The sequence below is a fragment of the Triplophysa rosa genome, linkage group LG2 (assembly GCF_024868665.1).
Source record: "Triplophysa rosa linkage group LG2, Trosa_1v2, whole genome shotgun sequence".
Lineage (NCBI taxonomy): Eukaryota > Metazoa > Chordata > Actinopteri > Cypriniformes > Nemacheilidae > Triplophysa > Triplophysa rosa.
This window is the reverse complement of record NC_079891.1, coordinates 18,960,292-19,206,621: the sequence shown is the minus strand read 5'-3', so window position 1 is coordinate 19,206,621 and position 246,330 is coordinate 18,960,292. Positions and strand designations below refer to the sequence as shown.

The 246,330-nt window shown below is 40.8% G+C and overlaps 7 protein-coding genes and 2 non-coding genes across 14 annotated transcripts in view; 5 read left to right on the top strand and 4 right to left on the bottom strand.

Annotated features, from left to right (window-relative positions):
* Positions 1 to 2,860: 2,860 nt before the first annotated feature.
* On the bottom strand, positions 2,861 to 3,842 carry LOC130565708 (uncharacterized). Its single transcript, XM_057352714.1, has one exon. The coding sequence runs from the start codon at positions 3,743 to 3,745 to the stop codon at positions 2,876 to 2,878; it is 870 nt and encodes a 289-aa protein (XP_057208697.1). The 5' UTR covers positions 3,746 to 3,842; the 3' UTR covers positions 2,861 to 2,875.
* Positions 3,843 to 12,347: 8,505 nt separating this feature from the next.
* Positions 12,348 to 13,925, top strand: LOC130565711 (putative C-type lectin domain family 20 member A). Its single transcript, XM_057352730.1, has 2 exons — positions 12,348 to 13,086; positions 13,396 to 13,925. The coding sequence occupies exons 1-2, from the start codon at positions 12,349 to 12,351 to the stop codon at positions 13,447 to 13,449; spliced, it is 792 nt and encodes a 263-aa protein (XP_057208713.1). The 5' UTR covers position 12,348; the 3' UTR covers positions 13,450 to 13,925.
* Positions 13,926 to 32,496: 18,571 nt separating this feature from the next.
* LOC130565716 (leucine-rich repeat neuronal protein 4) lies at positions 32,497 to 37,159 on the top strand. The gene is made up of 2 exons (XM_057352742.1): positions 32,497 to 32,713; positions 34,025 to 37,159. Exon 2 carries the CDS (start codon positions 34,030 to 34,032, stop codon positions 34,750 to 34,752), a length of 723 nt encoding a protein of 240 aa, XP_057208725.1. The 5' UTR covers positions 32,497 to 32,713; positions 34,025 to 34,029; the 3' UTR covers positions 34,753 to 37,159.
* Positions 37,160 to 48,590: 11,431 nt separating this feature from the next.
* On the top strand, positions 48,591 to 53,333 carry si:ch1073-224n8.1 (zinc finger protein 37). Its single transcript, XM_057352688.1, has 2 exons — positions 48,591 to 49,728; positions 49,996 to 53,333. Exons 1-2 carry the CDS (start codon positions 49,041 to 49,043, stop codon positions 50,991 to 50,993), a joined length of 1,686 nt encoding a protein of 561 aa, XP_057208671.1. The 5' UTR covers positions 48,591 to 49,040; the 3' UTR covers positions 50,994 to 53,333.
* A 2,682-nt stretch (positions 53,334 to 56,015) lies between these two features.
* ltbp3 (latent transforming growth factor beta binding protein 3) lies at positions 56,016 to 127,587 on the top strand. Of its 3 annotated transcripts, none has more exons than XM_057352598.1 (30): positions 56,016 to 56,695; positions 71,878 to 72,026; positions 72,735 to 72,846; positions 73,243 to 73,409; positions 73,507 to 73,612; positions 81,256 to 81,342; positions 82,394 to 82,513; positions 82,825 to 82,980; positions 83,082 to 83,198; positions 83,286 to 83,299; positions 83,443 to 83,506; positions 84,228 to 84,326; positions 94,937 to 95,062; positions 101,364 to 101,489; positions 101,688 to 101,816; positions 101,918 to 102,037; positions 102,739 to 102,861; positions 103,262 to 103,384; positions 106,879 to 106,998; positions 107,120 to 107,248; positions 107,334 to 107,504; positions 107,610 to 107,693; positions 107,778 to 107,906; positions 108,429 to 108,566; positions 108,769 to 108,909; positions 109,387 to 109,515; positions 110,031 to 110,192; positions 111,644 to 111,733; positions 111,832 to 111,963; positions 125,799 to 127,587. In XM_057352598.1, exons 1-30 carry the CDS (start codon positions 56,455 to 56,457, stop codon positions 125,948 to 125,950), a joined length of 3,756 nt encoding a protein of 1,251 aa, XP_057208581.1. In that variant the 5' UTR covers positions 56,016 to 56,454; the 3' UTR covers positions 125,951 to 127,587. The 3 variants fall into 3 exon arrangements, with proteins under 3 accessions (XP_057208581.1, XP_057208571.1, XP_057208591.1); XM_057352588.1 differs by having other exon boundaries at positions 109,357 to 109,515; XM_057352608.1 differs by lacking the exon at positions 94,937 to 95,062 and having other exon boundaries at positions 109,357 to 109,515.
* Positions 108,630 to 108,702, bottom strand: trnam-cau (transfer RNA methionine (anticodon CAU)). The gene has a single exon. It is a non-coding gene; the product is annotated as a tRNA-Met (tRNA).
* Positions 127,588 to 127,921: 334 nt separating the features above from the next.
* trnam-cau (transfer RNA methionine (anticodon CAU)) lies at positions 127,922 to 127,994 on the bottom strand. Its single transcript has one exon. It is a non-coding gene; the product is annotated as a tRNA-Met (tRNA).
* Positions 127,995 to 129,296: 1,302 nt separating this feature from the next.
* Positions 129,297 to 131,848, bottom strand: LOC130565702 (mucin-16-like). The gene is made up of 4 exons (XM_057352701.1): positions 131,787 to 131,848; positions 131,166 to 131,235; positions 130,857 to 130,899; positions 129,297 to 130,634 (listed from the first exon to the last, which is right to left on the bottom strand). The coding sequence occupies exons 2-4, from the start codon at positions 131,203 to 131,205 to the stop codon at positions 129,359 to 129,361; spliced, it is 1,359 nt and encodes a 452-aa protein (XP_057208684.1). The 5' UTR covers positions 131,206 to 131,235; positions 131,787 to 131,848; the 3' UTR covers positions 129,297 to 129,358.
* Positions 131,849 to 157,294: 25,446 nt separating this feature from the next.
* The window catches only part of LOC130565635 (spectrin beta chain, non-erythrocytic 1), a 94,576-nt gene continuing 5,540 nt past the window's right edge, over positions 157,295 to 246,330 (top strand). Inside the window, exons 1-36 of one of the 4 annotated variants that reach the window (XM_057352549.1) lie at positions 157,295 to 157,892; positions 191,680 to 191,851; positions 218,405 to 218,556; positions 218,636 to 218,809; positions 221,170 to 221,261; positions 221,390 to 221,470; positions 224,291 to 224,406; positions 224,497 to 224,609; positions 224,779 to 224,966; positions 226,874 to 226,991; positions 227,086 to 227,244; positions 227,341 to 227,643; positions 227,792 to 227,945; positions 228,136 to 228,530; positions 228,626 to 228,730; positions 229,214 to 229,372; positions 230,395 to 230,606; positions 230,732 to 230,869; positions 231,095 to 231,314; positions 231,856 to 232,209; positions 232,344 to 232,526; positions 232,738 to 232,940; positions 233,097 to 233,187; positions 238,029 to 238,175; positions 238,390 to 238,653; positions 238,823 to 239,047; positions 239,159 to 239,248; positions 239,338 to 239,631; positions 239,939 to 240,069; positions 240,180 to 240,384; positions 240,501 to 240,878; positions 240,963 to 241,207; positions 243,006 to 243,144; positions 243,355 to 243,439; positions 243,643 to 243,839; positions 243,924 to 244,039. In XM_057352549.1, the coding sequence (XP_057208532.1) occupies positions 191,695 to 191,851; positions 218,405 to 218,556; positions 218,636 to 218,809; positions 221,170 to 221,261; positions 221,390 to 221,470; positions 224,291 to 224,406; positions 224,497 to 224,609; positions 224,779 to 224,966; positions 226,874 to 226,991; positions 227,086 to 227,244; positions 227,341 to 227,643; positions 227,792 to 227,945; positions 228,136 to 228,530; positions 228,626 to 228,730; positions 229,214 to 229,372; positions 230,395 to 230,606; positions 230,732 to 230,869; positions 231,095 to 231,314; positions 231,856 to 232,209; positions 232,344 to 232,526; positions 232,738 to 232,940; positions 233,097 to 233,187; positions 238,029 to 238,175; positions 238,390 to 238,653; positions 238,823 to 239,047; positions 239,159 to 239,248; positions 239,338 to 239,631; positions 239,939 to 240,069; positions 240,180 to 240,384; positions 240,501 to 240,878; positions 240,963 to 241,207; positions 243,006 to 243,144; positions 243,355 to 243,439; positions 243,643 to 243,839; positions 243,924 to 244,039 (6,383 nt within the window). In that variant the 5' untranslated portion in view covers positions 157,295 to 157,892; positions 191,680 to 191,694. Of the gene's footprint in view, positions 157,893 to 191,679; positions 191,852 to 196,306; positions 197,042 to 218,404; positions 218,557 to 218,635; positions 218,810 to 221,169; positions 221,262 to 221,389; positions 221,471 to 224,290; positions 224,407 to 224,496; positions 224,610 to 224,778; positions 224,967 to 226,873; positions 226,992 to 227,085; positions 227,245 to 227,340; positions 227,644 to 227,791; positions 227,946 to 228,135; positions 228,531 to 228,625; positions 228,731 to 229,213; positions 229,373 to 230,394; positions 230,607 to 230,731; positions 230,870 to 231,094; positions 231,315 to 231,855; positions 232,210 to 232,343; positions 232,527 to 232,737; positions 232,941 to 233,096; positions 233,188 to 238,028; positions 238,176 to 238,389; positions 238,654 to 238,822; positions 239,048 to 239,158; positions 239,249 to 239,337; positions 239,632 to 239,938; positions 240,070 to 240,179; positions 240,385 to 240,500; positions 240,879 to 240,962; positions 241,208 to 243,005; positions 243,145 to 243,354; positions 243,440 to 243,642; positions 243,840 to 243,923; positions 244,040 to 246,330 lie in introns of those variants that run through there. The other 3 variants (XM_057352568.1, XM_057352558.1, XM_057352576.1) reach the window with 3 other exon arrangements.

The window sequence follows — 246,330 nt, the reverse complement described above, 5'->3', positions numbered from 1 at the left end:
TGTGTTTCATGAGGCTTCGAGGAAATATAAAGTTGAGTATCATCAGCATAACAGTGAAAGCTAACTCCGTGTCGCTTTATTATATCTCCTAGAGGTAGCATGTATAATGCGAAGAGCAGAGGCCCTAAGACTGAGCCCTGTGGTACACCGTACTGGACTTGCGATTTGCGTGACACCTCATTGTTTATTGCTACAAATTGAAAACGGTCGGATAAATAAGATTTAAACCATTTCAAAGCTATTCCCTTAATGCCGACATAATTTTCGAGTCTATGTAGGAGTGTGCTGTGGTCAATGGTATCGAATGCAGCACTAAGGTCTAGCAGCACCAATAACGAGATACAACCTCGGTCAGACGCCAATAGCAGATCATTTGTAACTCTGATCAAAGCAGTCTCTGTACTGTGACATGCTCTAAATCCAGACTGGAATTCTTCATTGATGTCATTCCTTTGGAGGAAGGAGCATAATTGAGTTGAAACTACTTTTTCCAGAACTTTAGATATGAAAGGTAGATTCGATATAGGCCTGTAGTTCCTTAGTTCTCTAGGGTCGAGTTGGGGTTTTTTGACAAGGGGCCTTATAACAGCCACCTTATATGCTTTAGGCACATGTCCTAATGTCAGAGATGAGTTAATAATACCAAGAAGAGGATCTATAATTTCTGGGAGCATCTCTTTCAGTAGATTTGTAGGTATAGGGTCTAGTATGCATGTTGTTGATTTAGATGATCTAATAATTTTAGACAGCTCATCTTGATCTACGGTATAAAATAATTGCATTTTCTCCTTAAGGGCGCTGTAGTTAGTTTGTTCAGCGGGTTTCACTTCTGATTGCATTGTTATAATTTTTTCTCTAATATCTTGGATTTTATATGTGAAGTAGTTCATAAATTCATCACTGCTATGCTGATATACAGGATCAAAAGTCACTGACGATTTATTTTTTGTTAATTTAGCCACTCGTGTTAAATAAAAACCTAGGGTTGTGCTGGTTTTCTTCTATTAGTGATGAAAAGTAGGCGGATCTAGAAGTTATTAGGCTTTCCTGTATTTTCGAATACTATCCTTCCATGCTGTACGAAATACCTCTAATTTAGTTTTCTTAAAGTTGCGCTCCATTTTTCGGGCCGCTTTCTTTAGAGCCTGAGTGTGTTCATTATACCACGGTGTGGGGCTGCCATTTTTAATCTTCTTTAAACGTAGTGGAGCAACTTTGTCTAGCGTTACCGAGAAGGTGGAATTAAAATTTTCAGTGGTAATGTCAAGATCTTCAACGTTATTTCTCATGATTTGAGACAATTCGGGCAGATTATCGAGAAACGCATCTTTGGTAGTTGAAGTTATTGTTCTACCATATTTGTAACAATGAGTTTTATTTGCAGCCGTAGGCCAGTGAAGCAAACATAATACCAGATAATGATCCGAAATGTCTTCACTCTGCTGAAGGATTTTAACGTCGTCCACATTTATACCGTAAGACAGTATTAAATCTAAAGTATGATTACGAAGGTGAGTGGGTCCTGACACATGTTGACTAATGCCCATGGAGTTAAGAGTGTCTTTGAAAGCCATTCCTAAGGCATCTGTAACGTTATCTACGTGGATGTTAAAGTCACCAACGACAAGGAGTCTATCTGCGGCCAGTACAGTAGTTCTGATAAGAACCCACCAAATTCTTTAATAAAATCTGTGTGGTGCCCTGGAGGCCTATATACAATAGCTAGAATCAATTTAAAAAGATGTTTTATCTTTAGTATTAGGTGTTGAAACATGAAGAACCATGACTTCAAAAGAATTATATTTAGAGTTCGACTTCTGGGAAATGCTAAGAGAGTTATTGTAAAGTGCTGCGACACCTCCCCCTCTGCCTTAGACGAGGCTCGTGTTTATAATAATAATCTTGGGGGACAGATTCATTTAAAGCAATATAATCATCTGGTTTTAGCCATGTTTCTGTCAAACAGAGCATGTCTATTTTATGATCTGTTATCATATCGTTAACAAAANGAAATGTCTTCACTCTGCTGAAGGATTTTAACGTCGTCCACATTTATACCGTAAGACAGTATTAAATCTAAAGTATGATTACGAAGGTGAGTGGGTCCTGACACATGTTGACTAATGCCCATGGAGTTAAGAGTGTCTTTGAAAGCCATTCCTAAGGCATCTGTAACGTTATCTACGTGGATGTTAAAGTCACCAACGACAAGGAGTCTATCTGCGGCCAGTACTAGTTCTGATAAGAACCCACCAAATTCTTTAATAAAATCTGTGTGGTGCCCTGGAGGCCTATATACAATAGCTAGAATCAATTTAAAAAGTGTTTTATCTTTAGTATTAGGTGTTGAAACATGAAGAACCATGACTTCAAAAGAATTATATTTAGAGTTCGACTTCTGGGAAATGCTAAGAGAGTTATTGTAAAGTGCTGCGACACCTCCCCCTCTGCCTTTTAGACGAGGCTCGTGTTTATAATAATAATCTTGGGGGACAGATTCATTTAAAGCAATATAATCATCTGGTTTTAGCCATGTTTCTGTCAAACAGAGCATGTCTATTTTATGATCTGTTATCATATCGTTAACAAAAAGTGCTTTATTAGAGAGAGATCTAATATTTAGCAATCCGAGTCGTACAGTTGATTATCTGTATTTTGTTCATGTTTAGTTTGTTTAACGTTTATTAAATTACTTTCAAGAGGTTTACGCATTATTTTATGTTTGCTAATCCGGGGGACAGACACAGTCTCTATTTTGTGATGTTTGGAGAACGGATTACTCATGTTGTACATTTTGTGTATTCTGCGACGTGAGACGGCAAGCAGACAGTTGGTTAAGCCATACTGTCTGCTCCCTGACCTGGGCCCCAGCGAGTCAAGTTTTAGCATTAGCATTAAGACTTTTTGCCATATTTCTAGACAGGATGGAAGTCCCAGCCCAGGAGGGATGGAGACCATCTCGTTTCAACAGGTCAGGTCTGCCCTCAAAACTCTTCCAGTTATTTATAAAAACTATATCATTCTGCAGGCACCACTCAGACAACCAGCCATTTAGTGATGATAATCTGCTATAAATCTCATCACCACAATAAGCATTGAGGGGGCCAGAGAATATTACAGTGTCTGACATCATGCTTGCGAGCTCACACACCTCTTTAATGTTATCTTTTGTGATCTCCGATTGACGGAGTCGAACATCATTTGTGCCGACGTGAATGACAATCTTACTGAATTTACGATTAGCCTTAGCCAGCACATTTAAATTTGACTTGATGTCAGGCGCTCTGGCTCCCGGTAAACATTGGACTATGGTGGCTGGTGCCTCTATGTTAACGTTCCGAACAATAGAATCACCGATAACTAGGGCACTTTCAGCAGGTTTCTCAGCCGGTGCGTCACTGAGCGGGGCAAACCTGTTCGAGACTGTAATCGGAACGGTCGAGTGATGTTTTGTCCTGCGACTACGCCGTCTCACAGTCACGAAGTTTCCCAGCTGCGGAGGATTTTCAACCGGAACCGAGCTGTGTGCGCTAATGTTGCTCGCATCCAGAGTGTTTTCTATCGTCGTTAAACTCTTACTATCCTCAGATAAGGATTGGATGCGAGACTCTAATTCTAAGATCTTCTCTGTCAGCCTAACTATTTCCCTGCATTTATCGCATATAAAGCCCTCGCAGCTGACAGAGAAGGCTAAGCTAAACATATGACATGAGGTGCAAGTAACAATAATAGGAATAGAAGCCATAACTCACCGGATTTGAAGTGCAATTCCAATTTACCAAGGTTGCTCGATGGATCGTAGTATACTCGCTTAAAAAGAGAAACAGTTAGCACACAAGACAAACCAGGGCTGTTGTGGAAAAATATCAGTCTTGTAGTTCAAAAAATCTCTCAGACAAAGAAGGTCCGGGTGTCAAGGGGTTAACTTTATTTGCTCGAGTCAAACAAAGTGAGATGTTCCAAGTCATCTAAAAACCAAGTGTTTTCAGTCTACAGTTATAGTAAAATGTCTGAAAGGTGGTCCTTTCTAAAACCAATCAGGTAGATTCCCGTTATCTCTTATTTTTATTAACCATTGTTATTTTCTGCCACCAATATATCCCAGGCAACAAGGTGCGTATTTATTCGTGGTAGGCTGGCTATTACCTAATTTTTAAAATATATTTTTATATATCCTCGCCCACCACAATTATGTCATGGTCATCATGACCTGTTTCCCCTTCTTCACCTCCTTCTCTGTGGCCTTGCTCAATGTAGATTATAGTCATAGTAACGGGGCGGAACATGCCCAGATTTGGTCATACTGTAGGGTTGGGGCCGGAAAAAGTCCCCAGATTTCATAAACACTGCCAGACATCAAAAACACAGCTGTGCAGGGTGCTTTTCAGAATCTCATACAAATGTGTTTAAAACGAAGAGCAATACATAGTGAATAATGATCAAAAACATAAAGACAGATCAAAAACATAAAGACATATCATGAAATTCCTCCATAAGGCAAGATGATATTCCACAGTGTGAACAGAAAGCAAGCTAACACGCTATTGCTATGCTAACGGCGTTAAGTTAACTATCACATTTGGTTTAGACTCTTCCAAGTAAATAACAGGAACAGGGTTATTGAGATATCAGGATAAGTTAGCAACGACAATAATAATTAAGATAATAAAATACACTAATATTAGAGCGAAGTGGTAAGCGCACTGATACAAACAAGCTGCCGGCAGCGATGCAGGAAACAGGAAGCAGGAAGTGTAAACAGGCATCAACTCTCCATATTACTCTGCTTTTAGGTCTCTAAGTGTTGATAACATGAACTGATACAACCATACAATCCAATCAAGTAGGTCTTAGAGTTTAAGGCTCATTTCATTTATTTCAAAAGCAGGAAACGTATTATGAGACTAAGACAATGCTGTCAGATGAGGTTCCCCTGTGCTCAACGAGAAAAAAAACAAGATGGGGGCCGGGATTTCAAACCACCAACCTGCCTATCTCAAGCCCAAAGCACTAATCACTGCAAGGGAGAAATGAAAATGTACTAACTAGCACAGACAAACTGCATGGATTCAGATCAAAGCTTGCCCTCTGGCGACAACATGTGGAAAAAGGCTCTCTTGAGATGTTTCCCCTTGCCCAAACTGGACATTCAGACAACTTTGCGGCATTGTGTGAGGTAATTTGTAAGCATCTATCAACTCTCGAAGAAAAATTCTCTTTTATTTCCCCTTAACATCACCTGAAGCCTTTGACTGGGTTCGAGACCCATTTAGCTCATCTGCAATGGATAACGCAAATGGACTGTCGCTGCAGCAACAAGAGCAGCTCACTGAAATGAGACAGGACCGTGGTTTGAAAATTACATTCAGTGACCTACCTTTGGACAGTTTCTGGTTGACTGCTGCCAAAGAGTACCCAGTCATTGCAGACAGTGCAATCTCAGTGTTGTTATCTTTTTCCACAACCTACTTATGTGAGCTCAGCTTTTCCAGTTTGACTTATATAAAGAACAAAAATAGAGAACGATTGAGAGCAGTTGACCAAGAGCTCCGTGTGTCGTTGTCATCAATTCCAGTGAGGATATCATCTTTGTGTTCATCAAAACAAGCTCAAGTTTCACATTGACATCATATGTGAGTACTACGTTTATTATAATATGCTGTCTTAACAAGCAATTTAAAGCAATGCAGTTTTGTGCAATTTTGTTATATTTTAGTGGTTAATGTGATGCTGGTGTGCCGTGAAATTCTTTGCAAATTAAAACTGTGCCACGGCAGAAAAAAGGTTGGGAAACACTGGTCTATGTAATTCAAAATGCGGATGCGCTGGAGTCGCAGAGGAGCCAGTGCTGCATCCATGCATTTCGTGTATGTGCGGGGTGACAAGGCAAGGCCGAATGTAAGAACCCGATACTGGTAGGCTTCACCCCCGAAAGCGAACCTCAGGAATTTCCTGTGTTGTGGCAGGATCTCTATATGAAAGTATGCATCTTTCAGATCGATCTTCAAGAACCAGTCGTGCAATTGAATGTGAGACACAATCATCTTGATTGTCAACATTTTGAACTTGTGCGTCTGTAGGTAGCGGTTTAATCCGCGAAGATCTAGGATCGGACGCAATCCCCCATCCCTTTTGGGAACTAGAAAATACCGGCTGTTGTAGCCTGATTCTCTGTCTGATAGGGGAACATGTTCTATGGCCCCTTTGACCAGCAGAGCTTGTAACTCTTGTGCCAACAGATGCGCTCGCTCCGGTTGCACGGACGTGAAGACCACACCACTGGAACGCGGAGGGTGAAATGCAAATTGAATCCTGTAGCCCTGGTCTACGGTTCTTTATACCCATGGAGAGATACCTGGCAGTAGTTCCACGCTGCCAGCTTCTCTGAAAGGGATATCAATGTTGGCACTTCGTCTCGTTGGGGGGATGCTAGTTGTCGTCTCGTTGTCTGGCATCCTGAAATATGGCAGGAGACAAACGGACATCTAGCATTCTTTTTGAACCCGCTAATCCCCGAAACGTGGAGATTGCAAATTCGGCCCTGTGAGGGTGCCGAAGAGGAGCCTTTAATTTCTCTTGGAATTTTATGCACCCCTCCTTGAGGGGGCACACCCCCACAGTCCCGGGCACACATGTCTCGGGATCTCTTCTCAGAAGAGATGAAGCGCCTCAGGTCCGGCACTCCCGGGGCGGCCTGAGGGGCGCGGTGGGCCGCTCCCCTGCCTCTGCGAGGGGGGGTGCTACTCGCCACACTCTCCCTGATGGCCTCGCTCCTCAGGAAGACCGGACCCACCCTAGACTGTGTGCCTGGTCGGGACTGGGGAACTGGTCTGGTGTGGGTGACCGACACTCCAGACGCTTGAGCACGGCGGGGGAGATACCTCACAAACGCCTCTTCTGAACATGGTGACCACTGTGTTGACCGCGTCACCAAACAGCCCAGAAGGCGAGATCGGGGCATCAAGGAGGAACGCCCGGTCCCTGTCCTTGATGCCCGTGAGGTTCAACCACAGATGTCTCTCCGTGGTGACCAGTGCAGCCATAGAACGGCCGATGGCACCGGCTGTCTGCTTGGTAGCACGGAAGGTCTGTGGCCCGGCGTAGCTCTGCAAACGCCGTTTCATCAATCACCTTGCCAGTGCTTACATCATCCAGCAGGTCAGCCTGGTATGCCTGCAGAACCGCCATGGTGTGCAGTGCAGCACCAGCTTGACCCACTGCCTGAAAAGCCTTACCCACCAGCGCAGATGTAACTCTGCAAGGCTTGGTGGGGAGAGAAGGCTTTTTCATGGGGAAGCAGACGGATCCGTCTCCTGTGCCTCAGTTAAATCAAACCGCGAACCCCGGGACGAGGGAGTGGCGGCTCGGCACTTTTTAAAGAAAGAAAGCCGAGCACGGAGAACACGGATGCCGAGGGCATCGCAGAGTTCGCACTCTCCCTCGAGCGCCAGGGCAGCATGGTCAGCCCCCAAGCACTCAAAGCAAAATTCATGCTTGTCCAGTTCAGAGAGAAACCTCTCACAAGGAGGCACACATCTCCGCTCTGAATTTGATATGACTTATTTATTTAACTTGTCTTAAATATACGTATAAAAGGCTAAGTTACAGTAGTGCTTAGACACTTTATATATCGATATATATATATATAGACTTCTTTGTTAAACTCTTTAGTTAAACTCTTTAGTTAAACTCTTTTTTGTTGTTGTTGTTGTTGCTGTTGCACAAACGCAAGACACACATGCACACACAAAGCGGTCCTTGAAGACAAAGAAACCTGAAGACGCGTCCGCTTTCACACGTATTTATAACCTGCAGGTGCTGGTGTAATTAGCCACGTCACCTGCCGAGGTTATTTAAAGCCAAAAAAATTTAGCGTGTTTGACACGCGTGCTTCACAACAGGTCAAACAAAGACTGTTCTCCCATAGCGTTTGAAACGCAGCATCGAGTGTAGCTTTTGAAAGGGAACAGCTGATTTGAGTTAGTTCAATTTACTCTGGGTAGGCTTATCCTAGGTTAAGCGCGTGCACCACGACTATAAAAAGCCATCATTAATGGAGCGCTGATATTACAATTCTGTTACGAGTTCTCATGCTCACTGGATGGAGTCGTGACAGAACCACGTCTTGCGGGTTTATGTTGCGTTTTGTGTGGAGACACGTGGCTTTTGTTGTCACTTTCGCCGCGTGTCATCCTGTCTTGTCTCTCAGCCCCGCTTTCCTGTCTCCCGTAATCTTACCTTGAGTGTTCATCCCAGTCACCTGCCCGTCACCTCCCGTGTGTAATTATCCTTCATTAGTTTTCCCTCATATAATGCCCCTTTGTTCTCTGTCCGTGGCCGGTTTGTTGTCTAACATGTTGTCTTTACTTCATCGTGTCTTTGTAAGAGTAAGTCTCAACCTATCCTTGTGTTCACTCGTTCTCTTAAATTTATTCCCCCATGTGGGAAGTGTTTATTTTGTATTTTTGAAGTCTTACCTGTTTTCCCCCTCGTGGGATTTTGTTTTATGTGGGGGTTTTTTGTAAATAAAAACCTTTCTGTTGTATCTCCCATCTGCGATTGAGTTCTGTCAATCCGTTTCGTGACAGAACAAACCGGCCAACCAAGAACCCAGCGGACGAGAGCACAACGCAATGTGGTGGCCGTGTGCTTCTAACCGGGAGTGGTGGAGTTCCATTGCCTCCCAATCCCACGCCGACGATGGTCCATTCCCGGCTCAAGGCCATCTTCCCCTGCAGGACTACGCCCGGGAGCTAGAGGCAAGGAGGGGTACCTTCCCTGAGGTGCTGGTGAGTGCCTATCTGGTGGCCGGGATGGATAATCCTCCACCCCTAGCTGAACGGGAGGAGCTGATTTATCTGCCGTTTTCTCGGTTGGTAGATCAGCTGCACTCTCGAGAGAAGCAGCTACATGGCCTCGCTTCCAGCTGCCCCCGAGACTCCTTTCGTTTCAGCCAGGGTACCGTCCCGGAGGACCACGTCCTGGACACCGGGGCTGTGGGGCTCTCAGTCCCATCCATCCCAGCATCCTCAGGTCCGGGCCCTCCCAGCCTCCATGGAAGGTGTGGGAGAAGGGAGTCATGGGACTCCCCATCTGACTCCTCCAGTGAGCAGATGGCTACACTCCCATCTGCATCTCCGCAGCCAGCCACGTGCCCAGTGGTCCGGCCCCGGAAAAAGAAGAGGAAGAGGGGGTTGCTGCCTTTTCCGCCGGCACCCCAGCCAGCGACTCAGCCGGCGAACCAGCCGGTTATCCAGGCGGCACCCCAGCCGGGTATCCAGCCGGTGTCCAGTTTGGTGCAGCCGGCGTCCAGTCTGGTGCTCCAGCCCAGTGCAGCCGGCATCCAGTCCGGACCAGCACCCGGGATCCAGTCCGGCCAAGCAGCCGGCATTCCAGCCGGGGTCCAGTCCGGTGCAGCCGGCGTCCAGTCCGGCATTCCAGCCGGCATCCAGGCCGGTGCACCCGGCGTCCAGTCCGGTGCAGCCGGCGTCCAGTCCGGCATTCCAGCCGGCATCCAGGCCGGTGCACCCGGCGTCCAGTCCGGTGCAGCCGGCATCCAGTCCGGCATTCCAGCCGGCGTCCAGTCCGGTGCAGCCGGCGTCCAGTCCGGTGCAGCCGGCATCCAGTCTGGCATTCCAGCCGGTGTCCAGTCCTGTGCAGCCAGCATCCCAGCCGGTGTCCAGTCCAGTGCAGCCGGTCTGCAGACTCAGCTGGCAGTCCGCCCGGCCCCTAGCCGTGTCCGGCCGGCAGCCAAGCTGGCCCCAGCCACTGCTAAGACTCCTCCCACTGTCCCACCCTTGTTTAGTGGCCCCAAGTTTTGGCCTCCTATTGTCCCACCCCAGATTTAATTGTTTTTAGATATTTTACTTGACCTTATAATTAAATTACACCAGGTCATTACCTTTATTTTTCAGAAAAGTTCAGTAACTACTGGAAATGCATTGTTGCAACACAGAGAATATTAGACCATGAACGCATGTACTAGTTCATTCAATCTCATTTGACTTAAATGACTCGTTCAGTAGGGCGTATTCATTACATTCAACACTCTGACAGGGCTGAAGCGCAATTGGCTTATGGCATGCCTCTTTGAAGAACAGTGCTGCACTCTTTGCTTGAGACTGAATGAAAAATATCTTTCAAAAAGACAAACTGTCTTATGTTTCTTCAATCATTTTTCAATCAATTCATACTTGCTTTGATCTTTAGCATGTCATTCAATCTTTTAATATACAATACGACTTACTTCATCACTTCTTTTGGCTTAACTGTTACTTTATGTTGCATTTCTGTCATGGTTCGGAGGACAGAACCCAAGCGCAGGCAGATAAGGGGTTAAATAATAAGGATTTTAATACAAGAAACACAAACAAAAGCCCACGATGGGGTATAAAGGTACAAACAGGATAATAACAAGATGTAAACTAACTTTCAATAAACTGTCATAAACAACACTATACAAAAACTAAACTGAACACTTACTAGACTGACAGGAACTTGACGACAGGAACCGGAACACGAGCATGAAGCACAAGAATACTAACAAGTCAACACACGGGTAGCACATTAGTGGCACACTGAAAACAATGACCGAGCACAGGACAATGAACACGAGGGCATTTTATAGGGAGACAGACAAAGGGAAGATAACGAGGGGCAGGTGAGGAACATGAGACACGGCAGGAAAGCAATACGGGAAACGAGAGGGGTGGGGCCAATGACAAGACACGAGAAAGCACATGGCATGTCAATGGTAAACAAACCATGACTTTCTCTTACTAAACATAAGGGATCTGTCACGATCCTGCCAAAAGACTAGAAAATCATGAACAAGAAGGCAGGACCATGACAATTTCACGTTATGCAGCTGGCATTAGCGGATAAGTTAACATTGGCATATAAAATGTTCGTGCTTGCCTTTGTAATGAGTTTCAGGGTGACTCGCCTGCAGTCGCGCTTCAAGTTTGTGGTGCTTTACCGGCGATTGTGAAGGAAAATAAGACACACTGTTAACTGCGTGGAGACACAGAATACATATGTCAGTGCTTCCTCTTTACCCAGAGACTTCTCTCTACCGCTTATATGAGATAAGCAGCACATGCGCGCAAGCTGATGTCCGCCAGGTCGGACAAGAATATTTTCATCTCGTTTTTATGTTAACACAAATGTCAATGTTTTCTTTATTACAGTTTTCGGTATCACGCATTCCTTTTACTTTGTTATCCTCTCGTTTTCGTCCGTGAAAACATGTCGTTAACAAATATTTTCGTTATAGTTTTCATCAACGAAATTAATACTGATGTAAACTATTTAAAGTTAATCATCCATTAGAATATCTGCTGCACTTGAATGGTCTGGACAGAAGCTACTAAAGTAAGACTTGGCTACATTTTGTCATTTATATAACTATACGATGAACACGCGTCCTGCAGATGCGTCGCGCATGTACATAATAATGCTGACTTTGTGTGTTTAGAGATGAATCGATGTGACATTTGCTGCAGAACATAATGGATTGGGAATTAATAGACAAATGTGTTATATGATGCTGTCATGTGGGGAAGTAATGGAAGAATGTGAATTAAATGTTCTACCAAAATGACTTGCGTTTTTTACGAGTGAGTCACAAGTCCAAGTCAAGTCTCGAGTCAGCTGTCCACAAGTCCAAGTCAAGTCGCAAGTTTCTATTTTTGCGACTTAAGTGCGACTCGAGTCCAAGTCGCGGACTCAAGTTTCCATCTCTGCTCGTTACAATCAAAGTATTCAGAATACCATCTCTGAACACACAACATGTCCATCCTTGAAGCAGATGGGCTACAACAGCAGAAGACAACACCTGGTGCAACTCCTGTTAGCTAAGAACAGGAAACTGAAGCTACAATTCGCACAGGTTCATCAAAATTGGACAATAGAAGACTGGAAAAACCTAGCATGGTCTGATGAGTCAAATGCAAATTGACATGGCAAAGCAAAGTGGCACTAATCAAATGAAGTTTGGTTTAACTCAATAGGTCAAATCCAGTTTGTTTTGATGATCATGACCTTGAAACCAATCCATTTTGATTAACCAGATCTTTATAATGAATCTTTAGAAAAAGCATATAAATTGACTCTTATTATCAGAGGGTTGTAGTAACTACTGATCTTTAAAGCTTTAAAAGTACTTTATTTACGAATCCTCTACACTCCAATAAAAAAACAAGTCTTTTACATTTTTGCAGCATTTGCATTCCTTTCATTTCGCCTTTATTTATTTATTTAGTTTTTGCATGAATTTGTCTACCTTGTATACGTATATATTGATGTGTTGTCAAGAGTAGTTGAAGGTTCAATCTCTCTTTATTCAAGATGAAGATTCCTCTCTCTGTCCTCTTACTGACTGCTCTTGGTGAGCTAGTCTCAGCCCTCATTAGGGAACACTTTTATGTGAATAGTGTGTTGACCTGGTTTCAAGCTCAGACATACTGCAGGACGTATTACACTGACTTGTCCACCTTCAGCTGTGAAGAAGAGTATTTAAGGTTCTTAAACACAAAAGGATATCAACGCAATGGCTGGATCGGCTTGTACAAGGAACCAAGTGCAGTGCTATACGACCAGTGGTCAGATGGGAACCCAATAACATATACACTTCTACTGCAGAATCCTACAGCTAATTATGCCCAGTGTGTGTATGTGAGCGTGGAAGCAAGGTCTTGGGAAGCTGTGGATTGCTTCCCCTCTGTTGGTCCATTTTTCTGCTACCAAGTGTCAGATCTGATCTTGGTGACAGAGAATAAAAGCTGGGAGAAGGCTTTAGACTATTGCAGGGAAAACTACATTGATCTGGCGAGTCTGTCCTCACAGACTGATTTACTCGCAGCCAGTAAGACCGTAAACGGCATCACAGTTAATGTCTGGACAAGCCTGAGGTTCCTGGCCGGTGTTTGGTTCTGGATAAACGGAGAGACTTTGGACAGTCAGCTCGTGATGTCTTTGCCTTCATGTCCCATCCCTCCTGATCACTGCGGGGCTCGAAACTTTGTCACTAATCGTTGGGAGTTAAGAGATTGTGATGAGAAACTCTATTTCTTCTGCTACACTGAGGTGAGAAAATGAGCATCTACAACATCATTAAGAATGATATTAACCAAGAAGATAAAACAAGTTCAATAAAAGCATGCTGGGTTTATTATGAAAGTGTTTTGGCTTCATCTTCTTTCAAGACGTATTTAAAATGTTTTTGTTTGATACCATATTGATGCAGACTGCAAACACCTTAGGAATGAAGTATATTGTTCACAAATGTAACTGACAATTCATGTCACAATGTTGAAAGATTGACACCTTGTCTGACAGCATGTCAGATCAAGGCCTGTGTTCTTCACAGAGTTCTGTCTATTTTTCTCCTAACAGAAAGAGGCCAGTGGCGTCTCAAATACCAAACCAGTTGGTAATGGTAATGGCTAACACAGAAGACAAATGTCATCATCAACTCCCCAAAAGATTGTCCAGATTATACTCTTGTTAGATATTAACATCATTATTAGGAAAGTAATTAATTTATTTTAAACTAAATTTGATATAGCTTTTTGTTCTCAACAGATTTCACAGAATTGTTCTTTTCTCCTGGTCTCTAGTGAATCTATTTATTGTCATCCAACAGTTGGTGATATGTTCATTATGCTGTTATAATTTATTCTGTAAAAATGCTCATTCTGTAAATTATTTTGTAAATTTTAGAAGTATGGGGGAGAAAACACATTTAGAATACATCACAATAGGCTAAGTTAATATTCATTGTAAGTTACATGAGATTTAAGTAATTTATCTGCTCTTGAAACATGATATATATATATATATATATATATATATATATATATCCCAGGACAACACTGAGGAAAGCTAATGTTTTCATGCTTATTTTTTGTTTAATACCACCCGTTGGATCTTAATACAAATAAACCCTGTCAGACTGGGAGTTTTGTATTTCTTACATTTCTGTGCTTCATTAAAATCAAAGTTGTTTCTAAATTAATATTTTAAAAGTTTCTAGCATGTCTAATCTGATTTAACAATGCATAAAGGAATAGTTCACACCAAAATGGTTCCCATTGACTTGACCATAGTCATTTTTAGTCCTAATATGGAAAGTCAACGGGGACCATTTTTTGGTGAACTATTCAATTCAATTCAATTCAATTCAATTTTATTTATATAGCGCTTTTCACAATGTGCATTGTTCCAAAGCAGCTTTACAGGAGCAAATAAGAAAAACACAGAAAGGTAAAACACAGCACAGTGCATGGTGTTTATAGACCAAGCAAGATCATTATAATAAATAATATCTAATAAATAAATGAATAAATAAATAAATAAATGCAGTCTCCCGGTGAGCAAGCCAACACTGCACTGCTCTGCTGTGGCGAGGAACCCAAACTCCAATGCTGAATAATGGAGAAAAAAAAACCTCGGGAGAAACCAGGCTCAGCCGGGAGGGCCAGATCTCCTCTGACCTTTAAGACATTTATTAATTTAAAGGTTGTTTTGTTGTTTAGACTATATAAACACACTTATTAACATAACACACCTTGATGGCTTTGCCTTTTGCATCTAAATCTGACTGGAAACGTAAATCAGCTGTCCTCAAGTTTGAACTCCTTCATCAGTTTCACAATAGCCTCTTTCACACATGCTGTACAGTCTTTACTGGTAAATTGACAGAAAATTGCAGTTAACAGATCGTGTGTGAACAGGACCTCTCCGGCAAATCAGTAATCCCAATTTACCAGTAATAGAAATTGTAACATTAGGCTTGCAACAATACTATGCCACCGACTGCAAGATCAGCCGGTTGCAGGCCGGGGAGGAGTAAAAAGACGGCCGTCAGATCGGACACTTCGTGCTTCCCGTAGGGAGCTGAACCTACAGCAGACCAAGGGATATTCATTTCTTTATCACGTTTTAAGTGAATATGATAGGAATACCTGATTTTTTGCATTAAGAACAGTACAATAAACATAAAATGTGATACAAACATCAAATTTGTGAGTATAATCGTAACTGAGTGTGTCAGAATAAACACACATCACATATACTGTACACGTGAACATTCTGGCCAATGAGATTAAAGTGTGTCCTCATCAAGGCTTTCGCAACCGATTTTGAGCAACTGTTTTGCTCTCACGGTACTTTAATGGCACATGTGATCTTAAGGCGGCTGCAGCGCCAATCAAAGTCGGACAAATTGTCTAACCAGAATGCATTGCTGTTGTCACTGTCAGGCGGCTGCAGATTCTTGCGCCGCCGCATGAAGTCGAACAACCCTATAGTCTTGCATAGCCAGACTTATCACCACTTTCTTTGGCCAAGGCCATATGACTGACAGGCAGTGTTGGGTAAGTTACTCTTAAAAAGTAATGAATTACTAGTTACTAATTACATATTCAATAGTGTAAATAGATTACTGTACAAATTACTCTCTCCAAAAAGTATTTAAGTGCTTATTACTAATTACTTTCTATATCCTATTTCAACCTTGATTAGTTAAGTGATTCAAGGATAGACATGAAACGGCTCTTTTAATTCATTCAAATAAATAATATAAAACTACATAAAGTAGTATTATTAACTGACCAAAGTATTACAAATGTGAGAATTATACATTAAAGCGTGGATTTTAAAGTAAGACTTTAGATTTTGATGTCAATTCCACTATTGCACACACATATATTACACAAAGTATTTAATTTAATTACATCAGAAGTAACTGTAATTAAATTACAGAAAAAATCTGAGTAATCCCTTGCTTTACTATTGCAAGGGAAAAGTAATTAAATTACAGTAACTAATTACTTAGTAACTAGTCACACTCAACACTGCTGACAGGTAAGACAACCAGTCATGTTTAGAGGTGTGGAAATGTCCCCGCAGTAACAGACCGGTGTAAATTCACGAAAGTGTCAAAAGTTAACAGAAACAACAATGATTATAACTTTATGCCATGAACCTCGCATACTTTTAAGAATTAAGCATTTAGTCGACTGTGATGAATTCTTATAGCAACCATTGTAAACACGACAGCTTACTTCTTAGATCAGACGGCTTCGTGTTGTTTCCAGGCGGACCGTTAAAGAATGCACGTCTCCCGGAAATCCTGTGAAATTCAACCAATCAGATGACAACTTCGAACGTGCTGAAGTGTTTCCAAAAAAGTGTGCCTTATGCATCAGACGTTTAGCCAACGGTCTGTGGGCGTGACGTCTGAGGCTGAGACTAGTTGTAACATTACTGGCAAATTACCAGTATGAGGCGCTGTGTTTATGAAGAATGAGGATTACCGTTAAGAGCACGTACAATGCATGATGAGCTGACTGCTTTGGGCCAATCACAACACTCTGACGCAGATGACGCGCACACTCTGCGCTGTGTATCTCTTCACATTTCTGCACTGAAGTTGTTCAAAACACGCGCTGCATCCGAAATCGCCTACTTCCATACTATATAGTAGGCCAAAATGAGTATGAATCATGAATAGTATGTCCGAAACCTCAGTATGCAAAAAAAGAAGGCAAGAAATACCCGGATGGTCTACTACTTCGTGAGTGCACGAGATTCATGAATGTGGATCAGATGGACACTTCTCTATCTCATGATGCCACGGGAGCTGGAGCAAGGGTCAAATTTCAAATAAATATAGCAGAAAACGTTAAGGCGGACATCAGTTTTCAATGTAAGTGCCAATAAATGAATTTCTCGTGATTAAATTATGTTTTTATCAACGCTCACGTATAGGTTGTTGTTAATATGTCATAGGTCAAAGAGCATACAGGTCACATGACCATAAAACATGGCGTACGCAGTATGTCAAAAATGTAATCATACTACTCCCATTTATACTATATAGAACATACTGTTTAAACGGCTGATAGGTAGGTACTTATTCAAATTCAGTACGCACTGTCACAGTATGCGATTTAGGATGCAGTATTTGTGCCAAACACGTTGTCATGTATTCGCCAAACTGCTCACGACACGAAGCTATTATAAAATGCTCTTGTAACCCACTACTTTTGCAGGGCTTAATGCTTTTATAAAATGGATATTCAATATGCGTAGCAAGGCCAAGAAACACAGATGCAACAACAGTGGCACAGTGATACTTAGGCTATGTAATGCATTGTAAATTTTGGCTTAGAACATGACTCAACCAATCAGAATCAAGGACCAGAACTGACCGTTTAATAAATGTAAATTTAGCTGACGTCAAGATGTTTCATGTTCCAGAGAGAAAAGGGAATTTTTAGCAATGTCCCTCTCACTTAATTCTGAAGGCAAAGAAAACAGAATTCTTTTGTTTCTTATCCAAGCAGTTCTGTTCTGGTTTCCAGACACAATCTAAAGTTTTGCATTTGCTCTTCTTTTACTTTGTACAGGTAACAAACTTTGCATATAAGTCACTGGCATAACTTTTATTTGAATTGCTTTCATGCTGACAGTCATTTGTTTATCCCTTGAATGCATGGCTGGATTTCACTATTAACTCAACAGTATGAAACTCGGCATGTATGTCTAATGGTAGCTATGTGGCTAAATTCGAATACATTATGTGAGAAGGCACAGATAATGGCTTGAAAACGAATAACGAATTCTTCCAAATAATAGGTATAAGATTTGGCACATGTGTGTTCCATTAAGACGTTCAGTTTTTCAGAAACACAGCGTATGAATTGACAAGAGACACGCAGCCAAAATCAGATCCCAAAATAGAGGATAAAGAAGAAAGAGAAAGATGTCTATTTTGTGCCGTGTTTCTAAAGCTGACAAAATAACTGTATGGGGGATTATTTGTTATAATTACTTAAAAAAGATTTGCTATCATTTACTCAGCCCATGTTTAGCTAATATTTCCAAGATCATACATTGTGTTACGTAATGTGGCTAAATTGAGCTTCAAAAAAAGACCAAAAAGTTCAAATTTCAGCAAACCGACAGCACTTGCTATGTGCCTCTGTGATCAAACGTTTTTTCATATTTGTAGATGTAGCTTGAAACGTATAGCTTGAAGCCTCTGTCAAGACAACCAAATGATTTGTTCATGCATAGAACTGATTTGGTTCTTGAGTTCAGCTCACTGATTCAAGATCCTGTCTCTGTTTTTAACTCATTTCCTCGCTTCTTTTATTGGAGCTCCTGTGTGAAACGTATTCATTCAGTGAATAACAGCAAAACAACAACAACAACAAAAATATATGACTATATAGTTTTCTTATAAATTTCCTGTTTAAGCCACTTTTTAATACCTGATACAGATACAATAGTTACTGATATTGGATCCGTTAATATTCACTACAAGATCCTAAAAAAATCATAGAACAGTTATTTATTTCTTCCAATTAAGTTTTAATTTTAAGGCACATTTTAATCATCTGAACTTTCTTCAAGAATTTGATGAGGCTAAACATTGTGTTGTGCTTATTATGATCAACAGTGGAAGATCAGGGGTATCTTTCAGAGACTCTTCCATTCATTACACCACAAGTCAATGATCAGCTCAGCTCATTTTATTAATTATTAAAAAACTATTCTGTTTCTTTCAAGAGAACCTAATAGCAATCTGAGGTCTCAATCTGATGTCGGGATCAAGTGTTCCACCTTCACCAGAGACTCGTTATTATTCACACCCAAAGGACAGAGTGTTGGACTGAGTATTGACACCGCAATGCAAAGAGGCATTAAACAAATTAAGTTTGGTTTAACTGGAGAGGTTTTGATCTTTGTTTTGATGTGGACAATCGCTTTTGAATTCTTTTCATCATGACCTAGAAACCAATCGAGTTTGATTAACCAGATCTTTATAATAAATCTTTAGAAAAACATAAAAGACATATTCATGTTATAAGAGAGTTGTAGTGACTATTGATCTTTAGATATTTCTCACAGTACTATATTTACTAATTCCCCCACACCCCAATAAAAAATAGGTATTTTACATTTTAACAAGATTTGCATTGCTTTCAATTCTGCATTACTTTGTTTATTTATTTAGTTTTTGCATGAATTTGTCCATGTTCTCTATTTATTGTTGTGTAGTCGAGAGTAGCTCAAGGTTCAATCTTTCTAGTCAAGATGAAGATTCCTCTCTCTGTCCTCTTACTGACTGCTCTTGGTGAGCTAGTCTCAGGCCTCATTAGGGAATACTTTTATGTGAATAGTATGTTGAGCTGGTTTCAAGCTCGGACATACTGTATTATACTGACTTGTCCACCTTCAGCTGTGAAGAAGAATAGTAGTAGAAGAGTATTTAAGGTTCTTAAACACAAAAGGATATCAACGCAATGGCTGGATCGGCATGTACAAGGAACCAAGTGCAGTGGTATCCGACCAGTGGTGTGATGGGAACCCAATAACATATACACTTCTACTGCAGAATCCTACAGCTAATTATGCCCAGTGTGTGTATGTGAGCGTGGAAGCAAGGTCTTGGGAAGCTGTGGATTGCTTCCCCTCTGTTGGTCCATTTTTCTGCTACCAAGTGCCAGATCTGATCTTGGTGACGGAGAATTGCTGGTGATCGCTGGGAATTTAGAGATTGTGATGAGAAACTCTATTTCTTCTGCTACACTGAGGTGAGAAAATGAGCATCATCATTTAGAATGATATTAATAACTAGTTAAACAAACGCAAGATGGATTTATCTTAAAATTGTGTTTGTTTGATCTTCTTTTAACACATTTATGATGCAGACTGCAAACACCTTAGGAACGGAGTACTTTATATTGTGCACAAATGTATCTTAAGTGCCAGCATGTTATGTGCATAGCCCATGTTATGTAAATTCTGACTTGATTTTTCTCCTAACAGAAAGTCACCAGTGGCGTCTCAAATATCAAACCAGTTGGTAACAGTAATGGCTAACACAGAAGAGAAACTACCCAAAAGATTGTCCAGATTTTACTCTTGTTATACTGTATATTAACATCATTATCAGGAACCTAATTCATTCATTTGATAGCTTTTAGTTGTCAACACATTTTACAAAACTGCTGTGTAATTTATTCTGTAAAAATGGACAATATCACACTTTAATTCAAATTTTAGAAGTATGTGAGCAAAAACATTTAGAGTACATTACAGGCTGAGTTAGTATTCATTCTGAGTTGCTTCATGAGATTTCAGTCATTTATCTGCTGTTTTTATATGTAGATGTTTTTCCAGGGCAACGTACTTTTTAATCCCAGTCTTTGGATATCGTCCTAATACAGATTAACTCTGTCAGTTTGGGAGCTTTGTATTTTTTACATGAATGTACTTTATTACAGCTTTCCTGTGGCTCAGTGGTTAGAGCATGGCACTAGCAATGCCAAGGTCATGGGTTTTATCCCAGGGGATTGCACATAGTCAGAAAGAAATGTATAATAAAAGCGTCTGCAAATGCATAAATGTAAATGTATTAAAATCAAATAAACAAACAAAATTTGACTTCACATCATGTTTCAGTCAGTCCACCCCCTCTCTTATTCCAAACTTTGCAAAACAATCACTGAAGCCTTAATATCTATCATTCTTAAAGATTTTTTTTATTTAGTTACATAGCACAACTCGAAGGGTTTGACTTTTGCATCTAGAAAACTGTCCAGAAACTTAAATCAGAAGTCCTTCCAATGTGTCCTAGTCAGCCAGCTGCTCTTAGTGGAACAGAAAAACTCTCACAATATCTGATAAAAACACATTCTTCCATTCGCAGTTTTGCAACAAATTAGTCTGGCCAGGTCACACTTCACAAGACTGTCATTAGCGACATCACAGATACAGCACCTTGAAAACTAATTAACTAAACTGCATGTATCTTTTATTCATAACTGCTAAAGCATTTAATACAGCTTTTCCAAATAAATATTGAACTGTCTCTATAAGCGTTAATCATTTAAGGCAGGGGTATCCAAAGTCAGTCCTGGAGGACCGGTGTCCTGCAAAGTTTAGCTTCAACCCTAATCAAATACACCTGAACAGCCAATCAAGGTCTCACAAAGCAGACTAGAAACTTCCAAACAGGTGTGTTGAGCCAAGTTGGAGCTAGTGGCCATCCAGGACCGACATTGGACACTCCTGATTTAAGGTGTTCATGTCAATGTATGTTTGCAAGTCAGTCAGTTTGTCAATGTGTGTTTACATTAAATGTATCTAAATGTACAATATCAACATTTTCTGAAACTTGTAATTGGGGATTTTTGGAACAGGTCAATAGAAACTACTGATATAGAATTATAAGGTTTTATCTGCAAAACATTCATTAAAGGGGTCATATGACACGGCTAAAATGAATATTATATATTATAGTTTGTTTTAGATGTAATGCAATGTGTACACGGTTTAAGGTTCAAAAATAAAAAGAAAATTGTATCTCCTCTTTGCCCCGCCTCTCTGAAACGTGCTGATTTTTTACAAAGCTCATGGCTCTGAAAAGGTTAGGCCAGTTAACCAGTGTGTAGTGATTGGTCGAATACTGCAAGCGTGTGACGGAAATGTAACGCCTCTTACCATATTTGGAACATCAGGTTCCAAAGCAATTGTACTGACAGGTACGCCCATCTTACTTGCGTATACATTTGGGCGGTCTTAGTCAAATCATACCATGAACTGATGTAGATTTGTGGGGGTGTGGTTACACGAGGCGTTTCAGGCAGGTCTGTGTGAGCATTCGCTTTTAGATAGAATTCATCTTTTGTTCAAACACTTTAATTTTGCATTTTACTTGTCTAATACATGCATGGGCAATTTATAACACACCAAAGACACAGAAAAACACGTATTCGCACCATATGACCCCTTTAAAGCAATACATTTTCAAAGCAACACAAACCATTTACTTACAATTTTTGTTAAAACATGAAATTAGTGTATAATAATGTGTAAGAAAAGTTACATTTACATGGTTTTATGACACGTATTTATTATTTTAGGACTTCTTTTCCTTTTTCAAGTTAAGCATAAAAGGTAGTGCAAATTGTTGTATCTAAATGTTTTATCCACAGTAGGTGGGACAGGTAAAATTATTTTCTAGAGATGAGTATGGATGAAATAACAGGATAATGTTAATTGTTGTCATTAAGACTGTTGACATTGTTGACTATTTGGCCTTTAGGGCCTAAAATTGTAACACTTAAGGCATTAATCGCATTATGAGAGCGTATGCAAACACAGAAATTAGGACACTTGCACTGCTGGCTAGAGTTGTGTGTACAAATATAAAAATAATCTCCTAAACAAAACTTAAAACAAAACAATACTGAATTTTGAGCTGCTCTCCTTGACAAGTGTATCAATAAAACAGTCAACCTTGTGGTTTCTTTTAAACATTGTTTTGAGTTGTACTGTTTCCTCAGATAATTCCTACTATCACCGAGGAGCCCGACCACATGACAGAGAAAGCTGATCCTGATTGGTCCTCTTGTGTGCATTTAAAGTGCTGATTGGCTTGCAGATAGAACCTGATAGAACCAAGTTATATTTCGATTTTGCTGATAGAACCTTTTTGTTTTCATTTAAAATAGTCCCAAAATGTACACATTTAAAAAAACAAACATGGCATAATGTAAATAAGTTGTCACAGAACAAGAGTAAGTGAATAGCTCAATTAACCCAAACGTCAGATAAAACCTTATAATTCTAAGGTGACAAAATAACTCTCCAGCCAAACCACTGCATTTTGGAAACACAAATTATAACAGTTGTGTCTTTCACTCTCTGTCTCTATTTGGCTTATGTTCCTTATGGACCTTTTTCACATTTCCAGGTTTCTTAGCAGCGGAAGTCTGCAAAAGTGTAACACTTCAAAAAACTGTCAGTAGTGACATCACATGATGACATCACAGACCCAATATAAACTCATGACACTGCATGTATCATTTATTTATAACTCTACATCTGAAAATAAAGATGAACTGAACTGGCTCCATAAGTGTTAATCCTTTCACGTGTGCATGTCGATCTGTGTTTGCATTCAGAAACAGACTGCAAGAACTTGAAAATAAGTCTCCAGCCAAACCACTGCATTTTGTAATTGTCCTCTCTTGACTAATATTCCCTTAAAATACCTCTTACCCCACTGCACTGATGATAATAAAATGTGATCATTACTGCTCAGTGTTTTTGGTTTCTAGATGAGCTGCTAATGCTGGTGGACATTGGAAACACACATTATAACATCTGTGTCTGTCTCTCTGCCTCTCTCTATTTGGCTCATAGTTACAATTTGATAGTTCCTTCCAACAGAACCCTCACTTTACATGAAAGACCAGTGACCAAATCGTCAGAATATAATCTTAACAAGAGATGCCTTGTTGACTTTTTACTAAATATTCAGTCCATCATAAATAGCTGCACAGAAAGCAAGGTCAGCAGCAGACTAAACTTTACTTGTTTCAATATTGTATAAGCATAAATTAGTTATGGTTTATAAGAAGTATAATATGTAGTTTACTACAGTACAACTGAAAATTACAGCATTCTATGTCCTTCACTCTTTTGTGAATCCAAGAAAATTGATTCAGATTTATGAATTATTGGACTGCTTTACTGCAAAATCAACATTTCCTTTGACCTGTAGAAACCAGACTGTCTACCAGTCCCTTTAATAATAATGTGTGGACATGCCTGCAATTCTAGCAGATTATAGTTTCAAGGTTGATAACTTTCAGGAATCGTCTATTGCTCAATTCACTGAGCTATAACCAATGAGTAAAATGTGTTTCGCAACCACAGCCTGTGTTACAGTAAATCTGTAAGCATGTAAGAGCAAAAGCAAGTTCAGTTTTTCTCTATACTGTAGATATATAAAGAGTTCCTTTAATCAAACATAAACAAAAATGGTGCTTTATGCAATACGAGTTTTATTATTCTATTCATGTATGCCTTTTTGTATATATAAATAAAAAAATATATTCCTTGTAGTTTGCCTTTTTCCTAATAATTTTGTAATAATTAGATAATGACACACTGCATTGCCTAGTTTAACACTATTAAGTGGTGTGTAATGGGGACAGGATGCACTTTATAGACCAAACAAAGACAAATAAAAAATCTTTGAGCAAGATATCCAATAAACACACCCAAAAGTAACCGTAAACATCGAGTCATGCCCAGAGCTACAGCAATCATTTCCGCTCAACGATGCTAATTCTTCACACATACACAGCTGATGACACACACACATCTACACAGCAGAAACCCCTCGAAATAAACACACTTAAATCGCCCACTGATCACTCGCGCACATGGACACAAGTCTGGTAGAACGCATGACATGTGAGCTTGTTTATGTATGAAGCTGCACCCTTATGCAGCTGCTTTCATCACACCAGCTAATCACTAGCAGATGTAATGGAGAATAGGACAGAGGGAGAAAGAGAGAGAGAGAAGCTGGAGAGCAGATGTGTGTGAGATTGGATATGGTGAGGAGAGAGAAGCAGGGCATGCCAGAGGGGGAAGGAAGGACTAGAATTAGACATGTGTAGCTAAAGAGATACAGGAAGTAAGTTAAGAGGGGAGGACGATGTGCTCTATTGTTCATGTAAGTGACTGAAGAAAATGAAATACTGTAGTTGTGGTGAGATTTATAGATGTGATTGACTAAAGATGAATTGCACAGAGAAAAACAAATAAAATAACTTCAATGAACAAAACAAAACCAATCAATGACCTTGAAAATGACAAATAAAGCTTTCACTTTTTTTGTACTCCTGCATAATGTTGTTGGTGATGCCTGATCAAAGTGAAACATTGGAGAAAATTAAAGGTGGGGTGTCCGATTTCTCTTAGCTGTGTTGATGTTCAAATCACCAAATCAAACATACCCCTACCCCTATCTTTCGTCAGCGCTCGGCTCGGCTAATGTCCGTCCTGTGCATTGTGCACCTTACTGCTGATTGGCTACAAGGTTGTTTTGGTACTCGGCCTGACTCTGTTGTCTAAAGCGTAATTCGGAAATCGGTTACCCCGCCTTTAAGAAAAGTGTAAAATTACATCAGTTTTATAAAAAGTGTCAGTCCCTAGATGCTCATATGTCCCAGCTTTCCCACAGAAAATATCGCCACGTGATTATCTTTGGAAAACACATGTCTGTGTATTTTTGGGATTTATAAAGCACAACAACACTTTCATGTACTTTGTACAAAAGAAAAGATGAAGGACAAAGATGTATATAGTACTTTCAGAAAGTACTCAGCCTTATCAGATGGTTAAAAGTGAAGTAAATGGTCTCATTTTTATATCCCGGTGGGGACCTAAACCTGAATGCACACCAACAAATGGGGACTCGTGTCACCTTGGAGACCAAAATTGAGGTCCCCATCAGCAAAAAAGCTTATAAATCGTACAGAACAATTTTTTTTTCATAAAAAAATGTTTTCTATGATGTTTAGGTTTAGCGGTAGGTTAGGGGATAAAATATACAGTTTGTACAGTATAAAAATCATTACACATATGGACTGTGTGTGTGTGTGTGTGTGTGTGTGCGTGTGCGTGCGTGTGTGTGTGTGTGTGCGTGTGTGTGTGCGTGTGTGTGCGTGTGGGTGTGTGTGTGTGTGTGTCTATCCGGCATTTCTGAACACTCTTCCTCTGGAGCAGGAAAACTATTCCAACAGCAGTTGGTCTGTCAATGCACCATTAAAACATCTCTCTGCAGCCACCAAGGGGTCAAGGTTTTGTAATGGACCAGTTGGCCCCCGCTGGTAGCCGTCACTATACTTCTGACTACAAAATTTCTCCATTAATGGCCATGCACAGTATATCCTGACAACATTAATTTGATATAAATCACAAATATATTTTATGACGTAATTGTTTGGAGCACAGCGATTTCAAATCTGTATGTGCTGTCAACTTGTAACTTACACAATTGCACAATAGAAGGTATTAAAAAGTTTATCATTACTCTATGATGAAAACATCTAGACAGTGATCTTATGACACACTGCATGTATGTGTGGCTAAATGTTAGAGTGTCAACACTGAGAGGAAGCATCTGTAAGTGTGTGAATTATGAGATGATAGTCTTTTAGAGTAAAAATTTCATCAGAGCAGCTGTACCACAGTCAAAACCAACATCTCTCTCACACAAACAGGTTTGTTTCAATGTAATTGGGAATAACTATCTCGGGGGACGAGGTTCAAAAGGCCTTGAAGCAAGTAAACACCAGAAAAGCAGCCGGCCCCGTTGGCATCTCTGGTCGAGTATTGAGATCCTGCGCTAATCAGCTTGCCAGTTTGTTTGCTAATATTTTCAACGTTCCCTTTCTGTCGGTCTCTCGACGTTGTGTCGAGCCAACAGATTTGGTTCGTCCTTGAGAACCGACTACTTAGAAAAGGCCAATGAAATTGGCGAATGAAATTTGCATGCCGGACTCCGCCCCCGGATATCCGGGTATGAAAGGGAGACGGCGTGCCTCATTCATTCACCTTTTGTTCTTCGGAGCCTTAGCTCATGAATTGCAGACCTTCGCTACTACTTAGCAACACAGACTGCCGGTTCTACGACGTGGTGCAGCGGACTGTCCCTTGCTGCGGCGACTTCCCCTGGGCGTCTCGGCGGTTCCAGAAGTGTTCGAGTTTTTTCTCTAAAAGAGCAAATTTCTCCAGCGTGGCATGTCCCGGTGTTCTTGTGGGTGCAACACACTCATCGAGGAGGGGGACGGACACGAGGTCTGCTTCCAGTACCCTGGGGCAGCCCTTGTGGATACGTCCTGCCCGTACTGCGGGCGGTTTATGATTCAGACGTTGCGTCATGGGTGGCTGTGTTCCCACGGGACTCAGCCACCACTTCGTCTGTTTCCCGTTCTGTGACAGCAGTGGCTATGGCCCTGCCGTCCGCTACGGCGAGCAGCGAGGGTGATATGAGGATTACTGTGAGCGCTAATCCGTCAGCCACCGGCTCGCGGTCCATTCGCACCTCGTCTCGCTCGTCTGACCGTTCCCCATGAGGCGGTCCCACCGTCTCGTCCCTCAACCACGTATTCGGTAACGGTGCGTGATGATGAGATGTCCGTTGCAGCATCGGAGGAAGTCTCTAGGACAGCACAACCTGATCATTTGGTTCCTAAGGGGCGCGGGAAGGCTACCGCCTCACCCCCGCTCCGCACCCTCTTGCAACCTTGATGCCCCCAGTAGGGTGGTTCCGTCTGATGTATCCACATGATTGGTTCCCACCTTGGTAACCCATGACCTTCCCTAGGTGGACCTCCACCTTGCGGTTAACTCCTTCAGTCCGCACTTTCCTCCCATGAGTTCTCCCCTAACGGTGAGACCATGTTGGTATCTCCACTAAACTCCTCCCTTCGGTAGGAAGTGGTCTCTGTAGCGCATCCACCATTTGAGGAAGTAGCGCTTACCCAGTGGCCTTACGGTACCGGGCGGCTTCTCGCTGTTAGAGAAACAAGGCCGCCGCCTGTGAGGCCGAAGGCAGGGGCCTTCCCACCTTTCAAGAAAAGCTCTGGGACCCCCTACCTACCCACTGGTAGGTTACAATTTCGCGGTAGCGTTCACAGCTGACACGCCCAGGCCAGTCACCGTCGCTTCGCTAGAGATTGTGACAGGGCACAGTGTTGTGGCGTTTTCCATAGGAACCCCATCTGTCGGCTCGACACAATGTCGAGAGACCGACAGAAAGGGAACGTCTTGGTTACGGATGTAACCTCAGTTCCCTGATGGAGGGAACGAGACGTTGTGTCCTTGTTGCCACAACATGTGCTGCCCACTGCAGCAGTCGTGAGAGGGCTCAGGCTCCTCAGAACAAAGGTGAACGAATGAGGCACGCCGTCTCCCTTTTATACCCGGATATCCGGGGCGGTGTCCGGCATGCAAATTTCATTCACCAATTTCATTGGCCATTTCTAAGTAGTCGGAAGCGATTGGTTCTCAAGGACGAACCCCATCTGTTTTTTACACACTGCACAGCTCTTCACTAGCTGGCCTCTGTTACACAAACGGAGGCCAGCTAGTGAAGAGCTGTGCAGTGTGAAAACCTCACTTCCCGACCAACAGAGACGCTCTAGCGACAGACACTAGAGACTGCGGTCTTTAGCCTCCTCGTTAGAGCGCCCGTCTCCCATCCGGACCGTTGCCGGTTCGAGGCCCGTGCAGAGCGGTGCAAGTGGTACCGGTTACACTTATACAGGTCTGTTTCGGGTAATTATATAGTTTGATTTTAACAAGTTACAGCTGGACTTACTTTTTCTCCTTTTCTCATTCCTGATGCCCGAAAGGGTGGGAAATCCATAGAATTATCAACATTTCGAAATGTCTTTGTATCTAAATACCAAACGACACTGCATTTTCCTTTAAATTGTCCCACATTCATAACCCCTGTGGATTTGACAAAGCATTCATATTCTTTTATTTTAGAGTTTTTCTATTCAATCAATTTAGTTTGATGAATTTAGAAGAACTTAAAGTGTCTCACCACGAGCAATCTCTGGCAAACAACACAACCTAACTATATAAGCAAAAACTGCTTACCTTTTGGCCAATTTGTTGTGTTGTTCGTCCAGAAGCTGCCCGCTGTGGTCCACTTCACTGCTCTTTCAGAATTCTGTTCGTGACGCCAAAATGTTGTGGTTTCTCTTTCTCTGTCCTGAAGAACCACTCTTGAGTCTCGAGTTTTGAAACCAAAAGCAAGACTTTATTTGTCGAGACAGACAAAGCCGAGTTGGTTTGCAAAGCAACTGTTTAGCCTGGTTGGGGGAAGACCTTTATAGGGGTCCTCTCACACACACGTCAAACTGAGTTATTGGGTTACCATTATAACTTGAAACAGATGTTCTTCCTCACAATACCTAGCTAGTGAGCATAGCTCAGCCTTCCAGTGGGGAACATAACGGTCCACCACCAGCATCACAACGGCAATGAAGCAACCGTGCATTACACTATTAAAAGCCATTCCCATTTCCTCGCACTAATGTCTTTCCTAAGATGCCTTATTTGGATCTCAGCCAGTTCTTCATAATGCGAACACTCCACTTAACATCAACAAATCACCCACAGCCAAACATCACTGCCTTAACCGTCCCAGCAGCGCGAGCATGCCTCTGCCGGCAGCTCCCGCCCACCCACTGCCCTTCCCCACCTCCTCTTCCTACGTCCACCCCCTGCCTGTGGCCCTCTGCCCCTCTGCCCCTCCGTCCAACTCTAGTGCGAGGTTGCCTCCGTTAGCGGTGCAGGCCCAGGCTTCTCTACTCCTCTCCTTCACTTCTGCCTATGCCCCAGGAGCCGACCCTAGCGTGAGGCCGCCTCCACAGCGGCTCCGGCGCTATCTCTGGTTTTCTATCCTCCTCTTTCCTATCTCCCCCCAGTCAGTGGCCCGCTGCCCCTCCGTTGAACTTTAGCGTGAGGCTGCCTCCCCTAGAGGTGCAGGCCCTGGCTACCCTCCCTCCCAACTTTCCTTCTACCTTTGCCCCAGGAGCCATCTCAAGCGTGAGGCTGCCTCTGCAAGCGGCTCCAGCAGCCGCCTTTCTTCCTCTCTCTCTTCCTCAGGCCTGCCCTTCCTTCACGCTGTCTACAGCCACAGCGATGCCCATCGACCCGCCACTCATTTCCGGTTCCAAAAAATGGTCCGTTTTGCTCCAATCTGGCATCCCTGCCAACCATTTTTTCCAGCCATTCTTTCTGCATTGGCGTGGCAACCACAGCCACCTAAAAAGACCTTTCCCAGCCTCAAATCGAAGCTCTCGGCCGCTGGACATCAGAGGCATTCAAAAGCTACGTCTGGTCGACCGCTCACGCATCTTCCAAATCATCTAACTTCAGCTCGCCCTTATCTCTCTAATGCCAACCGAACATATTCGCTCTAAACCGCCACAGCAGCAACCCTTCATGCAGGAGCCTGTGCTTCCAGTTGCCTCTGCCACAGCAGACTCTGATCGTCCAGAAGCCCGCATCGCAGCAGCACCTGCGCCCCCGCATGGGCCCGTGCTTCCATCCTCTCTCTGCAGCAGCAGACACCTCTCCTCTAGAAGCCAGTATCACCACAGCAACCGCCCCCACAGGGGCCCACGCTTTCATCTTCTCTCCACCACCGCAGACACCTGTCCTCCAGAAGCCAGCTTCACTGTTGCAACTGCCTCCACAGGAGCCTGTGCTTCCATCTTCTCTCTGCCGCAGCAGACATCTCTCCTCAACAAGCCAGCTTCACTGCAGCAACTGCCTCCACAGGAGCCCGTGCTTCCATCTTCTCTCTGCCGCAGCAGACATCTCTCCTCCAGAAGCCAGCTTCACTGCAGCAACTGCCTCCACAGGAGCCCGTGCTTCCATCTTCTCTCTGCCACAGCAGACATCTCTCCTCCAGAAGCCAGAATCACCGCAGCGACCGCCCCCGCAATTGCCCGTGCTTCCTCATGTTCTGCCGCAGAAGACACCTCTCCTCCAGAAGCCAGTATCGCCGCAGTGACCGCCCCAACAGGGGCCCGCACCTCTACTCTCCGCTGCCTCAGTAGCCACTGCTCCAGCAGGAACCCGCACCTCTACTCTCTGTTGCATCAGCAAGCACTGCTCCACCAGGAGCCCGCATCTCTATTACCGCAGCCTCCGCAAGCACCACTCCAGCAGGAGCCCACATCTCTACTCCCCGTTGCCTCAGCAAGCACTGCTCCCACAGGAGCCCACATCTCTTATTATCGCAGCCACAATCGCTCTATCATGTGCTGCTGAGGCAGACACCCCTCTTGTAGGACCTTTCATCTTCTCCCTACTTCTACTGCAGCACTCGCACCCTCAGGACCTAAATCCTCCTTATCACGCCCTACTCCTACCACCTCCACAGCCTCAAGCCTTGTGTCTTTTGGGGGTATGCATCGCCCGGCTGCTGTCCTGCATTAATTGCATCTTTTGGGGTGAGCTCTTGGTTCAGTAATAACCGGCGAGCTCGGAGCCCGCTCCCCGGACAACATGACAAATACGCATACCTTTTTCTACCCTTCCTCTTATGTTATTATCTGCATAGGTGAACTCGTGAAATGTATAAAAACAATGTGCACTTTGTAATGACATAACACGAAGTGCATTCACTCAAAGAGAGCATGTTTTTGGTTTTTATAGATAATGATGTGTTTGTCCCGTGTCATGTATAAAACAATGTGCACGTTGTAAAGACATAACGCGAAGTGCATTCACTCAAAAGAGGCTGAACTTTGAACTTTGACGAGAGGCTGAAGTGTTGCGTGATGTCATTGAATTTCTAGTTTTTCTTGAGCACACGTGCCAGACTGTCAGTTTTGAAAGCTTATATCTTCTAAATGGGAATTTTGTCAGCGTGTAGCTAACTTATTTTTAATAAAAGGAAAAAAACATTCATTTTAATTTCACTGGGGCTTTAAACTATGTAAATAACCCCCTGTATACCCCAGAACAACAGGCAGAAAGTATTCAGCCTTTGTCTTTTCAGATTGATTTAATTTCTGATCTCTTCACACAAACATTCTGTATTTTTTTATAGATTGTATATAGATGTGATTAACTGTGTATGGGACAAATAAACAAATTGAAATGTATTATTAGAACCCAATTTAACTTATAGACTAACACTAACCCTAAACCGCTAACCCCACTTAACCCTAACACAAACCTGTTGACATTATTAGATTTTAAGTAAAATAGGAATTGGTTCATTTGTAAGCATTTAAAGGGATAGTTCACTCAAAAGGAAAATTCTGTCATCATTTACTCACCCTCTTGTGAAACCTGTTCAAACCTGTATGGCTTACTTCAGAAAACACAAAAAATATATATTTAAAAAAATATTGGTAACCAGTAGCCTACCCATTGGATTATGTGTCCATACAATATATTTTTGGGTGATCTATCCCTTTAATGCTAGTGATGGTCATAAACATTTACATTTAGGCAATTTACATTGCAATCCCTGGAATCGAACCCATGGCCTTGGCATTGCTAGCACCATGCTCTAACCACTGAGCTACAGGAAAGCACATAAAATGGTTTTACAGTTATTTAATTTGTGTGGAACACACCTTGAAAAAAATCTTTACTGAGCAAGCAATTGAGTATTTCTAAGATACGTTCATTTGAATTAGCACACTAAATTCTTCTCAGTATTGGATGAGGCTTTCCCTGAAGTGTTCATATGGTGACATTCGGTCTACAAAACTCTCCCAAGAAATAAAGAGCCTCTTGTTTCCCCTATTGAATCAATCGGCATGCCATAGGCATTATTTAAGGCAACATTGCTATAATAAAACATAAAAAGTTAAGAAATCCCAAGTTGTTTTGCCAAACAACCCTATAGGAACATCCTGCTTTATCCTGCAGTAAAAAAGAGTTTTAGTATGATCTTAATATATGAATGGAATGTCTATGGCTAGTATTGAGGATGCCTCATGCTTCAGTTACTCAATGTCAACTCAGTTACCCTGCGTGACTGCATGCGTGTGTAGCGTCAGGTTTCTGAGCTATAAATGCTGCTGTATGATTCATGCGAGGCCAGCATCTGCACATATTACACAGACATGCACACACAGGGCCTATTAACTGAGAAAAGGTGGAGCGATGAGAAAAAGAGAGAGGGGGGATGGGGTAGGAAGAAAAAGGAGGTGATTGTTGGGGAGTTTGAGAGAGTGTTTATAAAGAAAGAATCAGCACGAGAGTGAAGGAAAGACGATATTAAAACATATTGTTTGTTTTCGGGATCATATGATAATACTCTCTTTCCGACTGATAAATTAAACAGGTAAGATGAGTCTTCAAAATATTACATTTTGATTTAGATCTTTGTATTAGTTTTATATGATCCATAAACCTTGAACTATTTTTGTTACGAAACTTACCAAGACAACAAAGAGAAATAGTCTCAATACAGCATTGTGAAAAACCTGCATTCCTTAATCACATGATGTTGTTCGGACACCATTGCTAATGACCTGCTTTACATGAAGTTTACTTTGCAAAGGAATGTTAATCAATATCTTAACCTAGGGCAGCTGGCACAGCATGGTACAGCACCCACACCCACCCATTTAGAAATTTGTTCACCGATTTGTTTTGCAATAGAGTGATTTAGAATGCAGGTTGGTTTTTTATGCAATCCTTGCTTTGTACAGTAAATACAAACTGCCTCTTGGAGATAATGTGCGCTGACTGTCACAAGAGATATTTAAAGCAGGTTTAAGGTCACTGGCTCGTTGCTCACTATTCATAATTTTCTTTTTATCCTATTTTCCTTTTTCTTAAATTCCTCATCAAGTTGTTTTCTAAGGAAACATGTACAGTGTCAAAAGTGAAAATGTGCAGTTCTTATCTTGACTGGATGTGTTTATGTCTAATCTGACCCTAAGAGATTGTTTGTACAACTAAGGTCGGGTTAATATTTGTAGTAACAAGACACTTACAGTCCTTTCTGAGTTTTGTATAGTTACTATAAATCAAACTGCCTATTTGAGATAACAGTGAGGGTACATTGTACAACTTTGTGTTAATAAACTATAACAACATAGAAGCAATTACTGTAAAACATATGTAAATGTATTTACTTCGTTTACTTTATTCTCAATAGTAATTCTCAATAAAATCTCATTGGTTCTTTTTTTTACATGACATTCAGTTGTTCATGACAGTTTTGGAGATTCACCTTATATAAACATACATAAAGACTGTGCCTAATAGTAAAACGTTTTAAAATAGATATTTTTATTATGTGGTTAATTGTATCTACATTACTTACATTATAAGTATTTCTTTCTCTGTATCTCTTTATCTTGAGGCTAAAACATAGTGTTATTTTCCTTTTTTTCATTTTATGGCTTTTCTCATAAAAAAGTTTAGATGTTACAATAAAAAAAACATTTAAAGAAGAAAAACACACTTAAATTTTTTGCAAAACATTTTACTGTAATAAGGTAAAATATTATGAACTGCTTTATAAATTCTATATTTAAGGTTAGGTTGGGTATAATAAAGATGCCACCCTCTATTTAGCTTTTGAGCAATATGATGTAAACTTCTGACTGTGATATGAATCAGTGGTTAATGTGTTTTTTAACAGGAATCATGCTGGTGTGTGGACGTGCTCTCATTCTTCTCCTCATCACCAACTTGCTCAACCACTCCTTTGTGACATCATCTCAGAATGCCACTCGACCCCGTTTCCGCCTGTCTGGAGGCTCGATGGATTACTACAGTCTATACGAAGACATCTCCACTGATCCTCCGAGCTCATCTCCTATTGACTCTGAATATCCTGAACCCAATGAATGTCTCTATGACATGTGCATGGAGCAGCAGGGAACCTGCAGAGATCTAACAGTCGCAACAGGTTGCCTTTGCCCTGGGCTGAGCGGAACTCAAATTCCCCCAAGTCCACCGCGCATCGTGAAGGTAACTCGAGAGGATGGCAAAGGGGTTGAGGTACACTGGTGCGCTCCTACCTCCATAGTAACCCATTACATTGTCTCGGTGGAAGGCAAAAATAAAGTGATGGAGAGGAACCTAAAGGTGAAAGACAAGAAGAGAGCGGCTGTATTGGTGGATGTGGCAGCCGGTGAGATTGTTTGCGTGGAGGCTGTGAATAAGGCTGGCGTTAGTGAAAAGGATAGCCAATCATGTATGACATATGAACCCCAAACTTCAGACTCTGGACTTGCATTGAAGCTGGAGATAATAGGGGGTGTGGTGGGACTTCTGGTGGTGTTGATTGTAGCAGTACTGCTGTGGAGGCACAAAAAACATCAGAGATCAACTGCACGAAGAGAGAACTCAGAGGGAGTTTTCTGAAAGACAGAAGTATATACAGACTCATGGAACAGAGTATGTGTGTGGCCAAATATGTCCTATCACAGAAGACATGAGGATCAGTAGATGTATACAACGCATAAGTGTATTAAAAGAGTGCGTGAGTGTATGAATGACACAATGAACAGGGACAAAAAGGAGAGGGGTGCAGAAAAGGTTGGTTAGTGACTCAGCACATTCCTCTCATGGGGGTGTCAGTGTCTAACAATGTGATTTAGGGGAGACACAAACCACAGAGTAATGTGTATTGACACCAGTCACAGCCACTATTTACAGTCCTATGGAGCGAAAATTGTGCCTAAATTTAACAAACAAATCCAGCATTTTGCAAACAAACGCAACCTTTTTTGCAAAAGAAACTAAACTCTGAAACAAACAGAAAGCGTTTTACAAATACATAATGCAATTCGAGAGAAAATGCAAAGGTGTAACATATAAATGTACTGTGTTTAAGTCTCACCTTTTTATGAGATTCTCTCAGATTGATTTTCTCACAAATGCGACGTCCAGATTTTCTCACAAATGTGATCGTCCAGATTTTCTCACAAATGTGATCGTGCAGATTTTCTCACAAATGTGACCGTACAGATTTTCTGAGTTATGCAACTTCTCCCAAAACAGCAGATAGTTCAATTGTTTGACTTAGATTTATATTAGTGTTTTTTTGTGCTGGTTTATTTTATTGCAAAAATTGCCCAAATAGCTTGAAATAGCCAAAAAAAATAGCAGCATTCATTTTAAACCTAAATAGGCTAATGGCAACCAAACAAAGCCGACGACTGACTGAAACAACTGCCACGATGATTTATTTGCTTTTCCATGTTTTATAGCCTAGAAAGCTCTCTACTTTAATGCCATAGTGTTTAGACATAATGTTAAATACTTTTTATCTATGAGTTGTTATGTATAAAAGTCAAACATATGTATCAGTGCAACTTTCATGCAGAAAAATCACTAAAAACCGAGTCGCATCTCAGAAAGAGCGCAAAATACTATACTGAAATCTTACAAAAAAATGACATATAAAAATATAAATAAATATAAATCAGGCCCGGTTCCTGCCAGGTGCAGAAGTGTGGACTTGCAGATATCCTGGGTGGGGATATACCCCAACCGCACAGACAGTATAGCTGCAGACAAAATTAAGAGTCCATTTAAAAAGTATTTTCCTCTTTTTCTGATAAGAATGTGATTTGGTAAAATGATAATTTTTGTTTATTTCCGTGAACTTTTGACAACATTTCTCCCAAATTTCATATAATTTATTTTTATTTATTTGTAGAAAATGGGTGAAAACTGGTGAAAACAGAAAAGATGATCTGCATTTTTAAAACAGAAACACAAAAACAAGTTCATATTTAGTTTTAAGCAACACAAAACTAAGAAAACGTTAGAAAACGTAAAAAAATGTTTTATGAAATAACCCAGATTTTTTTTAAATTAGTTTGTTATCGTGCTCAGTCACTCTTGAGGTTTGCTTTTGTTGGAATTCAACAAACACTGCAGTATATGACTGCAATACATGCAGGATTTAAATGATTTATTTTTATATAAATATAAAAAACAGACAACATTTCATTGATGTTTTACACCTTAAATAAAGCGGTTATGTAAACTGGACATAAATAGAAGCCTACAAAATAAAGTGGGCTAAGAACATTCCCCATTCACTGAACGATCACTGATTTCTGTTTAATTTCTTTTAATGAATTGAATGAATTAATCTGATTACACTGCACAATGAACTTTACATCGTGTCTGCTGTTTTTTATGTGGTATCGTGAGCGCGCATCGCGCCTAAACTGAACTATTTTGCACATTGTTTCGCTACCACCTGCAGAGTGAATTGGGGTGTTTGAGATGGAGAGAAACAGATTTATTTCTGAAGCGGGAGCTTCGGAAGATGGAGCTTTCAGTCATTACTGAAAGTCAATAGGTTAAAATCTAGCCTATATATTGCAAGCAAATAATAGCTGTTTGTTAACAGCACAAAATAAGACCGCAAAAACGAAGAAATGAATCTGATTTTACTGCACAATTAATTTGACATGCTTAATTTTACATATGTGCAGTGCATCTAAAATTCCTTTGCACAGTATTTTGCTTCCACCTGTAGCATGTAGCATGCTTCTCTGTTACAAACTAAAGCCAGAGCAGTGAAGTGAAGAGTGACGTTGCTTTCAGCCAATAGAAAATACAACAATTTTTGGTGTTATTTTTTGATTCTCATTGGGTGGGCAAGACAGATGTTTAGGGGGATTCAGCCCACCCCTGCCCATGCCTAGAGCAAGCCCTGATATAAACACAAAATTATGTCAAAATTCCCTTATAAGAAAGTATCCTTGAAAAAGTAGTTTGTTTTGTGAACGTAATCAGTTGGGAAACAAGAACGAGAAATGAGATGGGGTGGAAGGGGTGACAACATTGCAAATGCATCCAGTTTGTTGTATGTTATTTGTATATTAAAACCAATGCATAATTCATTATTATTATTAAAAACAGCAACTGATTATTATTAACAGTTTCAATAAATTTCATGAGACTAACTGAATGAAACTTGATGAATGAAATTAATTTAGTTTCTGGCACTGGCAAGGGTGGCACTCAAGGTAATGTTCATGGCTTCTTCCTATAGAAACTAATTCTCAATAGCACCACCTGCTGTTGCACATGCATTTGTGAGAAAATCTGCACGTCACATTTGTGAGAAAATCTGCACGGTCACATTTGTGAGAAAATCTGGACGATCACATTTGTGAGAAAATCTGGACGTCACATTTGTGAGAAAATCAAGCTGAGAGAATCTCATAAAAAGGTGAGACTTAAACACAGTACATTTATATGTTACACCTTTGCATTTTCTCTCGAATTGCATTATGTATTTGTAAAACGCTTTCTGTTTGTTTCAGAGTTTAGTTTCTTTTTCAAAAAAGGTTGCGTTTGTTTGCAAAACGCTGGATTTGTTTGTTAAGTTTAGGCACAATTTTCGCTCCATATTGTGCCTAAATTTATCACAATAATATTATAGTTGTTTGTGTGTGTGTGCTGTTGGTGCGTGCGTGCGTGCGTGCGTGCGTGCGTGCGTCGTGCGTGCGTGCGTGCTGCGTTTGTGAATGATCGATATTGTGTGTGTGTGATTGTTAGGTTTAGGGGTAGGGAATATGATATACAGTTTGTACAGTATAAAAGCCATTGCGTCTATGGAATGTTCCCAAAAAACATGGAAACCCAACATGTGTGTGCATGTGCGAGTGTGTGTGATAGCATTTTGAGTAACAATTTGTGCCAAAAGTTAACTTAATCTGACAAAATTCTCCCTTGAGGCCAGCACTTATTTTTTGTAAATAAAATTATAAATAAAAGAAACATGTTTTTTATTCTATAAGTGCTATATGCGTATGTATGTATATGTATTTTTCTGTATTGTTAATTTCCAATGTGATTGTTGCACTTGCTTTTGGTTACATTGGTATAGGCTTCAGACCTCCATGACCCTGAAGAGAATAAACAGGTATTGATAGTAACGGACAAAATAGCCCTGGCTTGGAATTTATAACTACAAGATCAGTTCTGTCAATTGAATTTTCACATTTTTTCACTCAAAACATTCATGGTACTTGGAAAATGATTAACAAGACACAAACACTTGTCCTGACACTCTTAGATGTTTATTTTGCGGTAAAGTGAGTCATCATACTTCCTATAATGGACTATTGAATCCACCCAAATCATGCTGGTGTGAAGCAATATGTGAGTGAGTTAATGAAGCTATTGTTAAAACCATCTTTTAACAATGTCTCGATATGCCTTTGAACAACATTGACAGCTCCTTCTGTTGGTGCCACTTTTACATTGTGTCCAGATGTTGTGGGGCAATAAAAACATTCCAGGTCTAAACCCTCATGTTTGAGATCCACAGGACATAGACGTGTTACAGTCCAGTCTCCTCTAGGGAAATGTTAGAGATTCCAGAAATATTTCTAATAGTATATTCACCACAGGATAACCAGAAAGGATTGCAAACAGCAGCACATAGCCAATAAAACCGGTCAGTGCATAAATACCTGCCCAAAAACATTTATTTTACAGACACTTCTGTATCTTTATTCATCGAGTAATCCTGCGTCCTCCATTTTGTTAAACGTGTCACATTCTTTGAAATCTTTGTCATTTTCTGTACTAAAAATCCCTTCAGAATTATTTAACTTGACATCAGAATAAATGACATGCAGGCCTACACTGGCGGCTCTTTTGACTACTGGTTTGTTATATTACTTTTTCGGGACATCCTGAATTCTAAGTCAATTACTGTCAACATACTTTCCCATCATCTCCATTATACATATAGGCCTATTATATTTTTCATTTAAATAAATATGTTTGATGAGATCAGATGGCAATTGGTCTCATGACAAAAATGACACTAATTACTCATCTTCGAGGTAGAAAGTTCACAGAATAAGGCCACTCAACCATATTCAATCAATTCATATAACTACCAAAACTGTGAATGCTTTTGCTACTTTGCCAAAGCTCTTTGTACCAAAGCTCTCAAAAGGTCCACTAAAGAGAATATTATGACATTACTGAATGTATGACTTTAAGGAAGCAGTTTGTGAAGTTGTAAGGAAGGAGGTCTATACCTGCAGAATGTCTTTACATGCAAGATGAGTGATTTGTTTTTAGCTCCAAATGTATCAGCAGGGTAACTGTAATATGCTGCATATTGTGATGTACTGTATTGTTATGTGGTACTTGATATTGTAGTTTTGTGTCTAATGCTGCAAGAAATTCACAATATTTCTCAAAGGTACAGAATTAAGACATATGTGCCCAATGATATAAAATGCAACTTAGACCTGTACATTGAGTATTCTACAGAAATACAACTTCTCAGATGTATGTGTATGTTAAAAATGACACATATTTCGTGCTATCATACTACATAACAATATAACAGTATAGGGTGTAAATAGCTCATTCCCGTTACAGAAATCTACCACTAGATGTCACTGCAACACCAGAACAACCTGACCAATAATGCATCAATCTGAACAGCACTGTGGAGTTCTGCAGTATATTATCATGTACTATGCGTCTTTCTTAAGCTAAATCAAATCATCTAAAACCAGAGACATTTTTCTAATTTCTCAGTCCTAAACTCAAAATTGTCAGACAAAAGTTCAAACTATTAAACAGAAGCTTGTTTACAAATTGCACACATTTTTGTAAAGCGTTTACACATTATGTACATATTAGTTGTTTTACAATTAATCAAAGCGGGATACAATATATTGTAACAATCAGGCAAATGCAAAGGCAGAGACAAAGCACCAGTATGACAATTCACAAATCTTCATTCAGTTAAAACACAGATGGAATCATATGAGACACATTACCCCCCCGTTTCACTCGTTGAATCACCGCAGACGGACCACACGTCCCCGTGTAATAACTCCTGGTTACGACAGTAACCTCTGTTCCCTGATGGAGGGAATGAGACGTTGTGTTGAGAGACAGACTGGGGTTTGATCTTGAGAACCTATCATCTCCTAGAGGAATTTAAAACGCCAATGGGCTTTGGCGAATGGGACACACACCCCAGTCCCTGCCCTGTGCATACGTTTATAAAAGGGAGGTGGCGGCGGCCATTCACTCACCCTTTGGGCTGAGGAACCTGAGAGACATCTCCCGGTCACTGCAGCAGGTCGGCAAAGCGTTGTGGCATGAAGACACAACATCCCGTTCCCTCCATCAGGGAAAGGAGGTTACAGTCGTAACCGAGATGTTCCCCTTCAGTCGGTCTCTCGACGATGTGTTGAGAGAGAGACTGGGGACCTATCTTTACACGCCACGGCACTGAGCTGTATCACGACCTCCAGCGGAGCGACACTGACTGGACTAGCGAGTCACAAGTGAGCGCTACTGCGAGACGTAATCTTCCAGTGGGATCAGTACTAGTAGCATACTGAGAGGCTTGTACTGACGGCCATCACGAGCGGTGGCGTTCGTCTCTAATTAGCAAGACGCAGTACAGCACCATAAGAACACTGGGGAAACACTGCTCTCCTCGTTGCAGAGTGTGTTACGGCGGCCACATCCTACCCCAAGGGGAGGTTACATGTGGAGACACCAACATGGTCTCACCAGTGGGGAGAACAACATGTGAGAAATTGTGTCAGCCCGAATGGGGGGACAGAACCCAGGTGGTGTAATCCACTGGAGGGGAGGTCACAGGTTCACTCACAGGGGAACCAAGAGTGAGGAATTCAACATACGGGACAACCCTGCAGGGGAGTACTTGATGTCCCTCTTCCCTGACCTTGAACAGGGGTCCCTCGGTCAGGGAGTACCAAAGCGGGCAATGGATGGAGTCCGGGGAGGCAACAGGTCCACCTGTGCCTGGCCGAACCGCTCCCATATGAGCCGGACTGCGCGGGGATGGAGTCGCCATTCTCCGCGGGGCATCCCCTGACGAGAGAGCGCATCGGCTGTCTGGTTCAGGTCGCCCGGGATGAAAGTGTCTCGCAGGGACTTGGTAACCTGCTGACTCCAGAGGAGGGGGCGTTGGGCGAGTCGTGACATCTGCCGTGAGCGTATGCCGCCTTGGTTGTTGTACGCCACGGCAGCTTTTCTGTCCAACCGGACCAGCACGTGTTTGTCGTGCACGAGGGGCCAGAGCCTCCTGAGTGCCAAAAGGACAGCCAGCAACTCCAGGAAGTTGATGTGCCACCACAGCCGGGGACCCGTCCACTGCCCCGATACTGCGTGTCCATTGCACACGGCACCCCACTACTGCAGGGAGGCATCTGTCGTGACCACGAAGTGCCTCAAAACCTGCCCGAGCGGGAGAAAGGTCAGCTCTGACCAGGGGTTGAGGGTGCGAAGGCACTGAGGCGTTACTGTAATGTGCCTGGTGCCGGTGTGCCACGCCGTCCAGGGAACACGACTCTGAAGCCAGTGCTGAAGCGGCCACATGTGCATCAACCCGAGAGGGATTACCCCTGTCGAGGATGCCATGTGCCCCAGGAGCCTCTGAAAATGTTTCAACGGGACCGCTGGAGTCTGCCTGACAAATTTCAGACAGTTCAGCACCGACTGCGCATGCTCATTGAGACGCGCTGACATACGGACAGAGTCTAGTTCCATACTCAACTCAACTTTATTTATATAGCGCTTTTTACAATTTTCATTGTTACAAAGCAGCTGTACATGAGACAGATTGACTATAAGCAAAACAATTAAAGTTGTACCTGTAAAAACAAGAAAAAGGTGAAAACACAGAAGACAGACATACCCACATACAAAACACTCCACACACACAATATGCACACGTACTAACACACATAGACATAGACACACACACACAGATGCGCAGACAAACGGACGCGCACGCACACACACACACACACACACACACACGTACACAGATAAGTACGCACACACACAGACACGCACACACACGCATGCACAGTCAGAGCACACATTTAAGATAAAGGAGAGAGAAGCACAGGTCAAATATAACAGACTATAAATTCCTATATGCAATATTAATTAAGTAAAACTTTAAAATCCTAAAGCAGCCCCCCTGGCCAGGCAAATAGTGCAAAAAAACAGTATGAAAACGGTGGCGAGGAACCCAAAACTCTAATCGAGAAAAAAAACCTTGGAGAAACCAGGCCCAACCAGGGGATTCCAGTTCCCCTCTGGCAAAAGCTGTTGCCTCTGCACAAGCTCGACAGTGCTTGCACAACAAGGCTAAATAAAAATAAATAAACTTACTAATAAGGTAAATTATAGTTTTAAGATTATCATTAATAATCTAATAGCATTTGAAATTTTGTGGTGAAGATGTGTCAAGTGACTGCGTCTTTCTTTATCCAGCTCTATCATCTCAGCTCTTGTCAGGTCGCCGCTTTCCATTCTCTGCTCTACCATCAGGTCTGGCCATGCACTGTATCCTCCTCGCTGTGGTAACCTTGGAACAATGAGACAAGACTGGCTGAGAGTAGAGTACTGTTCTGTGCTCTTTTTGATGCAACAAGTACATCAGTTGTGTTTTGTGTTCCGGTTGATCTAACTAATGCAGCCTAAACCCTCAGAGGATTTATATTATGGAAGTGTAGTGTATGCAAGATTAAAAAGATGCGTCTTTAGTCTAGATTTAAACTGACAGAGTGTGTCTGCCTCCCGGAAAGTGCAGGGAAGACTCTTCCAAAGTTTAGGCGCTAGACAGGAAAAGGATCTACCACCTAATTTTTTTCTACTGAAATTCTAGGTATTACCAACTGACAGGATGCCTGAGAGCGTAATGCACATGAAGGACTGTAATACAAGAGGAGTTCACTCAAGTACTGAGGAGCTAAACCATGTAGGGCTTTATAGGTAATAAGCAAGATTTTAAAGTTAACGTGATGCTTTATAGGTAACCAGTGCAAGGTTGACAGAACCGGGCTAATATGTTCATACTTTTTTGTACGTGTAAGAACTTGAGTTGCCTCGTTTTGGACCAGTTTTCGTAATAAGCCTGCAGGGGAACCACCTAACAGTGCATTACAGTAATCTAGTCTTGATGTCATGAATGCATGAATTAACTTCTCTGCATCTGACATTGACAGCATATGACGTAGTTTAGATATATTCTTAAAATGGACAAATGCAATTTTACAGGTGTTGGCAACGTGGTTCTCAAATGACAGATTACTATCGAATAGAACGCCAAGATTCTTTGCTGACGACGAGGGTTTTATGGAACATCAGTCAATAGTTAAGCAGTATTCTTGGTTGTTACGTATAGCAGTTTTCGGTCCAATAAGTAACACTTCTGTTTTGTTCGAGTTCAGTAATAACAAGTTGTTACTCATCCAGTTTTTATATCGACTATGCATTTCATTATTCGATGGAACTGCTGTGTTTCATGAGGCTTTGAGGAAATATAAAGTTGAGTATCATCCGCATAACAGTGAAAGCTAACTCCGTGTTCCTTTATTATATCTGCTAGAGGTAGCATGTATAATGCGAAGAGCAGAGGCCCTAAGACTGAGCCCTGTGGTACACCGTACTGGACCGTGACACCTCATTGTTTATTGCTACAAATTGAAAACGGTCGGATAAATAAGATTTAAAGCATTTAAACTATTCCTTTAATGCCGACATAATTTTCGAGTCTATGTAGGAGTGTGCTGTGGTCAATGGTGTCGAATGCAGCACTAAGGTCTAGCAGCACCAATAACGAGATACAACCTTGGTCAGACGCCAATAGCAGATTGTTTGTAACTCTGATCAAAGCAGTCTCTGTACTGTGACATGCTCTAAATCCAGACTGGAATTCTTCATTGATGTCATTCCTTTGGAGGAAGGAGCATAATTGAGTTGAAACTACTTTTTTCAGAACTTTAGATATGAAAGATAGATTCGATATAGGCCTGTAGTTCCCTAGTTCTTTAGGGTGGAGTTGGGGTTTTTTGACAAAGGGCCTTATAATAGCCACCTTATATGCTTTAGGCACATGTCCTAATGTCAGAGATGAGTTAATAATACTAAGAAGAGGATCTATAATTTCTAGGAGCATCTCTTTCAGTAGATTTGTAGGTATAGGGACGACCATGCCGAGATAAGAGGAGCTCTGCGCTGGGGAGAGCTTGCTCTTTTCTCGGTTGACCTGTAGGCCCAGACGGTCTAGGTGCCGGAGCACAAGGTCCCTGTGCGTACACAACATATCTCGCGAGTGTGCCAAGATAAGCCAGTTGTCGAGATAGTTGAGTATCCGCACGCCTTGCTCCCTGAGGGGAGCTAAGGCAGCCTCCAGGAGTTTGGTAAACACCCGGGGAGACAGGGCCAGACAGAAGAGCAGGACCTTGTACTGATACGCTCTTCCCTCGAACACGAACCGCAGGAACGGTCAGTGTTGAGGGAGGATGGAGACGTGAAAGTATGCGTCCTTCAGGTCGATTGCCACGAACCAATCTTGGTGACGAACTGAGCCCAAGATGTGCTTCTGCGTCAGCATCCTGAACAGCAGCTTATATAGGTGCTTGTTCAGGAGGCGCAGATCCAGAATGGGGCGCATCCCCCCACCTTTTTGGGGCACTAAGAAGTAGCTATAAAACCCCGAAGACATCTCCGTTAGAAGGACGGGTTCAATCGCACCTTTCGCCAGAAGGACGGCAACCTCGTCCCAAAGCACGGGAGCGTTTTCCCCTCGAACCGAGGTGTGGAGAATTCCCCGAAACTTGGGCGGGCGCCTGGCGAACCGAATCGCATAACCGAGATGGATCGTCCTCTCTGGCCAGCGTGACGGGCTGGTGTACTCTTGCCAAGCACCCAAGAACCGTGACAGCGGAACCAGAGGGACGATCTGCTTCACCGTGCCATGGGAGGCTGGTTTGGTGACTGACAGAGCAGTCACCTCGCATGGGGCGGAACCCCGGGAAGGTTGACGGCTCTGCTGACTTACCTGCCTGGTGTTACCACTGGCCAACGCAACGTCAAGTGGAGATTGCGGAAGGCAGCGAGAAGTTGTGTCACCCAGCGCATCGTTGTATCGAGAGTGCTGCGGGGAAGCCCAGAGAGAGAAAAGCTCTTTTGAGAGAGAGTGGGTGCCCGGCCCTAAAAAGGGTGGGGGACGTGGCAGGTGGCATCCCGCTTCGACCCGGCGGCGATGACCTGGCCGGGGTGTCAGGCCTGCTGTTACTCTCAATCCCCCTGTCTCATCCCGTCAGGGCCGCTCTGTCTCCTAGGCGGGTTCCCAACGGGGTGGAAGCCCTCTCCCGCAGGGCTCCGCATCTCTGGCAGGCCGTCGCTTGGAGGGCCCCAGTACCAGAGGGGCCACCACGGGGGGGTGGGGCTGCTGGGGGGTAGGCTGTGCTCGGGACCTCGATGACCAATAGGTGGCCGGGTCACGGCGGAGCAGTCTGCTTCTTCACCACGGAGAACCTCCACAGTGTCACCACACAGCCCCGCTTGCGAGATGGGCACATCTAGAAGGCTCGCCTTCTGAGCGTCACTACGCAAGGTTGAGCCACAGATGTCTCCCTTGGACCACTATCGTGGATGCCGTCCGACCCAGGGCACCCACCATGACCTTCGTCGCCGAGGCGCGAGGCAGGTGGCGGTGCGCAGCCGGGTCGGTGTTCCCATCCACCAGATCTTAACGCTTTGACTTATGACCCGATGGGTCACCATAGCATTATGAACCTGATGGACCGCCATAGCGTGGAGGGTGGAGGCAGTTTAACCCACAGCATCGTAAGTCTTCGACACGAGTGTCAAAGAGTTTACATGCCATGGAATGGAGCCATGGTCGACCCTTCCAAGTGGCAGCGTCCGCGGTGCACCGCGACTGCACATTCCATCTGGGTGACTTCGACATGTCCCTTAGCTGCCCCACCGTCCAGGGAAGTAACAGCTCCTGAGCCCGTCAGACGGAAACGCGCCCCATATTCCACGTCTTTGTGAAGTGAAGTGAAAGTGACCTATTAGTCAGATATGGTGACCCATACCCGAAATGTGACCTCTGCATTTAACCCATCCAGAGAGTAGTGAACACACGCACAGCAAGTGGTGAACACACGTACACCCGGAGCAGTGGGCAGCTATCACTGCAGCGCCCAGGGAGCAAGTAGGGGTAAGGTGCCTTGCTCAAGGGCACCTCAGTCGTTACCCGCCGGCCCTGGGAATTGGACCGGCAACCTTCTGGTCACGATTCCGACTCTCTAACCATTAGGCCACGACTGCCCTTTTAAAAAAAAAAAAAAAGACGATATTCCACGTCTTTGTGAGCTCCTCGTGCACCTCCAGGTCAGCCATGAGCGTTCCTGGGAGGGCGGAGCCACTACAACCCGACGCTCGCGGCCACCCGGGCAAGCACGGCCATCCTCTCTGCGTCGCCTCGTCTTGGGCTCGACCGCCCGGGTGCGGGAGCTCCAAGGGGTCTCCGCATCCGATGCCAGGAGGTAGCTGTCCGACCTTATGACAGAAAGTTTGTCCCCATCCCATTGTCGAGTCTGCCCGCTATGGGACGGTACACTGCCGCCCATCGGGGACAAGCCGGTGAGCGTGCCGGGGCACAGATGGTCCGCGAGACAAAACTGGCGGAGTGACATCCATGAGGATCCCCAATCACCCCCGTCGACCTCGCCGAAGCGGCAGTTGAACTTGTCGAAGCGGCAGTCGAACTTGCTCGGGAAGCAGACGGGGTTGCGGCTACATTCCGAAGAACGTAGCCAACCATGACCGCAACACCTTAATCGACAAGCCCTGCTACTGCATGCTGGACCCCCAACATGCAATACAGGTGTTGTGCCTGTCGGACTCGGGGATGAGTCTGTCATACCCAAGAACACAGCTGCGAGACATGTCCGAAGACAGCGCAGACTGTGAGAGTAAATTTGCTCTTTTAGAAATATCTGCGGCTTGCTGCCGAGACGCCCAGGGGAAGTCCGCTACCGAGTGGGAGAAATCTGCTGCTTTGCGTTGTAAATCCAGCAGTTTGGAAGAAATCTCAAAGATATGGAGCGCTTGACATGTACGTCATGCAGGTTCCGAAGAACAAAGGATGAGTAAATGGCCGTCACCACCTACCTTTTATACCCGTATGCATGGGGCAGGGACTGGCGTGCGTGTCCATTAACCGAAGTAGATTGTATTTTTTTGTGATTTATATGTGGAAAAAACACACCTATGTGAAATAGGCCTATATTGTCCTCATAACCACCTTCATGTACAAGCAGTGGCAATTCAATTGCATCAATTTCATCTGCGATAAAAAGCTCCTTTTTTATTAAAGTATAACAAAAACATTACAAAACAAGATGGTATACAGTTTACATTCAAAAACATCCATATTAATAGGGGCTACGACAAGAAAAAATTATAAAAGATAATACAGACCAAACAACAAAGACAAAAAAGAAATAAAAAACAACATTTTCAATCCATCCATATGAATAAATACAAAACAAGAAATATAATTTATATTATCTAATACGTCTAACAAAATTCCAGATTTTTATTATTTGCTTTTGACAGCATTTTTTAATATTATCCCAAATATTTTTTAAATACTATAAACAGGGTGATTAAAAAAATTACATTTGGGAATAAAATTCTCAGCTAACAAAAGTAAGTTAATAATAAAAAACCTTTGACCTCATTTTTCACAGTTTCCATATTTAACGACATGTTAAATTTAACCACAATTATTGCACTTTGTCCAGGAATGAAATAAAAATATGCTCTGAAAGAAAATATGCTCTGTGTTTTCTGGAAATTAGTTACAGAATTTACCAAATATATAAACTCTCCAGAAGGATAAATGTCACATACAATTTTTAAATTAATTTCTTTGATTTTTGGGATAAACTGTAAACTTTAAATAGGAGGTTCTAATATGTTTAAGCATTCGTTTGTCAAAGAATATATTTAAATTCTTTCTTACAGCCTTGACATGGTTGAGAGTTTGTCTAATATAAGTTTTAGAACATTTCTCACTTTTAAACTCAGTTGGCCCAAGATAATGCGATAAAAAACGCGAACGCTATCTATTCCATTGCTGACGTTTCATGTCCGCGATTTGGGAAGTGTCCGTCTTGCCTGCGCTGTTTTCACTCCTCCCCTTACTGCAGTCGCCTACTCTAGTCTTCTTTTCAGGCGAGGCAAGGTGCATGTCAAATAAGTCTATTCACACGACTCCCTTGCATCATAATATGTTTACCCTTTTTAAAAATGTCATCAGCTAATGTAAAATAAGGTGTGTGTATAGGTAATACAACAGGACTTATTAGTACAAACTGTGGGGAAGATCGATTGTCTTTTTTGGAGAATCGTCATTAACATGCGCTTTAGTCTGTTTATGCGCAATTACGTCGTTAAACTGCGACCACGTCACTGACCAATCAAAAGTCAGTACTGACTCCAGCGTTTAGATCGTGGAGTGAAGGCTCTGGATCTGCGCGTAACGAATTAGCAAATCACCGCAAATTAACAACGCTGTCCTTGTGATCAATCATTGCGGTTAGTTGTCGATTTTTACTAGGACCAAGTTAGTGAAAGGCTTGATTTGTTGGAGTAACGTGTAGGCTAGTTTGCTAATGATAATGCTAGAGTAGCTCGTTTTGGTGACTGCGTTCGTGAATGTAGTTCTTGATTTCTGAGTAACGTTAATCAAAATTCATCATCGCGTTGTGATTGTTAAGGATGATCAGTTCTTTTCAAATAACAATAATAAATCGCAGCAATAACCGATAAGGTGTACGATCGAACAATTCGCAATGAACTCGAAGCGCAACAACGGTGAAAATGGGTCTGGCAGAATCAACCAAGGCTCGGTACCAACAAACAGCGCATCGGCAAGCGTTTCCCACCGAAAGCAAACTATAATAAATAAGACAGAAAAGGCTGAGTGCATGCAGAGCGTAACACGGGACAAAAACATGTCAATCTCCACACTCAGAACTCGCCTCGGTCCCACCATCCGATCCACTCTGTCCTCTGCGGTGGACACCCTGTTGGTGGAGATTGTGGCCGTGCTTTCGGAAACTCAGCGGGAGCTGTTGACCAAAGAACAGGAAAACGAAAAACTGAAGATTCGCCTCGAAGTTTCAGAGAGAGAGCTCAAAACGTTACAAGAGTGTCTTTGTAGCGCTCAGAAATTAATCGATCAGCTGCAGGGTCCCTTTAACCCGCCCATGACGGGGCATCACGCTTACAACACCGGTGGACCCGTGAACTCTAGCCGGTTGACACACAGGTCTGCGCCCCAGACGGATCCACGCTGTTTTACTGGAGGTGAAGCGGAGTTGAGTGGCGCTCTGGGTGATGCCATACACGGCTTTGATTCCAGGGAAGATTTCAAGAGTTGTCACCTCTCCATTCAGGCAGATGGGACTGTGACGAACAGTTTTTATGACCCCATATCCGTCCATTCGTCTAACATCTGCTCCGACATGAACCGAACTGGTAATATAACTTTAACACTGTATGACAATTTGACAAAACTAAATGCTTACATAGACACAGAATCACTATAAGCCCTATTTTTTCTATAATTCTTAATTGCGTGCAAAGAAAATCACGTTCATGGTGTTATGCATGGCATGTGGCATACATAATTAATATAAATTATAGTAATTTATATTATAACGGTTATTGTAGTAAAACCATGAAAAACATTGCAATTGTAAGGCTGTCTTTTCAATGTGTAAATGTGTCATCACCTGTTTACAGGTGAGATGGTGGATGACAGCAGACGGCTCTCACACAATAGAGCCCCAAACCCCCCCTCACTCGCTAGCTTCTCTATTAAAGAAGAACAGGGTCTTGTGTCTGGGCAGATGTGCGTGCGGGCAAGAGAGCCACCCACTGAAACTGAGCACTCGGCGCAGAGTTCATGTGATCTCGCATTCGTCCACGTAGCAGAGGAAGGAAGTTCCAGTTCACACCATCACCCTTCTAAAAATACAGCACCACCACCTTCGTCCAGGCCTCACAATGGACCCTCTTCCAGTAGTTCACCTCCACAGGGGACCCCTGGGCTTAGATCTGCCCCGAGAGATACCCCCAGTTTGGGTATGTCATCCAAGAGAAGTCCAGGGGCAGGTGGCTCATCTCCGGAGCAGCCGGCTCGACGTTCCATCTCTGAGCTGATGGGTGAAGTGCCTGGTGAACGGCCTCACCTGTGTTTGGAGTGTGGAAAGACATTTCGTCTGATCTCTAGCTTGAAAAAACATCTGAGGATTCACACGGGAGAGAAACCGTACCCGTGCACCGTGTGTGGGCGGCGCTTCCGTGAGTCAGGGGCCCTTAAGACTCACCTCCGCATCCACACTGGTGAAAAACCGTATTCCTGCTCTGAGTGTGGGACGCAGTTTCGTCATCTAGATGGCCTGCGGAAGCATCGCCGCACACACACGGGCGAAAAACCGTATGTGTGCAGTGTTTGTGGAAAACGCCTTAGCCGGCTGCAGCATCTAAAGCATCACCAGCGAATACATACGGGAGAGCGGCCGTGTTGCTGCCCGCTCTGCCACCGTGGCTTTAAAGATCCGGCCAGCCTGAGGAAACATCTTCGTGCTCATCAAGGGGAGCCTGGAGCTGATGAAGCGATGGGCATGATCAGTCTTGGAGAGGCGGATGGAGCTTCCATAGATGATGAGGATATGAGGTTTGGGATGTGGGGAGAAGAGGAAGGGAATGAGGCGGAGTCTGTCGTGGACTGTGTGTAGTCATGGCCGCACATATTACAGATTAGCAAACTCTAATCCAAAATCATTTGTGTAAAACAAACAAATATTATGGTTTTGCATCAAAGGAAATTCAGCTTTGTTTAGCGGACAGTGTATTTTCTTTGTGTGGTGTTGTGTACGACAAAGGTTATGCCTTGTTGTGGACCAAAAAATAATCTGCAGATCAGGCCTTTTCACACTTGAAATTGTTAACCCCGGGTTATTCTAAACCCCAGGTAAACAGAATCCTGGGTTATCCGTTTCACACTGCTTATAATTTACCAGGGGTTAAGATATAATCCTGGGTATTCATAACCTGATGTTTCACGCTGTACATCACTAAACCCTGGGTTAACATTCTTATTTGCATCTATGCGGTGTCAACAGTCATGATTGGAGAAATACTGCAGCGTCAAACCTTTTAAAAAACGGAATACCACGTTGTCCGCTTCATTTCACACTGCACACGTTTGACACCGCAATGCAGGGTTAACCCTGCAAAAGCTATGCTAACCCTGCTTTGGGAACGAACATTTCACACTTGTAATTTTGAAGCGTTGTTATCCCCGCATTTTACCCAGGGTTATGAAATCCCGCTTCAAAATTACAAGCGTGAAACGTTCGTTTATCTGGGGTTAAAAGTGGGGTTTAGACTAAAGATTACCCGGGGTAAGCGCATTGTGAAAAGCCCTACTTTTCATATGCAGATGGACTTGGAAACCTGTAACATAACACAGAGTTAACAATTTGAAAATATGGTTAAATAACTTAAAAGGGATTGATGACTCAAGTATCCACTTATTTTACGTACACATTATCACATCACATAGGCCTGGACAAAACATTTTAGATCTAGCAAACTTTTATGTGTTTGTGGGGTTTTTTTTACGGAATACTGTGATTTAGTGCGGGGGATTTTGATTCTCCAATGAGACCAACATGGTATTGTATGATCTGTTTTTCACAAGTGATAAGTGCTGTCATTGGTATAATAATAATAATTTTATTTTGACCTATTGTCTTTTGCATGTAAGAAATAGACCTATGACAGACACACTAAAGCCTTAAATATGGTTTTATTGCACAGACTGACACACGATGTACATAAAAATGAGTATTTCAGAAACGATGGTACTGTTATATCTGAATGCAAATTAGGGTTTTCAGTCTTCTTTCTCGTGTTGTGTTAGCAGGTTATACATGTTCTGTTTAACTGTCAATTAGAGAGTATTTGGAACATCATAATACAGGGTGTTTATTTTTTTCAAAACATCAGAAATATGAATGCTGTGGTCTTCAGTATTATGGATTTAGTCATGTGTAGACAATAATTTGCACATTCAGTTTATGTATTATGCAGATTGTTAAAGTTTCTCTAGTTAAAGGTATATAACATGCACGCACAGAAATCAAGATTTAGATAAGTGGTTCCCTCTACTGGAAAACAGAGGGAAAGACTATTACTGATAACAATTTTGAAGTTCTTTGGTTTGTTGTTCTTCAGTAGTGGAGATTGAAGAAGCTGTTTCTGTAGGGGCTATGACACATGTAGTGTGGGTTTTTTTTTGTGATTACACAAGTTTTGTCCTTAAAGATACCTTTGTTTTTATATCTTGTCAAATGCCAATTTGTATAGAAGTTGTATAATCTGTACATAGAAACATCAAACATCTCATTTTAGGAAGAGCATTACTGGAAACAGTGAATCTGTGGCCACTGTCTGAGTCACAAATAGTCTTAAAATTGGAAAACAGAATCTGGAAACATGTGAAAACGACCCAGAGCAAGTGTCTTTTATAACTGCACAATTTAATCTATATACTCTGTTTGTATATTACATTTGTTTGTGTAGCCACATGTGATGTTGAATTTAAAAATGTTGCTGTTTGCAGGAAAATTTTATTGTAGTTAACTTAACATCCAAAAAAGACACAACATCATCATATTAGTAAATGTGTGAGTTACACAGTTGAAATGGATATCTTGTTAAGTTTTGATTTATATTTTAATAATATAACTTTAGTGCTAGTATTACACCAGTATTTTGGCTGGTCTGCAACATCGAGATGGTAACATCAGTCAAATGACAGGAAGTAATTCTTTGTAATGGTTAGTTGCAGTATAAACTTGGATTAATGTAAACATTTACTCTACAGAATTAAACTTCATTGCAAAATATCTAAACACAGGCTTGTTTTGATCAAATGTCATTCATTAAAATCTGCTGCAAAACTGTTTTGTTTTATAAATACTTCTCTACTTGAATGTTATTGATGTTGGTTGCTTTGTTTCCAATCAATTACTCTTTTGTTAAAGTCACAAATATAATCTCCTTACAGGTCTCGGTGATCTAATCGTCTGGTTCATTAAAAATACTAGATTCTGATTATGCAAAAGTTGCAGATTACACTTTTCAAAATTTCATTTACATTTTTTCACATTTATTGAATCTGAATTTGAAATGTTGTTTGAAGAGTGTTCTGTGTAAAGCGTGTGTGTTTGTGAGAGAGCACAAGACTAAGATAACTCAAACCTTTATTTTCAATATCTGTTTTGAAAAGTCTACTATAACTGTAACTATACTTATTTGAATATTCAATATCTTTGCATAAATGCTGCAGAAATTATATTTAAGGAGGCAGCTTTAGTTCAATAATGCAATAACTAATTCAACCCCCATGTTATTCAGTACTTGTATTGCTGTCTTCTGTGGAATCCAAAGGTTCCAGTTTTTAAGAATTTTGCACTCATTTACATAAACTTTTTATACAATCCAAAATAAGAACAAAAAAGTATAATATAAAGTATTTCATACTTTATTTTACATACAGTCATGGTATTGCACAATTAATTTTCATTATATGGAAAAGAGTGGTCAATACATAATTGAAAAGTTTATTGTTTTGTGTCAATGTTCCTGTTAGGTTCTAAGTAACAGAAGTTATTGTACTATTTAAGACATTTTCATCCGGATGGATTTCCCATATAATTGCCTGGCATACGTATATGACACCATCTTTATACCAACCAGTTTTATATCTTCACTTCTGTCATTATGTTCCATGTTTCGGAAGTGCCCAGCCCAAAATCTGTTTTAACTAGAAGTTATTGTTCCCACTCTTTTAGCTGTTCTCCATCATCCCCAAAGAAATCCATTGTAAAAATACCACCATGCTGTGTAGTCTCGCATGATCAGGCAGCGGTCATCCAAAGTCTGACCAACATAGATGATGTTTGGTCAGAACTCTTCTCTTTTTGATTCTGAAATGACTCATGTATCCGCTCAACTGTGGTTATTGTCTCTATGACGTAATAAGGCCAGTTAGCTTTTTAAGACCACACCCTGCGTCCAGACCACATTCCCCGCTCTCCACGCAGTGGCATACAGGTTTAATGTCACACTGAGGGCAACATCTGTTGACTTGAATGCTCATACCAACTCTGTATTATTGGAGAGATGGTTATACTTGTAGTGGTGAATCAGATGTGATTTAACAGAATTGATTGTGTGTGGTCGCATCTTGAATGTTTTAGATCCCTGGTCTTCTGTTTGACATGATCACTGGCTTTTGTGATGACTAGCTGGATATTAAATCAAAACAGTCAAATATTTTGTGACAAATGTATAGCCTATAAGAACTAAAAAAAAGTGTTCTAGGTGGAATCTGGCCTGGTGTAAAACAGCTTGCTTTTAAAGTCATGTGATAGCGCCCTGTGTGCATTTGTGTGTGTTTTAACAAAAATTCCTGTGTGTTTGAGACAAAGGAGCTGCGCATGTCTGTTGCAGGTCTTGGTACTGCATGCCTTTGCGTGGCCAAAAATGTAAGATCTGCCTGTGAACTCTCGTGTGTGTACATATGTGTGTGAGTGAGGAACTCTTATGCAGTGATTTCCTTAGTGACTGAAAGCAAACATTCTCACTTTTCTTAAAGGAAGTGACTCAACTTACTTTCTCTAATTTTGCCTCTCCATCATCCCGCCCTCACACGTTTTTCTTTCCCACTGGCTGATCCTGCTCACTTTAATTCTCTCCCTTCTTTACACGTGTCCCCTAAAATCACATTCTCCGCGATTTTCATTCTTTGGGTCAAATTTCTTTCAGTTAAGCATATCCTTGAATTTAGTTTTTCCATTATCTCGCCACAAGAATACTTAAAATTAAGTTACATGTTATACTGAAAATGATAACATTTGATTAGAAAACAAACAATCTCTTTAGGCTATGGGAAACTAATTCTGTATAGGTCCAGCAAGAAAGAGATCGTGCGTGACGTGCTAATATGAGATCAGTGGCCATATCACAAATCATGTTTTTTATTATCTCTTTACAAAAAAATGCAAGTAATCACAATTGATTAAATACATAAATGCGGGATTTTGCCTACCATCCCTGCTAGAAAAATTCTAATTGTTCCATTATAAACACCATTATTGATAATAATATTAAAACCAAAATTCCTTATTTGGATTTATTTAATGGTGTTATTTTTCATCTGCCAAACAACAACCAGAGACCCACAAAGAGATGAATTAATTAAAACTAAAACAATTCCCATTAAATCCATTAGAATTTATGTAATTTATACTGTATGGTGTTTCTTTTTTTCAGCAGCGATATGGTATTTACATGCTACTCCAAGGAATGCTGGGACACTATACCATGATGTATTCTGCCACTTTATTAACACGTGGGTCTTGCAGGACAGATTAAATGTTTTTTTATCGCTAGTGGTAAACGTGTAACTCCAAACGTCAGTCGGTCTGGGTCATGTAAAAAACTGTGGATCAGGACCAGCAGCTTAAGCTTTCTTGAATATACTGTCCGTTACCGCAGTGGATCGCGCACAACACCGTCATATAGATAGGTGCAAATTAAGGCAAAGAGGTGACTAGGGAAGGCGCTACCAAACCGCTTTGAGCACCACTGCTGTACTGCTCTGGCCGTGCGCCAGGGCGGCCGCCCGTGGATTGGCTCTTTCCATGCCTCTCCTCCTCCTAAAGTTTCCCAAACTCCGATACGCACACACGAGCTTTCCAGGCAGCGACCGAATGTAGGCTATTGGGCTTTGAGAAATGAAGATAAAAGTTTTTCATTTTATTCCACCTCAAAAATTTCTTAAAAAACATTTAAAATCTTTCAAATTGATTTTTAAAATGCCTAACATTTTCGGAATTTGGATAATTTGCGCTTTTTACTCATCAAGAGTTTTTACATTAAACGGGACAGGAAGGCATTAGGAAAAACTTTTCTTTAGGATTCCTGAGCCAGCGCTGCCTGGGAAAAGTGAGGGAGTTTCTGAGGGAGTTTCTGGATACAGTTTCCAAACGAGGCTCCACCGAAACGTTTTCTGCGGTCGTTCCCTAGGAGTGCACCAGATCTGCTCGGGCTTTAAGTGGATATACCGTGGGTGGTGGCGTGAATGCTCTGTGTTGCCCCTTGTTGGCATTGAGGGATGCCAGCATGCCCTCGCTGATTCTTTCCCATCTGCTCCTAATCTGGCTCGCGCTCCAGCGACTGGCTCTGTGCGTCGAGCGCGCGTCCACTCGCGAGCGCTTCAAAGTGGTTATCGCGCCGCTCATCTGCAAACGGACATGCATGAAGGGCCAGTGTCAGGACACCTGCGAACAGGGCAACAATACGACCCTCATCGGGGAAAACGGCCAGTCCGCGGATATTCTGACCGGGCCTGGCTTCAGAGTCGGTAAGATACGTTTTTGGACGGTAATTATTCCCTTGGTTATTTCGTGCACGCGGTTGAGGTGAAACCAGTTGCACACTTCCCTCATGAAAATTAACGTTAGCCAGTTTTTTTGTTGACGTGTAGTAACCATGTTTTTTGACATTCCAAATTGTTTAGTCAAATATCATGGTTAAACTGTGGGTTCTTCAGTGAGCCAATAAATTTGTGGTATATGGTTCAACATCAAATGCCTGAATTAAACTGTCGTTTCCTTAGTAAAACCTTGCTTACTTTTCGTAGGGTTTATGGTCAAATATAATGGCACGTGAAACTGTGAGTGGAAATGAAATAATAAACCCCCTCCCTCCCTCTATTTCTCACTCGCTCGTCGTAATGGTTTCTGCATATTGTCTGGCTGGCAAGGCAGCTCTCACTTCGAGCTGCATCAGATTGAATGTGGTAAGGCATGGTGCCATGAAGTCTACGCAGCAAGGTCTGAACAGCACACATACACATAAACATAAAGGCTAGTGGCTGCTATATATTCGCATTGTATTTGTTCATAAAGACACCACAGAAATCAAAACCACAGCTTTTTATGTGGTTGTGTATATGAGAGAGAAACCCCTGTTGCACACACTGATGTACCAGTTTGTTATTTCAAGGAAAGAATGTGCGGAGCTGATATGGTTAGTGAGCCTATCTAAATCTGTGTGTGTGGGTATGTTTAGCTGTACATATTTGACTGTGTTTTTCATGAGCGCTGTGATGAAAGTGAGTGTTATTTTAAGTGGTGTGTTTCTGTCTGGGTCTTTCTCTTCTTACTCTCTAATTTTGTCTGCTGGATGCCCAAGGGTCTCTCAATAGTTCTAGTCCAAAAATAAATGAATGTGATAAAAATAAAGGGGGAAGCTGATTCACCGCTTATGGCTGGAATACATTACAAGACTTTTAAAATCTGAACAGATATTTTTCTAAAACTAGACATCATACACTTGAAGACTTTTTGAAAGTTTCAGATAGAAACACACTGATCAAATCTCCAGACTGGCACAGACTTTCTGCAACAAGTCCAGACTGAAAATCTGGGCAAAATCTGAGCAAAAGTCTTGTAGTGTATTTTAGCCTTTAGTTAAGTGTACATTTATGGAAGGCCAACGACGGAGACACACGTCAAGCTTGGAACTCAGACCAAGAGTAGCTTCTAATACTTTATAAACATCAACATCATACCTGACACATCTCTGACCTTGTGATTTTTCTGTTAATTTCTTCCATCAAATTTGAACATGTTTTGCGTACTCTTGCTTATAATGGACCTTATTTAGGGTAGACACTGTATTTATTTCTACATAAAAATGAAAAATAGGCTGTTAAAGGTAGATGAGCAGTCTTCTCAGTGGGTTGTACTATTGTGTATTTTGATTCCGATATTTAAGATAATGCTTGCATTGATGATGAAACTGGTTGGATAAGCGCAGTGCTTATGTATTGATTCAAAACAAACAATTCCTAAAACCACCTTCATTATTAACATATGGTGCCTGCCAAGTTATGAAATCTCTAAGTAATGACGGTATTAGCACTTCAGGATGTCCTAACTTGAAGGTGTTGTTGCAACTGAATAAAGGCCCTTGACTTAAATGAGAGGCTAACTACACAGTTTAACACTGTGAAATATATCAACCTCAAGCAGTCCCTGGTTGGTCTCTTGGTCGTGAGGAATTTAACTCTGCTATAAACTCTAAAAGAGTTGAAATAGATCAGTGTGTAGAACCGTTTTCACTGTAGGAAGCAGTGACTGGATTTGACAGAGATAATCGAAAGTTATAAAGTGAGAAACACTCAATAGTGTTCATATACTCTCTTCTTGATGCCCGGGGAGTGGAAAAGTAAGAATGTAAGAAAGGTCAGCTGAGACGGTGCATCTAGTGTGTTTGCTTACACCTACTCTTAAAATGGCTTGATACACACGGTGGGGACTTATCATTGCATTCTTTATTTTATATTAAAGAGTACATAACTAGGGATTTTTAAGGTCCTACTTTGGTTTATGGAGTGTCCAACAACAAGTTTATGTACATAGAAGGTGTAAAAACACTATTTCGTAATAATAGGCAGTTATTCTTACCTTACTTCTTGACTGACTTTCAATTGATTCGTTCCGCGATTCATCTGTCTAATCCCTTCCTTTCTGCTAGCCTAGTCTGATGTGATTTCTCAGATGGTCTAGTCTGCTGTGATTCGTCTACCGCAAATGAGGCTCACGAGCTACAGTGTTTGGGGGAGAAGAGTGAAGTTTTCGCGGGCAGTCCTAGCTAAACGTAGGCGGAGACTATATGTAGAGACGTAAATCCGCGGCGGTTCGCGAATCGGACTAGGGACGACTCGTTTGCGTGATTCAGAGTCGACTCCCTTTTTTCCAAGCCAATAACTTTGTAGTTCATTAACCTTCGGATTTACAACTTGGCAGACTGCTTACTTTCACACACGGCAACATTACACACTGCATGAAATGTAATTTTCATGATCTCATGTTATGTACTCTTTAAATTCTATTCTGTTTAGGGTTCGTCCGTGGTTGATTTTTAGCACATAACCTTACCGTACCCATAGTCTCAAACCTTACACAAACCATTTAGATATTATTTGTAAGACATTTATGGGTATGTATTTAAAGCTGTTGACCTTGTGAGCTGTTAGCCTTATGGGATCCCTCAATGTAGACCAAACCGACCCACACACATAACATGAACAATTACTCTCATGAGAGTTTGATTATTTGTCTGTCCAAACATGTCATCCTTTATAATCATTCTGAAGCTGAACTTTGATGCTGTCCATCACTCTGGTGGAGTCTTTTGTAATTTTAATTGAATTGAAATGAATTTAAATAACTTACTGCACACTTATGTTATTTAGTGAGCTCATTGAGGAATAAAACTCTCCTCATAAGATCCTTCACCTCCTAATTTAGCCTTGAAAGAACTTTAAGTCCACTTTTTAACACAAACAATAAGTTTGGCATTAAGCTCTGGAACTGTTTAACATTTTTCTCAAGGCCTGATTCAAGATGACATATATTACATATTTCTGTGACTTCAGTCATAGAATGCAGTCAAAGTCTGTCTGGAAGATCAGGCACCTAAGGCCACATCACATTCACATCATGACTCATCTTACTTAAACTCAGAAGAATATTAAAATTTAGAATTCCACAATTTCATACCATAAAGGCCCTGCCTCTGTTTCTCTGTTGTGTCCCTCTCTCTGTCTGTCATTGCCAGGATCTGGGTCCTGTGGTGTGAGGTGTGTTAACCTCAAACCATCCTCCACTTCTGCAAAGTGCCACAGGGTGCCCAGAATGATGCCAGTGTGCCACAGCAGGACAACCAGCTGCCTATTTCTGTCCTCATTCACACACACACGCACACGCACGCACGCATGCACAAGAACCACATATTTTCTTTTATTTTGGTGACTTCTCTTCATTTCTTTATTAAGCTACCTTAGCTCTACTTAAAGTTCTACCTTTTTTGCAGCCTCTCATTATTTGTATTAGGAGTATAATGATCAATGTGCACTGTAATTTTTAGGTAGACCTCAGAGGAGTCAAAGCCATTTTATTACGTAACTAAAATCTTTTAAACGAATTTGGCTTTATTTCTCTCTGGCGCTCATAGCTCCTCAGCACGGAAAATCCACAAAAGAGCTGTTTCAGAGTGGAAAATGTGTCAGAAATCCAGTCAAACATTCCAGAAGAATGCCAATCCTTGTGTGTTTGTGCTAGTGTGAGTCAGTGGTCATCTAAGTAAGATCTGCAGAGGTTATTAACTGCTGATTCAGCAACCTCTGCTTGATATCATATTTGTAATCTTTTTAAACAGGCACACACACACACGTACACATTTTAGTCTGTGTTTTCATTTACTCAAGTCTCTGTAATTTTTCGTTTGCTTGAAAATCACCTTGGGCTTATGCCACACACAAAGAGTTTAACTAAGGACAGAATCTTTTTTCATTTTTTCACTTTATTTTTCCAATTTCTTTCATTCTGTCCACCGTTTCAATTTCTGTATCTCTATTTCCCTCCCTCTTATTTGTTACCTGACTCTTGCCTTTGTTCGTGGATTAGAAATATTTCCCATTCTTGAAGTTTTCTCATGCAACTTTCTCATGGCTTTCCCATCCACCAGATAGCGGTGGAGCAGAGGAGTGGGACTGCAATCTTTATAACTGATGTTGATAGTCAAAGTCTTCGAGGTTGTGATGGAAAGAGATAAGGCAATGATGTGTATAAATTTGTGAGAGGTGGTTTATTTAAAGTAAAGGGCAGCATTGAAACGTAGGGCCTTGAACAAGCATTCTGGTTTACTCAGAGTAAACTCTGTGCTTTTCACTGTGAGATTGAGGCCAGGTATTTAAAGCAGAGAAGAGGAATGTGTGTGTGTGTGTGTGTGTGTGTGTGTGTGTGTGTGTCTGTATTTGTTATTGGCCGCTTAACATTTAGTTATTCATACCAAGAACATCTAAAGCAGTTACCAGCAGTATACCCATGCAATTGCTCAGAGTTTAATGGAGTCCACTGTTATGTTTCATTGAGGTACCGTTTACTTTGATTTTATAATTAAAATAATTTGGTGAAACATTTTGGGTTTATACTAAAATTTCAAATTTTTTAGACTTTGATAACTTGACAAATACGTATTCAGGTTGTTGGGTTTTTAAGAGACACACATGAGATTACTAGAGTCTTGTTTCTCAGGAGAAACGTTTAGGAAGCCAGAGATTTAGGAAAAGGTCTTAATTTGTTTTTCAAACCCTTAATCCAAACTCAAGAAACAAATGACATTAAAAAGGTCACATTGTTTGATGATTTTTTTGTATGGCATCCCCACTATTGTCCCTTTGTGATGTTCAGTACACACTGCGTTCTCAAGGAAGGTCAGAAAGTTTGGATATAACTGGTTCTATAATAATATAATTCATAGAACAATTGGGTGAGGTCAAAATAGCATGACTGACTTTTGGGCCCCTGTTTTTATTCAATCTGCCACTGCAGGAACCCCCTGTATTCCAGGGCTTATGACAACATTTCTGGTTTTCCCCTTCATTGGTTCCCATGCAAACAGAGACACCGAAACAATATTTTTTCAGTCAGACTAAACCTTGCAAGTTCAGTTAAACACTGACACTGGCTTTGTGATAAAGCACTTCATCAACTCTCTTGACAATTCTAGATTTCAATGTAGCAAGTCCCAGGAAAATATTTGTTAAAATAGTTTGCTTCCATTTTTTTTAGAGTCCTACTGTTTATTTATAGTCTGTGCCTACTAAGACAAAATTTTCATCCTTCTTCTCCATAAATACACAAATACCCATCAACCATTGCTGCTACATTTTACCCAGTCACACTGCCTGAATTTTCACATCTGCTTGGCACACAGAACCTTAGCTGTTGCTAAGGTTACGACACATTCAAGCCCCTATGTGACAATAGAAACAGGTTTGTTTGAAAATCTTGCAAGATGCCATGTCAAAGCAAGAGAGTGTAAACATTGACATGAACGAGCGGTTAATTATCTAGTTTAATGTTTAATATAATATGTTTGTTTATAAAAATATGATAGTTTAAAATGTATTTTGAAAAAAATTGCTGAGGTTTGAAGTTGAAAGACTGCTGTTTTGTAGTGGTCTTATGATTGTTTATGATTGTAAGGCTGGAACACAAACAACATTAAGGCTGCTTTATTTAGAAACTTTTAGTGCTAACGGCTGACACAAACTTCTGCTAGTTATCTATGCAATGAGAGGCATGAATGGTAATATTTGTGAAAACCTAATACTTGCACATTTGTGGGTGTGGTTATGCATAATAATATACAAAATATGAACATGCACTTACAGTAAACATCCACCCTTCTCGTTTTTTTTAAAGAGGTCACATGGCACGAATACGTGTTTTTCTGTGTCTTTGGTGTGTTATAAGTTGCCCATGCATGTATTAGACACGTAAAATTGCAAAAATTAAAGTGTCGTAACAAACGATGCATTCTATCTAAAAGCGATTGCTCACTCAGACCTGCCTGAAAAGCCTCGTGTAACCACACCCCCACAAATCTACGTCAGTTCGTGGTATGATTTGACTAAGATCGCCCAAATGTATACGCAAGTAAGGTGGGTGTACCTGTCAGTACAATTGCTTTGGAACCTGGTGTTCCAAATATGGTAAGAGGCGTTTCATTTCCGTCACACGCTTGCAGTATTTGACCAATCACTACACACTGGTTAACTGGCCAATCATAGCACACCTCGCTTTTCAGAGCAATGAGCTTTGTAAAAAATCTGCGTGTTTCAGAGAGGCGGGGCAAAGAGAAGATACAAACATGCATGGTATGTGGAAAATACAGTGTTTTTGAACCTTAAATCTAGGGATGCACCGATTATGATTTTCCATGGCCGATTCCGATACCGATTTTTTACAAGCAAACTGGCCGATTCCGATATCGATTTCCGTTTTTTTTCCCTTTAAGCAACAAACAAGAAAAAAATTATAAACAACATGTTTATTTGGTTTTTCACAGGCCAAACTGGCTTTGGCTATTGAAAACAATAACTGTAACCATCTTAAATTAAAGGCAGTAACTCTGTAAACACCATTGAAGGGATTATTGTCCTCATTTAGATTATATACATACTGTAGATATATTAGCCTATATAGACCCATACTAATACAAAATTACTCAATTTAAAGTTAACTAATATTAGCAGCTTTTAATAAAAAAATGACACAAACCGTCTTTGACAATACTACGGACCTCAGATCGAAACACAGCAAGTTAAGTAGGCCTACTGCCATACAGCAATGAATCGCAAAGGGGAGTATGAAGGAAACTGAAGGTTTGCAGTGACAGAAAGACTCAGACTTTATTCCACATGTAACCAAAATCGTGTATGTTCATGTAACAACTCCTTTATTATTTTGGATTAGCAACCACGTAAACACATCGTAATGCATAGCGTAAACTACATTTAAAAACATCAAAATAGACCCACCGTGAACTGTTAAATGAAAAACACAATGTAGCCTACAAAAATATGCCACCAGTTGTGCCGCCTGGCCGTCAAGTGTTTCATCGCATGCGTGATACCAATAGTGTAGGGAAACCGTGACGTGGTGGTTTACTACGTAATTACGCACATGCACAGAACGGATCGTGCAGGCATCCCGGATCGTGTACCGACAAGCACATTCAATCCAAAGATGGTACAGATATTTAGCATTTAGCTATTTTTCAATTTTCAAGGCAACAACTGCATAGTTCAACAGATTGAGCAACTCAATCAACACATTATCAACAACCCAAACAGAGACGTTTATTTATCAGCACTCAGTTTTTGTTTTAAATTTGGTGTAAATACAAAGGGATTTATCAGTGAAAGTAAATTAAACCAAAGTATATAAATAAATTATTCCAAAATGTTAAATCAAATAAAGATTAGTGCGGGTGCTTTTTAAATCAAAGTAAGTCAAAAGGCTATAATTTTTTATGTAAAATAAAAATAATCATCCTTAACAGAACGGACGTTTATTTCTGGCTTTTTAAAAGTGAATGCACGTTCTTTACAAAAAGAAGCATTTCAACTTTGTCACAACTTAGTCTGTTTCGTTTCTCATCCAACACGTGAGAAGCTGAGCTAAACAAACGTTCGCTGTTTACAGGTATGCTCGCGCAGGAAATTGGCTCCTATGTGTGTGCCAGTACACCAACGGCTGATCGCTTCTTGGTAGCTGTGCCTCAGACATAGCTCTGCATTTCCAGTGTTGTAGGGCAGCCCGTGTCCTGAATCCTGCTGACAGATTTCGAAATACTTCCACACAAATGACATGTTCGCTGTTGATTCGAATGTGATCTGTGTATGCGGCCGCGGGCGCACTTCCGGAAAAAAATTGGTCGTAAAAAAAAACTGTTCCGATTTATGGCCGGTCAACCGGTGCATCCCTACTTAAATCGTGTATTCACTTTTCACTACATCTAAAACAAACGATAATATTCGTTTTCGCCATGTCATATGACCCCTTTAAAGTAAAATGTAAAGCTGAAAGTGCTGATGTTATTACTGCAGGATTCTTTTTTAATATAGATCTTGATCGCTCTTTTTTTACGACTTTTATATCATGTTTTACTCACAGCTGATAGTGATGACACCACATTGCTGAAATAACGTGGCGTCAACATTATAATGGCTGTGTGCTTGTTTCTGGTATTTTGTTGTTTACAAAAATAAACACACAGCAAAATACCACAAAACACAGTCCCACCAATGCTTTTATTCTAGAAACTGAATTGGGCTGTGGAAAATTCTTGGCAGCATTTAAAATCCCAGATTTAGCTACGGTACATTATAGTTGTTGACATGGAATATAGTAATTGGTGAACTTTGGGTGAGAAATTGTTTTTTTATAAAGCACATAACACTTAAAATAAACACCACAATAGCAGTAGTGTGACAATTAGTTGTAGAACCAAAATACTGAATGAAAAGATGAACATTTATATAAATGCTCAGAGGTAAAGGGTTTCCAGAGCTTTGTGACAACAACACACAAAGACCTTCAGCCTATGAACTGCCAATAAACCAAAATCGGTAGACCCGAGAGACAGATCAGGGATATATAGAGTAATAGAGTAACTGACAAAATGATTGAAGCAGACCATTATGAGCATTCTACTGTATTCTGTGTAGTAGTATTTGGAATCGAACACAGATGCAGTTTTTTTAGGGTCGAACACAGGATTGGTTATAAATTTGGTAGGATTGGGCCAACTGCAAAAAACTTGACTACTATTTCAAAAGTTTTCAATCCTAGACTTTCTAAGCCTATTCGTCCCTGTGAGCCCAATTGTTCTCTTATCTGGACAGTGAAGAATGGAGTGGCTCGGAGATTTTTGTAGGCTAACCCGGAAGTAAGTGCCACGTTGGTTCCCTCGACCGAAAGCCTATGCATTTTTCCCAAAGACTTCTGGAAGATCTGTGATTAACAAATGTTCATGATGTTTGCACATTTTGTCTATCAAGATAATCTTTACAGATTAACACAATATTTGCTATTTTTAAACCTAAATACAATCGGCAGAAGTAAAAAGCAGACTACACTATGGTCGCTCAATATCAACGTCATCACCACCAATCCTCCAAAACTTTATTAAAAACGTGTTCCCTGGCAAGTAATTACTCCGTGAATGAATGCCCAACAACCATTTTAGACATTTGCCCATGTTGCATTATTTGTGAGATTTATATGGCGATGACGTCCGCCAAAGGAAGTAGTCGCTTTTATCAACTTGTTAACAACTGCCATTTTAAAGACTCAATAAAGGTTTTAAAAATCACAAGCGGGTTATAACTGGTGTGTTTTATGTCATAGATTAAAACATGAAAATATTTAAAGGTTCTCTTAGCTATGGGCCTTATTTCAGGCGATTTACCAAAAACCCATTCAAAAAACCCAGATTTGGGGCGATGGAACCAGAACTCGCTTCCGGGGTTTGCATACAAAAATACGTCATCTCTTCAATACTCAATTGCTGTCCAGATATCGCAAAAACTGTCCAGTATCGCAAGAACGATGTGACCGAATAATTTTTATATTTGTAATATTTCCTCCAGTGGACAGATGCTGCCAAGAGTATTACTGCCAAGTGCACTGACCACAGTCAAAAGCTATTAGCAGTGACCACTGTGAATACCAAGTCATTTGATTAGATATCATCAGATGAACAGGACATCAACCACTGTATCAGGAAAAACTATAATAATAGTGAATGAGTGATCACAAATACACTGTACAAAACTTTGTATCACTAATAATACGCTGTGTGTTGGAGGGTGTGTTAGCAAGAGTGAGTTTGCTGATGTTTTGAATGAGCCTCAGACCATAATCAGTGTGTGTGTAGAACCAACCACCAATTACAGAACATGTTGAAGCATTTCTGCATAATCGAGATTTAACAGCTGTTGCACGAATGTACAAAAGCACAACCTTTTCCCTTATAGGCTGTTTATCTCTTCTTATTTTTAATTGGGCCTTTCATTCACTGTATTTCAGAAGTCCCCAGCTGTGCAGATGACACAAACATTGCTGTTCTGTAGGTGTGTAGGCGTCCCTTCCAGGGCTTTATCATCTGCTGTGAAAGCTATTCTGTGTAATATGCGGATATTGTAGTAAATTTTATTTTTGAATGGTTTGTAAAATCACATCTGAAACATTGTTGACACACACTGAGTGGGTGACCGATCACTACAGACTAAGAAGCATAAAGCTTGTTGATATGGTAAAGGGCGGGACATTTCCAAGTCACGCCTTAACCTTTTGGGCCAGCTTGACCAATCAGAGCGTTTCAGAAGGATGGGGCATGGGGCACTCATACTCATTTTCACCTACTATATGGAAGTAGGCGATTTCGGACACAGGGTAAGACTTTGTAAAAGGGCGTAATAGGACCCCTTAAAAGTTCTCAAACTGTCAATTATTATGACTTCAGAGTCTAAGATGGCTATAAATACAGACATCATACATTATGTATAGAAGGGCTTCAGATTAATTCATCTAAAGATTATAACAGCACAAGGTTTTATAGAATTGGCATTTAACAGGAAATGACAAGAAGCAATACAAATGTTGAATTAAAAAGCCACTATTTGAATGTCTCAAGTGCATTTACCTATAATAATATTGAATAAATTGAAGCTTAAATTTGACAATAAATTGTTGTTAAACATTTTAAATTGGGCTTCAGATGTAACCACCAGTAAGAATGATTTAACGTGTGTAAAATATTGTTACAATGGATAGTTTGAATTGATTCCTTTTTCTGTCATCAGTCTTAAATGACTGAAATACACTAACTAAAATCTCCAATAGCTGCAGTTTTATCTCACCTTTAAAGTGTTTGATTTTGCCAACACAACATCAGAAAGATTTGGGCAATTATGCAATCACACCAGAGCAACCCTTACACTATACTTACACAGGAGGAAGAATGGTCACTAAATGCCCTGTATAAGTAATTTATGAAAACATCAGTGGTTTGTGGTTATGTCACGTGCCTTTCTGCCCAACAGAGTTAGTGCTCTAGACTGTATGTGTCTGAGCTTGCTGGCTTTTGAGTTAGGATATCTGAGGAATGTACAAGTTGCTTAGCTTCTACACCAATGTACCAATGATACTGTACCACTGTACATCACTCTCTCTCTCTCTCTCTCTAATGGCCTGCTTCCCGTACAGCCACTGCTACATTATGGGAAACAGTTTACGTTTTGGCATCTAAAACATGTATGAATATTTTAATCAGTCTCATTTCCTCGATCTCTCGATCGTTGCACTATTTTTTCTCATTTTTTCCAAACCTCTGATTATGCTAAATTGCTTACTTTGATTTGGAAAATATTTCACTGCCAGAAGCTTGTGGTATGATGTGAAAAGCTTTGCGTTCTAAGAAAGTGTTGTTGTGTGTGAGCGTTTTTCTGCATAAATGTGTTTTTCAGAGAGAAGTCTTGATACTTTATACATATGTTTTTATATGTCTGTGTTTTTGCCTTATTTGGGCTGATATGTTGAGATCACATTACCAACCATGCTGTCTTCAACTGAGCACAAAAAAGACAAATACTAACAGACAGAAATACAGTCAACACAAAGACATAGGTAGAGAGTTGACTGTCCAAAACCATGAAAAATGTGAAAATGTGTGACCTTTGTTTACAGACTTTGATTTCTTGGAAAGTATAAGTTCAGATGTATTCCTCAAAAGACAGGGCTCTTATAGATGAAAAATTATGAGTGAAAGTCTTGAAGGAACAGTTCACTAAAAATGAAAATTCTCTCTTCATTTACGCACCTTCAAGTTGTTCTAAATCTGTATATATGTCTTTGTTCTGATGAACATAAATAAAGATATTTGGAAGATGTCATGGTTCTGTCCCACCTTGTCTTGCTTTTCTTGACCTAGTGGCAGAACCATGATAGAACCTCTTGTTTTATGTGGAGAGAGTCAGTTTTGGCATTCCATATACTCCCTCTCTCCGGTGTGGCGTCTCTGTTCCCGCCCTTTCATCTCCTCGTTATTGTTTGTTAATTAGTTCATGTCCTGCACCTGTCCCCTCTTGATTTATCCCCTTTATAATGCCCTTGTGTCTTCTGTCTCGTACTGGTTCATTGTTCTGTTGCGTTGTGTTTGTGTCATGTGGGTGAGTTACTGTTCTGTAGTTAGTTTAGTTTATTGTGGTTATGGCAAGTGTTGATATTATTTCTAGTCTATTTAGTCCCTGTCCTTGTTGCTATGTTTTGTTATGTTCCCCCACGTGGGTCTTTGTTTTGTATTTTTAGATATAATTAAAGTCTGTCTTGTTAACCCCTTACCCGTTGTCTGCACTTGGGTCCTCTGTCCATGTATCCTTGTCTCCGTGTCTCACCCTGAGAATCGTGACAGAAGAATGTTTATAACCAAACAGTTCTTGGCCATCACTGATTACCATAGTTGGAAAATAGCTTTATAAATTTCTTTGTTCTGTTGAACACAAAAGATGATATTTTGAAGAATGTAGGAAAGCAATCAGTGCTGGGGCACTTTTGACTACCATTGTAATTTTTCCTGCTATGGTAGTCAATTGTGGCCAAGAACTGTTTGGTTACAAGATTCTTCCAAATGTATTTTTCTGTGTTTATCAGAACAAAGAAATTTACACAGATTTTGATCAACTCGAGGGTGAGTAAACGATGACAGAATTTTTATTTTGGGGTGAACTATCCCTTTAAATAGAGATTCTGGGTTTAATCTCGTTGTCTAGGAGAATTGTTGAATATGTGCATTTTTATAGGATTCTTTTTTAATGAACAGTTGATTTATCTAACTTCTGTTGTCTGTGTGCTCCTAATACTGAGGTGTAAGAAAGCTAGTATGGAACATTTAGCTAGTTATATACATAGTGATTTTCAGACAGGCAGTGAATTTGACAAGCACAGCAGACACACCCCGACTAACCCCCTGAAAATCATCACACAGACTGTCCTATCATATACACTCCACCCTTCCACAAACACATGTTGCGTTTCCATGTTTTATGGGGACTTTCCATAGACAACGATTTCTATACTGTACTGTATATTCTATCCCCTCACCCCTAATGCTAAATGTCACACAAACCTTTCTGCATTTGAATCTTTTTACTTGTGAGGACCTATTCAGAATCTATTCAGAAGTTGGTTTTCGATACTTTATTTGTGTGGACATTTTTGGCTCTCAGTATAGTAGAACCTGCACACACATGCATGCACCCTCACATATACACAAATTGTGTCTGTAAAATCCATTAACATTCTCTTTGGCTTAGACAAAGATTACTTCTTGAGATTCCCCTAAAATCTTCAGTATAAACATTTTGGAAAAATATTTTGTGAATATTTCACAAAATAGACAGGAAGTACAGCTAAACTAGGTTGATTTAGAGTTTGTGGGTTTATACACAAGACTTTGGGGTATACTATAAACCATATAACCTGAGAACTCAACACTACCGGGGAAAGTCACATGCATGTGTGTTAGTTATTGAAGTCCAAAGCTGTAGTTTTGAAACCACTGTCTGGCTGGATTACAGCAATTAACTCAGCAAGCACAGACACACAGAGGCATTCCCACACACACAGTCATGCACAAACAAATTTATGAACGTTTACGAGTACATACAATATAAAAAAATTTTTATAAGCATTGGGTTAAAAAAGGGACGAACCCAACCATTTGGTTGTAAATTTAACAAATGCTTGGTTGTTTCAGCCCAAAATGCTGGGTTGTATTAACCCACTGTTGAGTCAAATATAAATATTTTCTGGGTTAATTTAACCCCACAGCTGGGTTTTTCCCATTTTGACTCAACGTTGGGTTGAAAATAACCCAGCATTTTTTTAGAGTATTAAAGGGATAGTTCAACCAAACATGAAAATTCTGTCATTGTTTACTCATCATATTGTCATTTCAAAACTTTATTTTTTATGACAAAAGAAGATGTTTTTAAAGATTGTTTGTAACTGAACAACGGCGGTACCCTTTCACTTACATTGGTTTTGTGTCCATACAATAGAAGTAAATGAGTACCGTCATTGTTGTTTGCCAACATTCTTCAAAATATCTTCTTTTGTGTTCTGCAAATTACAAATGACATGAGGGTAGGTTAATGTAGTTGAATTTTCATTTTTGGATAACTATTCCTTTAAATCAGTGTAAGTACGTGTGTGAGTGGTAGTTTTAAGCACACAATCTCAAGCCTCGCGATACAGCTGTAATTGTTTCCATGTGTCTTCGTCATAAAGCTACAAGACAAGGCTGGCCACAGTCTGCTACTGCCAGACTGATCATACAAACAGACACAAAACTTAAACACTACAGTACATCTGTGTTCCTTTCCTTTCTGCTTGTCTAAAATCATGCTTGAATACTATGAATTTAAAAAACAAGTGTTTTTCAGCTTTGTGCTCAAGATTTTTTTGCAATGTGTTAGATCCTTTGTTTTAGAAGTGACTATAAGTAAAACTCTCTTGTAGATAGGAACCATTACTATGAGAAGTACATTTCAGGTCTAAAACTAGGACCCTGATGCGACAATAGATAGAAATAGAAAGCCATGCAAACAGCCGGAGAGCAAATCGGCAAAGGACAGAACATTATAACAAACAGACACTGGATTTTCCCCATCCTAAACCACCATGAGCTGTTATTAAAATGTTAAATGTGCCAGTGTTCCAAAATAACCTGGTTAAGCCTGGCTTGATATTTCAGCCCACATAAGAGACTTCTAACCACACTACAGTCTAAAACTCCACAGTCTACTGCAGATAGTCCACAGACTTCATGTTCAAACTGATTTTGTGACAGTAAAATATGGTCAGTGCTGTCTGCAAATTGTCTTCATAAAAGTATCACAATTAGTTTGTACTGATTTTTGACTGTGTTAAGTTTACTTTATAACTTTGTTGTTGTTTTTAAAGGAACTGTGGGTGATTGTTTTATAGTAGATGAAAATGTAAATGTATGTATGTAAGGGCGTGATATGTGTTAAATTCCATTATTTATAGTTTTGTATATTAAGTGTGCAATGCAAGAGTGACATCTTAATCTGTAATTTCTCTTTTTATTTTTATACAGTGGTATGTCCTCTCACCTGTATGAATGGGGGAATGTGCAGCGCTCGCACACACTGTCTCTGCCCACCGGGCTTCACTGGACGCCTCTGCCAATTCCCACTCCGAACACAAGCTTCTCGTGGAAACAAGCAGCCTTTCTACACCGTACAGGTGCTGACTTCATTCATCTCACATTGCTCAAACATCTCCTTAAAAAATAGGGCCATAGCTGGGAAGTCTGTTTTCCTCCTGGCTTCTTAAATCTACTTTAATTGAATTGTTATGGGACCCTAGAATGGTTTCCATCTTTCTGAGCTGTAGCTACGACCCGGAACGGGCAATTCAATTACTTTTTCCATAAAGTTGCCATAATTTTGAACAAATTGGGCAGAATATGCAGAAGGTAAAGATTGATGGAAAAAATATATCTGATCATGTCATTGAGGGTTTGACATTGATGTTTTTAATGAATACCTGAAGATTTGTGCACACTGCATATTTTCTGATTCGATCTTTGGGTTTTTGTTCAGATAGCTCGCTTCTTTCATTCACCTTTAATGCAAATTCATTTCTATATGTGAGCAAAAACAGAGCAAATTCAGACATGGCTGTAAACACTACTGTGCTGTATGATGTTTGTCATGTTTGTGAAAAAACTACTGGAAATCTGACCCCATACACATTTACAAAAATCTGATTCTTATTGCATGTTAAACAACTTGTGATTTTGATTTGTATTAGATTTGCAGAAAATAATTAAATTTAATAGATTAATTTAGGTTAATTCGCCATTCAGTCTATAGTTTTAATTAGATATGCCAGAATGAGATTTTTGTTGTCAATCTGAGCAATTCCTTAACGTCTAATAAAATCCTCCAGTCCCAGGGTCTGTCTGATCAGGGCAGCACAGGTGGACGACAGCAGCTGACACATACTCACTCTGTGTTCACTCTGCCTCTGTCACAAGGTGCTGGCCATCACTCATCTGAAGGTAATCGGTGCACAGCATTTGCACTTGAACAGTCTTATTATTCTATACATTTATAAAATCATTTATGTATACCTAAGAGTGGTTTACCCCTAAATTAACTGTTTACTCATCCTCATAATGTTCCAAACCTTTATTACTTCTGAGAAATATGTTTAATATATAATTTAATATATAATAATTAATATAATTATATATAATTATGGACTGACCGCTTTAGTCACCATTAAGTTCTTGTTTTCCACAAAAAAAGTCATATAGGTTTGGAAGGACATAAGGATGAGTAAATTCAACCAAATTTTAATATTTTATACTTTATAATTATTGTGATTAAAAAACATATCTTAACATCCCATCCTTTTCTTATCTTCATTGCTTTCTTTCTATCCATCTATCCAGTGCAGGTCAATGTACGTGTTCTCCATACACCAGACACTTCCGTTGTCATTCATCCCCTTGACCAATCAGAGAACAAGCCTCACAGTCCCAAGACTGTGACCCGCCTTTCTCCTCAGCCACATAAGCCGAAGGGGAGGTGCTTCCAGGAAACCACACCCAAACAGGCTGTGAGTGACCATTAGAGATAGAATTTAATTCTGATCTGATTTGTTCATTAATTAAAAATATTAAAATCACTCTAATGCTCACTATCTCTTTTTGTAGTGTAGTAGTAACCCTCTTCCTGGTCTTACCAATCAGGAAGACTGCTGTGGCAGTGTGGGTAATTCATGGGGACAAAATAAATGTTACAAGTGTCCTTTACTACCCTGTAAGTACAATTCATAAACCTTTAGCTCTTTTAAAATTAAACAACATGAACGTGCTATCTTTATGTACTAACAAATACACCCAGACTATTAACATGTAGACAGATCTAATGTCAAACTTTATATCTGATGATTCAACTAAAAACATTTTTTAAGGTTTAGTGAGTTACTATTAATATGAGCAGTATGGATAATTATGTTGGATGTTACACAGACCAATATTAAAACGCAGTATTTTGTATAACGCTGTAATACAAATAAACATGACTTGAGATGACGTCAGTATGTTTTCATGCCTGCGTCATATTTCACTGCTAAGTTTAATGTTTTGAATCGGAGGGTTAGGAAAATTATAAAATTATTATTATAAAATTAACTGGAAAATTATTCATTATCAATAAGGAATTGTAAAACTCAAGCTTGTCACGAATTGAATTCTCTTATTGTTCTTGGTTAATCATTGTGAAGCTGTCCCTAACGTAATTTGATTTAATGTACTTGAAAACTTGTTCATTGTGGAAATTGCCTTTCTGCCATAATTTTTGCTTTTCTTTTAGAGCAGGTCAGAACACATCTTGGTCACACAAATCAAATAGTGAGACACTGGCAGTCAGTCTACCTTTTACATTTTTATAGCAATTCATGAGTTCGCCTATGCAGATAATAACAATAGAGCAAGGGTAGAAAATGGTATGCATATTTGGTGTGCTGTCCGGGGAGCGAGCTCCGAGCTGGAGCACCCCCCCCTGATCGGAACCGGCCTGAACCCAGAGCGCACCCCAAAAGGCGTGTTCATGCAGGACAGCAGCCGGGTGACGCATACCCCCCAACGTGAGGCTTGAGGCTACGGAGGTGGAAGCCTCGTCCGGTATGGTGTGAGAAGGAGGCTTAAGGCTCTGAGGGCACGAGCGGTGCTGCGGTAGCAGGGAGAAGATGAAGGCTCCTGTGGTGGTGCTTGCTGAGGCAGCGGAGAGCAGAGATGCAGGCTCTTGCGGGAGAGGGCTAGGCTGCAGTAAAAGAGGTGCTTGTTCCTGCTGGAACTGTGCTTGCTGAGGCTGTGGTTATAGAGATAGGGGCTCCTGCTGAAGCGGTGCCTGCTGGGGCAGCGGAGAGGAGATACAGGCTCTTGCTGGAGCAGTGTTTGCTGGGGTTATGGTAATGGTGATGCGGGCTCCTGCTGGAGCAGTGCTTGCTGAGGTTATGTTACTACAGAAGCGGGCTCCTGTTGGAGCGTTGTTTGGTGAGGCAATGGTAATAGAGATGCTGGCTCCAGCTGAAGCTGTGTTTGCTGAGGCTATGGTGAATAGAGGTGTGGGCCCCTGCTGGAGCGGTGCTTGCTGAGGCTGCGGTAATAGAGATGCAGGTTCCTGCTGAACGGTGTTTGCTGAAGCTATGGATATAGAGATGCGGTCTCCTGCTGGAGTAGTGCTTGCTGGGGCTGCGGTAATAGAGATGCGGGCCCCTGTTGGGGCAGTGCTTGTTGAGGATATGATAATAAGGAAGCGGGCTCCTGTTGGAGTGGTAGCTGCTGCTGTAGCGAAGAGGGTGTGGATGGTTTCGCTGCGGTGATACTAGCTTCTGGAGGAGAGGTGTCTGTTAAGGCAGAGCACGAGATGGAAGCACAGGCCTCTGCAGGGGCGGTCGCTGCTGTGATACTGGCTTCTTGAAGGAGTGGTGTTTGCTGTGGCAGAGCACGAGGTGGAAGCGCAGGTCCCTGTGGCGGCGGTCGCTGTGGCGATACTGCTTCTAGAGGAGAGATGTCTGCTGTGGCAGAGTGAAGATGGAAGCACGGGCCCCTGTGGGGGCGGTCGCTGTGGCGATACTGGCTTCTGGAGCAGAGATGTCTGCTGTGGCAGAGAGAAGATGGAAGCACGGCCTCCTGTGGAGGCGGTTGCTCCAATGAAGCTGGGTTCTTGAGGAGAGGTGTCTGCTGCAGCAGAGAGAAGATGGAAGCACAGGCTCCTGTGGAGGCAGTGGCTGCAGTGAAGCTGGCTTCTGGAGGAGAGAAGATGAAAGCGTGGGCCCTTGTGAGGGCGGTTGCTGCGGTGATACTGGCTTCTAGAGGAGAGGTGTCTGCTGCGGCAGAGAGAGGATGGAAGCAAGGGCCCCTGCGGGGGCAGTCGTTGCGGTGTTACTGGCTTCTGGATGAGCGAAGTCTGCTGCCGCAGAGGCAACTGGAAGTGCGGGCCCGACGGGGCGGTTGCTGCTGCGATACGAGCTTCTGGACGAACAAAGTCTGCTGCTGCAGAGGCAACTGGAAGTGCAGGCCCGGCAGGGCGGTCGCTGCTGCGATACGGGCTTCTGGACGAGTGAAGTCTGCTGCGGCAGAGGCAACTGGAAGCACGGGCCCCTGCGGGTGCTGCTGTCATGTGGGCTTCTGGACGAGCAGAGTCTGCTGTGTTAGAGGCAACTGGAAGCACGGGCTCCTGCATGAGGGGTTGCTGCTTTGGCGGTTTAGAGCGAATATGTTTGGTTGGCATTGGGGAGATGAGGGCGAGCTGAAGTTAGATGATTCAGGAGATGAGGGTCTGATGGGTTTCTCTCTTCTATGCATGAGCGGTCCGAATAGACATAACTTTTGAATGCCTCTGGTGTCCAGCGGCGTGAGAGCTTGGATTTGAGACTGGGAGAGGTCTTTTTTGGGTGGCTGTGGTTGTCACGCCAATGCAAAAAGAGTCGCTGGAAAATTGGTAGGCAGGGATGCCAGATTGGAGCAAAACTGACCGGAACCGGAAATGAGTGGCGGGTCGATTAAAGTCGTCCACGAAGAGTGGATCAGATGAGAATTTATCCTGTGGTCTTCTGAAATGCAGGTAGGCTAGGAGGGCTTGATAGGGTTGAATTTGTGACTGAAGATTAAATATGTAGATGAAGTGGCCTCTTGTTTTGATCTGTTTTGCTTGTTTGATGAAATAGTTGATTGTTTCTGTATCGAGTACTGACAGGTCTGAAATAGTTGGGTGGGTTTTAGGTTAAAGCTGGACGAGGTGGTGATTTCTGAGCATCTAAGGAAACCGAAGAAGGCCAGGATGAACATGACATCCGGCGTGCGTACGGTATGAGTGGAGTGATAGCCTGAGTGATAGTGATATAGAGGGTGGAAATGCATTTGGTTGATATCTCTAGGGTTAGTGGTTGTCTGGAGTCTGGGTGGGTGGGTTGGGCTCTTTGGATGCCCTTGATGAGCATGGAAGTTTGCAAGCTGGCTATTGCCAGAGAGGGTGATCCAAAAATGAGTTTGTGGAAAAATCTGGATACCGCTTAGATAGCCTTTAATTGAGCTGGCTTGTAGGTGCCAACAGCCTGAATTACTGCAAATATCTGAGTCCTGATGCTGCTAGAGACCGGAGGTGGTTCCTGGGCCAGGGCGTTTGGTGGGATGGCATGAAGGAAGAAGAGGAAAAAAGGCGGCCGCTGGAGCCGCTTCTGGAGGCCTTGGTAAAACCAGCAGCCTTGGTAAAAATTCCCCGAAACTGACCAAGGGAGCAGCGTTGGTGAATAGTTGGATAGTCCTCTTGTTATGAAAGAAGGATAGACTGTCCATTCTTAAAGAAGGTTATATGTAAACTGAGCTCTTTACAGTGTGAGCTAGTGAGGGATCTTTGATCCTCGATAATTTTAGGGCTGCTTATGCGGCTGGAAGTTAGGCAGATGGAAAAAGAAAGATTTCCGCGGCAGCGTATGCCGAATAAATGCCAACGACCCGGATGAATGGACATCACTATGTAAGCAGAAGTGATGTCGGCTAGGCCAGCCAAGCGCTGCAACCCGTGTTTAGGTCAAAGTGGTAGCTTAGTCGATGTTGTGATACTGCGGAAAAAATTAGAGATAAGGCTATACTGTTTGGAAACGGGAAGTTGCGCAGCCTAAGAGATCGATTATTAGGCGTTTTTTCCTGAGCATAGTTGGAAGTAATGCTTTAGGATATGAGGCTTCCAACGTTGGGTTTAAAGCTGTGTCTGAGAGGTTACATTGGAAAATCAGAAAAGTTAGTTTCAGGGTGACGAGGGAATTGACGGGTTGATCGGTAGGCAAGCTGGGGTGGAGTGAGCAACGGGAACGTAGGCCTATATGACTGCATGGATTGAGTATGGTACAGACTAGGGTTATCACAATATCATAAACACATTTTACGATAGCTTACTATACCAGCTGGAGTATCACGCTACCAATTGTATTACAATGTGAGCAAAGTAGTGGTGATTCTTCATTTATGTCTACAAAATAAACCAAGATTTACCAAAATATATACCTTACTAATTAAAAAAAAAAAGTAAAGTATTTTTACGACACTGTTCCCGATGGAATTAATTAAATGTGGAACAGTTCATCTGTACAGTACAGCAATGATGCCTACTTTAAACGTAAAAGCAAAACGGCCATGACCTATTCGTTCAAAGCAGAGTCGTTGACTCTGAATCGTTCGAAACGAGGATTCATTCTAAATGAAACGCCGCTGTTGTTGTTCAGAGAAACACAAGCACTGTTTTAAACTGTTGGAATTGGCAAAGTAGCGCAAAAACAGTCATTTAATGCTATTTAATAATAGCTTCGTGTTTATTGAACTGTATACATCGATCGCTTGTGCAGTTGTGCGGATATTAGGAAAGCTCTTGCTTTTGTCATTGTAAACAGCATTAGCATCATTGAAAGGAAAGAATACGACATAATAGTTGCAACATACTGGGCCAGAACGGCTTGCTGGGGCAACCTCAAGCTTGGGTCGGCCCCTGGAGCGAAGGTAACGTTAGTGGAAAAGCAGGGTGAGAGAAGGTCGTCTGGGCTGCTAGCGGAGGCAGCCTCACGCTAGAGTTTGGCGGCGGGGCTGAGCTGCTGGTGGAGTCGTACTCACCCTGCCGGGACGGCTTGGGCCGTTGGTGGCCGCGCTGGGGAGAACTTTGGTCCGGAGCTCGGCGGAGCGGTGGACGGGGGCTAACAGCAGTGGATTCCTACTACTACCGGTCGTCAGGCCTGCTACTGCGGCCTGATGACTGGAGGCCCTTCCTCGCGTGGACCGGAGTAACGTTAGGAGTTTGGTAGGATCGTGGGTAAGGGAGCTTGGGGTTCTGGCTTGCAAGGAGGAGTTGACTTCGTTCTCAAACGTAGCGGCGATTGGGGGGACCAATGCTGAAAGCTCTAGCGAGAACGCTTGTAAGACAGCTTGTCTATTTATAGGAGAGCTCGCTTGAGCTGATAGGGCAGATGCTGTGATTGCTGATTGTGGATCAGTAGAGGTCAGTGTTGGGTAAGTTACTCTGAAAAAGTAATTAATTCATAGTTACTAATTACACATTCGATAATGTAATTAGATTACTGTACAAGTTACTCTCTTCAAAAAGTATTTAATTATTTATTACTAATTACTTTCTATATCCTACATCAACCTTGATGAGTTAAGTGATTCAAGGATAGACATGAAACGGCTCTTTTAATTCATTCAAATAAATCATATAAAACTACAAAGTATTATTATTAATTACAAATGTGAGAATTATACATTAAAGCGCGGATTTTAAAGTTAGACTTTGAATTTTGATGTCAATTCCTCTTCTGCACACACACATATTACACAAAGTATTTAGTTTAATTACATCAGAAGTAACTGTAATTAAATTACAGAAAAATAAGAGTAATCCCTTACTTTACGTTGTCAAGGGAAAGTAATTAAATTACAGTAACTAATTACTTAGTAACTAGTTACACCCAACACTGGTAGAGGTGATTATCTGCTCCTGCTCCTCCCGAACTTTGTTAATTAAACACCATTAAAAGGACAGAAATCTACACCCAAACAGATAATTGAAAATTATATTTTTTTATAGACAGGGTAAAGTAGCAGTACCATATCACAGTCATAAATGATATTGTAAAAAAATACAAACTATGTTAGTTAGTTAGTTAGTTAGGTAGTTAGTTAGTTCTTTATTTTCATTGCATATTACAGTACAATGAAATTCTGTTGGAGCAATCCAACATGCAGCACATTTAAAATAGATTTAATAAATGTAAGAATATGTAAATAAAATAAAAAGAACACAGTTAAAATAAATTATTGCACGCAGTCCAATTACATAAAATACAATTATAAATAGTATAAAATATAGCATAATACTTAAAAACGCACTATTTAGACTACAGTGTGTGTGTGCGTGTGTGTGCATGTGTGCGTGTGTGTGCGGAGATAATAAACCAGACATGTGTGTGCGTGCGTGTGTGTGTCTCCGTGCATGCATGTGTGTGTTAGGAGCCTAAAGCAACCCTTTATTCATAAATCCTGAACATGATTTGTTCCTTAACCAGTCACTCATAATTTATTCCTTAACTCATTTCACTGTCCCACAGCTTGATTTATTTTTCTTATCTGTCATTCATTTCTTATAAATTCCCCCGTCCTAGATTGACTGGTGGGAATGTGTCATCACAGTCTCTGAGTTCAGTATGGCCAAGAAGAAAAATTTTATTTTCCACTACCATTTTCTTCTCGTAATCCATTTTATTTGTCAGAGCTCAGTCAGACAGTGATGGCCCTGTGCACTGGGTCTGTCTGCTTCTTTTTTGAAACTCCTGGCCAGCTGAACAGTGTGTGAGCGGATATGCGTTACCATAAGTGTTTGCGTTCGAGTGTGTGCGAACGTCTGCGAGTGTCTTCGTGCCTTAGCAACATCACCATATTTTCCAATGACACACCCTTTGCAGTAAAAGGAGACAAAAGTAAAGTATGGAAAAAAGGATTAAAAAAATGTTGGCTTAGGCTAAAGCTTTTCTGGAAAGTCACTCTGTCTCTGTACTCACATGTTCTTACACAGGAGGGAAAAAAATATCAGCTTCAGAGAAATGTTCCCACTGTGGCCTCTCTCTCTCTCTCTCTCTCTCTCTCACACACACACACACACACACACACACGCACACACACACACACACACACACACAAACCACATCACACAAACCACATCACATAGAAAGTGCACTACCAGTTTCTCTCCAAAATGTCTTTTTTAAGCCTTTCCCACTCTCTTTTTTTCTTTAGCTTTGTTTAACTTTACTATATTTGGTTTAATGTTTCAGTGTAATGGTCTGATTTAAAGGGATACTTCACCCAAAATTTAAATTCTGTCATCATTTACTCACCTTCGAGTTGTTCCAAATCTGTATAAATTTATTTATTATTAAAGATATTTGGAAGAATGCTTATAACCAAACAGATCTATATTTTCCCATAGTAGGAAAAATTACTTTATCATTTTTTTGTTTTGTTCTGTTGAGGGCACTTTTGACTACCATTGTATTTTTTCCTACTATGGTAAATGATGACAGAATTTTCATTTTTGGGTGAAGTATCCCTTTAAAGGAATAGTTCACCCAAGAATGACATTTCATGCACTCAAGACTTCCATTTAAAGCCTTGAGAAAAATATGTCTTAAATTTTCCGTCAATTAATAACTTTACTGAAAATTAAATTCAATAAAGTGATATTAACAGAAAAATTGAAAAAGTAAATACTTTAAAAGAATTTGGTCAGTTTCTCACACAGAAGTACTGTATGGTGCTATAGTGCATATAACATACTTATTAATAATATGATAATGTAATTTTATTTATTGGTGAACTGTTGAATAACAATTCTCCATTTTTTTTCTCACTCAGACGCTGGGAAACACCAGACTATAGTAGAAGACTTTGGCTCCACGTGCCCTCAGGGATATAAGAGACTCAACATCACTCATTGTCAAGGTAATGCCTGTGTGCTGTACTGATTTTACAAATTGCAGGTATGTTGGTTGTCTGAATGTTGTCTGTATGTTGGACTGCATTTACAAATTAATGATCTCACACTGCCAAAACTATTGCACCCTATTTAGATATGACATCCATATGTCATATTCACAATGATATATTACATCATGATATATCATCATCAAGTACATCATGCTTCATTCTTCTGAATGTAATATTTGATTTCAAGTCCAAGTGACTGTATTTTTATTTTATACTTTAAGAATTATTAAAGCATAATTACCAAAACCTGAATATGACATTCATCCAGAGAACTAAAAGTGCAAGGCCAATGTGACTGTGATTAATTGCGTGAAAAATTTTGATGCAGAAAGATGCATCCACTGGATATGTAAACGGCACACTGTTTACGGTAGTACTGAATAGGACACTTGCTTGAAAGTTAGAACTGATGAAAAAAACATCAAAACCTGTTGAGTAAGACAAGTAGCTATTGCCGTAATCAACTTGCCAGTTGATTTTTTTTAGAAGCCAGATTGAATTCAAGATTGAAATTAAAAATTAAAATACATTTTCAGTGCAGCAGGAAGAATATCTCACCATACATGGCAACAGGAAACTGATTCTTCAGGGGTGGCAGAAGTTTCCACAATCTCCAAAAAAAAACCATCCTGGAAACACTTTCATTTTTTGTAATTCATCTTGACAAAATTTGTGGATGATGGGAAAACCATCTGAAAACCATTGACTGCAGCAGATTATCTAACAGTCCTGAAGAGTGTCAGCTGGAAAATCAGTTACAAAACTGTACTGCTGTAACAAGAAAAAGAGACCTGAGAGAAATTTTGGCATTTCCCATTGATCTAATCTGAATCATTGACCTTGGGTTATAACCCTAATCCATTTTGCCATTTTTAGTACACCCAGTACTCCCTTAGAACATGTAAAGCATAAAGTAACTCAGAATTCTGTGTTTGGATTTTAATATGTTTAAGGTCATTGTTTGTTGTTCTCTCCTTGTGTTTGTCATTCTCTGTTGCCGTGGTAGACATAAATGAATGTATGATGCAGGGACTGTGTCAGAATGGAGAATGTTTAAATACGCAAGGAAGTTTCCGCTGCACCTGCAAACTTGGATATGTACTGATAGAAAGGACGCGGTGTGTAGGTGAGACATAAACATATATACACTACTGTTCAAAAGTGGGTCACTTAAGGGTCACTTTATTTTTATTAGTATTTTTGCCACTTCCAAAAGTATAAACAAAAAACAAAAACACAATTATGTCTGTATGTGAATATTTAAGCATACACTTTAAGATCAAAAGGTTTTTAAGATCCTGAGAAACATTTCAGTAAAGAGAGTAAAGTATATTAAAATGCATAAAACAATAAAAAGAACAGACTTTAGTAATTACAGATGAATTTATTTTTTAGCACAAATGATTTGTATAATTTAATAGATTTCTTTTCTTGTAGCACCATCTGTTGAGCAGGGCCCCTGTTTCCGAATGGTTACTGAAGCAGGGAAATGTGAACATGTTCTTCCAACACGTCTTTCCCAGGAGATCTGCTGCTGCACTGTGGGTAAAGCATGGGGTAGCAACTGTGAGAGGTGTCCACAGGACGGCACAGGTGAGTGTGTTAAATCCACACTGTGTATATGTGGCTCCAGTATAACCTTTTGACTCTGGATAAATAATGTCTCTTTCGCTCTCGCACTTTTCTCTCTTTAGCTTCCTTTAATAAGATCTGTCCAGCAGGAAAAGGGATGTCTGTCCTGACCTATCGTAGCACACTGTCCATTCAGCCCTTTCAGACCAGTTTTGAACACAATCCCAATCCTAAAAATGGTACAATAATCCGTTCTATGTTCTTGTTCCAAATTCATATATTGACAATTTGTTTATTAATTTATATATTTTATTTTGTGTTTTCAGAGTTCAAGCCTCCGGTAAGATTGAAAATCTAGTTTTACTGATCCAGGGAGGAAATCAAAAGTCATTTTATAGAAAAATGTCTATATTCACCCCTGTACATGTAGAGCACATCTACCTCTGCCAGTTCTTTCAACTGATTTTGCCATCATATCAACAGGAAGTGCCTGTCCAGACGACCACACATCTCTCACCAATCAGCACGCATGGTCCTCGCATCCCAGGTAGACTTATTCTGCCTGTCTTACTTGTCTTTTGTTGTCATGAACCTCAAGACAGAACCCAAGTGCAGACAGCCAAGTTAAACAAAAAATACTTTTATTTAAATAAAAAACCCACAATGGGGCAAACATGAATTTAAACAAACGCCACGAGGGGCAAAACAAAACAAGGTCCAAAATCAGGTCTATAAAATCCACATAGGCAAGGTATGGTAAGACAGGAACAAGGTGTAAGGACGGAGACTAGGGATGACTCCAATAACGCAACGCATGGAACAGGGAACACAAGGGACTTAAATGGAGACACTAACGAGAGGACATAACTAAGGACAGGTGAAGGGAATGAACACTAACGGGAAACTAACAAGGAGATTACACGGGGCAGGTGAGCGGAATGAAACACTAATGGGACAATGATGTGGAAACAAGGGGTCAGGGCCAAAGCACGAGACAAGAAGACACGTGGCGCAATGTCATAACATACAGCCATGTGTCTCCACACAAGACATAACACACACAAGACGTGGTACTGTCATGACCCTGTCCACAAAACTAGGATATTAAAGACAAGGACAGGACCATGAAATTTTGTAATGACATTTTATTTTATTAATGAGCTATATATTTCTGTATCTAAGTTGATGAAATATTTAGTTTGATTAGGCAGTAAATGCATTTCACATGTTTTACTGCTCATGTTCTCTGTCTGTCTTGATAATATTAGTCATAGTGGCCAAGCCGACCCTTCCTCCCTATGTTTGGGTTCCACCAGAGAGTGATACCCCCAAAGTACCATTGGAACACCCACCGACGGCAGTCTCGCGTAAGTTTCACCAAGTCTGCTTCAAAAGTTAACTGTAAAACTTTGTCTTTGTAAAATTGGTTTTGGCCATATTTTACTCACCATCATGCCATACTATGTGTACATGTCTTGCTTTCTTCAGCTGAACACAATTGGTGTAATAATTTTCAAAATCCTGGCTGTTCCTGGCTTCGTAATGATATGTTTTTAATAAAAGTAATCCACACGACTCCAAGGGGTTAATACATGTCTTAAGTAGTGAAAAGATGAAAAAACTACACATGAAATGGCATGGCAGCTCATCTGATCTCAACATTGAATATCATTAGTTCCCTTTCTGTCGGTCTCTCGACGTTGTGTCAAGCCGACAGATGGGGTTTGCTCTTGAGAACCTATCAACTTCTGACTAGTTTAGAAAAGGCCAATGAGATTGGCGAATGAAATTTGCATGCCGGACTCCGCCCCTGGATATCCGAGTATAAAAGGGAGACGGCGTGCTGGGGACTCAGCCACCACCTCATCTGCTCCCTGTTCCGTGACGGCAGAACTATGGCCCTGCCGCCCGCTACGGCAAGCAGCGAGGGTGATGAGGATACTGTGAGAGTTAATCCACCAGCCACTGGCTCACGGACCGTTCGCACCTCGTCTCGCTCGTCTGACCGTTCCCCAGGAGACGGTCCCACCATCTTGTTCCTCAACCACGTATTCGGACACAATGCGTGATGATGAGATGTCTCTTGCAGCATCGGGGGCTGACGTACTGCCATCCGACTCCGACGATTCCTCGGGCTCCCTCCCTCGGGGGGTCGAGCCCAGGAAGAAGCGGACGTCGAAATGTCAGCCATGCTTTCCCGGGCCGCCATGAGCGTTGGGTTGCAGTGCCCGCACTGCCTCTCCCAGCGCTCACGGCTGGCTACATGGTGCCTCGGGTTTGAGCACGGCTCCAAGCCGCGCCCGCCCCCAGTGCCGTGTTTTCCGGAAGTGCATGAAGAACTTAGTAAGACCTGGAACGCCCCCTCTCCAGCACGTACACGTCTAACAAGTTCTGTCACCCTCTCTTCCCTCAAGGGTGAGGCAGCTAGAGGATACGTTGATGTCCCCCAGGTGGAGTGTGCCGACGTGGTGCACTCGTGCCCGCAGGCGGCGGCCAACTGGGGGACTCGACCTAGACTCCCATCCAAAGCATGTAGGGTCTCGGCATCTCTCGTGTCGAGAGCTTACATTGCTGCGGGAAAAGCTGCCTCCTCTCTCCACGCTATGGCTCCTGCCAGGCCAAGGCATTGAGAGAGGGTACGAGGGTACGACCGGGTACGAGGGTTACCCTCCACGAGGGTAAGACCAACCCAGCGCTTATGCAGGAACTCCGCGCCGCCACCGACCTCGCTCTATGGGCGACCAAGGTGACCGCGCAGGCCCTGGGTCGGGTGATGTCCACACTTGTGGTCCATGAGAGACACCTCTGGCCGAACCTTGCACAGATGAGTAACACCGAGAAGGTCCACTTTCTCGACGCACCCATCTCACAAGGGGGGGGGCTGTTTGGTGATTCTGTCGACCCGCAGTTCTCGACAGTAAAGAAGCAGACAGAGGATATCAAGCATATCCTCCTGCACCGCGACTTGGCTGCCTCGGCCGTCGAGTCCCGTGCACCGTCTGCTTCCCAGCAGCCCTGGTCCTCTTCGATGCCCTCCGGCTCTGGCGCCCCCCACTCAGGTGGCCTCCCGGAAGAGACATCGAAGAGGAGACCATCGCTCCGTTAGCAGCCGCGGCAAAAGCAGCGGCCCTCATGGGAAGACCCCGGGTAGATCGAGAATACCATCAGGCCCGGGCCCAACCCCAGCCATTCCACGCTGGGTGATCGATCCGGGACGGTTCCTGCCCCGTCCCAACGGCCCACTCTCTTAAGAGTCCTCTCTCTCTGGGTGTGTATCACAGCCGCTCTCACCCTCTACACGATGGTGTTCGGCAACTCGACGTTGCGTCATGGCGAGACCCAATGTTAATCAAAGGATAATCAGTAGCCCTCAGCACTCTCAATCGACAGTGCGTTGTGCTAACCAGGCAGGTAAGCAGCAGAGCCGATCTCCTCCCCGGGCAAGGGATCCGCACTGCTCGCCATTGAACCACCCCCTGGGAGGTCGATGAAGCAGATCATACCCCTAGCCCCTGTCTCGGTCCCTGGGAGCCTGACTAGAGCCCCCAAACCGTCACGGGGCTATGGGATACGATCCGTCTCGGCTACGCGATACAATTTACCAGACGCCCGCTCAAGTTCGGGACATCCTCTTACCTCAGTCAGAGGCGAGGATGCTCCCGTGCTTCGGGCCAGGGTCACCACTCCTCTGGCAAGCGATCGTGCTCGTCCCTCTGGCCGAGATGTTCAATGGGTTCTGCAGCCCGTACTTCATCGTCCCCAAAAAGGGGGGTTGCTAGATCTGCGTACCCTGAACAGGCACCTACTCAAGCTGCCGTTCAGGATGCTCACGCAGAAGCGCATCCTGGCATCTACCAGATGTCAAGATTGGTTCATGGAAATCACTCCCCTCGGGGAGAGAGGTGTGCGGGTACTAACTATCTCGACGACTGGCTCGTCTGGGCACACTCGCGAGATCTGTTGTGTACACACAGGGACCTAGTGCTCTGGCACCTAGATCGGTTGGGACCACAGGTCAGCTGAGAAAAGAGCAAGCTCTCCCCTGTGCAGAGCATCTTTTTTCTTGGTATGGAACTCAACTCTGTCTCCATGACAGCGCGACTGACTACCGAGCGCGCACAGTCAGTGTTGAACTGCCTGAACCTTTTCAAGCAGTCAGTGGTCCCCCTGAAACAATTTCAGAGGCTCCTGGGACACATGGCATTCTCGGCGGGGGAGGTCCCCCTCGGGTTGATGCACATGCGACTGCTCCAACACTGGCTACAGAGTCAGGTTCCCTGAAGAGCGTGGCACACCGGCAGCAGGCGTATGGCCATCACGCCTCTCTGCCGACGCACCCTAACCCCCTGGTCTTCAATGACCTTTTTGGCGGACAGGGGTCCCCCTAGGGCAGGTCTCAAGGCACGTCGTGGTGACGACGGTTGCCTCCCTGCAGGGTTGGGGTGCCGTGTGCAACGGGCACGCAGTGTCGGGGTGGTGGATGGGCCCCCGCCTGCGTTGGCATACCAACTGCCTAGTACGCCTGCGAAAGCGCCTTCCCTCTAGGTGGGTCAGTGCGCTAATTCCACCTCCCTTCTTCCCCCCACTGGGTGAAGAATAGGCATTCCATCCATCACTAAGCACCTTCCTGGGGGCCGGGCTGAGCAGAGCAGCCCTGCCCCCTTAGGCCGGGTAACAGTTGTGTTATCTACCACATAGCTCGTACCGGACCTAGTGCTCCAGACGTGGTAATCCCCCCATTGGGCGGTTCCGTCTGATGTATCCTCATGAATGGTCGACACAACGTCGAGAGACCGACAGAAAGGGAATGTCTTGGTTACGGATGTAACCTCAGTTCCCTGATGGAGGGAACGAGACATTGTGTCCTTCTTGCCACAACGCTGGCCGCCGCAGTGGTCGAGGGATGCTCTCAGGCTCCGTAGCCCAAAAGGTGAATGAATGCAGCACGCCGTCTCCCTTTTATACCCGGATATCCAGGGGCGGAGTCCGGCATGCAAATTTCATTCGCCAATTTCATTGGCCTTTTTCTAAAATAATCGGAAGCGATAGGTTCTCAAGAGCGAACCCCATCTGTCGGCTCGACACAACGTCGAGAGACCGACAGAAAGGGAACTAATGATATTCAATGTTGAGATCAGATGAGCTGCCATGCCATTTCATGTGTAGTTTTTTCATCTTTTCACTACATAAGACATGTATTAACCCCTTGGAGTCGTGTGGATTACTTTTGTTAAAAACATATCATTGCAAAGCCGTTACATCCGTAACCAAGACGTTTCACCGCTCTAACCAAGACCCTTCTCCATCGATGGCTTTTGGGTGGTTCCAAACCTCTTTCATTAAGGATTAAAGGAGGCTACATGCTTCTGTGAACCTTCAATACAGCAGATTTATTTTTCAGAAGTCTTCCCCAGATCTGTCTTGGTTTTCACTTTGATATGCATTTTCAGGAAAGGGTATGAATACTTATATGTACTTATTTCAGTTTTAATTTTTAACAATAAAGTTGTCACGAATCTGTTTTTTGTTTTGTCATTATTGTGCATGGAGTGTAGATTAATGTATTTTTTATTTAAAGTAGTTTAAGATAAGGCAGCAAAATAACAAAATGTAAATAAAATGTAGGTGGATGAATACTTTTGCAAGGCACTGTATATGAGAAAACGACACGTGTAATGGCACGCTGGCTCTACGTACCTCAAATCTCATTCATTCTTAGACACGTAAGAACGTCTTGGTTACGGATGTAACCTCAGTTCCCTGATGGAGGGAACGAGATGTTGTGTCGAGCCGACAGATAGGGTTCGCTCTTGAGAACATATCAACTTCTGACTAGTTTAGTAAAGGCCAATGAGATTGGCGAATGAAATTTGCATGCCGGACTCCGCCCCCGGATATCCGGGTATAAAAGGGAGACGGCGTGCTGCATTCATTCACCTTTTGGTCTGAGGATCCTGAGCATCCCTCGACCGCTGCGGCGGGCGGCCAGCGTTGTGGCAAGAAGGACACAACGTCTCGTTCCCTCCATCAGGGAACTGAGGTTACATCCGTAACCAAGATGTTCCCTTTCTGTCGGTCTCTCGACGTTGTGTCGAGCTGACAGATGAGGTTCCTATGGAAAACGCCACAGTGCTGTACCGCGTCACAATCTCTAGCGGAGCGACGCTGACTGGCCTGGGCGAGTCAGGCGTGAGCGCTAGCGCGAAATTGTAACCGTCCAGTGGAGAGGTAGGGGGTCCCAGAGCTTTTTAGAAAAAGGTGGGAAGCCCCTGCCACCAGCCGTCACGTGCGGAGGCCTTGATTCTCTAACAGCAAGAAGCCGCCCGACACCGTAAGGACCACTGGGTAAGCATTAATACCCCCCGGGGGGAAAAACGCTACAGAGAGCACTATCCTACCATAGGGAGGAATTAGTGCAGACACCACATGGTCTCACCATCAGGTGAGAACTCATGGGAAAACGTGCGGACTGAAGGAGTTAACCGCAAGGTGGAGGTCCACCTAGGGAGGTCATGGGTTGCTGAGGTGGGAACCATTCATGAGGATACATCAGACGGAACCTCTCACGGGGGGGGTTTACCACATCTCGAGCACTAGGTCCGGTTAGAGCTATGTGGTAGATAACTCAACTGTTCCCCGGCCTAAGGGGGCAGGGCTGCTCTGCCCAGCCTGCCCCCAGGAAGGTGCTTAGTGATGGATGGAATGCCTGTTCTTTACCCAGTGGGGAAAGAAGGGAGGCGTAAATAGCCGCTGATCCCCCTAGAGGAAGCGGGAAGGGCTTTCGCAGGCATACGCCCTACCGGCTGCCGGTCCTACACGTTGCCCTGCAGGACGCGGGCTGACACCAGTTCCAAGCATAGGTATTAGAACCTCGCGAAGTAGAGGTGCAGTGCGTGTACTGGACACAACACGGATGGGGTTGGGTTTTCCTCCCCGGTGGGGAGAGCCTGCAGGTTCACCACCTGGTCTCTAGGGGGAGTGGTGGGAACTTTGGGCACGTAGCCGAGCCGGGGTCTCAGGATAACGTGAGAATCACCGGGCCCGAGTTCTAGGCAATCTGTGGACACGGAGGGTGCTTGTAGGTCCCCTACCCTCTTGGAGGTGAGCGCCATCAAGAGAGACGTCTTTATCGTGAGGTGAGAAAGAGCGGCATCTCTGAGGGGCTCGAAGGGGGGGGCTTCTTGAGGCCCGCCACCTAGGTCACAAGAGGGTACGGAGCGCGGATAAGGCGGTAGCCTTCTCGCGCCCCTTAGGAACCTAATGACCAGGTTGTGACCAGAGGCTTTCCAGCAACTGGGTCGTGATGAGCGGCCGTAGCGGCTACATACACTCCCAGTGTGGAGGGGGGAGAGGTTACTCTCCAGTCTCTCTTGAGGAAGGGACAGCACGTTCCCGATCGAGCAACTCCGCGGGTCTTCTCTTCGAGAAGAGCACCAGGACGAGAAGAGGCGCAACTTATGGGCGTATAGCCGCCTAGTGGCCGAGGCCCTAGCCTGAGTGATGTCCCAACCACCGGGGGTGGGCCACTCATGATCTCCTCGTCCCATCCAGACATGGAAGTTCCAGGGGTCTGCCTGGGATGCCATAACGTGCACCTTCCCCTGGGAAAGCAGGTCCTTTGCCAGGTGGATCGGCCACGGGGGAGTTGTTGTCAAGAGCCTTAGCTCCGAGAACCAAGTCCGGTTGGGCTAATAGGGCGCAACTAGTACCACTTGATGCTCCTCTTCCCTGGCCTTGCACAAGACCTGTGCCATGAGGCTCACTGGGGGGAAGGCGTACTTCCGCTTACCCCACGGCCAGCTGTTCGCTAGGGTATCCGTGCCGAGGGGTCCCTCGGTCAGGGAGTACCAAAGTGGGCATTGGGAGGAGTCCGGGGAGGCAAACAAGTCCACCTGCGCCTGGCCGAACTGCTCCCATATGAGCTGGACTGCTCGGGGATGGAGTCGCCACTCTCCGTGAGGCGTCGACTGACGAGAGAGCGCATCGGCTGTCTGGTTCAGGTCGCCTGGGATGTGTGTGGCTCGCAGGGAGCTGATCACCTGCTGACTCCAGAGGAGGAGGCGTCGGGCGAGTCGTGTTAGCTGCTGTGAGCGAATGTCACCTTGACGATTGATATACACTATGGCAGTTGTGCTGTCCTGATCGGACCAGCACGTGCTTGCCCTGCACGAGAGGTTGCAACCTCTTCAGTGCAAGTAGCACAGCCAACAACTCTAGGCAGTTGATATGCCAACGCAGGCAGGGGCCCGTCCACCGCCCCGACACTGCGTGCCCATTGCACACGGCACCCCAACCCTGCAGGGAGGCATCCGTTGTCACCACGACGTGCCTTGCATCTGCCCTAGGGGGACCCCTAGGTCATTGAAGGTCATTGAAGACCAGGGGGTCAGGGTGCGTCGGCAGAAAGGCGTGATGACCATACGCCTGCTGCCGGTGTGCCACGCTCTCCAGGGAACCCGACTCTGTAGCCAGTGTTGGAGCGGTCGCATGTGCATCGACCCGAGGGGGACCTCTCCCACCGAGGACGCCATGTGCCCAGGAGCCTCTGAAAGTTTCAGGGGGACCGCTGACTGTCTGAAGTGTTTCAGGCAGTTCAACACTGACTGAGCGTGCTCTGAGTCAGTCATGCTGTCATGGAGACAGAGTCAAGTTCCATACCGAGAAAGAGGATGCTCTACACAGGGGAGAGCTTGCTCTTTTCTCGGTTGACCTGTGGTCCCAACCGATCTAGGTGCCGGAGCACCAGGTCTCTGTGTGTACATAACAGATCTCGCGAGTGTGTCAAGATGAGCCAGTCGTCGAGATAGTTTAGTACCCGCACACCTCTCTCCCTGAGGGGAGCGAGGGCGGCTTCCACGATCTTCGTGAAGACTCGTGGGGACAGACCGAAAGGGAGGACCCTGCACTGATATGCCCGCCCCTTGAAAGCGAACTGTAGGAACGGGCGATGACGAGGGAGAATCGAGACATGAAAGTACGTGTCCTTCAGGTTGATTGCCATGAACCAATCCTGACATCTGATAGACGCCAGGATGCGCTTCTGCGTGAGCATCCTGAACGGCAGCTTGTGTAGGTGCCTGTTCAGGGTACGCAGATCTATAATGGGGCGCAACCCCCCGCCTTTCTTGGGGACGATGAAGTACGGGCTGTAAAACCTGTTGAACATCTCGGCTAGAGGGACGAGCTCGATCGCTTCCTTCGCCAGAAGGGTGGCGACCTCGGCCCGAAGCACCCTTGCCTCTGACTGAGGTTGAGAGGATGCCCCGAAGCTTGGGCGGGCGTCTGGCAAATTGGATCTTGTAGCAGTGACGAATCGTATCCCGTAGCCACCGTGACGGTTTGGGAAGCTCTAGCCAGGCTCCCAGGGATGGAGACAGGGGTGCTAGGGGTACGATCTAGTTCATCGACCTCCCGGGGGGTGGTTCGATGGCTGGCAGTGCGGATCCCTTGCCGTGGGGAGGTCCCCGGGGAGGAGATTGGCTCTGCTGACTTACCTGCCTGGCGATGCAGCTCCACGCACTGTCGATTTGAGAGTGCTGAGGGCTGCAGAGTATGCTCGACATTGCATCTCGCCGTGATGCAACATCGGGTTGCCGAACACCATCGTGCAGAGGGTGAGAGGCTGTGAAAAACACCCAGAGAGAGAGGAAACTCATTTTGTGAGAAAGTGGGTGCTAGGCCCCCGGAGGGACCTGGCAGATGTTGGGACGGGGCAGGGACCGTCCCGGATCGACCGACCAGCGATGTAATGGCTGGGGTCGGGCCCGATGGTGTCAATCTCCCTGGGGTCTTCCCGTCAGGGCCGCTTCTGGTTCCGCGACGGCTGCTGACGGGGCGGTGGTCTCCTCCTCGACGTCCTCTTCCGGGGGGGCGCCGGAGCCGGCGTCGAAGAGGGTCGGGGCTGCAGGGGAGCAGACGCCGCACGGGATCTCGAAGATTGGTGGGCGGCCGAGTCGCGGCGGGGTAGGATGTGGCTAATCGCCTCCGTCTGCTTCTTTACTGCCGAGAACTGCTGGGAAAAGTCCTCGACAGTGTCACCAAACAGCCCACCCTGCGCGATGGGTGTGTCAAGAAAGCGGACTTTCTCGGCGTCACGTATCTGCTCAAGGTCGAGCAAGAGGTGCCTCTCCTGGACCACAAGTGTGGACATTGCCCGGCCCAGGGCCTGCGCAGTCACCTTAGTCGCCCGTAGGGCGAGGTCGGTGGCCGTGAGGAGTTCCTGCATCAACCCTGGGCTGGTCTTACCCCCGTGGAGCTCTTTCAACGGCGTGGAGAGAGGAGGCAGCTTGGACCGCAGCAGTGTAAGCCTTCGACACCAGAGATGCCGAAAGCTTACACACTTTGGACGGGAGTCTAGGTCGACCTCTCCAGGTGGCCGCCGTCTGCGGGCACAGGTGCACCGTGACTGCACGCTCAATCTGGGGAACGTCGACGTAGCCTCTAGCTGCCCCGCCATCGAGGGAAGTAAGGGCGATGGAACTAGTCTGACGTGAACGAGCCGAAAAGGGGGCATTCCAGGTCTTACTGAGGGTCGCGCTCTGACCCGAGGTACCATGTGTCCAGCCACAAGCATTGGGGAAGGGGCGGTGCGGTGCACTGCAGCCCAATGCTCACGGCAGCCCGGGAAAGCATGGCTGACATCTCGACGTCCGCCTCTTCCTGGGCTCGACCCCCCGAAGGAGGGAGCTCCAAGGAATCGTCGGGGTTGGATGCCAGTAGGTCACCCTCCGATGCTGCGAGGAACATCTCATCGTCATCACGAATCATTTCCGACTGCATGGCTGAGGAACAAGACGGGGTGGGACCGCCTCCTGGGGAACGGTCAGACGAGCGAGACGGAGTGCGAGCGGTCCGCGAGCGCTTGGCTGACAGATTTACACTCACAATAATCCCCATATCACCCTTGCTGCTCGCCGTAGCGGATGGTAGGGCCGTAGCCACTGCTGTCACGGAACGGGAAGCAGACAAGGTGGTGGCTGGCTCCCAAAAGAACACAACCACCCATGACCGCAACGTCTGGATCGCCATCCGCCTGCAGTGCAGGCAGGATGTATCCACGAAGGCTGCCTCAGCGTGCTGGAGACCCAAACACTTGAGGCAGATATCGTGTCCGTCCCCCTCCTCGATGAGAGTATCACACCCACGAGAACAGCGGGACATGCCACACTGGAGAAATGTAGCTCTTTTAGAAGTCTCGAACACCTCTGGAACCTGCCGGAAGTCACTGCAGGAAGGGACAGTCCGCTGCACCACATCGTAAGATTCCAGCAGTAATTCAGCGTAGAGTGAAGTCTCGAAGCGATCATAGAAACGAAGGCTCCGAAGAACAAAAGGTGAATGAATGCAGCACGCATCTCCCTTTTATACCCGGATATCCGGGGGTGGAGTCCGGCATGCAAATTTCATTTGCCAATTTCATTGGCCTTTTCTAAACTAGTCAGAAGTTGATAGGTTCTCAAGACGAACCTCATCTGTCGGTTCGACACAACGTCGAGAGACCGACAGAAAGGTAACTATAACTTAGTGAAAGTATGACAACCAGAAAATAAACGTTTCTGTCTTCACTGAGATTGGAGTTGAATCGGGTTACTACGCCCACAATTTGCTCTTTTTGTGTGGGTTTAGGAAATTGAATAAAATAAATTCCATTCCTCATGCTCCCAGGACATCTGGAATTGTGTAACATGTATCCCAGGCACAACGTTTTATCATTTTTGTAGCATAAAACACCATAAAACCGATGAGAGCTTCGGATCTTACAATGATTCTCTATGGCACTGAAACCTAAAGTTGTCAGAGTTCCGGTTCCCATGCAACTGCCAACTTCAACTGCCATTGGCTCATCTGCGTTCGAGGGGAGGGGCTTACCGATAGGTCAATTGTGTTCGCCTGAAGAAAGGAAGACATGTACACCTAGGATGGCATGAGGGTAAATTATGACATACATTTCTTTTTTTTTCATGTTTGTGTAAAACAGCGATCGATGAGTGCAAGCTAAGCAGGAATATATGTGGTCAGGGAGAGTGTGTGAACACACCAAATGGCTTTTCTTGTCACTGTCATGCTGGATACCAACCACATGCACAGAGAAAGAGTTGTGTGGGTAGGTACACACATGTACAGTATGTATATATATAGAGAGAGAGAAAAATTATAGACATAATATATGTGACCCTGGACAACAAAACTAGTCATAAGTAGCACGGATATATTTGTAGCAATAGCTAACAATTCGTAAGCCCGGTTCTCTGAAACATAGAGTGGAGAGATCCACCTATGGGAAGGGTATCCGTACCTGACCTCTACCTACCTGTACCTGAGAAGCATCCAATTGCGCCAAGTCTGGCTTTGACAGACAGAAGCGCGTGCCCTATGGCAGGTGAGGGCTAGCGGCCCTGACTAAATGAGGGATAAAATGAAGGCTACAAACAGCCCTCCACCAATGCAGATTGAACTACCGGGGCCCTGGTAACATCCAGCCGGTAGTATCTGACAAATGAATGAGGAGGAGCCCTACTTGCAGCAGCACAAATGTCCTGCAGTGAAACTCCCCTAAGCAGAGTCCAAGAGGCAGCCATGCTTCTGGTAGTGTGAGCTCTAAGCTCTAAGGTCCCCTGGGGGCTTAAATTCATATGCGAAGAGATCTATGGCTGCTTGGCCCAATCTCTGCCACAAAAGACCCACTGCCTGAGGGTGAAGGCGCCAGTCTCCATCGAGTGGGTTCCCCCTCGATATAAGGTCTGTGCCCCTGTTCAGAATGCCCGGAACATGGGTGGCTCGTAACGACAGAAAAAGCTGCCTGCTCCATACTAACAGCTTGTGAACCAGAGTGTGCATTCTCCCTTGGCGGTTGATATGTGCTACAGCTGTGGTATTGTTACATGATATACTGTATACAGCATACCAACACATGATGCCCCTGCAAAAAATGTCTCAGAGCCTTCCACACAGTGAGGAGCTCCAAATAATTAAAATAATAAAGTGCAACATGAAGTCCAAGTATACCAAATCAAAACAAAACTAACAAAAGAAAGAAACTCCCATCATTGGGAAAAGTAAGTCCCGGGGAAAGTCAATAGGGTTGTACATCCAACAGCCGTAGACTTGACAGTCTCACGCCAGGCCCGCCGCCATTCTGTGCATACCGCGCTGTTGTACTCCTGTCTTCTCTTCCGCTGGTAGTTCACCTGTGACTCGTTAGTACATGTCTGGCCACACCTACAAGTCAGCGGCTCTCTTACAGTTCCCATATCAATATGTACTTTCCCTAACTTCCACTAATCTCATAACAACCACTTTATGCAACATACTCGCCCCTAGAGGGTACCATGAGCGTAAAACTCTGCATTCCTCCAGTGGCGCAGCGCTGCTGTGAGCGTTCACTGTGACAGCGCGACCGAGATCGCGTAAAGGGCTGAGATGAAGAGAAAAACACAATTCATGAACGCCCTAATTCTCAGAAAGCCCAGAGGTAAAATTTGAATATCTGATGCCATAAGACCCTGTAATCTGAGACAGGTGCAATATTGCACCCTCGCTCCCTCTCTGAAATGTGAAAGTCACTTCATTAAGGAGAGAACGCACTCTCGTGACAGACACGCGCACATCGTTATTAAATTCAGCTCGAGACTCAAAAATACAACATTCTGGGCTGGAGTGAGATTGCATTTGCTCTCATTCACTCTAAAGCTGAGTGAGGTGATGTAAGCAAGCACACAATGCACGTATATCACCACTTTATCTCTGGAATCAGCTATGATCCGACAATCCTCTATACAGTATGTGAAAATTCTGAGACCCGCTATTCTGAGCGGAGCTAGCCCCGCCTCCGCACACAGACAGAACACTCTCTGTACTCAGTGAGAGCACGAAAGGAAGAACAGTGAATTCGTAACATATGCCTTGGTAGGCAAAACAAAGAAGTTTCCTATGCGGAGGATAGATGCTTATGTGGATAAAAGCATTCGTCAGATCGACGATGTGAACCAGTCGTTCTGATGAATTGAGCGAGAGAGAGTGAGGTGTGTTAACATTTTGATATTGTATTTCCTTAAATCTTTGTTCAACATTCTGAGTTCCAAAATGGGACAAAGTGAGCCATCTTTTTTCGGAACTAGAAAATAACGGGAGTAAAACCCCAGGTACCACCCGTACCACCCCCTTCTCGAGATGGGCAGATATTTCATCATTCAGAATGTGAGCAGAGCTCTCCTCTGTGTAAGAAGAGAGAACCCCGCTGAAACGATGTGGTTTTCTGACAAACTGAAGTCTGTACCCCTTCGTTATAGTGCGAATCACCCAGTCTGGAGCTGTCATAGACTGCCAGGCTGTTATATGATTTGCAAGAGTCCCCATATATACTGATGGATCGCATCGGGCTGCTGGAGCGGCCAGTTCGTTCATATGCGATACAATGGCTCCATCTAATGGAACACTTAGGGGCAGCATGAGGGGTTGCGGAAAGACGTTCTCTCTTGTAAATGAAATTGTTGCATTTGTTTGCTTTTTCGAAGTAACTTGTGTTTTGGGGAACACATGGGCCGAAGATTTTATTAAATCTGAGTCAGACTGGTGTAGGGAGCTGTGTAGTGACACTGCTTGTACACTTTTTCTCACGGGAGAGAAGTTCTCTCTCATAAACGAAGGTGTTGCATTCGTTTGCTCATTTCTCGAGTTTCTCGTGTTTTGGGGAACACATGAGCCAGAGCATTTTGTAAATCTGTGTGATGTATTGTGTATTGCATTCGTTTGCTTTTACAGCATTTCTTGTGTTTTCGGGAAGACAGGGTCCGAAGCTTATTTCACGAGTTAGCCTTGCAGATAATAAAGTGGGACGGATAGTATGCGTATTTGGCGTGCTGTCCCGGGGTGAGGGCTCTGAGCTCGGTGATTCTCCCCGAACTCGGAGCACCCGCCCCTTGACGAGGGAGAACCTGGAGCATACCCCCAAAAGATCCAACTGGTGTGGGACAGCACCCGGAGCAACGTATCCCCAAAAGAGGCTGGCTTGAGTTGGCAAGGTGCTGGCCCAGCTTGGAGCGGGGAGAGCGTGTCTATTGCGTCTAGTGGAGCGGGCACTACTGCGGAGTAGGGATAGGGCTCCTGGGGTGCGGAGTAAAGGTTAAGGCTGCTGGGGGAGCAAAGGAAGTAGAGGCAGTTGGGAAGGCATAGGAAGGCTCCTGCGGGAGCTGCACTGCAGCGGCAGTGGGGAAATGATAGAGAGGCCCCTGCTGCGGTGGGGGGGAGAAGGTGGTAGCGGATCCCTGTGGGGAAAATTGAGCAATTGGGTGCGGGTTGGCACTAGATGATTCGGGCGATGAGGGTCTGATGGGCCTTTATGATGTGGGATCGATCTGACCTGATGTATCTCTTGAAAGCCTCTGATGACCAGTGACCCAGAATTTGGATCTGGGGTTCGGAGAGGCCTTTTTGGGCGGCCGTGGTTGTCGCGCCTATGCGGAAGGAGTGGCTGGAGAAATGGTTGGTTGGGAAGCCAGAGAGGAGTAGGACAGATTTGAGGTACTTTTGGAAGCAGAAACGTGTAGTGGGGTGATTGGAGTCGTCCACGAAGAGTGGGTTGGAGGGGAGTTTGATCTGAAGGCGTCGGAGATGCAGGTAGGCTGAGAGAGCTTGGTATGGTCGGATGGGGGACTGGAGGTTGAAAACGAAGATGTGGTGGCCTTTGTTTATTTGGTCAGTCTTGCTTTGTTTGATAAAGTAGGAGATGGTTCCAGGGTCTAGGACGGATAGGTTGGAGAAGGTTGCATGGAGTTTTGGGTTGAAACTAGACATGACGGTGAGCTTTGAGCAACGTAGGAAACCGAAAATGCCAGGATGAACATGGCGTTGAGCATGCGTGCGGTGTGGACTGAGTGGTAGCCTTTGCGGAGGAAGGAAATGCATTTGGATTGGACCTCCATGGTGATGAGTTGCCTGGGGTCTGGGCAGGAGGGCTGGGCTCTCTCGATTACTTTGATGAGCATAGATGTCTGGGAGTTGGTAATAGCTGGGGAAAGTGAGCCAATGGTGAGTTTATGAAAAAATTGGATTCCGCTTAGATACCCTTTAATGGAGCTGGATTGGAGGTGTTTTACGGTGTTGAGGTGGGAGATGAAGGAGGTAATGGTGAGCAGGGAAAAGTCGGCGAATGGCAGGCTATAGTTGTGTTGGAAAGCTTTGAAGCTCCAAGATGTGGATAGGTAGGATTGTAGGGTCCTGGGAGAAACGGCTTGGAGGATGGAGATGAGGGAGGCATCTAGGAGGGCTTTAAGTGGGTGGTTTATGAGAATATGAGTGCTGAATATGGAGGAACCGGGGTCAGGAGTAGGTCTGCGTCCAGCGCCAGCTGCCTGAATTTCTGAAAGGCAAAACAAGAGAGCGAGTCAGCTATTTGGTTTTGGCAGCCGGGGACGTGTTTAGCGGTGAGAATGAATAGGTCGCAGGCTGAGATCCATATGAGGCGTCTCAGAAAGGGCATTAGTGCGGGGGAGTGGGAACTGCCTTTATTGATACAATGCACGGTTGCTTTGTTGTCGCAGAGTACGACGATGCTGGTGGAGGACCATTCTTCCCCCACAAAATGGCTGCGATGACTAAATGGTGTAGCTTGAACAGTGCGGAGGACGAGAGAGCCTCTGGTAGGCTGCAAAGTTGCAGGGGCCACGTGGAGGCGAACCAGCGGCAGCAGTAAAAACCCGCAAAACAGACGGAGGGGAAGGCATAAGTGTATAATTGGAGGTCCCTCACCTGGTCAGAAGCACTTAGTAAAGTCGGCCATACGATGTTGAGGCCGCTCGCGCACAAATATCAAAAAGGATCGACTGTGACAAGGCAGCGGAAGCAGTAACCTGAGAGGTTACAGACGACGGGATGGAGACCCCGTAATCTGAACCGAGGAGGCCTGCACCATCCTCGTCCCCCGATCCGGACACTTGGTCGCTACAGTTGGCCCAGTTTAGGGAGGTCGCACCGCGGTAGGTCCCCAGGCACGCATCAGCATGTCCATTTTCCCCATCAGAGTCAGACAACCCCAACTCACTCTGGGTCGCGGTCACTTGAGTCTGCGGCGCCGGAGTTTAGCAGGGAGCGCCATGCAATGGCTATAATTTACGGGGAAATCGATAGCTTCCTGAGCGTGTTTGAGACCCGTGCAAACCACACAGGAGGGATGGGAATCCCTCGCGGCAATGAGGACACCACACGCGGCCGAGCAGGCACACGACTGGTTATCTCCAGGAGCGGCCGGCGCTGATATAGACAGCGAGATGACAGAAAAAAGGAGAAAAGACGAAGGAAGGCGGGCAGCCTAACGAAAAGTGCGAAGGGCTCGCAGAAAACAGACAGCTAACCTGGTGTAAAAGACAATCACGTCTGGCGGAGGCTGAACCACAGATATGTCCTCCTGTAGACAACAGTGAAGTCCAACCAACGAGCTGTGAGAAACAAACCAGAGGTCGGGAGAAGCGAATGTCAACTGAGGAAAGGTAGTGCGTGCAGGTTCTTTATGCATTATGTGAGGGGGTGTGCCCTCACCTGGCATAGGGCACGCGCTCCTGTCTGTCAAAGCCATACTTGGTGCAATTGGATGCTTCTGCAGAGGTCAGGAACGGATGCCCTTCCCATAGGTGGATCTCGAACATGAGGTGATGAAAGAGAACAATACATTGTATGGGTCAAAATTATCCATTTTTCTTTTATGCCAAAGAACATTAGAATATTAAGGAAAGATCATGTTCCTTGAAGATATTTTGTAAATTTCCTACCGTAAATATATCAAAACTTTATTTTTGTGAGTGGACAATTGCAAACAAAAATGGCTGGAAACATGCCTACAAACTTCGCTTGCTACTGCCCGCTCTTTGGGAATTACCCACTCAAGTTTGGTATCTACTGTATGTTAAGTTTAGAATTTCCGCTTTTGGTTTCATCTACTCTCCAAAATATCATTACAGCCATTAGTAAGCCAATCGAGAGCGCTAAAACAAATCTGTTTCTTCTTAGCAATGGCCTGCTACACCGTGTCTTATGGACAACTTTAAAGGCGATTTTCTCAATATTACTTTTTTTGCACCCTCAGATTCCTGATTTTCAAATAGTTGTATCTCAACCAAACATTGCTGTATCCCGACCAACCATACATCAATGGAAAGCTTATTTATTCAGCTTTCAGATGATATATAAATCACAATTTAAAAAAATTGACCCTTATGACTGGTTTTGTGGTCCAGGGTCACATATTCATCTTTGCCTGCATATGTCTGAGACAGAAAGAGACTGAGCGCTCTCTCAGCTATTGGTGTATTAATTAACATACTAATGTAATGGTCAAGGGATAAAAACATCAACATCAGTATTTTTACAAGATCAATATAATTATTTATAACATTTGGTCTCTTTCTCTGTAGATGAAAATGAATGTGATTCTGAACCATGTGGCAGAGGCATCTGCATTAACACTGTGGGCTCCTACCGATGCAACTGTTACAATGGTTTCAAACTTGTGGTGCAAAATGGAAAACGCAGATGTATCGGTGAGTGTCCAGCAAAGGTTATATTCAGTGGTAGTCTATTTCTACTATAATTGACACTGGTTAGAGTCACATGACACATACCAGACACATGTCTACTGTACGCTGCCACTTCATGTGAACTTTAAAGGACAGTGTCAGTTATAGATAGTTCTGCAGAAATAAATGGTGACTAACACTTGTTTGCATGGATACTTCCAGATATAAATGAGTGTTCTAAACCTGATATCTGTGGAATTGGAGGGCAGTGCATTAATTTGCATGGGTCCTATAAGTGTGAGTGTCTGCCTGGCTTCAAAAGCAAATCCCGCAGACAACCTTCCTGCGAAGGTGAGGACACCCACCCATGTATTGACACTTATAGATATACATAATGTTCTATTTGTTTGTGATTGTGAGAATCTAAATGTTAGTGGTGTCTCTCTCTGCAGATATTAATGAATGTTTGGATCCTCATACCTGTCCTGATGAACAGTGTGAGAATACTGTTGGATCCTATGAGTGCATACCCTGCCAACCTGGATACCATGCACAAGGAGGAGTTTGTTACGGTCTGAAAAGCGCACACCTTCATGTATACACATGCAACCACTCACATGCACTTCATCAACTTCCATCTTCTACTGAGCTCCTTACACAAGCTCTAGGCATTTCACAGGTAAACAAAAAAAGCTCCTAGGTATTGTCTGTCAGTGATGTAATGACAAGGTTTTTGGTGGCAACAGTCAGGGATATGTAATTGACCAGAAAACCGTATGGTTTGTTTGAATGATTATTTGAATGTATTCATTCTATGTTATCATTAGTGATTAAACAAATTGCTTGTTTTATGGTCGTATTTTATAGAGCTTTGGATTGGTTAAACAAAGTACAATAGCAGTACATATGGCTAATTTATTTACAATATCCTCTTTAGTTCCAACATCTTCCAAATACGTATGTAATTTAGTTTCCTTTTTTATCCATTTTATTATTTGTTTCGGCTTTAATTTATATGTGTTATGTATACACTACCATTCAGACACAAATGTAATTATTCCAAAATAAATCAAAAGATTTTACAGATGCATCTTCGGTGTAGTCATCCTTTATCTAGAATTTTCAGAAATGTTATATACAGCCAGCCTGCTCTCTAGACATCCATATTGTTAAAAAGGCCATGTTATTCAGCCATGACATAAGTGTTTTTATCCAGGTTTTTCGAGTTAAATTTGACATAAATGTAATCTTACAAGAGCTGTGTTTCCTTTAGACATCAATGAGTGTCAGAAGCGTGGTGTGTGTCTCAACGGCAGATGTGAGAACTTGCAGGGATCACATCGGTGTCTCTGTAATGAAGGCTTCCTGCCGGAGGCTGACAGCAAAGGATGCAGAGGTCAGTGGCACACAGCCAACACAACTAAATGGAAAGTTCATCCAAAAAATACAACTTCTGTCATCATTTATTCACCCGCATGCTGTTTGAAACTAGTTTCTTTCTTCTGCAGAACCCAAAGGAGATATTTTGAGAAACGTCTCAGTAGTTTGTATCCACACAATCGAAGTCAATTGAAATCAAAGTTGTTACCAACATTCTTCAAAATATCTTTTGTATTCTGGAAAAAGAAAGTCATACAGACTTAAAATGACATGAGGGCGAATAATAAATTATATTTTTGGATGAACTATCCCTTAAATAACATCATGTCAAATGCAAATTTGTTAAAACCAGTTTTTATTTTAGTTTTTTATGTTTCATTCTGGGAAGACATTTTTGGATGGTTATGTTTCCACAGACATTAATGAGTGTCTGGATAACCGTCTGTGTGCTAATGGTCAATGCATTAACACTGAGGGATCATTCCGGTGTCAGTGTTTCTCTGGTTACCAGCCTACACAAGAGGGAAGCCACTGTGAAGGTCAGTTAATAACATTTAATGCAACACAGAGATGGCACATTACTTAAAATACAAGGCTTGTACAAGTATCTTGCTTGGCTGCAGGCTGTAGGCTACACACAACGTTTCGGTTCTAATCGGGTTCTAAAGAAAGTGCTGTCTATTTGTATCTGGTCTATTTATCTGACCTGCTATAGCACAAGGAGTGCGCGTGGCTACAAGATCAGTTTTAGTCTTGTATTAACAAAATAAAAAATAAAAAAAATGTTTCCACAATTCACATCCAGCTTTTTCTGAGAGTCGCAAATCAAAGGGGTCATATGGCGCGAACACGTGTTTTTCTGTGTCTTTGTTGTGTTATAAGTTGCTCATGCATGTATTAGACACGTAAAATTGCAAAAATGAAAGTGTCGGAACAAAAGATGAATTCTATCTAAAAGCGATTGCTCACCCAGACCTGCCTGAAACGCCTCGTGTAACCACACCCCCACAAATCTACGTCAGTTCGTGGTATGAGTTGACTAAGACTGCCCAAATGTATACTTTGTATACAAAGTATACAATTGCTTTGGAACCTGATGTTCTAAATATGGTAAGAGGCGTTACATTTCCATCACATGCTTCCAGTATTCGACCAATCACTACCCACTGGTTAACTGGCCAATCATAGCACACATCGCTTTTCAGAGCGTTGAGCTTTGTAAATAATCTGCGCGTTTCAGAGAGGCGGGGCAAAGAGGAGATACAAACATGCACGGTATGTGGAAAATACAGAGTTTTTGAACCTTAAATCGTGTATACACATTGCATTACATCTAAAACAAACGATAATATTCGTTTTAGCCGTGTCATATGACTTCTTTCAGGGCCGGCCCGTGGCATAGGCGACATAGGCAGTTGCCTAGGGCACAAAATGACCAGAGGGGCGCCAGACGAGAGCGCAAAAACGCGACATGTGAACAGCTTCTTGCATCATGACGCGATTATGATTAACTATGATTGATAATCTTAACGCTTTAATTATGCATGTATAACGGAGACCAGCTAGTGTGGTCTGTGCAGGGAAACTTCACTCGAAAACTTCAAGAAATGCCCCCATTACTTATGTTAGACTGTGGCATTGTGGTTAAAGCGAATACATCCCATTCTGTTCTGACTGTTTTAAGTTCGAATCCCACTCGGAGCAGCTTGCTTATTTTAAACCATTTTACTGGTAACGCTGACAGTGCGGGCTGTTTTTGACTGCTTTCAACTAAGTGAATTGCGAAAAGTGTTTACTGGCACAGTTACTAGGCCATGCCATTTATTTAAGAAAATCCAAAACAATACAATAATCTTTTATTTGTAATCCCTACAGCATTTGCGCGTAGCTTTACAAAATGTAAAAAAAACTTTCTCATTGACCTTTATCTAAATAATAATAATAGTCAAATATTCGTTTTATGAGCTCTATCTACAGTATTATTGAGAAATTTTTATTTTATTTTCAACGTTGTTTTCAAACAATGAGTATGTAATTAGCAACATTTTTATTACAAATATTTTATAGTTGTTATTTATTTACTTTCTATTTATGTTGATCAAAATTCATGTTATATTAAAATAAATATGAATTTTGCTTTTAAAAAAAGTTAATTTTCAGATATTTTTATTTATTTATTTTGTATAGTAGGGGCGCAATCTAAAATCTTGCCTAGGGCACCAACAGAGGCTGGGCCGGCCCTGACCCCTTTAAAACAAGATCATGTGAGGAAAATAAAAAGAAAGCTTGTAGAGATTGCTGCTACTATCATATAAAAAGATGCACATAGTGGGAGAGTACCACACGTTAAAATGAGAGTGGCTGTCAATGAGCTGCTTGTTGAGATCACAGTTATTTGGCTGCTTTAAACACAATAAATGTCCTGATGATGCATAAGATTTATGTGAACATGATGTGCTGAATGAAAAAATAACTTAATTCCTTAAAGCCAGAACAGGAGGCAGTCGAAGTCTGAGCATAATAGGCCTACAGTGTCTGTCTGTGCGGACTGCAGTGCAAGCGTCAGTAAAATTTCTGAAAAAACAAATAAATTCACTTAATTGAGCAGATGAGTGGACTGTGCGGCCAGCATATAAAAAGTATCTGCATTTCTTGCTTTGGTCTTCGTCAGAATCGACAGGCACCACCTGCTGGTGAAGCAGTCAGGCAGCAAGTAGAGATCATGCATCGGTGGATTCCGTGCTCTATTGCTTCTCCTGGGATTCCCCGATGTGAAACTTGGAATTTCAAGCCAAATTTGAACCACTGAATTTGTGGGAGCAAATTTTTAACCCGAAAGAATATGGACTGAACATTTTCTGTCGAATATTAAAGGCATTATTTTAAAACAAGTTAAATTTTTTAAATGAAATTTAAAAGGTGAATTTCCATTATTGAATTTTTAAACGGTGAAATGGTGTGTGAAATGTTTCAATTTGAAATATTCACAGCTTAATTATACAACCACATTCAATTGCAGACTCTAAAAGTGCAAGCACTGGTAATGCAACAAATTTATTTTTGATTAGTGGTAATTCAACATGCTTCATGCTTTTGCTTCAAAGACTAATGCCATTAAAATACTTCCATACAAAGACAAATGGCATTAAAATACTTTGATAAATAATGGTAACTATTACTATATTTGCGTCCAGCGGACGATAACGATAACATTATGTTTATTTAAGCCTGCATGCCGCAGTTTTCCCAGTCACTAAAATGAATGTAGATGACCTGCTGCTGATGCTTTCGTTTTCATTCCCAAACATCTTTTCTCCAAAATATGACTGCAAAGTCTGGATGCTCTCTCTGAATGTGCACTCATGTCCGGGATTAAAAAAGCGTTCTGAAAGTGATCCCAGCGGCTAACAATATCGTTTTCTGTATTGTTATCATTGTAGTTGTAATGTGAACCCCGCTATTCTCCTAAATGAAGAATGAATAATTTATTTTTTTATAGTTATCTTTATAATGTGAATCTGAAAAGGTGTGGGCACTTATTGCATAAGACTGACCTTATTGCGTATCAATTTCAGTTTCAGTTTCTCTGCCAGAAGCTAAATTTAAGGGAGGAGAGTATTTAAATTAATCACACAATGCAATTTACTAACATTTGTGTTTGTCAATTTACTGGGATTTGCTTCATTATTTAACGGCCAGAAAAACCTTAAAAGCATATTTTGCTCTTGGTGTAGATATATATATTGTGTGTGTGTGTGTGTGTGTGTGTGTGTGTGTGTGTGTGTGTGTGTGTGTGTGTGTGTGTGTGTGTGTGTGTGTGTGTGTGTGTGTGTGTGTGTGTGTGTGTGTGTGTGTGTGTGTGTGTGTGTGTGTGCTGTATTGACCCATCTGCTTCCATAACATTTGTCATTTACAATCTAAATTGCAGTAACATTCCAAGACTTCCAATCAATAGTATGTGAGGTTATAGCTACACGTTTTTCATTAACAGATTAATTGTAAACTTCACTTTTACTTTCTTTGATTTATTTAGATATCAATGAGTGTGAGCGTGCCTCTAACTGCCAGCGAGGACGCTGTATCAACACAATGGGCTCATACCGCTGCGAGTGCCAGAAAGGTTATATGCTGGTCAGTGGACGCCGGTGCCAAGGTAAAATCGCATAAAACAGCAGATTTTTACTGTTTTCGTGAGGGCATCTCATACAGTTCCTTTAGTTTCTCCATTCTAGTTATTTGTTCCCTCGTTCACTCTCTCACTTCCTTTGCTTCAGACATAGATGAGTGTTCTGTGGACAGGAGCCTGTGTCAGCCTCATGGTGTATGTGAAAACAGACAGGGCGGATATGTTTGTGTTTGCAATGATGGTTACATGTTGTCTGAAGACAAACACAGCTGTGAGGGTAGGAGCTGTGGGATTTTTTCACTGAAGCATAGTTTTGTGTGTGCATTTTTGCTTAAATAAAATAGCTTTGTTTTTCCATACAGAGGTTATGGTGGATCTGAACAATAAGAAGGAATGCTATCTTAATCTGGATGACACTGTGTTCTGTGACAGCGTCCTGGCAACCAATGTTTCTAAGCAGGAGTGCTGCTGTTCTATCGGTGTGGGATGGGGGGATCACTGTGAGATCTACCCCTGTCCTGTCTACCACTCAGGTTAGAGACAAACAGACACATTTATTGATGGAAGATATGTGATCGATGCATCAATGAATGAATCGATGGATGTATAGGGGTTTGATTGATGTCTGTTGTTTCTAGCGGAGTATCACTCTCTTTGTCCAATCGGCAGAGGATTTTACCATGAGGAGGGAAAGATAGAATATGGATTACCAGCGCACAGAGGTACGAGTGCATATTACACACACACACTCTTACTTTGTCAAATAATAAACAACTGAATCTCTCTTTATTTTCCTCATTTTGTAGATATTGATGAGTGTGTGTTGTTTTCAAATGAGATCTGTAAGGAGGGACGCTGTATGAACACACAGCCAGGCTTTGAATGCTACTGCCAACAGGGATTCTACTATGACGGCAATCTGCTGGAATGTATTGGTAAAATCACACAAATTTTCATGCCTGTTCAGGCAGTGTATGCATACGGAAACAAGTCTTTCACTTTATCTGTATTAAAGAACCTCAAACAGTTTAAGTTTCAACATTTCTTAAATAATAAGAATATATTGGATCCCCAGACAATTTTAAGAATACTCATGTTGGTTGCAATATTATAAAATGATCTAGTAAATGTTTAAATATATTCACATCTTTCATTTATTCAGAATTAATTTTTGTCAGGTATTGTTTTAAATAATATATACATAAAAAGTGGTTATTTTGAGAAAGTGTTTCATTTTTAGAAAAAAATATCTAGCCTACACACAAACTGAAAAAAGCATACAAGCAATTTGCTGTGGCTTTTTTTGGAAAATATTTGTTTAGTTTCTGTCAATAGAGGGCGATATAATGTCACGATTAACAATAGGTGAACTATTTGCAAAAACATAAATCTTTCAAATTTATCATATTAAAAAACTCACATTAAAACAACATTTTCCCACTCCGTTTTCCCTGTAGATGTGGATGAATGTCATGATGAATCACTGTGTACAAATGGTCACTGTGTGAACACTCGAGGCTCATTCTACTGCACTTGCAACCCACCCTGGGTTCCTGACGCTACTAACAAAAACTGTGTCTTTCCCACAGTCACAGGTATGTGTTGTTAAATGAGCATGTTCCGCTTCATAGTAACGCTTACTTGTTAGAGAAAAACCATGCCCCGTGTGAGGCTCGAACTCACGACCTTCAGATTATGAGACTGACGCGCTGCCTACTGCGCTAACGAGGCTGTGATGCAATCATCATCACGTCATAGTATGCGGAAGTTGACATTCTTACCGTTGTTTTGCTTTAGATGTGGATGAGTGTCAAGACCCTGCAAATTGCAAAAACGGCCACTGTGTAAATACACAAGATTCCTATTATTGCATCTGTACATCGCCCTGGATTTTGGCAACCGACCGCAATGGTTGTGTCACACCTGAGGAACAGGCGGGTGAGCAGACCTGTACCATGACGTGATTTTGTAGAATTTATATGAGTTTTATGATGATTTAGAGAAGAGTGCCTGAAATGGTGGAAAACTGAACAAAAGTACATGATTTTAATATAACTGAGAATGCTTCAGACAATTGTTTATATTAAGAGTATTTTTTTCAAGAAGCCCAGCATTAGTTGTTTAACCTGACTCATAGTTCTGTATGATGGTAATGATTCTCGCAATAGTTGCAGACTGTTTTTTACACTAGTTATTCCAGGTTTATCGTAAAAATGTTATTACTGCTTTATTTTTTTCTGGATTATTACATATTAATGAAAATCTCACCCAATCTCATTGTTCTCACCCAAGACTGTGTGCTTCTGATGGCTCTCTCCTTGTTCTTCTCCCTCCTTTTTTCCCTTTCTCTCTTATATCTCTCCTTCTTTCTGTACATCTCTTTAGTAACGGGTGTGTCTGTGGTGCACCTTTCAGATGTGAATGAGTGTGAGGATCCCTCCTACTGTAGGAACGGGAAATGTGTCAACACTCCCGGCTCCTTCCACTGCATTTGCAAGCAGCCTCTTACCTTCAGTGCAGCCCTCAAGCAGTGCGTCTATGATGGTGGGTATGACAAGCAGTCAGCTCGACCTACCAAACACAGACACATTGGTGATTGATAAAATTATTTTTTATCTGATGAATAAAAATGTATCTAAATCTTCTAAAAACGAGTATGATAAAAAGGCCTCGATACAGTCCATATTTGATATGGTCAATTTATACGGCCAGTTCTTTAATTTGAGAATGGACCATTAAATCTGTTGTTTTTAGCAGTGTTAAGATGCAGTCACGCAAGACCTCACTTTGCATTTGCATGCAAACACAGGCACGTGTGAAGACATGTTGTCTTTCACTGTGTACTAAACATCAGTATTTGCAGTGTATTTTGAGCGTGTTGTTTGTGGTTTACTATTATTAAAAATAATTTCTTAACATTGATTGCAGTGTCCAAAGCCTGTGATTTTTACATTGTTTTCATCTGCTCATCCAATTTCGTCCTCCGTAAACTCTCCATGTGTGTATGTTGTTTATACCTTTATATTCTCCATCACCTCGTCTCTCTTTCTCTCTCTCAGATCGCACTGCAGCACATAAGGACATATGTTTCCGGGAGGTTGATGAGGATCTCATGTGTACTATGCCTCGGAATGAGCTGACGGTGACTTACTCTGAGTGCTGCTGTCACTATGGTCGGGGCTGGGGCCCAGAGTGCCGTACCTGTCCAAACAGAAATTCAGGTAATGCACCATCCTTTATCATTCATGTATACTGTTATGAGATTTCTAGACCGCCTGGACACCCAAACATAAATTAAGTTCCATACATCCTACGCACACACATTTGCATTGAAAAGCCCCAAATGCAAACTATAGATATCATCTTACCTACAGATTGAGTGCGCTGTCAGGCATCCAGCCGTCCCCAGGGTGGTGGTTTGATTCAGGTTCAGATAATAAGTATATTTGTAATTACTTCACACTGAGACTTTTTAAAAGGGGTTTATCGCATCACTTCATTTAATAACAAATCATAAAAAGTAATCTTACAAAAATATCAAGGAGAAGTCTTCACCACGAGGTTCGGCCTGGAACAAAGTCCAGAGTTTCTTTTTCTAGCGCCCCAGATATACAGAGGGGCTATGTCACAGGATGTAGACTCCTTATTTGGATTCACAACAGCCACGCTCAGTAAAGAACAATGCTATACATTGTTTTCCTACCTAAGTAAAAACAAGTCTCTAAATGCGCACATACTTTGTAACCACAGTGGAGATGTTATCTCGCAGGGCAGTTGACACCAGCACCTCCTTAGAACTTAAACATGCATATAGCTTTTCTAGAAGCGTTAACACCTATAACCTATTTTGCAATGCGAAGCATATCTTAACCACTTGAACTTTCTCCCTGTCATTCAAAAGGACGCTCTTATGAGCTAAAGTTTTATATAACAGTCTGGAACTTTTTATGTTTCACAAGCATAAGCGTGGTAACCAGATATAATTCATATCGACAGCCAGCGCTGATTCTTCGATCAACGACAAAGAATTAACCTTGGCTGTGGTTATTTCCAAATAGACCAAATGTCGCCGACTATTAATATTCCTCTTACAAGCCTCATTAACTTTTTATTGATCCGTTCTTATTGACAAATCAACCTTATCGTTTGTGTAACTTTAGAAATCATATCATCTGTTGATGGTTGCGGCCTTGGCTCGGCGCTTGGTCTTCCTTGATCCTGATTTTCTCTTGTTTTTTCCCTGCATACCTTCGACAATTAAATCATGAATTTAATACTTGATGTGTTCACGGTGAAAGGACATATCGTTTTTATTGATTCTAATAGGTGCATTATACACAACAATATGCATGAAGTATTCACCCTTGAATGCTTTTCAATGTATACTGAGTACTTGTTGGCTACTTTCCTTTTGTTTCTCCTTCCAGCTACTCCATTTCAATTGTTATTTATTTATTTATGAGTTGGACCATTTGAAACGGTCCAACTCATCCATTTTAAATGATATTTCTTTATACATTTTTAATCACACCATTTGGCTTTTTAATGAAATATTAATCTCTCAAATCATATTATTGTTTCATAAGAGTAGGATCTTGTTGTCGAAATGATTGTGATATTCAAAGTGAAAATGACATAATTTCCCTTCATGTGGTTTCTGGTGTGTGTGCAGTACTTTTTAACAGACTGTGTGAGATGCATTTGGAGACTGAGTCTGACGGAGAGGGGGACTTTCTGGCGGCTTTCTCCAGCTACAACCCAGGTCATCATAACAGTTTTGCTCACCTTGAACTTTACAGAAAGTTAATTTAGTCACAGAAGTGACTCAGAGTTTTGTTACTTTTTCTTTCACCCGTTTAGAGAGAGACAGTTCAGAAGAAGACTCAGATGAGTGTAGCTGTGCTAATGGTCGATGTGTACGATCTTATCTGGGTACAATGTGTGAGTGCAATCCTGGGTTTGTTTTGGATCACTCACGAACACGCTGTACAGGTGAGTAATCATGCAGACAGTCTAACACACGGGTTTGTTTCAATACATTAGTAAGGGCATCTCATAGACCATTCATTGTGTTCATGCTAGGCTAATAATATTTTATGCCCTACATCAGGGGTCGGCAAGTAAGTTTGGCATCGGGCCAAAAAACAAATTCGGGTGGCTGGCCAGAGCATAGTCAAAGGATCATTTAAGAAATTAATTGATGAAAAATGCAACGAGAAAAGCCTACTTTTAAATATATAGTTATTATATAATTATATATAATGAGAGAAAATTGTATTATCCTGACTTAAACTGAGACATTTATTCAAGAAGTTAATTATAAACTGAAACAATTGGGCTTACTAGACACATTTTATGTCAGAGCGGAATCTGAGCGGGATTTGGTTTACGGGTGAGCGTAGTGTGAGCGGAGCGCAGTCATTGAGCGAAATATTAATAGTAGGCTGATAAGGAGCAGTTATGTTTCAGTCCGACATTCTGTGACATTACAGACAATATTTTTAGTGCCTAATGAGTAACTGTATAATAACTGATTAAGTATATTTGATTTTCGTTACTCTATTTCCGTGAACATATACAGTAGATACCATAGTGCAACATTCAAAATAAACGCAAAAAAGATTAAATGCACTATGAACACCTTTATTATTACTGGGGTTAATAAAAGAAACAGGCTCTAAAAGAAAAATAGACCAAAACAAGGGGAAATGCGGTCTTAAAACGTCAAACCTCAATCGTTACAGCATTTTAGAATGTACTTGTAGCTCTTTCCCAACACCACAGACACAGGTAGTTCTTTCGAACGGGCGTTTATTCCTTTCCTTTGTAGCGTCTTTTCGTTATGCATTTACGCCGTAAGAACTCGTTGGCTGCTTGTTGTGAAAGAGAACTTTAGTCTGTTGTTTAGGTAGCAATAATAATCTTATACCGTCAATATTAGCAGAGCCTTACGAGGCATCCGCTCTTCCTCAGTCCATAGCGCCAACTCTAAAGTTCGTCACTTCCGCTCAATGCGACACACTGTCGCGTCATGCATTTAAAGTAAACAAGATAACAAACATGTGGTTTTAACATATTAATATTCGTATCATGAATGCATTAAATGAAATAGACAAATCATGAAATCATGAATAGACAGATTAGCAAATCATGAACAATTAATTATTAAACAAATCATATAATTATTAAACAGATTACACAGCAGCACTTACACTCCCACCAAAATCACTCAAATCAGAATGTGGGATTTTCTCTTAAGAGCTTATGAAAGAACAAAAACTGTGTGTGTAAATGTTTAGTTAGCCTCAATTAAAGTAACTACTTTATGAATAGGCCTCTCTAAATAAACTGGTTTACTGTGTGAGTTTTCATTAGCGCATGCGCTACCACTGACCAGCAGCCTTAACTTTCTCACGATACCATCCACACTAGGGTAAACCTCTACTACTCTGGCAAGTTTCCATACATTTCTTTGAGCATTCTCATCTTGTAGAATCACAATATCATCTACTTGTGAATTTCGAGATGTTTTCTGCCATTTTTTACTTTGTTGGAGATTTAACAGATATTCACGTTTCCATCTCTGCCAGAATTCATTGGCTAAGAACTGTACTCTTCTCCACCTTTTACGCAAGTAAAGATCTTCCTTGCCAAACTGTCCAGGAGGTGGCAGAATGATTGCAGATTTCATGGTCAACGCTCAAGGGTCTGCTGTTAATTATGGCCATTGTTTCGTAAAGGAATGTTCTCAGAGTCGTGGTGTCAAGTCTGCCTGCAGACTTGTCAAGCATGGCAGTCAGAACGCTTCGGATCGTTCTAATTTGACGTTCCCATATCCCACCCATGTGACTCGCGGACGGAACGTTTGTCACAAATTCACAACCAAATGCTTGCACACGTTCTTGCTCCATTCCCTTGAGCAACTCAGACAGCTCTCTCCTAGCGCCCATGAAATTTGTTCCCTGATCACATCTTAATTGCCTTACGGGTCCTCTGATAGCAATGAGAGTTCGAAGCGCATTCATGAAAGCATCTGTTGTCAAGTCATCCAACGTCTCTATATGTACCGCTCTAGAACATAAGCACGTAAACAGCAATCCATATCGTTTTACTTCCTTTCTTCCCTCCTTTACGATAAAAGGACCAAAACAGTCTAGACCGCAGTATGTGAATGGCGGGGTAGCTTCAGTTCTCTCTTTCGGTAGATCTGCCATTCGCTGAACCTCTGTGGTTCTTCGGTATGTTCTACATTTGACACATTTGTAAATGTGTGAAGAAACGAGGTTTCCACATCCTACAATCCATATTCCATTTGCACGCAACTCATTCATAGTCATACCTCTACCTTGGTGGTGTACACGCTCATGATGATGTTTGACAAGCAGTGTTGACACATGTGATGTCTTCGGAAGTATTGCGGGGTGTTTTACGTCATAGTGCAATGTCGAATGAGACAGCCGTCCTCCCACCCTAAGAACACTGTTATCGTCCAAGAAAGCGCTTAACTGCTGTAACTTATTGCGCTTGTTTAGGGTGTCTCCCTTTTGAAGCTTGATTCCTTTAATGTCTTCAGAGAAGGCATCTTCTTGCGCCAGCTGAATAATGACGATTCCGCTTCCCTTTTTTCTTCTAGACTAGTAGCTTTATTTGTTCTTTCTTGAACTCCCTTAAACTCTCGAATGAATCTCTTAAGCCTGGCGACAGCTCTTACGGCTCTAGACCAGTCGGAAAATTTAGTTAAGCGTTTCACCATTGGATTTACTACCTTAGTCTTGGCTGTGCAAACATGGGCCTTCCTAAGCTCAGGGTCAGTCACTTCTATGTCTCCCACCATTTTCTCTTGATGTGGGAGATTCCTCTTCCAGAGAAAGTCTGGTCCCTTACTCAACTCAACTCAACTTTATTTATATAGCGCTTTTACAATTTTCATTGTTACAAAGCAGCTGTACATGAGACATATTGACTATAAGCAAAATAATTAAAGTTGTACCTGCAAAACAAGAAAAGGTTGAAAACACAGAAGACAGACATACCCACATACAAAACACTCCACACACACAATATGCACACGTACTAACACACATAGACATAGAGACACACACACACACACACGGATGCGCACGCACACACACACACACACACACACACACGTACGTACACAGACAAGTACGCACACACAACACGCTCAGTGAGAGCACACATTTAAGGATAAAGGAGAGAGAAGCACAGGTCAAATATAACAGACTATAAATTCCTATATGCAATATTAATTAAGTAAAACTTTAAAATTCTAAAGCAGCCCCCCCGGTCAGGCAGATAGTGCAAAAACAGTATGCAAACGGTGGCGAGGAACCCAAAACTCTAATCGAGAAAAAAAACCTCAGGAGAACCCAGGCCCAACCAGGGGATTCCAGTTCCCCTCTGGCAAAAGCTGCTGCCTCTGCACAAGCTCCAGAGAACTTGCACAACAAGGCTAAATAAAATAAATAAACTTAATAATAAAATAAATTATAGTTTAAGATTATCATTAATAATCTAATAGCATTTGAATTTTGTGGTGAAGACATGTCAAGAGACCGCGTCCTTCTTTATCCAGCTCTATCATCTCAGCTCTTGTCAGGTCCCCACTTCCCATTCTCCGCTCTACCATCAGGTCAGGCCATGAACTGCATCCTGCTCGCTGTGGTAACCTTGGAACAATGAGACAAGACTGGCTGAGAGTAGAGTACTGTTCTGTACTCTTTGATGCAACAAGTACATCAGTTGTGTTTTTGGTTCCGGTTGATCTAACTAATGCAGCCTAAACCCTCTGAAGATTTATATTATGGAAGAGTAGTGTATGCAAGATTAAAAAGATGCGTCTTTAGTCTAGATTTAAACTGACAGAGTGTGTCTGCCTCCCGGACAGTGCAGGGAAGACTATTCCAAAGTTTAGGCGCTAGATAGGAAAAGGATCTACCACCTGCACTTGATTTTGAAATTCTAGGTATTACCAACTGACAGGACGCCTGAGAGCGTAATGCACGTGAAGGACTGTAATACAAAAGGAGTTCATTCAAGTACTGAGGAGCTAAACCATGTAAGGCTTTATAGGTAATAAGCAAGATTTTAAAGTTAACGCGATGCTTTATAGGTAACCAGTGCAAGGTTGACAGAACCGGGCTAATATGTTCATACTTTTTTGTACGTGTAAGAACTCGAGCTGCCGCGTTTTGGACCAATTGGAGTTTTTGTAATAAGCCTGCAGGGCAACCACCTAACAGTGCATTACAGTAGTCTAGTCTTGATGTCATGAATGCATGAATTAACTTCTCTGCATCTGACATTGACAGCATATGACAGCAATCCAACTTTAACCATTTGGATTCCTTTAGCTGAACTGCATTAAGCCCTCTTGAGGCGTGGTCGGCTGGGTTGTGTATAGAACTAACTTGTCGCCATTGTTCAGGGTTTGTACTGGATCTAATGTGTTGGATCCGGTTGGCTACGAATGTGTGAAATCTCTTGGCATCGTTGTTCACGTAGCCAAGGACCACCTTGGAATCAGTCCATTAGTACTCTTGTAGATTTTCAATTTCAATTTCCCTTTTAAGAATATCGCCAATGCTTACCGAAGTCACAGCCGATGATAATTCAAGTCGTGGTATAGTAGTCAGCTTGGAGGGTGCCACTCTTGCCTTCCCCATAACGAGTGAGCAACCAATCTGTCCTGTTTCACTTATTGCTCTGAGATACGAGCACGCACCGTATCCATTGCAACTTGCATCTGAAAAACTGTGAAGTTCGTACAGGGTAACTTCACCAAATTGCGATGGAAGATAACTTCTTGGAATCTTCAGGTCTGCCAAGTAAGGCAAGTCTCGAAGCCATGATTCCCACTGTGATAGAATGTGTCCAGGGAGTTCTTCGTCCCATTTCGCTTTGTCTCTTCATAGCGTCTGAAGGATTTGTTTGCCGACTAGTAGAAAAGGGGCCACGAATCCTAGTGGATCATAGACAGATGCTACAGTTGACAGAACCCCTCTCCTTGTCAGTGGATTTGGTTTGACTACAACCCTGAATTGGAATTCATCCGCCTCAATGCACCACTGAACTCCAAGTGCTCGTTCAATATGTAGCTCTCCCATGTCCATATCTAACTCTTTGGCTTGGGCACATTCCTCAGGTGGAATTGTGGTGATTACTTCATCACAGTTTGACACAAATTTGTGTAACCGAAGATTTCCTGTTCTGCATAAGGCTCTTGCTTCTTCGACAAGACGTATGGCTTCAGCTGGTGATTTTACACTTGTTAAACCATCGTCGACGTAAAAGCTTCTCTGGATGAATTTGATGGACTCTTCACTGAACCTTCCATGACCCTGTGAGGCCAGATATTTAAGGCCAAAGTTGGAGCAGCCGGGGGATGAAGCTGCTCCGAACAAATGTTCTTTCATCCGATACACAGAGGGCTCCGAATCAAAATTGCCTCCATCCCACCAGAGAAATCTTAAATAGTCTTGGTGTTCCTTCGCCACGTGAAATTGATGGAACATTTGTTCTACATCACACATTATGGCTATTGGGCCAGCTCTAAATCGACACAGCACTCCGACTAATGTGTTGGTCAGGTCTGGACCTGTTAAAAGGTGCTCGTTTAGAGAGGTGGCATGGAAGCTTGCCGAACAATCGAAAACCACACGAATTTTCCCTGGTTTGTGGGGATGGTAAACTCCGTGGTGCGGAACTTACCAGGCTGGTTGGTTATCAAGTTCGTGGAGTGAAACTCTCTCGGCATCTCCTTGAGTTATCATTTTGTTCATGAAATTTACATAATCATTGTGATATTGTTTGTTTCTTCTCAGGCGTCGCTCTAATGAGTTCAGTCTATGGACTGCCGATTGCTTGTTGTCTGGGAGATTAGGTTTGTCTGTCTTGAAGGGAAGTGGGAGCTCATAGTGTCCGTTTTCCTTTTGCCTTATACCTTTCTTTACCTTGGACAAGAAAAGAACGTCTTCCTGAGAGACTGGGCTATCGTCTGTGCTATGATCAATGAAGTCAGATTCGAGAGCTTTGATTATGTCTGTTGGAATAATTTGCTTGACATGAGTTCTGCACATAAAGTGTACCTCCCTTTTTAGGTTGATTGACGACTTTACATCAGGGACGACTTGTTGCATTAAAGTTCTGTGGCTAATTCCTATTGCGTCACAGTAACTATTAGCTGGGTATGAGCAACCGACTATGCTCCAGCCAAGATCGGTTCGTTGTGCATACGGCTGTTTTTCCTCTCCAGACAAGACCTCCTTGGGAAGTAGGGCTTGTTGGCAATTATAGCCAATTAAAAGGCCCACTTCACAATTCAACAATGGGGGAATTTTGTCTGACAATTGTTCCAGGTGAGGCCATTTAAGAGCTGTTTCAGAAGTTGGGATATGTGACCTATTTGCCTGAATGAACTCTCTTGTAAAGACTGCGGGCAACGGAATCCTTTTCGCTGAGCTGTAACCTCTCACTTGTAGATTTGTCAATTTTTGACAAGTTATGACTGTAGACCTTGCTGACATTGTAGATAGCTGTAAACTGACATTCTCTTTGTTCGTATCAAGATTTTGAGCCACTTCATCCAGAATAAAGGTCGTATTACTTTTTGTNTTCCGCTTCCCTTTTTTCTTCTAGACTAGTAGCTTTATTTGTTCTTTCTTGAACTCCCTTAAACTCTCGAATGAATCTCTTAAGCCTGGCGACAGCTCTTACGGCTCTAGACCAGTCGGAAAATTTAGTTAAGCGTTTCACCATTGGATTTACTACCTTAGTCTTGGCTGTGCAAACATGGGCCTTCCTAAGCTCAGGGTCAGTCACTTCTATGTCTCCCACCATTTTCTCTTGATGTGGGAGATTCCTCTTCCAGAGAAAGTCTGGTCCCTTTAACCATTTGGATTCCTTTAGCTGAACTGCATTAAGCCCTCTTGAGGCGTGGTCGGCTGGGTTGTGTATAGAACTAACTTGTCGCCATTGTTCAGGGTTTGTACTGGATCTAATGTGTTGGATCCGGTTGGCTACGAATGTGTGAAATCTCTTGGCATCGTTGTTCACGTAGCCAAGGACCACCTTGGAATCAGTCCATTAGTACTCTTGTAGATTTTCAATTTCAATTTCCCTTTTAAGAATATCGCCAATGCTTACCGAAGTCACAGCCGATGATAATTCAAGTCGTGGTATAGTAGTCAGCTTGGAGGGTGCCACTCTTGCCTTCCCCATAACGAGTGAGCAACCAATCTGTCCTGTTTCACTTATTGCTCTGAGATACGAGCACGCACCGTATCCATTGCAACTTGCATCTGAAAAACTGTGAAGTTCGTACAGGGTAACTTCACCAAATTGCGATGGAAGATAACTTCTTGGAATCTTCAGGTCTGCCAAGTAAGGCAAGTCTCGAAGCCATGATTCCCACTGTGATAGAATGTGTCCAGGGAGTTCTTCGTCCCATTTCGCTTTGTCTCTTCATAGCGTCTGAAGGATTTGTTTGCCGACTAGTAGAAAAGGGGCCACGAATCCTAGTGGATCATAGACAGATGCTACAGTTGACAGAACCCCTCTCCTTGTCAGTGGATTTGGTTTGACTACAACCCTGAATTGGAATTCATCCGCCTCAATGCACCACTGAACTCCAAGTGCTCGTTCAATATGTAGCTCTCCCATGTCCATATCTAACTCTTTGGCTTGGGCACATTCCTCAGGTGGAATTGTGGTGATTACTTCATCACAGTTTGACACAAATTTGTGTAACCGAAGATTTCCTGTTCTGCATAAGGCTCTTGCTTCTTCGACAAGACGTATGGCTTCAGCTGGTGATTTTACACTTGTTAAACCATCGTCGACGTAAAAGCTTCTCTGGATGAATTTGATGGACTCTTCACTGAACCTTCCATGACCCTGTGAGGCCAGATATTTAAGGCCAAAGTTGGAGCAGCCGGGGGATGAAGCTGCTCCGAACAAATGTTCTTTCATCCGATACACAGAGGGCTCCGAATCAAAATTGCCTCCATCCCACCAGAGAAATCTTAAATAGTCTTGGTGTTCCTTCGCCACGTGAAATTGATGGAACATTTGTTCTACATCACACATTATGGCTATTGGGCCAGCTCTAAATCGACACAGCACTCCGACTAATGTGTTGGTCAGGTCTGGACCTGTTAAAAGGTGCTCGTTTAGAGAGGTGGCATGGAAGCTTGCCGAACAATCGAAAACCACACGAATTTTCCCTGGTTTGTGGGGATGGTAAACTCCGTGGTGCGGAACTTACCAGGCTGGTTGGTTATCAAGTTCGTGGAGTGAAACTCTCTCGGCATCTCCTTGAGTTATCATTTTGTTCATGAAATTTACATAATCATTGTGATATTGTTTGTTTCTTCTCAGGCGTCGCTCTAATGAGTTCAGTCTATGGACTGCCGATTGCTTGTTGTCTGGGAGATTAGGTTTGTCTGTCTTGAAGGGAAGTGGGAGCTCATAGTGTCCGTTTTCCTTTTGCCTTATACCTTTCTTTACCTTGGACAAGAAAAGAACGTCTTCCTGAGAGACTGGGCTATCGTCTGTGCTATGATCAATGAAGTCAGATTCGAGAGCTTTGATTATGTCTGTTGGAATAATTTGCTTGACATGAGTTCTGCACATAAAGTGTACCTCCCTTTTTAGGTTGATTGACGACTTTACATCAGGGACGACTTGTTGCATTAAAGTTCTGTGGCTAATTCCTATTGCGTCACAGTAACTATTAGCTGGGTATGAGCAACCGACTATGCTCCAGCCAAGATCGGTTCGTTGTGCATACGGCTGTTTTTCCTCTCCAGACAAGACCTCCTTGGGAAGTAGGGCTTGTTGGCAATTATAGCCAATTAAAAGGCCCACTTCACAATTCAACAATGGGGGAATTTTGTCTGACAATTGTTCCAGGTGAGGCCATTTAAGAGCTGTTTCAGAAGTTGGGATATGTGACCTATTTGCCTGAATGAACTCTCTTGTAAAGACTGCGGGCAACGGAATCCTTTTCGCTGAGCTGTAACCTCTCACTTGTAGATTTGTCAATTTTTGACAAGTTATGACTGTAGACCTTGCTGACATTGTAGATAGCTGTAAACTGACATTCTCTTTGTTCGTATCAAGATTTTGAGCCACTTCATCCAGAATAAAGGTCGTATTACTTTTTGTGTCTAAAAGTGCATAGACAAGGACTTCTTGCTCTGACTGTTTCGTGGATGAAACCCAGACTGGTATAATAGTAGAAGTTTGTGTGTCTAGACCCTTTTGTTTGACTGCATTGGCAACTACTGTTGCAGCTATTTCCCTAGTGTCAGAATTATTCCTTGAGTTATCTTCTCTCTTCGAATGGTTAGACCTTTGAACCTCTTTGAACTTGTCATCGTGCAAGCATGTTGGATGTCTTTTGCGACACCTTTCGCATTTTCTCCTATTTTCACATCCCCTTGAATGATGCCCAGTCTGCAGACATCCGAAACAAAGTTTCTCTTTGCGCACAAACTCGACGCGATCCTTCAATGTTTTCTTGCCAAACCTTTTACACTTGGCTAAGTCATGTCCTGGTCCTTTGCAAAAGGGACATGACGAGGTGCTGCCTTGTGTTGTGTTTGTGTACAGCATCTTTGCTTGAATGGGTTGGTTTCGCAAATGCTTTGTTTTCGTGTTTTCTACACCTTTGAGTGCCTGTATCGAAGATATAGGATTGCAAGCGAGATCCGCTTCTTTAGACAGGTAGTCTACAAACTCTTTGAATTGTGGATAGTCGGCTCTTGTTTGTCTAGCTTCCATCACTTTACGGTTCCATCTGGAAACTAGCCAATCTGGCAGCTTCATCAGGATTTTTTGGTTCTCATTATAATCATTGAGAATTTCCAAAGTCTTGAGGTGAGGCATTGCAGTTTCACAGCTTTTGAGGAAATCTGTAAATTCTCTAAGTTCACAACCATCTTTAGAGTTTATTTTTGGCCATCCATGTAGCTTGTCTCTGAAGGACTTCCCTATTACAAATGGGTCTCCGAATCTTTGTTCCAACAGCTGCCAGGCAGAGTCATATGCCGCTTCGGTACCTAGCAGAAAGAATCCCTCAACGGTTTTCTTCGCAGCACCACCCAAGTACTTTCGTAGATAATATAATTTCTCGTTCTTTGGAATATGTTTTCTGTCGATCAGTGTTTCGAATGACAGTTGCCAGTCCTTGAATTTCAAAGGATCTCCAATAAACAGTGCAGGCTCTGGGACTGGAAGACGGGTGGCACTCATAGCTTCTGCCAGTGCGTTAACCAGATCAGAGTTGTTGTGGAATTGTTGTGTAGGTGTTGAAACCGGTGGAACTTGTGATGACCATTGCAGAGTTTGGGTTCGGATTGGCTGAGATTGAGGAATGAATGGAGGACTTGAGGCATTGAGTGTTTGCATAGTAATTGGCTGAGGCTGAGGACTGACCAAGGGATTTGTGTTATTGTAAACTTGTTCTTCTACTACATCAGTATCATACTGGTAATTGATTGACTCGAAATTTGTTTCCAATTGATCATATACTTTCACTCGCGCTTTCGCAGCATTCAACTTCTTAATTTCTTCCAAGCGGTCAAGCTTTCTGCGCTTATCTTGTATTGCTTGTAGCCTAGCCAGGTCCTCAGATTCAAACTGCGCCAAACATTGCCTACTTTCAACCTCTAATCTTTGAAGTTCTGATATTTCCTTTTCCTGTTCCTCGAACACTGCCAAAACTTCTTGAGATGCATCTGCTTCAGCCACAGCCTCATTTCTTTTCGCAGAGTGAGAGCTAGAGTGAGCTGAACTATATTTTGATCGGTGAGACATTGGTCTTGATACAGAGCTTGTGGAAGCTAAGATTGATCCTACGTCAGGCCAAGGTTCTTTCTCCTCATCTGGTGCACATCCTTCAAGGTGTCTTCGTGCTCTTTGAATAATAAATTCCGAAAGCGATATGCAAGTGTCGACTCTGCGTCGCAGATCTGTTTCAGGAGTTTGCATTTGACGCAAGTTTTCATAGACAACCTTTACTTCAGAACAGGCGCTTTCTATGTTCTCAATAAGCTCAATTAATTCATCTCGGGAGGCATCATCAGACAATATTTCCTTGCCTATTTTCACATGAGACTTCCATTTCTCATAGGTGATTCTATAGCGCCGTTGTATAGCCTTTAATTTTTCTTCTTGGAGTTCTCTTCCCTTTTCCGTTAAGGTTCGGGTTCTCTCACTTCTTCGCAGCCTATCTACTTCTGCAGATTCTGTGTTTGTAACTCCAGGCTGATCAGGTGATTTAGCATTTTTGTGGCAAATCTCACTGTTTGTGTTGGACATTTTGAAGTTAGATTGGTGCATAAAGTAATGTATGGAATAGAATGTATGTTTGTAGTCACTAAGACTAAATTGTTTGTAAGTCTATGTGTAGATGGAACTAAAGTAGGTTTGAATGTGAATATACAGAAGACAAGATGAACTGTAAGACTTTGTGTACTTAGAATTTCTTAACACAGACTTAAATGTTGCATTCAACCCGTGTTAACTTCAATCCACCTTTAAGGAAAAATTAACTATTGTAAGTCACTTTGCACAATGTACAATACAACATTTAAACCTCAAAAGTAAACAGTTAAATACTCAGTGTTTCAATGTATAAACTGCTATTTTGTAAACCAGAAGACATTCACTTCCGTAAATTCACATAAATTGTCCTTTGGGTTTGCCTCAGAAAATGTAAAATTATTGCTTTATCCCTTTAAACCTTATAACAAGTACCAGTGTATTATATCATCATTTACTTCTAGGTATAGCGCCGTGCACAAATGGTTATTAGACCTTGGTTTTATTGCAACATCCTTTTTCTAAGTCCAAAATCACTTCTCACGCCAATTTATCTTGATGCTTGAGGCAGAGCACTTAATGACTTCGACTTGAAATGTCGCACTTTCAACAGTCTATTCACCGTAGCTGGCGATTGCTATACCGTCAATGAGCTATGCGCCTTGCTTATCTGTTACGCTGTATCCTCGTCACCTTCACCCGCGACGGTCTCGTCGTCTCTCCTACCCGCCTTGAGCAGGCGAGTTCTTACTGTAGCTCTTTCCCAACACCACAGACACAGGTAGTTCTTTCGAACGGGCGTTTATTCCTTTCCTTTGTAGCGTCTTTTCGTTATGCATTTACGCCTTAAGAACTCGTTGGCTGCTTGTTGTGAAAGAGAACTTTAGTCTGTTGTTTAGGTAGCAATAATAATCTTATACCGTCAATATTAGCAGAGCCTTATGAGGCATCCGCTCTTCCTCAGTCCATAGCGCCAACTCTAAAGTTCGTCACTTCCGCTCAATGCGACACACTGTCGCGTCATGCATTTAAAGTAAACAACATAACAAACATGTGGTTTTAACATATTAATATTCGTGTCATGAATGCATTAAATGAAATAGACAAATCATGAAATCATGAATAGACAGATTAGCAAATCATGAACAATTAATTATTAAACAAATCATATAATTATTAAACAGATTACACAGCAGCACTTACAGTACTTTTGGAAACTTGGACAAAGTAGCTGCGTCTTCGAAGGCTGCGTCCTCAGGAGATCACATTTGTCATCGAGATTTATTCAGTTTTTTTTTTCAGAAAAGCAACCGTTACATTGGGTAAGTGACACAGTGTCTTCTTAAGAAAAATAAATATAAATGTTATAATGTTTTTTAACTGAAATGAGCCTGTATCAAACCTCTTGTCGCCCGCGCACCTCCGCAAATGGACGAGGCGTTTGTAGTTGACGCGCATGCCGTTGTGCTATTATTCAGGCTTCAGGCTCATATGGTGTACATGTGACAATAATTCAGCAGCAAAAAAAGTTAATCACCAAGAGGGCTGAGCGAGCGACTCTGAGATTGAGCGAGCGGAATTTTCAGAAAAGCGATCTCCGCTCCGCGAGAAATATTAAGGGGCTGTGTCCACCGAGGCGCATTTACACGGCTGAAAACGGCAGGAGCTCGGCTGAAAACGCCCGCTGCAGGCGCAGCATTCTGCCTAAAGTTGAGCATTTTTCAACTCAACTTCAACTCAAAACGCCGGCGCTGATCGTGGGAAAAACGCATAGCACCAGGGCAGAGCGCGGAAAAAAAACCGTCAGCTGATGGCTTTTTTTAAAAGCGCGGCGTTTCCATAGGAGACAATTGAAAAAACACGTCGGCCGCAGGCGTAAATGCCTCGGTGGACACAGCCTCTTAGGCTCGATTCACATTTCGCGTCTAAAACCGACTTTGCGCTCTCCTGGCATCTGTCGTCGCTAAGTAACCATGGGCCACGATAGCCGTTGAGACGAGTAGGTATAAACAAAGGATATATGGATTATATGCACTGAAAATACCTTTCAACAACTCTGCTACTAGATTTAGTTATGCTGTGATCATCTGTGTCTCCATCTTCATTGAGCTTGCATTGGCTTGTTGGTTCTTGTCACATGACCTGCGGTGCGCTTGCGCCTTTCTGAAAAGTTGAGATTTTTTCATCTCGATGCGGCGCCGACGCTCCTGAAAAAAAGAGCGCGTTGCACCACATGCGCGTCGCCCCCTATTTCTACATTTAAAATAACGAATATGCGAGCGGAAAAGATGCGAAATGTGAATCGGGCCTAACGCTCTGCTCCCCGCTACACTCTCGCTCCGCTTCGCTCACATGCTCTGCTGGCGCGGGCCAGATATTACTGTTGCCGACCCCTGCCCTACATCTACGTAAATATAATCCACACACAAACCTTATGAATTATATGTATCAAACTGTTTACTGTCTCTTTCTCTTTCTAGATATCGATGAATGTGCAGGGCGAGGATCAGGGCAGAGCCCCTGTAAGAATGCACGCTGTATTAACACCTTTGGGTCATTTAGATGTCACTGTAAACTTGGATTTGTTGCTGCACGGCGACCCAATGTGTGTATACGGGCTAGGGCCCAATAACATCAACATAGTTGATGAAAATAGACATTCTAATGTATATGTGTCATGGTACTGCCCCATCTTGTCTTGCTTTTCTTGATCTTGTGGCAGAGCCATGGCAGAACCTCTTGTTTCATGTGGAGAGAGGCTTTTTGGCCCTTTTGGTTTGCCATACTCTCTCCAAGTCTCGTCATTGTTCCTGCCCTCTTGTTCCCTTGTTAGTGCTCGTTATTAGTTCATGCCCCGCACCTGTTACTTCTTGATTTATCCCCTTTATAATGCCCTTGTGTTTTCTGTCCTGGGCTGGTTCATTGTGTGTGTGTCATATGTGGTGAGTTCCTGTCTTGTCAGTGTAGTTTAGTTATTTTGTATTTAATTCAAGTGTTGTCTTAGTCTAGTTTAGTGTAGTTAGTCCGTGTTCTCCTTATCTGTCATGTTTATTTTTACCCCCCACGTGGGTTTTTGTTTTGTTTATTATTTATTAAAGTTTGTGTTAACACCTTACCCGCTGTCTGCACTTGGGTCCTCTGTCCGTGTCTCACCTCCCCGTCCAGCACTAACGAGGGAACAAGAGGGCAGGAACAATGACGAGACCTGGAGAGAGTATGGCAAGCCAAAAGGGCCAAAACGCCTCTCTCTACATGAAACAAGACGTTCTAACATGGCTCTGCCACAAAATCAAGAAAAGCAAGACAAGATGGGGCAGAACCATGACAATATGGTAATATTCTTCCTCAGATCTAGTATAAACCATCTACAAACATTTACCCACAAGCACTCCAGAATTTCATGTTTCACTCTGACGTTATCTGGTTATCCTTATCTTATGATGGAAAATGAGATTATAGAATCATCATTACTTTTCTTAAATATTAATTGTCTTGTTTTTTTTTCATGTTTATCTCTTCTATCAGTAATATGTTTGCACCATTTGAAAATGTTTGTTATTGGATGAGAAATTGGCATTGGATGAAATGTATCTAGTTCTTTGCAAGTTTTAGCTAATTTAAACAAAGCTCAGCATTTTTGTAAAATAGTGTTTTCTCATCTGTTTTTCTCTTATTTTATTTTTTCTTTAAAAAAAACTTGTAAGGCTTAAAGTGATGTTTTTATTTTCGGAATCACCTATTTTGACAGATTGATATCAACGATGACCTGATTTTTGTGTAACTTTTTTAAATTGATGTCTGTGTCTATTTTCATTTGTTGATGGTGTTTTGTTTCCTTTGTACATTATTTTTCTTATTTGATAATGCAACGTTTGTCATCTTTCTTAGGTTGCATGAAGCACAAGACATTTAAAAACATGGCAGTGATGACTTTGGCTTTCTAAACCTTTTTTAAAGTGTTTAACTGAAACAGAAGTTTCTCCGATACTATTGCCTTCTGGATGAGACACAACTGTGAGACGTGTTATTTTTCACAGCAAGTTGGGGAGATGCAGAAAAGACTAGATATAACTACACAGGTTCCCTACTAAAGCAGTAAGAAAAAGATGCTGTTCACCAAATAAATGAAGATAAATGAATAATACAAAATAGAAGTAAAAACTCAATGTTGATGTTCTAGATGAATGAACCTTTTTCTTAATCTTTGTATTTTCTTTTTTAAATAAATTAAAAGGATACAAAACAATGGGTGCTGCTTTGAGTAATGACAGCTGGTTTATTACACCACTATTCATTTACGAATTACAAGCTCTGTTTTCACCCTGCTCACTTTGTGTCTCCTGCATAAACATCTATTTTGTTCCCAGTGACATGGCAAGTACCATCAAGCAACACAGCTACTAAAATGAACAAAATGGTAAGCTTTTACAGAATTGTTTAAATTCTCATCATTTCCACAAGATCTATTTTGATTCGGTACACTTTCTGCTCAATCAAACATCGTACAAAAATAAATAACCTTTAGCCTGAAATCTCGTGAGCCACTGGTATGTATGTATTATTTATTACTAGCATATACTTTAAAGATAAATATTAAAACTTCTGCCCCGTGTGAGGCTCGAACTCACGACCTTCAGATTATGAGACTGACGCGCTGCCTACTGCGCCAACGAGGCCATATGATTCAACTTAAGGGGGTCATTAGTTTAGGATACAGGAAGTTTAAAACCTTATACACATGTGCATCCTTCCAAACCACACACACATAAACGTGTCTAAGTCTAATCTAAGTGCCCCAACCAACCTGAATTCATCTGAAGCAGCTGCAGGAAAATATATTTGACATATAACAGTTCAAATATATGTGACTATGCGACAAAACAAAATACTTCCAAATTGATGTCCTCTTATCAAATGATCCAACGTAATGTTAGTGGCATGACTTTTTGACACCTGATACTTCATGAAAAACTCGCTTAGTGTCTTAAATTCATTCACACACAACAACTTGTACTAAAACACTTACGGTTTCCCTAACTGGAAGTTTTACAGACCCTTCAATCTCCCTATGATAAGCGTATCTCTGGTTGTGTCTGTGCGCGCGCTCCATTGTCTCCTTTTGTTTTTAACCGCAGCTCATATCTATAATGTTGCACTACTGCCACCTTCTGGTGATAATTAACTCCTCTAGGTAGTTATGCCAGATTCTTGTCATAAGTCATATATATTGTTTTAAATACCCAAATAGACATTTCCTGCCCTGGTCACTAACACCACACTTCAGGATGTCACTGAATCTATGTTACTATTTTTTTCCATTTCATTCATCATGTTTTTTTTCTTTCTATCTCATACAGCTAGGAAACACATGTTCTATTGTTTGACAGTGTTCACAAAGTCTAATTGGATGCTTCCTTTTAATATGAATGTCCCATCTTATTTACGTCTTAGTATTTATACTATTGTAGCCCGATTATTAGCTTCTCTTTCCTGTTGCAATGCCAAGTCTTTTGGCACTACAGGTGTCTTCCTTTTAATTCTATAGATCCCAATGATGCTGCCACTCTTAATAACTCTTTCCCATTCTATGCTCTTTATGACTTTGCAAGTTTTATATAAAAGTCCTATGCATTATCATCATCCCTGAAATTAACATTTTTCATTATTCTTAAACTTGGGGATTATTCCAAATGAATTGTGTGTCATTATTTACATTCATTATTATCTCTGGCACAGAACTTCTTTAATAGTGTTTTTTTTTGTAATTTCAGTGCTTGGTTGTCTAATCCTCATTCACGTTAATCATATGAAAGAATGTGATCAATAGAGATATTTTCCCTTTTTGTGTTTCACAGAGAAAAGAATAGTGTAATTCACGACTAAAACAACATATTAAAAACAACAAAATGCAGTTATTTGTGTATTTAGATTATTGATTTATGAATTCCTCATTCAAAAAAAATCTTAATTTTGTGAAATGCCATACTCTTAATAAATTACCAAAGCGTTAACATTCTTAAGAAAATACACAAATGTCATCTTACCAAACAAAATCTTTTATAAACACAATAAAAGCTAAGATGGTACATAAAACTAGGATGCAGCCCATAGTGATGGCAGAATATAAAGTCTTATCATAGGTCAAGGGAACCTTTCCATCGTCACGTCTGCCTGCAGGGTTCTTTGCTGTAGATGTGGTTTTACATTTGCCTTTACATGGTGATAAAGGCTTGTATGACTGAGTTGTCAACTTGTTAAACACGTTAACAGATGGTCTCACTGGAGAAATTGTGTTTAAACCAGCAGTTGAAATATGTGGAAAGCTTCGAGATGTAAATCTTGATTTTATTGCAGTTATTAATATGTTTGTTTTTGTTAATGATGTATCTGCAGCAGTAAATTGTTTTTTATCTGTTTTTTCTGTTGTTCCAGTAGTAGTTGCGATTGTAGTTGTATATTTTACACTGGTTGTCCTTCTCATTGTTGATGAGGTTTTTGTAGCTTGAGAAGATCGTTTTGGTCTAACTGTTGTTGTTTTACTTGTTTCAACATTGGTTGGCTCTCTTGGTTTTTCCACTGTGCCTGGTACCATTTTTCCAGTGGTTATATCTGGCAAATCTGCTGGTTCTGTGTTTGTTCCCGTTGTAGTTATTAACATCCTGAATGTATCCTCTGTTCCAGCTTTGGTTGTTTCTTTGCTTTCACTTGTGATTATATTAGTAACTGACTTTGTCTCATCTGTAATTGGTTCTGGTATCAGAGATGCACTGCTGATATCAGCTGTAATTTCAGTTTCAGTTTGAGTGAAACATGTCACTATAGTTTCAGCCTTTCTTGTCTGTGAGTCTTTTTTTGCTATTGTGCTGCTGACTTCTGTTGTCTTTATAAATCTTATTGTGTCTACTTCACTTTTGCGGGTTGGTGAAATTTTAGTAAGACTTCTTTCAGGTTTGATTGGCATTGTTTGAGCTGTATTTGTTGCTGTTCTCACCTTCTCTAAGGTTTCAGATGAGGTGACACGTCCTTCAGTGGTAGTTTCTTGTGACCCAGCTGCAATCACTGTTGCTGCCTCAGCTGTTGTTTTCCAAGAGAGGTCAACAATAGCGACAGCAGATGATGCTTTCGGTAACACAGATGATCCAGACGTCACTCTTGACATAGTTTTCACTGATGCAGTTTCAGGAAGGTTTGTGTTTGTTTGTACCTTTGTTAAACCTTCAGCCACGGTCAGTGTACCTGCTAATATTATCATCTCTGTTTGCGGTGCATCTGAGATTACTGTGGATGAATTTAGGAAAAACTTGATATTTGCAAACCTAGGAGGAAAATGAGTAATTATTAGCTTGTTGCAAGTTTTACTCAACCCATAAAAAGATATTAAATACAACTAACATAAATACAAATCTATAACCTAAATTAATGTTTTGATTGTTTATCTTTCATTAAATTATGTTGGCAAACTGGATTCTTTAACAATTAATTTTTTGACTGTCAAATTATTTGTACAGCTTAGGCACAAAGGACTTTAAAATGCGCACCTGATAACCCAAGATGCCAGCAGTCCAGTCCCGCTGATCACCCCTGCATTAAGATGAGAGACAAAAATTGATTTCGTTTTTTCTACATCCTTTGTGGAATTTTTAACTACTGATCTTGGTGCTCAATTTAAAGATGTTGCATTGCCCCAAAGCTTCATACAAGTAAAGTGGCAAAGTGACTTCTCAGAATAAACCCTTTCAGCTCAGGTGATATCTTATTGATTTATTGTTAATGTTCTTATTCTCATATACTGATCATAAATGTTTGATCTGGTGTGATTATTTGAATATGTGCAGATGTGAACCAACCTCCAGTAATTACCAGCACAAGGACAAAACTGGGAGTCATCTTATCTTTCTCTCTCTGTTTTTAATTGACCTGAGTGAAACAAATACAAAAATACAACCACACAATAACGAACAACATGTAAACCATGTAACTGTGTATATATTTGATCGTGCTGCTTATGTATTCATTTCTATATAATTAGATCATGTTAGAATTGCATAGATCTCACTAAAATGGCAGAACACTGGTATTTTAACTAGAGGGTCAACATACCAAAAAACAAACCTTAGCAAGCCCTAAAGCCTAACGTACAGAATATTCAATTATAACTTTAGATTAATAATAATTAGAATATTCAATTATATTAATATAATAATATTATACCCTTTTGTCACCATTTAATAAGCCTTAAAAGTCACATTTACATATTATTAACAAACATTTACACATCATCCAAATATCATGGGTTTCAGATTGTTTCATTTCAGCCAAGGTCTTTCATTTATTCAATAAGAAAATGTAACATATGTTTCCCCCCTCAATCAAAATCTGTTACTTTAATTGCGGATTTTGTATTTAAAAACAGCACAATGGGACAGCAATACTAAACTTGAATATAGTATTAAACATTTGGTATTTACCTGTTAGTTAGGTCATTTAAGAATGAACAATTGCCTGTCTCTCCAAAAGACCTATGAAGGTGAATGTGTTAGAACATCTAACGTTAGAGCAGCTCATTTCATTTGAATGTCAAGTAGAAATTTGCTAAGTTGATTTGCATAGAAAACCAGTATCCAGGACCATCTGTTCTCATATACTGTAACTGAGAATATGCATGAGTATGTTTGACTGATGGTCTTAGTCTTTATATATCTGCATTTTTACAAAGGTTCTATTATAGCTATGTTGTATTTGATAATGCAGAGAGACTTATAGTTCACAAATATATGCACTAATAAAGTTAATATGGAAACCCCTGGGGTTCGGTGCACAACTGTCATTTCTGTTTTTACATTTATGTGACATTTATGCATTATGCAATCTCTTTTGTAAAAGAATTCAAAGGGATACCTTGAAATAACTTACTACGCACTGAGGAACACTGTGATACATTAGAATCAAACCCATGGTATTGCTGTTGCTCTACCAATTGAGCTATATAAACTTTTCCTTCAACTCACTATGTGAGATGGGATTTAAAATGCAATGATAGTTCACCAACACAGTTCTGTCTTGCAACGAATGACAGGTGTTTAGACAGTGTTGGGTACATTTTACAATGTCATTATATTCTGCAGCTGTAGTCATTCTTTTTTAACCGCTGGGGGAGCCCTCATCACAGTGCATGTTGAACCCAATCATGACTGAGTGCTGCACTACAAAAGACAGAGATGATATAATAGCTGTAATGTTACAGTCTTGCAGACATGAACATAATGTATTAATCAAGTTATTTGTTTTATTATTTTGTTTTTCATTCATCTACCTCTGCATCACATTTTAAATTTATTCATTTAGTTATTTGTTTAGTTTATTATTATTTTGTCTTTCATTCATCTACCTCTGCATCACATTTTGGAGTCTTTCTCACATTCTCGGGTCAACACTGTGACTCATTCTCCGACTCAGAAATATTTTCTCTTTGCCTAAACCATGCAGCATGACTGACTGTACTATCTCTAGCATATCTCTTCTGGTTTGTAATAGGTGCTTACTGTCATTCAGTGGGTTGACTGCATACATTAATTATCCAACAATGTGTTTGTTTTTCGAATCTGACATGCTCAGCTGTCGGGATATGTTCCCCCATTCTAGAACTTGCAAAATTTAGGCTTGAAAGGCTTCAAATTCAAGCAGGGTGCACCCACAGGCACAATGGTGTAGTGGTTAGTGGTGGGGCGTCCAATCAAGACTCACTTCATTACAGTTCTACCACCACAAATTGACCAATGAGAGTAAGGATGTTAATACAGCAGGTTTCCTCAGTGAGAGTTTTGCATCTGCTTCATGTTTCCAGAATTACATCACAATGTCTAAATGGAGGAAATTTATTTAATTCCTTTTTCTTTCTTGCGCTATAAATGTTTTAAAATTATATATAAGGTTGCTTAGATCATGACCGCGCAGTAACTTACAAGTAGATCATTTACATTAATATTAATATTGCTTATTATTATTATTAAGAGTTGATGTTGCTTGTTTAGCAGGTGTTTATGAAGAAAGTTTGATACAGATTTGATTCAGATATTACTTTCCTTTCTATTGTTAAATTAGCAAACTAAAAATAAGAAATTGGCAGAGAGGCTAGTATGAAGAATACATATGAAATTCTGAAGGATAAAATGAAATCTTTTTTTGGAGACAAAAAACATTTATTTAAGTAAACTAATGTTTCATTAAAGTGTTTTTGAAATGGGCGAGTTGGACTGAATAATAAAACATAAATGCAGGCAATAACATAGGTTTTCTTACTGCTAAAAGAACCATGTTTAAGAGAACAGTAAATGTTAACAACAAACATCAACTGAGTGTCTGTGTATTATATAAAAAACTTCTAACTTTTTAATGCAAGGCATCTAAGTATATGTTGTTGGTTTAGAAAGCGATCTGATTGGAGTCTAAACATGTGCACTCTTCAACTGCTGTAAAAGTGAGGGAGAATAAAGAGAGCACATGGTACTGCACCAGGGTAAAGATCGGGCAATAAAATAAACCTTCTAGGGCAGCATGAAATCCAATTTGGAGCTTTCAGAGTACATGTACAGGGTTATGCTGGATACCTGGTGGCAAGTATAAAGAGGGAAACGTCTGAAGTAAAAGACTCCAGAAACCATTGGGCTAATAAAGCAGCCTTGCAGGAGTACATGGAACTTTTCCTAGAGGGTTGTGAAGCCATTCGTGTTAAGACATTAAATATGGATTCCAATAACTCCCAGTATACTCCCAGAGGTGGGTAGTAACGCGCTACATTTACTTCGTTACATTTACTTGAGTAACATTTTGGAAAATATGTACTTTTTAAGTAAAATTAAAAGTGTGTACTTTTACTCTTAAACTTGAGTAAATTTCTAATAGAAAATCTGTACTTTTACTTCGTTACATAACTTACATTGCGTGACGTTCCTTCGTTCCTTCATTTTAAAATATGCTTTTTAAAACGCGTTGTTGATTTCAAGGTTGTCGTCTCTTTTTACGGGCATTCCCGAGTGATCGATTCTTTTGAGTCGATTCTTTTGAAAGCATTAATTGAACAATGGGAAAAACCATTTGAATAGGCTAATGAATCAGTTCAAATGATTTGTTCAGTTCGCAGCACGATCTGAATCATCTGAAGCAGGATTACTCACTCCTCGTAGCGCGAAACTTAAAGAGTACATTCCTCGAGATCATAAAAAATACATTTCATGAAGTGTTTAATTTTGCCGTGTTTGAATGTAAGCAATCTGCCAAGTTGTAAATCCGAAGGTGAACGAATAACAAAGTTATTAGCTTATAAAAAAGGTAATCGACTCTGAATCACGCGAACAAGCCATGACCTGTCCGAATCTTTAACCACAATGTACCTACGTCACTAGAAAAATCCCCGCCTACTGACTGCGAAAACTTAACTCTCTCCTCCCCAAACACTGTACTAGCTCGTTCGTGACGTGTGCATCATGTCTAAGAGAAGCTGTGTTCTATGTAGTGAAACTAAGTCAGTCTTATTTTCACTACCAAAGGAAGAACTTCTGAGGAAAAAATGGTTACTATTTATTTTTCAAACGACACCAAAGGAGTATAAACCGAACGTTTTACTTTGCGCGCGTCATTTTACCGAAGATTGCTTCATCAATCTTGGCGCCTTTACTGCAGGATACATTAAACGTCTTTCCTTAAAAGATGTTGCAATACCAACTTTATTTGGACCTGTAAGCTCCACCGAATCACAACCTGTAAGTGTGACTCTTTATTTTTGTCTTTACTTAAAATTAAATTTGTGTGACGTTATCTCATGTCTGTGTTTAGCTAACGTTACCGTTATTTTTGGGGTTGTTACTGTTTGTTTACCTAACGTTAGCTATAAACTCGTTGCGCTAATGTAAGTGTTCAACCATATTAACTCGCAAAGTCTTTATTTCAAGAACTGCGTGGTGTACTATAGTTATAATAACATCTGAAGATACGAACACCGTACACTGTATGCCGTGATAACTAACTGTTACAAGAGAAGTGTCTAAAACAGTCCTTTTTCTTACTGGCATCTGTATAAGGATTAAAGAATGATTCGTCAGACTCGGGCTCGAACTGGTAAGGTAAAATCGACGCCATCTCTCTCTATACACTGTTAATATCCAACCACCTGCAAACCGTAATACAGCAGTAATGATAGGCGGTCCATTTGCGACACATGCTGAACGCGTTTGACCAATCACAGCAGACTAGACCATTTGACCAATCACAGCAGACTAGACCATCTGACCAATCACAGCAGACTACACTATCTGACCAATCAGATCAGACTACGCTGGCGGAAAGGCGGAGATTACACAGATGAATCGCGGAACGAATCATTTGAGAGTCAGTCAAGAAGTAAGGTAATAAAAACTGCTTATTATTACGAAATAATAGTATTTTTACATCATGTATGTACATAAACTTGTTGTCGGACACTCCATAAACCAAAATAAGCCCTTAAAAATATTGAGGAATGTACTCTTTAAGAACACGCAGAACACAAAGAGCGTTGGATGAAGTGGATATTAATCTATATCTATACAATCATAACTGCAAATGTGTCATATTGTTTGCCAGCAATGATAAATGCCCGCCATATGCGCGCTCCCGCGCTACGTGTTCGTCAGACACAGCAACATGCGCGCAGAGGTGGACAGTAACGAAGTAAATTTGCCTGAGTACTGTACTTAAGTACACTTTTTGAGTATCTGTACTTTACTTGAGTATTATTTTTTCTGAGTACTTGTACTTTAACTTCACTACATTTGAAAGACAAATATCATACTTTTTACTCCACTACATTTATAAAAAGGTCCAAAAGTAGAAAATGGTTTCTATGCAGCGGGGTTTCCTGTGTGCGCAATTTATCTGGCTTGCGATCTGCCAGGACCTTTTACTGTTGCCAAGTAGTTCAGTTTTTCTAAGCTCGCGGTTTTCCGGCAAGCTTTGAATGGCCATTTGGCAGATTTTTTTAACGCAAATCTGGCAACTCTGGGATCTTCCCCGCTAAACTAATGTAAACGTAGGCGCTGCTACATCGTTGATAGCGCTCTGAAAAGGCAAATAGAACAATAAAAGACGAAAAAGGCAGATGTTAAAGTGTGATGTAATCATCTGTGGGTTACGATCAGTCAAAGATCGTTGAAACATTGTCATGAAAATGATCGGCATAACGGCTAAACGGTAAATAAGCGTCACATACACCTTGAGCTACACGTGCGTGTTAACTTCTGATCTGCTGCTGTATCATTTAAAGCGATTTGGAGAATGAATGATGTTTTTACTGAAGTTACTATAGTTGAAGTATTTCTGTTGAAATAAAAACAATAGAACCCTACATAAAATGTAATGGATTTAATGGTTATAATGGGAATTGTATTATGGATACTTGTTGTCTACTTGTATGTGATGGATTCTATTGGTGGGATGGTAAATCCTATTGGAATAAAACCCAAAACACACTACAAAGAGGAATTTAATTTAAAAATCTCAAAAAAATCATTGTTTTTTTTCAGCAGGGATGGTATTTGCAGTAAAACCACAGTATCCACAAATTTACCATTTTCTAATATAGGAACCATACTCCAATTAATAATCTTTAGTAAAACCACAGCAACTAAAAATACCATAGTTTCATTATACTAGCTATAGTTTATGTTTGTAGTTAAATTATGGTAATACAAATGGTAATAAATCCAACAAACACATGGCTTCTACACTTTACTATTTACAAGAACCTTTCTACTTACTGGTAAATTGCTGCTAAAACTGGTTAAGGGAATATACAAAATAAAAGAACACTGCTCATAAATACATATAGGCCTAGGGGGCTAATGATGATAATTAGGCTAAATGATCATACAGGATTATATCTAAACTAAACATATGTGTGCTAAAAATATAAAGCTCTTAAAGGAGTTGCTCACTGCAAAATTTGCCCCCATTGACTTTCCATAGTAGGAATAAAAACTACTATGGAAAGTCAATGGGGGCAAATTTTGAAGTGAACTACTCCTTTAATACAACTGATACTGTGAGCTACTCTGTGTATTCAGTAGGGTGCTTCAGAGGCATAAGGTATACGACAATAAAACAATGCACCACTGACATAAAGGAAATTTACTTTTAATACTTAAGTACGTTTAAAAGCACGTACTTCTGTACTTTTACTCAAGTAAGAATCTGTCTTTACAACTTTTACTTGTAGTGGAGTAATATTTGACCAGTAGTATCTGTACTTTCACTCAAGTAAGGAAGTTGTGTACTTCGTCCACCTCTGCATGCGCGTTACCTGTCAGACACAGAGACGTGGGCTTGCAGAAATATACATTTGAAGAACAAAAATATTAAAATATTGGCGTTAATATTAATTTATGTAGTAGGCCTATATAATCAGATACAAAGTAACCAAGTAACTAGCTACTTGAGTAGTTTTTTCATTGCATACTTTTTTACTTTTACTCAAGTAATTTTAAAATAGTGACTTTTACTTTTACTTGAGTAACAATTTCTCTAGTTACTTGTACTTTTACTTGAGTAAAGATGGCTACTCTACCCACCTCTGTATACTCCTATCACAAAGGAGTCCCGCAGCTCTAAATAGGGATGTGCCGAATGAAGCTTCTGAATCAATGAGGCTTTTTCAAAAAAATGTATCGGTGCTTCGAAGCTTTTGACACAGTGCTCTACTTCGCCATCTGGTGGTCAATAAAAATTCCTACACCAACTGTGTCACTCAGATATTTTGTTCATTGAAATGTTATTGAAGTTTTATTTGTATATTTAATATATAATTTAATAATATATAGAATTAGAACTCAAAGTAACAAAGAAAAATAAGCACATCCAGTTCTTAAGTAACATGAATAATAATTTAATATATATGAAGACTTCCAAAATTAGATTTTTTAAATTTCTGTTTTTCAAAATTTTAACAAATTCTGTTTTTTATGGTGCATTCCACTTAATATCAATTAAACTGTAGTTGGTTTAAGCCACAATAACTCGAAAAATGCGGCAATCTAACACAAAAAAACATGATAAAAAAAAGTTTGGAACCAAACTCTTCATATATATATAATAAATAATAATATAGTGTGAATGTGGACACAATTGTAAGTGTTTGGTAGGTGTTGGCCTTAAATCCAACATATCCTGTAAACATTAAATACGATAGATTAACCCACCAAATTTATGGATACTAAAGTACTCTGTGTTCTTAAATAGTGTAATCTATTACAACAAATAAAAATGGAATAGAATATGAAAATCTAAACTCAAAACGGGTGACTTTTCTTGCATTTTAATTACTTTATTGATCATTTGTTGAGGGAAATAGATAGTTGTTATTGTCCCAACGGAAATTTCTTTATTATTAATATGTATTTTACCCTCTCCCCAGATGGGGCAGACTGGTGCTCTGTTGTTTGAGTATCGTTGCCCAGAGCGTTTGGATGTTTGGAGCGTAAGTGACGAAGCATTGAGGATGTATTATTGGAATAAGACAAAGTTTGCTCGCATATCAGACATGACACTTTATTAGCAGTGTCGAGACTGAAGTGTTCCCACACTTGAGAACGGGGTCTCTTGCGTGCATTCTCCATTTAAAGATCAAACACACTTCTGCACGTGTAAGCTGCAGAGAACTGAGGACGGCGTTTACTAGCAGAAAACCAGTTTGTGGTTGAAGAAACACTTTTATACTTTTTGGGAACAGTGTTAAACCTGCAATTTTTAGTTTTTGACAACAGACATTAACATGTCATGGTTTTAAATAGTACTAATTAATTAAATTATAATTAAAATTAATTAGTATTAATTAATTAAAATTAGCAATACAAAATGATAAAATTATATAAATTAAATATATAATTATAACATTCCTATGGTTCAGCGCAATCGACGCGCTTTGAGTTTGATCCCTGCGTGACGTCTCAGTGAGGTAACGAAGCTTCGTTTCCTCAGGTCACGTGACAGACTTAATTCAAGCAATGCTCCGGAACACTGTTTCGAAGCACTAGTGTGTCGAAAACTCGATGCGTGTGTCGACACGGGGTGTCGAGCAACCCATCCCTAGCTCTATAGTCTTCCGCTTTAGAAACTTCTGTTCATTCACTTTTGGCTGGCAAAACACGCAATCCACACAGCCTTGATAAAACCGTTCAAAGACATGTTTACACCACCTGTGGCCCACCAAGTAAGCAGACATTTGAGATATAAAGAGATTTATTTACATTTGAACAGTATATGCTAGTAAGTTGTGTAGATCTGTTCAATTTGTATTGTCTGTATTCTTAGCTTTAGTTGCAAGATCTACAAAACCTCAGCCAACTTTACCAACAAGAGGACCATGAACTGATAGAACAAGCAGGCTTTCTTGAATCACAAATATCTAGTAAGCAACCTAAACATCTAAAAGCATGTTAAGGCTTGATTATTACTGTACTTGTGTATATCAAATGCAAAAGAGTTTGGATTCTGGTAGGCTGGACTCACACATTGACATCTGCTGATCAGGTTTGGATATTAAAGGCTTTATTTAAATGGTCAGCCCAAAACCAACCATAATTGGACTTCACCAAGGTGGACAGGATGTGGTGGTATCCTCCTCAGTGCCCTTTTGCCATAACTGGAATACCTGTGAAAGAACACTACTTCAGCCACCCTTTCTTTCTCTGGATGCCAAAAAATCTGTAGCGAGTGAAGCTAACATGTCCACATTCAGACTGTGTGAAGGAAGATCTCAGCAGTCTTGCATCAGAAAATTAGACAATTGCTTTTGAAACATCTTACTTTATGGCATCAGATTATCTCTCTTGCAGGAAATGCAGGAGAAGAGGGATCATCTGGAGCTTTGACATCCTTTCCCAGCATGATGTAAGTCACAGGCAGGAACTGCCACTTGAGCCACAAATGTCAGCAACAAATATGGGCATAATGTCTGTGCTTGCAGTCAGTAAGGGCTTTGGATTGGCGCCAATGGCTCCTGGAATTAGCAAAAGGTACAGAGATGCTGGAGTGCCTTCACCTGAACTGCTGAATGTTTACCAAGACTGTTGCATGTCTAATTACCTCAAAAAGATGAGTGGACGAATATGGAGGTCAGGCTGGACATATGGCATTTCATGAGAAGGATAACTGTTGGTTGCACAACAGAATGCCATCAACTGTTGCAACTTTCATGGCTTGTCTCAGCTGCTGTTTCACATGCATTTAGCTCCTGTAAATCCAAATCCGGCACACACAAACCCATCCAGTGAGCGTCCCTCCTCTGTAGGACAATCTGCTTCTGCCGATGCAAGTATCCAACCACTTTAAACTCAGCACTCCACACTAAACTCTTCACACCACAAATCCTCCCTGAACAAAGGATGGTATAGAGTCACAAAAAAATTGACACCTGGGGTTGTAGAGCAACAGAAGGCATCTTACTGTACACAGAGTATATCATACATCAGTTTATCATACATTATGATTACATTGTTACATATTTTAATTCATTTCCCACAGTTTTGTTGGAGCGCATGGTCCTGCACAGTGGCCTGACTGCAACAAGGTCAAGGTCAATAAACAGGCAGAGGTCGAATTACAAATTCAGTCCAAACTAGTCAACAATCACACTTTCCAAAAACAATCAAATTGCTTAAATACCAAACAGCAACCCGAACCATTAGCAAGCACAGCAAGTGAGCAACAAAGCTGCAAGTGAGCAACAAAGCTGCTATGCTGCCAGGTTCTTTATAAGCTGCAGGTGTCATCTTGACCAATCATGGCGAGGGAGCAATCAGTCTGCAGGAACCAATCAGGCTTCTTCCTGGAAAGAAACACACAAACCCTTCCCACAAACAAAAACAGACTAGAAGGTTGTAAGCAACTCTGAAGTAGGGGTGACCCCGAATAGTCGAAGATTCGATGCTTTGATAGGAGGCGCATGATTCGACTACCAATCTCACAGTCGAATTTTCGCAGAGGTGTTATGGGAATCATGTCATTTTGGTTATATGGGCAGTGGCGTAGCAGACGGGCATGCACTGCGCCGCCAAAAATATTACTCGCAGATGACTCGTAAATGAATGTCAATGTGTACATCATTTCCAAACATTAGTCAGTTACTGAATGTTTGGGCATATAATTAGGAATTAACACTTCGTGTGTAAATGCATGTAGTTCGTTACTTAGACTGAACTTTGCGCTGAATGATACAAAAAAAGTAATAAAGTAATATAACAAAAATCACCGCATTGTATAGCAAGCATGGTGCAGACTTTCGGAACTTGTCATTCTCTGCACTGAAAGTGTCAGGAGGACGGAGAAAGAGTGCGCAGGAAAAAAACGTGAAAGGGACTTTTTGACTGTTTAAATACGATTTTAAGTAATATGCTTTATTGCATTCCTCCTTTACATGTGGTAAATAAAGTAACTTCATTGGTAGTTCATTCCCGTTTGTAAAAAATAATTCATTATTATCGAGTTTAAAAAATAGTTTCGAGGCGAGATCTGGTCTAGTAAGTGGCATTGTTACGTGATGTTTAAGGAGAATGTCCATTAATTGTACTATTTGTGGCTTGTGTTTTGAATATACTGTATGTTCCCCTGCAAGACATTTTGCCTAAACACATTTATTTTGCACATTGTGACTTGATTCTGGCTTATTTCGTAAATTTATTATAAAGGTATATCCTGTTCTAAACAAATTCTCTAAATTAATGTTTAATTGTTTTTTGGTGCATCACTGTTGCGCTGCACTTGGCACTGTAGGCCTACCCTTTTTAACCACCTGGTGTCGTCCCCACATGCACACACACTAGACATATGCCCGGTTAACCGAAAATATATATCACGTGATTTATGCACAACTTGTGAGTGAAGTACGGTAAAATGCTGCTGCATCCGAAAGCCAGAGGGCGCTCTCGTGCAGAAACTCCAAATACGCACTGCAGAAGAAGACCATAGCACACAAAGTAGTAGGAAATGCCTAAGGGCATGTTTTTATCACCAATCCTCAAGCCTCCTCAGGAATTTTTATGATAATAAAGTATATTTATAATGATCATGTTTGACGGGTGTTGCTTTTTCAAATGCATGTTATAAGCGACTCAAACTCGCACTGCTTTTAGATCGAGCAGCATTTCTACTGATCCCATAGCCGTGCTTCACGGACAAGCTACGCATCAATAAAATAAACGATACCTTGCATTATCACAGCCAGCTCGGTTTCAGCAGTATTTGGTGGTAACCGTGGTTAACCGGGCACATGTCTAACGCACACACACACACACACGTGCGATTCGACTATCTGTCGACTATAGGCAAGACGTGACAATTCTGATTCGACTATGTAAATCCTTAGCCGAGGACACCCCTACTCTGAAGTAACGCAGCAGACCACCCTCCAGCTCCCTGACGTTAAAGGCGGGGTGTCCGATTTCTCTTAGCCGTTGTTGATGTTCAAATCACCAAAACAAACACACCCCTACCCCCATCTGTCACTTTCGTCAGCGCTCGGCTCGGCTAATGTCCGTCCTGTGCACTGTGCACCTTACTGCTGATTGGCTACAAGGTTGTTTTGGTACTCGGCCCGACTCAGTTGTCTAAAGCATAATTCTGAAATCGGTTACCCCGCCTTTAATACAGCCACACTAACAGTGTGAGTGACGTGATCACCGTAGTCGATTTAACAAAACATAAACATGACAGAATAGAGCTCCGGCAGTCACGTGACCTAATCTGTTTACACCGCCATACTGGCAGGCAGTGATAGCCGGGAGCGAATATTAAATGAATGGCGCCAGCATAAGTTTCAAGGCAACAGAGTTCACTGCGAATAGACCTGTGCATAGCAAAACTTAATAGATTAAACATAACAGATCCCTATAATGCCCCCGGGGTGCTTTTAATGTGTATCAAAAACGGATAGCTTTCCTGACCTGAAGGATCCTTATAACTACAACCTCATCAACTTTTCATCGTCCTACTCTGAAGACTCTTTAAAAGCCTGGAGTGGTAGAAATTGACATGAATTTTGTGATGGATTTTCAACTTTGGAGTCTGTTGGCTTTAACATGCTTTGTCGTCATTGGAAGGGTAAGTCAACTGTGTTGTAAGTTAATGTAACTTAATCGACCCTAACTATCTTTGTTTGTTGGTAGCCAGCATAGCTCTATCACTGAGAGTACAGTGACATCATAAATGTCATGAAATCTGGGACATTTAACACTTAACGTGGCTAAACGTGTTACCTAAACAACACCTACGAAAAACACATTTTTGTCAAAGCTTACTTATAATAAACACTGCTGCTGTGAAAACGTGTATCTGTTTTTTTACGTTAAGCATTTAAGAATGCCCCTGAAATCTTAATCTTGCTGGTTAAACATTCCCAAAAAACTAAATGACCCTCCATGGAAGCAATGGGTGGTGGTTAGACACAATGGGGTTGTGTTAGCAGCCCACTGTGATTGCACAGCTGGACTAGGCGTCTTGTGTGTCTTGTTTAGGATTTGGCAGCATAACGGGGAAGAGATAGCGGTGACACCCATGGATGAACCAAGATGTTTGGTCGCCGTCCAGGTCGCTCTGCTTAGATTGAGCTTTTACTTACTTTTTTACTTACCTTTGCTTTCTCTTTCCACATGTTTAACGTCTGCACTGATTATTTACAACAAAGTAACACTTTTGGATATTGGTTAACGTTGCACTGACCTGATTTGGGACACTTTATCCTCTAACTCATCATGGCCATCTGACATTCTTCAGAACGAGGAGACGAACAATGGCCACTTGAATAACCCCCTGAGGTGAACTTCTATGTTTTACGGATGGGCAGAACAGCTGAGGCTAGTAAAACCAAAGGTGGTGGAGTGTGTTTCATGATCAACAAGAAATGGTGCGACCCCTGGAATATCTCCACTCTGTTGCACTCCTGCTCGCCTTATCTGGAACACCTATCCATTACTTGCCGCTACATTCCACCACAGGCAGACACCAGTGTGGCTTTGTTTAAACTCCATGATGTGCTCAGTGGCTACATAAACAAACATCCTGATGCTGCCTTTATCATCGCGGGGGACTTTAACAAGGCCAATCTTAGGCGGGTCATGCTGAACTTTTATTCACTGCTACTCTCAGTTTAAGAATGCCTACAAAGCTCGCTCACTACCAGCTTTTGGCAAATCAGACCATGCCGCCATTTTCCTCACACCGGAAATAAACAGAGGCTCGTTCAAGAACTCCCGGTGCAAAGAGTAGTGACGCATTGGTCCTCCCATTCAGAAACTAGGGGCGGCTCTTGATGATGTCGACTATGACATGTTACGGGCGAGTTCATCTGACGTCAGCGAGTTCATGGATGTAGCATTTAGTTTTGTAAACACACTAACCGAGAAAGCAACTGAATAAAAACAATAAAGTCCTTCTCAAATCAGAAACCATGGGTGGACAGAACTATACGTGCTGCGGTGAACAAACGCACTGAAGCATACAACGCTGGTCTCCTGTCGGGGAACATGAGTGACTACAAAGCATCATGTTATGCTCTCTGCCGCGCAGTTAATGACGTCAAGTCTCACTTTCAACTCAATGACTCCCGACGCATTTGGCAGGGACTGAGGACCATCTGTGACTTCAGTACTAAATCCCCTGCAGAGGTGAGAGCAGATCCGACGCTGGCTGACGAGTTAAACTCTTTCTACGCCCGCTTTGAATGCAATCGCGGCAGTGCGACTCTGCCACTCAGCGCGTCAGAAAGTTGCAGACAGAGCAGCGATGATCAGATAATCACCGTGTGGGAGGACGAGGTTCGGACGGCACTAAAGCGTGTGAATGTCAGGAAAGCAGCCGGGCCTGATGATATTTCTGGCCGCATTCTGCGGTCCTGTGCTGATCAGCTCGCCGGTCTGTTTACATCCATCTTCAATGAGTCCCTTGCTACCTCCATGGTTCCCTCCGTATTTACAAAATCTGTCGTCATCCCTGTGCCTAAGAACAATAAACCCTCTTGCCTGAATGACTATCGCCAAGTTGCCCTCACGTCGACAGTCATGAAGGTCTTTGAGAGACTTGTAAAAAACAACATTTGCTCCTCTATTCCTGATTCGTTGGACCATCTTCAGTTTGCCTATCATCCCAATAGATCTACTGAGGATGCCATCTCTCACGTACTGTACTCTTCCCTCACGCACATTGACTGCAACAATGGGAACTATGTAAGGCTGCTATTCATTAAGTACAGCTCAGCTTTCAATACTATAGTTACCAGTAAGCTAACTTCCAAACTCCTGAATCTTGGCCTGAATCCTTCATTCTGCGATTGGATCCAAGATTTTCTCACTGGCAGACCTCAGGTAGTGAAAGTAGGCCAGTTCACCTCCAGCTCCATCACCCTGAGCATAGGAGTGCCACAGGGCTGCGTCCTGAGTCCCCTACTCTACTCTCTCTACACACAGGCCTTGCGTGTCTTCTCACAGCTCCACTACTATTATCAAATTTGCTGATGATACGGTGGTTCTGGGCCTTATTTCCAACAATAACAAGACTGCTTACTTGGATGAGGTAGAGAAATTAACATATTGGTGCCAGGACCACTGTCTCTCTCTGAACATGACCAAAACCAAATAGCTGATTGTGGACTTCAGGAAGAGGCACCAGCGGACCTATACTCCTCTTATGATGAAAGGGACCCCTGTGGAGAGGGTGAGCAGCTACAAGTACCTCGGTGTAAACATCTCTGAGGACCTGACATGGACTTCACACATTCAGACACAGGTGAAAAAAGCCAGGCAAAGACTGTTCCATCTGCGACAGCTGAGGAAATTCAGGGTTTCACCAACAATCCTGAAAACTATCTATTCAGGGGCCGTAGAAAGTGTTTTAACTCAGTGCATCTCAGTGTGGTATGGGAACAGCTCCAGCCAAGACTGCAAAGCCCTGCAGAGAGTTGTGCACTTAGCTGAGTCTGCTCTACCATCCCTGCAGGACATCTACCTCAAACGCTGCATAAGCAGAGCTGCAAAAATCATAAAAGACTTCAACCACCCTGGTAACTGTTGTTTTAACCTGCTGCCATCTGGTAAGTGCTTCCGTAGCCCGATGGCCAAAACAGAGAGACTTAGGAGAAGCTTTTTTACCCAGGCCATCAGGCTACTAAACTCTTAACACTCTTAACAACTCTTTTAACATCATTTGACCTCACCCATTGCACTCTAAGAACATTCAACTTCTAATATTGTGACATTGCTACCTGCACACAGCACTGACTGCTCTTTTTTTTGTTGCTCCTAAGTAACCACCTTGTGTTGCTATCTGTTTGCACATTCACTTGCACATTCCTGCTCATGTAAATATTTACAGTTTACTTCTATCATAGACTATATGTACCTTTATCTTATTTCTATTAAGGGTTCGAGCGCGAACTTAATTTTTTGTATTTGTCTGTTTTATCTTCTTTTTAATAATTTTTTATAATAATGGCACTGTCTTTGGAGCTGACCTGACCTAAATTTCACTGCTGGTTGTATATTCTCTATATAACTGTGTATGTGACAAATAAGAATCTTGAATCTTGGAATGTGTTGGTTAGCACGTTATATTGCAGTTAACCATTTAATCGTCTAAAGGGGATTCGGGATCCTTAGGAATATGATCAAATGATTTGCTCTTTGCTTTCCCCCTCCTGTTCTGGCATCCTGGCACACAGCAGCTGTCCACCATGTTAAAATAGTACACTTTGTAACGTCTTAACAGCCTGGATTTAAATTATTGTTTGACCAACTAAGGCCCAATCCCAATTCTACCCCTTAACCTATACTTTCCCCTACCCCTCCGTTTGGCGCATTCACGTGAAGGGGTAGGGGTGTCTCAATTCTCTTTTGGTTGGAGGGGTAGGGGTAAGGGGAAGGGCCAGATAGCCCTTCAAATGAAGATTTTTCGGGACCTCGCTTCAAACGAAGGGCTAAGAGAAATTTCCAACATGGCTGCTCACTCGAGCAAGCAGACCCAAATGTAAGTAATGTTTGCCATTAATAAGAATTTATGATAATTTTTCAATTTAATGTATGTTACATTCAATCTTGTGTTTGTATTTATGGTGATGTTCTTTTAACGTTTGCAAAAAAAATCACTAAAATTTGCTAGTGGACAGCACTGATTGCACGATATTAGAAAATATATTTTTATGCCTCTGACGTAAGGTTAGGAGGAGCTAGGAGCTAGCAATGACGTATGATGACGTATACCAGTGTACTAGTGGTGTCCCATTTCTTAGCGGAAAATTTGTAACCCTTCCCCTTGCCACCTTGTTTCAAGGGGCAAGGGGAAAGGGCGAGGGGTAGGCGAAGGGATAGAAAATAGAATTGGGATTGGGCCTAAGAATGTCGCTGTCCCTTATCTGACAGTGACATTCTTAGTTGGTCAAACAATTTCCCTGTATTGATTGAGAAAAAAGAAAGCTGGACCTTAATCCAAAAACCTACTGTCTTTAAACCCATTGCACTAACCACTAGACCACTGGGCCTTTGGAGTGTACCCAGATTGAATGTGGATCTTTTGAATGCTTTATGTAGCTGGTCATAGCAGGGGGAATGGTATCTGATGGCTGAGAATGTTACTGTCAGATACTGTTCCCCTGTGTTCCATTAGATAGAAAGTTCATACTTGTCCCAAATTAACACTGCTGACTTTTAAAACCACAATAAGTAGGTTCTCAGAATTTAAGCCTGTTATAAGTTAATTTTCCACCAAAGAAGAAGAACCCGTCCTGACAACTAAGAAAATTGCTGTCAGATAAGGTTCCCCTGTATTGATTGAGAAAAAAAGAAAGCTGGGCCTCAATCCAAGAACCTACTGTCTTCAGACCCATTGCTCAAACCACTGGACTGCTGCGACTTCACACAGGGACCCGTTTGAATGTAGATCCTTTGAATGCTATATGTTGCTAATCATAGCAGGGGGAACGCTGTCTGATGGCTGAGAATGTTACTGTCAGATACCATTCCCCCTGCTAGCACTGGCAAAATGCTTAAAAGGCTTCAAATTCAAACATGGTGTTGCCCAGAAGCACAGTGGTGTAGTCGTTAGTGCATTCATGTTCACGTTGTGCAGATTCTTGGTTTGAGTCCTGCTTGCTTGTTTTCTTTTTCTATTGCACACAGGGGAACCTCATCTGACAGCAACATTCTTAATTGTCAAGATACATTCCCCTGCTTTAATAGACAAATTTAGTGATCTCAGGCTGAAACTCTGAGAATCTCCGTGCGCGGAGCAGATAGGGTTAAAATGAAGCGTGTTTGGCGCTAGATAAAGATATTAAAGGATATAGCGGCAAAAGATCAATTACATAAATGTTCCTGAGAGCACGTGTGATGTGATTCTCCATTGTGTAGACGCCAGCTCAATTTAAACAACCAAAATAGTCAAAAGTATTAAATGTTTCTATTCTCGCAGTCCGGATGAAACGAAGCAAAGGTCCGGATCCGGACCACGGTCCGCCAATTGAGGATGACTGTTCTAGGGTGTTACCCAGAGGCACAGTCGTGTAGTGGTTTTTGCATTAAGTTCACATTGTGCAGGTTGTTGGTTTGCTTGCTTTTTTTTCCTCATTGCACACAGGGGAACCTTTTCTGACTGCAGCATTTGTATTCGTCAGGATTCATTAACCTGCGTTGATGGACAAATTTAATGAAGTCAGGCTTAAACTCTGACAACCTACTTAGACTACGTTCACACTGCAAGCCTAAATGCTCAATTCAGATTTTCTGCTCAGATCAGATTTTTTTGTTCGGCTGTTCACACTATTTTTTAAATGTGGCCAATATCAGATTCCAGTGTGAACTCGTGATGGTTCTAAACTGAATCGCATGAGCAAAACAACAATAACACGCAGCAGGCTGTCATAAATAAGCAAGGGTCAAGTCAGCGGGTGTGTTTGACTTTATGCGGTGCTGAGTAGACCGTTCTCACGGCGCGATTTGAGAGCATTCCTGGTGCAGTCCGTATAATGGATCCTATAGTCATTTGTTGCATCGCATCATGCGGTTTGCGTGCGGTGTAGACAGTGCAAGGGCTTATGTCTATAACTGATGCTTAAAGTTTGGCAACCGAGCTGTAAAGTGCACTTCCCTCAACAGAATGGCTCGTGAAGCTTTAAATCACAGCAGAATTGTGACGCATGTCGATCTACAATGACACAAAAGTCGCATGAATTCCGATATGACCGTTCAGACTGAGGTCGCATTGCGAAACATCAGACCTGTATCTGATTTATGACCACATATGGAAGTGACTCAGATCAGATTAAAAAAGATCGGATTCCATGTAGTTTGTCCTGTTCACACTGTCATGCAGTAAACAGATCTGGGTCACATATGAGCAAAAAATCGGATTTTGGTGGCAGTGTGAACGTAGCCTTAGAGTCATGTATGAAATTTATGGCCCGGTTTCACAGACAAGGCTTAAAGCTAGTCCCAGACTAAAATGAATGTGTGACATGTCTTAACTGAATATAGCTTGCCAAGAAATATCTTAAAATATATCAGTGCCATTGTTTTGTCTCAAGATGCACACAAGTAATGTATTCTTATAAGGCATTTTATAAAAGTGACATAAATATCTTAATTAAACTAAGGCATAGTCCTGGCTTAAGCTAAGCCGTGTCTGTGAAACCAGGCCTATATCTTATGGAACACAGGGGGGACAGATAATGATTAATTTGCTAAGAGAGTCTATTTAGGAGTAATGTCAACATATGATTTATTCTATTCGAAAATGTTTTTAGTCATGTGTAAATGTCTGACTACCAGAATGTTTAAGTTCCAATGAACCAGTTAGACAAACAGGAATGATATGAATTACAATGGTTTACATCTTCATTAAGTGTGTCCCATTTGTCTTTTTAGCTCATTTTTATATATTTACAAAAAATAAAATACCTGACCTTTAATAAATGTCTGGAAATCTTTTTTTTTTTCAATTTACTTTATACATATGTACTAAGATAGGGTGACTTGCCTAATGTGGTATCTACCGTATAATCACTGATAATATAACATGTGGCATCAATACAAACAACAAACTTCTATAGTGATTATTAATCTTATGTGTTTCCATTAAATTCAGATTATTTTGTATTTATGTATCATGGTATATGCAGTAAAACACTAAATAAAGATTATTTTGGCAAATACTCTAAATTTATTTCAGGATCCCACGCGCATTACCTTGTTGTGCCAATGATGCGGACGGATCTGCTTTTGAATGGTTATATAGTGCAGTACACTGCTCAGAATAACACACCATTCCATATACTGGTTGCATAGCAACAAGAATCATCTCATGTTCTAGGTTTGGGCTCTTCTTTTTCCAGTTGAAGAGAGGGAGAGAATGTGGGGGTAGGTTATATTTTTACATTCAGGAAGATGCAACTTTATTATGTAAGATACAGTATATAATCCATTGCTTATACATTGGGTTATTAGTTAGTGCTGTATGTGTTTGTATTAATAATGCATTATTAATTATTTCATTCATATAAATATAAAATAGCACCTCATTTATACAGGCCACAGTCTTAATTAGCATAATTACAATAAATCCCTTATTTCTAAACCGAGAGGTGCCTAAAATATAGGACACACAAATTCAACTGGCTTAATGGCTCTTAGTGAATTAAACACACTTGCTGGCATACATAAAAAAGCAGAGTTGAAAATTTTGATTTTATTTATTCATGTATGAAATGGTGTCTTCAGAATAGAGCTCCCCAAGGTTTTAAATCTATAACATCAGAACTAACTCACTGTCACAAGATCTCACACCTCATTTTTATTTTGCATAACGCTAAGTCTCAGTTGACCTGCTTTTAATCCGTCTACAAACTCTCTTCCTTTCTTTCATTCCTTCTTTATCTATGTTGTTTAATTCTCTTTCTTTTTATCTTTTACTCTCCTCCTTAATGAGGTCAGAGATTTGTATCTAAGTCACAGCTTTCCTGCTAGTGAATCAGGCAGTGCTTCTCTCTGGGATAGTGGCATCAATGTGACTATACACATATTCTGCAAAATTCAAAATGCTTGTATATGTGAGAGAGGGGGAGAGTGTATGCATGAGTTGGTGTGTCCTGGTTTCAATGGCTATTTTAAGTCTGTGATTGATTAAAATATTTTTTAGCCAAATTTGGAGGGCAGGACTTTTATTGGGGTATATGGGTTATTTCATGTAATTATTTTCTCAGTGGTTAAGTGGTTTAACGAATAACATCCATGCAATATGATTGTATTTTCTTTTATTAAATGCTATTAAATGCTTCATAACCTAACGATTATGTTACATTGGAGAGATACAAGCCTTTGTATCGTATTTTCTGAGGGCAATATCATTTGACACTGTTCACACAATGCATTTTACAAATACATTTGTTTTCTTCCTCTTGACAATTTTATGTTCCCCCTTCATCATCCTTTATATATATTCAGTCTTATGGGCATACACCCAAAACTAAAAATTCTGTCATCATTTATTCACCCCTAATGTCAAGCGTTTATGACTTTCCTTTCTCTGTGGAACAAAAAAGATTTTTTTTAGAAATGTCTGGGTGCAATGTCCATACACTGGAAGTCATTGGGGTCCAATGTTGTTTGGTTATCAAAATTCAGCAAAATATCTTCTTCTGCGTTTTGCAGAAAAAAGAAAGTCATACAGATATTAAGACATGACGGTGAGTAAATGATGACTGATTTTTTATTTTTGGGTAAATTATCCCTTTACCACTTAGTACATAATGAGAACTTTACAATAAACTGCATTGTGCACATACAATGACCATGTATCTGGATCTATACTGTAGGTATTGATCTTGATGTTACATTAGTATTTCTTGTTGCTTATTGTAACAAACTTTGTTTTCAATATACTGTTATTCATGTAGACAACTGTTATATACTCTCTGCAAATTCTGCATTCCTACTGCTGTTGTTGTTATGTTTTTGTTTCTGGGTGATTCTGAGGAACTACTGCTAAAGCTGTTTTTAGAGTTGAGAGTAACCTGGATTCTTTACTAATATAGGCAACCAACCTTATCTGCCCCCAAATCTCATCACCTAAATTACATTGCAGCTTCTCTTCTTCACGTCTTCCCTCTCTATCCTTTTCTCTTTCACTCCATCTCTTTCCTACATTCACTCCATGTCCTATTTTTATGCCCACCGCTATTTTGGTCTAAACTGGAACAGCAAGATGACCTTCAAAAACTTGTTTCTGGAGGATAAGAACTTAGTGCTGAGAGAAAGAGAGAAAGAACAGAAATAGTTTGCTTGTCCCAGTGAGATGATTCCAGGAGGCTGTGAGAGGAATATAAATATATATTTAGTAGGTCGGACAGCAACTACAATATCTATTTACTTACTTAATTTACATCCTCAATAACTAGCCATCTCTCTCTGTGCATTTGTCCCCGCACACTTCCATGCCACTTTCACTATTCAAATGGGACAGACAGTAAAAAATACAGAGAAACTGCATACATAGAAGAAAAAATTTGACAGGGCAGAACAGAGTTATATACTGTATACATATATAACATACCAAGAGTTTCCTTTCTCTGTTCACACTGTTGTGTATATACCTGACTTCTAATCTTCAAAGTTAAAGGGATACTCTACCCAAAAATGAGAATTCTGTCATGAATTACTCACCCTCAAGTAGTTTCAAACCTGTATCAATTTCTTTGTTCTGATGAACACAAAGAAAGACATTTAGAAGAATGTTAGCATTAGTAAGCAATCTGGAGTAGTCAAAGGTGCCCTAGAACTGTTTGTTTGCCTAAATTCTTCAAAATATCTTCTTGTGTTTAGAAGAATAGAATAGAATGAGCTTTATTGGCCAAGTATGTTTCCACATACGAGGAATTTGTTATAGTGACAGAAGCTCCACAGTGCAACAGAAAGACAGCAACAGGACAAAACACAGATGACAAAAAAATAATAATATACAATAATATAGAAATAGGCAATGTAAAAAACAGCAAAAACACAATATACAATATAGACAATTATGTATGTACAGGTCTGATATGTGCAAATTTGGTGAATAAATAATGTAAAATAGAGTTGTGTGTTCCGCGTTTAATGTCAAGTGTTCATAAGATGGATTGCCTGAGGGAAGAAACTGTTCCTGTCTGGTCGTTCTGGTGCTCAGTGCTCTGTAGCGTCGACCAGACGGTAACAGTTCAAAAAGGGAGTGTGCTGGGTGTGAGGGGTCCAGAGTGATTTTACCAGCCCTTTTGCTCATTCTGGATGAGTACAGTTCTTGGAGAGTGGGGATGGTTGTACCAATGATACGCTCAGCAGTCCGGACTACCCTCCGTAGTCTTCTGAGATCAGATTTGGTAGCTGAGCTGAACCAGACAGTTATAGAAGTGCAGAGGATGGATTCGATGATGGCAGAGTAGAACGGTTTCAGCAACTCCTGTGGCAGGTTGAACTTCCTCAGCTGGCGAAGGAAGTGCAGCCTCTGCTGGGCCTTTTTAACAATAGAGTCAATGTGAGTGTCCCAGTTCAAATCCTGAGAAATTGTGGTGCCCAGGAATCTGAATGACTCCACTGCAGTCACAGTGCTGTTCGTGATGTGATGGTGAGTTTGGGGAGAACAGGGGGCTTTCTCCTGAAGTCCACGATCATCTCCACAGTTTTAAGTGTGTTAAGCTCCAGGTTGTTAAGACTGCACCAGACAGCCAGCTCCTTGACCACCTGTCTGTAAGCAGACTCATCACCGTCCTGAATGATGCCGATCAGTGTGGTGTCATCTGCAAACTTCAGGAGCTTGACAGAGGGGTCTTTAGATGTGCAATCATTCGTGTAAAGGGAGAAGAGCAGTGGGGAGAGAACACAGCCCTGAGGAGCTCCATTGCTGATGGTGCAGGTGTTGGATTTGAATTTACCAAGCTTTACTAACTGCTGCCTGTCTGTCAAGAAGCTGTTGATCCACTGACAGACAGAGGTGGGGACGGAGAACTGTGCCAGTTTATTCTGAAGGGTGTCCGTGATGATGGTGTTAAAAGCGGAGCTGAAGTCCACAAACAGGATCCTCGCATAGGTCCCTGGTCTGTCCAGATGCTGAAGGATGAAGTGCAGTCCCATGTTGACAGCATCATCCACACACCTGTTTGCTCTGTAGGCAAACTGCAGGGGGTCCAGTAAGGGACCAGTGATGTCCTTCAGATAGGCCAAAACCAGTCTTTCAAATGATTTCATGGCCACAGACGTTAGAGCCACAGGTCTGTAGTCATTAAGTCCAGTAATTTTGGGTTTCTTTGGGACTGGGATGATGGTGGAGCGTTTGAAGCATGAGGGTACTTCGCACAGCTCCAGTGATCTGTTGAAGATCTGTGTGAAGATGGGGGCCAGCTGGTCAGCACATGTTTTTAGGCAGGCTGGTGACACACCGTCTGGGCCTGGTGCTTTCCTTCTTTTGTTCTTTCTGAAGACCTGGCGCACATCTTCTTCAGTGATCTGAATTGTAGGTGTGGGGGAGAGGGGGGTTGCTGAAGGTGTAAATGGTTGTGTGGAGAGGTGTTCAGGGTGGGTGTGGGGTGTTTTTTCAAACCGGCAGTAAAACTTGTTCAAGTTGTCAGCTAGTTGTTGGTTCTCCAAAGTGCTGGGGGATGGTGTCTTGTAACTGGTGATATCTTTCAGACCTTTCCACACTGAAGCAGGATCACTGGAAGTGAATTTGTTCCTTAAATTGTCAGAATAATTCCTCTTTGCCCCTCTGATCTCCTTTTCCAGTGTGAATTTGGCCTGTTTATACAAGACTTTGTCCCCTTTCCTGTAAGCATCTTCTTTGGCCTGACGGAGCTGTCTGAGTTTTGCCGTGAACCACGGTTTGTCGTTGTTGTAAGTTAGATAAGACTAGGTAGGGATGCACATATCCTCACAGAAACTGATATATGAAGTTACAGTTTCTGTCAGCTCGTCCAGATCGGTGGCAACAGCTTCAAAAACAGTCCAATCAGTGAGAGAGAAACAGGCTTGTAACAGAACAAAAAATATATACAATAATTTTTCTACTATGGTAGTCAATGGTGCCCCATAAATCTTGTAAGTTGCTAACAATCATCCAAATATCTTTCAACCAAACAAAGAAATTTATACAGGTTTGGAACAACTTGAGGATTTTTGGGTGGTCTATCCCTTTAAAGACATGGTCGGACCATTGAGAACTGAAAGAAAAATTTAAAGTTGAAAAATGATCGTCCCTAAACAGAAAACATTATCTGGTAAGATTAGAAATACAGCGCATGATCTCAGTGATCACAGTTAAGCTGTTGAGAAAGCCTTACACAAACAAACACAGCTGCCAAAGGAAGAGTCTGTTCTCTGTGAAAATGAGGTTGAAACAGAGCACGTGCTTTTACCATGGTAAAATCAGAAGCATGAGAGAGAATGTTTTAAAACCCCTCCACTTTCCTGAATGGCAGATCTAATGGATGAAATGCAGGTGTTACTGGAGAGGAGAGATGCCATGCATCTGTCAGAACCAAATATTGCTTATTAGATTTAGATTCAATTTATTGTCATTGCACATGTACGAAGGTACAAGGCAACGAAATGTGACCTCTGCATTTAACCCATCCAGAGAGTAGTGAACACACGTACCCCCGGAGCAGTGGGCAGCTATCACTGCAGCGCCCGGGGAGCAAGTAGGGGTAAGGTGCCTTGCTCAAGGGCACCTCAGTTGTTACCCGCCGGCCCTGGGAATCGAACCGGCAACCTTCTGGTCACGAGTCCGACTCTCTAACCATTAGGCCACAACTGCCCCAGGCTAGCATTAATTCATTCACTTGCTGTAGAAAGATGCTATGTGAAAGTTCATGCTATTCTTTCTCTCTTTATCATTGTACTTTATGGTATATATTATTTTTAACATTATGCTAGCCTTATGTATTGTCCTTTAGTGTGTGGATGTGTAGGATCCTTTAGCAAAGTTGTATATGAGATTGAATGTGCTGTAGTGAGCAAAAAGCAACTCTATGTAAGCAGAGCTTCAACCAGTCTGTCCCCGCTACATCGGCCCCAATACACACATTGCTGCGCACTCAGTTCTTTCCCTTTGTCATCCACACGCTATTGTGGACTTATTCAAAAGTGGGGGACCAGGTAGGGATGGGAACCATAATTGGTGGGAGGGACAGAGGATTAGCCAGAGAGATTGCCCTGTACATAAAAAGGAAATTGAGTCACTGAGTCAGGAAGAAAGTGGATCTGTAATCTATGATCAGAAATCACTTTTTATCTTCTGGCGATTTATCATGACATGCAATTATGTGCATCAGAAGAAAACTTGTGCATACTTATGAAGCCTGGAATGTCTGTGTTATGTGATCTTTATGAGATCATGGTGAGAGTGCTCACAGGGGTTCACCATTCTATTGAGGGATAATGCTATGAATACTTATCTGGCATACATACAACATGTTTTCAGTAGTTACGTAAATGCCATAAGACATTGTCCATTGCAAGAATGTGTTTTAAAGGCAACATGCTAAACCAATGTTCATTGTCTGTACCAGTAAGAATCGAAATGCCCCAAAACAGCCCAATTAAACGATAAGATAATTGACAGGAGCATAGTAGCCCATGTATCTAGAAAAATAGCCTAGCTACAGATAGCTATAGGCCTACATGAAAGCTAGAGGTTCTTATTTCATATCTGACTTACATCATGATGACAAACAAAGTGTTGCTTCACCTCAATTGGTAAAGCATAGCAACCCCGAAAGGTCAATGGGCTTGATCCCATGGGAACACAGACTGTATACAAATCTATAGAGTATGCATTGTACGTCACGTTGGATAAAAGCGCCTGCCAAATGCACAAATATAAAATATCCATCCGCAGTCAGGCAAGTAGCCGCATCTCTTTGACTCATTGGGCGCAATTGTTTAGAAACACCTATGGAAATTGTTGGCACTGGCACTGTATCGAGAGGAACGATCGAGTGCATCGAAATGAATTCACTCGGCGTAGACCGTACGTGGGCGCGTAAATGCGTGTAACATACAATTAATATGTGTCTCACTCGCTCCTGCTGTATCTCGCGTGTAGGCGCTCGAGCTGTGTATGTGCGCGACGATGCTACTGGAGTAAATCCCCCCAACCCCCTCGATCATTCATTCTTTCTATTAGTCGGACTAAAGAAAGACAGGAGGGTCGGGCGTTGTGGGACTAAACACACACGCACGAGGTCGCGTGGACACCAAGGCTACAATTTAAAAGACTTTTCAAGAAAACGGATTTAACGGTTTTATCTTGGCGTGGTTACCTGAGCTCACCGTCACGCGACGGATTCGCTTTATGTTTCATAACCGCCCGCGCTGCACGGGCAGGAAAACACATTTAAGGATGCCGATTTAACGGAAGAGGGGGATTTTAAAACGGGACTAACGAGGGAAAAGGAGAAACATCTATGTGATCCGACTCTGCCTTTCTTCTTCGTCCAAGAAAAATCCGATTCATTTTGATTTGAAAATACAGCCACGCCATTGGTAAGTCTGCTCATAACGGGCTGCTGATATAAGGATCAAGCTTTAGTCATCACTGTTTAATAATGGCGACCACGCGTTATGTTTGTGGTTATAGGGAAATGGTATGGTAATATAGCACGGTGGTATAGTACAGTTAGCTCACACGTATCTGTGGATGACCAATGCTGCTCGCCTATTGTCTCGGCGTGTGTCTGTAAATCCACACCGCTTTCATAAACTCCTGCCTTGAGTCTCATCACATGTGAGCTTTCCACCCAAACATCACGGTTCATCACACTGATGTGAGTTCATCACACTGATTTGTGAACTGAAAATATCCGTCGTTTATAAATGCGAGGCTAGGCGATTTTGCTCGCATCTTGTGCTTCTTACGTGCCATCTGCTGTTATTTTGATTTGTCATAGGCGGTTGAGTGGGATGTATGGCCCGAATGGCAGTCTGAAGCCAAGACTAGAGAACAACCTCACCAAAATATTGCCAAATTCTGAAGGGGAGGACATGTAGCTAGTAAACCTTACTCTATTTGGTTAATTGTACTGTACCAGCTTCAATGTTTTGGACGGCTGTCCTTTGGAGAATGTGACGTTTAATGGTTGAATTAAATTGGACATGGCAGAGGCTCCTATTGCATGTTGTATAAATGAACTGATAGGATGAGATCAGAGGATTTGATTACAAAATCGCAGAATGCGGAGGAGGATTGAAGAGCACACGGGGCAATTGATTGTTATTAAACTTCTCTATGATTGACCTCCATGCAAAATGTCAAGATTGAATGAGTAAAAGAGTTTTTAAGATTTTTGACAGAAGATTTGTCAGAAGGTTTTATCCAATATGGCTTAAAGTGCGTTCAAGGTATATATTTCATCAGTATGTGTATTTCCTAGGAATTGAAGCCACAACATTTGAGCTGGTAATGCATTGCTCTACCAGTTAAGCTACAGGTAGGTACAATACAGAATTTAAAACTATAAGTACCCATTTGTCGCTAGGATGTTCTGCAAACATAGGTCTTCAAGTGGTTTCTTGCACCTCTCTCTCTTTTCTTCATGTTGTCTTACTCGCTGACATATTTCAGCATCTCATTTATTAGCTCATCATTAGATATGTCCACAATTGTCTGTTGGACATTATTGAAATGACTGAGACCTGGAGAGGCCGAATAAAGGATAAATAGATGGTTGGATTAATATTAGCTGACAGATGGACAGACAGATCTGCTCAAATGCACTGATGAATCATTGGCTGGATAGCTGCATTTGCCGGCTTGATGACTGGATGAGAGCTAAATGGATGGGTGCATCGGTGTAGAGTTGAGAGGAATGCGACAGTGGCCCCCCCAATTGCTGACGGTCTAAATCCCCCCCAGACTATCCACTATGTATGTTGCTGTCAGTGAGACTACTACTATTGTCCTGCTGCTCTGGCTGCTGTGTTTCTGTAAGCCAAGTCATCATTATCACTGCCGGTGTTTTTGTTTCTCTTAACGCCTCTACATTCCTGCCCACTATCACTCTCTGTCATTGTGACCAGAGCACAGGCATTATACATGGGCACAGTGATATGATCTTTATCAGCGTTTAGGGTTAGCGTGGGTCAGCAGGGTTAGAATCAGTTCCAAAAATTCAGACTTGTGTAGAACTTAAATTGGGTTTAGATTTGCCCAGCTTGTTATGTTATTATGCCAAAGGAAATATTTTAAATATTCAACATGTATATGTTACTAAAATGGTGTTGGGCACCTTGTGTTGGACCAGGGTGAAGGTGAGGCTTTTATCTAATGTAAAGTCAGCTGGGAAGCTGCCTAAAAGTCTTTTAGCAGCTCAGTTTGCTTGGAGGAAATGCCTTTAAGTGATACATGACACAAAACTTTATGTCTGTGTCAGGAATATATGAGTCTTGATCTGGTTTATGTTGTACTAATAAGCATTTTAACTCTATTTAAAGTTGCAAGGGTATGCTGTGGTGAAGTTTTCAAGTCCAGTTGAACGGAATGGGATTTCAGATCCTTTGGATCTCTGGTGTAACATTCTTGTTAGGTTCACTTAGGGCTGTGCAATTAATCGAAAAATTAATTGTAATTGTCAATTTTGGCTTCAACAATTACAAAAACAAAATAATCGAGGTAAAACTATTATTGTGCCACATTCCATTTTGCAAGGATCCTCTCTTTTCTCGTGGTATAAATCCACAGCGCACCCCCTTCCTTACAGTGGTTCAGATCAGCTGTGCTATTTCTTTACATTTATTTTTCAGTTGAATTCAGTTTAAAAGCAAAGTTATTTATTTTCTATGTTGTTTTAAAAGTTAATGAGTAATCGTGTTAAATAATCGGAATCTCAATATTGGCCAAAATAATCGTGATTATGTTTTTTGTCATAATCGAGCAGCCCTAGGTTCACTACAAAACAAGAGTACATCTCAGGGCTCCAGACTAACTTTTTTTACTAGGAGCACTGTAGCCCCTGACTGAAATTTTTAGGAGCGCAAGCAGAAAATTTAGAGGCCCACTTTAAATCAGCTTGCAATGCAATTATTGACATTTTCCCCCCAAACAGCTGTATTACTGACACATATTTTGATAATAAATAGTCATAACACACAGAAATGACAATGTGCAGTTTTATTTTCATTTCAGAGCGATATATATACTCAATACCGGGTCATACGGAATCCGCAGACTTTTTTGTTAATTCTGTGCTAAAAATTTTGGAAAAATCTGAAGAATTATGTGGAACAATTTTAAATGTGGTTACATTTGTACTGAAATGTAAATATGTGTTAAAATTGTTTTAAAATACTACCTGTGTCTATGCATTTAACTGCAGGTGACAGTGGTTTGGTTCTGCTCATCATTTAAAAAGAGGCAGAGCTGACAGAGAAGCTTTAAGTGCCAAGTAAAGAGACTGTTTAAACTCTGAATAAACCAGACCAAATTAGTACTGAATTCATGTGAACCAACAGAAAATGTGCATGTCATTTTGTATGAAAAAGTATATATTTTATTGTTTATAGTGTTAAAGCAAAATGAAAGGGCTCGTCTTAATACGCTCTTATGATGATATTATTGTGTATTAAAGACACTTTTATCATGTTCACAACACAATGTAAAGATAACTTCACATTAACCTAACAAGACAGGGTTTTTCCTGGCTCAAAATGAGGCGGAGGTGGTGCCATCCTTAAGGCCCGTTCAGATTGCCCACGAATATTCTGTGCGAATGTTCATTGCGATAACGTTCTAGAACAAAAACAATAGATTCTTATGTAGCCTTTCATATAGACCGCGAATATCCGCGCGGCAAAAATGCGAAGGTTGTTTTTTCGTCTAGTGCGACGAATCTTTCCCCATTCTCAAAGCGAAGAAACGGACCGTCCAATAAGAATCGAGCATTTTTCGTCACGAGCCTAGAGCCACTGAGGGCACGCGGGGGCGCTAAAGGCTGAGAAAGCTGTTGTGAGAGAATGGATGTCGAGTTGTTACTGTCGTTGGTGTCAGAACAGACAGAACTTTTTGAAAAAAGTCACAGCGACTACAAAAACCAGGACAAAAAATAAGTTCTGTGGCATAATTTGAGGTGGCATTCAAATATATGAACTATATATAAACTAATATATATATATATATATATATAATCTTTCATATGAATACAATTCACATGTTATGTTGTAGTATGGGATATTACAAATATATTGGCGGTACCGGTAAAAGTCATCAAATCCAATCAGTTTCTTCAAATTTCTTTTTCTTTATGTACAATAACTAAGCAGTTTTGCTTGTAGGTAGAAAGCACAGGCACATGTAAACAAACATCAAGTCAAGTATACACACATTTTACAACTGTTTAAATAGTACAGCTGCAATGCAAATGCCATTTGGTAACTAATTAACCCCCAGACCATCGTCCTGAAGTAACGATGAAAACGATCGTGGTACAGCTTTAACTCCTGGATCAATCTATTAAACTCCCCGTGCTCTTCTCTCTTCTCAAAAATCGGGTGAACCCAATATCGTCTTTTTCACTTCCTTTGCTTATTCAGGCAAAAAATAATAAACTCATCTTCGCTGCTGCTGCTGGAGAAATCTATTTCTTGTTCTGCTGTTTTAAGTACGTAAAGCAAACAGTACTAGTAGCCTGTATTGCTATGTGCTAAGCTTTAAGCTTTTCTTCTTCTCAGCAGCCGAAGCCTGAATAGAGGTTGAGCGCCACCTAATGTTTAGGCGTGAAATGTATTCTCCATCAGCGCCATCTACCGTGCGGGCGTCAAATAGAAGCGAACATTCGTTTCGTCATTAATATGAAAACTTGGTTCGTCGGGTATTCGTTTCGCTTTTTCGCATCTGACGCAGGTGAAGGCCTACAGTACCTTTTAAGTGACTTAACCAAACACTTTACATATTAAAATATAAAAATTAGATGAAAATGACATTTATTAAGTTATATAAAACATTACTTTTATTCAACCAAACAGAAATGTTTTTAAATCAAATAAAGTTTTTTATCCTTTTCAACTAACTTTTCAGCCCACAATAGCCAACTAAATTAACCAGTCTTACTAAATTTGCAAAGCTGAATGATTCGCTGATTTAAAAAAAAAGTATGTATGCGACGTTAATTTAAAGGTACAGTGCGGGATGTTTTGTATGATCTATTAACAGAAATGCAATATAACATACAAAACTGTGTCTTTAGATGTGTATAAAAACCTTACGTAATGAAAAGTTATGTTTTTATTACCTTAGAATAAACCAGTTGTATCTACATAGGGAGCGGGCCTATCTACATCGAATTTGTTATGTTGCGCAGCCATGTTTTGTACAGTAAGCTCTAACGGACAAACAGCTCTACAGACCGCGTTTCGTATATGTTGGTCTTCGTGTGTGTTTTTAGACGCAGCTTGCGTCATCACTGAGTTGAAGACGCACAAAGTAGTAAGTCGTAGTACGGAGAGGAGGAGGAGTAGTCGTCGTCTAGCTGAAGCAATTGATTGTTCCGTCTTAGAAGTTTTGATAAAATGGAGGACCATGCGTATTGTGCACAAGAGCTGACAGAGCGTGAATCTCCGTCGTCAAAGAAGCGCAAACGTGATGCTGCCAGACGAATTAGAGACAAACGGCGGCAGAAATCCAGGATAAACATCGGTGTATCTATTACCAGATGGAAGGCACTGTTGAAAGACAAATGTTTTCAAGGCGACGCCGAAGTTGCCTGTTTTCTGCTAGACTGGTAAGATAATTCAACATTTTCTATGTTTCCACATTTTCAATGTTTACCAAACAACTGTTTTGTTGAAATGGTAACGTTAGCATTTTATACAAATGGCCATAACCTCCGAATAATAATGTTTTTCCGTCCCTGCGGTACGTACTCCAGTTGTTCCTGACTTTACAAAGGTGGAGACAAACGTCTACTAACTTACACCTAACTGCCTATGTCGCTGTCAGATCAAACGCTTTGAACAGCGTTGCTATTTACGATTAGCTAACTTTAGTTACTTCACTACTCTCAGCGTGTACTAGATAGCACGCAAGAAATATATCTAATTATAGAATTGTAACAGTAACTTTCGCAATAGAATACATGTTAAAAGATTAATTACGTTAATATATTGCCTTACCTGCTTGTATCACTACTATCCGCTGTCTCAGTAGACGACATCTTTTTTTACTGTTGCGGCCACCGTTGTAATTCGAAAGGGAGGGGTGGGCAAATGACTCAGAGATTCGTTGCAAAACTATAATACAAAGCTAGTGGCCGCTGATTTTCAAGAACTGCGCCTTTAAGAAACCTTTTAAAAACTGAACGTACTTGGATGCAAAACAAACAATATTCACATGAAAAGCCATGAAACACACAGCTAGGGCTGTCACGATTATGAAATTTGATTGACGATTAATTGTCTGATAAATCATTGCGATTATGACGATTAATTGTCTGTTTTAGGGCTTTGACGATTATGACGATTAATTGTCTGTTTTTGAGCTTTGACATTTAATTCTCATAGATTTTTGATTTGTTCTGAATACAAGACTATGTTTTTTTTCTTGGAAATACATAGGAAAAAATTGGGTCATCATATATTTAAGGTTTAGGCTTTTACCTGTCAATGATACAACCACCAAATACTTGTAAATTAAGTAAATTGATCAGGTGTGAATTGAAGCCACCATTAAAATACTATCAGTCATAGAAAAGCTTCTAGTCTGTTTTTTTCTCACTTGCAAGACTACAATAAAATTTTACTTGTGTGTTAATGAAATTTTGGTAGACTGGTTTTCACACTGAGATTTGCTTAAATATTAAATTGTACTGCATTTGTATATGTTTTTTTTTTTTTTAAGTGATTGTGTTGTGGTGGTAGATTTTACAAGTATTACCATGCTTTAGTAACAATATATACACTAAAATATGCAATATGCAGATGCACTACAGCTCCCCCTAGTGTCTTCTATAGAGATGTGCAATAATTGTGATGATCTGAAACCATCGCGATGAGGTCAAACAATCGCGATGAGACGATTATTTAATAATCGTGACAGCCCTACACACAGCTAATACAGCTCCTATTAGCTCTTGTACTGCAACTCTTCACTGGGCTGATAATGAAACAGCGCCTCCTTTGTGGCGTAATGCCACAACTGCAGTTACTAATGACAGTCTGTTGACAGAATACACGCAGTGTTTTTTGTGAAGACACCCAACATAATTTTGGCGAGAGACTCCCCCCTTCTCACACACATAGGCCTACACTGGTGGGCTTGCGATCTACTCGTCTTTTCACATGAGATATAACAACTAGAAAAAAATCCAAACAGTTGCCAATCTCCCTTTCGAATTTCCACTTCTAGGGCTCTGTCCTTCTATGTGAGCAAGGCACCTTGGTGTGATTGATATTCGTCCAAAGTTTCAGTTGCATAAGCTGTAGTTTACAGATGATATTTATTTATATTATATGTCGTCAGGAGCCGTGCGTATTACTTTTGTATTGCTTTATATATGCTTTTTGAACTTTCTTTTTTTATGAAAGCTCTTAATAACTCTTAATTACTCATCTTTAAATAAAGATGTTTAATTACGACTTGGAGCATTGGGATCGCGAGACGAGGGAAATGTACTTATTTTTTTATGAAAATCTCAAATTCGACCAAAATCCATAGGCTCCATAGGTGTCATGTGCACTTGAAAAACTTGCGCAGGCCGAAAGACTGCAGAAATAAATTTAGACCAGCAAATTGTGGCTGGTGTGACAATTATTGTCTTTTTTCATGTCAGAGTGTGCCAGAATGCATAATTTACATGTTATAATAAAAAACTATTCTAGACCTATTGCACCTCACCCAACAAAGCACCCACCACGACAACAAGATGACAACATCTTTGTTCTGTGTCAGCCATTCGCAACCTCACCGCTCGATGGCGCTAAATATCATACACCGGACCTTTAAAGCATTTTTGTTTGTAGTGTTGATGATGGTTGCTTGAGGCTTACTGATGGAAATAAGTGTTCATGAGACAAACAAAAGTTGGGAGACATTGTGCTAAGAAAATAAGTCTGTGCCTTCATTACACGACTGTCACGCTACCACATTTGTTGCACTGCTCACATTACACAACAATCTTTCTTCGGTCATGTTGTGTTGTTTTAGCAGTGCATAATTAACTAGCCTATATGACAAATAAGTATAAAATGGCTATATATATTATATGCCAATATTTTCTGTCTGTGACAGAAAAGTGCAATTATGGATGAACAACAAGTGACCGAAGCACAGATTTGGCAATAAAAAAAAAAGGTCGAATGAGGACATGGCCTGAGGGATTGTTTTGCCTCTCATGGCTTTTGTTCTTCATTCACCAATGAGTAAAAGTACTGGGATCTGATCAGTTATAAAATCTTCACCTGTCTTGTCTACACTTGCTGGTTTAGTCAGAAAAGCAACGGTTCTATCTCAAACACTTCATGAGTGAACTGTATGTCTGCATGAAAGGACTTGATCATGGAGTCTGTTTAAAGATGTTTTCCAGGCGTTGAGCTGTAGATGCATTTGACTACACCCAAATGAGGCTCTCTTGTCTCTTTATTAATGGATCGGAACGGCTCTATCGAGTACATTATAATTTAAGTTAGAATGAAATGTGATCAGCCTGGCTTATGAGAATGCTCCTATAGAGGCATGTAATAAGCAAACTAAATAGCATTTTCTCTCTGCAAGGTAGTCATTACATTGCCATGCATTTTTTTATTTGTTACCACATCAACAGCAGGGTTTAATCATGTTGCAGATGCTACTTTTCTTCAAAGCAGGTCCATCAGACAGAAGATTTACAGTATGAGTTGCTGCTAACTTAAATGAAAAAGCACATTATAGTGCATCCTACATCTGTGTCCACACTGTCCTAGGGAGGCAGAGCTTTATTAATGCGAGTCTTCTGGACCTGTTGAGGACACTATATATAGACCTGAACTAACTTCACCTTTCTTGTGCTGCTTGCTTGAGAGTTCATAGATCTGAACTGCTGCCTTTTATGTGAAGGTGATGTTAAATTTCAACGACACACCCGCATCTGCCATGTTAATTATGCAATGAATGAACGATACGCTCCCTGTTGACAAAATTTCATCCACTGGTTGTAAAAATAAAAGTGACATTTAGTGGATAGTAGTAGCAATAATATTCACGTTAATGAATGTTCAGTGCTTGCGGAAATATGAAAGAAAAAAATAGATTCACAGCTTTTGAGACTCGATATTGAATCGACCGCATTTTAAAAAACGATTAATCGATTTTTCGATTTTTTTTTGCCCAGCCCTACACACAGGGCTCTAGACTGCGACTAAATGGTCGCATTTTGCGACTATTTTTCCTGCCAGTACGACAAGTTTTTCTTAATGGTTGCACCAGTGCGACTGCCAAACTGATCAATATATAATTTTTGAGTATTATAAATTTAATGCGCATAAGTGTTATATTGTGCAAGCGGTGCATTCAGTCACTCATTTTTGTCTCCCCTCCTTCAACCATTCACTTATCAGTGCCCCCGCCCCCAAAGACGTGATTCGCGGGTAAGAGGCGAAGGACCGAAAGAGCAGACGAGTGAAGCGCTCAATCTTGCAACTGAAATAAATATGCAGAATACAAGAATTTCCCCGGCTAATGTACAAAACGGCAAAGTTAACGAAATGTGTTGCGTGTGAAGCTAATGCTATCAAATTAAGGGCTGGTGCCACCAACTGAATAACTTGGTAGCACCAGTGCCACCTCTCTCAAGTGTTAGTCTAGAGCCCTGCCTACACAATGTGCTAATATATTTAGCAAAATTTATGCAAATATAGTTGCTGTTGTCTGTCCTGCTAAAATCCATTCAAATAGGTTGACAGCACGGATTTGTTTGGAACTATTGAGCACTCCATGAACCACGTGACCACACGGCGGCGAGATCGAGTGTTGTAACTGTGTTTTTCAACGGCTCTGCTCGCGGGAATAGTTCACGTTAGTGAAGCGAAAAACGTCACGGGGAGTGTCTTCACACATCCGGCTGTGTCAAACATAAGGCGTCAATGAGCTCTTCGCACTAATTTTTTCAACTTGCGCGGAAGACGCAATTCCGCGAATGCTGGCCAATTCGTGTTGCGTCTATTCGTGTCTTTGCATTGATCTTCTTTGTAATAATTTATTCGCGCAAAACGCTTGGTTTGCATTTGGTGTGAACGCAGCATAAGAGACCAAACTATAATATTTTGTTTGGGCTCAAGAGGACACAAGGACGCAGCCTTCCGAAACGAGACATAGCTATTGAGAAACTGAGAGCATAAGAATCGCACGATATATCGCCCAGCCCTAATTCAATGATTTAAAGAAAAAAAAACATCCAAGTAGGGCTGTCACGATTCTGAAATTTTGCTGACGATTAATTATCTAGTAAATCATTGCGGTTATGACGATTAATTGTCTGTTTTAGAGCTTTGGCATTTAATTCTCATACATTTTTTATTCAGCTTTGAAACTACCATATTGTTCTGAATATAAGACTGTATTATATTATAAGACTATAGACTCAGTTTTTTTCTTGGAAATACATCGGAAAATATTGGTTCATCATATATTTAAGGTTTAGGCTTTTACCTGTCAATAATACAACTGCCAAATACTTGTAAGTTGATCAGGAGTTAATTGAAGCCACCATTAAAATGCTATCGTCATAGAAATGCTTCTAGTCTTTTTTTTCTCACTTACAAGACTACAATAAAATTGGACTTCTATGTTATTGAAATTTTGGTGGACTGGTTTTCACACTGAGATTAGCTTAAATAATATTAAATTGTACTGCAGGTTATTTTTATGGTATATGCTTTAGTTTTTATTGTGTTGTGGTGGTACATTTGACAAGTATTACCATGCTTTAGTTACAATATATACACTAAAATATGTAATATGCAGGCACCACAGCTCCCCCTAGTGTCTTCTATAGAGATGTGCAATAATTGCGATGATCTGAAACCATAGTGATGAGGACAAACAATCGCGATGATGAGACGATTATTTAATAATCGTGACAGCCCTACATTCAAGCAATTCTAACTGCCAACCATTTCAGTTCACGTCTCTCCTCCAAACTCCGCCCACAAAAAGCTGACTGTCACTGTTCTCTCAGAAGGTGCACTCGTGGCCGTGATGCACAGAACATCCTTTGACAAGTTGTTAGGGCTGCAGCTATCGATTATTTTAGTAATCGAGTATTCTACTGATTTTCCATCGATTAATCGGGTATTCGGATAATAAGTACTTCTTCTTTATTAAAGAGCAACTCTAAATATACAAGAGAAAATAAGACAGGTCTCTTAAATGAACAACTAATTTGTTTCCTTTTTAGAAAAAATTACATATTTATTGCTGAAATTGCATACATTAATATCTGTGAAAACTAAGCCCATTTAGTACATTCCATTGCCATATTACATTCAAAATGCAATATAGGCCTAATACAAATGTATAAATAAGAAACATTAATAAAAATAGAAAGAATATGCATGAATATGCTTCAGCTTATGCATGATGCATTTAGTTTATCTAAATTAGTTTTAGTATATTTTTTACTATTAAATAGTAATATATTTGTCCACATAAAAATACAGAGTTAACCAGACTTTTATTTTGGCAGGTCGTCGGAAGACGCTTATTTTTTAGTGTGTCAGCTTCACTCAGTAAAATGTTCTGAAATAAACTCTCAGAACAACTCTGGAGATGAAGTTCATGTCCTCATGAAGCGCAGACGCAGACAAATTCATGAGCATCACGCGTGTAGCACGTTAAACTGTGCAGTTCATTCACTCAGACACTCAGAACAGAGAGTTGACATGTGTAAATAACAGGATTTGGCATCCACTAGTCCGAATCTAGTTTTATGGACTCCATGCAGCCGGAAAACAAGTTTCACTCGCAAAATAGACTAAAACTAAGTAAAATAGCAGTTCACCATTTCAATAAGCTATCACTTATTTATCAGCATGAGAAATAAGTGTGAGCGTGTGAACAGACTAAAATGCGTGTGTCTCACGGTGAATGCGTGAGACTTGAGAGCCCTGTAACATGTACAGAGTTTAGCGGGCTGTGTGTTAGTAATAACGGTCCGTGGGGAAACGCAGTGCTCCGTGTGTACTGTAGTTAAATGGATTAAACGAGGCTTTTTTTGTATTCGAATTACTTGAGTTACTCGTGGAATCGTTTCAGTTGTTTAGTATATGGAATTATGTGCACGCGTCCACTGTATGATGTCAAAGTATGTTGAGCACGACAGGGCTACTGTCAGACTGCTAGCTCCAGTCTGAAGTACACAAGTTACCGACCGGTAAAGACGCTTTCATTCAGAAATGTACTCCGGCGCGGCAAGTTCTGACACTTTAAAATGCTCCACACACTGCCGACATGTTTGCTGCATTAATAAAGCGTGTCTCTCTCTCTCTCTCTCTCTCTCTCTCTCTCTCTCTCTCTCCTCCCTCTCTCTGCGCTTGTTGCTGCTTGTTCATATCACACGTTATGTACGGTAAAATTTATTTGGCCATTTCACATTTTCGGTTGCCGAACATTCGGTGCATCTCTACCTATAAGTAATGTAAACTAATTCTGTGGCTCACGTTTTTAAAACATTTTAATATGGTGATGTGAGCCGAGCTTAACAGCGATCCGTCAGGCCGCCATGTGTGAACTTAAAATATTTAAACAAGCTTGCGAACTGACTGAACAAATATTTAGGGACACATACAAATTATTTTTTAAATATTTTTTGTATATTATAAAGCCAATACAGATGAAGTGAAGAAGCGTTAAATAAGACAAGACAATTCTAACCCTGTGGTGATAAAGTTTTTTGTTCTTATGAAAAATATGAATATTCTCATAGCATTTTTAATTTTCAAATAATTATTGCGGATCGAATATTCGAACATTCGTGCACATCCATACTTTCTACAAAGTCTTACAAAAATTGTAGCAGCCTACTTATGTAGCACCTTGTAACCATTTTGTGTGCAGTATGCATCAGATGGTTCCCAGACGTGTGTGTGTGCAAGGCTCAGACCGTCAAGAGATTTGTAACTTGCCTTTGATAACAGGCATTGAGGCAAAAACATTCTCTTAAAATTGTTAATGGTTTATGTTAAACACTTACCAGTCAGTTGCAGGAATATGACCATGCCATGTCTGTCTGAATCTAATGAACATTTAGATTTTTAAAACAGGCTACCGGTTTTACATCAGATAGGGGAAGCTCTGTTTCTAAAATAGCCCACTCCAGGTTCCTCCAGGGGAAGGTGTCCCTGTGTGTACTGTAGTGTAGTGCAAGCACTTTGCGAAACGCTAATTGACAGCATCCCACCAACAATCAATGTCAACTGTAATGTCTCTCCCATTTCACACTACTATCAAATTTAAGACTAAAACGACTGTGTGGGGTTCAACACAATCTTCAGATCACATGTTGGCACAGACATCAGTGGGTTGTAAGCATCTCATCTGCTCTTGATTTACCTGTTCGGGCAACAAGAGGAATTTATCCGTTTCTACTGAGCTGTGTTAATGTGCTCAGCCTAACCAGGTCAGTGTTTGTGTGAAGCAGACTAATCTTTTTACTGCCCATCTGAATGTGCAGATACGTGGTGTGGTTTGTGTTATACCGGTTCTCTTCTTACTGACCCTGTGACCTCACCATGGTGCAAAATGGAGAGAGTTGGGATAAATAGATAGCTAAGTGGAAGAGAATCTGGTGCTACATGATTGATAAATAGTTTGCATATTTTTAAAAAGAACATCAAAAGTTAATTCTACAACATTAACAGACATTACTTGACTTCTGAAGAAATGAAATTATTAATTGTATTGTTTGTTTCTATATCATTGAAAATAAGAATAACATTGTTCATAGGGCTGTCACGATTATGAAATTTGGCTGACGATTAATTGTCTAATAAATAATTGCGATTATGGCGATTAATTGTCTGTTTTAGAGCTTTGACTTTTAAGCCCATTGCACATTGAGTCCGAAATTTGCGTCCAAAATTTCTGCACGTTAAAAAATAAATACGACCTCACGTTGTGTCAATCACATTTACACACTGCCTCCGAGATTTTTGTCCGTCATAGAAAAATTCGGACCGGGTTCGATTTTCTGCGTTTTTTGCATCCGTCAAGCATTTTGAGTGGCCTTTTTAACCATTCAGAAACACAGTACAAACGAGAGCCAAATACGAAAAAACGCATACGACAATTTCGGACTGTTTGTGCAAAGACCTTTAATTCTCATTATTTATTCAGCTTTGAAACGACCATATTGTTCTGAATATAAAGACTATGTTCTTTTTCTTGGAAATACATAGGAAAAAATTGGGTCATCATACTTAAAGTTTAGGCTTTTACCTGTCAATAATACAACCGCCAAATACTTGTAAATTGGTCAGGAGTGCATTGAAGCCACCATTAAAATGCTATCAGTCATAGAAAAGCTTCTAGTCTGTTTTTTTCTCACTTGCAGGACTACAATAAAAGTTTACTTCTATGTTAATGAGATTTTGGTAGACTGGTTTTCACACTGAAATAATATTAAATTGTACTGCAGGTTATTTTTATGGAATATGCTTTAGTTTTTTTAAAGTGATTGTGTTGTGGTGGTACATTTTACAAGTATTACCATGCTTTAGTTACAACATATACAATAAAATATGAAATATGCAGATGCAGTACAGCTCCCCCTAGTGTCTTCTATAGAGATGTGCAGTAATTGCGATGATCTGAAACCATGGCGATGAGGTCAAACAATCGCGATGAGACGATTAATTAATAATGAATTAATTAGCCCTAATTGTTCATGTGGTCACTTCCTGTCTAGAGAGAGCCAGACCTTATGCAGACAAATCAAACACTAGGATTGGACAGACTCCTTTACTAAGCGAATGTTAAAGTCCCAGTGAAATTAAAAATGGCAATTCTTTTTTTTTCATGAAATATTGCAGCGTTTATAGTAAATAGCTTGTACTAGGGCTGAACGATTAATCGAAATCGAATCGCAATCACGATGTGAGACGTTGCGATTTGCTAATCGCAAGAGGCTGCGATGTGGAAGTGATGTGAAAAATAGGAAACGCGTCTGTTCCAAGCCCGCTTCGAGTGGTATTCTTGCTTACCACCTGAGTGAGCGCACCTCCGTTATGCCTAATCAGCACTGCCCTAGCCAACTGCGTAAACGTCCGACATTAAAAAAACAAACAAACAGAAGGCAGGAGAGAGAGAGAGTGTGTTATTATGGCATCTGCAGAGTCAGATCGATCATATTAGGCAAATAAATACCAAAGAACCGTCCAATTCAGAAGCATGTGTCATTCTCGCGCATCTGTGCCCCACGTTGCGCGTCTCCCGCATCTCGCGGACGAGCCGTTTAAACTTGACGCGCACACACAGCCTGTTTCGTAATGACATTTATAGTACTCGAGTCCGGCTCCACACGGGCATCTGGCAATATGGACGAGGCTTGACGCACGCGCGCACCCTGTGTCAACTCACGCCTAGCTCCGCGTTTCAAACAAATGTAAATTCTATCTAACTATTTTGCTAATTTCACTTGGATGAAATTAAACATTCAGCACATTTTCTACTTGTTTTAAAAAATCCCACATACTTAAAAAATAATAAATCAGCCTATGTAACCTATGAACTATTTTAATAATTCACTAACACAATAGAAAATGTTATGGATTTAAGGGTTACAATGGAAGTTGTATTTGTTTTAATGGAAACTGTAATAGTGTACACTGGTATTTGGATTCTATTGGTGTGATGTAATCTGGAAGTTGGGAACCAATTGAACAACAGTAAGCCCTATTTGAATAATGCCCAAAACACACTACAAAAATGAATTTTGTAATGGTTTTAATGGAAACAATTAGAATTTCTGTTATGTTTTTTTTTTTGTTTTCTTTCAGCAGGGTAACTATACCCATACTGTGCTCCACACAACAATATTGAGCTGAAGCTTGAATTAGAAAAGTTAAAATCGCAAATCAAATCGCAATCGCAATGTCTGTCAAAAATATTGTAATTAGATATTTTCCCCAAATCGCACAGCCCTAGCTTGTACCCTCATAATCTTCAGTTAAAATCTGAAATGCACTTCTGCCCTGAAATGATTATCCATCTGAAATGACGTAAATTGGAGCATCCGTTAACTCCTCCCCTTCAACTGTCAGTCTGCTGCCAGTTTCATTTAAAAATCAATGCAACAGCTGTTTTAAGGCCCGACTCACATTTCGCATCTTTTCCATGCGCATATTCGTTATTTTAAATGTAGACGCGCGGAAATAGGGGGCGACGTGGTTGCGATGCTCATGCGGTGTGACACGCTCTTTTTTTCAGGCGCGTCGGCGCCGCATCGAGATGAAAACATCTCAACTTTTCAGAAAGCCGCAAGCGCACCGCAGGTCATGTGACAAGAACCAACCGGCCAATATAGACAAGCTCAATGAAGATGGACACACAGATGATCACAGCATAACTAAATCTAGTAGCAGAGTTATTACAAGGTATTTTCAGTGCATATAATCATATATTCTTTGTTTATACCTCAACGGCTATCATGGCCCATGGTTGCTTAGTGACGACAGATGCCAGGAGAGCGCAAAGTCCAGGCGCTTTGGAAAAAAGGAGAACGCAGTGTAGCTCGCGTTTTCCACGCGGATTTAGGCGCGAAATGTGAATCGGGCCTTACACATCCAATCAATTCGCAGTTAAAAACGCAAGCCACGGCCACTAATTTTCTCCTTTGAAATTCCTTTTCACTTGGAAATGTGTCAGAATACGGAAGTAAAAAACGATCGCAACTTCCGGTTCATGGGGACTATATTATTTCTCTTAAAACTTAAAAAAAATCTCAGATCACGAGGGTATACCTATAGAACATTCTGTATTTTACTTCAGAAAATATAATATGAAATGAAATACATAAATATTATATGAGGGTTGTTGCTTCTGAAACTGGAGAGTGAATGTTACCCAGTAGTTTTGTGCATGTGTCCTACAATAAATCGTATGTGGTGTCATTCTGAGGATTGTGAAAATGTGGGGTAGGGTGTTAACTGTTCAGTTTTATTGATTATCTCACACGTGACGTTTGGATTATTGATCGGCTAACTGAATTTTGTAGCGAGTGGGTGATTCACAAGGGAATGATTATCCCACATTTTATTAAGTAATTTATGATGGAGAAAGATTTTTTTTGTGATTTATTTGTGATAGTTCATTCATATGTGAATGTGAATTGGAGTGTGGGTGGGCACTGATGGTGTGGATGTGAGTAGGAGTAAAACAAATTATTTCTCCTTTTTTCTCCTTGTATACTTTTTTCTCCTTACATGCATCCTAATGGATTGGTCATTTTTAACTATATTCTAATCAAAATGATTTATAAAACGGACAGAGGAGGTAAACAGAGATAAAATAGAGGTCATTTTGTAAAGGTGGGGTGCCAATATGAAAGACCATCAAGAGGAGGACAGCAGTACATACACACACAATACCCAGGAGGCATTTGGTCTCTTGTTCGATCTCTTTTATTAAAAGGGTGCAGCCAAAACAGATCAGCCAGCTGAGGCTCCGAGAAAGAAAATGAGAGTAATGAGGGTTGGCTATGATGAAATGATTTTCCACAGAAGTATAAAGAGCTCAGTATGTGTGTGTAAGTTTTATGCACGGATTTCCCCTTTTTTTTGTGTGTCAGTCAGCGCGACTTTCAATCTAAAGTATTGTAATACGCGATATCTTTCATCAGAGGTCGACCGATATGAAGTTTTCTCTGGCCGATGCCGATATTTAGAAATCAGGCCAGCCGATGGCCGATATATGAGGCCGATGTTTTTGGCCGATATGTTTAGCCAATTTTCTTGTTTCCACCTTCATCTCATAAAATTGTTTAATATGATTTCTTGCCTGTTACTGTATATACAGGATGAACGGAGCGTCCCGTGCGCAGCTCGCGCCCACATGTGCTTTCATAGTGACACAGCGTGCACAGCACTGCTGCCTGTTTACATACAGTACAAAATGCGAGTTTGTATTACGTTATTTTAAATACGTTTATGAGTGTATAAAAGCATGGATTATTTAATTCGATTTCTTTTATCCGCATGTTTCTGTTCTCTTTCTGTAGCGTGAGTCATAGACAGATTCAGTGTATGTTGCTGTGAGAAGAGAAGGTTCACACAGTTCAAGAGAGAGTGATTGACAGCGTGATGCGATCGATCGTTTCCACCCAACAATATAATATATACAGTTTTAGGTATGACATGATGTGTTTATTGAGCTTTAGTTCATTTAACTTTTCTTTACTACAACCTTTTGAAGTCGAATCTCACTATTATATTTTATATTTACAAAAATACTGTAGGTATATTTTATGAGCTGTTTGAATTGGGGTAAGTTTTACTTTTTTATAATATTTGTTTTTCTAAGGGTCTAGACTACATGCAGCTACTATCACTTGACACAAAAAACAGCGTATGGATATATCGTCATTTTTATCGTTATCGCAACAAATACCAGGAATTATCGTGATAGAGTTTTAGGGCCATATTGCCCATCCCTAGCATTGAGTCCTTAAAACAAGATGCGGACTAGCGGATGCCGTATCCTGTTATTTACACATGTCAACTGTCTGTTCTGAGTGTCTGAGTGAATGAACTGCACAGTTTAACGTGCTACACACGTGATGCTCATGAATTTGTCTGCGCTGTATGAGGACATGAACACATGAACTTCATCTCCAGAGTTGCTTTGAGAGTTTATTTCACGAACGTTTTATTGTTTGAGTTAAGAAACAGACATACTAAAAAATAAGCGTCTTCCAACAACCTTCCAAAATAAAAGTCCGATTAACTCGGTATTTTATGTGGACAAATATATTACTATTTAATAGTAAAAAAATAAAAATAAACAAACTAATTTAGATAAACTAAATGCATCATGCATAAGCTGAAGTTAGTTGTTTACCCTTGAAATTATTCTTTCTATTTTTATTAATGTTTCTTATTTATACATTTGTATTATATTACATTTTGAATGTAATATGGCAATGTAATGTATTAAATGGGTTAACTTTTCACAGATATTAATGTATGCAATTTCAGCAATAAAATGTTTATTTTTTCTAAAAAGGAAACAAATTAGTTGTTCATTTTAAGAGACCTGTCTTATTTTCTCTTGTATATTTAGTATTGCTCTTTAATAAAGAAAAAGTATTTATTATCCGAATACCCGATTAATCGATGGAAAAATCAGTAGATTACTTGATTACTAAAATAATCGATAGCTGCAACCCTACATTGAGCGTATGTTCCCTTCATTTCAACGCGGATTTCTTGAACAAGTCTTTGCGGAGAGACTAAAATTAAAAAGCAGTTCTGTGCCGTCAATATTGGATCTGATTTAACTTTATTGTCATTGCACATGTACAAGGCAGCGAAATGTGACCTCTGCGTTTAACCCATCCAGAGAGTAGTGAACACACGCACAGCAAGTGGTGAACACACGTACCCCCGGAGCAGTACCCCACTGCAGCGCCCGGGGAGCAAGTAGGGGTAAGGTGCCTTGCTCAAGGGCACCTCAGTTGTTACCCGCCGGCCCTGGGAATCGAACCAGCAACCTTCTGGTCACGAGTCCGACTCTCTAACCATTAGGGCACTACTGCCCCTATTAATCTTCTGTGGGTACCCATTTACGGACTTCCGCACTTCACACACGGGTCTGCCAACCTGTGTGTTGCGGCTTACGGTTATGTGCAGGTCAGCCACCCGGCCTTGAACTCTGAACCTTCTGATTCAGCACCAGTGCTCATACCCCCTGAGCCACTTGGTCCTGCATTCCTGATAGGAATGGCGCATATTTGTACTATGCGTCACTATTGCTTTGTTAGAGATCGCTTGATATGCCCTGATAGTATTACCTGGGGACCTTTAGTCATTTGTAATAATTGTAATCGGCATCTCTGTGATTTGGCGGGCTCATATATCATTTTTCAAGGTTTTATCCACTGTTTGCGATAATGGAGGCTGTTTTGAAGTGTTTTGATATTATTTCTGGTGTTAGGTCATATCCATATCTGCCAACACTGTCTTTTGGCCGGGAGTCTACCGTTTGTTAATTTATCATGAAAACTATAACATTTGAGACCCGTGATTGCGGTGATCTTCTGTCCAGTTCGCAGATCTTAAATGCTGACATGTACGGTCATATATCACTAAACACCATACAACTATAGGCAATACAAACTATACGCAAAGCCTTGCCATCACATCCGGAAAATAAGTCCGTAAATTTGAGTAAAATCACGTTACGTAACATTACGTGTCTAACCAAATTCACAGTAGGCTCCAACTACGCAAGCTGCTATCCAATCATAGCAGTGGGCGTTTACTTCCAAGTCTTCTATGCGGCCCGCCCTTAAAAACCGAGCGTTTCTCCAGCCGGCCTCAAAACCAGGGTAGAAAATAGCCTATTACTTATTGATTTGGATGTTTGTGAATGTAAAAACCACGTGAACGTCATAAGTAGACATCAGACAATAGTATAAAACAATAAAAACGGGCAGTTCACTGCACCTTTAAGCTCACCAACAGCAATGGCGGGGCTAAAAGAAATACACCCGGTCCCATTTTTAGCAAGGGCAAGTTTTTGGAAATACTTCAGATTTGATCAACTCTATGGTAAGAATGATCTTGACAAGACGTATGCAGTATGCAAGCTTTGTAAAGCGAAGGTGAAGTAATTTGAGAACACTAAACGTAAAGACTCACATCGAATGCCGTCATTCCAGCAAAATGGAATAAAATCTAACCTCTTCACTGGCGCAGCCCTTTTTGAGCCTACACGTGAAAACCCACTGTTGGCACTAAAATGGCTGTAACTCATGAATTCTTTTTTGAAAGAAGAAAATTAGCAGATTATTGCAAAAAAAGAAATCACAAAAACAATGTAAGTGATTTTGCTATGTTTATTGTAATAAAAAACGATAAAAGCTTTGTTTTTCTTTCATAAAAAATATATATGTAAAATAATTACTAATCAGCCCCAAAATTTCATAAGTAAAAGTCTCAAGGATCACCAATTGTTGTATCAAGTTTGGTCTTGATACATCACATTTTGATGTGTCTGTGAGTTTTTTAGCTCCAATATTGCAAAAATCCACTAGGGGGCCCATATGCTTTCCATTGGTTTTAACACTTGATCTGAAATTTGACCACAACAGACATTGAGATGCTTTTTTTACTTTTCCAATTAACAGACACAATGAAAAAATACACAAGCACAGAAACAAAATAAAAACAATAAATTTGTATGAAACTATACTTTGAGAAGGGAAAGGACATAAACATTTTTAAGCCCACTCTTTAAAAAAAAGAAACAATTACTCTTCCTACACACATTATTCTATAAAATGGTGATGAAATATGTTTTCTAGAGACTTTCCAACAATATAATGTTTGTCACAATAAGATAACAATTCACATGCTAAATCAGCTGTCCCGGATACGGGACGGCGCCAGTTAAGGGGTTCTAAACATACATCACAACTAATTTTGAGAAAGAATCGTTATTAAAAATCGAAAAACCGTGAATCGATTTTTAATCGAATTGTGACGCCAAGTATTGATATGAATCGAATCATGAGGTACCAAAAGATTCCCACCCCTACCTAGAATATACATAATAATGTTAATCTGTTCAATTAATCTGTTGATATGTCCAGGGTACTTTCACACCTTCATTTTTTAACTCCATTTAAGTGCCCCCACATTTAAGCAGGAAAGTTAACGTGCACGTTTTAGCCAGAAGTTTTGTCTTTTAACATGGCATGTCTGCAATGTGTGAGTTGCTCGGTCACACGCAGCCTCAGAGGGAGAGAAATTCAATTCGGGACAGAAACAGTATTAATAACGTCGGAGTTTATCTAGCTATGCAATGCGGACTATGGTAATAATTTAGCCGCTGGGCTCGTTACCAGGTTTTGGTACCCGTGCATGTAGCCTAAACTATGTGGTTGAAGGCTCGCTAACAATAGAGTTCCAAAAAGTTACTCGCATTCTCAAGTAGTGTTGTGGAAAAATATCAGTCTTGTAGTTCAAAAAATCTCTCAGACAAAGAAGGTCCGGGTGTCAAGGAGTTAACTTTATTTGCTCGAGTCAAACAAAGTGAGATGTTCCAAGTCATCTAAAAACCAAGTGTTTTCCAGTCTACAATTATAGTAAAACTTCTGAAAGGTGGTCTCTTCTAAAACCAATCAGGTACTTTCCTGTTATCTCTTATTTTTATTAACCAATTGTTAATTGTCTGCCACCAATAAGTCCCAGGCAACAAGATACGTATCTAATGGTGGTACGCTGGCTATTACATCATTTTTTAAATAATTTGCATACAATGGTTACCACACGAGACCACCAAACAAGCCACGGTCTCCATTCGAGACCACCAAACACACCTTGGCGTACGTGCGTAATCATGGTTACTTTTAAACAGTGGAAAATCCCCAGGTTTCAGAGAGAGCACAACAGGCTTCAAACTCTAGGCCTCTAAAAACATCACTGGATTTTACCTTGTTACATTGTGCTCAAATGTGCTTTAAACATGCTTAAAGTGACATTAAGTGCATTTATATGAACAATCATTGGTTACAGGTACAGATTGTGTCATTAAATCATTCAATTCAATTCAGTTTTATTTATATAGCGCTTTTCACAATGTGCATTGTTCCAAAGCAGCTTTACAGGAGCAAATAAGAAAAACACAGAAAGGTAAAACACAGCACAGTGCATGGTGTTTATAGACCAAGCAAGATCATTATAATAAATAATATCTAATAAATAAATGAATAAATAAATAAATGCAGTCTCCCGGTGAGCAAGCCAACACTGCACTGCTCTGCTGTGGCGAGGAACCCAAACTCCAATGATCATCAATTCATCTTCAAATAATCAAATCATTATCATAAACCTACTTATATGTAATCATACTTATTAAATGTGATTTCAGATCAACTCATCTATATACTAATGGATACTTCTTAATACTTTTTAGGTATTATATCAAGTGCTTTTATAACTATCAAGGGCTTTTATATGTAACTGTGGTGAATAACAGTGCTCAATACATGTAAAATATATCTATATGTGTTCAGAAATTACACAATAGTAGCATCATATTTAATAATATACAAGGCTAGATTAAGAACGAAGGATAAAAATAATTTAAGTCTTAAATTTTTTTGTGAAGTTAGCAGGTAGTTAAAAAGTTAGCAGGCAGAGGCGGACATCACAGTGTTATGACGGTGGTAATCTGTTTGCCGCAATAGGCAGCGTCGCGTGTTCCACAACAACGCTTAGCTGCTCACAGATGCACCTGCCTGTTAATTGGCCTCATTTGTGGCACAATCGGCCAATGCCGATTAATTTAAAAAATCCCCAAAATCGACCCGATTAATTGGCCGACCAATCAATCGGTCGACCTCTATCTTTCATATGTATACATCAATATCGAACCATGACTTTTGAGCCTTGCCCCTCTGCAAGAATCGTTCAATTTCATTAATGAGATTGTTTGAATCGAGATTGCGATCTTTTCACGATTAATCGTGCAGCTCTAGAGTGGTGGCATCAAATTGGATTCTAGTCTAGAATCAATTTATTTTAGAAAAAAACTAGACCAATCCCCTGGTTTATGTAATCCAGGAAAAACAGAGTATAAACAACAGTAAAATTTTACTTTTAATTTAATTTGCCACTTTTGAATCCTGTTGGAAATATTGGTGAATGCCTTTATGTCCCTTTACTGACAATAATATTCCAGGGTGCAATTTTACACCATAATCCTTGGCAGACAGTCAGCTAAAGTAATGAGTGCAGCACACTGAGCAGAGATAAATGATGTTTTCTTTTCTTCTTACTCATAATGCTACAACTAATATAGCATTATAGGCACAGCACTGGTCACCCTGGATGTGTATGGCTGTCACAATGCCATAAGTGTGTGTGTGTGTGTGTCTCATGCAGTTGGACCCTGCAGGCACACTCTTAGACATTAGGACCAGTCACACTCAAACACACACACTTGCCCCTAAAACATGATTGATTTTATTCTTCCTTTGTGTTGTTGTCTGTAGTAGCACAAGTCAAACATCCAATTACAAATGATGAAGTCTGAGCATCTGTGTGCCTGTCTGTGGCTTGTTTGGTTTCATGTGTGTACAGAAGTTAAATGACCTTTAAATATGAAATGTGTTCTATTTCATAAATGGGTCCTTTTCAACGTAATTATGTATTATGTGAAGTCATGAAGCATTAGCAAGGCGAGCATTTGTGTTTTATGTTAAAATTTTTTTTTTTTTTTAGAAAATGACCGATTGTTTCACTAGATAAGACCCTTATTCATTGTCTGGTATCGTTTAAAGCCCTTTGTAGCTGCACTGAAACTGTAATTTTGACCTTCAACCGTTTGGAGTCCATTGAAGTCCACTATATGGAGAAAAATCCTGGAATGTTTTCATCAAAAACCTTAATTTCTTTTCGACTAAAGAAACAAATACATAAACATCTAGGATGACATGGGGGTGAGTAAATAAGCAAGAACATTTATTTTATATATAAATCAACTACTCCTTTAATATGTAGATGTTTTTTTCACATGCTTGTAATGTGGAAGAAGTGAAGGTCAGATTTTGTCTAAATCCAAATATTTCCCAAAGACACAGTAAAACCAGAAATGGCTGGTGCAGTAAAACGACTTAATACTAGGGATGTAACGATTCACCGTGAGCCAGTTGAAAATCGGTTATAATGAGTGACGATTCAAATCGGTTGAGGTGTGAACTGAATCGCAATACATTTTTTGAACAGCAGGGGCCGCTATTTTCACTGCAAATCTAAACGTGGACATGCTGATATTTCTTAAATGCAAAAAAATCCAAGAAAAGCTAAGACAGTATTAGTTTGTTTATATTAAAGAGACTTTTTCTATTATTAATTTGTTATAAAATTGCAGTTTAGTTTTGTTATTTGAAATAAAACATTATTTTATTATACAAAGAAACGTGAAGCATTTAAGAAATAATGCAAGGGAAGTTGTTCATTTCTAATTTGTTTCAACTCATCTTGTAAAAATAAATCGTGAGTAAATCGTGAATAAATCGCATCGTGAGATCAGAATCGTGACTCGCATCGCATCGTGAGCTGAGTGAATCGTTACATCCCTACTTAATACACATCACATTAGGATGTAATAAAAATCTAAAAATGCAGAAAGGTTTGTTTATGGACTAGGTTTAATAGTAGATGATAGAAAATAGTTTGTGAGTTTAAAAACAATAGAGATGAGATCTATGGGAAATCCCCACTGTGATGGAAACACATTTTTGTTGTGTTTGTGTGGTGTTCAGTATGTTCATTGGTATTTGCATTAAACGTCATCTTCCACTTTCACTTTAACCTGTTATTCAATTTATTTAAGAAGGTCTGATCTCCTAAATATAGGTTTTTATGTGCACACCCTATCTAATGATCTATAATGGGATGGGTGTCACCTGATTCCTGATGAGCTGTGTTACAGTGCCTCTCTCACTCCTGCTCCACCCAGTCAGATCAGAGATTGGGATTATTTTGATTGACTTTTCCACTGTTCAACACCCTTGAGGCAGCCTTTTGAAGACATTGTCTAGAGCGGGTTAAAGAGATTTGGGAGGAGGGACCCGCTTTGTGTCTGGAAGGGCCACACCTGAGTCCCTCTCCTCAGGGGATTATTTGTGTTTGTGTGTGTGTTTGTGTGTTGGGTACATGATTGCACAGAATACATTCATTAGGGATAATTCATGCACATGAGCAAACACATGGTTGTAGGGCTGCAGCTATCGATTCCTTTACTAATCGAGTATTCTACTGATTTTCCCATCGATTAATCGGGTATTTGGATAATAAGTAATTTTTCTTTATTAAAAAGCAATACTAAATATACAAGAGAAAATAAGACAGGTCTCTTAAAATGAGTAAAACAACTAATTTGTTTCCTTTTTAGAACAATTCAAGTTTTTATTGCTGAAATTGCATACATTAATATCTGTGAAAACTAAACCCATTTAGTACATTCCATTGCCATATTACATTCAAAATGCAATATAATACAAATATATAAATAATAAACATGAATAAAAATAGAAAGAATAATTTCAAAGGTAAACAACTAACTTCAGCTTAAGCATGATGCATTTAGTTTATCTAAATTAGTTTGTTTCTTTGTTTTTATGACTTTTATTTTGGCAGGTTGTCAGAAGACGCTTATTTTTTAGTATGTCTGTTTCTTCACTCAAACAATAACATGTTTGTGAAATAAACTCTCAGAGCAACTCTGGAGGTGAAGTTCATGTCCTCATTCAGCGCAGACACAGACAAATTTATGAGCATCACGCGTGTAGCACGTTAAACTGTGCAGTTCATTCACGCAGACAGATGGCATGTGTAAATAACAGGATTCGGCGTCCACATCTAGTTTATGGACTCAATGCAGCCGGAAAACAAGTTTCACTCGCAAAATAGACTAAAACTAAGTAAAATAGCAGTTCACCATTTCAGTAAGCTATCACTTATTTATCAGCATGAGAAATAAGTGTGAGTGTGTGAACAGACTAAAATGCAGTGTCTCGCGGTGAATGCGTGAGACTTGAGAGCCCTGTAACATGTATAGAGTTTAGCGGGCTGTGCGTTAGTAATAACGGTCCATGGGGAAACGCAGCGCTCCGTGTGTACTGTAGTTAAATGAATTAAACAAAGCTTCGAGGCAACAAAAATTGCCTCTATGATTTTTTGTATTCGAATTACTCAAGTTACTCGAGGAATCGTTTCAGCCCTACATGGTTGGCTGACCCACCTTTTTGTCCTGACTGGGAATGTCACTGTGGGTTACCTTAATTTAGGACCCCTCTGTCTCTGTTGATGTATGTTGTGCACATCAGGTTATAAACATACCCGTCAACACTCCCGTTTTTCACGGGAGTCTCCGGGTTTTCACACCCATCTCCCGCCACTCTCCCGTTTTGTTATTTCTCCCGTACAACTCCCGTATTTCAGTTATTTCTCCTTTGAAACTCCCGGCCTGACGGGAACTGGAACACGTTCACGGGGTGGCTCTGTGGCTTCAGCCACTGACCATTTGCCCTCACAGGCTGGCGCCCTTTGGTAGATGAAATAGAACGGTAGCCGAAGTGGAGTAGAGAGGATTCACATCACCGCACAAAACGTTCTCTTATTACACCGCTAAAGGTCCACATATTCCACTCTGCGGTTTCCATTTAATGCTCGCTCCTCACAGTCTGTGTCCGCTCACTGAAGACGACAGATCGTTTCATCGACAGGTAGATGCAGTAGAGTCTACTAGCTGTAGGCTTGTGCCGGTATCAAATTTCCATGCTGCGATTAATTGATTAAGGTTTCATCGCGGTAAACGGTATTATCGCAGTATTCAATTCTATGAGCAATGCAGGTTGAAAATATAAACCAACTTCAGTGTTTTCCTCTTGATAACAACTTTATTTTAAATAATAAAGAGAACCTCAAACATTTAAATATAAATAAAACAACACACAGTAATGATGTATAAAGTGAGTTTATTCAAACAGAATAAAGTGCAAACTACAAAAGAACAACTTTTGTTAACTGCTTTTAAATATACTTATGTCTGTACAACGCTAGTACTACAATTCATGTTATTATTATTATTATTGTTTGAATAACAAGCCAAGCCAGTGTGTTAACTATTATAGCAAGCTAAACATTTATAAACAGCAAATTCACTCGCACTTTGAGACAGTGTATGACTTTATTGCGTTCCATCAACGTATAATTAAAAAGAATTATTCTGCCACACTGTCAAATTTCATTACTCGGCTTACTTTTAACCCAAAATATTTCCAAACCTCAGACTTCACCCTTTTAGAAGGGGGATAAATCGTCGGCAGCGTTCCTCCTTCCGCCACGCTTCCTCTCCGTGTGGTACTGTTTACATCAGAGTAACACACACACGTAGGCATCTCCACATGGGGAACGGGATCATTTAGATCAGAGTGCGCATTCCTACGCAGCATACACGCCGAGTAATGAAAATAAACAAATACACGTTCTAAAAAAATCTATATATTTTCGCGGTATTTGAAAGTGCCCGCGATAACAACATTGTGCTAATTCATTACCGCAATTAATCGCATTACCGAATATCGGCACATGTCTAACTAGCTGTTGTTGTTTTTACAGTTTCTTTGTTTTACAAAAAACGTGTTATGAAAAGTGTTGTGTTCTGCAGACAACTCTGAATAAAAACAGGTAATATAGAGTTTATTTCTAATATTTCCCATTCTGTGACAATAAGCGGTTCTTGTAAATAATATGCAAACACTGTTAAATCCATCCATATAAAAAAAGATAAAAACATTCTGCTAACTAATAAACAAAGTTAAAACAACCGAACTATGGGACGCGCTTAGAAGTTATTTCATGTCTGACGTTTAGATCTCTGGAAAAATTTAAATGCTAAATTAAGATGATACCTTGCAGATATACCATTCATGGATTCATGGCCACGGTCTCTTAGATTTACATTTAAGAATTTGACATGAAAATTGTTTTTTTTTTATATAAAGTAATTCAAAGTTTTAAAACGAATTATAACAGAGGGGTGCCCTATTTGCCCTGCACAACCATCTCCCGGATTTTTGGTACACAGGTATGGTTATAATAATCATAATAAATGCTATTGAGAGGACTAGTCAAAGAGGGCAGGTTTACACACTTAAAATGGTGATTTTTATGCTGTAATTGGATGGAATTATTTTGATATAAGAAAGTGAACCCAGATTTCTGTTTGATGAAGTGATCACATATCAACGTATATTCACAATAATCTTGCTGGGAATATGAGATAAACATTGAAAATATTTTAAAGCGGCCCTAACACACACCGGTTTCTTCCAATCTCATATTAATCTTGAGTACCTATAGAGTAGTATTGCATACTTCGTATCTTCGAAGTGTATTTAGTTTTATCACATTTATAAAAGATAGATACAGCTGTACGATTATTTCCGAAAGCATATGGCGCGTGCGGGGGGGAGAGGAGTAGGCTGAACTAAAGCACGTGCGCCAACAAAACATAGACTCACCGCATGCGCATGTCCGGCATCTTTTAGCGCTGAGACGGCTCCATATATCAGTTTCAAACGATCTCCAAATCCAGCGTTATATCCACGTTTTATATAACATTCATCACCCAAATGCAGTGAACAAACAAACACCTGAACTTCGCGAACGTGTGCTCTCTCTCCTGCACACAAGTGAAAGTGATGTCTGCGCATGCTCCTTCTCCTGCTCTCCGCGTGCAGCGTGCTTTTCCAGGAGAATTGTCCAATAAGGGACTAAGAAAAATTGTTACGAAACAGTTTTATATGTTCGAAAAAAACTTTACAAAACCTGTACGATCGCTGGGGGAGTGTATCGAGCACAGAAATACTACGCAATACGCCCAACTCGTTTTTTGACAAGTTGACCATGTTAATCATGAGAAGCCAGCACGTTTAACATTGTAAAGAAGTCAGAATGCATGACACACTGTTGCACCACCCCTTCAATGTGACCATTTCTGAGATACTTCCACTATCATAAAGTCCTACTCAGATCTGAGTGTTTTGTGTTGACCATATCATTCATCTTACTGACATCCAGTCTTAAAACGAGTCATGTATTTAGTTGTATACATTTTTTTAAACTGGGATTTGAATTTCTGAGTGCTGATTTTGGGAACAGGTCTGATGTTGCATCACAGAAAATGTTTGGTGGGTTTGTGTGTTCTGGAGAGGTGTGTGTGGCAACAGTAATGGGGGTGCTAGTGGAGCGTGTGTGGGTGTAATCCAGGATAATTGCTATGTCTCAGCACTTCCTTAATCTACACACTGATGGGATTTAAAACGGCCCTCCTTGCTTTATTGTTTGGGTTGAGATCCCTGCAAAGTATGGTTTTAGTGTCCTCTCTTACCGCTTTTCCATTGGGGCTGGCACTGGAGTTGGTTTTTGGTCATGGTGGCACTCGCTCATTTTTATTTCCACCTAAAAGTGAGCCAAACCCACTACGTCATTAACAATGTAACTAGAATTGCTTCTTGTGTGTTGTGTTTTGCACATTTATTTGCTTTTCTTGTTTAAAACATAGTAAAATTGCCTGAAAACACATCTATAATTATAAGCATTGAGGAAAACTCAGATTAGGTCCAGTACCAGGATCTGATCACAGGCACAAGGTTTTTTTGTGTGAATGACATAATCTTTAATGAAGCACCATAAAACGGTTATCAAGTCAAAGACGTGATTTTTGTTTTACTTGAGACAAAAAAATGATGAGTTGGTCTTTAATTAGATTTGGGATTCCACATGATGTTAATCACAGTAATTCACTGTAATTCTCTGTCCTACATGTGGCCAGCATTTCACCATTATCAACACCTGGGGCTCTTTTGTTTGTGTGTCCCTATAAGATGTTTTTTATCCCCAAGTCCAGTCCCTCCTGTTCCCCTCATGACTGATGGAGCTGTCGGTGAGATGATGCTAAGGGTGAAGCGAGTGGATTAAAGCTGGACCCTGCTGGTAGAGATCGGACACACAGATACACAAACTGCACTGTCCTCTGCCACGTACACAAACACATTCATATGGACACCCTGAAACAGGCCACCACTAAGAGTAACCACTAAGTAACATCAAACATAAACTGTTTTTTCACAAACCTCTAGGACAAATGTCACTTTGTTGTAAGTGCATTAGCATGAAAGAATAAGCATACTTTGGCTCTGTTTCAAAACCTAGTGAGCTGCCTTGTTGTCTACTTGCCAACATAAGCAGCTGATCTCTGAAGTAGCATCCTAACTGAAATAGAACCTCCTAAGTGACTGATTTGTCTCATACTGATAACTCATGTATTATACAAAAAAGTGTTTGTCATGCAGGAGACCATTATTTATTTCAGTAGATGAGCATGTTGCTAAAATGATGTAATACATCAAAACAAATATTTTATAGATATTACTTTTTTTGTATTTCCTTTTAGCATTAAATGGATAGTTCACCCAAAAACGAAGATTCTGTCATCTTTTACTCACCCTCAAGTTGTTCCAAATCTGTATAAATTTCTTTGTTCTGCTGAACACAAAGAAAGATTTTTGGAAGATGGGGCACCATTGACTACCATAGCAGGAAAAAGATACAATGGCAGTCAAAGGTGCCCCAGAACGGTTTGCTCTCCTACATTCTATCTTCTTTTGTGTTCAACAGAACAAATGAATTTATAAAGCAATTTTTCCTACTGTGGTAGTCACAATAGTGCCCCAGAACTGTTTGATTTCAAACATTCTTCCATATATTTATCTTTGTGTCCCGCAGAACAAAGACATTTATGCAGATTGAAGGTGAGTAAATGATACAGAATTTAAATTTTTGGGTGAACTATTCCTTAAAGTATATCTGAATTACGTCTCCACAATGAACACAATACTGTGGCTAAAAGAAAATATCTTAATGATTGCTTTCTTCATCGAGCAACCTTCATGTTGGCCTTTTGCCCATGATCCTTTAAAATGCTCCATTTATAACCTCACAGGTTTTGGATGCATTAGTGTAACTTCATTTGAAGTTAGACTGATGCTCGGAATTCACCCAAGGGAAATCTTAGTGAGAAAATCTCCTTTAATAACAATACCTCTTTCCACTTCCTCAATTATACCTCTTTACGAGCATGTACTCTGGGGAGTCAGTGTTCGACACAGTCAATTAGACCAGACAAAGGATGTTATTCCTACATCAACCTAATATGTTCATGTATAGGCTTTACCTGTCCAAAAATGGGGATTAGGACTAACTGGATGGATTTAAAGGTAAAGTTCACCCAAAACTAGAACCCCTCATGTCATTCTAATCCTGTATGACTTTCTTCTGTGGAACACAAAAGATATTTTGAGAAATGTCTCAGTGGAAAGTCAATGAGGTCCTTTGTTGCTTGTATCAACGTTTTTGAGTTTATTGCATTGTAGCTCAGTGGTAAGAGCATGGCGTTAACAACACCAAGTTCGTGGTCGATCCCAGGGGATTGCACATACTTAGAAACAAATGTATAGGATAATGCAATGTTAGTCGCTTTGGATAAAAGCATCTGCCAAATGCATAAATGTAAATGTAAATAATTTTGATGTCTGTTCTGGGTTTCACGATTTTATACGTATGCTTTCTCAGTTTCACTCCAGCGTCAGAGTGCACGTGTACATCGGGGCAGGAAATTGTGTGTCAGTGGTGCACATTTTCTACCTGATTTCTCAATTTCTGTTGGCCCTAGGGGCTTGTAATATTCTGAGCTGTGAAATATTTATGGGATAAACTTTGTCCAACTGGCAGTTTTCTTTTCCCTACCAGAATCTCGGGATTCTAAGAAGTGATCCTAACAGATGGGATTAGCACCAGGGATTTCACAGTTTCAGGGAGGGACTGAGGGATTTATTTAAGATGTATTTTATTTTAGGGTTGAATTGTAGCTCATGCAGATGTACTCGAAGTTTTGCCATCTCCAGAGATTTTTTTCTCCATTATCAAAAAACATTTTATTGTTGCCCTTAAAACGCTCCAGTAGACCTTTTAGACCAGGAGTCTTCAACTAAAATCGCTTGAGGTCCAGTACGAACCCTCCTTACCAGCCGAGGTCCGGATAATTAAATAAATAAAAAAACCATGAATTGATGGTTTTTGGCAGACCAAAGAAATAAACTTGCCTTTTCATATCTATAAAACGGCATTACAATGTCTGCAACAATATAATGAAGGAAAATGTGCAAAATGCCCTAATCTCTAAACCTGCACTGAATATACTGTACATTCATTTCAACATTAACAACTTTAAAAGAAAACTAAAGTGTTGTTTTCTGCTGAACTGAGATTAACAAATAGCAGCATCAAGTTGTGCCTCTGATAACATTTCAGCTCTTCTTGTGGCTGGTGCAGCTGAAAGGGGGGTTTGTTTAATATTTTCCCTCTAAAAGTGTTTCACACGCAGCCTCCATGCACTCTTTTTACTATTTATTTACTACTTCACTTTTACTATTTTCCCATCAGTAAAGGGCTTTTTATGTTTTCCTAAGATCCACTGTTTTCTTAGGGAACATTCATATGCTCGTTGTTGGGCAGTAAGTGAGTGAGGAAGGACCCGTGTAGATCGCTACTACTGGGCTTTTAGCTAATATATTTCCGTGTCCTTACCTCGGACTGCTGCGGGTAAGTTTCTTCATAGTGTCCATGTCTAGTTTCATCATGCTGTTTAATGTTTCCACTTTTGACAACCGCAACAGACTCCGAGCAAATGAGACAAACCGGCCTCGTGCATGTCGATGCAGGAACAATAAATGCAAATCTCACGACCTATTCATCTTGGAAAACATGGTTTTCAGCGTCAACTTTTCTAACTTTTGAAAAGGACATTGTTTTTCAGTCACTGAGAGCTACATCTGTCTGCGCGCTGTGCAGCGACTCTGTCTCGGCTCTCTTCACTTATTGACGTCTGAACGTAGCAACAGTGCGCATATGTTAACTGTCCGTGGCGCCGTAGGACCCAAACTGCTACTGAGCGGACCTTGATGTGCCTGGTATAAATTTGATTGCATTAGAAAATAATGTTAGGTGTTCATTTATTTATTCATCAAAAGGCTTTGCGGTCCGGACGGACGCATCTCGCGGTCCGCATTTGGACCGGAGTCCGCTAGTTATTAAACTAATTTTATTAAATACCATTATTAAACTAATAATGCATTCTTTTTTCTTTTTTTGTTTCCTTGTGTTTTTTTCTACAACATTGTTATACTTGGGCAGATTGCAAGACATAATGGGCTCAACCTGTACCCAAGTTAGGCTGACCTCAACTGCCAAAAATCTAGCACACTGCCTTCATTCTGTTATTGATGGACGTTCTACTGCTGACACTAGTTCAGTCAATTTTAGTCACACTTTGATAGATTAGTGGTTATTAACAACATTTGTCATGTTTTATGAGTTAATGCATGTTATGTTTTAGTACACCTTGCATATGTGATAGTAATAGAATATGATACAGTACACCCTCATTCACCTTTTCTCTGTCAGGTTTACAGAGAGGACTGATGCAGTTAAATCATCTTAGTCTGTTCTTCTCTAATTCCAGGGCAGCTTGGCAACCATGAGCACCCTCTCACCGACCGATTTCGACAGCGTGGAGATACAGCAGCAGTACAACGACATCAACAATCGCTGGGACATCGCTGCAGAAACAGAGTGGGATAATGAGAACAGTTCTGCACGCCTCTTCGAGCGCTCCCGCATCAAAGCTCTCGCAGGTCAGATCACTGTGCTTTTGTGTGTTAAGCTGTGCTTGCTTGTGGTGTATTCTCTGTCAGATCGTTTTCAACCGGTTGCATTGTGTTTGTGTCCAGTAGGGGGTGGCATAGGGCAATACATAAAAAATAAATCTTTTGAGCCGAGATCTTTCTAGGTGAATGGTAGAATATGAGAATAATAAGAAATAGAACAGTGTGAAGTGTGTATGACAAGTTGACAAGACAGTCGGTGCATAACACTTGTGTGTCCTGGTAAACCCTACAGTCATTTTTGACCTTGTGGGGACATTTTTGTTGCTTATAAATCAAACTAAACAATGTTTATTTGCACTTTTTGATTTGTAAAAATGCTGAAAGGTTTGTGTAAGGGTTAGGTTTAGAGGTAGGGGATACGATATATAGTTTGTACAGTATAAAAATCCGTATGTATTTGGAACGCCCCCATAAACATGGAAACCCAACAGAGGTGTGTGTGTGTGTGAGAGAGAAAAAGAGAGAGGGTGTTTAAGTCAGATACCATCTCCTGACAAGCAGAGACTTGATGTCCACATTCTTCTAGTGCCGTTATAACCCCTGTGTTTCTCCTTCTCGTCTTGCCTGCAGGGCTGCTCCTATGTCATATCTTTATAAGCCTTTGTATATCAAACTTGTTTTCTTTTTATTGTCATGTGTGTTAAAGCCGGTGGTCATCTTGCTCCTTCAAACCACTAACATCTTTTGGCCAGAATTTATCACAACCACAACATTGCCTCGATTTTCACTAGTGGTCGGGAGCACTTTGGCTTGCTGGTGAATTATAACGGTGTAAACAAAGGCAGTGTGCACGATTAAGACATTTTGATAGTAATTTACATGAATTGTCATATTAAAACAACTTGACCTGCACAAAATTCAAAGTACCATTCAATATTCGGCTGAATATATTTTCAGCTTTATGTTTTGCTGTTGGAACTGTGTGTGTGTGTGTGGTGTGTTGCAGACATTGCTGCACAAAATATGACTTATGTGTTATGACCGAGCCAAACACCAACACTGATGTCTGTTCTGGGGATGTAGTAATGAGAAGAAATTAACCTAATTATCACGGGTCATTTTGTGTATACATGTATACATTTCTGTGTACGTGTGGGGGAGGGTGAGTGGAATGGTGTGGGAGCTAAAGGGGCAGCTAAATGACTTGTGAATTCTTTCGAGGTAGCTATGCTTTAGTATGGTTAGTCTGTTGTCATAATTAATTCAAAATAAAAAATCAGTCATGTATCTACAGTATTTAAATGTGTGTGTACATACTGTTTACATCTGTTGAAGACTGAAGAGTTGAAAAGTTCATCACTGTTATGATTCACTGGTCATTGTAGTAAGACTGAATATAAGGACCTCACTCCCTGCTTCACTTGAGTTGATCTGTTTGTTTACTGGTCTGTCTGAAGTAAACTCAATGGCTGGAAAAAGGCTTTGAAACCTGCAGGCGCTGCTAAGAGTGCCATCTATATAATTGAATTTATTATGATCGTTTAGTTCACTCTATTGCTTTTAGAAACGATTTTCTGCCTCAAACTCACAAGAAACGCAAGAAATAGGAATAAGGAATAAACATAGAAAAGGGACTTGAAGGGCAGAGGGAGCTTTCTTATAGCTTTCCTGTAGCTCAGTGGTAAGAGCATGGCGCTAACAACGCCAAGGTTGTGGGTTCGATCCCAGGGGATTGCACATACTTGGAAACAAAATGTATAGGACAATGCAATGTAAGTCGCTTTGGATAAAAGCGTCTGCCAAATGCGTAAATGTAAAGGTAAAGGGAGGGAAGAGTCCCAAAGGACTATAGAGGTCATGTCCCACACTGCTGCATTGGACAGCTTTGACTCTCACACCCCTGCACAATTGACCCTTCGCAAAACCCGCCCCTCTTTGTTCCTGTTGCTATGTCCGACAAGCTTTCGGTATCAGCCATGCGCACCCAGTGTAAATTTGTGCACTCTCTGGGGAAATACTAAAGAATTTCTGGAAAAACGACATGCTGATTTCAGGCAGAAAGGTCTGCAATATGCATTTGAGGGATACATTCAGGATTTGAGATAACTTCAACAATAATTATACCTATATTTGCATCCAGACCAGCAAACAATAACGTTACGTTAATTCTAAACTCGAGCGATGCAGTAGGCTACTACTGTCACATAAATGGATGTATAGATAACCTAAATGTGGCGTATTAAGTGTTTATATTTACTCCGAAATTTGTAGTAATGACAATTTTAGAGAGAGAGTAAGTTCGGGCAGAGTTTTAGTCAGCCGTGATCCTTCTTTGTGAAAACAAAAGTGAACTTTTAAATGGCTTCATTGCTGAAAACGTCTTTCTTTTGAAATGTCACCACAAATGCTTCTCTCTAAAGTCTGAAGGTGCACTCATCACAGGGACGCAAAGCATATCTTGCCAGCTTGCTCATTCTTGAAGTAATATATCAATAAGTATGATATTCCGCCTTAAAACACCACTTCCCGAACGCTTCCGTCTGTAATTAATAGAATAATGATTCCAACAATATTGTGTCTCGTATCTGTATTGGTATAGTTGTGATGTGAACCCCGCTATTCTCCTTCAATTAGAAATATTTTAATATAACTTGGCTATCTTATAACTTGTTGGTTATATGTGTATTTTATTGGATTTTAAATTTGTTAAGCACTTTGGGCAACAACGTTGCATTTAAATGTGCTATATAAATAAATTAAGTTGAAGTTATCGTTTATCGTTATAGTGTGAACGTCCAGGGTATATATCTCTCTGTTTACAATTACAATAATTAAAAAGCTATTTTTACATATTAATCACCAAAGCTCTACTACGCCAGGTTTGTCGGACTGGTTTGTTTGTTTGTTATGATTACTCAGATCGCCCTTTAATCAAACTGTCTCAGGGTCTACCTCTATTCTCATACATTTTTGTTTGATTCTCTCTCCCAGGCTCCATGAATGCATATTTAATTTTTTCTTTATACACCATCTATTATTTTCCCAACATCAATACAAATACATTTTAATATAGCAAAATGTATTGCTGCATTGCTTTAAATGCAGGTTTGAGAGCTAGATAGCACAGTGATCTTATTTAACATTAGTCATAAGATCTAAAATTATGATTTCACTTTTTTCTCAGTTTTTTTTTAAATTTTCTCTAATATTTATTTATATTCACATTATGCTGCTACCTGGCACAATCTTATCAACGTTTATATAAATAATGTATGTACTACAATTAAATAAAAAAACATGATATCTTATTAAGGCATATTTTCTAACACATTTGTTCCATTTTCCTGCTGTATTTGCCGTCACAAACTGTATAAAGTCTTTGAAGTAGATTAGTAATATTTGATGCCTAGACATCTTATAATGTCGGGAATGTCTGCTTACACACGAAGGTTTGTTCAACTATTTTAGTGATAAAACTTTATCCCCAACCCCTAAACTTTAAATGAACCTGTTGACATTATTAAAGTTGGCAAATTTATGACATCTGAGCAATCCTCACAAGTTTTCACATCTTTTTTAGTTTTTTAGGTTATGAGGCCGTTTACCAAAAATGTGACTCTCAAAAGTATAGGCAAACCTTTACACACACAAAATGTTAGTTCACTCTTGGCCTAGTGCTTCTGGCCATAGCTTAACCTTTGACCTCTACTCTTTGATGGTCGCTGTTGGTGACACTTGCTAATCAGCACAACCTACAGCTGCACTGGTCTTCATTTAACCACTTCCTCTTGTAAAATGTACACACACACATAAGGAGATGAAATGGTTTTCTGTGAATGCATTTCCCTGATCAAGGCTTTTGTGATTATTTGTTTATTCAAAATAGATTCTGCTTTCTGATCCATTAAGAGTCATTTCATTCAGAGATCATAGTCCATTGCATTGAAACATTGCCAACCAAGTTCACGGGTGCTGAGGATGGCACACACACACACACACACACACACGCTCTTGCACATGCACAGGAAGAAAGACAGTGTACGCTTGTTGAATCTTTCTCAAGTACTTCCTTCCTGCCTCAACGACTTATTTTATCTGTGCACGCCTTGGAGAGAAAGAGACTTTTAGACCTGATGAATTAAGGGTAAAGGTCTTACAATTCCAAATCCCTGCGCACACACACAGATCGCTAAAGCCTAACGGCACACATCATGAAACTCCACACAAGCATATTTTTAAGATAGCTGGCAAGACACATTCTTCAGTGATATATACCAGATCATTTCATTGCTCGGTCCACCACGCCTATTTCTCCTGTGAAACCCTCCATCTCCTGAATCACTGGCTCCACCCCCCTTCACCTTCAGAAATGGTTCAGCCCACACCTACATTCCCCCACCCTCCCTCAGCCTGTCTTTCTCTCTCGCTCTGCCTGGTTTTTGCTCCTCCCACACACACCTTATGCAAATGCCAAAGCTCAGAAACCGAGAGAGAGTAGGAAGCTTTGTTTACTTAGGAAGCCGAGTGCAGCTAGTTCTGCAGCCTTACTCAAACAAGGTGTGTGTGCGTGCGCGCGCACACAGACACACTTGCAGTTTGATCTGAGTGACGAGAGAGAAGAGAGTTTTGAGAAGAGAGCGTTTACAGACAAGAAGGTTAAGAAGAAAGAGGTGAAGGAACATTTTGTTCTTACTGCAGCATTTTTTCTCCATCCGCATGTGTGATCAGTTTTTTTCTGGAGAATAAGGAGATTCAATTAAAGGAAGATCGTTTTTTCCTCTCAGACGGACGAAGCAGTATGGCGGGGTTTAGCGTGCACTGACGCAACGCCTGGATGCACCTGCAGAGCTTCTACAGTTTCTAAACTCAACTTTTTGGCCCCTTGGGGGAAAGTTAAATATTTAGCCTCTTTCTTTTTTTACTTAAGGGAGGCTTTTTCTTGGTTTTCAAGCTTCCAGATTTAATGTGCCATACTTATGACTCCTGGCTAACAGAGAATAAGGTGCTTTACTCTTTTGGAGTGATCATTTGATTTGGATTAAAGCTGAGAGCGAGGGTTGGAGGGACGGTTGGTAGGGAGAGCGAGCGAGCGTGCGTTACGGCAACAGAAGATGGATTTTGATTCGCGGGAACCTGAGCCATGTCTCTCGCCTGCTGCTTTTGTAAACCAGGTGCAGTATTCCAACATCCTGGAGGGCCGTTTTAAACAGCTGCAAGGTAAGATTGTTTTTTCGTCGACCTCATTCGCTCTTCTGCTTACTTTTTTACCACACACAGATAAATTACATCATCTCTCGGAAAGTACATCAGCAAAAGCCCTGTCAAATTACATCCTTTGTCATTGGAATCATAAGAACATTTTAAATCTTTGAGGCGGTCAACAACCTTAAACGTTACTTTCAACAACCTCATATGACCTCATTCAGATATAACTTGTATAAGAAGTCACCCCAAACCCAAATCTGAAACCTCCTACTGGAGTGGAAAACTTGCCATCTCTCTTTCTACTTTCTCTGCCCCAGTGATGGTGCAGATGAGAAAATAGGCCTTCAATTATTTATTTTTGACTCCTGTGCATGAGAGAGAGAGACACAGAGACCTGTGCTGGTCTCCTGGAGAGTGGCCTTGTTTCAGGAACCGCAGCGCTTTTGCCCCAGATCCAAATTACACTGATAAAATGGGAGCGAGAGGACGAGAGGGGAGTGGATAACAGTAAGGTGTAGGAGAGGGAGGATAAGAGGATGGGAAGGGAGTGGAACAGACGGGACGGCCAGAGGATAATAAGGGGAGTGGAAGGAATCATGGGAGTGGAATGGAAGAAGTGCAGTAACAAGGTGCAGAAACTCACGTGTGTGTGTACTGTATTAATCCAGAGTTTGTCACACATGTCACAGGCCACACGTTCCCAGATTCTCGTTGTATTGAATTGTGTTTTTTCAGGGTGTATCACACTTGCAATGCTTTTTATTGTCAGAAAGAGAGGCATGTGTGAACTGCTAATCCCCCCACATGACACGAGATCTGATCGTGTGTGTGTGCGTGTTTCAGGTCATGGGGAGTGTTTCTCAGTTAACAGGGAGATAATAACTTGAGTCGAGCATTGTACTTCAAGCTTATTATCTGTTGTGTCGAAAGAAAGGCATCTGCAAAACAGGCCCTTGAATATGAACACGCACGCATCCCGCAGAGACCCAAGCAACATCCAAAGTGAACCATAAGTCTCTACACACTTTCTTCTTTCCTCAGAACACAAAGAAGTTATTTTGAAGAACGATGGTAACCAAACAACATTAAACCCTGTTGACTTCGTCATTTCTCAAAATATCTTTTTTTGTGTTGCGCAGAAGAAAGAGTCATATAGAATTTGAATGACATGAGGATGAATAAATGATTTGAATGAATCACACATTTTTATTTTTGGGTGAACTATAACTTAAGGCAGCTACAGACATCGCAGGCTGATAGATGTCAAACGTCAAAGTTTTGTGGACATCACACATCCCTGCAGATTTTTTTAATGTCTAGAAAGCAAAGCTGTGCTTCGTTTAGAAATTAATTGACGGTATTTTGAATATTGATTTTTATTTCCTGAATTTAAATCAAATTGAATGTTGAAGGAGTTCATGTAAGGAAATTCTTTCTTTAAAGTGATAGAGTTCTGTCATCATTTACTCACCCTCTTGTCATTTCAAACCTGTATGACCTTCTTCCGCAGAACACAAAAGAAGATATTTTGAAGAAAGTTGGTAACCAAACAGCGCTGGCACCCATTCACTTCTATTGTATCGACATAAAACCAATGCAAGTGAATGGGGGCCAGTTGACAAGATCTTTCAAAATATCTTCCTTTGTGGTCTGCAGAGGAAATTTATACAGGTTTGAAATGACAAGAGGGTGAGTAAATTATGACAGAATTCTCATTTTTGGGGAACTATCGATGTAAATTTTGGCTTAACAAAGTTTTGTCTAAGTGTTAAAAATCTTTTATAAACCACAAAATTCATAGATTATATAGAGAGCGAAAGATATATAAGAAGAACGTGGCATCTCCCAGAATGCCATTACCGGTGTAAAATGTATATATTTTTTCTGGTCATTTCAATTTAGCATTCAATTGGATGTGGCCATTTCAATTCAACATTTAAAGTGAGCCCATTCTTAAATTTAGAATTTCGCCTAACCCTTCTTTAAAGAGACTAAAGAAAACATCTGAGATTTGAGAGAGAAAGCGAGGGATGGGAGGAGAACAGCTTGTATGTACGTGTTAGAGCACAGATCTTTGTTAATGATTTCTGCGGTTGCGTCATTTGGCACATACTTTGAGCGGGTTTCTGACACACATTCAAAGACACACACAGACTGTGTGTCTCATGTATCCTTTCTGCCTGAGCGGCCTATGATCCGCCCCTCTTCTCACCTCTGCTCTCATACACTGGTAAATCCAGTCAGGTTACCCCTAGGCTGATGTATTTTTTTAGTTAAATTTTTGTTTTCACATTTTGTATCAAGACGGGTGCTTCTTATCAGGGGGCTTGCTCAGACACCGTCCTCATGCTTGATGTAACTACTGAGCTGTGGATGTAGTAATCTTCATTTAACTACATGTATGCAGCAAAGCTTTTGTGCCAGTGTATTGTGAAGTGTGAGAGTGAGAGTGAACAGGATGGAGTCAATTTTCACAGATGTGCCTTTGGCTTTTTAAGTATGCAATATGTCATTGCAAAATGTTTCTGATAAGTTGGTGATCTAGTTCTGAGAGACACACGTTCTTCATTTTCTCTCTTCTCACTCATACTTTCTGTTTCACTGTTAATATGCTTCATTGGCATGACAAATATTTGTTCAAATTTTCAAGCTTAGCTTCAACAAAAACACTAAGGCCACATCCACACGAAGCCAGAGCTTTCTCTATATGAGCTTTTTTTTCCTTTTCACGGCGTCGTCTCAAGAAATATCTGCGTATAGACGAAACCGCTAAACTGACTCAAAACGATGTAGTGTACAGCTCAACCTGATTTTGCCAAGTGGTTGATGCAACATCTTTTGTTGACCTAAGGACAACATTTTTATAAATAAAACCTAAACCCACACCAAACCCCAACCCTAACCATAACTTACCCCTAAAATCAGAGGGAAATGATAAGTGAAACTGCGATCGTTGAGTGCGTGAAGCGTCCACAGTTCCACACTTCATATTTTCGGTTGAAAAAGTGCATCATCCGAGTACTTAAAGTGCACTTCTTTTTTGAGGATTTTCAATGTGAATGCACTGCTCACACTATTGATACTACAAAATGGCGTAGAATAGTGCATAAGTGCCCGATTTGGGATTGGCTGTATTGTACACACGAAAATGCGAGGGTGGCGTTTTCAGATTTATCCACTCTGGGACCTGGTTTCAAAAAATGTTTTAGCAGGTGAACCAGTGTAGATGGTGACCAGAGCTTTAGGAATATTAGCAAAAGAGAGCTGGAAAATATCAGCCATGCAAGAACTTTCCCTCTCATTGAAATCTCATGGTGACCAGTTAAATTCCGCTGATAAGCGTTATGTGTTTTTCAGTGTGCTTGGGTTTAAAAGGTTGTCTACCCTAAAGTCAGTCACCCTGAGGAGCTGAACACTCCCCTACTCCTCGCTCTCCCCCTCTCATTCTAACATGCTCGCTCTCATTACCCAGATATGTTCAGAAATGTTCCTTATATAATGAAAACAGACATATTTACGGAAATCTCTCGAAAATTATTCAAGGCTGCCTTGATAAACAGTAAAACACAGTCACACGTTTGCTATACTAGTGGGGACATTCCATAGACTTCCATTGGATTTATATCAGGCTTATGATATATTCTATCCCCTACCCCAACACCAAGACATTAAGAAAAACAGTATTTGAATGAATAATGATCCTTTTTATTTAATGAGGACCAGTAAAATGTCCTCGCTTGTCGGTTTTAATGATAATTCACTGTATTACTGAGGACATATGGCCCTCACAAATATAGCTAAACCAGTACACACACACACACACATACACAGTGAGTTATAGACAGTCACCAGAGATAAAAATGATTTGTATGAGGAATGGCGTGGAAGGCGTAGAAAGTCAAAAACAGGACGACCACACTATAGAAGACATATACTGTATATATATATATATATATATATATATATCACCAGTTTTCACTGATCAGATACCATCTGTATGTCTGGCTGCTGTTACGTTTGAATGGACTATGACTTTTCTCTCTCTCGAGTCAGTTTGCACAGATCTGGAAATATAGTGATCATGTAGTCATGTAGCTCAACCGGTAGTAGGGTGTGAAGTTAGCAGCGCCAGAGTCCTGTGTTCGATTCAAGGGACTAATAAAATGTGTACCTAAAATGGACTGTAAGAAAAGTGTTTACCAAGTGTGTAAATGTAAAATGTTGATGCAGATGCACGCTTACTCTCACGCTCCCTGTTATCACTGTGTTTATGTTACTTTTGTCATATTTAACTGTTTGTACTTATTTACTTTTCTGCTCCTGGAAAGTCACAGTGATGAGTTCTTCCTGGACAAAAATCCTCCCTACACACTTTCCCACTATCCTTACTGTGAGTGAATACAGTCTGCATGCATATAAATGCATATATCCATAAAATGTTGCGCTTTTTTTTATAAAAGCTGCATAGTAGAAAGTATGTGTGTGTGTATCAAAATGTTCGATGAATTGATGCATTATTTGTGTTAATTATTTTATTGAAAGTCACTTACGGCACATTCAAAGTACACATTGTACCTGGGAACGAACCCACGCTGCCAACGCAATGCTCTAAAAATTGAGCTACAAGAAACTTCATTGACATACTGCATATTTACTATACTTAGGGTAACTGTATTTGTAACATTAGTTACATCTTATAGTGTATAGCGTGGTTTGGCAAGACATCTAAGTGTGTAAAAGATGTCAAGGTATTAGGAGGATGGGGGCAGTCGTGGCCTAATGGTTAGAGAGTCGGACTCGTGACCAGAAGGTTGCCGGCTCGATTCCCAGGACCGGCGGGTAACGACTGAGGTGCCCTTGAGCAAGGCACCTTACCCCTACTTGCTCCCCAGGCGCTGCAGTGATAGCTGCCCACTGCTCCGGGTGTACGTGTGTTCACTACTCTCTGGATGGGTTAAATGCAGAGGTCACATTTCGGGTATGGGTCACCATATCTGACTAATAGGTCACTTTCACTTCAGAGTTTAAATCCCCATGAACCGGAAGTTGCGATCGTTTTTACTTCCATATTTTGACGCATTTCCAAGTGAAATGGAATTTTGAGTGAGAAAAATAGTGGGCGTGGCTTTCGTCTTTCTCTGCGATTTGATTGGATGTTTAAAAACAGTCGTTGCATTTCGAAATGGAACTCGCAGCAGACTGACAGTTGAAGGGGAGGAGTTAACTGATGCTCCGTCCAAGGCGTCTAACATGCATCATTTTAAGATGGATAGTCATTACAGGAAGGAAGTGCATTTTCAGATTTTAACTTTAAAAAAAATTAAGAAATTTAAAAAAGGAGAATGACCCACACTGATAAACTATTTACAATAAACACTTCAATATTTCATGAAAAAATAGGCATTGTAAGTTTTAATTTCACTGGGACTTTAAATGATAGTTAAGAGTGTAACAATGCTTAAGACTATACACTTTAGGATAATTTTTGACGAAAAACATCTTTTGAATGTTAGGAGTTTTTTTTACATTGTTTGCATCCTGTTCGATGTGGCTTTACTCGCCATAGAATCCATGTTGAAATCTACTCGCTGCTCCACTGGCATGTGAACGGTATGGAGGGGAATGAGGTCAGGTTGCTCAGTATTGCAGTAAAGCCTCTGGCATCAGACATCGGACAGGTTCAGCCGTGCGCTTCAACGAAGCAAATGTTCATGCCCGCAGCACAAACTGTTGATTCTTTAACTATTCTGTCAAAATTCTACCCAGTTGTTGTGGGCCAGTTCATGCATGTTCTGTTTCGCGGATACATGAAAGTTGTCAACGTAAAGCTCATAGCATTCTGTTCAGATACTCAAGATCTACGTCCAGAAGTATGCAAGTTCCTCTTTCTCAAGTGTTTGTGTTAAACTGTCATTTTTATGCACACATTTCACCACAGACCCACAAACTGCGGTGTCTTTGTTGTCCTGGATCTGAACACGTATAGATCCAAACTACGGTCAGTATCTCAACCATGACGCACGTTGTAAAGTGAGTTGCTGTCATGTTAAATAATTTTCTTTTTACACCGAAATTCTGGATCAAGGCACTTCTTCAAATAGAAGCTTATGGGACTTCAGTAAGCTTCATATATAACTATATTAAACCCCATTTAGAAATAGAAGGAAAATCAAAGCACAAGTACATTTGCATCTCTCACCTGGAGTTTTGAGAAAGCTAGCCTCTCCAAATGAAGATAAATGCTGAACAGACAGGACAGGCCACACCCTTCTCCCCAAACAACTGCTCGATGCAAACTGAAAACAAACTCAAAATATTCAGAAGTCCAATTCGGACAGGGCTCTAGTTTTCCCGCAGGAAAGCTTTAATATCATCTAAAACTAACACGTCTGTGCTTTTCTTGCACAGTTTCAGTGAAAATTGCAGAACAAATTACCTACTGTTTTTCAGCTACCTCAGGGCTCCTCAGAGAATTCTATCCATATAGTAATGTCTGTTATTTGGGGTATAATATTTATTCTCATCTTTTATACTGACCGGTGACCAATAGAAAGACTAAAGCTTAATTTGTCATTGTACTGCCCTGGTGTACATTCATTGTGGATCGAATGTTTTTTGACAACTTTTAATGTAAAATAGGAGCTGGAGTACCACCATGAAACCACCAAAAGTCTGATCTGGGATATAAAAGAATGAAATCTGTAATGAGTGTCAGATAAAGGACTGCTTAGAACTGCCTCTCTTGGTGCAGATATAACCATTATTTTATTCTTTCTTAGTTCGTAGTTTTCACATAATCACGGCGGCTGCTATATATGGATTGCAAAACAGTTTCTGTTCTTTGTTTTTCATCTTTAGATTTTTTTTCACCCTCAAGAGTTTTAAACGGTTGTATCTCCGCCAGATATTGTCCTATCCAACCATACATGAATAGAAAGCTTGTTCAGCTTTCAGGTGATGTAAAAATCTCAATTTTGGTTTTGTCGTCCAGGGTCACATATAACATTCTACAATGACTCAATTGACACTCCCATTTAATATCATGACATACAATGCAGTAAATAAATGTTACTGATTGTAACATTATTTTGACAACTAATCCTGTCCGAACAACACATTTTTAGTTTTGTCAAAAGGTGCACAGAGATTTATGTTAGGAGCTATATCAAACTAAGATGACAGTATTAAGAGTATAATGTTCTTATAATATAATAAGAGATTGCGGGCGAAATATCCCTTTGAGAAAACTTGAGGGTTTGTATCTTAACAGGACACAGGTTCAGAACAAGCTTCCTCCTGTCACTGTTCTGTTTTCCATCCTCCAGTGTCATTTACATCCTCCAGACGTCCCAGTAAAAATAACACTGAACACACTCATTTTGAGCATACCCCTCTGTGTGCATAAGAATGAGGTTATGCAAGATATTTTAAATGGGTCTCTATCTTTAAAAACCAGCTACATTCCTTCAAAAGTCTGAAAGTCAGCAATTAGAAGGCATCTTATTAACATAAAAGGATGCTGCATAAAAACTGTGCTACAAAGCTGACGTCAGGGAGCAAGCGTGAAGGTGGCAGGGGACTATTTAAGATTCTTTCAAAGGTGGAAAATCCTTCTTATAGCTATTGTGTGTTCATTCTTTCTCTGTCATTCGGTGTCTGTGTGTGTGTTTGTGTTAGCGTTAATAAGTACTTGCTGCACTTTGCTGTAACAACAGGCCGCTGTTAACAGGTGTGTTGTTTGGGCTGGTAATTGATCTGAGACACAGACCAAACCTTTTTTTCATTCATTTTAACTTTATTGAGTATGTGAAACATACATTGAAAGAGGAATGGTTCAAGGAAATAGTCACCATAGATATCTCTGTCATATTAAATTGAAAGGATAATCGTTTTTAAGAAAAACGAACTTAACCTCATGGCAGTCCAAACCTGCATACCTTATTTTATTTGCTAAACTAATGTTTTGTGTTTTTAAAAATCTCAGATTCTCATCTTGTAAAACAAGATCTGAAAGTAAGTACATGAAAAAATAGATCATACAACTTATTCACTATATTCTTCTGTAATATTAGCTTTGTGTGAACAAGACCAAATTTTATGTTGATATTCACTAAAAATATTGGCTCTCTGTATCTTAGCAACCTGATCATGTGATTCAAAGCCTTGTTTGTAATTAGTATTGTAGGGAATCTTTCTTTTTTAAAATCACTACACTGTCATGCCCCTTTAGATGATTAGCAAACAAAATATGAACTCCATGGTTGAGAGAATACTTCAAGTGTGCGGAGCTGTAACCTTTAGGCAAAGCATGACTATTTTGAAGAATCTATAATATAAGATTCTATAATATAAGAACTTTTACGTAGTATCGTATACATTTCCATACTTCAGTCCATTTATATCCATTGGTTCTTATAATTTTTGCAGGCTTAAGTCGTTTAAAAAGCCATTTAGATGGATAACTTTAAAATACACAGACATTACTGACTTTAATGAGTCTCAAATGCGAGCTCAAGGTGAACTTGTAGCTTCTTTATAGTTCACTCCAGCTGTACTAATGGGCTGTCAGACTGTCACAGGACTCGATTACCCACATTCCTCCAGTGACAAAGGGTAGGCTGCCCCCTTTCCTCTCAATAGGCCGTAACCATGGCAACAGCGATGGTCTCTACTATAGTGATTAGTTGATCAGAGGTGGAGACGTGGGCAGAAACGCAAGCAGAAGAGAGAATCCCGGAAGACGTAGGGGTTAAAAATAATGACAGGAGAGAGGGATGAAAGAGTGGAATGTGTGGCTCCCCAAAGCACGAACAAACAGCCGCTAGACTGCAGCAATTACACGACTGCTACCAGATGTGTGTGTGTAGTTTGAAATCTGTTATTGTGCAAATGTGTTATTCTTTGAATTCCTCCCATTCTCTTGTGTGTTTCTCTCTGTGTGTTTATCATCGTAGTTAATAGGCAACAGTGGTCTTCCAGATGGAGTCACTCTGGTTGTGATTCAAATCTGGTCATAACTTTGTTCATTAGCTTCAGTAGATATACTGGCATTATTTTGCCATCAGCATTGGTGTTCTTTTTTTTCTGTATCATAACAGGTATGCAGAAAATGATTTGTACCCAACCATTGATGCATCAAAACTAAACCACTACCCCATCATCAATGGAGCCCTACACTAAAAACATACATTATGGCACACCATCAGTTGACTGGTGCACTGTTTCTGATGTGCTGCAGAACTGCATAGCTTCAGCACTCCCATCGTAGATGGCCTCCAGCTGTCATGGCGCAATGTGATGCCTATCGCTTTCAGTGCAGTTCATCATAAAAACATGTACATATTTGAGTTTAAGAGTTTATCTTCCGGACATCAGAGCTCACGCATTCCAGTTAATGTTTGCACAGTGATGTTATGCTATCACCGATATTGTTTTCTCAAAACATGACTGTATTTCCACAAAAGTAGTGGAGGGTGTAGAGGCGTATGTGTATGTTTCTGTGTGTGCCAATAAATATGTTGTGTACACAGATTAATTGCTCTGTCAACATTGTACAAGTCAATATCATCAGTCTCTCTCTCAAATACCCACACATGTCAGCTTTCTTGAGACTTACCTGAGATGCTTATTTTTAACATGTAGTGCAACACTACAAAACACAGACGTGTGTGTGACGTGTGGATTAGGCCAGTTAACTTTGTGCACTACATACCCAAAACCTCAGATAATGGGTTTATGTAAGTTATGGATTTGTCAAGTCATCAGGAATATGATTGTACTGTCTCATGCTCTGCTTCTCGTGAATATCACCTCAGGGAATGAGGCCCTGCCACAACATGACCAGCCTGCAGTGGAATTTAAACACGTTATGTATATTAACACGTACAGTATATATGCATACACAGTGTGTAGAAATTTTTCAAATTCCCCCCATGAGGGCAAAACACGTACACACGAGCATATTGCATAAAGGCAATTCTGTGCTCATTCGCCTCCTATTTAGTCCGTTTTAGGTTGTGGTTCAAGCCAGAGAGTGTTGATACATGTATTTGTGCATGTCATAGTTGAGAATGAAGACAATGAAAGACCCCATAAAATCTAAATTGGTTTTTGGCTTTGGTGGCTTTAGCTTTAAGGCCATTTCTGTGCTAGTGTACGCCTTAATATTGACAATTTAATTATAGCAAAATACACATTTATGTAAATGTACAGTCTTTCTCTTCCTGGAATATGGAATTAAACTGTTGATGTCTTAAATGCCTACAGTATATTAAGTGAGCCCTTCAATATGTCCTGTTAAATCTCCTGTGTCAACACCAAAAGAAAAATGCCCCTGTAAAATTACGCTGTCTTTAAACTGGAAGTTCTGTCCATTTTCACTTTACATTTAAAAACTGTGTGCGTTCTTTCAGCATCAAGTCACCTTGAATTGAAAATGTCTATTCTGTCTGCCCACTGTTATGTTTTTTACTTCTAATCTGTTCCCATCAGTGGACCAACATTATGCCAGTGTTTCCTCATTTTCAGGAAATGTTTCGATATTAAGAAAGACAAAGTTTGAACTTGAGTAAGCTATTCTCTCTCTCTCTCTCTCTCTCTCTCTCTCTCTCTCTCTCTCTCTCTCTCTCTCTCTCTCTCTCTCTCTCTCTCTCTCTCTCTCTCTCTCTCTCTCTCTCTCTCTCTCTCTCTCTCTCTCTCTCTCTCTCTCTCTCTCTCTCTCTCTCTCTCTCTCTCTTAAATGATTACTAGGCAGATATTAACCTTCAGAGAACACAAGCTGTTGTTTCCATAACAATGACCTTTATGTTTCTATGGTAACTCTTTAGCTATACTGGGAATATTGCTGTGAAAGTTAATGAATATGAGCTTGTTGTGTTTATTGTTGACATTAGTACAGGGGCTTTAGTTCCAAAGGTTTGCGTAGGATTGACATCACCATCAATGACATCAAGCCAGCAATGAGTGCAGTGGTTTAGTGATTGTGTTGTTATTGGGTTAAAAGCTATTCTATTGTGAGATGTTGTTCAGACCAAAAATGTAAATACACTCAGTATGTTGAGACGTAGCGATGATGAGCACGTGCTGTCTGTTCACACAGACGTCATCCGGTCTCAACGCTAAACAAGCACACACATGCTCATAACGCAAACATCTCTTTTGCAAGTTTGTCATTGGCTGTTACTGGCACTCTTTGGGGGTGTGGTAAACACAGTAGCTTCCAAGTAAAAGTGTGAATGTGCTTATTCTGAGTTTGACAGATGTATTCACAGCTTGTGTGGCGTGTGACATTTGATTGGTCAAAGGCTCTGCTGTCTGCCAATCAGGATATTTGTGGACTTTTTTCATTTGTTGTCTGGTAGCTCATCAAGACTCATCTTTATAGGACAGACTGTGAGCAGTTGTGTTTTTAACGCAGTAGTCAGAAGATGAGCTGTTGACTTTCACAAGAAACATTTGCACTATAAACACCTTTTATGGTCAGTATTTGCCTGTTTAACATTCAAATATAAAGTCTGTTTTTTCCACCCTGACAATGTCAAGACTTTTTGAGAACAACTCATATACGCCTTGGTGGTGCAACAGGTATAAATTCTACGCAGGACTTAAGGCACATTTTACGTACAGACTAGTCTTACGACCGGGTGTACGTCCAGCTGGTGCAACCGGCCCCTGGTGATATCATGTTATATTATTAATCATAACATAAATGTGAAAACTATACTGTTTAAAGCAAGGAGTAAGAATCGTGTGTGTTCAGTGTGAAAATGTGTGTTTGAATTAATTTGAATAGCAGACAGGTACCGACTATCTGTTAATATTGATATTGGCCATCCATCTTAATGGTTATTTGACTGCTGTACCCTCATTCTGTTTTGCATTGTAAAACAGGTCATTGTCCTGTGGCTCCCTTCTGCTGCTTGCTGTGCGACTGTGTATAGGGCGGCTTGGCAATACATGTCAGGTCCAAATTTGAAAACCCGAATTAACATCTCTTCATGAAATATATTTTACTTTAAGTCTACTAATGTTAAAAAGAGATGTGTGTCACGTGGAGTGTCACAATACCACCAGTATTCACAATAACCGGGATATTACACATCATAATACAGGGCTCTAGACTAACATTTGAGAGAGGTGGGCCCTTAATTTGATAGCACCAGAGTCATGGGGTGAGGTAAGAAAAAAGAATCACTAAAACTTCATTCAAGTGTGTTTAATACATTAATAAATCAATTAGAAATGAATTCAAATTATTAAATTAATTATTTTTAGTGTATATCCCTGTTGAAAAAACCAGCATATGCTGGTTTGGTATGTTTTGATGGTGGTTTGCGCTGCTTTAAGCTGGTCCTTAGCTGGTCCATAGCTGGTCAAACCAGCATCAAAACATACCTAACCCAGCATACGATGTAAACTCTCTTTCAACACTTTACCATGTTCAAAGCATTGTTTCTTAAAGCTACTTTCTTCCTTTATTTGTTGTGAACAACTCATATAAGAGAGCACAATTCCTTTAATATCAGTGATTGTTTTTGGGCCCGTCCTTTGTTGTTTAATGAACATTATAAACCGAGATCTTTATTATGCTGCTGCCAGATACACACTATACTGTAACACACGCGTTTTGTGTCCCAACTGTTTGTTCACGAAACGGACAACCTTAACAAGATTCCTGTTAATATGGGAATTTTTATGTAATTTTGTGTTTATATGTCCGTTTCAGAGTAAGAAGGCGTGAAAGAGAACTCAGTTTAGTATTTTGTGCGTTGACTCCCTGGGCGCACGCATATCACAAACAACCCACCAGACCTGAAGGCTTTTAGTGATTATTCTTCATGAAAGTTGAATTGATACACGTTTGGCCTTTATCTACGGTGGACCACTAGTGCATATGACAACGAAATTTAAAAAGCAAATATAAGTTCACAACACAACGGAATCAAGCTACAACACAACAGAATAAAGCCACAACACAACGGAATCAAGTCACAACACAACGGAATCGAGTCACAACACAACGGAATAAAGCCACAACACAACGGAATCGAGTCACAACACAGCGGAAATGCTCCCGACCACTAGGGGGCACTTTCGGCATGATAAAGCTAGGTCATGCCGGGTAGGAGGTGCACGTTTTGCTGGGGTTGTTTTGCTTGTGTAAAGCATTTAAAATGAAAGTGTGCTCTACTGTGTAAAAACTGAATGTCAATGGCAAACAATCTCATATGAACAAATTTGAGATTTGTTACACAGCGCTTTTGAATGCTTGATTTTGATTGGCTAGTCATGACATTCCAATGTAGGCCTATGTTATGGCCCTTTCACCAGACTTGGCAGTTGGACACAGTTGCTGCGCTGCTGCTGTCTCTCATAGTGAAAATGTCTCCGGGCGGACGTTCAATGTCACTTAACCAGCCTGAAGTTGATGTATATTTTAAATATGCAGGCAATTTTTGCGGTAATGACTAATACTAATGACGCTCATTTTAGGCACAGTTTACTATGACATTTTGCACGTATCGTGTATTTTAACTTGCAAATCAACACACTCTGTATTCTTTATTTAAATCTCTGTATTTGTCTTCTTTTTGTTAGGTCATATAACTTCAGGAATTCCATTATTAAAACTATGTTCTCCGTGTTTTGAGTTCACTAAAATGTTGATAGGTTAAAGCCAGCGCGGATGCCGTTCACAAAAAGAGCGCTTGCGAAGAGCCGTGCCAGTGGAAGGATTTTGGGCACCACTTGCGCACCACCTCCGTGCTGCCAACGAAACCCTCGCGTTTTGCAGCTTACCGCATGTCTCCCTCTGAAAATGAGCTAGACATTCACGACTGCCGCTCAAAACTATTAACAGAGGATAATCCTGGTCCTTCAAATCACCTTTACACAAACATCATATATACTGTAAATACACCATAAGATTATATTTGCATTGCATTGTCGCCTATTTGCATTGACATTCTGCCTTAACAACCAGCATATGAGTTTACCTCCGCTGCTTCTAACATATAGCTAGCCTACATAATTTGGATGGAAAGAATGAATTCCAAAACCTCTACTGACATACCCGGGTATCGTAGACTGGTAGAGTTTTTCGATGTGTTTAAATGATTTTAAATGCTAGAAACTGTATTGTGAGCTATACATTGGTCGCATTTACAATAGGCTAAGCGTTTAAATGAAATTATTTATTTAACGTTGAAATTAAAGAATTAGTGTTGTCACGGTACCAACATTTCAGTAGTCGGTACCAATATCAGTAAAATTCCACGGTTCTCGGTACCAATTTCGGTACCAAAGCAAAACACCAGTACATGCTAATTGAAACACAATTTTATTGATAAAGCTCATTGGTAATATAAATGTATAGAAAGCAATGCCATTTTGTACACATGGAGTATAAAAGTTAATTGTTGCTGAAACGGTGCTCACTGGGGTCTTTCATGCTGATGAACATCCTCCTCAGTCTGCTGCTGTATAAGACAAATAGGATAAACTTCATTAAGTCAACTGACTGAACAAACATGCATATGCAATATTAAAACAAACCTCAGTTTTTATACTGCATTTACACAAGATTACTTACATTAAGGTAACTGTATATTAAAATAATAAATGCAACAGATATATTTTTCTTTAGTTTAAATGTGGCTTTTTAAACCTAATGGAGTTATCTATCCAAGACACACACATTGCTAGTCATAGTTAGTATGGTAGTTTTCTAGCACATAGATTTCAGATAGGCCTATATAAAATAGGTACTGTAAACCCCATCCTGTCCTCCCATTTATTTTACCCCATTACGGTTATAAAAGCATTAAATGGTTAATAAGGACACTTGACTGGATTAGCATTGACACTAAAATATTAACACGCAAACGGATGTTTATTTTAACGTAACCTTTAAATTTAACATATGTTACAACATTCATAATGCAAACGCAACAGAATTTGAAACTTAACGCTTGAACTTGTTAACTTAAATCCGGATGTTTCCTCCTTTCACCACACAACTCTGTTGGTTTTCTTCGTGATATGACTTGAATCTGAAGTATTTCTGCGCGCATCTCTTGTGGATCGGAGCCGCGTTTATCCGCTCATCACGTCTTATTGCGTCTATAAAAAGTTTCGGACCGACAACCTGTCAGACAGAGCATCAGGACCCGGTACGTCGGTGGTACCGGGTCTTATGAAAATTAGGTACCGACAACTTTTTTATTTTTAGGTACCGACTTGGACCCGAAGTAGCGGTACTTTTGACAACACTATAAAGAATTAAATGAAGATATGTTTTTCATGCTTTGCTTCTTTTGTGTGTATATGAATTGAAATAATCAAGACTTTAAATGACTACGGCCAAAAACGATTTAATCAGAAATTAAATGATGAGCATTGAAAGGAAAATATTTATTTTATTTTATTTTATTACTTATTTTCTTTGGTAAATGCAGAACAACAAACAGCAATGATGTGCATTAAAAACAACGTTTTTCCTTGATTACACCATCTTTAGCTAAATATTGTCAAATGGAATACGGAAATAAATGGCTGTGTCCACATTTATTTATAATTGTATAAATTTATACTTACCATGCCATTTATATTTGCCTTAATTTATATTTACCATGGCCACCTGCGACTGACATTATGAATGCACTTGAAACGACGAGGAACAAGACACATTTTGAGAAAATCTGACAAAAATACAAATTAATAAGCTATTATTGGGTTATTATTATATAGATGTTTTTAAATGACAAACACGACTGTTTTCAAGGAAAATACACGTTTTATTGTTTACAAATGCAGAAAAACACACAGCAGCAGGTGCAAGTATAACGAAACGTTTTCCTTCATGAAAAAAGATAGCCATCTTCAGCTAAATATTGTCAATCGAAAATAAAAGCTGTTGTTTACGCTGTGTGTGTGTGTGTGTGTGTGTGTGTGTGTGTGTAAGGGTACAGACGAACATAGTCTTCTTTTAAACATGGCTAAGCAATCAAATTTCAATCCAACTATCAAAACACGTTGTATTTTTTATTATTATTTTGATTAAAGTACTTTTCAACTTTAAGTCTGCATTTAGATCCAGACAATGCCACAGTCTCCTATCTCAGTTTCAGTGTGCAAGCTCTGGACTTAGTCTGCATTCGTTTTTTTACTGTTACTAATAATTGATTCCTCTATTAAATATTGTTTTCATTACCAATTTCTTTAACCTTTATTATGCATGCATAACGCATAAACCAAGTGTAAAAAACGTGAGCATTGAGCATTGCGTTTTATGACTAACGAAATGGGAATATAATGCAAAGCTTGCTTTGCGGTATTGATGGAGAGCTTTATACAATAGTATAGTGCTTAAAGTTTAAACACATGTTTTGTGCATTAGCTTCACATGCATACAATACTTGCAACACATTTCGTTATCTTTGCTGTTTTGTACCTTAGCAGGGGAAATTCTTGTATTCTGCAGGTGGCAAAACATATTTATTTCAGTTGCGAGATTAAGCTCTTCACTCATTTACCCTGTCGGTCCGTCTGCTTCATCAGACCTTCAATGTCTGGAATTTATCGCCGCTTTCTTTGGCCAAGGCCCGCCCAAGAGGCCATATAACTGACAGGAAAAGTAACCAATCACGTTTCGTTTTGTGCCGCGTCATATTTAGAGGCGTGGTAATGTCCCCGCTGTAACAGACCAGTGTAAATTCACGAACGTGTCAAGAGTTAACAGCAACAAAGTGATTATAAGTTTATGCTGTGAACCTTGCATACTTTTAAGAATTAAGCGTTTAGTCTATCATGATGAATTCTTATAGCAACCGTTAGAAACACGAAAGCTTACTTAGATCATTTGGCTTCGTGTTGTTTCCAGGCGGACCGCTATAGAACGCGACACGCAGGTCTCCCGGAAATCCTGTGAAATTCAACCAATCAGATGGCGACTTAGAACGTGCTGAAGTGTTTCCAGAAAAGTGTGCCGCCAACGGTCCGTGGGCATGACGTCTGAGGCTGAGACTACCATTAGGCTACATCTTTGGGGGCGGGGGCACTGATAGATAAGCGAATGGTAATATCATTATTGTGGATTATTTTGGCTGTGATAACTGTGTAGTGACAATCTGATATAGTTACTGCCCAAGTCTTGGTTAGGTTTAAGGCTAGGTGTAGTTAAAACCACCTAAAACAGTTAAAACAGTGAAAGTATAAAGTGTGTTCTCACTAATAAAGTAAAACAGATGTGTACGTATGTGTATCTTCCTCCCCCTCAGTATGGAATGTTCAAGGTCTGTGCATTTCTAAACACATCAAGGTTATAGTACCAGAACTCTGATAACAGACACACTGACCCATGCAGCACACTCTGGTTAATGCTTCATTACTGGGTAGAGCCTGTCTGGTCATAACACAAATTCAGTTTATTTTGTAATAGCATAGTATCTATCCTCTGAATGCACCCTGGAACGCATCCTATAGTGTGTGTATAAGGTACGGCAGTTATGTTATAAAATGTACATTTAAATATACAATCGCAGAAATGGATAATTTTGGAATATATTTTCATATGGAATTAAAACAATCATTCAACACGCGACTCTGTCTTTGGATGTGTAACACATGCTCTCGTGCACTTACATGCAGCCTACAAGGAAATAAAGAAAGCGCTTTATGTTCACCAGGAACTATAGATGAGTTCAAGCATCAAAAATCCTGCCAAAAGACATGCCACATCTCCAACATTTATTCAAGATGTAATTTCATACACGCAGAGATTTCTGCTATGTTGTTACAGAGTAATAAAAGACGTTTCAACAAACTGGCCAGAGGGAGAAATTATCTGGGTGTATAGTGTAAGCCAGGCCTACTCAAACCAGTTCAGTTTTGTGTGTTTACAACAGTAAAGCAGAGGTCCTAAGAGAACCATTTCTGTCATTGTGTGCATGTATGTGTGCGCTTGAAAGCATCTCTCGCTTCTGCAACGGGTGACCAGCAGAACAGGTTTCCTCAGCTGATGTGTGTGTGTGTGGAGAATTTCTCGGAACTAGCTTGTGTGCGAGTTTGATTATATGTGTGGATGTAAAAGGACCAAGCCCTGTTCTGGACAAAAGTGAAATGTTCTTAAGTCTGTCTGACTGTAGCTTTAGATCATGTGTACAGTCTGTTATTACTGTTAACAGATTAATTCTATTAGACTCTTATTAGACATGCTGACACACTGAAATATTGGTTCAAGGAAGCATATTTTGCTTAGTGTATTAAACCAATTTAATGGACCAATCATATTTAATAGCATTGTGACATTTTCATGACAATTAAACACACACACCCTCCCTTAAATCATATTTTCATAATGCAAATATAAATGAGACTGTAATAAATAGTAGTAATCTATTGTACAGTATGTTTTAATTGTACAATATGTCTTCAGCATTTAAGTGTTTTAGTACTGACTCAAATTTATTTTGATTAAAAAGAAAACATAGATATTGATAACCGTTATTCCGATGATTAAGAATCATGATCATATTGTGTTAAAACATAAATAATTCAGTGTCGATATTGTGAGCATTATGGTTGTGATACAGTACCACCCTACACTATTTTCAGGGTGATTGTTTGGCCAAACAAAAGAAAGCACAAAATAAAACAAATTTAATGAATTTGATGATAACATTATTTTATTTATTTTTAAAAACCTGCGTGAATTATTTTGGTCACAATAATCTTGTATTAAAAAACTGATATTGTGACTGCCCTAATGATGGCTTTATTTCATCTAATACAACTGCCAAAGTTTGGTCCACCAACTTGTTTTGGCATTAGTAAGATTATTACCTGGACTACATGAGATGTCAGTCTACTGTCTATTTTTATTAACAGTGAGACTTTCGTATACACAGAAACAATTTCTGAAAATGTAAAAAAAGGTTCGAAGAAATTGATGTGAGATGATTTTATGTGTGTGTGCAAGTGTATGTGTGTGCGGGCATGCAGAGGGTGTACTTTTTTAGTAATAGCTTCCTAATCCGTCCAGTCTAACCAGGATCAGGCCCCTTCAGAGAGATACACACACACATAGACACGCCATCTCTTTACTTTAGGTTTTCAGATGTTGTGATGTACATGTAGTGGTTTCGTTCGTACTTGTACTGCCATTTCTGTCTGTGTTTACACTATTGCCTTCTGATCCAATTCCAGGTGAAATAACAAGCTCAGTGCTAATTGACAACAGCATATGTGTGTGTTAAAAGAGAAGATCTGTGACCAGATGGCTGTAAAGCTGACCTCGTGTTGCCTTTTGCTATCATTTCGCTCTCATGTTCTTTTGTTGTTTGTTTTATTTGACGTTTGGAGCTCATAACATTTTCTTATCAGCAATTAAATTAACATGCTTAATTTAAACTCATTACAGGAATAATCTTGTCGTGTTACGCAACACGCCGCTCTCTCTCCGTCAGGCCCTGTTTGTCTTACGGTAGTATAGGTGGTAGTGAGAGGGAGTTTGTATGTACTTGTGTTTGTTGTAAACAGCTTGGCTGTTCCTTTATAAAGGTCATTCGGAAGATGAACTTTGAGCCTCTTACAGACCAGCTCCATATGCTTTCACAGAGCTCTCGTGACACTAATACTATGTTCAAGTAACGCTATCGCCTTTACTCATTAGACACTCATCTGTCCACTGTTTTATCAAGCTTTCCTGCTTCAAATCCATTTCCTGTTTGCCTGGTGTTCAGGATCATCTTGGTCTCTTTGTCAGTCATTGCTTTTCATTATGGGCTAATTAACTTTTTTTTAACATGCTTAATTACGTCATACGGCTTTTTTTAGCCTCACTGTGTGGTGAAGTCCCGCCTCTCCTGTCTTGTAATTGGCTGGATCATGTGAGTGATGTGTGCTCTGATTCATGTGGACAGCTATCAGTCAAAGCTGTCATTGTTCTGCAGTAATTAAGTTGCTTTAATGGAGTTTGGCGTTGCTGTCCTAGGCCCATGCAAAAACTGTCATTTATGAATGCTTGTTTTGTGCCAGGTTGTGAAATCAAGGTCATGGCATTTAACAGTCAAATTTATGGAGTCTTATTCTGGACATTCTAAGGATTTACTCGTGTTTTCTTGATATATTTTTCACGTTTTTAATAGAGCTGTGATTGATTTAATGCATTTTGTCCTCCAATTCCAATACATTCTTAATCGTTTAACTAGTAATAATAACACTAATTTAAACTCTTTGCACTACAGATTTTTATTTACAAGCTGTTTCCAGGATAACAACATGTCAATTACATGAGGAACTGTCTATTTTTAAACTCAGCAAGTTACCCAGCAGTAACAGTGCACACACAACCCTTTTTATAGTGTAAAATGGGCCTGAGGTTAAGAGGGTTCACCATAAATGACTTATATCGGGGGTCTGTATGACAGATGGGTCTCTGGAGATCAGTTTATTAATTTAAAATGTGCTGTATGTTTTTAAGTAGACTGGCACCTAACAGCTCTTTTTCACTTTTTCTCAAAACTGTTTTTGTATAATCAAGCACCGCTTCAAAACTACAGCCCCAGCTCCGTCCGCTTCCTCGATTACACACACACAAGCAATAGTTTTGACTCCGTTTATAATGTAGACGAGATGTGGCGTCATTTAAGAGAGAGAGGACAGTCTGTTCTGTGTTGAGAGACAAATGTTTTTCTATGTTTTGTCAGTAATTTACAAATGACATCTATATATTGTGTGCAAAATCCCTGGCAATGATATTTGTTTACATTTTAAAAAAAGAATTGTTTGTTTTTGTGCATGAATGAATATTCTTGGTCATCATAAAAGTGATTAGGTTCCACAGCTCTAGTTGTTAAAGGTCCAATGTGTAATTTTTTGCAGGATCTATTGACAGAAATGCTAATATTCATAATAATATACATAACTTTGTCTTCAGAGGTGTATAAAGACCTTACACAAGGAAGCGTTATGTTTTTATTACCTTACAATGGTGATGACGTGACGACATCTTAGTGCTGTGTCAGCCACCGTAGTGCTTCGAAAGGGAGGGGGGACCGGTGGAGTGAGCTGTTGGTTGCAATTTTCAACCTCACTGCTAGATACTGCTATATTTATACACTGGACCTTTAAGTAGTTTTTGATAAACAATTGTAGTATAGTTCTGAAAACAACTAATAGTCAGTTCATTGGTGTTATTAAAGCTGCAATCTGTAGTTGCAACAGTTATTTGACCACTATTTGAGTAGTTGACCATCGTGAGTGATCCATAATTTGCAGTCTTCTCTTTTCATGAATTTTGCACTGCTTTTGTGCTTGGATTCACTTGACTGTGCACTCAAATTATTTGTGCCTAAACCTCTTTTTTTCCACTTCCAGATGAGAGAGAGGCAGTACAAAAGAAGACCTTTACTAAATGGGTGAACTCCCACCTGGGTCGTGTGACCTGCAGGATTGGTGACCTCTACACTGACCTTCGCGATGGACGCATGCTTATCCGCCTGCTGGAGGTTCTCTCGGGAGAACATCTGGTTAGCATCCGTTTCTTTGTTGTTTTATTTATCTGTTCATCAGAATGTAAGTCATTTAATTACCCATTCTCTCTCTCAGCCAAAGCCCACCAAGGGCCGTATGCGCATCCACTGTCTGGAGAATGTTGACAAGGCTCTGCAATTCCTGAAGGAGCAAAAGGTTCACCTGGAGAACATGGGTTCTCATGACATTGTTGATGGAAACCACCGGCTCACACTCGGACTCATCTGGACCATAATCCTTCGCTTCCAGGTAGGGGTGTAGCCTCCACTAGAGACAAGAAAGACAGGGAAAATTAGGTGGTACATTAGTCAGGATGGCCTGTATGGATATTTTAGCATGCTCATTGGACAATACCAATCATATTGCTGAGCCCTTTGCCATGTTTATAGAAACTGTCTGTCATTCAAACGACGGTTTAAAGTGCAAAGTTCTATATACAAATGTAATAATCCACTGATCACGCTACCACCCCTTCCAGGTCAAAATGATATTATCTCCTCCACCGCATCACAGTGGTTAATTGATTCAAATACTGTCACTGTCACTGCCCTCTCTGAGGCTGTGCAAAGGAAGATTCATCATAGATGGTCATCATAATCACGCCATGGTTATAAAAATGTTACAGCATTTCCTGTTAACTAAATCAGCCCGTTGTCAGTGAATCACCACAGAAATACTTTGATGACATTGTGCCAACCAGTGGATTTCACCTTAAAGTGGAAGGTCACCCAAAAATCAACTTTGTGTGATTTTTTTACTCACCCACATAACGTTAAACATGTTTAGAGAACTTCCGGAGTCTTCGGACCACAAATAGAGATATTTAGGTGACATCCGAGAGATTTCCAGGCCTTTTCATAGAAATCATGGTGTCAGTTTTTACCAAGGTCCAGAAAAGTACTAAAGACATCGTTGAATTGGTCCATCCGCGCATAGTGGCTCAGTTGAATTTTTTTGAAGCGACGAGATTGCTTTATGTGAGAAGATGAAGAAGAAGTGCTGTCATGAACGCGCCATACACTGACAAGACAGAGGAGAACATATCGATTAAAGTCGGTATTTTGGTCTTTGGTCTTCAGTACTTTTCTGGACCTTGGCAAAAACTGACAACATGATGTCTATGAGGAGGCCTGTAAATCTCTCGGATGTCACCTAAATATCTCTATTAAAAATGCCAGTTTTTTTAAGAGTAGGGGTGTAACCCCCGGCATCCTGGCCAAATTCGCCCATTCGCCTCTATACATCATGGCCTCCTAATCATCCCCATATGTACTAATTGGCTTCGTAACTCTGTCTCTTCTCCACCAATAAACTGGTGTGTGGTGGACGTTCTGGCGCAATATGGCTGCCGTCGCATCATCCAGGTGGATGCTGCACATTGGTAGTGGTTGAGGAGATTCCCCCTTCCATGTAAAGCGCTTTGAGTGTCCAGAAAAGCGCTATATAAATGTAACAAATTATTATTATTATTTGTGCTCCGAAGACGGCAGAAGTTCTCTAAACATGTTTAACGTCATTGTGGGTGAGTAAAAAAATCACACAAAGTTGATTTTTGGGTGACCTTCCACTTTAAATACTGACTTTTGATTGACACTTAGATATATGGGCATGTCTGGCCAAAAATGATCATTTTAGTCACAGTTTGTCATTATCTACTTCATAGCCTTTTATTTTTCTTTGTTATGCCTCCCAGATTAGTTGTGTTCTTTTTGTTTTTCCTCCAGACAACTCTGTCAGTCCATTATCAAGTCATTGTCATTCTTATTAGCTTGTTTTTGTTTCCGGGTTCATTGCCTGTTTGATTGGCTTGTAAATTTGCATCGGCTCAAAATCTGTTCAATTGAAACAAGTTAATTATCAATGCCCAGTGATCCAGATTGATTCTGATGAGTTTATAAAGATGTTAGGAAGATGGTCAGATTAGAGATGTAACTCTATTTTTTAATGTTCAGGTCATGAATCATCTGATTATAAATGATTATAGTGATAAAGGGCAGTCTACAATAAATGTGATAATGTGAGATTGCCAGTGTTGTATTCAGTTTTTTAATGTGAATGATATTGGGTATTCGGGTCATATGATACCTGGTTTGAGATTTCTCTCAGCAAGAGGTCTTTTGTATTGTGTTTTTTGTTGCCTCTAAATAGATCAGCTTTACACCCCATAGATGTTCATTCTCTGGCAAAATTCGGTTCGCATGAGTAAACAAGTGCTATTTGAAGCAGTTCCACATATTCTAATTTTGATCTGGATTATATTGAACTGTGTATTCAGCGAGTAATGTAATGGGACAAGAAAAGTTTATTCGGTCATGTGATTTAAAGCAATTAAAGGCCACATGCACATTGCATCTAAATAAGGCTGTTTCTCCTCTTCTGAGGACTTAATCCGGTTCTGTATACACAGTTATTTAGTTATTTATGGGAGTGTCTGAACCCATTTGTGCACTTTGACACCCCTCTTGTCTTTTTCCACAATAGTTGCTTCCACAATGCAGTCAAAACTTTATAATGTCCAAAATAATCAAATCATCCAAACTTCATTTCTAACCAAGAGGTAAGGATTTGTGTTTATGCGATAAAATGTATTATACATTTGTTTTAATCAGATCCAAGACATCAGCGTTGCGACTGAGGACAACAAGGAGAAGAAGTCGGCCAAAGACGCTCTGCTATTATGGTGTCAGATGAAGACTGCCGGGTACGAGATGAGTGGAATGAAAGAGTGGAAAGGATGAATGAGAGATTGTGTGACATCACTGTTCTGCTAGTTCTTTAGAGAATACACAAACACATCATTCTGTTCCAATGAACCTTGCTCTCCCGCAGGTACCCAAATGTCAATGTCCACAACTTCACCACCAGCTGGAGAGATGGTCTTGCGTTCAGCGCCATCGTGCACAAACACAGGTATCGATCTGAGCACACATGTGCAAGTACAGCTAATTGTACTTATGCTAATTTTCAGCACAAAAATGTTTTTGATCAAATCATTGTTGTGAATCTCTCTTTTCACCATCTGATGTGTGACTAAATTTATGTGCAAGTTTGGTATTTTTACTTTAATGGTATTAAAGGGATAGTTCACCCAAAAGACAAATTCTTTCTTGTCCTCATGTCATTTCAAACCTGCAGAGCACAAAATATATTTTGAACAAATCTGGTCTCCAAACAACATTGGCCACCGTTGACTTCCATCATATAGACAAGCGGTTCTCAAACTTTTCATGGTCGTGCCCCCCTGTAAACCCATTTAAAGAACTGCCCCCTCATACTGTACATTGAGTTTAGATAAGATAATGTGTAAAATATGTTAGATATAGTTTATATATATATAGTATAGTATATATATATATATATATACATTAAATATAATCTATAAATATAATAATAATATAATCTATATGTAAAGAAGCAAAAAATACCTGTATATGACAGATTGATCTCAAGAGATCAGATTATAAATGTAACAACCCTGCTGATAAAAACAAAAGAAACCCAAAGAAATGGTCACAGAACCATTAGTGAACCATTAGCTTTTGCATCAAAACCATTACACATTTTTGTGTTTTGGGCATTATTCCAAAAGGATTAATCTGCCAGATCACGAGAACGGTGCGCGTTTCATTGGTTTTAACACAAGCGAGAGTTTTTAATACAGGCGCAGTGTGGTGTCATTTGCCTGTCGAAAATAGCGCTTTACATCTTTAATAACTGTCAACAGTTCAGAAATAAATGAAAAGGCACTTTATTTACACGCCACTCCCTTCACGCGCACTATATGTGTGTATGCCCTTATTCTGAAATAAGATGATGTAGAGATTACTGCTGCTGCATGCCTGAGTGGACGTTTGCCTACTTTGTAGACATTAAGCTTTTGTGCGCAGCCTAAAATTGTACTGCGCGGCCGCTTCAGACTGAACATTGCCCTCCGTCAATTTGCAATCGCGTTGCTCCGTGCATTCGCGATCGAATTCCACAGGTTGGGGTTTCCGGGGAACCGTCGTGCCACACCTGCAGTACCTCTGTCTGCGCCCCCCTGACCCTGGTTGAAAACCACTGGTATAGACACATAACCACTCAGACATTTCTCTAAGTAACTTTTGTGTTCCACAAAAGAGTCATATACAGGTTTTTAATGACATGAGCATGAATACTTGATGACAGAATCTTTATTTTGGGGTAAAATATCCCTTTAAATTGCATTGTGTTGATTTGGACGGCTTTAACTGTTAATAATAACCCAGCAACACTAAATCTTTGCATCTGATCCGCACATGACCAGAGTAAATGACATTGACCTTGCTTAAATGACGTACGAAAGGTCAGATTCCTTGTTTATACTGAAACACACAAGTTGTTTTTTGGAACATTTTCGAATCATGCTGAGATAACCTGGATCATCATGTTTTGTGCAAACATGAGAAGCTCATGACAGCCTGAGTCTGATGTCATTAAAGCAAAAGACTCACATACCCACTACTAAGAATTCAATTTTGTTTCCTCCAACTTTCTACTGGAGTTGTTAATAATATAAGTTTTAGATCTTCATTTAAATCAGACAAATACTGCATCAAGTAATTTTTGGATTGTTCAAGGCTTTTGGTCCTGTGTGTGTGTGTGTACGTGCATGTTCGTGTACGCACAGTATGCATTCTTGAGTCCAAAAACACCTGGAACAGGACACAGTTTTAACCTGCTATTAGTGTGTGACATGTCATCTTAAAAATGTGGCACAAGAAGACATGACGCCATGGACAAAGACGTCCATCTGCATGTTTTCATCGACCAACAACCAAAAAAAATAGTGCAGACAGAATTCAAGTGTCACAATCCTGTTTGACATTAGCAGGTTATATTAAAACATTATGGCCCGGTTTCACAGATAAGGTTTAGCTTAAGCCAGAACTAGGCCTTAGTTAAATTGGGGTATTTAAGTCACTTTTATAAAATGCTTTAGACATGCTTTAACACATTACTGGTGTGCATACTCCGACAATACAATGGCACTGATAAATGATTAAGATATATCATTGAAAGTTATTTTCAGTTAAGACAGCTCAAGCATTCATTTTAGTCTGGGACTAGCCTTAAGCCCTGTCTGTGAAACCGGGCCTGTATGTCCCCATTAATATTAGATATACAGCAATAATATGTCAATTGAAGGAGTCATGTTTAGTACTTTGTGCTTATCATTTGCATGCATTGACTGAAGTCTGTGAATAATAAACATCATCTGGTGCCGTACGTCTACTGCTGATGCTGTCGTCAAGACCTTTCCAGTTTTTAGCTTTAAAAGCTCTTTCTTTTCCCTAGCAGTATGTTTCAGATCACTATCTTACTGTAGAATTTAGCACAGGCCAGTCAGTTTCAAGCTTTCTGCTTCAAGTTGAGCAGCCCAGATTTTTCTTAGTTTGTAGGTGAAATCCTTGCATTATGAATTAGTTGTGCCCCTCATCGGACCCTCTTATTTTTGCTCTGTTCCTCTTAGCTGTCTTTGAGCAGCTTTGCTCTTCCTGCAATGTTTTAATGCAGAGGAACAGAAAAGGAATCGTTGAATTATGCTGACCCAATACAGAAATCTGCCTCTTTTCGAAAGTAGTGTTTCAGTGCCTCCCTCTCTTGACTGAAAAGTGAACTGGAGTGTTTCGTAATCTTACGGTAGTATCCTAAAATACCTTTATTACAAATAGTTAAATGTTTTCTCCCCTCCTCCTTCCTCGTCTTTAGGTCAGACCTGATTGACTTTGATAATCTCAAGCGATCCAATGCCCACTATAACCTGCAGAATGCCTTCAACGTGGCTGAGAAGGAGCTGGGTCTCACCAAGCTACTGGATCCAGAAGGTGTACTACTCACACAAGCTAATAAAATGATAACCTCAGATGGTAAATGCCAACATAAACGCTCACCATACAAATCTTTACTTTCTCTAGATGTAAATGTTGATCAGCCTGATGAGAAGTCCATCATCACATATGTGGCCACATACTACCACTACTTCAGCAAGATGAAGGCACTCGCCGTAGAGGGCAAAAGGATCGGCAAGGTACACAGAAATGATACAATAAAAGCCCGTCTCAATTAAGTTAAATAGCTTTTCATAATCTTTATAACGCCATGTGTTGCTCTCTCTGTAATAAGTGATGGTACTGCTTATGTAATTGTAGGTCATTGTTCTTTTGAGTAACTGGTGCTCTATATGACTTTCCCTGTAGGTGCTGGATTATGCCATCGAGGCAGATCAGCTAATAGAGAAATACGAGACTCTGGCCTCGGAGCTGCTGCAGTGGATTGAACAGACCATCGTCACCCTTAATGACAGACAGCTCGCCAACTCGCTCAGCGCGGTTCAGAACCAGCTACAGGCTTTCAACACCTACCGCACCGTGGAGAAACCACCTAAGTGAGGACATGTCCACATGCATCAACAGTCCAAAAACTTCAAGTTAAAAGAGTAGTTTAAAATCAAAATTGACTTTGTTTTTCTAATGCACATTCTTTCAAAAATGTATATACACTGCGTTCCAAATTATTATGCAAATTGGATTTAAGTGTCGTAAACATTTAATTTTATATTGTTCAATTAAACTTATGGATGGTATTGTGTCTCAGTGCTCTTTGGATCACTGAAATCAATCTCAGACACCTGTGATAAGTAGTTTGCCAGGTGAGCCCAATTAAAGGAAAACTACTTAAGAAGGACGTTCCACATTATTAAGCAGGCCACAGGTTTCAAGCAATATGGGAAAGAAAAAGGATCTGTCTGCTGCCGAAAAGCGTCAAATAGTGCAATGTCTTGGACAAGGTATGAAAACATTAGATATTTCACGAAAACTTAAGCGAGATCATCGTACTGTGAAGAGATTTGTGGCTGATTCAGAGCACAGAAGGGTTCGTGCAGATAAAGGCAGAATGAGGAAGGTTTCTTCCAGACAAATTCATCGGATTAAGAGAGCAGCTGCAAAAATGCCATTGCAAAGCAGCAAACAGGTATTTGAAGCTGCTGGTGCCTCGGGAGTCCCGAAAACCTCAAGGTGTAGGATCCTCCAGATGCTTGCAGTTGTGCATAAACCTACTATTCGGCCACCCCTAACCAATGCTCACAAGCAGAAACGGTTGCAGTGGGCCCACACATACATGAAGACTAATTTTCAAACAGTCTTGTTTACTGATGAGTGCCGTGCAACCCTGGATGGTCCAGATGGATGGAGTAGTGGATGGTTGGTGGATGGCCACCATGTCCCAACAAGGCTGCGACGTCAGCAAGGAGGTGGCGGAGTCATGTTTTGGGCTGGAATCATGGGGAGACAGCTGGTGGGCCCCTTTAGGGTCCCTGAAGGTGTGAAAATGAACTCTGCAAGGTATGTAGAGTTTCTGACTGAGCACTTTCTTCCATGGTACAAAAAGAAGAACCATGCCTTCCGTAGCAAAATCATCTTCATGCATGACAATGCACCATCTCATGCTGCAAAGAATACCTCTGTGTCATTGGCTGCTATGGGCATAAAAGGAGAGAAACTCATGGTGTGGCCACCATCCTCCCCTGACCTCAACCCTATTGAGAACCTTTGGAGCATCCTCAAGCGAAAGATCTATGATGGTGGGAGGCAGTTAGCATCAAAACAGCAGCTCTGGGAGGCTATTCTGACATCCTGCAAAGAAATTCAATCAGAAACTATCCAAAAACTCACAAGTTCAATGGATGCAAGAATTGTGAAGGTGATATCAAAGAAGGGGTCCTATGTTAACATGTAACTTGCCCTGTTAGGATGTTTTTGATTGAAATAGCTTTTGATTTCAGTAAATATGACCTCCTAATGCTGCAAATTCAACAATTGACCATTTTCAGTTTTTTACACCCTATGAAATGTTTTCAGACTCTGTTGTGCATAATAATTTGGAACAGTGCATTTTGAGTTTTTCATTTTTTAAATAAATACTGTTGTCAGTGGGAGGTTTGTTCAATAAAATTCCAAATGTACCCTAACTGTTGATTACTTGAAAATTATACTGACTGTCATTTGCATCGACAAATTAGGAAAACCAGAGAAAGATATCATTTGCATAATAATTTGGAACGCAGTGTATATATATATATATTATGAAAATGCACTTGCTCTTTCTGCGGAACGACTCTGATTTCTGCTACATGACTTGGGTCACACTGGCTATTCGATCATGTTAACCATTAGTCAAAAAACTATTTAGCCATTGCTTTTTGTCATTCACCGCTGACTTTGGCGACTGCCATTCATGTTGACTTCCAACATGAATTCAATGTTAAAAATGTATTTTGGATTTCTCTGACAGATTCACTGAAAAGGGAAATTTGGAGGTTTTGCTGTTTACCATTCAAAGTAAGATGAGAGCAAACAATCAGAAAGTCTACATGCCAAGAGAAGGAAAACTCATCTCTGACATCAACAAGGTATGTGCACATCAAACACTCCACAGGTGTGAAACTGCACCATTCGTAGCTGCTGATGTTAATGGCTGGCTGTGTTTTCTGTTTGGCTGAGAAGGCGTGGGAGAGGTTGGAGAAGGCGGAACATGAGAGGGAGTTGGCACTGAGGAATGAGCTGATCCGTCAGGAGAAGCTGGAGATGTTGGCTGCACGTTTTGACCGCAAAGCAGCCATGAGAGAGACCTGGCTCAGTGAAAATCAGCGGCTTGTTTCACAGGTGAGGTAGATCAAATGTTTTAAAAACTTTTAATAACGTTTTAAAATTTCAATGTAAAATGCGTAACATATCTGCTCTCTATGTCGCCATCTTTAGGACAATTTTGGTCTTGACCTCGGTGCCGTGGAGGCCGCCACTCGTAAACACGAGGCAATCGAGACAGACATCCAAGCGTACGGCGAACGTGTGGCCGCCGTGGAAGCTGTCGCCAGAGAACTGGAGGCGGAGGGATATCATGACGTACGACGTGTGCTAGCGCGGAGGGATAATGTGCTCAGGCTGTGGGAGTATCTGAAGGAGCTACTTGCGGAACGGCGGGAGAGGCTGATGGCACACAGAGACCTGCAGCGTCTCCTACAGGAAATGAAATACATCATGGATTGGATGGAAGATATGAAGGTGCTGATTCACTCAGAATGACCAGCATTGGATTTTTGAGTAGTGTTAAATTGCAGATTTAGGGTGGGTGGCAGTAAACTGTGGGTGGCAAAAAATCGTTTTGCTTCAATGTCTAATACTGTGTGTGTGCGTGTGTGTGTGTGTTTAGAATCGTCTGCAATCTCAGGACAATGGTAAACACCTTCATGATGTGGAGGACCTGCTGCAGAAACACACTCTTGTGGAGGCTGATATATCAGCACAGGCTGAAAGAGTCAAAGCCGTGCAGAGCGCAGCCAAGAGGTTTACCTCAAACGAACAGAGTGAGGACACGCCCACATTTACATTAACATCAGGGATAGGGGGTACCACCTTTTTAATCTTAGTGCTAAGTTCAATTTCATATATTATGAGATATCTATTTGTTTTCCATTAAGTTCAAGATCTGTCCACAACTTCTATCAAATATCGAATCCCATAAAACCTATTAACCTATAATAAATGTCTTTCTAGGTTACAAGCCGTGCGACCCGGCGCTGGTTGAAGAAAAGGTGGATCTGCTGGGCCGAGCGTATGGAGAACTGGGCCAGCTGGCAGCAGAACGAAGAGCCCGTCTTGATGACTCACGAAGACTGTGGCAGTTCCTGTGGGAGCTTGGAGAGGAGGCCGCTTGGATCCGTGAGCAGGAGCAGATCCTCTCCGGAGGAGATTACGGTAAGGACCTGAGCTCCGCTCTTCACCTCCTGTCGAAACACGAGGCCTTCCAGGACGAGATGGCAGCCCGGTACGGTCCTCTGGGGAACAGCATTGCTGGCGGAGAGATCCTGGTGAATGAAGGGCACGTCGGAGCAGCTGAGGTGACCGAGAGGATCAAGGACGTAAAGGCACAGTGGGCGCATCTGGAGGAGGTAAAGAGCTTGGGGAAAGCTCATAGTCAACGATTAAACTGGAATGTGCGTTTATATTAGTCTTATTCCGCATTGTATGTTTCTGTCTTTTGCAGGCGTCACGGTTGCGTGAGCAGAGGCTGCAGGAGTCTGTAGCTTTCCATCAGTTCCAGACAGACGCCAACGACATGGAAGCCTGGATACTGGAAACACTAAGACTGGTAATTTAGTTCAGTTTTTTCTGTCATTCTGAATGACATGGGTTAACATACAAGTGCAAATGATGCTGAAATGATTTTTTAATGTAAAGCTAAATAAAATAAATACATATACTGCTTTCTTGCTATTGCTCATGTGGCACATATGCCCACCTCTGGTTTATACCTGAATTTACTGATTTACTGATTTACTGACCTCATATACAGTATGCTCCTCTATACTCCTCTATATTAACTTGATACTCATGTTGTCAGCATGTTGCATTTACTGTTCTCTGTTTAATGGATTATGTAGTCAGCTATTTTGTTGTATGATTCTATTGTGCTCTGTTATATACTGTGCTTATAAGATGTAAAGGTAGAATCACTACTTATTTATGTTATTGCAACAATAATTGTGCTACAGCCCTATTGTGTTGTGTATATACTGTACATCTTTGTTGCCGAGTTGGTTATACTAAATCTGTTTATTTGTTCTGTTTGTAGGTGTCTAGTCAAGAGGTCGGCCATGATGAGTTTTCTACGCAGACTCTGGCCAGAAAGCAGAGGGAGGTGGAGGAGGAGATTCAAAGTCACAGATCACTCATAGACTCACTACATGAACAAGCCTCACAGCTGCCTGCAGCATACTCGCAGTCCCCACAGGTACACACAACACACATTAGAAAAACAGCAAGGGTGCAACAATAATGATATTTTGGGGATTTTTACTTGACCTGCAACTGTACGCTGTATATATAAGCATATATATATTAAGTAAATTCTACAAAGCAAAATTGCAACAAATATTTTATCTATGAACTTTGCAATAATAACTGGAAAGCTATGACAGTTAATAGATTTCATTTTTGGAATAAAAGCTACAAAAAAATTACTGATTTGTTTATAAACTGCACCAAATTTGTTGTACTCTTAAAGGGACAGTTTACCCAAAAATAAAATTCTGTCATCGTTTACTCGCCCTCGAGTTGTTCCAAATTTGTATACATTTCTTTGTTCTGATGAACACAGAGAAAGATATTTGGAAGAATGCTCATAACCAAACAGTTCTTGGCCACCACTGACTACCATAGTAGGAAAAATTACAATAGTAGTTAAGTGCCCCAGAACTGTTTGCTATCCTACATTCTTCAAAATATCTTCTTTTGTGTTCAGCAGAACAAAGAAATTTATAAAGCAATGTTTCCTACTGTGGTAGTCAGTGGTGGCCAAGAACTGTTTGGTTACAAGCATTCTTCCAAATATCTTTCTCTGTGTTCATCAGAACAAAGAAATTTATACAGATTTGGATCAACTTGAGGGTGAGTAGATGATGACGGAACTTTCATTTTTGGGTGAACTGTTCCTTTAATTTCAATGTCAGTATATGTCTGTCAGCTAGATACTTTTAAGAATTTGCATAACATAATACCAATTACCAAAACCGAACATTTTAAGTAAGACATGAAAACATGTTTAAGAAATCATTTGAACAATTGTTTGACTGTTAGCACGTATCCAGTAGGGCAGAGGATAGTTCTGTCAGCTGGTTTAAAACACTGTCATACTGGCCCCTGTCTACATGCCAACTAAAGTTGGCCCATGTCTACAGTTGAGCCCTGGTCTAACTGAACTTAATACATTTGTATTACAGTGACTTTTTGTTAAAAACATCTCATTTTTATTAGGTGGAGGGCCGCCTCCCGGCAATAGAGCAGCGCTACGAAGAGTTGGAGGGGTTGTCGGCGTCATGGCGACAGGCCTTGGATGGAGCCCTTGCGTTGTACCGCATGTTTAGTGAAGCTAGTGCCTGCCAGCTGTGGGTTGGAGAAAAGGAACAGTGGCTGCACAACATGGAGATCCCCTCCAAACTAGAGGATCTTGAGGTGGTCCAACAGAGGTGAGAGACCTGTTTGATCACTAAACTTCTGTTATTGATATTGTACACATTTGTTTTACAGTCTTTGTAATAGGTTTTGTTTTGTTGCGGAGGATTCGTATTAATGTTGTTTCATTCAATTGAAGGTTTGAAACTCTAGAGCCAGAGATGAACACTCTGGGCGCTCGCATTACTGATGTCAATCAAGTGGCCCAACAGCTGCTTGGATCAGACAACCGCAACAAAGAGCAGATTAACCAGACACAGGACAAACTCAATAACAGGTACAGTCACACACTCGCCAACACAAAGAGCAGATTAAACACGGCCAGAGCCATCGCACATGCCTGTACATAGACGAAACCACAACAAAGAAGAGATTAACAACACGCAGAACCAACTCGACACAAATACGCACAGAAAGGGCACACAAAGTCAGATGAAATACACAGTGAAGTTATAATCAGATTAGTCATGAATACACCGCAACACACTTCTCCCCTCTGCAGGTGGTCTGACTTCCAGAAATTGGCCAACGAGCGTAAACAAGCTATGGATTCAGCACTGAATATCCAGAACTATCATCTGGAGTGTAATGAGATCAAGAGCTGGATGAAGGAGAAGACCAAAGTCATAGAGTCCACACAGAGCCTTGGAAACGATCTAGCGGGAGTCATGGCCCTGCAACGCAAGCTCACTGGTATGGAGAGGGACCTGGAGGCTATACAGGTAAAACAAATGACGAAATTGTGCAAATTACATCAAGGTTGATGGTTTTAAATGATTAATCAGTGACAAACACAGAACTATCAGATATCTACAAAAATGGAACATGTTTTAAGAAGCGTTCTGGAGTACAACAGTGGCCTCTAGATGTGAAATGAACACAGTGGTTTCTTGTGGGGCTTTGTTGTGATTATTCTTCATAGCTCTCCTGACGTTTTAAATCAATGCGGATTAACAACATGAACAAAGAGAAGGAAAAGTACAATAAACACTTCATCGTGACATGTGGTCGTTACACAATATATGACAACAATATAAGATTTCAAACAATGCACAATACAGTTCATGATATGATAGTGACACAATATTTAAACTAAATAAGAAGAAATAAAACATCAAATAACAGATTTGTTTTCAAATAATTTATCATTTCTAAATTTAATTTATAATTAATTCATAAAACCCAACCTGCAACCGCACAACCTAACCTGTCATTCCCTCTTTATTCTTTGTTATACTCATTTTGTTATACTCTCTTTCACAGGGGAAGCTGGATGACCTGCGTTCGGAGGCCGAGAGGTTAGCGTCTGAACACCCAGAGCAGGCTGAGGAGATCATGGGTGGTCTGGCTGAAATCCAGGAGGTGTGGGAGGAGCTTCGAGCCACCATGAAACGACGTGAGGAGTCATTGGGCGAGGCCTCCAAGCTCCAGGGCTTCCTCAGAGACCTCGATGACTTTCAGGCCTGGCTGTCTCGTACACAGACCACCGTAGCATCTGAGGACACGCCCACCTCTCTGGTGGAAGCAGAACGTCTACTGGCGCAGCATGAGGCTATAAAGAATGAAGTAGATAACTACAAGGAAGACTATGAGAAGATGAGAGATACTGGAGCTGAGGTCAGTTCATATCAATTTTACATATGAGAAAAAGAAAATATGAGTTTATATTAGTGACAATTTCAGATTATATACATAGTATATATGTATATGATGTTTACATAGTTGGATCTATTTGTGATTTTTGTATTTAGGTGACTCGGGGTCAGACAGATGCCCAGCACATGTTCTTAGCCCAGCGGCTTCAGGCCTTGGACACAGGCTGGCACGAGCTGAGGAGAATGTGGGAGAGCCGTCACTGCGTCCTCGCCCAGGCCTTCGATTTCCAAACCTTGCTGCGAGATGCAAAGCAGGCGGAAGGCTTCCTCAACAGCCAGGTGTGTGCTGTCAATTCTGTACATTTAAAACATTCTCAATTTGCTGTGTGTTAGAAAGCATAACTTATCAGGTTAACTGATACTGAATCCCCAAAACAGGAAGGTCAATGCAATGCAGATATAGCTTGTAACCAATTAAAAACAGACTTGGCTTTTGGTAGATTTTGGAACTCCTTGGTGAATGAAGTCTACATTAAGTTTTTGTCTGCAGGACTACGTCCTGTCACACACAGAGATGCCTTCTAGCTTGCAAGGGGCAGTAGAGGCTATAAAGAAACATGAGGACTTCCTCACCACCATGGAGGCCAGTGAAGAGAAGATCAACGGCGTGGTCGAGTCTGGACAAAGACTCGTATCCGACGGCAACACCTATGCAGACAAGATCCAGGAGAAGATCGACTCCATTCAGGAGAGGTGATTAGAAACAAAACTGAAGCTTAGTAGCTGCACTCAGTATCCATCACTGTTATTTGATCCTGACAGTGATGTGCTTTAAATACAGGCCTGGATTCTGGCAAAGCCATTGAGATTCAGATCAGAAATCTCATGTTCTCTGTTAATTTCTCTCAGGCAACAGAAAAACAAGGAAGCTGCCAATGAACTGCTTGCTAAACTGAAGGACAACAGAGAGCTTCAGCACTTCCTACAGGATGGACAAGAGGTAAGATATGCTGCATACTGTAGCTAATGAACAAGACTACTGTATATATGTCCATTATAAAGACTACTGTAGACAGAGTCTCAGATTTACTGGCCGTAAATGCATTTTATTGTTTTAGTTTGCATTATTTCCTCAAAATATATGTAAGAATATATTTATAGCAGACAGTGAGTCATAAGTATGGGAGGCAAATCCTTCCAAATTTAAATAAATTAATTAAACGATGAAAATGAAAACCAGACTGACAATGCGTTGTCCCTGTCAAATTGAAAAAGAAAATGCAATTGGTGATTTGAAATTTCATTTTCACTAAAATCTCGAGGCAAGACTGCCAATATGAAAATGAAAAGGCAAATGTGAAAAAGAAATTGCAAAAACATTTTTTACAAAGGTTTTTATTAAAGTTCACGCAATAATGCTGACACAATTCAAATAAAAATGTAAAGTTTGATTTTTATTTTCTCTTTTATTTCATTTTCGTTTTCTTGTTCAAAGTCATGCAAATTACATGTTAATCAGTGGGTGTGGATGAGCGTCTGCATTACTGGGAACGCCCACAAAAACGTCATATCCGTTTATTCGAATGAACGTATGTAGACCTTGTCAGGCACTTGGTCTTAGCTCTTTGTAATGATCACGATGACTGTGCCTGGTGCAATACCAAAAAGTTGCAGTGTGGTGTTCTGCATCTCTGATAAGTTAACAGAAAATGAAAATGAAAACGAAGACGAAAATGAAATAAGAGAAAATAAAATGAAAATGAAAATCAAACTTTACATTTTAATTTGAATTGTGTCAGTATTATTGCGTGAACATTAATAAAAACCTTTGTAAAAAATGTTTTTGCAATTTCTTTTTCACATTTTCCTTTTCATTTTCATATTGGCAGACTTATGGAGGATGAAACCTGCAAAAACAATAAATAAATGAATGCGGAATTAAATACATAATTATGTGTATAAATACACATATTGCTATTAAAATATGTATACAAATAATTGAATGTTTGGTGAGATAAACAAATAATGTAAATAAATAAAATAAATGGTCGGAGAAATGAAAAATATTTAACAAAATGCTAAACTCATAACCATTTCCCCTTAATCATTTATTTATTTTTCCTTGGCGCAACAGGCTAATAAGAGGGTGTTGATCATGCATCAGTAGGCGGGTCTTGCGCGTTTGACTGCGCATGAGTATCAACTTGGGTTCAATGAATGCGTATGCTTTTTTTTTTATAGAGTAAATGCATGTTTACACGAATTAGGTCAGTTAACAGCTACGCATGATAAGGCTTTAGATACTGTTGTAGTCAGAAAAGAACAGTAGCTAGAACAGGTTGCTCCACTCATAAGACATGCAAGTGTCATTGTGTGTGTCTGGGCATCCATATATCGTCTGTCTGTATATGTTGTAAGCTTGGGTTGTCTGTTTATATCGTCCTGTCGTGTATTCGGAACAATTTTATGCTTTAGATTTCATGCTTCTTGGCAACATCTAGCCTGAAGTTAATGCGCATGCGCTGGTAAGACCCGCCCACCGATGCATGATTGACGTCCTCTCAGTAACATGTTGTGTTGAGGAAAAAATGAATACGGAACTACATAAAGAAATAAATGAAAGATTAAGGGAAAATTGTTACTTTGGGTTTAGCTTCTCAAACATTTAATAATTTGTTTACTTATAAATTGTATTTATACACATATTTATGTATTTATTTCCGCGTTTATTTATTTATAGTTTTTGCAGGTTTCGTCCTCCATGCAGTCTTGCCTCGAGATTTTAGTGAAAATGAAATGTCAAATCACCAATTGCATTTTCTTTTTCAATTTGACAGGGACAACGCATTGTCAGTGTAAAAATGAATTCATTTTGGCACATATTGTGTACGGAGTTGTGTATAATGAAATTGCTAATCTGGTTTTCATTGTCATCGTTTAATTTATTTATTTAAATTTGGCAGGATTTGCCTCCAATACATAAGGGCTTTTCACACTTGAAATCGTTAACCCCGGGTTATTCGTAACCCCAGGTAAACAGAATCCTGGGTTATCTGTTTCACACTGCTTATAAATTATTAGGGGTTAAGATATAACCCTGGGTATTCATAACCTGATGTTTCACACTGCACATCACTAAACCCATCTTTGCAGTGTCAACAGTCATGATTGGATAAATACTGCAGCGTCAAACTGACTGAATAAAAATAGTACGTGGTCCCTTTAAATAGCTGAATACCTCGTTGTTCCACATCCGGTAAAAGATGATGCCTCGTAAATCCTTTTTGGCTGTTTTATGCCTCCTAAGACGTTACTTACTGAAATAAATAAAAACTCAAAGGATTGTTTACACACCGCACAGAGTTTCTGTGACTGTGCACAGCTTGTGAAATGATGTAAGCGCTGTTCAGTTTTTGATTGGGTGTCCGTTGCTAAGCGTCTTGCCGTATCATTCTACCCCTGCTTTGTTTCACACTGCACACGTTGGCACCGCAATGCAAAAGCGGTGCTAACCCTGCTTCGGAGCAGGGTTTCATAACCCCAGGTAAAATGCGGGGATAACCCCGCTTCAAAAAAAGTGTGAAACATTTGTTTACCCGGGGTTAAAAGCGGGGTTTAGAATGAAGATAACCCGGGGTTAAGCACAGTGTGAAAAGGCGTATAGTGTCCTACACAGCATCTTTCTGTGAAATGCCACCTCACAAACAAAATCTTCATATATCATTAACGTGATAGGACAATAATAAAATAAGTTTATTTATTATTAATTTATCAATAATTTAAATAATTAATACAAATAAATTATTCATTTATTATTGTTAATTGAAATTAATATTTATTTAATACAATTATTGATTAACATTATGATCAATAATATACAGTAAGTATAATTCTATCACATTAAAGGCGCAGCTTGTGAAAGCCGTCGCTAGAGGGCACACATTCAAAACAGATATGTTCAAAACAACAACAACGGCGTAGCTTGATGACGCTGTGAAGGAACATGGAATAATGGGAACTGTCATCTTCAACTCCACCGCTAATTATCAATCAGACGTGAATAAGAAATCACGTTTATGGATGATGTAAAGTAATAAAGTTTCATTAATGTTGCGTTTGATGACGTGATTTTATTTCATTATGTAAGGGATAATGTACAGGCAGCCGGTTGTTATCGCAGAAATAAGCCCCGACAGTGTGATCAGGTGATCAGTCTTGTATCACACTGAAGGGGCTTATTTCGAGATAACAGCCGGCTGCTTGTACATTATCCCGCTTATTACACCGCTACTTGCCACATGAGAAAAAAACTGGACATAAAATGTGAATTGGAAATATTTTATTAGCTCATTTTTACCGAATGCAGACCTTCCGCGAGGAAAAGCCGTTTACTTTCGGTAAGTAAGAAACGACATTCAAACGTCACGAACAGGCAATTTGGTTTAATCATTTGTAAATATAATGTCATATATGTTATTAAAAGACATATTTATAATTAATTTTTGTGTAATATTAAACTGCCCCTCTCAAAATGATTTGCAGCATCCGGGTTACAGGGTGTTATTAGTTTTGAGCGGTTATTATTTGAAAATAACAACCCTTGGAATGTCGCGACTGGCCAATCAGAATCAAGCATTCAAATGAGCCGTGTAATAAAATGAATTAGATGTCATTCATAAAATCGACTTATTATTATTTAGTCAGATGATCTATAAACGATTACTGCTTTTTCATTAAAATATACATGACACTCATGCTAAATTAAGAAAAAGACATTCAAACAATAAGACTAACCTTGTTGATCGATATAATAATCATAAGTTTTCTGTCAGTAAAGGAATCTAAGCAGTTGCTCACCTGTCTAGTAAAACGCATGCAAGATCAGTGTCTCTGTTTTGTAAAAATGTCTTTGTAGACAAAACCAGCTGCAAACAGTAAAGAATAATTGTGCTCCACAACGACTGCGCAAAACAAGACATTTGCTTGATAGACGCTACAAACTAATACTTTCACATTTGTCCACGAGACTGTGTTGTCATGGTTTCTACAGCAGTAAAAGGAGGAAACCGAGGGTTACGCCAAAGACTGTGTTATTAGGGAGATGCAAGGTCTGGAGAAAGCGTAACGGCTTACACCAATCATGTGAGGCACCTCAGACAATCATATAACAGCCTCCAGTCTGCTTTCCTGCATTCCGCGATTTTTGACTAATGGTTGGAATACAGTACTATTTAAACTAGACATCATACACTTGCAGACTTTTTGAAAGTTTCAGATAGAAACACACTAACTGATCAAATCTGCGAACTGGCACAGACTTTCTGCAACAAGTCCAGACTGAAAATCTGGGCAAAAGTCCTTTAAGGTTGCAGGCTTACCATCTAGTGTCTTTGGTAACGCTGATATGACGCCATTGACAGGCGACTGCCAGACACGGCCCCGTGTCACTGGTTAAAATGATAATTTTCTCAAGATTTACAAATAGTTGGAAACATTTGAGATATTGCGAGTACTTAACTGAACAAAGTATATAACACTGGCCTAGTGGTTTTTGGATACTTTACTGCAAAAAAGTTACAAACTGTTTCTTTAACACTAGAAATGTGTAGCTCATGAAAAAATTTGCATCCCAGATAAACTTACAGAAAGGTTCTCCAGACGTCACCGATTGGTTTTTTGTATTTTCTTAAACTTAAACTTAAAAACCTTTAAAAACATGATTTCAGTTATGCAATATTTTCTAATTCCTGGAAAAGTTACAGATCAAATTGCCAGTTTTTTGCCACAATCAGACCATGTTGTGATCAATTTGGTTGTCTTTTTCCACCCTTGCCCTTTTAGCTGACTCTTTGGATAAATGAGAAGTTGTTGACAGCTCAGGACATGTCCTACGATGAGGCCAGAAATCTTCACAGCAAGTGGCAGAAGCATCAGGCGTTTATGGCTGAGCTGGCATCCAATAAAGATTGGCTGGATAAGATTGACAAGGTACACACGCATACACTTCTAATGCTTCATAATGAAGAATGATGCATATGTTTAGAAATAGTATAGAAAAGTACTGTGGTGGTACACTGTATCAAGTGGTATTACCTTAGTACTGAAATGCATACCATGAAAGTACTTCCATGAAATCCAAAGTAGTACTATGGTACTTGACACTTTTAGATACTTTTCTATAATTTACTTCGTGTTCTCCTAGGAGGGTCAGGCATTAGTGAAGGAGAAGCCCGAGTTGGAGCAGACTGTATCAGAGACTCTGAGTGGTCTTCAGAAGCAGTGGGAGGAGCTGGAGAGCACCACTCAAGCTAAAGCTCAGTGTCTGTTCGATGCAAACCGAGCTGAGCTGTTCACACAGAGCTGCTCATCGCTGGACTCCTGGCTCCAGAACATCTCTTCTCAAATCCAGAGTGATGACTTCGGAAAAGATCTCACCATTGTCAACATTCTTCTCAAAAAACACCAGGTAAATCTGAAGCTGAGTAGAAAGACTTTCACCTAAGATATTCACAGATCACATTTCTTCACAGAAATCTAGCTGGTTAGTTTGCATTTACAGTAATTATTTTTATCCTGTATTATTTATTTATTCTGTGGAAAAAATATGTTTTAAATGCCTATGATCTGTCTCTCAGATGCTGGAACATCAGATGGAGGTGCGTGAGAAAGAGGTCCAGTCTCTGCAGTCACAGGCGCTGGCTTTGGCCCAAGAGGATTCTGGGATAATGGAGGTGGATGGGCAGCAGAGGAGAGTTACAGACAGGTTTTCTGAGCTGCAGGATCCTCTGAATCAGCGGCGACAGCGTCTTCTCGCTTCAAAAGAGGCACATCAGTTCAACAGAGACCTCGAGGATGAGATAGTGAGTCACCAATATGACTGAAACTACACATCCTCGCAACATTTGGATAGTTAGAAGAATAAAATCAAAGACGGTTTTAAGAGTAACGTTTTAAATGTTGTTTGTCTAAAGTTATGGGTGAAGGAGAGGATGCCCCTCGCCACGTCCACAGACCACGGCAAAGATCTGCCCACTGTCCAGCTGCTCATCAAAAAGAACCAGGTAACTGATATCTCCATGTGTTTTTTAATGTATAAGGAAGGACTGTTTAAGCACGTTTGCTGCCTGACTGTTTTCACATCATTTCACAGACTCTGCAGAAGGAGATTCAGGGTCATCAGCCGCGTATCGATGATATCCAGGCCCATGGTAGGAACATGTCCCCTGAGAAGGAGTCGGATGTGGACAGGGAGAGAAAAGCTGCTCTGGAGGGTCGTCTGGCAGAGCTGAGGGAATCATGGGACCTCCTGATTTCTGAGACGGGGAAGAGAAACGCGAGGCTAGCAGAGGCTAACCGAGCGCAGCAGTTTTACGCAGATGCTGCTGAAGCCGAGGCCTGGATGGGAGAGCAAGAGCTTCATATGATGTCAGAAGAAAAGGCAAAGGTTAGTTACAACAATTCGCAGGTTTTTGCAATAAGGAATTATTATGTGACATTATACTGAAATTACCAATATTTGTACATTATTTTAAACCATCAAAATATGAAGTGTGTGGTACAAAATTAGCAAAACAGAACTTTTAAGACATTAGACGCAAACTGTCAAAAAGGGAAACTACAGCAAATCAAGGAACCTACATTTTATTCATATATATACAAAAATGCATAAAGAACAAAAAGCTCACAAGAAAATTAAGTAAATATTGACTACGATATTTTAATTCTAATATTGTTAATACGTTTTTTTGTAGGATGAACAGAGTGCTCTGGTGATGGTGAAGAAGCACCAGATTCTGGAGCAGGCTCTGGAGGACTACGCCCAAACCATCCACCAGCTGGCCAACAGCAGCAGACACATGGTGAACAGCGAACACCCAGAGAGGTGAGAGGCATGCTGGGATCTCTGGACCGTCAGATACACAGCAAATCATATCAGTCAGTGCTGGAAATGAAAGAATCATTTATTCCATTATTTCGCTCTTTCTCTTATAGTGAGAGAATCACTATGAGGCAGGCCCAGGTGGATAAACTCTATGCAGGGTTGAAAGATCTGGCAGAAGAGAGGAGAGGCAAACTGCAGGAGAGACTGAGACTGACCCAGCTGAAGAGAGAGGTAGATGATTTAGAGCAGTGGATCGCAGAGAGAGAGGTTGTCGCCGGATCTCATGAACTCGGACAAGATTATGAACATGTGACGGTATGAAATTAACACTTTTTATACTGCCTAAATCTTCTCTTACATACAACCTGGCACACGAATAAGTAATGGTACAGTTTTATAACCTGAATTCTGTCTGTTCCCCGACGCTTTAGATGTTGCGTGATAAGTTCCGGGAGTTTGCACGGGACACCAGCACAATCGGTCAGGAACGTGTGGATGCTGTGAACGCTCAGGCAGATGAACTTATCGAATCTGGTCACCCGGAGAACGCAAGCGTGGCAGAGTGGAAAGATGGCCTCAATGAGGCCTGGGCTGACCTGCTGGAGCTTATCGACACACGCACACAGATGCTGGCAGCATCTTACGAGCTGCACCGCTTCCATCAAGATGCCCGCGAAGCCCTGGGGCTCATACGGGAAAAGAAGGAGACGCTAGCGGGGGCCGAACTTGGACGGGACCTGAACACCGTCCAGCACCTGCTGAGGCAACACACGGCTTATGAGCATGACGTGCAGGCACTCAGCGGGCAGGTAAGAGAGCAAGATCGGGTGTGTCACTTTTTCACCCCCCTCCCTTCTTCTGTCTCTAACTTTGGTACTGTCAAATCCTTTCAGGTCACACAGGTGCAGGATGATGCGGCACGTCTGCAGAAAGCATATGCTGGAGAGAAGGCTGATGATATCCACCGTCATGAGCGTGCGGTTACAGAGGCCTGGGTGGGTCTTCAGTCCGCCACTCAAGCCAGGCGGCTGCTCCTTTTGGACACGGTGGAGAAGTTTAGGTTCTTTAACATGGTCAGAGACCTCATGCTATGGATGGAGGGAATCAATTTACAGATCCAGTCACATGACAGTCCGAGGTACACATACTGTACATACGAGTACACATAGTGGCCAAAAGTGATGTTGGGGGGTATATTTAAACGGTATTTGCCTCTAATGCTCCCTCAGGTTCGATTAAACAATCGAAATGTGAGGTGTATGGTACAAAATGGACAAAACACTAATCTAAGTATTTATGGGACAAAATTATTAGGCAGAAAAGCAAATTACAGCATATCAGATACTCCACCCAAAAATGAAAATTCTGGCAAGATTTGCTTGTTACTTTGTAGTTTTTTCGACCTTAAAATAATGTCTTTAAAATTATTTCAGTGGTAGAACAACTCTTAACTGGACGAATTCTACTCACGCTGCTACCCGAGCAGCCTCAAATATTTGGCACACTGCCTGTGGAAGTGTGCGAAATATTTTCCAAACAACGTTTCTGCGTTCGCCGGTTTCATCAGTTTAGGCAACAAATTCATGTGTATTGCCCACGGGGCAGCTTATACAGCAACATTATTTACCACACTTGTAATAGACAATTGCGCTTATCAACCACATGGGGGAGCTGTGAGCAAAAGTTCAATAGAGGGTATGGACGTGTCGTCACTTTACCACGTGAACACCAAGTGAGCACGCCGGAGTGCGCCCCCGTGGATGGCAAAACACTTCGTTACAATATCAGGAAACGCAATTCCGAGCAACATTTCTGTGTCGAGGAACACCCGAAGCCATTTTGCTGGGTGTTTTGCCACCCAGGGGAGCATCCCAGGGCGTGTCCCGACATGTTCACGTGGGAAAGTGACGTAAATGCATACCCTCTATAGTGTGGCATTAATACATCTTTAAAATATATTTGAATAAAATGTGGACATCACTCGTGGCCACTACTGTACAAACATATACAAACATATAATTTGTATTGACATACAAATTGTGTGGAAGATAAACAACAACAGCAGTATGCATACATTTATGTTTTGTACAGTGTACATACACAAGATACACAAATTTATACAGGTAACCCTTACAGAAAAGTCACATGAGTTTCACACATTTTTCACATGTGATCCCATGGTTTTTACATGGGTTTTACACGGGTTTCACACAAAAGTGTTCCAAAAACATGTTCCATGTGAATTACACGTTCTTATGTTTCACGTGTGATTTTAACATGTTTTCACACATGAGCACATGTGTTAATGCACATGTGAAACTCATGTGACTTTTCTGTAAGGGTACAATTGTTAAAGGTGCAGTTTGTAACAATTTTGCAGTAAAATATCCAAAAACCACTAGGCTAGTGTTATATGTTTTGTTCAGCTGAGTACTTACAATATCTCAAATGTTTCCAACTACTTGTAAACCGTGAGAAAATCGCCATTCTAAACAGTGACACGGGGCTGTGCAGTCGCCTGTCAATGGCGTCATATGCGCGTTACCCTTTGTTACCGCCTTTCATGACGTAGAAACTACATGACAACAGTGTCATGGACAAATGCGGAAGTAGTGTCTAGCAAGCCACTAGCTTTTTTCGAGCAGTCACTTATTTATGGACCACCATTATTCGCAACATTTATAAAACTTTACCTCATCCGCTAACATGATTTCTCATTCCCGTCTGATTGATGGCCATCAGCGGTGGAGTTGAAGCCAACAGATCCCATCATTCCACGCTCCTTCACAGCGTCATCAAGCTACTGCATTGTTGTTTTTTTGATCGTGCACCCTCTAGCGGCGGTTTTTACAAACTGCACCTTTAAGCATCAATTTAATAGAGAATTACTTTTACTTTGTACCTATAATAAGTTTTATCTGTTCTTTGTGTTGTAGGGATGTCTCTTCAGCTGGCCTGGTAATTGCAAACCATCAGGACATTAAGTCTGAGATAGAGACTAGAGCAGACAGCTTCACTGCTTGCAGTGAAATGGGACGCACCCTCATCAACAACAACCACTATGCTTCAGATGAGGTCTATCCTTCTAAAATATATACACTTACATACAGTATCATTATAAATGACTGTCTCAGAGCTGGCACATACGTGCGGTCTCTGTGCTATGTGCAAAATAACACCAAAACACATTTATATATTACCACCACGTTAACAAAAGAATCCCACATGCCTAAGCATTCCATCTCACTGAGGTAATATCTCATGTTTGATATGTGTTATTTCTAGATTCAAGAGAAACTGGATCAGCTTCAGGCCAAACGCAATGAAATTAATCAGAAGTGGCAAGAGAAAATGGATCATTTACAGATTGGTGAGTATGTAGGAGTAAGCTTGTTTCTCTGCCTGCTAAAGAGCTTAGCATGCTAAGGGAACTGTACATCACTTTCAGTGTAAGAACGCGTTTTACGTTGCTGTTCAGACTATAAACAACTAAAGTGATGCATATTCTTACCATCTGTTTTAGCAATGATCTTGACCTTTCCTTATACTCTATTGTGTTTCTGTGTGTGGTAGTTCTGGAAGTATTACAGTTCAGCAGAGACGCGTCCATGGCTGAATCATGGCTGGCTGGCCAGGAGCCGTTGGTCAGGGCAGCAGAATTGGGCACTAATGTAGATGAGGTTGAGAGTCTTATCAAACGCCACGAAGCCTTCGAAAAACTAGCAGCAGGCTGGGAAGAGCGTTTTACACTGCTAGAGAAGCTCACCACGGTTTGTTTGTATACCGACACAAGTAGAAAATAAGGATTTGTAAAATGTGAAAGCATTCGTAACTTTTATTATTTTCTCTGTTAGTTGGAGGAAAATGAGATTCAAAGAAGAAAGGAAGAAGAAGAGAGGGCCCGGCGACCACCCACACCTCCCCCCGTGGAGGAAGTAGTACCGTCGGAAATTAACGATTCGGCTGCAAGGTAAATACAGTACATGTACAGTATACTCTTTCCCAAATCCCATCTTTCTTTGTGCACAGCAAAACAACAAATTTTAATTTAAATTTTAAAGATGACTTTCTGGCAATATTATTCTTTTTTTTCAATAGACAGTCCAAATGCCATGTTTAGATTCAAGATTCTTATTTGTCACATACACAGTTATATAGAGAATATACAACCAGCAGTGAGATGAAGGTCAGTTCAGCTCCTAAAACAGTGCAATTATTATAAAAATACAACACAAAAGGAAAATATTAATAATATAAAGTTAAAGTATAGTTTTACATATTAACATGAGCAGGACTGTGCAAACAGATAGTAACTCAAGGTGGTTACTTAGCAGCAACAAAAAATAATGCAGTCAGTGCTGTGTGCAAGTAGCAATGTCACTAAATTGGATGTTGAATGTTCTTAAGAGTACAATGAGTGAGGTTGATGTTAAGAGACAAATGATGTTAAGAGACTGAGTTTAGGAGCCTGATGGCCTGGGGAAAACTCTACTCCTAAATCTCTCTGTTTTGGCCATCAGGCTACAGAAGCGCTTGCCAGATGGCAGCAGTGTAAAAAGACAGTTACCAGGGTGGTTGAAGTCTTTTGTGATTTTTGCAGCTCTGCTTTTGCAGCGTTTGAGGTAGACGTCCTGCAGGGATGGTAGAGCAGACGCTGAGATGCGCTCAGCTAAGCGCACAACTCTCTGCAGGGCTTTGCAGTCTTGGCTGGAGCTGTTCCCATACCACACTGAGTTAAAACACTTTCAATGGCCCCTGTATAGAAAGTTTTCAGGATTGTTGGTGAAACCCTAAATTTCCTCAGCTGTCGCAGATGGTACAGTCTTTGCCTGGCTTTATTCACCTGTGTCTGAATGTGTGAAGTCCAGGTCAGGTCCTCAGAGATGTTTACACCGAGGTACTTGTAGTTGCTCACCCTCTCCACAGGGGTCCCTTTCATCATAAGAGGAGTATAGGTCTGCTGGTGCCTCTTCCTGAAGTCCACAATCAGCTCTTTGGTTTTGGTCACGTTCAGAGAGAGACAGTTGTCCTGGCTCCAATATGTTAAATTCTCTACCTTATCCAAGTATGCGGTCTCGTTATTGTTGGAAATAAGGCCCAAAACCACCGTATCATCAGCAAATTTGATAATAGTAGTGGAGCTTTGAGAAGACACGCAGTCATGTGTATACTGTAGAGAGAGTAGAGTAGGGGGTTCAGGACGCAGCCCTGTGGCACTCCTATGCTCAGGGTGATGGAGTTGGAGGTTAACTGGCCTCCTTTCACTACCTGAGGTCTGCCAGTGAGAAAATCTTGGATCCAATCGCAGAGTGAAGGATTCAGGCCAAGATTCAGGAGTTTGAAAGTTAGCTTAATGGGAATAGTATGGAACGCTGAGCTGTAGTCAATTAATAGCAGCCTTACATAGTTCCCATTGTTGCAGTCAATGTGCGTGAGGAAAGAATGCAGGACTTAAGAGATGGTGTCCTCAGTAATTCTATTGGGACGATAGGCAAACTGAAGAGGGTCCGACGTATCACAGATAGAAGAGAAAATGTTGTTTTTTACAAGTCTCTCAAAGACCTTCATGACTGTTGACTTGAGGGCAAGAGGGTTTATTGTTCTTAGGCACAGGGATGATGACGGATTTTTTTCAAGGAGGAGGGAACCACGGAGGTAGCAATGGACTCATTGAAGATGGATGTAAAAAGACCGGCGAGCTGATCAGCACAGGACCGCAGAACGCGGCCAGAAATACCATCAGGCCCGGCTGCTTTCCTGACGTTCACACGCTTTAGTGCCCTCCGAACCTCGTCCTCCCACACGGTGATTATCTGATCATCGCTGCTCTGTCTGCTGCTTTCTGACACGCTGAGCGGCAGAGTTGTGCTGCTGCGATTGCATTCAAAGCGGGCCTAGAAAGAGTTTAACTCGTCAGCCAGTGATGGATCTGCTCTCATCTCTGCAGAGGATTTAGTACTGAAGTCACAGATGGTCCAGTCCCTGCCACATGCGTCGGGAGTCATTGATTTGAAAGTGAGACTCCACTCCTTCGCTGTAGCGGAGTTTGCCATCTTTAACTGCGCGGTGGAGAGCATAACACGATGCTTTGTTCTCACTCATGTTCCCCGACAGGAGACCAGCATTGTATGCTTCAGTGCGTTTGTTCACCGCAGCACGTATAGTTCTGTCCACCCACGGTTTCTGATTTGAGAAGGACCTTATTGTTTTTGATTCAAGATTGTTTATCTTTTTTTTTTTACCTTACGTCAAATTTTTGAT

Bases quoted from the DNA above. Each gene is read 5' to 3' on its own strand.
- LOC130565708 (XM_057352714.1), bottom strand. From the start codon at position 3,745: ATGGCTTCTATTCCTATTATTGTTACTTGCACCTCATGTCATATGTTT.
- LOC130565711 (XM_057352730.1), top strand. From the start codon at position 12,349: ATGAAGATTCCTCTCTCTGTCCTCTTACTGACTGCTCTTGGTGAGCTA. The intron at 13,087-13,395 runs GTGAGAAAATGA...TTCTCCTAACAG, and splicing joins ATTTCTTCTGCTACACTGAG to AAAGAGGCCAGTGGCGTCTC.
- LOC130565716 (XM_057352742.1), top strand. From the start codon at position 34,030: ATGCTGGTGTGTGGACGTGCTCTCATTCTTCTCCTCATCACCAACTTG.
- si:ch1073-224n8.1 (XM_057352688.1), top strand. From the start codon at position 49,041: ATGAACTCGAAGCGCAACAACGGTGAAAATGGGTCTGGCAGAATCAAC. The intron at 49,729-49,995 runs GTAATATAACTT...ACCTGTTTACAG, and splicing joins CTCCGACATGAACCGAACTG to GTGAGATGGTGGATGACAGC.
- ltbp3 (XM_057352588.1), top strand. From the start codon at position 56,455: ATGCCCTCGCTGATTCTTTCCCATCTGCTCCTAATCTGGCTCGCGCTC. The intron at 72,847-73,242 runs GTAATCGGTGCA...CCATCTATCCAG, and splicing joins TGGCCATCACTCATCTGAAG to TGCAGGTCAATGTACGTGTT. The intron at 73,410-73,506 runs GTGAGTGACCAT...CTCTTTTTGTAG, and splicing joins AAACCACACCCAAACAGGCT to TGTAGTAGTAACCCTCTTCC.
- LOC130565702 (XM_057352701.1), bottom strand. From the start codon at position 131,205: ATGACTCCCAGTTTTGTCCTTGTGCTGGTAATTACTGGAG. The intron at 130,900-131,165 runs GTTGGTTCACAT...ATCTTAATGCAG, and splicing joins TGTGCTGGTAATTACTGGAG to GGGTGATCAGCGGGACTGGA. The intron at 130,635-130,856 runs GTGCGCATTTTA...TTTTCCTCCTAG, and splicing joins CTGGCATCTTGGGTTATCAG to GTTTGCAAATATCAAGTTTT.